The sequence below is a fragment of the Eutrigla gurnardus genome, assembly GCF_963514095.1.
Source record: "Eutrigla gurnardus genome assembly, chromosome: 19".
NCBI classification, from domain to species: Eukaryota; Metazoa; Chordata; class Actinopteri; order Perciformes; family Triglidae; genus Eutrigla; species Eutrigla gurnardus.
The window spans coordinates 7770188-8058545 of NC_139930.1; the positions used below are offsets into that span (position 1 = coordinate 7770188).

General features: G+C 42.3%; 3 protein-coding genes and 1 long non-coding RNA gene across 10 annotated transcripts in view; 3 read left to right on the plus strand and 1 right to left on the minus strand.

The window, feature by feature from the left end:
- The window catches only part of LOC311030049 (bromodomain-containing protein 3-like), a 9882-nt gene extending 1053 nt beyond the window's left edge, over nucleotides 1-8829 (plus strand). For 4 of the 5 annotated variants that reach the window (XM_084035571.1, XM_084035572.1, XM_084035569.1 and 1 more), the window contains exons 2-11: nucleotides 350-707; nucleotides 1900-2037; nucleotides 2117-2252; nucleotides 3706-3836; nucleotides 3945-4229; nucleotides 4313-4441; nucleotides 4542-4694; nucleotides 5376-5482; nucleotides 5558-5832; nucleotides 6681-8828. In XM_084035571.1, coding sequence (XP_083891697.1) covers nucleotides 513-707; nucleotides 1900-2037; nucleotides 2117-2252; nucleotides 3706-3836; nucleotides 3945-4229; nucleotides 4313-4441; nucleotides 4542-4694; nucleotides 5376-5482; nucleotides 5558-5832; nucleotides 6681-6781 — 1650 coding nt within the window. In that variant the 5' untranslated portion in view covers nucleotides 350-512 and the 3' untranslated portion in view covers nucleotides 6782-8828. Of the gene's footprint in view, nucleotides 1-349; nucleotides 708-1899; nucleotides 2038-2116; nucleotides 2253-3705; nucleotides 3837-3944; nucleotides 4230-4312; nucleotides 4442-4541; nucleotides 4695-5375; nucleotides 5483-5557; nucleotides 5833-6680 lie in introns of all 5 variants that reach the window. The other variant, XM_084035573.1, reaches the window with a different exon arrangement.
- An 8577-nt stretch (nucleotides 8830-17406) lies between these two features.
- On the plus strand, nucleotides 17407-208238 carry vav2 (vav 2 guanine nucleotide exchange factor). 3 transcript variants are annotated; one of them, XM_084035065.1, is made up of 29 exons: nucleotides 17407-17653; nucleotides 78966-79082; nucleotides 158493-158551; nucleotides 169215-169283; nucleotides 177106-177211; nucleotides 179907-180005; nucleotides 181240-181308; nucleotides 182282-182382; nucleotides 190072-190171; nucleotides 191963-192058; nucleotides 194475-194543; nucleotides 194725-194811; nucleotides 196731-196819; nucleotides 196905-197037; nucleotides 197408-197422; nucleotides 197690-197799; nucleotides 197994-198095; nucleotides 199286-199374; nucleotides 199865-199878; nucleotides 200036-200054; nucleotides 200687-200814; nucleotides 201610-201681; nucleotides 201868-201929; nucleotides 202219-202335; nucleotides 202960-203047; nucleotides 203156-203279; nucleotides 205056-205145; nucleotides 205533-205687; nucleotides 207669-208238. In XM_084035065.1, the coding sequence occupies exons 1-29, from the start codon at nucleotides 17450-17452 to the stop codon at nucleotides 207714-207716; spliced, it is 2631 nt and encodes an 876-aa protein (XP_083891191.1). In that variant the 5' UTR covers nucleotides 17407-17449; the 3' UTR covers nucleotides 207717-208238. The 3 variants fall into 3 exon arrangements, with proteins under 3 accessions (XP_083891191.1, XP_083891192.1, XP_083891193.1); XM_084035066.1 differs by lacking the exon at nucleotides 205056-205145; XM_084035067.1 differs by lacking the exons at nucleotides 197408-197422; nucleotides 205056-205145 and having other exon boundaries at nucleotides 196734-196819.
- A 387-nt stretch (nucleotides 208239-208625) lies between these two features.
- Nucleotides 208626-222626, minus strand: LOC311029763 (coxsackievirus and adenovirus receptor homolog). Its single transcript, XM_084035088.1, has 7 exons — nucleotides 222427-222626; nucleotides 220949-221124; nucleotides 219100-219304; nucleotides 217070-217222; nucleotides 215643-215765; nucleotides 212687-212828; nucleotides 208626-210194 (listed from the first exon to the last, which is right to left on the minus strand). Exons 1-7 carry the CDS (start codon nucleotides 222518-222520, stop codon nucleotides 210095-210097), a joined length of 993 nt encoding a protein of 330 aa, XP_083891214.1. The 5' UTR covers nucleotides 222521-222626; the 3' UTR covers nucleotides 208626-210094.
- A 12560-nt stretch (nucleotides 222627-235186) lies between these two features.
- LOC311029771 lies at nucleotides 235187-245673 on the plus strand. The gene is made up of 3 exons (XR_014598912.1): nucleotides 235187-235367; nucleotides 242812-242901; nucleotides 245584-245673. It is a non-coding gene; the product is annotated as an uncharacterized lncRNA (long non-coding RNA).
- The last annotated feature ends 42685 nt before the right edge of the window (nucleotides 245674-288358 follow it).

A 288358-nucleotide genomic window follows, 5' to 3' on the forward strand; every position in this document is an offset into this window, starting at 1 on the left:
GTCGCTATAACGTTATAATTCCCTGTCATTTCTGTTCCCCTGTTCATACAAGTCAAACCATGAGATGATGTTGACCCTTCTCTCTGTCATTAAAATAACAATAAATTAGGGGATCAGACGTAAATCATCACTGACATAGGCACTCCTTCCTTGTCCAATAAGTAAACAAAACATCTAAGTCAACATGTTTGTGTCTCCTCATAAACATATTTTCAACTTAAATCATGCTTTATGGTTCATACCAGTTTGAAGTCAGACTTGAAAGTTTACGTTTACTTGGAGGCTTGTAGTCTGTTTTTCTGTGAAGTCTGTTGTTTTGACCAAACTTGCAGAACTTTTTTGTCAACAGGTCACATCGTCTAGTATGAAAACTATGACTGAAGTGAGCTGGCGTCTCCTCACAGCCTTCGATGAGCTGACAGACGAAAGCTACAGAACTCGCCGTAGATAACGGACACCAGCAGAGGTCGTGTTCACCCGTTGGAGACCAGTCCCATCCAGCTGCCATCGTCATGTCATCAGACCCATCCCCAGATCCTCCACAGTTAGTGAATCCTCCGCCTCCTCAGGTGACCAACCCCAACAAGCCAGGCCGGAGGACCAACCAGCTGCAGTACATGCAGAATGTAGTGCTCAAATCCGTGATGCGGCACGCGTTCTCTTGGCCTTTTCACCATCCCGTTAATGCAGTCGCTCTTGGCCTACCAGTAAGTAGTTTGCAAATTGAAAGTACATTATTTGCAATTCATCACAATGCTTATAGTTATAAAGGTGTATATATAAACCCTCACTTCTTTGTTTACAAAAATAAAAAGGCTCTCACCCAGATTTGTTTTATGGTAAAATGTTCAGTTCCAGATTAATTTATTAATTGCTTTGATTTTGATGGTCAGTTTGAGATTTAGTTATTTAGTTAGCCCTATTTATTATGTTAAATTCCAGATTCATCAGATTTGTATAGGCTGTTAAAGTATTTACTACTTTGAGTGTGATCAATGATTTGTTCATGAATCCAGATGTATTTATTTTGGTATTATCAATACAATTACTGTAATGTTCAATATTTATGAAACCCATACACATAACAACACGTAACTTTCCATTTTTGAGAAATAACCTGGAATCTGTTCATTTTTATGCATGTCTTTCAATGCTAGTCAGTGCTTCATTCATGACTAAATGCTTCTAAGTAGGGGCTTTAATTATGGAATTTAACTAATTTAATTAACTATTTGTTAAAAAGTCCCTAGTGTAGTTTTTAATACTTCCCAATTAAAGCGGTGGATCATCCCATTTAATAATCCAGACACTGTTTAGAAGTGAGGCAAAATTTGGAACCCATCAATTGTATCCATTGTGATAACGTTGTACGTTGATTCATTTCTGAGATCTGGGAACGTGGTGACATCACTATTACAAAGCAAGATCCGGTCAGATGATCAGACTGGTTGTAAACGAGCAATATTTTAGCCAGAGTCTCTAAAATACTTCGTAAGAAGATAAAACTGAGCACACCTGAAATGTATGTAATTATCTCTCATTGCACAGAAGAACTGCATGTGTGGACTTCTGCACGCTATCAGACAGATTGGTAATAATTCAACAGTTTGCCTTTGTTTTACATTCAGTTCCAAATCAATTTGGCTGATCGGGAGATTTGTTTAAAACCTGTCTGAGTGCTTGGGTTTCTTGCTCTGTCTGATTTAATCTCAACAATGTCACCACATTCACATATCTCCACATATTAAGATGAATATAAATCCTGGAAGTGAGAAATATTGAAATGTAGGAATTACACCCTGATAAACGTTTGTTCTTCAGTTCCTTTTGAAGATGTGGGACAGAAACAAAACATAAGGACTACATTCATCTGACACATTGACTCTTTTTCTTGATCAGGATTATCACACGATAATATCATCTCCCATGGACTTGGGAACCATCAAGAAACGACTAGAGAACGCCTACTATTGGAGTGCAAGTGAATGTATGGAAGACTTTAACACCATGTTCACCAACTGCTACATATATAACAAGGTAAGGAGCTTCATGATTGGAAATGCACCACGCTGGTTAGCCTCACAGAAATGAAATCCTCATCGGTTTCACTCTCTAGCCTACAGATGACATAGTGCTGATGGCCCTCGGTGTGGAGAAACTTTTCTTGCAAAAAGTTGCCCTGATGCAACAGAAGGAAGTGGAGATTTTACCTCATGTTGCCAAAGGGAAGGGCAAAAAGACTAGCAATCCAGGTAATGAACTTGAGTGTATGAACAGGTAACTTTCTTTCATTGTTACTCTGATTTAGAGACGAAAGGATTTTTAATCTCACCATTCAGGTGACGTGAATTCATATGAGTAGTGTGAACCGGATGATCTGCAGTAGGTGTGCAAACGGTTGTTAAGGGACCATGGGATGAGTGGGATTTGTGACATGTACTTACCAGGAAAGTTAAAGTAATGAGACATTGGATAGAACTATTAAATAGACAACTGAAGTAGAAAGAGAGAGAGAGAACAGACGGATGAGGCATTTGGTTCTGCTAGAAAACGTTTTTTTTTCTTTTTTCTCATGCAGCACCTGCTTTCAGTTTTATTGGCGTCTTTTGGCTTGTCTTCTATTTAATAAAATCAAATGGTTGCACCCAGATCTCCATTAAAATAAATGCCTTTCCTTAATTTACCCCTCAGCATTTTCCAGGTGTGCAACACATTGTGACTGTCATTGGTATGCTTTATTGTGTGCGTAAAAGCTCCATATTTCAGGCTGCATGAATCAGTGCCGCCCTCAAGTCTCTTGACAGTTCAGTCAGCGCTGTCTGCAGCTGGGATTAACTGCGTCACTGACCCTCTGCCTCGCTGCTCTTTTTCTGTCGGTTTTGAAATGACAATGACGGCTCAGTGCTTCAGACTATATACTTTGTACCCTGTGGTTCCTTTGGGAAGGTTGAATTTTGCTGTCACTGAAATTGGGTTAACATTTAGCATGTTTTTTCTCATTCCACCTGAATTATTATATCATTTTGAAATGTATGTGGCTATTAAAAGTGCACTTTTTATTATCATTATTCAGCGTGGAAAAGCAATCTGCACGGAGCGACACAGAAAAGTGTGTCATCTATTTAGTTTAGATTAAACACAAACAGTGGTTTGTCACTTGGATCTTATTTTTAAATGGTAGTTTATGGATGAAAGTATTTTGAATACGCTGCTCTCACATCACATGGGAGCACATTACACAATGCCGCTTTCTTCCTCGTTGAATAATGGGTTAACGTGTTTGTTGACGTGCTTGCTAGCTAGTTTTGCCTGCAAAGGTTTAAGGTTTGTGATTCAACTCTGGGAGAAATGGTTTAAAATGTGTGTTGGGGTCAAAACAACATATGGTAGCACAAATCACAGGCTATGTACTGGTACTTACTGGTCCAATACTGGTAATGGAACATTTTTCTTTGCATTGTCTCTTCCAAGTAATGCTGCATCATTAAGGTGAAATATTTACCTCTTGTAGCAGTTTATCAGCAGGCAGAATTGTAGGATAACTTGTGTTATTGGTATTAAGGCAGCAGTGGTTAATATATAATTGATTGTTTTGAAATGAAAAAAAGGGATGTATCTGCTAGATCATCACTGAAACTGTCCTGGGGAAATGATTTCTCAGAAAAAAGAGTGGCAACCTTGTTTGTGTTGAATTCATGCATGCAGGTAGGCAGAATGAAGCCGTGACCTCATGTTCTTCAGCTGCGGCTTCGGCAGCCACATCGCAGCCGAGCCTCAACGACACGCCCTCCACTTCATCCTCAATGCCCCTCCACCCTTCAAAGACCGCCACAAAAGTGAGTCACCATTCACGTCTCTTCATATTGTCTTGGAATTCTACATCGTGAGGTGAATTTAACCTTTTTGTGCTGTTTTTTTGTTGTTGTTTTTTTGCGGCAACGAAGAAGAAAGGGTTGAAGCGGAAGTTAGACGGCACCACTGACGTCTCCTCAGCAGCCGTAAACGGTTTGACTGATTTATCAGGAAACAACACGAGAGGCCGAGAAATGGAGTTACCACAAGAAGAAACCAACCAGCTCAAATACTGCAACGATATCCTGAAGGAAATGCTGTCGAAGAAATATCAAGCCTGCGCCTGGCCTTTCTACAAGCCTGTAGACGCTGAAGCTCTGCAGCTACATGATTACCACGACATCATCAAATACCCCATGGACCTCAGCACTGTTAAAGTATAAGCAACACATGGCCTTCACGGTTCATTTCATACACATGAATGCTGTTGTCTTGATAACTTGGACTTCTTCATTCCCAGAAAAAGATGGATGGTGGAGAGTACCAGGATGCACAAGGCTTCGCTGCAGACGTTAGGCTCATTTTCTCCAATTGCTACAAATACAACCCCCCACATCATGATGTTGTCACTCAGGCCATAAAACTTCAGGTGCTTTTGGAATCATCAAATTTAATGTACTGGTTCTTTAGGGCTCAGTTTTCCATTTAACTCCAATCTCCCGTAGTAACTGTGCATGCTTTCGCTTAAGGGCTTGTTCGAGAAGAGGTTCGCAAAAGTCCCAGACGAGCCAGTGGCGTTTCTTTCACCAGCGAGTTCCACAAACAGCTCCTCCAAGTTAAACAAATCAGACTCAGCGGAGGAGCATGACAAACCCTTCCGACTTGTTGACGTTCAAGAACAGGTGAGTTTCTACACAGATGTCTAACTCAGAGTCTCGTTATTTAAACGACTCTTTGCTTTGCAGCACTCCTGGTTTCCTGATGGATTGTCTGACCTTATACAAATGCTGGCGAAGCATACACTACCTGTGAGCTTCTGCCTTTTCTTTATTTCCACATGAGATGAGAGAGTTAATGTGTCGTATCCAGCAGCTTCAGGGTTGCTCATTAATTTGCCAACATGTACGTGGAATCATATAGTATATAAACACAGTGGGATCACATGACCAACAAATTATGCACAACACATGAAGCAGAATTTTGAAAGCTGTTGTGTGAGACGAGGTTTCACCTGCTACCACAACAAAGTATTTATGTAGCCTTAGTTCCTGGCTCTAAAAAAAGCAACGGGAGAAATAGATGCCTAAAGTTTCCCAGAAGAGTCTGACTCTGATTGTTGGAGGCGGATGTTGTTGACTGATGAGATCACATGCTGAGCTGGACTCGGCCTAGCATACAGCAAATTGCTCAGTGAGACTTCCTTGCCTTTATTCTTAGACGTTGCTTCACATCTCCACATTGCTAGCACACAGAAACTACTCTCTTTATTTTGATGTATTTTTTATTTCTTAGTGTTGCTGTATGTGGCATCACAAAAGCCCATTTCTGTTGACATGACCCATCTTAAAACTGTTCATGAACAGCTCTCTGCATACTCTGAAGACCCTGTGACCAAACCAAAGAGGAAAAAAGAAAAGGACAAGAAAGATGATCAGAGGCAACGTAAAGGCAGTACAAATTCCAGATCCAGGTAGGATGTTTTATGTAGAATGTTGTGTTATGTTGCTTCCATATGGAGACGTTTAACCTTTGTCTTGAATTCCAGGCAGTCGTGGAAGGGAAGCGAAGTCTGGGATTCGGATGACGAAACTCTGCAGATGACGTACGACGAGAAGCACCAGCTGAGCCTGGACATCAACCGCTTACCTGGCATGAAGCTGGCCCGCGTGGTGCACATCATTCAGAGGCGAGAGGCCTCCATTCACGACAGCAACCCGGACGAGATCGAGATCGACTTTGAGATACTGAAGCCGTCTACTCTGCGGGAGCTGGAGCGATACGTGAAGTCTTGTCTGTATAAGAAGTTCAAGAAATTTCAAAGTAAGTAGGAAGCCTTCTGAATCCCTATTATTGTTACTATCATTATCTCCACCGGGGGACTACGGGAGTGTGCACATCTATGTCTGTCAGCGGCTCGTCTCTCATTCTCCTGCAGCACACTGCATCTATTTGGGTTGTTATGGCTGCATGCTCAGTGAGCTATTGTGGATGCGGTGACTCACATTTTATCAAAAACAGCTTTTATTGCCTGTTTTGCACCACCGCTCACTGCCGGCTGACTCCCAACACACTACTCTGAACTGGCCGCTGGCAGGTAGGAGCCACTAGTGATAACACAGCTGAGTGCATCACGGACCCCCGACAAAATACTTTTGTTTTTGACACAGGTTCATACAACGACTTTGAGCTGATTGCCTGCATGCCTCGCCCCGTGTTGTTGAGTTTGGGGGGGGGGGGGGGGGTGGATTGTTTTCATTCAGTCACACAATACAGCAGTGGTCGTTCCAGACTTAAATGGCAGAGATCTGCACTCTGAGTGCACTTTTCTAGTTTGATATCAAAGAAGCAATGTATGACATTCAGAGCATTAATATTGCAGCAAACATGTATCAGCTATGTACAGATATAGAGGAGTAATGTGTATCTGAGCAGAGAATGAAGCCAACTGTCCCGCCGTGTGTGTTGTTATCTGAGCTCCTCCTTAATTTCTTTGACATAGCCAGGCCAGCTGCAGCCGTGGGAGCATAGCAGCCACTCTTTCTGTTGCCCCTCAGGCCAACACTGAGTATTATGCACCAATAAGGTGTCAAGTACCCAGAACATTTAGATGTCATCATCATCTGTAGTATTTAATAGTGATGGTGCTTCTTTTACTTCCCTTCATCCAGAGAAAAGCAGTCAAGATGCCTCTCATCACATCAGCTGCAGTTCTTCAGAGTCTGCCACCAGCACCTCCAGTGACTCCAGCTCAGAAAACAGCGACTCGTAACGGCTGTACTGGTTTTATTTATTTCTTCTTTTGTGACCAAAAGAGACTTCTTGAAGACATTATCTTTGTATTGGTTTTATGCTCAAATCTTTGGAAAATGAAACCTCCCTGTATTCAGTGTGGCCTTTCTCACGCTTTCCTTATAAATCGCAATTTCCGCCACTGGTGCTTCTTATCAGACGTGATAAATTCACAACGTAGCTGGATGGCAAGCTGCTGGGGCAAGGGTACGTTTCATAAATGAGTTTCAGCCAATATCCTGTCTGTCATTCACTTTGCCCAAACTGATTACTTGCAGTAGCGGCCTTTTTCATATGCATCGTAGAAACGGAGTTATATTCTTAACATCCCATTTTTGCAGCTCTCAATAGCAGCTGTTACAGTTGTGAGAAGTGAATTTAATGATTTCACAATTTTACTGGAGCACATGATTATCAGCAAAGAGAAACTGTTGCATGGTGGCCGTTTTGGACACCACAGTAGTTATAGGAGCTGAAGATGGAAACATTGTACTGTTATCTGTTTCTTTACAGTTTTCAGCACTTAATGCATGTGACGATTCAAGTTCAACCTTTTATTTTTCCATTGAATATGTGTTTTATTTATTTCAAGACTTCTGTTTTGAATTTCAATGTCTTTGTGAATAATTTAATAACTTTTGCCTTTTCGGGTGCCATCTGTAATTCTTGTTTCAAGCAGAGCAGTTGATACATTGAAGTAAACTGCTGGATGACCTTTGTAAAGGGCCACACCAGTGTTTTGCATGCTGCAGTCCATTTACTATGGATTCCTTCTCCTGGATATTTTCAGTATGACGTAGTGCTTTGTGTTTTCCTTCCATCCAGGCTTCTTAACATTGTGGCATGAAACTCAACTTGCAGGGACTTGAGTTCAGTCATCCATCAAAGTGAACATCGTGCCCACACATATTTATGTCCCTTGCCACGTTGTTGCATGGTAATGCAGTGCAGACATTTCATTTTAAACATGCACAAAACTGTAACTTAGACAACAACAGAAGGAATTATTGCTATTTGACTTTCAAGTCCCTGCAGTTTGATTTTGGATTCAGTATGATGACAAAAATCAGAAGTTCAAAAATCAGAAAAGGCCCAAACAGCAGAGGATGTCATTTGTAGTAAATGAACGACAGCATGCCATTTTTAAGTTTCCAACTATTTCTAAAACTCTTTTGTTGCTATTAATCTAAAGTTACTTGTGACTGGATAATGTCATATCTGCTAACCGAGGGTAAATCTCTTCTGTTTGTTTTTTGTTAATAAAAGTAAAAGCACAAAGCTGACCTTGTGTTTATTTAGGTGTAAAGTGCCTTTAATATTGTGCCCTTTAGTAAACGGTGAGAGACTGGAGGAAAAAAAGAAGTCTCTTGCCTGAAAACAGTTGCCCCACTTTCAGCTGGCCTACATCTGCTCCACAGAAACGGGCACACACCCAAAGCTGACCAGTTCAAACAGCTGGTGCCTCCACCAGCTTTACGCTCCGTCAGACCTCAGCACTTAACTCCTTCCAAGGCGTCTGGAAGCGCTGGAGATGAAGTGTTCGAGAGGAATACTGCCTGAGAGGAGAGAAGAGTACAAAAGCTGCATCACTGTAGCTCAACAATGCAGTTCAGTAAATCCACCAGGAGGTGGCGATCATGCATCATCCTAACCCGTATTGCTTTTCATGGTTTCACTGTTGCTGCATTCGGGGTGTGCTATATTGCCTCTATTCTATGCGTTTGTTTGTGTTTTTATCATATTATTTGTCATAAGAGACAAGCAGTTTAAAGTGATTTTCATGAAGAGAAAACTGCTAATTGTTTTAAAGACGGCGCATTTGTTGAAGTGGAGAAAACGGTTTTTCATGTAATGGTACATTTTGAGGTTTGAGGCTATTTGCTTTCATATCATGTCTTCTTTCAGAATAGTGAAAGATAACATCCAAAATACACATTACAGTGTTTATTTGTGTCTGTATGCTGCTCCTAAAGACAGAATTGCCTTCATGTAATTAATCAAACTGAGGAAGTTTCATTGTGATGCTTATTAAATATTTTTAACCTATAATTCACCTGTAGTGTCTCGCAAAATGTTTTGCATTTAACAATCCATATCTTTAGAAGCTCAGACTCTGATCCAGAAATCTCCACTTCAGTCACACTTACGTACACCAAACATTCCAGTTGGATTCCAATCTATATTCTGAAGGTTTTCACTGAAGGGTTTGTTCATTTATAATTCATAACCTGATTTATAGTATTTTCTTTCTTTTTTTTTCTTTTTTTTTTACATTTTTTGTATGGCTGTTTTGTAAGCTGAATTTATCCAATGATCAGATTTCTTTTCTGGAAATGTCATGCAAATTAGCACATATTCAATAATTCAATCATTTTTTTTTCATGTCAAGATATGAAACTTAATTCTGTTACTATTACATTATACTGTGAAATAACTTCGACAAGCCCTGCAGATCACAACAAAATATGCAACTCAGCTTCTTTAATGTTAACTTCTACTTAAGATAAACCTTTATTAGTATTGCATATATTTACTTCAGGGGAAAACTAGTACCACATACTGACAGGGAAATGTTACTGGTCACGTTAAACATTCAGATTTGTGGACTATTCTGTGAAAGTTAGGAGAACAATTTCCCGCAAACGTTTGTGGAATGTTCTGTGACTGTATTTCTTTCCAAAAATCAACCGTCCCCTGACCTCAAGGGAATGGAAAAATTGTTTACTGGGAAGTTCATTGTGCTGATAATGGGTCTCTTTTGCTCTTCACTTGAAGTAAACATTTGAATTTACTGTGCAGTTTTAATAGTTACTATTAATAGTTAATCGTTTTACTTTAGAAACATTGTTGAGTACTTCTTCCACCACTGCTATTAGGCTAACCACATTCCCATATTCCACATATCGGGGTTACTTACAGCATCACACAACATCTGAATAGTGAAGCCCAAGCTGTAGTAACTTAAACTTGCATTCTCTCTACTGGCCATCAGGGGGCGGCTCCAGGTTGTAAAAATAAGTCAGATTGTATAGAATTCTATGAGAAAGTGACCCTATTTCTCACTTGATTTATTATCTTAGTAAACATTGTAAACACGAGTTTATGGTCTCAATCTCTAGTTAAAGTCTTCTTCAATTCAGCATGATGTTCATTTAGTGAATGATGGTCCGTTTAGAGTCAAATGGATGATAAAGCAGGGTTTGCTTTAGGACGGGACTACCATGTGTTTGACAGGTTGCTACTACAGCATCGCTAGCACAGCCTAGCTTCTGTTGCTAGCAGGTTACCAATGCAATTAGCTACTCAGATGACATGAATAAATGTCACGAAATAACAAAATAAATGAGGCAAATTTTGACGCTCCTGACTATTCACATCAATTGTGACACCATTTAGGGAATAACTTATTACGGTTCAACATGATGATGACCAGCTGCTCATTTTACTTAATAAAAAGGGAAAAAATTAAATACTTGGGTACATCATAGAACAGTTTTTCTTTTACATTAAATCGAAGGAAAGTTCAAGCTGTGTGCAATCTGTACACACCATTGTCATACATGCAGCTCATTTGCAATTCCTCTCCAAACGTTGTCTTTCCTAAAAAATACAAAAACAATTAAGCAATCCGCCATCTTGAATGTTTTGAAAGCGACGTCAACAACATACCCTTTGATTGTCGATTTTCCATGTCAAACGGAAAATTGGAAAAATCAACCGCGGCCCTGAAAAATAAAAGCTGCAATATCGCTCAGTGAAATTCCATCGCTGATGTGAAAGCTTGCATTAACCAGATAGAGGTTCACAAAAATAATATTTAAGAGCAGATTAATAGCAAGAAAGATACGCGCCTAGTGTGCAAAGGCCTTTAGCTGAAGGTTTACGTTGAATTATGATGCTAGCTTTGTTAACAGCTTCACACCAGAAGCCAGATGGATCCAGATCCAGTCAGGGTGCCACTCTGCTTCTTCTGGTCAACAGATCCACCCGTCGCTCCTCTGCAGTTCAAATATGGTCACTTCCTTCACTGGTTGCAGGAATTCCAAGATGGTGAGGAGAGCCCTGCAGCTCCATTGTGCTGTACAGACAGATTGAAGCACCCAATGGCGTCCCCAGCATTACACCCACCAGGTGTGAATTAGATTCACACCAGGTGGGTGTATTGAGGAAGGGTGAGTTCTCGAGGTAAACGAATACCACACTGACAGACAGACGGCTTTATAGTTTGATGCATTTTCTCAGCCACTAATCATACGAAAGGTTCTTTTTAGGAAATAATATCATGTATCAATTGTGGATCAGTGCTGGGGAGGAAAGAGGAAGCTCCAACTGCACACTTTTGGGGCCATTCATCATCGGCACTATTGTTCTGTCCTTGGACGGAGCGTGTCGCAGGGGGGCCGTGCTCTTTGTGATCCGGGTTCCCATCGTGCCACACAGATTGATCAATGCGGCAACTTCAGTGACAACCAGTCATGTCTGCCACTTGTGGCCATCGCTCACAACGCATGAAGCCAATGCTGGAAAAGACCACACACATGCAACTCTCCAGACACCAGACTGTGTTTGCTCTGATTAATGGGGCTGTGGTTTTCTTTTCAACACCTCGGATGTGAAACATACGTGGGGGGGTAAGGGTTCGTCAAAGTGAGCCATGGTATGTAGAATGACCTGCACATGTATGCACTTCTGTTCTGCCAATTATGCTAATGTGACATACATCAAGAATCTTAATTGCAAATTAGCCGATACTGTTCTCGCTAAAGTGAAAGCCTTTTTCTTTTTGTATATATGCTCAATTGGTGGCAAAATATAATGCATATTAATCTATTTCCAAACCATTACTTATCCAAGGGGATTGCTGAGTGTGTTATTTTGCAGCACTGCATTGCGTCTTATTCACATACAGTACATTTATATTCACTTGTGGAGGACCAGAAGCTTCTTCTAAGCAGTATTACTGGTCATAACCGTGTCTCTCTCACATTACTTATCCCGTGCTGCCGTGTGTTTTTCCTCGTTTGTTGCTTATGATTATGTTGCCATATCAGGGTGTTCCAGCAGCATATAGTTAAGATGTTCTGGCTATAGTGAGGCAGGATGAACATGTTCTTTCATTTAAAAAAAAATAAAAAAAAACATTTCAGATTGCAAACAGCTTCTCATATTGTCGTATGTGAACACTAACAAGTGAAACCACTCTGGTACAGATGGGGAATTCCAAAGGGTCAAGGGTTAAGATTCTTTCTCTTCTCAGATCTGCAGATAGGAACAAGCAACGCTCTTTCTCCAGACTCTCGGCTCACGCTGTCCTTTTTTTGTTGCATTTTTCTCCCCCCAACTTGCTCTGGAGCTGGTGTGAGCACGGCAACAGAAAAAGTCTTCTAAAAGATTTAAAAGGCACATTTTAGGCTGATGGGACTGTTCAAAAGGCCATTAAAGGTTAAGTGATCTCCTGGCTCCATCGGCCAAACTCAAAGAGCGAGAGAGTACATCATAGAATCAATTGTGCAAAAGACTTTTTTTAGCAGGCATTTCAGTCATCTCCCTGATTTTTTATATTTCCCCCAGTTCTGGTTTTAGGATGAGGAAAACCATAGAAGATGAATGCCCATGAACTGCATGTATATTCTCTGTAGATAAGCATTGTAGGGGTTTGGGGTGGGGGGGAGTCCTGAGACTGTAACTGACCCCTGGGTGAATTCATGTTGACTTTTGGTCTGCTGGTTGTTGTGATTCAACCCTGAGGCTCAGAAGCCAGAGGTGAATTTGAGAATACACAAGCAGCACTCTTGAGAGACTGACCGAACCCACATTCACTGGAAATGCTAGCAAAACAGCCTCGGGCTCTCTGGCTGTCCTTTCTACCGCAGTGAGTGGATGTAGGAAGCTGCAGGAGGTGGGAGGATTGGTCCAAATTGAAATGTTCAGACATCTTGAATGGTTCAACTGTGACTTGAATTTTGCTTACATGCTCTCTCCATGTCTTATGCATGGCTCAGTTTTTGTATGTGTGTCAAATCAATGACTCAGGCTTTTCTGCCTGTGTGTCTGAATTGAATGGATATCAGTTAGTTTTTGGCTTCATGTTGGACTACAGGTTTGGACATCATTATATCATCATTGGTTTGTGGACTACAGGTTTGAAGTCTTGAGTTCAGCATCTTCTTGATTTGTTGCATCCAGTGAAAGATAGTGACCATATTTGGACCGTGGAGGAGCGACAGGTGGATCTGATCAACACAAGCAGCAGAGTAGCACCCTTACTGCATCTGGCTCCATGTGGCTTCTGGTGTTAAGCTATTTACAATGTTAGCTTCCATAATTCAAGGTAAACTTTACAGCCAAGTATGAATCTTAGTGGCTAATTGCTTTGGTAGCGTTGTTAGCAACACCGTGGTAGCGACCCGTCAATCTGAAGATAGCCACACCTTAAATCATACCCTGCTTTATAGCCTATCTGACTCTAAATGGATCATAATGACCATCATGTTGTATTAAATAAGACTTGACATTAGCGATTGAGACCATAACATTACACACAGTTGTCATCATGGGAACAGTTGATGCCTCAGTGAAGCTGTGAACAGTCTGCATGTCTTTGTGAGGTGAAGCTGGCTGCCAAAGGAAGAAAGAAAGGTGTTCTGCAGGGTGAGGTTAGTGGCAGCAAGTGTACCAGAGAGTGGATACACCCTCATACTCTGGCAGAGGATGCAGCAGTATAAATCCAGCTTTTGCAACCTCTTTCAGATGTAAACGATGCTCATAACATCAGACGTTGCTGCTCTATTTTATGCCCGGAGATAAATTTGCCAAATGTGTTAAATCCCGGTGGAAATGTGAAGGTGAGAAGGGACGATTATGACCGATTTGAGAGGGTAATGAGACATGACAGGAGGGCTTAACAAGAAACAGGTGGCATATTGATTTTAATGATAATTAAGTGATTAATTGACCAATTGTGATTATTTTACTAACAAGGACTGACATTGGGAAATCTTAATGAAGAGGAGAGAAACTGAAAAAGGAACAAGGGAAGTGCAAAATTAAAAAAAGGAAATGCAACGTGTCTAAATGGAAGAAGACAATTAGAAGAAAAAAAGAAATCGCTAAAAGCTGTTTCAAGGGTGGCGGCGGATTGGATCAGGGTTCATGGACAACATGTGTAGAGGGCATTTCGGATCTAGGTGTGTAGATGATTGCATCCAGCGAGAACAAATAGATATTCATTTCCACTAAAGTGAGGCTTGAAAAAGGTGTTAGCTTCAAGCTGAAATGTTTGCTTAAACACACATTTCTCAGCCACTTGGGAGCAGTGGCAACAAGCAGTAAACACAACACTGACATAACCTTTTAAATTGGTATGACAAATTTGTCAATTTGTCAAACAAAGCAGGTTGAAGTAACATTAACATTCATTTGGAGCTGTGCTCCCAGCCACATGATGACTCTAAGTCCAATATTCACTTTCCTTTTAGATCAGGTTAGTGTTTTGCCCTCCGTCAACACATCTGGGAAATATCTGGCTCTTTAGCTGCTAAATGCTCCACAGTGTTCAGCCGCTCCACTCTAACTGTGTCTGTGTGCTGTTTGGTGCTGGGCAGCAAAGTGTACAGGGAGTTTTTCACAGCATTTTTCTTTTTAATGTAAATAACTGCCTCCTGTAAACGATGCTGATGAGAGCCATGAGAGTCAATCGAACCTTAACTTGCTGTCAGCGAATACCCCAAACTCTGTTACTGTTTATTTGAATCAGCATTTGTAAAACGAGCAAAATTGCCTCCATTAACAAACACGATGTGTTGGCTGACGTTTCAATGTATCATAGTAGGAAAAGCTCAGGTCTTAATAACATTAACAGTGGCTTAATTCTATTCGAGACTCCCAGTGAGTCATTACAGTGTGACAGTCATCCAGCTTGCAAAACTCAGAAACTGAAGTAACTTGGATTCATTTAATTATTTGTGCATTTCTTCAGTGAAAATGGCCTATTGGTGAAAATACAAACATGGTATGAAATATGCCACATCAAAAGTGTTGGCTAAGACTTCATGGCATCACCAAAAATTATAACAGTTATGATGGGACAAGTTGTGCCAAGCCAATTGTATTTTTATTATGGAGCACATTTCCAACAATGGTTAGTGGTTTGCATGTTTTTGCACATTTTTTTTTTATGATACACAGATTAATGTTTCACAATTTTGACTTTTAACTGAACGAAGACAGGAGTCTAATAAGTTGGTGAAAAATCAATCGGTGCGTTGCTTAAAAGAAATTTTCATTGCATTATTATGACGATCACAATACTCTCACCACGAGAATAATTTAATCTTATATTAGGTATTGCTTTCGTTAGCGTATTGTGATCATCTGTGGTAGCGACCCGTCAATCTGAAGATAGCCACACCCTAAATCATACCCTGCTTTATCGTCTATCTGACTCTAATTGGACCATAATGACCATCATGCTGTATTAAATAAGACTTGACATTAGCGATTGAGACCATAACATTACACACAGTTGTCATCATGGGAACAGTTGATGCCTCAGTGAAGCTGTGAACAGTCTGCATGTCTTTGTGAGGTGAAGCTGGCAGCCAAAGGAAGAAAGAAAGGTGCTCTGCAGGGTGAGGTTAGTGGCAGCAAGTGTACCAGAGAGTGGATGCACCCTCATACTCTGGCAGAGGAAGCAGCGGTATAAATCCACGTTTTGCAACCTCTTTCAGATGTAAACGATGCTCATAACATCAGACCTTGCTGCTCTATTTTATGCCCAGAGATAAATCTGCCAAATGTGTTAACAATTGTCTCATGTATTTTGTGATATATATGAAAATCAGAAATATATAATTGTAGTAACTGAGTGGTTCGTACACCTTAGTGTGAGTGTGCTGTGGTGATCGGGTTCATGATTGTATTAAAGGGACACTCAGCAGTTTAGTGATGTGCTTGATCTTGGTACCTGCAAGAGAAAGTATTTAAAATAAAGTAAAAATGTCAAAATTGAAACAGCAGACATATCCTGACTTTTAGTCCCGACGGGTCAAGTTCCAAAATCAGTGCATCCTACATTTCCCATAATGCAAATGGAGTGTCTTTTAGATATAGGCCTACACTCTTTTCCTGGAATGCCCAAGTGTTTCAGACTCTACACACATTTTTTTTCTTTTAAAACATTGCCTTACTGTTAAAAGATTGGTGGGTTAGTTGTTCGCTGTGACATATAAAATGATGGGACTGGCCCTTTAATAAAAAAAAAATATTGTTTTAATACAATCCGGTGAATTCTCATAATAATCCACTTTAAAGGAAGCAGATTCACTGAGTACTACTAGCTACTTTCTACCCAAGTACACCTGCCAGCAGCCAATCAAGCGTGTGATTTTAGATTGAACTGTCCCTTTAATCCTCTTATTGCAGCACGTGCAGTGCGCGCTTCCACCGTCAGAGGGCGCGTGCACAACTCCCAGCTAAAAAAAAAAAGATTCCCTGAAACTTACGTGCTTGGAGCGTGGAGCCACTTTAACGAAAGTGTGGGTACGCTACTCAACTTTTACCTTAGCGCGAGATAATCAGCACGTGCGAGCTCGTTCGAGGTCAGCACCGCGCGTGGAGCGCGGAGGCTTTCTCCCCGCATTTGTGCAGCGCAGCTCGGGACTTTGGGACCGCAAAACATCTCCGTCCGAAAGGGAAACGAGGAGAGGGAGACGCGAGAGAGCGAGAGAGGGGGGAGGACATGAACGGAAGGGAGGCAGAAATCACGGACGAGCCAAGCTGTACACACGCGCGACGCTATTTTGGGCGTGCAGAAAAGCGCCAAACAAATGAACGTTTAACCGGATAAATGTAAACATTGGTGTTTTCCTTGTTGGGACATATTTCCGCCGCCGGAGAGCGTTGTTCGGACGGTGTTGTGGAGAGGCTGCCCCGTGTGTCATATCGGCTCTCCGTATTGTTTTGCTGTGGAAATTACAGGAAGTTTTTTGTTTTGTTTTTGACATTTAACTTCCGAGGAAACGTTCAAAGCAAACGCGGTAGGTGACTCCGTGCTTCGGTTGGACAACTAAAAGGACTTGAAGCGCTAGTTTCCTCTCACACACACACACACACATACACACACACATCATATAGGAGGCTGTGCTGTTTGGTTCACTGAAATGTGAGACACTAGTGAAGTCGATACATGACAAACCGCGGCATCCAGCTGTTTTACCAGCCGCTACCGTAACCCTCCATTCACGCCTTTTTTTTGTTTTTGGGATTTGGATATGCGAAGCAAACTTTTTAAGAATGAAGAGAAGAAAATGCCCATAGCACGTCTCTGTTGTCTGGTCACATCGCCGCCGTCCGCTCAACTGGCTCCGTGTGATTCTTTTAGTCTTTCCCAAGCCTCCATTTCCATGTCGAGGAGACAGGAGAGCTGACATGCGACTGGGATGGGGATATAGTGCGCCCACACACGTTTGCGAAACCGCCTGATTAACGAGCTGATAGTGAATGATTCAGACATCCGGGCGCAGGTTAGGGAGCCGACCGTAGTGCCCGCTCGTGCGCCGTGAACCTCCGCGTCCAGCCCGCCGCGAACCCACCTCCCGAGGACTCTGGTTACTTTTTTTTTTTTGCGCGGAGGGTCTCCGGAGCCGCGATGGAGGAGTGGAGACAATGCGGGCGCTGGTTGATAGACTGCAAGGTCCTGCCCCCGAACCACCGGGTCGTGTGGCCCTCGGCGGCCGTCTTCGACTTGGCACAGGCGCTGCGAGACGGGGTGCTCCTGTGCCAGATGTTGCACAACCTCTCCCCGGGATCAGTGGACCTGAAGGAGATCAATTTCAGACCCCAGATGTCACAGGTGAGTTGCAAACTTCAAACCAGCAGGTGATGTGGATATGATTCACACCTCCAGGCTATGCTGTCTGTATCACACACACACACACACACACACACACACACACATACACACACGCTTACATACAGGTCAATGCATTGCTCTGCTTCTCATTCACACCTTGAGATTGCCAGGGCAGCCGCCCCCCACCACTCACATGATAGATGCATTGTTTGGAAAGCTGAACATCATCTCATTCCTGCGTTTCCCCCCAGTTGGTCCACAGATCTGAGCCTTCCTGTCACAACAAGTCCCCTATCAGTGTATGTGTGATAATACAGCAGAGGGTCGCAGTGCATGCAGGATGTGCTTTGACACATGGGGTTTGCACAGGTGAAGGATTCATGCACACAAGTTGGTTAGCTCCAGTCAATCGTCTGTAGATCTGTGTTTTGTTGGCTTGTTGTCTCGTCTTCTACAAATGTGTGACATTGTCAATCGTCTCTAAACAAGATATAGCTCATTGTCAGGTTATCAGGGAAACGAGATGCCGGTGAAATGAATTTGTAGTGACTCTGCAGTGACGGCTACTACATCATCACATTTGCTTTGCGATTAAAGGGTGATCATTAAATAGTGTCCAGTCAGACCAAAGATAATAATCTGCTTTGCTGACCTTTTGTGGAGGAGCAGGTGCCAGGCGGGTGTGGCAGCTCAGTGTAGAGTTGGACAAATAAAAAAAGAAGATTTGGTAAATAACACCTGTATTATTTTAGGGATGTAAGTCGAAAGTTGAGGATTATTTTTGCTTTTTAATTTTGACTTTGTGGAGAAATGAAAAGAGGAAGAACCGTCTTGGCATATTGTTGGACTCAAACGCAACAAATTGGTGGTGCGATTAGCGGTTTGGATCCGACGCGTCTCCGTCTCTATAACGCTCCCTCTCTCCACTTCAGCTCATTCATGCTTCTGTAGCCAATATGAGGAAGTGTCGGGTGCCACAGGAAGTAGACATGACCACAGCGGCGGAGTAAAAGTGTGCTGTGGCAAACGTTTCTCTTGACTTATTCACCCTGAAGTCTGCGCTGGAGTACCGCTGAGCCTTCATTACTGTATGGTGAGAAGTCTAGGGATTGGCAGTGTGAATAGATCAGTGTCGTCCGCCCGCAGAATGTTTTCAGTTATTCTTATTGTCACGCCCGCAGAGGCCCAAACGGCGATCACAGCCGAGCAATCGCCCACTGACAGCACATTTGTCAGATATTCTTGGCACACCTTCCCTGACCCATTTCACTCATAACAGTGTGTGTGTGTCTTTCAGCCTTTGTTGCTGTATATTGAAAGTAGTAAAACATCCCAGTCGATAGTCGATCAACAGTTAATTCATCCTGAACAAGCAGCAGAATACACATTATGTACAGGAAAAGGATGATGTTTGTGTGGAGAAATAAAGTGAAAACGGGTCAGATAAGACTTCAGATGTTCCCGGGATCGCAAGGTTTTAGCCTACATTTTCTAATCTCATCCGCAGAAATATGCATCTATAAAGGTTTTTCTCACAAAGTGTGCCGTGCATCATCCACCCCCGCTTCAGATCTTGAAGTACCAGTGCCACTTAATGGGGTCTTTAAAAGTGCTTTAGATTATTATCAGAAGCTAATTACAAGGCCACAGAGATTTCTTTCTAGTTTTCATTGTGTGTATGGAGTTTTACTTCTGTGTAAAATGGTGATGTACTTCCTGACTGATGATGTTTTGTAAAAGTTCCACCTCTAATTTGACTAATTCTGACCTTTTGACTCACAAGAGAGATAACCTTTTCAAAGGGACCAGGGATGTGCTCTGGAAATGTGTGATTGGGCATTATCATAAAAAATAATTGCCATATTAATCACTGGGAATGCACGTTAGTTTCAGCTCTAGCCCCTAGCCTTTCTCTCTTTGCCTAGTAACCACCGGCAGCCAGGAGCCTTCCGGCTCCGGTGGTGACTGACTTCCGTGATTACACGGCGAGAGAGGGCTGGATGGCACGCTTTGATCCGCTCACTAATCCCATGCTCCCGGTCCCACTGTGTGACTCTGCAGCGAGGGTGGAAGGGGGTGTCCTCGGTGACAAATTGGGTTAAACAAAATCCTGGCAGCAGAACGGCACTATATGATTTATGATAAGGAAAAGGTCAGGGCGCGTGTGCTTTAACACTCAGGGCACACCGAGTCAGTGGCTCAGCCAAATTAAAGACTAGGTGAAGCAGGGTGATTACATTATTTGCTAAGGACCAAATTTCTCTTCAGCCCCCGAATGAATCCACTTGCACGGTGATTAATAGCTTCAGAAATTGAGTTTTGTCTTGAATATACCTTGCTGTTAAACGGTTAGTCGTGGTTTCCTGTTTGACACATGGAGCTGTTCACGTGTAGCTTATAATGCTGTGTGACCTGCATCCCAACGGGGGGTTCTGGGTAATAGTCAGTCAAAGAGGATGTGCGTCTCCATTTTTTCTACTGACCCACTAATTCTATTCACTCGCTGCTGTTAACGTCCACTAATCCCAGTTTAAATGTTGGCATCGATCCCAGTTTGTCCTCCAGTCCATCACCATTGTGCTTCGGCGCATTCTGTGGAGCTCAAAGGCCAGTCGTCGTAGCAACACTGAGATCATACCGTATGGTTTTGATGGACGTGTCAATGAAACGGCACATGAATAAGTAACGGTGTTGTCACATGTGGAGTGACGCCACCAACCACAGCTTGTTTAACGGGTTGTATCACATTTTATGAATTGAGCTTTTAGTGGTTTGAGGGCAGATGTTTTGTCAAGTAGTTTGAGAGGCCGTCCAGAGGAAGCAAAACAAACTGTTTTTCTCCGTTTTGCCTTGGCGTCGTTTCAAGAAAATCTGCGTTGAGACGAATCCTCTGAAAACGACTCAGCGCGCTGTAGTACATATTCCAGGCCTATATGTGGCGCTGTTTCTGCTACAAAAACGCAGAAGAAGAGTCGGAGCTTGACCGGATGTTTGCCATTGCTATGGCAACATGTGAGAGTTACGGCTAATCTCCGCCCGACCACCCGATCAATAAACACCCATAAGATGACAATTTGGCCCGTATAAATAAAACCAACAATAAGCACCAACAGCCGTCACCCTAAGGACCTTGACAAGGTGCTGTCACACGTTGGGATGGATTAATTAGACAAATAAATGCCTACATTCATGGGACATTTTTTTCATACAGCGGCCCTGATACGCCGTCGTACAGACGAGCAGAATATCTGCTACGAGCACGGAGGCCACCGTTGTTGTTGTTACGAGACGTCGCGGGGAAGAAGTCATGGTCGAGGAGCGGGGCGATGACGTCGGCGTATTCGTTTTCGCCGTCTACACGAAAACGAACACAAAACGGAGGGGTGCCGTTTTTTTCTTTTCCACCCTGAGAGCTGGTTTCAAAAAAGTGCGTTTTCAGGCCGTGAAAACCCCGGATTCGTATGGACGGAAGGGCGAAACGCACAAGACTTCTGCGTTTACGCACTGAAAACGTTTTCGTGTGGACAGGCCCTTAGTGGTTTGAGGAGAGATGTTTTGTCAAGTAGTTTGATTCTGTCAAGTGTTTGTTTGATTTGTCCTACCTGTACTTGGCCAGCATAGTGGTTCAAGAAGTCCTGCTGGAAGAGGGCTTTCTGTGTTGACTGTACATGTTCTCCTCATGTCTTCAATGGTCCATTTAGTGCTTATCCAATAACCGAACATTAACCGACTCCAGTTTTGAGAATCGATCAAATGTATGAGTCATTTGTCAAGCAAAAACATCTGCTGCTTCCTGCGTCTCAATTGTGAGGATGTGCTGTTTTTGTATTCATTGTACATTGAGTGTCTTTGGGCTTTGTGCAGACAATGGGACCAAACAAGCAATTTGACATTTTCTAGATGCATTTTGGAAAATAATAATTTTTCCTGCACTCAAGCATATTCTACTGAATAAATAACACATGCAATTGTGCATTCAAGTGGATAAGAAGGGAAGCTTTCCAGTTCACAGTGAGGAAGTTGCAGGGTTTATTGTGATATCCATCACGTAAATTATAAAGCACCGAACTGTGAACACACATAAAACAGTCCACCAAACGTGTCTGACATCTGAAGTATCTGTTTCGGTAGCAGCACACAGTACCAGATAGTAACAGATGGTATGTTTGAGTGAGTCTCGGATCACATCCAAACCAAACAGGGCAAATTTGAAAATGCAGAGGAGAAGAGGAGATTCAGCCATTTTCATGTTTTCACATGTGTACTGTGAGTTTTGTTTCTGCCTTTTATTGTGGACAGGATGTTCAGCACCTCTTGCAAAGAAGCTGTCAAGACGACCTTCATTAAGGTGGTCAAATAAATCCCATGGCTGTGTTACCTCTTTACCTCAAGGTCTTTAAATGGATGCTTAATGAGCACTGGTGCTTGGGAGCTCAACGTGTACATATCCAGAATCCAGCGCCTCAGGCTGCGTCTGAAAGACAAGACTGAGCTGTGCTCTCTCAAACCCTTTGTGTGTTCTTCAGTTTTTTTTTTCTTCTTTTTTTTCATTCAGCCTTTCGCATATTTTTTTCCCCTGCTAGTGAGGTGGTTGTGAATGCCATTGGGATGACTCAGGTGTGTGTGTGTGTGTGTGTGTGTGTGTGTGTGTGTGTGTGTGTGTGTGTGTGTGTGTGTGTGTGTGTGTGTGTGTGTGTGTGTGTGTGTGTGTGTGTGTGTGTGTGTGTGTGTGTGTGTGTGTGTGTGTGTGTGTGTGTGTGTGTGTGTGTGTGTGTGTGTGTGTGTGTGTGTGATGCATAGTGTGAGTGATGTTACAGTACCTGTGCTCAGACCGGATCACTGTGAGCTGAGCCCACCGGTCTCCTGGAGCTTCTCAGAGCTCCACAGGTCTCCACATCTCACACAGTGCTTGCTGCTGCCACTCACAAAAATCAAGGTTCTTCTGCTTTGTCCAGTTCCCACCAGAAAAACCGCCTGCTGCTGGCAAGTAACAGGAGCTGAAATGAATGTATTATTATTATTATTTTAATGATTGCTCTTCATAATAAAATGGCTAAATGCAAACCTGGTGACTTTAGGCAAAATGTGCAGCTTTGATTTGAACAATACAGCACCTTGGTGATTCGGGATGGGACGATTAAAAAAGCAATGAATGAACAACGAGTTTTCATTATGAGGATAATCAAAACTATCATCTCTGACTTGAAAAAGTTGTCTTGTGTGCTATCATGGAACACAAGTGAAAAATAGAGCCTGGTTTAACAAAATACAGGCTACAAAAATACATTTTAGAATACAATTTAATTATGTATCCTTTCATTATACAGGGAGACTTAATAACCTTCGTGATTATCTTATTTACTTATTTATAAAGTGATACCAATGTTGTGTTTTAAATGAAGCAAAGTGCTGACGAAGCACAATTCATACTCATTTTAATCAATGTTATCTCATACATATTTTAAAATAATGTTTTAATTAGTTTATTCCTAAATGTTAAATGAGGCAGACTTATTTATATTGCAGTATGTATGACTGGAAGCGTCTCCCCAGACTCATTGAAATATTTCAGGGAACGTGTTGGATCTTAACTGGCTCTGCACATTGAAAGCTCTGTTTAAAAGAGCTCTGCAGTGTTTGAAATGAGATCAGAGTGTACGGACCACCAGTCGACATGTTACTACCAGCCCACCTACTTCTCTGAGATCTCTGTTTGTGTCCAGTGTGGGGAGGGGGCTGGCGACTACTGTAGACAACCACCCACTCATTCCTCCCTCAGGGGTAATCTAATCTATGCATTCGGTCTTCGGTTGACCCCGTGACCCCAGCGTGCCGGATGCAGGTAATACTGCTAATGGAGCTCGTTAGGGACACGTCCTGGGTTGCACAGCTGGGGCGCTGCTACTGGAAGCTAATGGGATTGACAAGGAGGGAATGGGGCCAGGCCAGGATTTCCTAACCCTTTGTGTGAGCTAATCCTGCTCCTAGGGTCACAGAAATCATTTTAACCGTAAACGTTTGATATTTGTGTAGCTTGTGTGTTGACATTTCAACAACTGGCTCAAACACAACGTGCCTTGACTTGAGGGTGACTGGAATGGCCTTTGTCTCAACATGCCAGTGTCAAGGCAGGTAATCTTTCACACTGACTATTTAACATATTTAACCAAACTAAAAAAAAGGGTTCCCTCTGTGTTTGTTTGCATGTTCTCCTCGTGTCAGCACGGGTTCTCTCCCACAGTCCAAAGACATGCAGGACTGTGGGGATAAGTGGCGATTGATGTAAGTTAATTGATGACTCTAAATTGCCCGTAGGTGTGTGAATGGTTGTCTGTCTCTACATGCGATGTCAGCTGGGATCGGCTCCAGCCCCCCACGACCCTTAATACAGGATAAAGGGTAGACGATGGATGGATAATATCATGGTCAAAACCACCACAAAATCAGTCCAAACAGTCAAATATTCTAAATGTTATCCTTTTAATTTGTTATACTCCCCTATCGTTATTTGCATAAGAAACACAATTCAAATGATTAAAAACTAAAATGTAGATTTCTCTTGATTAAAAAAGCCTTTGGCATGAGTAGTTTTAGTGATGCATTGTAAGCTGCTTACCGCTAGTGTTAAGCAGGTCATGATCCCTTCTGTTTTCTATTGTTGTGAAAATATCTTCTTCCAACAACTGTATTTATTCAAGTTCATAGAGGACCATACGTCGTTTCTCACTGAGGTAAGATTGCAGAGGCGAGTACAGAGCAGTATTCCCTGAGCTGGAAGGAATTCAGTGTCCTGTTCAAGGTCACTAGATGAAGGCGGATGCGGATGCCTTGTAACAGGAGGGAGCTTGAACTTTGTCAAGTTGAAGGACAGTCTTGGCTTAAATGTAAATATTTCCTCCCTTAGAAACAAAAGTAAAACAGACACAAAAAAAAACACGCTTCTGCCCAGCTGCTCCTGTTTAAGTCATGACATTCTCCTGTGAGCTGAATAGGAATTTATCCTCTTAAAATAAAGTTTAGTTGTAGGTATATGCCAATTTCCTTAACTGCATCCATGTTTCTCTCACATGCATTTTTTTCTTCCAACCTCCTGCCGACGGCCGCGAGGAGACATGCAGGGAAAGACGGGAGGAGAGAGAGACGGAGGGGTGGAGGGAACACCTTGTTTAGAGAAACGAGACATCCTTCCTTGCTAACGATCATCTGAAGCGTTTCTGATGACAAACTGATCCAGCTCTGTATTTGGATTTGTACGTCGGATTCAGATGAGTCTGATCACCTATCCTCGCTCATGCCTCCTCACTCCTCGCTCTTCCAAACAGAAGTAGGAGCACTGGGAACAGCCTTCACGATGGCGGACCAGAGCCATTTACGGGTCAAGCAAGGATCGAGGAGCGATCAAATAAGGGGAATTGGATTTATCCCACATGTCAGCTGTACAAACGGAATATCAAAAAATCTTTAACGTCTTAAAAGAAACGTCCTGAGATCTGTCCTGAACGGTGTTAGAACAGCTCAGAGGTGTTGAAAGGTTTGTTCATACCTCTGAGAAAAGATTGGGTGAAAGAATGTGATTTCTACTACAATTTCTCCTAAAACTCAAATTCGATATAGTCACGCCATGGCCCTGGAACGCAAACAGTGTTTCATGATCATTTAAAAAGCTCTCACCCTCTAAATCCACCGTTTATTCCATAAAATCAAAGTCTACTGTTGACATCCAGGTGTGAACATCTGTTTCTGTTTCACACATTTAAAAGGACGCACACAGACTCCATCATCACATTTGTGAAACTGAAACCATTTTTTCCCCCATTGTTCCTGTCTAATAAATGTGGGAACAATCCTCTTTGATCACTTTAGAAAAGGATCCTGTTAGCGGTGATCAACAAGAAGAAACGGGCGATAACGTCTGCACCAGAGACCAAAGTTCAATATGTAATTAAGCAAATTCAGCCTTCATACTTCCTGGTTCCTGGTTAATTTACTCTGGAGGGGAAAAGACAAGGAAATGTGACTTGAGCTAAAGCACTTTACACGTCATCGCTGTTTATCTTTTCTTTGCCTAAGCACTCTTTGCTTTTAATATGTAATCAAGTGTTGGTTCATGTGTCGACTCCTCCACCACTTAACTCGTGATATGGTTATTAGTCAATAGATACAGGGGTGAAGACATATTTGGCTGTGTAATGATGAATTATTTCCATTGCGATACAATGCAGTGCTATGCGTGCATTCCAAAGAGAGAAAATGCGTCGTTCACATGAAGAGGCTCGCCTCTAAATGCAGAGCAACGTCTGCTTTCAGCTCATCTACACATTCATTAGGGAGATAGCATCGCACAGTCTGCCAGTGTCCATAATGAAATAAATAAAGATGAGGGCTGTAAAGGCGTACGGCTCGGGAAGAATGCATAGCCCGGACATTAAAAGGAACGGTTAAGTAGTCATTGTATAATTCAGCAGTTGAATGAATGGCGTGGTGGTCGAGGTCGATATTCATTAAGTGTAAATGGCGGGTCACACCTACACCGCTGCAGTCATGTGGGCTGCTGCTTGAAGAGGCAGGAAGTAGACGAGCCCCCTTTGTTGCTCACTCTCTACATAAGCCGATGGTCGGTACATTTGCATGCTGTATGTAACACAAGCCACAGCACAGGACGTGGTCCTGGAGCTGATTTTAGACACAATGCAAACACTCAAATTCCTCTCTAAGTGTGTGCATTCTGATTAACCCACTATTTAAAGAAAGAATGTATGCAGATTTAAGGATTATGAATCACTATATTCATTAAATGATTCAATAATCATTGAATAATAATGATTAACTGCTAATTAATATAGTCCTTACAGCTTAACTGGTGACTTTTGGACTCTTGAATTCAGTTTTAAGGCTCTACCTTGCTGTGCATTTTAACTCTTGCCACCCAGAAATATAAGAGTGCACATAATCTGCATCCAAGTGCATGCAGTGAACACTCGGCTGCACAGGCCCCAATTTGAATGTGGGCCACGTGGACCGTGATGTGACAATTTGGGTGGAAAGGCTGCCAGAACAGAATATTGTATGGATGTGACCGTGGCGGCTCGATTTCACTCAGCTAATAAGCAGAGAAATGAAGCGCCGTGGGCGGATGGGAGTTTGGAGGAATTTGATCTCTGCTGATATCATTATCATATTCAATAAACTGTGAAATACGCTATATGTATTTGGGAAAGAACACATCACTCCTGTGTAACCTGCTAGTGATTGTATATTGTATTATTAAACATCTAAAAGACAGCAGTACCATCTCAAGTCTAACACGTTAATTACAGCAGATAAACAGTGTTTCTCCTCAGTGATGCACGTTTTTAAACCTTGTTGCAATACATCATATTGTATCTCACCATCTTTTTCATTCAGTGTCTTGAATGTGACTCAGCCGGTCTGTACAGAAAACCAGAGCCATGCAGTTTTTCATGTGTGTTCAAAAGAAAAGCACTCCCCCACCTAAAGCCTGTGGAACATTCATCCGCCTCTCTCCCTTCCCTGCATTCCTCGGGGAATGCTGTTAGTCAGAAATGCAAGCGCAGAGTTTATTCGGGGAACTCCGCGTTGACCTAATCTTTCACACTGAGAGGGAGAATTTAAGTGATGTCATGTAAAGGCAGCTTACAGCCAATCAAGTAGAGAGCATTTCACTGTCAAAGAGTGGAGAGCCTTTTCTTTTTCTTTTTTCTCGCTGCCATTTGGATTACCTTAAATCCTTTCATGTGTGAAAACATGCAGTGGGGTCTGTAGGCTCATTCTGTTAGTGTCCTCTCATCATTATCTCACCTAAGTAACCTCGGGGGACACATTCCACATTGAGGAAAGCGATCCACCGTGACAACATGCTGCCAGTTTTTTTTTACTCATTCCGCTAGAGATGGACAAAGAGATCACGCCGCCTTATGGACGCCGTCTGACTTCTAAAGGGGCATCTGCATAGTGGTTGTTGGGGGTGATTAGCACGGGCATGCGGTGGAATGGCGCCTGAATGTTTCTGGAGCCGGCTATGCTCTACTGGGCGCCATCGCTCCACAGAGAAATGATAAAGAGGGAGGCCACGGTCCCAACTCTGTGGTGGCGAGCCAGATGGCTGCATCTCTCCCTTACAATGCTCCCCAAACCAGACCACAGAAGAGCTTCTTCTTATTTTTTAATTGATTTTCTTATGTTTTTGATCAGTAGTCAGTAATGACACTTTGCCCGTTACATGGGGAGCTGTTGTTCGGAACAGTACTGTCGGCCGAGTCTAATTCAAGTTGTTGTGGTTGGTGAACTGATTGTAGCTATTTCCTGCCGTAGAGAACAGATTAGGATGTGGATTGTGCTCCAGGGAGAGGCACAGCAGCCCCCCCCCCCCCCCCCCCCCCCATGGACACCTCCACCCCCATTTGTACACACACACACACACACACACACACACTAACATATTAGAAGCGTCTTTCTGGGGGAAAGATAAACAGCTTTTCTCTATCGCTTTGCCGAAGGAAGCGTACGATATGAACCCTTGCGACGTGCTGCCTGGTGTCCCCAGCTAAGTATACGAGGAGTGTTTATATGTTGCACTCGCCATGGATTTTTCAGCCCTTTGCCACGGAATTGCCAGGAGAAGCAACGATATCCAATTACTGACGTGTATTGATCATATCACATAATTGGCTGAGGAATAGGGAGGGCACAGAGGTAGGGTTACAACGTTAGAGTCGGTCCTATAAAAGGCCAGCACTTATTGATCTCCTCCACGGCTCAGTCTCTTGTTAATCATGCAAACAAAGTGGAGCGGTGTGTTGAGGGTTGTAGAGGGTGGAAGAGATAATTTCCTCATGCTGCACCTCTAGGTCAGGACGCGCTGCTCCGCGATTTGTAATTTAAACTCTTCCCACTTGTGTTCTTGGTGCTTTGTTACACGACCAAAATACCTTATTTAAACAAACTGTGTTTTTCTGTGTTTGTCCTCAAATGCATTGCATTATTTCAGCTATATAAAATAATGACAATAAATGTTCAAATGATACAGGGCTTACTTTAGTCTGATCAGGGATTAAGAAACCTCAAAGTAATTATGGCTCAATGACAGAAGAATGAAAGAGAAGCTAATAAGTTAAATTGGTTCAGTCAATTTCTTTCAATTTTTATCTGACGGTTAACATGATGAATCATAATCAAAATCTTCAGTTTTCTGTTCAGCTAATCAACTAGTATTTCCAGCACTAATGAACTGCACAGTATGAACTTGGGCCTGTGGATTCTCTTGTTGGTTATATATCCACATGAAATTAATCAAAGGCTGATTATAGGCTTAGAGAAATAATCTCATCATAATGTAATGTGTTGCTGTTGGAAATATCTTCCCAGCAGCAGCTCTGGTGTCTTATCACAAGGACACTTTGGTGGGCAGACCTGGTCAGCAGGGAGTAAACCCAAGTTGTCCAGTTGAAGGTCAGCCTTTAAGCACAGGACCGTCCTGATGGAGAGAAAACACACCCACCTCGTCGGTCTCTAACAGACATTCATTTGCATTCTGCAGGTTTCAAACCACCTTTCCCCCCCATTAATATATCTGAACTAAGCTGGCATCTTACATACTAATGACAGTGTAATTGTCACTGGTAACAAAAGCAACAGAACCCGATTTTATGCTTTTATCTGCTTGGGAAGTTATCTTGGAGAATTTTTACAGCAATTTAAGGCTTCCTGTCTGGCAGACAGGAGAGACGAGACAGAAAGGCTTTGGGGAGGAAAAGTAAAAGAAAATGTCAACGGGAAACAGAAATCAGACAGCTCTGAGAATGTGCATATTATGTTACGGCTCCGAGCATGTTGCAGCGCTGATTCCTCATGACTGTATATGTATAGTGGTGTTTATATTTAGTCTACTGTCATACAGCGCAGTGTGAGGGCCTGTTATCTCTCATCAGAGTCAGTGTGTCACTCTTGCAACTTGTAGCTGTTTCTCAACGCCATTTGTACGACGTGAACTTTTGAAAAAATAAATGCAGTTTGGTGACTAATCAGTTGCTTTGACATATTCCAACAGATTTGATAAACACAGTTTCACTGCAGTTTCTTTCTCACATTTGGAGTTGTGGTGTGGTTTCATCGCAGCCTTTTTATTTAATGTCAATCTCATGTGTCCACGTATAAAACCGCAGTTGTTTCAGCGTTTGTCTGCACGTTTACAACTCCAGACCTAATGCGATTCAACTGGCGAGGAAAGGAAAGCGTTTCCTCACACAAAATTGACTCCATCTTGATGGTTTTCTGTAAAGGCGGCAAGTTGTCCTGTCCGTCCGTGATTGATGATATTTCTTAAAAAACAATTTCTCATAAGTGCCAGCCAGAGGAAGGCAGGTAAGCTTCCTTAATCTCATTTCCCATCTAAAAAGGTGAAGGAAAAACAGTAAAGCTGCCACCCGTTTGGTGTTAGCATAATGAAAGCAGCAGAGTGTGAACACACGAGAGCTAAACAATTTAGAATTAATATGACAGAAGCTCCTGGGGAAAACAAAGACGCGGAGGAAACGCACAGAAGGTGGAGACATAGAATCTGATCGAGAGGAAGCTTTTAGTCGCTTTCTCCTGTGAAATTGAGCATGTCGCTCACACTGAAGTGCACCACTCATCTGGTTCTCCACAAGGGACCGTCCATTATCAGCCAAAGATTTGCCTTAAATACACAAGACGGTCTGCTGTCTCTGGGTCAGCAACCCTGTCTAAACAAAAGGAGAACGTTTACACTTTCTATATGCTACCTCTCTTTCCTATTAGCAGACAAAAGCCTGATGTTCTGTTTAATAAAAGGACTTTCATCAGGTTGTTAAGTTAGTCAATTAATAGTAAATCTATTCATACACTTTCCTTCTTCAAATCACACCCAGAACTTTGATTATGGCCCAAATCTTTAATTTCCTTTCTCCATATCTATGATGTATATCCCGATGGAGCATCTTTTCTGGTTATTCAGTAAATAAATAGTCAACGTGAAATAACTGCATGGTAGAGCCTATTTGTGTGTTCTCCTGTTTGACTTTAATAATACTTGACAAACAAAATGAAGAAGGTAAAGTGCTTTCATTATTATTTTCTGATGAATATCATGAGTATTTTCTCATTTCATTAAGAACTTCAAGTGAAATTGGAGAGAAATGAATTCATACACGTCCAGCTACACTGCATGTTTGCTTGCATGTACACAAATACAGAGTCATCTGATTAATTTGGGGGTATTCCCATAAGCACAACTCTTGGCTGAATGAATGAATAAGGAAGGGAAATCTTCCGCAAATTAGGTTTGGATTCCAAGTGGACCTTCACACATTGTTTCCCAGCATTATCCTGCAGAGCCGTAAGCACTGTTGCATTCTGGGGTAATGGAGCTTAAAGGTTGGAGAAGCTCGGGGCTGGAAGGATGCCTGTTGGAGTCCAGTAAAGTGAGATGTAAAAACAAAAGTGTCATTTACAAATCCTTCAGAATAAATATGATGTGGCCCCATTGAAAAGACAATAGATACTCCTATTGAACTTTAATCAGGTTGTTAGTTATAGTTAATCATTAATACTTATTTTCCCTCTCACCCTTTGAAGTCTTCCTCAAATATTAGCCAAAGACCTTTTATCAGTTCTTTACAGTATATCATCGATCTTATTCTTGGCATTGGAATTCCAATTGAATTTGCTTTAGTTTTTTCCGAGAGTTACATGAGGAGGTTGATACGGCTCTTGATGAAACAAACACTTCACGCTCGCCTAGAAAAAAACATTGTTGTTTATTGTCTTGGAATCGTGGATGTGTAACGAGGAAACGCTGCACTTTGGTTAGCGTGCACGTTATGGCCCAAAAGGTGATTTCTCTTCCTTGTTGGCATCTGCAAAGCCTCACATCCTGGTCACCGTTCCCTTCCCATTGTCCTGTACTGTGGACCACGTAAAAATAGCTTTTCTAAAGAGAATGTTAACAACATGTAAGTTCATCATGGTTTCATCGCGGTTTAATAGTTCACAAGTTCACAATGCAGCGAGTAATAACTGATGTGCCTGTCAGCGGTTTTTACGCAGGTCTGTATCACAGTAATGAAGTTCAATAAGCAAGAGTTGAGTGTTTATTAGGTAGTAGCTTAAACTGTTGCACTCTAATACGACAGTCCTGCAGTAAATCCTACCTTTTATCAGTGTCATAATGTTGTAGAGAGGCGGCGGTTGTGTAACTGCATCAGGGTTGAATGAAAGTGAAGTTAATTCTCCTTGTTAAGTAACTGTGAAATGCAATTGGCAATGACGGGTTGATTCATCTTTGTGTCTGTTTTAGTTTCCCCTTCCTTTCCTCTGAGGATGCCCCCCCCCCCCCTGAGTGAGAAGGAGTTGTGTAATCCCCTCTCCTCCCCTCTCCATGCAAACAACAAGAACCATCTGGACGCAGAACAGAGAGTTCAGAACGCACCCATCCCCACCTTGGAGGAGTCCAACAATGCTTGGCTCGGACTGTGCACTCGGAGTCTGGACACCACACTGTTATCCTACCAAACCCCGAGCATGTGTTGCATTCTTATCGTGACTCTGCCGATTTTCTGAGAAGAATGGGTGGGTGTAGTCGGCTGTCCAGGGCTCCCTGCGTTGTGCGGAGTGTGTAATTTTCTCTCTCTGAGCCGGTGTTATTTGCCTCTCTCCACTTCAATCCCGATGACCCATAACTGTTATTCCAAAGGCTTTTTTAAGTTTGTATCTTCAGGTTGTTATTGGGTGTGTTTTCACTTTCGTCCTCCATCATTTAAAGAATACATTCCAGCATATATATATATATTTTTTTTCGCCTGTGGATCCTGAAATCACAGTCAAAATATTGCTTCTGCATTGCACATATTTCAAGAGTATTGAGCTGCACGTTTTGGAAAAGCAACCTCCCCATGCTTCTGTTTCTACATCATTGATTCCACATGAGGACACGATGCAGGTGCTGCAGCTACATTTAGAACCGTGGAGCAAAGCTGGGCAACTTCTGCTTTTATATTTGCCTCTTTATTCAACTGTGTCTGTTTCAGTTTCTGCTCGTTCACGCGTTTGTGTAGTAAATTGGCCCAGGCTTGCCCATCTGCCATGTCAAGTCACAGTGGTTGGATGCAGAGGATTTGTTTCCCCCAAACTCACGCAAATTATTTACCATTTCTACTATTTTGAGAAAATAGGTGGTAAAAGAGTGGTATTTATGGTAACGGGGGCCAAAGGTTTTACATTTTATTTGCCAGAAAAAAAGAGTATATCCTTATACTGTGACATACTAGGGTTGAATTATATCAACATAACAATTTGAGAGTTTTGAAATTGCAAGAGCTGCATTTTTAATAAAATACATCAATAATTGTGATACAGTTTTGTCACAAGAAGAAGCAAAGTTAAAGCTGCCAACTGTTGATTTAATTCGCCATGACGACAACTCTCAATGGCACATTCACTCAGCTGAGGATGCTATCTGGTTCCAGATCTTCAAATTTATAAACGTGTGTTTAAAGATTTTGGTGAGGTTTCTAACAACAAGCGACTGATATATTTTACTTTTATTGTACTCATAAAAGTGAGATACATCTGTGATGATGTTTGATGCAGAACACACCCTGTTTAATACCATATAGACTATTAATACAGCCCAGTAGTTTAATTTACAGAATAACTGTGATTTATTGGACTTTTTTTCTTCTCCAAATGGTTGAGCCCTCAGGCAGAAGCTGCAAATTGTGGAAACTGGGCTCTCAGTGTGTGTGTGTGTGTTTTTTTTTTTTTTTTTTACCAGGCATTCATGCGTTGAAGCATCATTTCAAGACAATGCTGTTGCTCTTTGTCTTCACATTTTTCACACAATGAAACTGGGTCTTTCCCTCCCTCGTGTTTTGCCACCATGTATCCATTAACTCATTGACAACAAGCTTCTCTCACAGGAGAAATTTCATTTTTAATTTATGAAACCCTCCGCTGTGTCCACCCTCCATGCTAAGGTCGTAGCCTTTGCTGCACAGTATATGGAGACGTGTGAGCGTTTCCACTTTGAGCTGAGGGGCTGAATGTATGTGGAGTTTGACCTGCTCGTCTTTGCCCCTGGCAGTGCTCTTTCATTTCTCTCGTCCTTACCTTGTTTTCCAATATGATTTGACCTTGACGGAGTATAGGGGGAGTAGAGGATTGCATTTTCCCTGACTGCCCCGTCCGATAGCCCACTGAGATGATGAACTGCAGGGCCTGATGACATTCATCTTTCCCACACTCCTCTTCTCTTAACAGCTATCACCTCCTCTCTCTTGGTCGTCTTTGTTCCTGTCAGGATGGGGACGATATGAAAACCTTGTCGTCGGAAAATAATGAAACTCGGAAGAGATGGGGAACTTATTGTTCAAATGCATTATACTCTAAATTATAGAAGACCCTGAATGATCGAGTACTGTGGTAGCAATATGTACCCCAAGTGTTTCGATACCACTTTATCTTTTAGAACAGCTACAAGTACTTACATTTGGGTACATGCTGTTAGCGAGTACTGATGTACTGATGAGAGTACTGAACCTCTGCGAACCAACAGATCATTGTTGCGAGCGTCAGAGAGAAAATGGAAGAAATCGGGACAGCACGAGGACCTTGCTCACTACCACCTCCTCCTCTCTGACTTCACCTCAACTGTTTCGGCAGCTAAATCTGCCTTCTACCTGGCAAAGATCAACTCTTCTGCCTCCAACCCCAGGAAACTCTTCTCCATGTTCTCTTCCCTCCTCACCCCTCCTACCCCTCCGCCCCCTTCCTTCCTTACTGCCGATGACTTTGCAACTTACTTTACCAAGAAAGTAAATGACATCAGCTCATCATTCACGCCTATTCCCTCCCAGAAGACATCTCCCCCAACTCTCAACTCGGATGGTCTTACCAGCTTTAGCCCCCTCACCTCTGAAGACGTTCACGCACTTGTTACATCTAACCGTGCCACCACCTGCTCCCTTGACCCGATTCCCTCCTCTCTTCTCCAGGACATCTCACACGACATCTTGCCATTCCTCACCACCCTGATCAACTCCTCCCTCACCTCAGGTGTCATTCCAGCGGATTTTAAGACCGCTATCGTGAAGCCTCTCCTGAAAAAACCCACCCTTGACGCTACTGACATCCAAAGCTACAGACCTGTATCTCTTCTTTCATTCCTCTCTAAAACCTTGGAACGTGCTGCCTACAACCAACTGTCATCCTATCTCTTGCGGAAGAACCTCCTAGACCCTAACCAATCAGGATTCAGGACTGCCCACTCCACTGAGACGGCCCTCCTCACTGTGACCGAGTCCCTGCGAGACGCCAAAACATCATCCAACTCCTCCGTTCTCATTCTCCTTGACCTATCTGCTGCATTCGACACAGTCAACCACCAAATTCTCCTCTCCACTCTGGCTGAACTTGGCATAACCGACTCTGCTCTCACCTGGTTTACATCATACCTGACAAACCGCACCTTTCAGGTCACATGGAATGGCTCTATGTCCAAACCCTGCTCTCTGGACACGGGTGTCCCTCAAGGCTCAGTATTAGGACCGCTTCTGTTCTCACTATACACCAGATCACTAGGTTCTGTTATCACATCGCATGGATTCTCCTACCATTGCTACGCTGATGACACCCAGCTGTTCCTCTCTTTTCCCCCGTCCTCTGACGCTCACATTGCAACTCGCATCTCGGACTGTCTGGCTGACATCTCTGTCTGGACAACTGCACATCACCTCAAGCTTAACCTGAATAAAACCGAACTCCTCTTCATCCCAGGGAAAGACTGCCCTCACATGGACCTGTCGGTCACTGTTGAGGGCATCACAGTATTTCCTTCCTCAACTGCGAGGAACCTGGGTGTAATCCTCGATGACCAACTATCCTGCACCCCCAACATCACTGCTGTGGCCCGATCCTGCAGATTTGCCCTCTACAATATCCGCAGGATTCGGACCTTCCTCACAAAGGATGCAACGCAGCTCTTGGTCCAAGCACTGGTCATCTCCCGCCTTGACTACTGCAACTCTCTCCTGGCCGGACTCCCGGCCTATGCGATTAAACCATTGCAGCGTATCCAGAACGCTGCAGCACGCCTTATCTTCAATCTACCCAAATTCTCCCACGTGACCCCCCTCCTCCGTGACCTCCACTGGCTCCCTGTTGCAGCACGCATCCAATTCAAGACGATGACACTGGCCTTCAGGGCCATCAATGGAACGGCACCTGCCTACCTTCAAACACTGGTCAAACCTCATGCCCCGAAGCGAGCACTCCGCTCCTCTACTTCAGCTGGCCGGCTGGTACCACCATCGCTGAAATCAAACAAATGTCGCTCAGCAAAGTCCAGACTCTTCTCTGTTCTGGTGCCTCAGTGGTGGAACGAACTCCCGACCAATGTCAGGACAGCAGAGTCATTTGCCATCTTCCGAAAAAGGCTCAAGACTCACCTGTTCAGACTTCACCTCGACTCTACATAGCATGACCCACTACCACCCTCCCTCGACCCCCCCCCCCCCCCCCCGCAAAAAAAAAAAAAAAAAAAAAAAAAAAAAAAAAAAAAAAACTCGGATCGTAGCACTGTTACTCTTGAAGTACTACTTTACTCAGATGAGGACCTAGCACTTGTTCTATTTTTAGCTCTTACTGCATCGGCAATGATACGTCGTGGTTTCTTTGTTTCCTTCTTTTGACAAATGTACTTATTGTAAGTCGCTTTGGACAAAAGCGTCTGCTAAATGACCTAAATGTAAATGTAAATGTAAATGATGTGATTACTGAACAATACCAATTAAAAATTCATCAATGGCTTTGAAAACATGGTTTATTTTCACCAGATGTTCCTCACTTACTGAAATACTACATGATGCTGTTGCTGACATTTTCACATACAGAGCATAATAATGAACCATGCTGTCAGAAATCTAACAACATAAAACAAAAAGCCGATAAAACTAGTTAAAGCTTGTCACATACCTGCTCTCTCTCTCTTTCTCTCTCTCTTTCTGTCTGTCTCTCTCTCGCCAATGTTACGCCAGGCGTGGGATACACTTGCAGAAACCCTGAGTACAACACACACACACACACACACGCACAGCTGATAACCTCGCAGCTAAACTAACCGATGCAGTGGAGAGGTACTAGGAAAGTGGCTGCATGTGTCCACGGCTATGCACGCAACATCATGGCTGCTAACTCTTTTGGACGGGTGAATTGGGGACAGTTGTGTGGTTTGTGCATTCACTGCAGTTGGAAGGGAATGATGGATTTAACCCTGACTGGGAGGCTTATTGGGCTCAACTGATGAGAGGTTAATATAAACGTTGCCATAGTGGTATCTGGTGTGGTTGTAAGAGAGTAGTTTTACGAGTGCTTTAGCACAGTGTTGGACCCGATGCCAGTATTGGTGCATTCTTGACCAACAACATATGCCGTTTTCTGCAGCAGAATGTGAGACTAGCTGTGGGCAGACACAGAGGAACACCACGCATCACCGTACGCGATCGCATGATTCTCCTGGCGGAGGCCCCGTCTTCTTCTTCTAACATATTCCCAGTAGAGCTTGATGACATATGATGATGTTCCCCATTAGAAGTGTGCTCCCAGTTAATCCACACAATGTATTGGTCTGGGGGCAGCGCACAGACATATTGCATCTCTCTGGTATTTAATTGTCTTTAAATGTCAGCACGAGTGATGATACTATTGGGGGATCATTACAGGCCTCGCTGGCTTAAATGAGCTCACTCCTAAACAGGCAGCTGAATGACACTGGTGATTGGCTGTGTGACTGGCAGAACTGATGTATTTTCCCCTGCTGGAATTTAATTTGTGCAATCATGGAGGAAACCTTTTTGAAATGGGCGGCGTCGTCGGTTTGATTGATAACTACAAATTTGCGTTGGGCTTTGGTCTATCAGTCATTCTTCTGTTATTCATTGGAAACAAAATTGCTGACTACTGGCCTATCAAATCTGTATCCTATTATTTTCTTTGACTGTGTTAAAGGAAGGCCAACACGCATGCAGTTCATAGTCTTTGTCCATAATGACGGGGTTTATTATTTGATTGCCACTTAATTATGGTGGTTAGAACCCCAGAGAGTCTCAATGCTCCAGTTAGGTCTGTTCAAACATGTCTGGACCACTTTGGTCATGTAAATGATGATATTATCAACATACTGGAAATCCTGTCGCGTGTATGTTTGCGTGGTTGAACAGCCTTGGGCTGTTGTTTCCTCTCTACCAATCTGTGTGACCTGTGGTGCTCTTGAGCCACATTATATTTACTTGTTGTTTTTTGTTTTGACAACAGCTTGCTGTTCACAGGTTGAGCACTGGCAGTTAAAGGACACCTCAAAGCTTTATGTTGGGAGACACTTTATTTTTTCCCCAGTCATGCCAGCAGCATGCTTATAGGGATGGCAATGTGGGTCTGTCTGTCCGTTGATGGTCCCAAACTGAATGTGTGTGTTTGTTTGAAACATTCTATGTCTTAGTATTCTCGGAGGTGGTTTGGTAGAAGGAAGAAATCCATGAAACCTGACAGCTGAATGTTAGAGTCCTCAACTTCTTGCACTCATGCTGACACTTCCCTCGTCCTTTCCTCCTCCAATAATTAGAAGAGGCCCGACTCCCATCGGCAGCCGGTGGAGGAAAGGCTACTGAAATATTTAGCTTGAGTACTTGTACATTACCTGTGGTTCGGAAGATCTGGGAGAATTTTAAATAAGTTACAAATGTTCCCAAATTTAAAGATGCCATCGATTCATTGCTCTTAGATGATAGATAAGTAAAAAAAAAAAATCTTGGAATCATTCTTTGATGCAAGTGGCCGTTTAGTCACCATCATAAAGCTTCAAAGCAGCCTCCGTGAATACATGGCAGCGATGGAAGCGGCAACACACATCTGCAACCACAACAGCATTGTCTATTTGTGACAGGTGTGCTTTTATCAAGGTTATGAAACAATACAAGTTCTCACATGCCCTACTTTGATTGAGATACAGAGGATGAAACAAGAAGTGTGGGAACGCAAACACTTTAAAGCCGCAGCAACCTTGAAGCGCTTATTCCTAATTAAAACTGAATCCGTGAGGTTCAGTGAACAGACAGGATCCAACGCAAAACTTTCACTTTCAGAAGCACAATCAAACCCGGAGAATAAAAATGAAACATTTCCATTTTCTCATCTACTTAATGACAGGTTCCCAACACCTCAGGCCAAAACCAGAATGCCATAATGAGAAAAAACAATGGGGTGGCTTGCAAGACAACAAAATGTGATGGGAAGACAGGATTCCCTGCCATTTCTTTTATATCGTCTTTAACGATGCACTTGATTAATAGGCCATTTTGTTTTAATGCGGTTTTAGCAGGTCCTTCCATTGCAGTGCCCGAGGGCAGCGCAGCTGAAAACTTTTAGCTCACATCTTCACGTTGGCGTGCCGTATTTCCGACAGCTGTGCTCCCAAACATTTGATAGAGCCAGAACACACGAGAAACTTGTCATCTGCATGACTTCACTCTTCACTACAGCATCTGTTTCTTGAATTATTTAACTGCCTGAGATCATTAGGTCTGTTGTGGCTTTGCATAGCAACAATCACAACTGTCGTTACAGCTGAATCCGACTCGGTTGTTATTGAGCGGTCTGAGGAAAGCATGCTTTTAAAATGGCCCAGATTGTGGTTTCATTAATTACACACAAACACAAGCCTTGCCTAGTTTACTGGCCTGTTGCGTTGTGAGCATGGAGCATACTAATATTATTATTACGCCTTTTATTGGTGATTATGTCATATCCACAAAATAAATCTCTAATTGGCTTGCATGTTTACCACTACCGCTTTGAACAGAAATCTAAGTAAAATTGGAAAAGTGCACTCGGTAGATTGCAGATCTCTGCCAGGTGTGTCTACAACCACGGCTGTGTGACCGAATACAAACCACATTTGGTTAACCCCACCGGCTACACACTCCCAAGCTTTAAGGTGTAGTAAAACACACTTTATTCAAATTCAAAAACAAGCAGCAATGAACGCTGCCTATTGGCTCCAATACATCGTAAGTGCGTTTAACACAGTTTTGCCAAAACAAAATGAAACTAGATGTGTAGCAAAGTCAGAGTGGTGACGATGTAGTGTAGCAGTGTGTGTATTGGTAGTATCTTTAGCTGTTAGCTGAGAGTCAAACACACCGAGCAACACAATAAAAGTGAGAAAACTGTTTTTGGGCACGCAGTAGCAGTTGGGGGATGTTATAAGTGGTCACCCGAAATATTGGTCAGTTTGCTGCAGCAGAACGCAAGATCAGCCATCAACATAGACATAGAGGTGCACACTCCTGACCGAACGCAGAGCTTCCTAAAAATGTCTGTTTCTAAGGACACCCAGAGGGATGTTGGGTGTTTGTCAGAGCAATATTTGTTGATTTTTCAAATTTGGGGAATGGGGGGTGGTCTCGGTCAACAACAAAAACCCAGTCAGTGTTTGACTCCAGCCCACCCAAGGCTTCAAACAAGCCACACGCTGCTCTGACCAAGTTGGACAGCAAAGTTGTTGATGTCAGAAAGGCTCAACTCAAAGGTGGGGGTGAGAAGGAGTCTGTAAGGCTAAAGTGGGAAAAACACGTGGAAAAAAAGAAAATAGAAGGCACAGTTTGTCCATCAGCTAAATTTAACAGCAAAGAAGAGTTGACAGTTCAGCTACCGCTTCACATAATGCACATAATGGTTATTGATCGATTCCTGTCTGGCAGTTTATGATTAACATTTAGCTCCTGATCTGAGTTGATATGATATCATATTCCATGTGATTGAGTTTGTTCTTTGATATACAAAATTGTTATTTTCTCCAGATGCCTGATTGTTGCTGGGATGCATAATGGAAACTATAACAGCTTCTTCTTTTCCCTTATTCTCAACAATCATTTACTTATAGTGCATCAGTGGTGTACAAATATCCATCATAACAAGTATAATTCTAAAAGTTGATTAAATGTAGTGTAGCAAATCAATCAATAGACAGGTTATGTTGTTTAGTTTAACTGAATGACTTGCTATAATGTCCATGCTTTCCTTTCCATAGAGTATTGACTTGGCACCTCTTGAAGTCAATCATCAACAGCTGACTTTATGCTGGCTGAATGAGCTCACAACACATATTTGGATGTCATTCCTCATGGTTTAAATATTTAATCTATTTATACAATGAATACAAAGACTGTGCGCCATATCAGCTGAGCAGGTAACCGGCACTGTAGCGGAAATGGTTGCGTGATCAACCGTTTGCAGAGCACCTGAAACTCCTTTACACACCTAGACACACCCATCACAACGGCACAGAGTGATGGTTTAAATAATTCCTCGACCCTCCTTGCTTACTTCTTCAAGTCGTGCGCCTCTATGCTTTGTTCAAGGCCAACTGCATTGTAGCTCTTAGCAAATGGAAGTCCACGGGGTGTTTGTCTAGTTAGCATTTCTATCTCGTTAGACCCGTCCGGAGCACTCGCCTGAAAAATCTCACTGTTCATTCACTGAATATTAAAGCCATCTGTTGGTGTTCGTTTCCTCCTCGGGACATCCCCTGGATTTTTAGGTGTTTTTTGCAATCAATTGCAGAGCACGTAAAGCAGCCCAACAGTCCAATTAGATTTGAGCCGCAAACTGACAAGACGAGGGCAGAGGTCCGTGCCCAGCTGATTTGTGCATGTATGCAAATTCATGTTCACTGTTCGATTCTTAACCCTTTGCCTCGCAATGCTTGTGCGATTTATCTAACTTTTCTAGTATTTCTTCAGTAAAACACATCCGTGTGCTGCAACTGGAGACGAGTTGTAAACACAAGATGGAATAGTTGCCGAGCTCCTTTAAAACCACACCTCGGACATTCTTTAACATTAGCCCGTCTTTAACGGTATGCCGCGTCATGTGTACCGACTACTCTTCTCTTAAAGTCATCATGCTTGACTGGTGTACAAAGTTTCACAACATTAGGACTGTAGCAGCCCACTGGAAATATCACTTCCTCTTATATGGCTAAAAAACATCGCCTTGCATTGAAGACATTCTCCCAATCTTCAACAGTAATCATTAGCAATGTCTCAAGACTTTTTTGACCAAATGTGAGGTGGATCAGGCCAAAACAATAGGAGTGCAGAAAAGTGTAAAAACATGATATTTCCTGTCACCAGTAGGTGGCGCTCTAACCGTGAGTCAATATTGTAGTGTAGACATGTTCAGGGTGGGAGTCTCATCAAACGTGAAGTTTGGACCAGAATGGACAATAGACACTGAAGTTGTAACAGTTTGCAGTTTAGCAGAGAAAGAGCGAATTTCATGGCGCTGGCCTGGCCACGCCCTTTGACCTTTTTTTTTTTTTAGCTTTTGATCGTATTTCATGGTTGAGGCCTTTAGAGCAGACTCAGTGAGTTTGGTAGGAATCAGATCAACGGTGTAGGAGGAGTTCATTAAAATACAACCCCTGCAATTGGCCAAAAAAGGCCCAAAATGGCTGATTCCCTGTCTCGCCCACAAGTGGTTGATTTGATTGAAATGTTCAGGGTATTTTTCAGGGAGATATGCTGGCCCAATGTTGCCGGTGGCTTGGGCTCCAAAAAAAAAAAACTAGGAAGAAAAAAAACCATTGATGTTCTAGAACACAATGATGTCATCATCATGAACAGGACATGAACTCCAGCCCTTATGTAGAAGCTGCTTTTGACATGATGGATGTTTGTCCCCTGGATGATGATTCAGATGATCCTGATGATTCAGATGATCCTGATGATTCAGATGATTTTCTCAGTGACTGATAAATCATTCCTGGTATCAAAGCATCAGGTCCTCTCCAGCAAGTCTGTAATGTACATCGTACTTCACATAATGGGAGAAGGAGGTTTTGGCAAAGTTGTAAAGTGTATCAACTTAAAAACAGCTGACACCACAGCCGTCAAGATCCTCACACACATGGAACATTAAATAGCAGAACTGGCAATGCTGGAACAAGTCAGGGTTCTTTACCCTGAGAAAAAAAACCTGGTGAGATTCATGGCCAATTTCATATACGAAGGCATGCCTTGCCTCACCTTCGAGATGCTGGACAGGAGCCTACAGGATTTTGTGAATGAGAGGGATGCTGAGTTGACACTTAATGAAATCCGTCCCATCACACATCAGCTTCTCGTAGCGTTTGACACTTTGAAGAGTATCGGCGTCATTCACTCAGACCTGAAACCTGACGTCATGCTGGTCAACCAACAGACTGAGCCTTTTAGAGTGAAATTAATTGACTTCGGCGCAGCCATTTCAACCTCCGAAGTAGAAGTTGGAAAGGTCATGCAACTGTTGGGATACAGAGCTCCAGAGGTGATGTTGGGCCTCCGCATATCTGAAGCCGTCGACATGTGGGGACTGGGATGTCTCTTGATATTCCTGTATTTGGACAACCACCTCACCAATGGAGAATCAACATACCACGAGATTAAACACATTTGCGATCTGCTCGGTCAGCCAGAGATTAAACTGCTGAATGCTTGGAAAAACACCTCTAAGTATTTCTGCAGGGAACAGAGCTCAACCAATCAGAGATGGAGACTAAAGACAGCAAAGGAATAGAGGCAACCGGTGAGGAACCCAAATCATCATAGTGGGTTTATGACGAGGATGGAAATTTGGCAGAAGCAGTAAAATCCATGTCAGAAGGAGATTACATTGTTGAGAACAAAGACATGATGGCATTTTTAAGTCTCCTAGAACAGCTGCTGGATACAGATGCTGAGACCAGAATCACGCAGGCAAGCCCTACAACATAGTTTTGTTACAATGGCTCACCTGGAAGAAGCCATGAACACCAGCCCTTATGTAGAAGCTGCTTTTGACTTCGTGGCTGTTTGTCCCCTGGATGATGATTCAGATGATCCTGATGATTCAGATGATTTTCTCTCTGACTCTGATGATAAATCATTCCTAGTACCGGTTTCCCCACCTTCCAAAGGTTATGTAAATTGCTCATTGCAATCAACTCCTCCACCTTATCTACTCCGGCTTCCCAACCACTCATCACAAGATCGTCAACCAGTCTAACCACGTTCGTAACGTTCCTGGTTGCTTTTCCTAAAAAAGTATTCAGGCTTGTCGTGTTTCTAACACTGTGCTGCTTTTCCAACCCTCTCTCTTCCTGCACTGCCTAGTTCATCGCTAAGCAAGCCCAGCGTGGCCACTGTTCCTGCTCCTCCGCGGGCTACTCCGCCACTGGATCCGGGAGATCTCTACGTGTGGCCTCCCGCAGAACCCAGTCCCTGCTTGCCACAGAGAATAAACTCTTTTCACTTCACTACCCTCGTCTGTTGTCATGCGTTTGGGTCCCCCAGCCCCGGGCTGTAGCAGTACGATCTGGCCATAGTATGGACGGCACAGACGTAGTCCCCAGTGCCCTGACGAACCAATGGGCACAGATGGCCTGAGAGGTTCGCCTTCTGGGTGCCCTAGCGGAAGAACACTCGCAGAACTTGGGAGAGGACTCTTCAGCTCTCAACCGCTTCACCGCCACCCTGGCTACCGTAGCTGGCTAGCTGGTATGAGTTATAAACAAGGGACAACACGGAACATGGAGGAGGTGGAGGTGGAGAGGCGGGCGCAGCACAGGTAGGCGGCTGCGACGCTGCCGTGTGACCGCAGGCACTCGATCGCTTGTGTCTCAACTTGCGCCACAAGAGGCGGCCGCAGCACGGGTAGCGTCCACGACACTGTCCTCTGACCGCCAGCCAACCATTCAGACAGACTTTTTTTTTGGTCCATGTCTAAAAATACATACATTGACATGTGATTTTGCCAGTGCCATACAGCCACAATGCTTGGGGATATGTGGTATTTTACATATTTGAAAAGAAATTATAGTACTGTCACTTTCATGGAATCGGCTTCTTTATTTTATAAAATATCTACAACAAATATTAACTGTAGAATCGAATTGTATCGTTACACTGTATGGAATCGATTCGAATCGAATCAGTCTGTAATAAAAGGATATCGTTTTTGAATCGAATCGTAACCTGTGTATCTAGATGCATATCGAACCGTTTATCACAAAGAGATGTGCAACCCTACTGGCCACCCCCCGCCTCTCCTGGGAGGAACGCGACCGGCTGTGGACGGGCGCCTGCCTGTATTGCGGGAAACAGGGCCATTCCTGCATACTGCCCCCGCCACTCAGGAAACGAGCTGACTCGCTCCTAATGGGGGCTTATGAGACGAGCTGCTCTCTGGCCCTACTGCTCTGCGGAAACCATCGGGAGTCTATTGCCTTCCACAAAATTAACTCACCACTGACCCCACTGGTGCTGGGGTGAAACAAACTTTTATTATTATGAAATATAAAGGATATAATGAGTAAATCTAACACGTTATATAAGTTCAGAAAGTCAACTAAAATATAAAATGTAAATTACAGCAATGTAAGACTAAAGACAAAAGTAAAAATATAGAGTGTACAAGAAGTACTAACCATCCGTCCTGCAGAAGGGCGGAGTTCAACAGTTTGATGGCCGCTGGTAGAAAAGATGAAGCTCAGCTGTACGATTTCTAACAAATGTTTAGGAGATGGAAAGAGAAATGAGGCCATTTGGCTTCTTAAATACAAGTAACAATATCTGAATTGCTGGCCTTGATGAGCGTTACAGCTGTGAATGTAGCAGTTAGCCGTCTGCCCACGTTGCCAGATTGTGATGGATGGTTTCCAGATCGAAAGCTAACGTGGTGATTGGTTGCCGCTGGTGGAAGGAGGGAGTGCGGGAGCAGGCTGATCACCGGGCAGTTACACAGAGAAATTGATCAGAAAGCTTAAGCGGGCGGATCTGGCTGTAGGTTTAATGAATAATTTAAATGTGGGTGATGACTCAGCACCAGTAGCCGAATTTGCCTCTCTGGAAATATATACAGTGAAATCCAATATAGTGTGTTTTGTTTAAGGGGCGATGGTTCAGAAAGGAAGGATGAGTAATGCTGATGTCTTTGGTATTAAAATAAATCAGTTCACTATCTCATGTGATACTTCTGCAGAATTTACTTCCAGCAGGAATAGAAGCATGGAAGTTCAATTGAAAATATTTCCTGCAACTTCCACAAACTGTACTTCTACTGATATCAGTTTTATCAACACAAACAACTGTTTGTGTGGGAAAAAGAAACTGCTTTATCGCTTCTCATTCTGACTAGCGGATGTTTTTCTTCAGCCTACAAAAGTGTTATTTATCTTCCCAGGGCCAGATGCCAGAGGAATGTCCAGCGTGTTGAAAATATACCTATTGGAAGTGCTGTATCACATTCAAAAATTAATCACCCAGTTACATAATGTCTGCCCACGGTCATCAGCACAGGCAACTTGCCCACTACTGTCAGAAATGTCCAGGGCAGAAAGGAAATGAATGAACCACTGAGAACATCACTCTGGCAGCTTGTTGGCCGACAACAATGCCATTTTATGATGGTGTCTGCCTGAACGTCGTCTGGGAAGGAAACGGACCGCGGCAGAACACACTGAAACCATTAGATGATCAACTTAAAGTAGATATACAACCATTTTGCTTACTGATTAATGCTTGAGTCCCAGAAAAAATCCCAGACATTTCACCTTCCCAAATGTGAGAATTTGCTGCTAATCTCTGATTATACAACTAGACTGTTGGAGAAAACATATCTCAAGATGTATGTTAGGTATTTTGGAAATTTTATGGAAGAAGCAATCATTCGATGATTCAAAAGCTATCATTAATTAGCTGATGAAATAATGTAATCATGAGTTGCAGCACTGAAACGCATCACTCTAAGGATGAGTCGTTACTGCTCCTTGGTCCCAGTCTAACCTCACTCTAGGTAATGAGTTCCTTCCAGACAAAGTAACCAGAGATCCCTCCATTTTTATTATGAAGCCTTTATTCTATTTTGAGCTGTCAGGTATGTTCCCACAGCTCTCTGGCAGAGTGGCTGTTTTGATTTAATGCAAGGAACTGTGCAGGCCGAGGCTCTAATGGACACGGGGAAAAAACAAGCTTGTCCGTCTAATGGCCAGGCTTCTAATGCAATGCTGAAATAATCAGGAAAGGGGAGGCAGGGTGGAGGTGGTTTCCGGTTTGTGGGGTTGCAGAGGTTGATGTGCCGGACCCGCGGGAGGGATGAGCCACCAAGGGGACAGTTGACCCCAGCTGGGAGGAAGTTGTGATCCTCCGGGACGAGCACTAACAGATTAGATTAGAAGTAATGTTGATGAATGTGGGCTTGACGTTTCCTTTGGTGGCGAGGGCGAGGAGTGGTCTTAGATGAACAGATTAAAGCAAGACACAAGATGATGACAAACAAGATTTTGGATCTTTTCATATTTGAAGATAAATATAACTTGCAATGCAAATGTTGCCAATTAATTGATGGTTGTTTGTTTTTTTAGAGAGAGAATCAGCATTATGAGCATTTGTGTTGTCAACTGCAAAATAACGGAAACAAGTAGACAATGATCTTATTAGTCAACCAACAGATGGAAAATGGATTAATCATTAGAGTCATTATTCAAAGAGAAATGCAAAACCGTGTGTTTGTTCCTGCTCGTCTAATGTATCTCTCTTTCACTCTTCCCTATTATATATGGGACTGTTGATCTGCCATTTAAAGACACCCCTATGGGCTCTAGGATACTGTTGTTAATGCAGAATGTAGCTAGTTGATAATCACGGCCTACGCGAGTCATACCGATGTAATTCCAGTGATCCACTTAACTCCGTTGTAAAATTGAATAAGCATATTTATTCTCCACAAGACCAAAAGTTTACATCCACGGTCAGAATCAATAAAACACGGCAAAACCACGGTCCGACACGGTAAGAAAAACGTGTCTCCACCGCTAGCTCTCTGAATTCTCACTTCATGATTTTTACAGCACAACAAGCGGCAAAATAAACAAGAAGCGCCCTCTACAGGGCATACAGCACAATTATCTAAACAGAATAAATCAGTCTATTATTACAGGCAAAACAATGTACTTTAACTTTATTAACTCAATGTAAATATGCCTGTTGACTTAAATACTCTTTAGTCAAAATAATAACCATATTCTTATAATAATAGAAGAGAAATAACGAGATATTGCTTGTCCCATACAACTGTGATTGATGTTTTTCATCATTTTCAGACTTTTTATACCAAACATTGATCAGCCCTACTTGTTATGATGATTCAACCTCTACCCCCATCTTAAGGAAACGTTAAAGGAAACTAATGATCGGTTTACCAGCCCTAATCCTTTTGACCTCATATTTCAGAAGTTTATAGAAGTTGTTTGGTGCAAACGCACTCAGGCCACGTTCCTTTACAACCATTTTATTAGCGGTGAGGACATATTGGCCCCATAACTTTTTAACAACAGCCCAATTTATGTTGTTCTTTGCTTTTAGATCTTATTTTCAGACATGATTAACCATGCTTGTCCCCTGTGTTATGCAAGTTTATTGGTCCGGCGTGAGTTTCAGCGCTGCGGGCGGGTCTTTGTAATGCTCCTGTTGCATGGGTGCAGAGGAAGTCGGGACAGAGTGCTGTTTATTTATAGGGCAGGGAGGTCTTTCCCTTCTCTGTGAAGCTCTCAGAGTCGACCAAACAGCCAGAGGAAGCCTCATAAATGATTTCATGTCTCAGGCCTGTGACTCATTTTACAGATTCAAATGTAACTAGTATACTAAAGTCATGCCTGTAAAGTTTGCACTGCTTCCTTGCGCTGGGGAAAACCCCCTCTGCTGCTGAGGTCATCGACGCTGGCTGGGTTTTCATTTTTGTTTTTTGATGCCACTGTAACGAGCTGCCGTGGAACTGCTTTTTAACGACGTTGAACTTTGCTCTGTGTTTGCCATTACACATAATTACAGCATTTAAGAATCGAAAGGCTCACGTGATTCTTATTAAAAAAACATCCGTCTGGCGCTCTCACCCGTGATGGAAAATCCTGAAAGAGCTACAAGGAGGGCGAAGTGGACTCCATTCTCAGTTTTCCCTCCTCTGTGATGAGATCAGGGAGTTCACGCTGGCAGTTCTGCGTGCTTAAATTGAGGTGACCACATAGGCGGTCACGCCTTGGGAAGACTGCTCCAGCTCCCGCAACTATCACCGTGACAACGGCACCGACTGCGTTTACAATTAGCATTCAGTCCATCCCTGATTAGCAGCATGGTGTATAGAGGGCTGCAGAGAAACACAGACGGACAAAAGATATTGCAGGTGATTCATTCCACTCCGGGCCATTTCAGATGATGTGCACTTGACTGCATACTAACGATAATGCAAGTGTGCATCATCGGAGCCGATAAACCAAATCAGGTGGATACTATTTGAACCAAGTTGGCCTGTATAAACCATTCGCTCTGCTTTGCTGCTCTGCTTTATTGTGCAAACAGACACACACACAGGCACGCACCTACCATAATTGTAGCACACACAGACACACACACAGAAATGTACACACACTGTGGTGCTCTGTTAGCACTGCTTGCCCAAGGGGCTATAACGGATGATATTTACATAGCGGTTTGGATAAGAGAGCGGTGCCATTAGCAAGATGGATTGTTGCAAAGTGAATGGGGATTTATCACAAAGCCAAAGCCCTGTGTGGAAAAAAAAATGAGGGATGTCACTTCTCCGAGCCCCGTGTTGCCATTCATTCTCTTTGACTGTCTGCTTTATTTTTTGCATATGCTTGTTCTTCCTGGGCGTGGTTGCTGCCGCTTTGTCACGCCTGGGCTCGCGGCCCTTCCTCCAATAGATGGAAAAGCTCTTCTATTATCACAGCTCTGCAGCGCACCTCAGAGACTTCATCATCCTCATATCTCCTGCCTCATAGAGGCCCCGTGATGTGCTGCTGCCAGACCTCTTTTGCATGTTTTTAGATTGTGTGTGTGTGTGTTAGTGTGTGTGTGTGTGTGTGTGTGTGTGTGTGTGTGTGTGTGTGTGTGTGTGTGTGTGTGCGTGTGCGTGTGAGGTTATCAGGCTAATGCTTATCTGGTCGTTTGCATTATCTGGGCACAGCGAGTGTATTGTGTTGGATTTACTGATTGCTGGTAGTGAGATGTTACTGTTGTTATTCCACATGGATGGGTACAGTGCAAAGGGATGGGGAGGAGGAGGAGGAGGAGGAGGAGGCACAGGGAAAAAGGCCAGACCATTGTCATGGATCAAAGATCAAAGATTGTCTATGCGATGATGGAGAAGAAAACCGGCGCATGGAAATTCAGGGCGCTGCTTTGCCTCGCTTGAGGCTCTGAGGCGATGTGTGCGTCTGTGTGGGATGAATGTGGCTTCTTCAAAGGCTCTTGGTTTAATTCTTGTCCAAATCCTACCTGCAGGCTGGTTAAAAATAGCTAATTCACACCTGTTAAATTTTGCTTTCACCGATTAATTATTTCCTTTTTATTCTGTAACTTGAACAACCTCATGGGGGAAAAAAAAAGAATAAAAGGTCTTGTGCTTTATCCCTATCCATTAAATGATGTTGACTCTTGGGCCTGAATTGGTTGCTGACGCTGATCCACCACCCTGTCAATATGTGCACTGATAACGGTGAAAGCAGCTCTAGGCTTAGATCTATTGCTATTGATCAGAGAGTTGAATAGAGACACAGCTGCTTCCCTCAGGAGGAACGATAACATGGAAGAGTTGAGAATCTCTGTTGTGCTCAACATCTTTGTCTCCACATTGTATAACACACACACAGTAACACCAGGCGAGGGTTTGCCTGAATTACTGGCGATGTTATGGAAGAATATCATACGTAATCGATGTTCTTCAAAAATGATTTTAAATTAATTATCGATCAAATATTTGCGTGATTTGATAGAAAATGTTTCAAAGGCAAATGCTAGTTAATCGGATTAGAGCTAATTAGAATGTAATTATTTGTTGAGTAATTGATTAGCCAAGGCCAAATGTATAATCAAATGTATACATTTTTAATTATTTTGATAATTGATTGTTCAAGCTGCTTAAATGTGAGGGTTTGTTTGCCAAACAGCCTAATATTTTACCGAATATTTGGGGGATTTTGGATTATTGGGCGGAAAAAAACCTAGCAAAGATTGTCTGTCACCTTCCACTTAAGGAGGTTGGGTCATTTTTTCACAATTTTCACATCTTGACAAAACAACAAAGCGATTAATTGAGGAAAATATCCTGCAGATGAATCCATAATGAAATCATCATGGTCATTGCAGCTCTACATTATATACTTATATATATGAACTGTTTTCTGGTTGAACAAAGCGTTTGCTTCTCTTTTCTGTGTGTTTTGGTACTTTGGACTGAGAGCAAAGCCATCTGATGACATACTATCTGAGCTGTGATGACACAGTTCTTGCCCTTTTTAAGAGCAAAATGTTTGATTTAAAAAGATTAGCATTTCCAACAAGACATTTTTTAATGTTTATAGCCCATGAGCAGAAAATGATGATACAACATATGACATCCTTTCTCCTTAGACCCTCATGGTTACAGCAGTGGGTCTCCTCTGATCCTTGGCCTCATATCCCCTCTTCAAGGAACACATCTGTCACTCATCCTTTCATTTACTCAAGGACCTCAAAGGAGCACTTGTCACATGGAGCTGTTTTCAGGTCATCAAAGCTCCCCCGTCTCTAGTCTCTACCTCCCCCTGTCTGCTGGTCCCATCTACCGTTCTGTGGTATCGTACTCGTGTTACCTGAGATACTGAATGACTCATCATATGATTTCCGTTTTCACCTCCTGAGTGTTTCTGTAGCCAAATGTGAAGTGGCTGCTTTGAGCAGGTGGGGGAACTATCCCTTTGACTTAACAGAATTGCCTCTTGGGAATTATTTGTGAAAGCTGTCCGGGGTGAATTGTAAACTCTCCTCGCCTCCAGAGCATCTTTAACCTAAAACTGGTTATATGAGAGGGGTGATGTTGGGAAAGGGAAGGAATGACAGTCAAGAAAATTTTATATGAAAATTAGCTTTTTTTTTATCCTTAAAGTGGGGATTTGGTTACTGCAGCAGAACAAGGATAGAATAAGATAAATAGTATAATAATACTATATAAATAAGTATTAATTAACAAGAAGAGATGTACAGTATATGAAACTAAAATTAGAAGATCAGAAACAATTGAACATATAGAAGAGCAATGAAATAGAAAATCCCAGGGCAAAAGAGACAGTGACATAGTAGCTGTGTACAATGTTCACCAAATTAAAATGTGATTAACTAATGATACTTGGAGGAGATGAAAGCATGAACATTTGCAATTTGTCTTTGATAAATGAATGAAAAGATGAAAATGTAATGTACATTTCTCACAGCTGACCGTGTTAATTACTGATTATGTCATCACTGAATCGATGAGCATTTCATACTTGGCACACAGCGGCATCATGTGGAATTTCCTCAGTAAAAACTGTGTTAATCTGCTCAACAGGCTCGATATGAAACAACAACCCAAGTGGACGATGGTTGGGCAATCAGATCTGTTGTTTCTCTTTGTATTCCCCGATTGTCTTTCCCTCCTGCCAATATTCCAACTATTAAAATATTATAAAGTTACATCAGTAACGACAATAACATGAATTTAACTGTCTGTTCTTGGAATTGTGATGAACCTTGTTTGGACGCCAACAAAAATTAAACAAAGTGCATTTTATTGAATCACATGAAGAACAAGCAGGCAGCTATTGGAAAGGACTAAAGAAAGAAGGACTGTTGGTTATTTAATTTTATTTTTCTGGTTCAGTGCATTGTTCTTCGCTGTGTTCATTGCTTGCCGCTCCCTTCTACAAGCCAGACAATCTAATTTGACCTGCTGATTCAGTTTGATAACCTTCTCATCTTACTACCTTTTATTAAAAAACAGACGAAGGCATTTGGTTGGAAAGCAGAAGCACTTAAAAGACTACCGCCAGAGTTGAAGTACTGACAAAAGAAATCAGGCGTTGGGGTGAATCCCTAAGGATCCCCAAGAAGTGACATGCACCTGCAGTTCACCACCATGTTTTCCATCCCCAGTGGCACACTTTTCCTTTTTGCCCCAGACATAGGACCACAGTAGTCCAGCCGGGTGCCAGAGAGAGACATGGAGACACACGGAAAGAGGGAAGTCACGGCAGTGCACACGGCAATTTAAATTTTAATTGCCTAGATTTATCTTCCCCATACAGTGTGACGGGCTGATAAGTAGGGCTGATAGCACAGAGAGCCTGTTTGTTAAAGCTTGGCAACATCCAGATAACTGGGCAGGAGCCACAAGAAAGAGCAGAATGGATTTACTGCAACATTTCTTAACCTCCGACAAACAGCCACATTCACAGTACAATGCACAGTTCAGCCGAGGCTTAAGTGCTGAGCACACCCCGAAAGCCCAGCAAATTGACCGATTTCAGTCCGTCTCCGACACTGCAGCACCCACACTCAGGAGCACAGTATGTGTCGACACACAGTGGATGCAGTAAACGGACCGGCCAATGTAATCTTTCCTTAGATTGCCCAGTTGGATTTTAAAAGTCACTATTGGTTTGTTGGTCGGTCCCAGAAAGTTTTCACAAACCTTATCTTACGAAGCAGGCTGCTATAGTATTGGTAAAACGCACTGTGTCCATGTGCAGTCCAGTTTCCATCATACACTTAAAACCTGACTTGACGTGACATGGATCAGACCACAATCTGAGTTATTTTTGATTTGCAATAGAAGTACGTTCCAGCAAAGAAAGCACAGCCGGTGGATATACCCCAGGAAAACATTCTATCACAAGTATCTGATATCATGACCCTGAGATACAGTGATGGGGAGGGTTGCACAGGTTAACATGTCACACACGTAATACTGAGGTCCCAAATGGTGCTGCAGGCCTGCAAACAAAACAAAACAAAAATAAATCGCTCTATGTACGCAGTGCATGTTACCTCATTGCAGTGTGCATGACTATATGGTAATTAAGTTATGTAGTATCAGTTTTAATGTCAATAGTTTAAATGTCAGAAGGTTGAGATTTTGGTGGTTAACCCAAAATATCATAAAAACTGTAGAATCAACTGTGATAGTCATGTTAGCCAGTATAAACTAAACTAACATTAGCTTGTAAAGGTTTGTTTAGTTTAAGCTGAGAGGTGTGGCTCAAATTTGTTAGCTTCCACTAATGTTAGCTGAAAAAGGTACATTACTAATGTCTATCTTCCGTATGGTGACGTATTGAAACAAGATAGGCAGTTGGGACATAACGTTGGAAGGAATTTGATTTGATCGTTGAAAAGATTCACTCACCACCTCTAGCTCTGTGCAGAGCACAAGTCGTATCCATTGATGGATGAAGTGATCATGGGTGTTGGAAGCAAGAAGAATGTGGGTGGGACAATTTAACAGAGTTAAATCCCTAACAGCGTATGTCATTTACTGTATTCTGATACATTTTAACATGTGGTCTGATGCTTGTATCTGGCTATAGCATGAGAATGGAAAAAGGGGGACATTTTGTAAAGTGGTTCCATTCTGTCAGATCACATATTTGAAAATATTAAAAAAAAGCTAAAAAAGTACAGAAATTGATTCCATGACTAATTCAGAGGATCTATTTATGCGTTTTCCTCAACATATGTTTTTTAATATGACAACATATGGTCAACAATATGACATCTGAATGCACTTTTCATTTCAGCTTAACACTAAGCTCTGGACACTGAAATATGGAGGGACTATAGTTGGCAATCATAGTAAAAGAGGTGAGGTATTGTGTTCCAATTCAGGTTGTTGTGAAGGCTTTTTGGGCACAGATAATTGGAGACAGTTGTTTGCAAACCAAGTCACAGAACAATGTTTACAATTAAATCTTTCTGATGAAACGCTTTCAAAATGAATTTGTAATTTTTTCCTTGTGAAATCATTAACATGGACGACTCAACCTCATCACTAACCTGTATCTGTCAGGTTAATGTCCAACCTTTATTTTGACCTACATCCACTGCGTCTTCTTGGATGAAGTCTGATTAAACATTAAAACCTTAAAAGTTTTCAAAGTTTTCCAAGTGCATATCTGCTCCACTAGCTTACTTACTAAAGCTAATAATTCAGTGATTCTTTCCCGGAGCCCTGAGAGCTGTTTAATATGCCTGATGCCGGTGCAGATCCAGTTCAGACTTAAGAGCATTTCTCCATGAGGTACTGTGAACAGGAGGTCCACTGCTTGTCACACAGAGCAAGCATCATCATTTAGACCCCCCCCCTCCCCTCCCCCCTGTTATTTCCCTGCCTCTTTCACACAGTCTCTTCCATTACATCCATCTTTATCACTCTCTAGCCCCCTTCTGTAACTGCATGCTTGACTTACTTTTCCACATCTTTCACCACGTTTGTGTATCTCTCTACGGCGGTCACATTCTATACGTCTGCATCAAAATAACGCTTGACCTCAATCTGGGCCCCCCCTCTTCTCTCCATCTGTTAATGCTTTAATCCCAACAGCCATTTATATTCATTTTCAGTCAACAAATGCAATGAAAGTGTAATTGAAAACATTTCTTAAGGGACACAGCGGCATAATGTGTAATTTCCTCAGTAAACACTGTGCCACCATGCTGTTTTGTAATATGCTCACACTCAATAGGCATTGTACCCTGGAGTTGCATCTCCAAATTGCCCAATATGAAGCGGCAACCCAAGTGGCCGACGGTGAGGAATACGAACAATCGGATCTTTTGTTTCTCCTCATATTACCCCTGATTTTTCTTTTGCCCTCCTGCCAATAGTCCAACAATGAAAACTATACAAATGTACTTAATTAACTACAATAATGTTCATTTAACTGTTATTGGAAGGGCAATGAACCTCATCTGGGTGCCCCAAAAAAATGAAATAAAGTCAATTTTTAGTGCGTCAGCTGCCAAGAGGGCTGGCAGATGGAAGTGGAGGAGTAAAGAAAGAGGCACTGTGGTTCATTTAGATGACAGCAGAATGAGCTCGCCTGGTGATTGAGGGTTCATGAGGTAGTTAATTTGCCCGTGAACGTCGGGACTCCTGTGAGTGATGGCGTTTGCATGATACCGCAACGCCGAGTGGAATAACGACTGCGGTTGCCGCGGAGAAAACTTGTTACCTGACTGTCACGAGATGAATAGACCTCATTTGTAATTAGCATCAGGGTTAGGAATTTACAAGTCTTCTTTAAATTAACGTTAGCTTGAAGTGCTCGTCGTTGCATGTTAATGAATGCGGCTCGCTCATTTCATGGTTGGACTATTACTTGCAGGGAAAAGTAAATGTTGACAGAATTGACTTTATGAGTTCAGCAGTAATCCGCAGGAAACATTATGGCCCAGTCATCAAAAGATGTTACGCTGGATGTATATTTTTATTATGGCGGATATCAGCAGCAGCAGCAGCAGAGTCCCAGGATCGCTGTATAAGTGTAATCATCAAAATTTGTTGCCTTGATCCAAACATCCTCCTCCTGTTCTCCCTCAGCACAAACACTATAACCACTTAAATCACTTTATGGGAGATTTTCTGTTTGTGCGTCCCGTGAAACGAGGACAAACCCATGGAGTCGAGGGCTCGCTGTCCCACTCCCTGCTGTGTGATGGATGGCTGGACAGTAGTATATGTCTAATTATCATTAGCCTCCTGGAGAGAAAGGCCCAGTTGTAATGGGGACTCTTATTACTGTAACGCCTTTATCAGCAAATAGCTGTGCTCCTGCTGTTCGGCTGAGCCGACAAGGAGATGACCGTCTGTCTTTCACAAGTTCAGATCCGAGCATTGCAGTGCTGCCATGGCAACACACTGGTGAACTTGCTGCTTTTGCTCAGAAACACTTTAACATTTTGAAACTATCATCATCCAACATAGAGCTTATGTTAAAAATCTAATCTTCACCCAGAAACCATGTAATGTGATGCCATTTCAACTCCACAACACATTAAGAAGCATAAAAATCAGATCACTCCTGGAACAGAACGCACTAAAGTGTGCACTAAAGCAAAGATACGCATGTCCAGTATTTAAATAGTCATATGCATGCACAGCTTCCCTGTTATATGCCGTATCACCATCAATTTGTTGAACCACTTAGCTGGATTTCAACCTAAATCCTAGCATTCTAATGCAGGGATTGACATTAATATTTCTAAGCTCTGGCCCTACGTGCCACCAAGCCTCTAAATTTGGTGGCCAAACTCCATTTTTTGCCTCTGCTCCCTCGCTGCCTCCCAGATCCACTCATGATCTACAGCGATATATTCAGCATCTGGTCTATTCTGGCAAGAAAGTACACTAATCTACCATATATTATATAAATGATGTATTTCATAGGGATATAAAGGATTTCATTTTGATGAATGATTTTATATATATGTGCATCCCACACCTTTGACCTTCCTCCTGTCACATCCTGCTGTTCTGGAGGTTTAATTCCTTCCATTCACCTCCCACATGATCAAATTTCAAAATCCATCCACTGTACCCTCATGTCACTGCTGTTTGTGGTTGTCTTATTTTAATATTTAGTATTTATTCCATGCTTTTGCCCACTGTATCTAAATACTTGCACGTTTCTTTGGAAATAGAGAGCCCTAAAGGTGTGTTCACACCAAACTCAAAGCAGATTGTATGTTGTTGAAGTCTCACCGGGTAATCAAACGGCCTCCTGTCTGAGAACATCATCCAGAGGAGCTCAGTGAATTTCTTTGAGCTGTATTCGGTGTGACAAGCATGCCAGATGTCTGCTGGTTTACTACAGCCGTATGAACCCAAAATTAACATTTTCTCTTGTTGTAGTTCGTACCATAGACAGTCTGGATTATACACCCAGTTTGCTCTGGTCTAATGGGAGGTTCTATCGTAGAGTTCTGGGAGACCACAGACTGCTACAATATATTTTTCCATTTCTGATTCTGTGACGACGGGAGGAAAATTCAACGCCGATAGGCTCTTGCGTCACACAATTTTTTCGCTCGACAGGGTCAGGGTTGCCTTCACTGGAATTCGTGCAGGGTGTTTTTAGCTTCATAATGTTAACATGCTTCAAAAGCATAACCATGATGGGTTGAAAGCAATCTAAACCTGACTGTCAAGGAAAGGGGAAAAAAAGGCCTTTTCTTTGCCACTATTGAACGCTTTGGAAAAGTCTAGGAAAGCCCGCTTGGGGGGATGCACATTTTTTCTGAATACCTTTCTTTGTACTGTGTGGAGCATGGTGTCTTTTTATGTAGACACATCTGGCCTGTGGCTGCTCTTTGTTGCTTGACAAAGAATATCAAAGGGAGGAGACACAAAAAAGATGTTCCTCAGGATTCAGCATCCACCTGCTGCTGTTTGGTTGTTTCTATATTATTCTTGATGCCTGGTCCTTTCCTTTTACTTGAGGAAATGTACAGAATTTTGTTGAGGGGTGGGAATATTTGGGTGTCTAATGATTCAATTTTGATTATTGGGGTCACAATTAAATTCAGAATACATTTTCGATTCAATGTGATTCTCAATTCATAATGAATACATTTTTTTTAAATGAGTTCATGCTTCTGGACCAACTCCAGTCCTCTATGAGCTTAGACGATGGTATGGTGTACTTCGGCTCCATTGACTGGATCATGAATCGAAAGTCTTCATTTTCGACTATGCTGTAGGGTCGAAAGTCCTTTGGGATCAAACGTGTTCAGCAGTGGCTGACTAGCCAGTAGCTTGCTGCAGCAATCTTCTAGTGAAGTTTGCACGGTAAGTTATTAATCGATTAAGAATCCTAAGATAAAAACAGTGATTTTTACATATTTTTTTGCACACACCTTCTCAAACTTTGCATGAATTCTCTCCCCGTGTAGATTTTAAAAATGACCTCATTACAAGCTGATGTGAATGGCGTAGTTTGCACTTCAGCTCTGAATGTTAGAGGTGATCTTTTTTACAGTATTCTACCTCAGGTTTCGCCCCATTAACTATCACAGTGAGAGCCATAAACCGAGCTCCGTGTTCAGCATGCCAGCTCAGCTCACCTGAGTATACACGCTCCTGCTATATCGACCGTTCTATTGAGTTATTAAAGAGCCGAGTCGCCGTGAGGCCTGCGTCTGCGCTGTGTGTGTTTAGAGGGGATAAAAGTTTGTGTAAGTGTAGTGTGTAGCGATATTGAGATATTATCTGGGGTTTATTTGCCTGTATTTTCTCTTCGTCAGCGTGATGACTTCTTCGATAAGGCTAAACGGACTGTTTGTCTCTTTAGCTATCTCGGCCCCATCAAACTGGACACACATACTGTACACGCGAGCACGGATGTGCACGCACATACGCACTCGGAACTAAAGAAACAAATCTCAGACGTGCACATGCAGTCAGGCTCACATTCAAAGCAGCGAATCCAGATAGTGTTGAAAGTTTGGGCAGACGGCCCAGAGAAATAATCATCTGTACAAGTGTAATTTTCGTTTGATTAAACCATGAGACTGTAACGCATGAAGCCAAAATCTGGTTGTTCTCATTGATGTCATTAAGAAATTTGAGTGCAATGTGTTCAAACATGTGGCGAGTCAAAGGAGCCGTTTATGCCTTAATAGAAAGAGAAACAAGGTAACATAAATTCCTCTGATGATGCAACCTACTACCTCCTGTCTCACGTGAATCACTCCACACCCACATGAAAACAAAAGTGATGTATAGCAAACGCAGACATGCCAGTGACTTTCGTCAGTCAGTGCAGCTGTGTTTTAACATGAGGGCCGAGCTGATAAGACGCTGTTGGAAAGAAGAGATATGTGTAACGTCAGATGAAATGAGAGCCTTTTTATCCTGAAGAGCCCCGGTTGAGAGGATGATTGCACTTGTGATTAGCCAAGAGGCCTCAACTGGATGACCTCGTGTTATCTTTGTCTTTGTCTGTGTGTGTGTGTGTGTGTGTGTGTGTGTGTGTGTGTGTGTGTGTGTGTGTGTGTGTGTGTGTGTGTGTGTGTGTGTGTGTGTCGGCATCAGTATGTTGGAATTTATGACATTTTATTGTCCAAATTAATCTGTAAAGTAGAAATGTGTTATTGCAGGTGTGAAGAGTTTAACCCTTAAATCACTGTTTGGAAGGTAAATGTAATTAATTTATTGTGTTTTTGCATTTGACATGAGCCAGAAGCTATCATTTAGCTGCCTGGAGCACGATCAGTCTCACCATTTCAACATCCTTTGTTTTGCCTTGCAATCACCTCGCTCAAGCTATCTTTAAATTCTGTATCTCTGTATTCTTTCATTTGTCGTTAAGTGTTTTGTACTTGGAGGTGCATGAAAGGAGAAATCAGCTCACCAGATGTCATTTTTGGATGATGATGTGTGCATTTATCCGTGTGTCTCTGAGTGGTCAAACGGACTAAGTGTGTGCGCAAACATGATTGACACAACGTGAGGTCATACTTGTTTTTCAACGTGTAACGATTTGGGATGGAAGTTACAGACTGAAGGGCTGTAACATGGAGACATGGATTTCAACATATATCCTCCAGGCCCAGCTGGGATGGGTGGACCTCAGATGATGTATGTGTGATTGGAGGCAAACAAACCTCCAACAGCGCCGGAGCCAAGTGCACATTTCAGATGCTTTTGGACAGCTGTCAGCCTGTCACCTATCTGCAGGAAAGAGTCGGACACAACCTAACTAGCTCTTTTCAGGACTCCCCTGGGTCTTAAAGATGGTCCCACAGAGATAGATAACATAACTTGTATGCTTCTTATTACCTAGTCTGACCAAGGGAGGAATATTATATATTTAATCATGCGTGTTGTAGACTGTGTCAGGTTCGTTTCGTCTCTGCGCCCCATGCCGCCATCAAAAACACAAAAAAAACAGTTGACTTGTCCGACATCCAGATCTTAGCGCCACAGTGTTTGAGCTGTTGTGTGTCTGCGCTCATCAAATATGTCATTAGTGTGCCAGCTGCCCTTCCAGCTCCATGTCCAAATAGTATTACACTCTCCACACACCCACTCCCTCACAACAGTATCCAAATGATTACCTCTCCCCACATCTGCTCGCAGCAGCCGGCCCCAGCCTTGGCCGGTCATGTGACACTTAATGTGTACACGGTGCAGATAGAAATGATCGTTCCATTGTGCATCCATCTTGTCGGAGCATGGATGCGAAGGTTGCTTCGAATCGGAGGTTTTTATTTTTGATGTTTTTGGTTTGAAGACGAGCGAGATTTCATGGGAAGCTGCTGTTTTCGTGACCGAGCAACCCGGAGGTGTAGGCTATTTATTGTGTGCTTGTGTGTGTATTTTGGGAGGGTGATGTTTTATTGATCCTCATAGAGGAATCCTGGGGCATCCCTGCTGCTCAAAACGGATCAGAAGTCAGGGTCATCACTCGCGAGGGTTTAAAAAGAAATAGAGATGGGCATAAATATTGAGTTTTGAGAAGAGCGCATAACATAACTGCTTCATTTCAAAACACCGCTGCCTCTTCAGTCATTTCAATGAGGCAGCGTTGTTGACACAGCGGACTCCTGACTCTCCAGTTAGTTGGTGACCCCGACCCTTCTACCCACATCTGCTTCATGCCCGAGTTGTAAAATATACACCAGTGTGCTGTACTTCGGCATCCGATTTGTGCCGAGTCATGGTTACATTTTACTTAAGTGCACTTACTTGATCATGATTCATTTTCTCACCGGTACCTGCAGTCACATGATCGCTTTCATTGCACTGCTGAAGTGAACCACTTCTTCCTCCGTAGCTCCCATCAAGGTCCCAGTGATTCTCAATTCATTTTAAATAATTATTACAAAAATATGTTTGAATTGGCACTGAGGGATCGCATGAGTGACAAACAAATGCATTTAACCCAAAAGGATGACTTCTGTGACCTGGTAGGACCTGTTTACTGTAAACTGGAGTGTCTTCTTGCCAAGAGGAACAAACTTTCGAAAGAAAAGTCTCCTCCTTTGCTTGTAAACAAGGGTCTGAACAAAACCTTGCTGCCGTCCTACCGACCACCGCCGGAGGTTGATGTGAGTGTACATGACAATATATTCCGCCGTCGCAGTTTACCAACATTGCTCCCTTTGCTCCCTCTTGGCTTCCTGCCTCGTCCAGCTGGTTTTGTCCTCTTTAATGAGGATGACTGGTGTCCTGGTGTGGGAGACGGATGACGTCACGCCACAGGCTTGTTTGATTAGTTGGATGAGGGTGCTGTTCACTTGGCTGCTTCGAGGTTAACGGACAGATTTCTGCCACCGGGTGCACTTTGCTCCATCCCTCTCCTCCCGTCTCTCCTCGCCCTTCCCTCCTTCTCACACATCATCTCTGAGCAGTGTCTGACAGTAAAAGATGACACGTCACTTTAGTGCTCTTCAAAAGTGAACACATGAGGAATTTCACACATGGGTGTGAATGCGAATGTGGAAATTTGGAAACCTTCGGAGAAGCCGGAGGTTTCTGCAACTCTGGGCTGGAAGGAGACAGAAAGGACGCTCGTCACGCTGCTAATCGCTTGATTAATGATCATCCTTGAGGACGTCGTGTTTGTGATATGATTTACCTGTCTTACTGTGCGTTCGCTAAACTGCATGTTAATTAATTACAGATTGAGATACAGACTGATTTGAGGGCTCCACCTTGCTCACGCAGCTGAAAGGAACAACTCTATCAGCGCTGCGTGGGCTTGTAATGTCTTTATGGCAGCGCTGTTTACAGCTGGCAATTTCTCTGGGTCTGTAGGGAATGTTTACATCGCACCATAGACTTGAAATGCATCCATCCCGAGACCCGTTTCTCCATCTCTACTTGCTTTTATTTGATTTAAGAACATATCTTTCATTTCTACCCAGACCTCTCACCCATTAAATCCCAGACAGGCTTAGAAGATGAGTGCCTACAAGGGAAGTGTGGATACACGGATCAATACAAGTTTGGGCAGAGTGATGCTTTCCACTGAGTTCCTTGCTTCACGCTGTATCTTCCTCTGATGCTGCTAACCTGAGCTACATACATCCACATCTACAAACAGAACCCCACCCCTAAAAACCATCTTTGGAAATGATAAGGCTGTAATCTGCTTTGAAACGCCTGCTATCCCTGTTTTCTTAGCCCGCCACGAGCTCTCCACTCTGTTATTCAGCAGCTTAGAAGAGGCCCCTCCCTCAAACGCACTCTCCTTTTTCTTTTTTTTTTCTGCCATCTGCTTTGAAATTAATGGGCATGTTGGAAAATAGGCTAAATCCAGAGTGACAGGTTTTTTTCCCTCTCTCTCTACTATTTTTAAAGAGGTGCTGCAGGCAGCGTCCAACTGCGTGGGAGACTGAGAAGAGAGAGCTGGCTTATCAAGCTGCTGCCTCTTAGATGTTCTCACCTCTGCCCTCCCAAAACCATAGCTCATAGCATCACTTTAGTTGTTGATGATCAGCTGCGTTGCTCTTTCACCGATCCTTCAAATTGTCGTCCATGTTGCTTGGATGCTCAGTCTCAAATGAAAGTAAACGTCTCCTTTCTTTTTCCCTTTTTTTTCCTTTCTCAGAAATTTGGAGCGTTTGGCAAATTAAGTCTGCGAGGTTGTGCTTGTTATCATGACAGAGAACACATGGTTTGATTTAGTTATTCATTTAGAAATGGCTTAGTCTTGGTAACTTGGTGAAAGCTTGGATTCAGCAGTACCTTGGATGCTTGTTTTTGGAGATTGAGGCTTACTGGCTCCTGAATTTAATTTGAATCTGGCTCTGATGATGATTTGAAAAAATCACACTTTGTTACGATTCATGAGAGAAATATCATGTTTTTTTGTCTTGTCTCACCTGAGCTAGCATTCAACCTTATTGTTAAATTATATTATAATTTGCTGTGTGACCATAAATCTTCCTCTTTAGACTCTTTACGTGTCTTGAATGGGAAAACCGAGGTTCCTGAATTATTATAAGACGTTGAATGTTTTAATACACTTGCATGTGAAGCACATTTGACGCATCCGTTAATTATCTATAAAATAGATCCAGAATATGCAAATACTCTCTCCATGCCCCGATACTGAGGGCTCTGATCTTTCCAAAGGTTTCCTCCTGTGGCCTGTGTGCCAGACTGTCTGAAGAGCTTTGGAGGGGCTGGCGTCGCCTCGCCTGCTGGATGAAAAAGCCACTAACATTTGTTTTTCTGTGGCAGAGCCACCAGCCTGTCCTCTCCTCCATTCCCCCCCTCCTGCCTCCATCTCCCACCCCCACCTCCCTCCTCCTCTCGAGGAGGATTACCGGCAGCAACTGGACGTTTGATCCTGCCCTGCTCTCCACCGCTACTATATCCATCTGACAAGGCTCTTTGTATCTCTTTCTCTTCCATACTTCCCCGTGTGTCTCACACTCACTCTTTTTCCGAAAGATACAAGTTAAGCCCTTTTTTTTTCTGCTGCCTGCTTTTTGATGTCTCAGATTAGCTCTCGTCTGTGTGGGTGCAGTCGGGACAGCCGGGTCACAGACAGGTGAGAAGTTAATTCCATTTCACCAGGAGTGTTGTATAGAGAAGATCATAGAGAGTGGTGTGGGTAATTTATGACCATTTCCTCAGATGAAGGAGAAGGAGCAATGTAAATGGAAAATTAACTGTCACGAAGATGAGAGGTTTTCACATCCAATACTCCTACATCTCGGTATAATGCTCATAAACGCACCAAAAGCCATGCGCGTAACCCTCCGCGCCGCCTCCGCTTAACCTTTTTCTCTTTCCCTTTCCACAATGCTTTTATCTCAACGGTGATTAATTGCAGGAGACAGAGCCAACAGGCTTCCCAATGTAATTTGCAGTGGAAGTGTAAACAGGAAGTGTGCTCCCGATGCATAATGTCGTTGACTGCGGCTACAGAGGGGTGGCGAGGACCAACGAACTTTGTGACAACGTGATGCAATGTGACAGAGGACAGTAGTCACTGACCTGAAGCTGTCATGCTAAAGTGTAAACATGGTTCTTTTATTTAGGACAGAGTGTTGACGTGAAAGCTGCCCAAAAATACGCCCCCTCAATATAGGCCCTAATTACTGGGTCGCTCTGGAAGGACCAGCTAACCGTGACTTATTTGTACTGACACAGGTTGCAGCACTTTCTGTTGCTCAGCACGGTTGTTCTGTCCAAATAACCAGCTCACAAATACCGTTAGAGATGCTAAATTCAATATTCACATCAAACATAAAGCAGCTCACTATTTGCTATAGATATAGTGGAGTAATGCAGGCCAGAGTGTCTCTCTCCCTCTCTGTGATGTCATCAGAGCTTCTCCCGTGCATGCTAGTGCACGTTGGCATGGTAGCGTCCCCCCCACTGGCTAGCTCATGGCCGCCGCTCTGCACTGTGGTCACAGCTCCTGACCAACGGCGTCGTCATGGAAGCGTAGATCCCTCCTCCAGTTGCCCCTCAGATAAACACCGCCAGCACATTTACCACTATTACCTGTGAGGCTTTTATTAGACTGATGTTCATTATATAGTTTATAATTTGATTTAATAAACTTCATCAAAGGAACTGTCGACATTAATAGAATCATCAAGGAATAATTGACCAAACATTTGTTATCTGCTTTTCAATAGTTTTTCGATTCTTTTCTATAGCTGTACTGAATAGTTCCAAGCCCAGAAGCTTAATTTATAACGTTGACGTTTGGATTCTAAATAAATTCTGCATGTCTGTTCATTCTCTTTAAACCTTGTGTTTCTGCACAGTTGCAGATAAAAATTGGGTTCCACTAATCAGTATTTCCCTGATGTTCATCCTGCAGGAGTCATTACTAATCTGCTCTCCGGTTTTCACCCACACACACGGAGGAGGAGGCAGAGAGCTGATGGGAAGTTAACGATGTTGGTTACAAACAGGCTTGTTAGGCGATAGGTTGTATTATACCATTTGCAGATACCGGTGGTGGCTGGATTAGGATTGTTTCCATCTTGTGTGATCCAAACATAAAAAGAAATAGTGTTGTAAAGTCCAAAAGTCAAATATGTATTGAAAAAATGATTGCCAGAATTCACATGCTTTTATCTAACGTAATATTCTGCTATTTGCTGGCATTTAACCTGTCAAATATAACACTTTCACTTTGGTGGATAAACGGTTTGTTCTTCTTCTCACCGCACCCAAAGGGAGACTCACACTGACGAGTTGTATTCACTAAAGAAAGTCGATGCAATAATAATGAATGACTATTCAAACTGAGGGTTGATTTGAGTTTTGTTTGGGGTGATGATGTCAAAAAAACATTCAAAGCTTCATTCAGAAAGCTTACATTGAAAAACAAAGGACTATTTTTCAAACTCAATGTGGACACATTTCAGCATCTAAAGAAATCTCAAGGTCTGCTCAATCATAATTTGTTTACAGTCTGATCCTTGGTCATCGTGTGAAGAATATCAGTCTTGCTTGGCTGCAACAGAACCATTAGCATGTCGGTTTGCAGATGCTGCAGCTGTCAACGATATTTAAGCGTTCTGTGCAAGTCGGGTGTTATGTGAGTGTGCTGAGTGTGCAAACATGATTGTTTTTCGGTTGACTATTCCCAGTGCGTCTTTCAGGCGGCTTCACTTGAAATCGAGCTGTACAGCACGTTTACAAGCATATTGCTGTGGTTTCATATTGCATTCACTCCGGCTGAGCGCCCGTTGAAAAGCTCTCCGCCGTCCACTGAGTGGATTTAAACGGCATCTTACAGTATCCACACCGTCCGATCACTTAATCTGTAAATTGGCTGATTGCTGTGTTGTGCATCGCAGCAAACCTTTGTGGCGATTGAGTGATTGTTAATCCAAGCTGTGGGTCTGATGATTAAAGCGAGTTCGGCCCCAGAGCCAGTTGGGTAATTAACAGGCTGTTCTCCATGTTAATAGCATTAGTCACCTTGGAGATAATCGCAGCCATCAAGTGCAGAGAGCCGCGGCCTCCTGTGTACCTGATGGCCTCCTTAAACAAGGGGCTGGCAAATATCCCACCGCCACTAACGATGCCTCTTGGCCTTTGACTTTTTTGTCCAATAATTACAGTTAACATTTTAGGGCCCGTCCAGACGAAGCAAAACAAACTTTTTTTCTCCGTTTTGCCTTGGCGTCGTTTCAAGAAAATCTGCGTCCAGACGAATCCACTGAAAACAACTCAGCGCGCTGTAGTACATATTCCAGGCCCTTATGCGGCGCTGTTTCTGCTACAAAAACGCAGAAGAAGAGACGAAGCTTGACCGGATGTTTGCCATTGCTATGGCAACGTGAGATTTACGGCTAATCTCCGCCCGACCGTCCGATCAATAAACACCCATAAGATGACAATTTGGCCCGTATAAATAAAACCAACAATAAGCATCAAAAGTCGTCACCCTAAGGACCTTGACGAGGCGTTGTCACACGTTGGTATGGATTAATTAGACAAATAAATGCCTACATTCATTGGAAGTTAGCTAGCGGTTGTTTGTTAGCATCGTAATACAGTAGCATATCTGCAACTTTTTTCCCGGAATATCGCCCCCCTCTCTCGGCTCCGTTTTTTTTCATACAGTGGCCCTGATACGCCGACGTACAGACGAGCAGAATATCTGCTACGAGCACGGAGGCCACCGTTATTGTTGTTGTTACGAGACGTCGCGGGGAAGAAGTCAGGCTCGAGGGTCGAGGAGCGGGGCGATGACGTCAGCGTATTCGTTTTCGCCGTCCACACGAAAACGAACATGAAACCACCCTGAGAGCTGGTGTCAAAAAAGTGCGTTTTCACGCCGCGGAAACGCCGGATCCGTATGGACGACAGGGCGAAACGCACAAGACTTCTGCGTTTACGCACCGAAAACATTTTCGTCTGGACGGCCCCTTAAAATATGCTTTCTTGTGCACTTTTGTGACTATATAAGGTACCAGTGGGGAAGATGTAATCACATCGCATAGGAGCATATAGGGCTGCAACTAAAAATATAATATATATTATAAATTAACCTGTTGATGATTTCTCTTCAGCTCTTTTGGCCTGTAAAATGTCAGGAATTGAGTGACATTTATAGGTTGTTTTGTCCAACCATCAGTCCAACCCCCCCAAAAAAGATATTAAATTCTTTATCATAGATGACTGCTCAGTATATTCACAAGGTTTTTAGTGGAGGCACATTGTAACATAAAATACAATAAGTGACACTGATGAAGCATCATTTTTGAGAAAGAAATCCATAATGGATGTTTTTAATTTTACACATCGATAAAGTTCAGATGAAGATACACTTGGAGCCACAGAAGTCCTTTTTTCTTTAAGATATGTAAGATGAATTTGAAGTGTTAAGTGAGTGCTAATGTTTTGGTAACCCTCCCATGTCCGACATGCAAATCTGTTCAGATTGATGTTCTGTTCAGTTCCAATTCCTTCTTCATTTCTTTGGCGGTGTTTGCATCAGCCCCAAGCTCACACTGCTCTGCCAAATATTATTAAAATCAGTGAGACTTAATGGACTGTGAATGTAAATCATGTTTGCTTAGATTCTAAGTAATGTTTTCCTTATTTATATGATACAAGCGTTTGTTTTGTTGTAGGGGAATAAAAAGTGAAGGACACCATATCTCAAGGGGGATTTAAATGAATGCAATGAGCCTTAAGTTGTGGAAGAAACCCGCTGGGGAAAATGATAGATGCAGTCTTCCTCTCCCCGGTCTGATGTCATAAATTACCTGACCATCGATCCATGGGTGTCTGGGTTCTCTGCGGACCTCCTCCTCACATTCATCAAGCCTAGATTCTGCAGCTAAGCCTGGGCGGAAATGCCTCAAACACACACTCCCCGTCTGAGTCTCAGCACCATGGCCTGTTGCTTGGATACAGCACCGATTCACAGTGACTTGGAGAGTGAAGAGAACCCGGAGGAGTGCATTATGAACCAATGTGTTTTATCAACTTGGTCTGTGAAGATGTTTGATTTGAGGGTGTCTGAACTAGGGTTGCAAAGGGTCAGGACATTTCTGGAAAAAATCCAGAAATGGGAAAGTGAAAGTTGGGGATTTTGGAAATTTTGTACATTTTCAATAGAAATAATTGTCCGTTTCCAAGCAGAGTTTGGGGTACACAAAAAACCAATAGGCATGTTTTGGTTAAAATGTATTCATTGAATTGAATCCATTGAATCCATGCACAGATCATTTGCTATCCTCCCATTAACGTAGGAGTTCAGTAAAAGTACAACACTCTGCATGCACAGTACGTTCTGTCACCACTTACTGTATGCAGCACACACTCCTGCCAACGCGATCGCACTGAGCCAACGGATTCCATGCTTTTTTGAAAGTTTTGACTTTATTATTACAGTTTATAATTTAAGACCTTCTGCTCGTCTTAGCTAGCTAGCTGCTGCCATCTGGGATGCAGCTTGATAGAGCATGATACATGTATTATTTATTTAAATCTATTATTTCCCTTCATTGTTCATAGTAAAACAGTGTTTTTAATAATTCACTTTAAAGGTGCTATGTGGAAGATGTGGCCAGAATGTAAGCTTAAAACAAACACTATCAACGGCATTTAAAGAGGTGGCGGTGTTGACGTTATGACAGAGACGTCTATGTGTTGTGTATGAGACAAAATCTTTTTTAGTATTTACTAAAATTAGCATGCTAACCAGCTAGCCCCGGCCTGTTCTGTCTTTTGATACTACTTGTTCCTTGAGAGGCGAATCCAATCTAAAAATAATAATAATAATAGTTATAGTAATATAATGATCAATTGATTAAAATGTATTTCCATTTGTATTTCCAATTTTGCTTGCATATTATATCATACAATATTTGTATTCCATCTGCATATGACATGGTAGCCTTCACAAATAGCTATATTTCCCTTGTGTTACTGTTAATTCCGCAATTTTGCAACCCTAGTGATCACATTTCAGAGTTACACAGACGTTAAGAGATATAGAAAGAATCACAAATTGACAATATTGTCTGTCTTATGGCTGATAATGCTTCGGACAACCCCAGCAACAATCTAGGATCGAAATATAGGACAGCCACCAGGCCATCCAGGTGGATAATGATGAGATATATATTTATATTGAATGCTGTTGTGAGAGGCGACTCCCTCTATGTGAGTGCGAGTGGAGATGGAGTCGGTCATGCAAAGGTGAAGCCTGTCTTGCACAAAACAAAAACACAGAGAACAAAAGTAGAAATTGTGTGTGTGTCTTTTACCACTTCAGAGGATAGAGAGGCTTTATGAATTATTACTCGTCCACAGAGAAAGGAGAAGGAAAAAACACATTAAAGGTCAGAGGAAATTGAAAACTCAGGTCAGTTAGAATTAAGAAAATAATAGTGAAAGCTTTTCCCCCCACTTTTCTCTCTCACCGCTGCTGTCTCCCCTCTCCTTCACCTCAGCATCTGAAGGTCACTTATGAACACCTTTCCCGAGACCACATTGGTCTGTCTGACTCATTCATTGATGAACTCTTAGTGCTTGGCAACCGGGTCCATGACATCACCATGGACCTTGTTTTGCTGCTTGCTCTGCGTTTCCCATTTCACACCCAGAGTCAAGAGACTGATTTTAATATATGAATGAACCATTTTCTTATGTTTATCCAGTATATTAACCAAATTATTTGGTGATATATTCATAATACCCTGTTATCCCTTTGTTTTCCCTTCATGTTATCCCTTCGTGACCCTCGCATGCAGGGCACGAAGTCGGAGTGAATCACTTAACTTGGGTTTCATTCTGAAATATTTGAAACTCTGGAGGAATCTGACTCACTAATTGTATTAACATTCTACAGCCATACTAGCAGCTCTGTGAGCCTCTAATGAAAGCTACATTCTGAAAAAGTCAGGGAATCACCAAAATCGTGAGGATTCATCCTCTGGGAACCATGAAGGTCCACAGCATGTTGTGCCAAACCACACTAGAGATGTCATTTCCCCAAAACGTTTCACTAAAAGACCAAAATGTCAACCTGCTGGTGGCGCAAGAGGAAAGGTTGGGCGATCACTAAAGCCGTTAGATTCATCCTCTAGGGACAATGAATGTACAGAATTCCATCCAATAGTTGTTGAGATGTAAACAGCTGAAAGACTGATATCCATATAGCCATGCATTTCTAAAACTCAATTCAAATAGGTGATGATAAACTGTAAATATATACTACCGAGCGCCGTGGCTGGCGTTTGAAAGCCCCCCACACAAGTTGAAAAAGTGGCCCCCTCTGCTCTCACCCTCCATTATCCACGGCAGCGGATTCTTTGTTCCTTAGCGGTGGTCGTTTCCGCTCCAGCAGAGAGAGGAAAGCGCAGTACCTTGAAGACATTCTGTTTCACTCTCTCCCGCACAAAAAAGCTTTTCCTTTACAGGAGGGGGGGATCTCCTTTTTAGTTGGCTTCAGGTTCACTGCTTCTCTGTTCTCACGAATGACCTGATGTGTGTCCGCGTGGCGAGCTCGTCACTGATGGCACGTTACCGGAGTTCAACCGACGCCTTCTCCTTCATGCCGTGTGCCTCGCATCGCAGGCACAATTAGCGAGTGTGTGCTCCTCGTGTTGTTTTATGAGGAGCCGGCGGGAAGGTGAAGGTGGACTTGATTTAATTATGTAGTTGCGCTCTACAATGGTGATGACTTTCTCCCTCCAGACTCTAAGCTCTGTGCAGAATGATCTTCTATTGTGATGGAGATTAACCTCACTAAAAACCGTACTTAGCCTCTTTAACTTCCATATTTGAACACGAGCCACGCAGACCGCAGCACTTCTGCCTCGTCTGCCGAGGGTTGTTCAAGATTTAAAACTGTGGTCAATCCGTGCCTACGTACAGGCTTATAGGGGTAATAGGATAAGATTAACACATTTGCATGCTTTTGCGCTGCATTATTCATGCGGCGTCCTCTCCTCTAATTTGCAGTAGTGAGGCCTTTCTCCTCGCCGTCTTGTAACGTGTGGGTGACCTGGAAGCAGGCGGAAGAGCCCCTGCGCTCATTAATCCCTTCTGGGTGTCACCCGGCACACGACACCTAAACATTTACTAACCTGCTGCGGAGGCGTGCATGAGCTCACTATTTATATTCCAAAATATAAATGTTCCCATTTTTCATTTTTAAGCTGTTGCACTCACAAACGCAACAACTTATTTAACATGTTTCCTTTTCCCAGCCGTTGTAAGGTTTCTGCTGTGGGAACTCAGCGGAGCCATTTGCTGGTTTAAAATATTCATCAAAGCAGATATTGATTTCAATTAAGGGAATTCAAAGATCACAGAGGAGGAAGCCTGCACTCTTGGAAACATATCTGGATTGACTTGTTTTGCTCGCATCTCGGCAGACTGACGGGAATGAGTGCGTCTTCCGTGTTATTGGTTAAAACCTGTCGGTGAAACCTGAGAGCTGAAATCAAAGCTCAGGATTATGAGTTTATTTGTGTTATTCACATTGTGTGGAATTAATACACTGACAAAGGCAGCCAGAAATATATTAGAATTGCTCTTTGCTAAGCTTTAAGTGTGTTATTAGAAGAAGAAAAAAAATCTGCCAACCCTTTATTACCCACCCATTAAAATAAATGAACTTCTGAAAATTAGACCCTTGAGTTGACTTGGACATTAAGTATTAAAGTATCATTGTGTTGGACTGTCAGTTTAGCTGGAGGGGAAGGAGGGAAAAGGGCATACGTTTGGCTTCACAAGTAGTTAGAAAGAAAAAGCTGTTCTTTAGCTGCTATTACACTTCAATGACTACACATTAGAAAGTATAATGAAACTGGTGTTTTATTATTCCATATTTATGGAAAGAGGATAATTAGAATTGTTGATGTTGTTAACTGTTCTGCTTCTTTAAAAACCGACACCACTTAAAATCATGTTTACTCTGATGTAAATTATAGATCATCTTGTATTATTTGCTTGTAAAATTCAGCCAACCGTTATTGCCTGAACATTTACTTCACGTGGATATACTACCAAGCATTGTGTCTGGATATATATAGAAATTAGTCAAGTTTATTTGATCGATACATATCACACATCAATTTAATATTTCAGCAGTGGATTTTCATGAATGCAGCTGTTAAATGAGTGGAAGCTTTGCAGAGTGAATGAGATATTACCCGGCTAGTCTTAGGGACGTTGGCTGCTCAGTTGTGAGCCCGGCTTTGGATGTGGTTTCTTTGGAAAGGTTGAGTGCTGATCACTGCATTAATCTCTCCTTACCAGAAAGCAATCAACACCCTGGCTGTGGGATCATTAACCAAACTTGGAGGTTTACAAGATTCATCATCACTGCTGTCTGGCATATGTGTGTGTGCACACATTTGTGTTTCCATGTGTGTGTATATTTGTGTGTGTGCGTGTGTGTGTGTGTGTGTGCGCACATTTGTCTGCGCACATTTATGTGTGTACAAATGTGTGCATGTGTGTGTGTGTGTGCATGTGTGTGCACACATTATAGTTTCTATGTGTGTGTGCATATTTGTGTGTGTGCGTGTGTGTGTGTGTGTGTGTGTGTGTGCGTGTGTACATTGTTGGAATCTGCTCAGCCAGACTTTTATTGTGGTCACGTGCGTTCGCTGTTGCTGCTTTCTCACCTGCTGAGTTTCCTTCATGTTGCCCTGAAGGTGTGGAAAGATTCACCACACTAGAAACAACATGAGTGTGTGTGTGTGTGTGTGTGTGTGTGTGTGTGTGTGTGTGTGTGTGTGTGTGTGTGTGTGTGTGTGTGTGTGTGTGTGTGTGTGTGTGTGTGTGTGCGCGCGTGTGTGTGTGTGCGTGTGTGTGTGTGTGTGTGTGTGTGTCTGAATGAGTATTTGACTGCCTCAGAGGTCCCAGACAGGCATCAGTCTCTTTCATTGACTCCAATTCTCTGACCTGCTGTCTGAGTATTTGATGATCTGTCTGACTCAACTCAGTGTGCCTGTTATAAATCCTCTCCTCCTCTCCTCTCCTCTCCTTCTATCCTATCTTCTCCTTTCCTCTCTCCTCTCCTATCCTATCTTCTCATTTCCTCTCTCCTCTCCTATCCTATCTTCTCCTCTCCTCTCCTCTCCTCCTATCCTATCTTCTTCTCTCCTCTCCTCCTATCCTATCTTCTTCTCTCCTCCTATCCTATCTTCTTCTCTCTTCTCCTACATTTACATTTACATTTAGGTCATTTAGCAGACGCTTTTGTCCAAAGCGACTTACAATAAGTACATTTGTCAAAAGAAGGAAACAAAGAAACCACGACGTATCATTGCCTCCTATCCTATCTTCTTCTCTCCTCTCCTCCTATCCTATCTTCTTCTCTCTTCTCCTCCTATCCTATCTTCTTCTCTCCTCTCCTCCTATCCTATCTTCTTCTCTCCTCTCCTCCTATCCTATCTTCTTCTCTCCTCTCCTCCTCTCCTATCTTCTTCTCTCCTCCCCTCCTATCCTATCTTCTTCTCTCCTCTCCTCCTATCCTATCTTCTTCTCTCCTCTCCTCCTATCCTATCTTCTCCTCTCCTCCTATCCTATCTTCTTCTCTCCTCCTATCCTATCTTCTTCTCTCTTCTCCTCCTATCCTATCTTCTTCTCTCCTCTCCTCCTATCCTATCTTCTTCTCTCTTCTCCTCCTATCCTATCTTCTTCTCTCCTCTCCTCCTATCCTATCTTCTTCTCTCCTCTCCTCCTCTCCTATCTTCTTCTCTCCTCCCCTCCTATCCTATCTTCTCCTGTGCTCCTATCCTATCTTCTCCTCTCCTCATAATAACAAAGCTAAGACCTTAATGTTTTCCCTCATTGATTGAATTCCCAAACCTTCTTATTTTGTAATAATTTATAGCATCCTGACACACACACAGTGTTTTATTTCAAAACATTTCATTTCCCTTTGCCCCAAATCACCCAGCTCAGTGATCTGAAAACGTAGTGTGTGTTTGAAGGATGAAAGGTGGGTCGAGGTTTTTTTAAATAAAGCAGATGTAGTTTCTCGAAAAGTCTCTTAGACAAGATCATTAGACTGTTTATTATTCATTCCCTCCACCTTCCTCTTGGGTTTATGAGCCTGAAATCATGCAGAAATGTGAACAGGAAGTTTCTAAACTAAGAAAAATGAAGATAAAGTCTCATGGAGAGGAAAGTCTGTTTTCTGTACACTTTGTATGTTGCATGACGTTCTCAACAATGAGCAGCAGACATAAATTGTTCATCTCATCTCGCAAATTATTTAACAAAGCACCTGTGAGGGGGACGCTATGTCTCTCCTGGGACCGGGGGAATGATCCTGAAATTGACAGAAACACCTCTGTTCTTTGGATGATTTAATAAATTTGATTAAATTACAACTAACGGCTTATTTCCCAAGATAATGAACGTGTTATCTCTGCCGTGGGAAATAAGATGTGCCTGAGCCAAGTACGTGCTGTTTATCAACTGTATGTGGAAGCCACGCCTCAGCACCCCTGGTCCTGTTTGGACTTGCAGGATTGTTCACTTTTGTTTGACCTGCTCTCTGCATTCCTCCGGCTGTCCCATGATTCAGCAGCGTAGCAGTGAGGATGTTGATGGAGCAGGAATCCATCAGGGATCACTGATACGGCATCCACCTGTTATTCACATCAACCAGAAACATTGTTCTTTTTGTGCAACACAAGAAAAAATATGCAGTTTTTCTATGATATAGTTTTTAGTGTTTCAGATCAGGTCTTAAAGGTGTCTCTAGTCTCCCAGCTTTACCTGCAGCTTCCTCCTCTTCTGCTATTTCACCCCCTTGGTTTGGTTCTGTCAGCCCCCGCTTCCTAGACACCAAAGAGCTTCACTTTTGGCAAAACAACCCACCTTTCCTCCTCCTCCTCCCCATCTTCTTCTTCTCCATATCCCCACATTTCTTAACGTTGCTGTTTTGTTTTTGTGTTTACGAGGAAGCTCTAATTTGTTCCTCCTCAGGTACGAGCATGTAGGAGTGTGTGCAGATAAGGACCATCCTCCCAGCGGAATAATGCATCATTCTGCGTGTGATGTGGCGTAGTGATATGGTTGAAGGGCTTGTCAGGGATGTGACGGGTCTTTGTTACCTGACTCCTTCCTTTTTGCTGCTCTTCTCCCTCCTGCTTCCTTCCTCCTTTGCACTCTCTCCTCTTCCCCGCCTCCCTGACAACAAGTCTGCCTCTCAAAGACTTGTTTGCTCTCGACTGAGAAGTCAAAACCGCTCCACTGAAGCACGCGAGCCACCTTGTAAAAAGAATGTGCCACCGTAGTACAGCCGAGACCACAGGCAGTCTCTCTCTCTGTGTTTTCCTCTTTAACTCAACCTCGGATGTCCTCTTTTCCGCATTCACTTTCTATCTATTCCTGACCTTCTCTTTTCATCTTTTCCCTCCCCTAAAAGGCATCTTTTATAATTTATCAAAAGCCAGATTCAGTCCACGTATTTACACAGTTGGATCTGATGAATACTGCACTTGCTGCAGGCAACAAACATCTTGAGAAGCACAATTTGTTTCAGCTAGTCAGCGTACCAAGTGACCCGCGAGTAGTGAGACTGACACTATGGAAGCTTCAAATAGCAGACGCTTGAACCAAGTGGTAAACCCCTACACACATGCTTTATTCCCTTTTCTGGTATTTGTTAAAAAGAAATGCAGGTGAAGAAAACAGTTGTTAAAAGAGTCTGAAGTGACAGGTGTGCACAAAATGAAGAGCCAATAATGTAAATTCCTAAAAAGGCAACGAGACACCTGCACAGTCTTCACTTCACCATCAAGCTTTATTGCAATGTCGTAGTTGTAAAACCATACGTGGGAGGTTATTTCCACTTTGTTGCTTTGAAACGGAGGAGTTAAATCGGTTAACAGAGTATTATGATCCAATCTGCAGTCCCGAAAATGAAACGTTTAATCCGTTGCAGTTACGGGGGAAAAAAACAACCCAGGTTGTTTTACTTGTTGGTTGAGTTAATTTATATGTATATATCTAGATTAATTTAGACTATTAAATGCGGGGCAATGGCGTCAGATGCTCACATGGTGACGTGAAAGGCAAGAATGCAGGAAATTCATCAACTAATGTTTTTCACTTAAAACTAAAATGAAAACCAGTTCATGACTTTCTGTTACTGGACTAAAAATGGAATCACATACTTGTCAAAGCAACTGCCAGAAGTACTGTAGTCTCCGTGTTTTTATATTATTGTGTTTGTAACAATGGAGGACTACCTGTTCCCATCCTCGGGGGTGTTGTTCACCACAGTGAGGTGATTCCATGTGAATTGTGTTTAGGCCAGCCTCCGCCTAAGTAGAAGACCGCAGCCTGTTTATTCCACTATTGCACTCACACTCTCTACTCCACAACAAATGGTGTCTTTTTTTTTTTTTTCATCAAGATCATAGCAATTCTCCCAACCTCTATCCCGGCTCTCTTATCAGCAAACATACATTAGAATGTCAGACACATCTCCTCCCACCTGATCCATATCTGCAGAGTCTCTCGCTCTTGTCCACAACCTACTCCAGAAAATGTTACCTTTTCAAAACTGGGTCGGGGAAAATTAGCTTTTTTTTTTTCCCGCTACACGTGAGGATCTGCAGGCACGATAACCTTCGCCGCCGAACTGCAAATGTCACTTCAGCTTCGCCAGCCAATCGCATTTTGTGTCGCCGGCCAGCGCGGCTCTCTTCTGGGGTTCACACCCATGACACTGGGACTGAGCAGATGTGCACACATGAATGAGAATGAGTCAGCGGGGCTCTCAGGTGTGGCCAGGAGAGGACGGCTGAAATGCCACTAAATACCAGGAATGGGATAAAAACCCTCTCGTTTTTATTTGATCTGAACGCTGGAGTGGTTACGATGAGCTGATTTTTTGCAGCGGTGTTTCCGTGAAAGCGTGAAAGCTAATTAGTACGGAGGGCTGATGCGGATGATGTCTCTCATGGTCAATTGTGTCGTAACAGGAAACAGCGTGGCTCATCAAGCTGCAGTTTAAATGAGAACACTTGGACGCCTGTGGGGAGGAGGGACGCTCTGCAGCATAGCGGAGTACCTGGGAACCCAGTTGTGCTGTTGTTTTGTTGCCGAAGGCGTGCCCGCATTACCAAAACACGAAGCGTGCCTCCAAGGCTGCTTGTGTTTTTTTACTCGTTTCATACAACGGCCATTAAAGGGATAATACTGTTATCTGCACTTTCATTAGAAGAGGCAATCAAGCATTTTGTTCCACGGAGCCGCTATCGCTCAAATCTCTTCTTTGTGTACTTTCTGCTTCATATCGCTCACACACAGATAAATGAAAGGGCGGCATCTGCATTAACATGCTAGGTGATGTGTTCTTCACACAGTTGTGCCCATGGTTAATAATTCATCACTGCCCCTGTGCGGTTACTGGTCTGGTCCCCGGCCCCTCCAGGTTTATCTGTGTGATGGCATATTTTAGAGACTCAGACCGTTGATATTCGTGACCAGAGATAATTTATTATGCAGTTTATTCTGAGGATTCTCAGCCGCTGGGCGCTCCCTGGGATTTGCACAACTTGTTTTGTTGAAAAACGTAGATATCAATCTGCAATAAGCTAATATCGCTCAATATAAGAGCTTGGTGATTGTATCTGTAGGATATAGTTCTGAGGATCGCTCTACTAGACTGAAACACTGGAGATGAGAGACATTTTTTTTTAACTCTTTACTGCAAATATAACATAATAAATGTTATTAACATGCTTGACTGCCTGTTTCACCTTGAATCTAAAAACCCTGACGTGATCAGCTCTTGTTCCCTCTCTGGAATATTTGACCAGGACTATAAAACCAGTTTTACTCTTTAGAGTGTCTTCACTCAGTGCTCGACCTTCACTGTTTCCCACAAAGACACTTCCATGAGACACATGGTGGTTGTTCGCCAGATTCCCGACCTGTGACCTTTCAGTGTGAGGTCGACGCCTCAATCCAACAGCAGGCCAGCTTTTACTGCGGGGCAGGACTTTGCCGGTGGGCTTGTCTGACGACACCTCGTCTGTGCTGTGATGTCAGGAGACAAGGCTCCTCTTGAGGCTCTCCTTATCTGGATCAGTGAGGCAGGATCAGCCTCAGGAGCAGAAATCGGCCTGCTCACCTTCTGGGCCGGAATAAAATGCACAACACACACATACACCAAGGAGAGGATGAGGAGGAGAGCGTGCCAATCATCAAGCAGGAAATTCAATATTTACACAAATGCTTTTGCATTGATGGGGGGTGTTAAACAGAGTGGGGGAACACATTTCTTCAGGGAAATATTATAACAACACTGGTGCGAATCCAATTTGCGAGCTGTTCACTGTCGCTGTAATGGTGTGTGGACATTCAGTCTGAGCGTTGCATTTATGTGTTTTTTTTCTCTCCTCTTTTGTAGTTCCTGTGTTTGAAGAACATCCGGACGTTTCTCAAGGTGTGCCACGACAAGTTTGGCCTGCGCAACAGTGAGCTGTTTGACCCCTTTGACCTCTTCGATGTCAGGGACTTCGGCAAGGTGAGTCAAACGTTGCACGCGTGATGGATGCTCCCCGAAAATGATCCGCACTTGATCCGACACCGTGATCTGCTCGAGTATTATGCTGCCCGTCGGCTACATTCTAACTACAGCGGGCTCGCAGACGTGACGCCGCTCGTGTCCCTGATCACTCACAGATTCCAGCAGGATGTCCTTCTGTTGTCACATGAATAGATACGATTTGGTGTATGGCATTTTTATGGTTCAATGGGCTGACAATACTGTGTGTGTGTGTGTGTGTGTGTGTGTGTGTGTGTGTGTGTGTGTGTGTGTGTGTGTGTGTTTGTGTATGTGTGGTGTAAGAGCTGAGACGTGTGAGTTCATCAGCAGAATACCACCATCGTGCCCCTGTGATCTGCTTGGGTTTAACGACAGTTCAAAGTCAAATCCGTCAGTTGCATTATCTTCAGTGTGGAGCGGAGAGATGTGTAACACTTCAGGGTCACCAAACTCATCTCATGTCACCGAGTGACTTGACTTAAACTCAGCTGTGCTCTCTAGCAGTCTGCTGCTAGAATGCATCACGGATGCGTGTGTTGGCTCAGCAGTAAAGCCGGGCTGACTCACTCGCACTTCATATTAGCTTTACAGAGAGATTTATGGGGTATTCGAGCTGATTTCTGTATTTTTATTGAATAGTAGTAGGCACAAAGCCTGTAGGTTTGTTTCTCCCCCTTCGTTCTGGGGGGAGATTGGGGACGGATGAGCGGGCACAAAGATCCCGAAGGAGCTGCTGCTCTTTTGCATTGGAAAGTGGTCAGGAATCACATCGGGGTGCCGTCCTTGTAGAGACGCTCCGGACATGTCCCCTACCAGTTGACTGTGACTGACGTAGGCCCAGACACCTCCCGGAGGGATTCCACAGCCCTCCTGGCCTGGGAAATGTTTCAGAGAAGCACATCTGCTCCGCCTGCTGCCTCAGTGACCCTGTTAGCGGCGGTATGGTTAGATGGGTGCATGACGTTTGAGGTTTACGTGTCAGATATGTAATTAAAGTTGAATTACTGGCATTTCTCCTTTAACACAAGACAACTGCAACACAGGAGGAACAAGGCCTGCGGGTTCAGAGGTATTTTCTTTTCATGTGACTGAACTTGAAAGGAAGGGATTGGCTGGTATTCCATGATCAGGTCAGGCTCTGAGTGAATTGTTTCTCTCTACCTTCTAATCCCTTTGACTGTGATGTGTGTTCGTATGTGGCTGCAGGCGGGGGAGTAGTATTATGTCATTATATAGATGATAGCTGATGCCACTGTGTCGGGACCGGTGCACTGGGAATGTTAATACTGTAGCTTTTCAGCTGATGGTGAGATCTGAATAAACTCTATAGCCGATCGATTACGACGAGGATGTATTTGCAGAAGGTCATCGGCTCATTTATCTAACTTATCTAATTCAGCGTATCCACTGTCGCCGCTTCGGGCCGAGAAGACGGGGCGAGGAAAGACGAGAAAAGAAAAAGATGAGAGAGAAGAAAAAGGAGACAAGGACTCATTTGGCAGGTCGTAGATAAACCGCAAGACGGTGTCTGAGAGTCAATGAGCTCGCGGTGAACGGTATTAAAATCCAACAGCAGTCAGAATCAATCACACAGGTCCTCCATATGTCAATTTGGAAATTGCCTTCGTACGGTCACAGCGGTGGTGGGCTTGTCTCGCCATTGATTTTCCATTAAGGCCAAACATCACATTATAATATATTGAATTGAGCAGATCACTATGTATGTGGCATACATTTAAATAGTGAGAATACCTCATAAACGCAGGCTGGTTTATTCTGCATGTTAGAGTCTCTTTAGTTGATTCCTCCTTTCTTTTGAAAGCCCACACAAATGTTTCTTTGCGTGCACATCCACATGCAAACAAAAGGAATTCTAACTTCCATCATATGCATCATAGTACGGCGTCCTTCATCTATTATAATATAAAAAAACATGGAAATTTGGTTAAAAGTGAACCAGGTTTTACACTTGTGCATGTTTGATGAAAGAATGCGGCATTTCAGACTGAGATCAATCAACATATCAAACTGTATTGTATAGATCAATATATTTTTTCTTAGAACAATTTATTGATAGAACTCTTCATTACAATATATTTTTTAATTCTGGTTGCATCTTCTGTTGAATGACATTAGAAGTTGTGCATCAAGCTTCCCGAGTCTTCAGCTTGACTATTGGTCATGCACCAGTCACATTGGAGGCATCTTGTATGATCCATGAATATTTTAAAATCAAATAATACAGCAATTATATATAATACATACATATTATAGCCAGACCTGTTTCTTGACATGTTTACCTCTTGTGAAGAAGAAGAAGAAGAAGAAGGGCGAGAATAAAGGGGGGATCGAAGGAGAAGTGAAAGGAAAGGTGGAGCTCTCTGCGTGTCGGGTTGTCACTCCTTTTGAAAACAAATGAGCTGTTTTCAAAGATGGAGAGCAAACTGTCGAGTTTTAATCTCCCGTGCACGAGTGAAATTAAAACGGAGGGCTTTGGGGAGAGGAGGTACGATGGAGGGTTTCGATAGCAGCTGCCTCCATAAACATTAATCAGCCCCCTATCCACCTTTCGTACCTCCACTGTGGCTGTCGGGGGCCCCAGAGGTCATCTCCCCTGGCCTCTGGCCGCTAACTCCCCTTCTAATGATGCCTTCTCCCGGGTCACATGCAAATAGACTACAGGGGCCAACTGGGCCTAATGCTAGGAACAAAAAAGTAATTGCCCCTTGAAAACCTTCCGCTACCCTTTCCAGTGGGGGTAGTATTGTAAGATGGATCACGAATCAGGCTACGTGCCCTCTACTGACTTTTATTTTCATTATCCAACTCATTTCAACCGGGGTTACCTCCCGCCACATCCAACAGGAGCTCCCATGTTGCCTTCTCTCCACGCAAGGGGAAAACGTAGCTGCATGGTTGCATGCACACATAACCAGCTCTCCACACCCTCGCCCATCCCCCATCATTAGAAATTCATTATGACATCATTAAACCAATGAAATACAGCTTATTACAGTCGACCCCAGAGAAGGCTTTTTATTTAAACACCTCCCTCCATACGAACCCAGCCGCCTCGTTTCCTTTTCTCCCGACTTATTTTAATTAGCCACCGAAGGAACATTGCTGTCATTTAAATGAACATGGCAATCAGTTTATTTGGCTGTTGCCATGATTAGCATAATTAGCCTGCACCTGTTAACCATCTATCAACAGTTTGGTGATTTTCCATCTGTGACGGGAGAGCAGTGGAGGAAGGAAGCGTTCTGACAGATTTGCCGTCTTCATTAAAAGGGAGCGGCGTTGTTTATTCGAGAGGCAGACCGCGTTGCTGGCATCCGTTTCCATCGTATCCCAACAGCCTCGGAGTCACAACTGGCTGACTGGCTGATGTCACGGCCGTCCACGCAGCGCTCGTTGTCTTGATAGCACGGCGAGGTGAACAGATTTTATTGGTGCACGGCATTTGAATAAAAATAAGTCCGTCTATGAAACGGGCGTTTCCTGGCAGATGGTTCAGGTGACAGAAGGCTGGAGTCTTTTCCAGCGTACTCACAGTGATGATGTGTATGTATTTGTGAATCCATCCACCTTATTATCCTTATAACAGACTTCTTGACAGGGTGTTTATTGCTTTACTGTAAGCGAGCCTGTTTCTTTAAATGAAATTAGATGTTTTCTGACTAGATAAGTTGGTCTGAATCCCAAATTCTAATGGGTTTAATTAGCATCGAATACACACAACACACCTAGAACCAGATGGAGAGTTGTAATCTGAAGGCAACACTCCAATCCCTTGATTTAATTTGTACCAACTGCTCCCTTTTGCAGCCGCTTCTCCTTCCTCCTCGCTTCCCCCCCCATCCATCTCTTCCCCTTTCCTCACTGTCCCGCTCATTCATCTCACAGCCAGTCTCCCTGTGAGTATGTTGTGATAAGACTCAGCCAGCGGCGGGCGAGCCACCATTGTGTCAGCACGTCGTGATTGCTATTGGTCGGCAGTGTTTGATTACCCTCTCCGACGCTCTGAATCCCGCGCACACTGAACTCTGCTCCTTTCATTTCCTTCCTGCATTCTGCGGGCTAAAAATAGCTAGTTGCTTAGCATCCACGCCCAGCGCTCCTAACATCTGGAACGTGCCTCAGCCACTGTTGGCCTGCCAGCCTGAATGCTATTTACTGAAAGTTGGATTTAACCTCAGTCAGATGCCCTTAGCCTGGCTCTGTGCTCACATTTCGGCATGCAGCAGTACACGCGTGGCACGAGATCCTAAATCATGTTATTTCTCAGTTTCATGTTCTAAGACTGGTTTTTAAGCATTCAGTACTGTGGCATTCATACTTCCAAAAAGTAGGCTATTGATAGTGTAAACACAAAATATTATTTTTGTTCTTTTCACTCTCTTTTTAGCATGTTTTATGTTTTTGGGCTACAATTCCCATCTTGATTTGTGGGACAAAAACAGGAAGTATGTTGTTGCCTTGCAGTCAGCGGGGGAGCTGCGGGCTTCACCGCAGGCCTGTTTTGTTGCTTAAAGTTGTTTAATATTTTGGTGATTCTGCGCCACGGAAAGTTACGCTACATTAACTCCGAGCAGTGTGTTTTTACTTGGAACACGGTATGCAGACAGGAGTCAACTGGATTGCCTTGCATGCTGCAGAAAATGTCAAATTCAGTGAATTGAGACTATCTAGGGCTGCACGGTGGTGTAGTGGGTAGCACTGTCGCCTCACAGCGAGACGTCCCGGGTTTGATTCCTGGGTCGGCCCCGGGTTCCTTCTGTGTAGAGTTTGCATGTTCTCCCCCTGTTAGTGTGGGTTCTCTCCGGGTTCTAGCTTCCTCCCACAGTCCAAAGACATGCAGGATGGGGATAGGTTCATTGATGACTCTAAATTGCCCGTAGGTGTGAATGTGAGTGTGAATGGTTGTCTGTCTCTATATGTCGGCCCTGTGATAGACTGGCGACCTGTCCAGGGTGAACCCTGCCTTCGCCCAATGATAGCTGGGATCGGCTCCAGCCCCCCCCGCGACCCTGAATACAGGATAAGCGGTAGACAATGGATGGATGGATGGATGGATGGATGGAGACTATCTGAAGTTCTAAAAGCATTCATGGTCATTCATGGAGGACCGTGTGTTTCTGTTTGACAAGACAAAACAATGAACAATGTCCATTCACAGTGGAGGATCACATACATTATATTTTGGTATTGGTACTGTTTTTTTGGGGGGGGAATGAAAAACATATTTGTGGAAAAAGGTTGTGCTTCATGGCTGTCAGACTCAGGCTAAGACTGTAGTAAGTGATGCAGGGAGGTTCAAGGGTCAAGCAGCCAGTGTCACTCTCTCAGGTTAGCTTTCCCCTTTCCATTATTGCCCGTGACCTCAGCAGCATCCTTTACTGTCGAGGGACAAGCTGATTTTTTTAAAGCCACGACTCTCTGCGGTGTTTCCTCGTCCTTATGGGGGGCGTGAGTGGTTTGAAGAGGCTCACAGCAGAATGTAATGCTTGAGCTCTTAAACTCGTATTGCAATGTCAAATTGTTCAGTAGCTCCTCATGTCACCTGGGAGAGAGACGGCCTTTGCAGACTTTAAAAGCAGTCGTTAGACTTTTATGGAGTATAACATCAACTTTCATGGCAGTGGAGTGTAGGGGTCGGGATCACACACCTCCATTAACCAATTCCCTAGGGAAAAACCCTCAACCGCTACCTTTTAAGCAGGGGGCATTGTACTCTACACTACATTTGTCATGCAGCTACATCATTGTACGTTCTAGTTTCTAGTAATTATGATGCATTATAGTTTAACGACCCAACAGTATCGCCCACACTTAGAATATTAGTATTGTGTTATTGCGACTTGCCTAAGGGATCTGAATACTTCCTCCACCGCTGCACACCGTGACTCTTAATCCAACTTTACACACAGTGCTCCCCAAAGAGACAATTTATCTCCGTAACCTTCTCTGGAAGCACATCCTCCTGCCTCAGCAGACAGGTTTGTGGCTTCCTCTGTCCCCGTGCCCTCTTATTTCACACCCTGTCTATCAAGACCCCCAACTGCAAGTTTTTACATAAAGCTTCCAAGACATGATCAATAATTCATCCCAAATGCCACAGTCCTGATGATGATATGAATAATAAATGGTAACTTCCTCCCCCCCTTCCTGTGTTTGGACCCCCTTCCATCCCTCCACTCCCACGACCTCGTTATTCCCGCAGCTCGTTACCGTGTTACCCGCGGAAACAGGTGGTCGTTCGGGATTCAGCCTCGGCTCGGGGATGCTGACTGTCGGAAGGCGAGCGTCCGAGTTGACGCTTCCAGTGACAGCGGAGACGAGATGTGATGGATTGTTGGTGGCATCCATTCTCATTCAGCCCAAACGCTCTGGCCCGCGTGACGGAGGAGCAGAAACTTGAGGTCCAGATGACCCAAAATGTGTCACTTGAAGGAAATCTCCGTGCCATCTGGATTCCCTCCAGCTGTTCCTCTATTGTCTGGCTTTTTTTTTTCCGTCACATGAATGTCACATTCTATGCAGGCATATTACAGTCAACGGTGAGGAAAGCAGACCTTTTCTTGTAATTATTGATTCTGTAACTCATCAAACCGGCAATTTTGATTGCTAGATCTCCATCCTATAATCATGAGATACAGTATGTACCTCCTCAGTGATGTGCATATCTCAAATGGTGATGAGTGTTCAGCATGGTTGCATTTTTTCAGAATTGTATGGTATATGTCTCATAATTATGATAAAGACTTCTGGTTTTATGAGATGCTGAGTCATAATGACCTCATACAGAAATCAATATTCAAGAAAACAAATAAAAACAAAATCTAAAATCAGATTCTCCTCAGATAAGTCTCTGTATGATTCTAGTGCTGGGCGGTATGACCAAAAATGTATATCACGGTATTTTTCAAAATGATATCGGTTTCACGGTATTTGACGGTATTTTTTTTTTCAAGCACGACTGGGTGTTAACCTAATTTTCTAATAATTTAGAGAATAATTACTGCAGTAAATTGGCTTGGACTGACATATTTTAATGTCATAAGGAGTGAATATTGTAGAAAAACATTAATGTCCACACTAGCATTAATGATGTGAAGGAATCAGAATGCATGACTGTTGCAGTCAAAATACAGAACCCTTTATTGTTTTGCAACTTGAAAAAACATCTTTTGTAAACCAACTGGCTACACAATGTAAACAATACGTCTCCTGTAACTGCAATATGAAGACTTCTTTATCCACCGGACATCAATTAAGGCAACATCCATAAATAATATTGAAACAAATAAATAGTTCCACAGTTTGCTTTTCTTGTCGTAGGCAGTCCCCCTAGCAAACGCGTCTTTGAGTGACATTTGACTCGTCTCTTCTCCCGCAGTGCGAACAGCGGCTACAACTTTAGCCCGACGGCATTTGCAGAATATTGTTGTTTGTTCGACGTCGATTTTTTAAAGCCGAAGAATTTCCAAACAACAGACACGGCTCCTCTTTTCGGCACAAGTTCTTCTGTTTCATTGCTTGCTCGTTCGGAACTTTCGGCGAAAGTTTCGGCGAAAAAAAGAAATGGATAAACACGGCGAAAGTTTCGGCAAAAAGAAACTTTCGCCATGTTTATCTATTTTTTCACCGCATCTTACGCTCAACACAGGCTGTGCTCTCGCATGCTGCTTGTTTGGTGCAGCTGCTAAACAGCCCCCTCTCAAACAATGTCCGGCGGCGCGACGTTCCGCCGCTCTGCGTTCCCGACGTTCATACGCTACACACTCACCGGTATTGGGGTATATGAAAAATGCATATCATAAACAAAAAAAACACCGGTATTCGGTATGAACCGGTATACCGCCCAGCACTATATGATTCTTACCTGTGGTAAAACCAGTCTACTGTAGAAACAGAAAAATGAGTTCCTTACAAAATCATTGGAGCCTCACAATAAGCTCTGTCTCTATGCCCCCCCCCACACACACACCTTGTTTTTGGCAGCGTTTCCTCTCACACAGCATAGTGACGTTGTCATTTGAATCCACCAGCAGAGAGAAGAAAAGCGAGAAGTGATGAGCTGCATAAAACCCATTTATTGAACTTTTAACGCCGTGCGCAGTCAGAATCCTTTTGTGAAAATAATTGGCCTCTTTTGTTTGGGAGCCAGTGAATGTGATTGTGTGCTGCTAGACAAACCGACAGACGGAGACAATGTGATTTTTGCCCAAGACCCTGAGTTTCTCAGCTCACTGGTTTGCTGTGGCAAGTACCCCAAAAGGCTGCCGCGGTGCGATCACAGGCCTCTCTGGCCTTTTTGGATAGTAAATCAGTGGTCACTGGAGGGCGTGCCTCTGTTGTAGGGGCGGTGTCTCTGTAGCGCTGCAGGATTAAAGTGGAAGGATAAAGAGGAAGAGCCCCCACAGAGCAGGAGTCTCTGAATTCCTTGCAGCTGGTGTGAGCTCTCATTATTTCTCCTCCCCCGGTTCCTCCCTCCGAGGCTCCAGAGGCACGGCTGTGATGGACAGGTACATTCCCTGAGGAATCACTGGCATGAAAAAAAGAAGAAAATCACCAAAAAGGAGAGTTCATCCTCAATCATTCCCCCCCCTCCATTGCACAGGGATTAGACTCCTCCGATGAAGCTGAAAGGCAAACCCACTTGGCTCATAAATCATACTTAATGTTCGCACATATGTACGTGCATTTCAGCGTACACTCCGAATTATGTAATGATGCCCCATTTGCCCTGGAATTGGAGGTAATTTCCCCGACCATCATGGTGTTGTGCTGTAAACAGTAGCCCAGCAGCTCAGCACGGGGCGGATGATATTATTTTAGGAGACATTTGGAACACAGATCACAGAATGTCGAGGTAGCTTTGCCGGATCATCGGAGTAAGCTGCTTTTCAAAAACCATGATTAAATCATGAGAGTCAGCAAATAGCAGCGTGTCACGTTAAAAGAATCCTCTGTGTTTTGTTGACGGGGACCTTCACTGGCAGAATACTGCGGGAAAAGCAGCCGCTCTCTGAATTAAAACTGAATACTGTATTTTCTTTTCTTTGTCTTTTTTCATAGACTGTCAACAGTGGTATTAAGTGGAACGAGCAGACAGATTTGTAGTATTAAACGCTCTGTCAGCCAGTCGCAGCTCGTCAGTGTTAATGGACCACGTGTGTCATTTGGGCTTTCTGCTTGGATCCTAAAAGATCTCAGAGTAACGATTGAATATTTTAGGAGATAAGACGGAGCATCATGTAAACATTGCATCATAATATATGCAAATTGTGACTATGCAATGTGGCCTCACAGGAAAACGGCAACATTTAGTCTCGTTAGATCATGCAAGGCATGATGCTTGTTATGTTGTTAACTGTTTAAAATGGGAAAAAAAAACATTTTGTAAAAGTAATTTTTATTTGACCATTTCAACATTTGTGTTTGATAGCAGTATCACTTCCTGTCACAACAAAACAATACAGTAAATTGATTCCTGGTACACATTTGCTGAATTTAAACATTTCGGGATGCAACTGAGATACTATTCTAATGCTCCTGGGATGCTGTACCGAGGCTGACCTCTGACCTCTGGGGACAGAAGTGTAAACATGCTCCTCAGTGATCAGTAGAGAATCATAAACAACCCTCAAACTCTCCTACAGGATTCAAAGAGCAAAGCTCAGAACTAGATGGAGTTATTTTGATAAAAGAAAGAACCCAGATGAACTCTTCTCTACATCCGTCCAGCAGGTTCAGTCGGACACACGAATGCAGGATTATCACGCGCTCCAACAATGACCGTGTCAGATATGCATAAACGTGGACGTGGAAATAACCCTTTTACCCTGTTGTAAAATTGACAGCACTCTCTATGGCAGCCATTAAATTGGCTATTGCTTTTTATACGGTCCAGTTCCTCAACAGGAGCACATGGAAGTGATGACACACACGGACAGCGGCGGAGGCAGGACACGCAAACACACACCTCTCACACTGAAGCTCAGGGCCATAAAGTCACCGCTGGAGCCGGCGCTCTCTGATTCCTCTATCAAAGGGCTGTAAAATGGAAATGAGACTGAATGGATGACATGGTCGCTCATTACCCGCGGCGTGCTTTATAGAAAGTTGTAGTAACACATCCGACTGGACTTGATGGCGACCGATACTGGCGAGGTGCTCCGGCCCACTTACCTTTTTTACGGTTCCTGTTAATCCACTGGTGTTCCGGTGGTCCAGATATCCCCCGCTGCTTCAATCTCTCACCCTTTCCTCCCGTCTTACTTTGTCTGCGTGTCTCTTCTTCCCACCAGATTTCATGTGCTCACTTTGCTTTCTCACTCCTCGTCCCTTTTGCACACGATTATCGTGAGCTGTGGCTCGTGTCCAGCATGGCACATGGTAATTTGATACGGCCGATTAAAAGCCAGCAGCCGGGCTCCTTATTGTGCGGGGTTGGGAAGCTTGCCAGGTGTTACAAACGCCCCCTGCAGCGGCCACTAAACCGATGTTCTCCTCCATGCTTCTATTCATTTATTTCCCCACAGGTGCCTCCTAGCAGGTAGCAATGATGCACAGCCCTTCTGTGGCCAGCGGGGTGGACTGTGATGTGTAGGCTAAGCAAAAACTTCACCTACTTAAGGGAATACTACACATATCTCGAGGATGTGGAACATTAAATTCAATAATGGTATGAATTCTACATTCATGTGCTTGGTGTTCAGAGACACGGTTGTCCCAAATGTGATATGCAACAGATCATAAGCAAAAAGAAGACAGACTTAAGTAAAAATGGAGGCGCTGCTGTGGTCAGAAGACAAACAATCAAATAAGAGGAAATGTATAAAAATATGTTTTTTTTCTTCAGATTTTAATAGAAGAGGCTGGATTTTAAAAATATTCTAAAACAACTTAAAGCTGCTCATGGAGTTTTCTTGTAAATAAATCATTCCTTGTACGTATTTAGTCTTAGTCGTCCACAGGTGTTTGTGTTTCCCTGAGATCAAACTAACATGTTGAGTGCTTTTCCTTTTCCTTGTATAATAAACCAAAGGCAGGATGTGAATCACGGCCACCTGCTTACTCGTGCACATGCTTATCAGTGATGTAAACCAAAGCTGAGATCCACTGAGAGAAAATGTTGCTCTACAGCGCTCCTAGTGGTCAAAACCTCCTCAGGGCACCTTTATGTCAAAAATACAAGCCAATAATGGATGTATTCCTCAAGTTTACTGCTGTTTTTTTTAAAGTTCTGCCACATCCCACTAAACATAACCTAATATTGGCCCACTATCACCAGCAGCCTGTGCATGTATTGATCAGGCTCTATTAATAGATTGGTCTAACTTAATTTACCCATATTAATGTTCTAATCCATCAATTTTCAATCTCTTGCTGCCGGAGTTTACAACCGTTTACAGTCCTCACATTCAGAATATGCCTTTTATTAACAGAATGGTGCAAATTCCTAGCACAATATATAAAATACTAGTGTACCTGTATCTGACTGGCTGCGGACATTTGAAGACTTGTTGGAGGAAGGAATGGGTGTGTTCACGAGGCAAAGACAGACCACTTTTTCTCCCACCTCTGACTTGGTGAGAAACATCACTTTAGGTGTGCTTGTCTTTGTGTGTGTGTGTGTGTGTGTGTGTGTGTGTGTGCGTGTGCGTGTGCGTGTGTGTGTGTGACAGAGAGAGAGTGAGAGAGTGCCTAGCCCCCATGCTGTGCCCCGTCTGCCTCGTCTGCAATTACCAGTGGAGAGTGCACATAGCTACCTGCTCATCACCGCGGAGCCGGAGCCCAGCCCTGGACAAAGCACACACACAGCAGCTCCTGCCAGAGACTGCATTATGGAGATTAGGGTGAAAGATTGACAAAGAGGCAGAGGGAGGTGGAGGGAGACGTGCTCGATGAGAGCAGCAAAGCTTCGGGAAGGGAAATTAGTTTGCTTCTGGATGGTCCCCCAAGGCTCAAGGAGAAGGGGAGAGAAAGACACAGGGATTAGGAGAGAGAGTGAGAGAGGGACAGAAAGAGACTAATCTCGCCTAGTCAGATATCCATCTTGTCGGGCTCGCAGAGGTTTGGGGCAGGACTGAAACGGATGGACAACTCAACAACAATTTTGGCATCAATTAATGTTAAAGACATTTATCAAGAAAAACTAAAGCCACGTTTGGTTTCAGCTTCTCAGAATCAAGGATTTGCTGCTTTTCTCTCTTGTCTGTCATTGTAAAGTGGATTGATTTTGAACTTGAAAACAAAATTTGGCTTTGAGAACATGTGATAGGAGTATTTATGATTTATTTAAAAAATTTAAACAAATGATTGTATTTCTGACCTTTTTTTCAAAATGAACTGTGCTGGATTTACTCCAAACCTCTGCAAGCGTGATGAGAAAAGAGATCTGATTGAGACGCAGACGGAGTGAAAGACACCCACAGAGCTGCGAGGGAGTGGGAGTGACGCAGGCTGACAACGAGACGAAAACACTGCCAGAAAGAGGTCAAGTGTTTGTCAGGAGGAAGAATGTTGGAGAAGAACAAAGTTCAAGGTGGAAAGAAAGTGATGCAGACGGGAATAAACAAGCTGATTGCAGACGAAGGATTCGTGACAACACGACGGAGGACATAATGGAGACAAAAAGACGGGGAGAATGAAGAGTGACGCTGTGTCAGTGGTATTTTAGGGGGAGTGCGTTTCCTCGGCTGGTCACCGTAGTGCCCTGTGTGATGAAGGAGAGAGGTTTGAGTGCAGAGGATTGCAGGGAGGATAGCAAGCTTGTGGCCAGACCGGGCCTGTCAGCCTAAATGGCAACAATCAATAATCCCCTCAGTCAGTTTCAACCTTAGAAGGCTGGAGCCTGAGCTGCAACGATGCACACAGTGCTGAGATGTCTGCTTTATGTACCGCATACATATTTCTTTATGTTTTATCATGCCAGTGGTTCCCAACCTGGGAGCCGGGATCCCCCGAGGGCCCACAAGATGAATAGGGAAGAAAAGGAAATCGTCTGCTTTCTGACTTGTTTATAATCTTTCTTTCCTGTGAATCCAGAATCCTTTGACTAAGTCAGGCCTCAAATACGTGAGCGCAAACAATATAGTTTGTATATAAATATTTGTCAGCTTAACTATTCGTTGGTGGTCGACATGCAACTTTTAATGGAGGTTCTGCGAGTAGACATTAGGGCTGCAGTTACCCAATTACTTTTACTGTCTAGTAGTTTCTTTAATTAAGTGCATGGTCTATAAACCCCCAGAACATAAGATACATGCCCGTAACGGTTCCTCAGTCCAAGGTTGGAGTTTTAGTTAATTAATTTAATCAAACCAACAGTTCAAAGTGAAGCAGCAGATGATGCTCATGTTTGACGAGCTGGAACCAGAGAATATCTATAATAAATACAATATCAACATACTTACCAAATCATGAATGTTGACTTTCTAATAAATCAAATGATTTACTCCTTGTTTTAACACTTGGAGATGTTGCTTTGCCTGAAAGGATCACTAACAATAAAGGTTTGGACTCCCTGTTGTAAGCAAAGATGGCTACCTCTGCATCATCAGGTGCAACCCTGACTAGATCAGACCTTCACTGGTGTACAATGAATTCTTGGAAAGAGAAACTTCCGTTGTAAAGTTCAGCACAGTGGGCTTCGCACTATGCAGCATATGGTGCAAATCTGTGCCCAGCATTAAAGGCCAATGTAAAATCACCATCCACCCACACCTGCAACACTGCTGCAGTATGGGCTGGAGTGTTTTAAAAAGTCCAGCGCTCTCTTTAACACACACACACACACACACACACACACACACACACACACACACACACACACACACACACACACACACAGTGGAGACTTTGTTAGCCTGCTGGCACAGGCAGGCTTCCCCAGGACAGCATGTTTCCACCCTGACTAGAACAGTGTGGCCGTTGTGCGGCTGCAGCATTGTGCGGACACATAACGTGCAGCCAGCAGTCACACTGGATCGTATTCATTACAGTGAGATGGCTGCAAACTACCACTTAGCATAGTTCACTATCAAGAGAAGAATCATGTTCTAAAATAGGATCTCCACCAAGCGAGTTAAGTCCCAGTTTCACTCAGATAATGGTAAATTATCAAAGAAATAAAGCCAACATTGGTACTGTATTGCAGAACAGCCTTTTTACTGATGGCTTTTTTTTTTGTATTGATTGGCAGAATATAATTTTGAATCATTATAAATTGTTTGTTGTGAATTTGAAGAAACTAGATGGTGATTGTCATGTTGAGATTTTTCCCATTTTCTTTTTGCAAAATATTGAATTTAAGTGTAATTGATGTTAATATATAATGATTTTAAAGTGTTTTGAATGCAGGTCTGAAGTGGAAAATAAAACCCAGGAACCCCATCCAAAACCTGAATATTTACTGTGACATGGAAACAAAGAGAAGGTTGCTCCACAGAATCTCCCAGCAGCATTGTGTGCACATTATAAGGCAACTAACGGAACTACCGAGTTTCCCTGAAGCCAAGTCTCTGCTGCACACGCATTTCTTTTCTGAAAGAGAGAGCGAGCTGCTGCGCTGCACGTTCTGCTGGCAGTTTAATTCATCACCTCTTCCTTCTGGCTTTTCCAATATCACTGGGTCCTTGTTGTTTCCAGAAGGCTTTCTGAACTCATTCTGTGCCACACTGAGGGATGTCTGCAACTGAAGCGTCAACGCATCACCCTTTATCTTACTTCTTCTTCGTTTTCGGCTGCTGTGGCTTGAGCTCCCGGAAAATCATTCTAGTGCAGAAAGTCCTATGGACCATGGAGTGTTGTTTCCGACGTGTCCCTGTGTGAATGCTCGGGGTATTGATCTCGCTCCCCGGGTGTCCACACTGCACAGGCAGAGTTGAGGCCGACGGGGTCGATGCCACGGCTCATAAACAACAGGGCTCACAGAAACACATAAACGCCACGCTACAGACATGCCGCATATGCATTTAGTTGCATCATATAGAAACATGCGGGTGTGAATTAACACGTTCACTTTCTGACCTTTATTGCTCTTGACTTGACTTCATTCCTCTTGAGTGACTCAGTTGAAGAGGACATGATGTCTTTGGCCTGGAGTGTGTGTGTGTGTGTGTGTGTGTGTGTGTGTGTGTGTGTGTGTGTGTGTGTGTGTGTGTGTGTGTGTGTGTGTGTGTGTGTGTGTGTGTGTGTGTGTGTGTGTGTGTGTGTGTGTGTGTGTGTGTGTGTGTGTGTGTGTGTGTGTGTGTGTGTTAATGGCGAGGAAAGGACTCTTTGTCCAGTGTGAGTCAGCCAGTACTGCTGTATAGTGAGCTTATAGATGCAGTAACAAGGAGCTGAATGATTTGCTATTCGTCACCATGCGGCAGTTTGTAAGAGGAAGCTGAAACAAAAGAAAGTATGACTTTATTTGATTTGATTTTATCTTAAAGAATATAATGTAACAAAATCTCCCTTTTTTTAAATCAATGATTCCATGTTGAGTCTTCCTAATGTTGGGTGATTGTTGCCTCCCTGACTTTTCCTTTATCACCATCACACGTGTTTTGGTTACCAATGCTAGCATGCATGTTTGTGGCATTGAACCGAAATTCATATTATCATCAAATCACATGCAACATGTCACGTCCATGTGTTTTAGGGGTTAGCGTGAGGTTGAGTTCAGCTCCAGGCCCCAGACTGGACCCAGACTCCTGACAGTTAAACAGTGAAAGCAGAGAAAAAGGGTGAATTAGGTGATGTGTTGTCTCGGTGTTCATCCCTTGAAACACGTCGACTTGTAACAAAGCGTCGCTCTCCTCAACATAAACATTTTCATTTGCCCCGAACAACAGCTATGATACCTTTGTATTACTCAGCACTTTGATGTAAAATGCAGTGATATTTCACCTCGTGTGCTGAGGCAATGCAGGGGGAAGTAATGAGATTTATGTAGCCCGGGGAAATGAAGAGCTTTCAGGTTTTTCCCGACGTCTTGTCTTTGAGTGCTTCCACCCCTCCTTCTATCTTCCTGTATATCCCACCTCTGCTCTGCTATATAATGTGCAGCTTTTCTAGAAAAAAACTGGAGTAAAGATGTATTTATGGTTGCTGAGACTCTTTATCCTTGAAAGACAGTTTGTTATATTTCCTTTTTACAACCCAAATCAGCTCAATATGGAAATGTTCTCCTGTTGGGCTCGATATAGTGAGAGTATTGGCCAGTATGATGGAGATGAATGATTCATCGGTGATGTCTGTACAGTCCAGCTGCTTCTGTATTTACTGTAGCCGCTGCATCATTAGATGCTGCAATGTCATTATGCAGGTGGATGGATAGGGGGACCGACCCGGGTCAGCTAAGCCAGGATAATCCGCCTGCATGGTGGGGCGGGAGAGGAAGGGGGGCCTGTGTGCAGAGGTCACGACCCCCTGCCGCTCCATGTGGGGTGTTGTGTGTCAGAGGAAGCTCAGACGGGTGTCTCGGCGTGCGACCTCGACACACTCGCCGACTCACCTGCATACAAATGTGTTGCTTTGGTCGTAACATTCAGGCTGCTTTGTGAGACCCGTGCATAATGAAATGTTATGTGCTGCCGTTCTGACACATCGACCTTTCTGACTTTTGCTCCCACCAACATGTGTAGCAGGATTGGATTATATCCATACTTCTCATAGCACTGGAAAACACATTGAAGCATGTTAACAACTTTCCTCTCTGGTCATCTCTGGCCGGACTGTTGATCGGATCTATGTTCAAACCTAGTTTCTCCAAGGAAAACGTAAACATGTAAGGCTTGGATTGCTGATTCATTGGTTGGTCACTGTTTTCTGTATTTCCAGAGGGGGTTTCTTTAAGTGCATGTTGCTGTCAGAAAGCTGCTGGTTTGAACTTGCTGTGACTTACATCCCAACATCCATACAGAGCTCTCGATTGGATAGTGGATTTTTTTTTTTTGTGGCTGATACTTTTACAAACCTATTATAATACATTATATGATTGATTTAAAACAATTTTTTTTCAAATATTTATTTATGGGATCCTTTTAAAAAAATATTACTTTAATTAAAGGCCTTTACACAACTTGTTTTTTTGCACATCTATATTGTGTGTGACGGACATATTCATAACATATATGTACAACAAAAGAGACTCGGAGACGGCAAACTGTATCGCTCCTTTCAACCTTGACAAAGGCAGAGCAGACCATAATTACGAGAATTGCAAATTGTTTTTGCAGGATAATCATGACATGACATTTTCAAAGAATCCCATACCTGGTCACAAATTTGCATGGTTGCTTCAATCAAATATGCATCCTAAAAACCACCAAAACATGATTAATATTACCTTGTAACTGCTACCTGTTGGACGATCAATGTGATCGCAATACTGTCTCTAAATGATCCCAAACATGTCTGGCATTTCTGTTCTGCAGTGTCTCATTACTCATTGGCTTTCATACAGCATTTGCCAATAATATATCAGCTAATATGGGTAGATTTTATTGGCCGAGCTGTTTTATGTTCTCCAAATAACCCTGAAGAAGTGCCAATCCCAGAAAGGGACTCTTGCTTTTCCTCCCACGTTGCGTATACTGAGGCGTATACTGCACTTTGATCGTAGTTTCTAGAAATCACTTTTGAAAAAGCTTGCAGAGATGAAAAGTCATTTGCTGTGGATATGAGAAACGAGAATGAGATGTACTTCGCGTGCCTGTGTTTTAGGTGGATGTGGTGTGAGGAATGAGTCAGTCAACACGGTGCCCATTTTTCACTTTGTGGGGAGTTTTTAAAATGAAAGAACTCAATTACTGCATCCTGCAGCAGGTGGAGGGAGGTGGAACACTATTTCTCATGTGTGGGCTACGGGGATGGATATTAAAATTGGACCGGCTTCATTTTTGGGTTTGAATATATTCCACTTGGCTTCAAGTCACATTATAAATCCATGCGACGTCATAAAGTATTTTCTTTTAATGGCAGCTGCATGCCATATACTCATACTGCAACTTCAGATTGGAAATAGCATTTGACATTTTGCCTCCCGTTCCTTCCAAAAATGTATTAAACACCCAAAGTGAGGCGCATATTAAACAGAGAAATAGCTTAACCTTAAAAAACCCCCATCACTCAGCTTGAGTGTTTTCTAATTATGACAGTGTTTCAGCAGTGGGGAATGGATTAGTTACATCGGCATGCTGATATGTTGTAGAGTCATGATGTTAATAATGTCAGTTGCTATCAGCTGTTGCGGGCTGATCGCTCGGAGCAGCTCTGTCTCGTTTAGGATGTCGGGTGAAGCAGAGGACAGCGACACAGTGACAGTGACGAGAGACAAAGAGACAGCGCATGTCTCCAAACTCCACAAATTTACATTACAGCTTCCTCCTCTTCCTCTCCTCTTTTTCACCTCTCCATCTCCCTTTTACCCGGGGCTCCTGACCTTAATAGCAGCCTCTTTCCTGTATGACTGGGAGATATATAATCCAATAAGCACAGCACCCTCCCCGCCCGTGGCTGGGACACACACACACACACACACACACACACACACACACACACACACTCACTAAAAACACACTGGCACCACGTGCTCACGCAAACAGGAGTGTGTGCAATCGCTCATCAAGCTGACGTGTGAGTGCTTTTTTAGCACTGTGCATGTCATCTGATGTCAAAGAGCCGCACGGGAGGACAGGCTTGTGATGGGAGGGTCCGTGTTTTGGGGCAACTTATTTTCAGTTCAGTCTGCTTTTTATCTCTGAGCTGAACAGGATGTTGTCTTTGCCTCATTTGCTCGTACTTCCTGCCTGGGAAGGAGAACAAGCTATTTATACGACCTCTGGCATCTGATGTTTATTTCATTTGCCCCCTCTCGGTCAAAGACATGTTTAACCTCCCAGAACCCTCGACCATCCCTCCGTTTTAAGGCCAACTGTTTCTCACAGCTTGTCGGACCCTTTTGGCGTCATCGTGGGCATCATCATCCCCCAGATACATGATGCGTCTCTGTATCTTTCTTCTTGTCTTTTCATCATGTGTGGTCAAAGTTTGCATTTCATCTAGCTTCCGTACGCTGACGTATTTGAAATGTGGAACAGGATAAGCAGGCGTGACATAGGAATTTTGTTTGGGTTGTGATTAACTCACCACTTTCTCCGTGCAGATCTGAAGTGGCATATTGATTGATGGATGGATGCCATGATAGGATTGGTTGAAATCAGTTCTCACATGTTTCATATTTTGTTTTACAGGAATATTATTTTAAGATTGTGATATCAAAATACAAAGAAAAAAAAAATGTGATTTTTAATTAAAAAAAAGTATCGGCTCTGCTTTAAATTTCAGGAAATGTAGAATATGAGAATGTTTTTTAAACACATTATACATATATAATAACTGCTTAATACAAGACTGTGTTTAGACAGGCCTGAAATCATGGCTGGATGAATCACTGGAGACATCCTAAACAACCCCTTTCCTAACATTATATACACTTACTACAGCTAACAGTCTGCTAGCTAGCATACTGGCCATCTAGCATACCAGGACAACACGTTTAGTTTTCAACAATTTTGAAACCTAATTTTATATACATGCTGATTTAAAAAAAAAAAAGTTTTTTAAAGTGAATCATTCAAATTTGGCTGGGTGGTTTATAACACATTTTTCTGTCTTGTGACAAACCCAGAACACATTTATTTTTACTTTACCTTGACTTTCCACAAATGTCATCAACCCTCAGCTTAATGTCATGGAGCCAGAGAGGAGCAGGGAGATGAGACGATGCCAAAAGATGAGCAGAAGAGACGAAGAGAACCCGCATCCTCTGTGCATCTGAGCCAAGCACATGTATGTGTGTCAGAGAGCATCAAACCTCACTCCCATAGATGAGGTCTCTGCTGACTCCTTCTTGACACAAATGGATTCAAAATCAACACAAACAGCTTTGGATTGTTTTCTCAGGATGCTGCTTGTGGAGGCGGCGTACACTGTAGCTTTTTTTTGTCTTCTTCTTTCTACAAACAATGTTCTATTGTAGATAGAAGACAAACAGTCTGTCACAAAAACAACCTCGTCTGATAGTTTTTTTTTTCCCCCACAAAGCTGAAAAGCAACATTGGGGTGGTTTTCTCAGCAAATTGCAACCAAATTATTGAGTCCATTTCAACAGTGTTATCTCAGGGTTCTCATTGAAAGCATGTGAGGCTAATATTGTGTTCTGCAATGCTGACATAGCAGCATCAGTGCAGCTTTGAATCTGCTGTGCTCTGAAACACCACGGACAATAAAAGAAAAGACTCTCCCACAGTGGGACACTGGTTTATAAGCTACAAAGGAGCTGCAAAGTGTGTGTGAAACGAGGCGAAAACCCAAAGATATCTCAATGCTGCAGTAGTCGTCCGACACATTATTCTAACCTGCCCCGCCTAATTTTAACTAATCTGGCCTGAAATGACCAGGTACACTTGGGAATTGATTTGAGGAGCCTGCGAGCCGTCCCTTAAATTGCAATGCTAATGGCGGCGCTGAGCGGGGCTCTTATCCCTGATAAAGGCAGATTTAATGGAGATATTTCACATGGAATCATTTATCAGGCGCTGACAGGCAGGCAGCAAGACTACCACCCCCCACCCCACAAAAACACTACACACACACAAGCACCCTGATAGGCATGGGCCATCCTCTACGGCAGAGCTTGATCCATGACCATCCAACTTAATCTGCCGGCAGCAGATTCATTTATTAACTCAGCTCAACTTTGTTGTGAAATTAGACAAAAAATGAAAACGGGAGAAAGAAAGCCAAAGCATATTTATATCAGGGTGAATCAGAGCTCATTTTTGGTGCCACCGGTCCGTGACTGCAGACGGACGGGGAGGAAAACGGGCAGAACGAGACGATGCATCTGAAGCAAGTCATAGATCACTGATAGAATCTGACAGGACAATACAAATATGACTGTAGCCGAGCACAGAGAGGCATTGTTATGCAGAGAGCATGCATGTGCACTCACAGCCCTGGCGGTTATAGTCTTCCCAGCTAAGCAGTGACATTTGTAATTTCTTGTTTTTAAATATACGTATTGACTTTTACAAGATGGATGTCGTTGCTTTTTAGAGAACACAAAGGTGTAATGTGACCGAGCATAAACAGAAGCAGCGGGGGCATATTGTGAGCCCAGCTCTAGATTGCAGGAGGACAGGACTCTGTCATCTCAGCCACTCCTCTTCATATATAAACACTCACTCACTCTGCACATTCTTCCTGTCACCAGCATTAATTATAGCTCCTGATTTTTTTGACATAAATACACTTAGTTTCAGTCAAATTATAGTCATTCATTTTGTTGTTAGTTTAAGTCCAACAAAACAAACCATATTTTATTCAACTTTTTGTTGGTGAAATATCAGTCTAATTTTCATCTTTCCATTTAAATCAAAACGGTCTCCAGTGTTCGTTGTGTACAGTTACCATGGTTACAGAAGTTGATCTCTCCGCTCCCCGTTGCTACTCTATCAGAGCTGCCATGGAGCCCACACTGTCACTAACTCCCCTTCCTGAATACATATGATCATATTTTGGAGGAAATATTCAAAACCAGAATAAAAACTGAAAGATTGCATGACAAGGCAATAAAGTAGAGTGGGATAGGTTGGAGCTGGCTGACGCTACACTATGATTGGCTAGTCTGCATTTGTGTGGAAAAGACACTGTTAACTTGTTCCCATACAGAGTTCATAAATGCAGGTCCATTCATGTCTCTGTATGTGATATGACTGAGTCTCCTTCATAAATCCTGTCATCATTTCTAAACTCTCAGTGTTGGTCAGCCTCTGTGTACCTGCTCACTTAGCATCACCGGGACGACAGCTGAGACTTATCGTTGTCTGGATTTTAAATTTCCCAATGCTCAGTATCGATTGCTTTAACTATGGCACATCTATTGCCAGCAATGAAAGAGGCTCCAAACGTCTCCAATAAAACACATATAGTTTTTGTTACGTGCACTTAAGCTTAGATTGTAAATCTCAGACATAAAAACAATCAATGTGCCAAAACTAGATCATTCCACCACTCACTGGGACTGAACCTAGACTTACTAGGAAACAATAGAAAGTCATTTTTTACCTTTAATAGGCATTTAGCATCCCAGCAATCCTTTTTACTATTTGCAACATTTAATTGAATATTTCTCCAAAAATGATTCGTAAGATCCTGAGGCAATAGTGTATTATGAAATCCAAATATGAAATGTGAGATCTGATTACAATAATGGATTTAAGAAGAATACGACGGGAACACAACTGTAGGGGGGGGGGGGGGGGGGTTGGATTAGAGCCAGCCTTGATGCTAGACTTAGAAATGGACAGCAGAGTCACGCCTGAGGATGTCTTTGTTGTTTTCATTATGACCTCACCTGACCAGCGCTGCCATGTTCTTCTTTGTTCATCTCATCTGTCTGTTAATACTGCTCCCAGGGGACATGACTACTCTCTCTCTCTCTCTCTCTCTCTCTCTCTCTCTCTCTCTCTCTCTCTGCCTCCATCTCCCTCCTTTGTTCACCTTCCCCCACTCCATCTATTCCTGGAACTGGTGATTTAATGAAGAGCTCGGGCACCACGAGTGACCTTTCCCATCAGTGGCGTCCTCCGTTTGGTTTGTTGTTGTTGCGTGTTCATCTCTGGTCAGATTTCATCCAGAAAGCTCCAAAACATTTCTTTCTCTTGCACTTATTCTTGCTGTAGTCGAGCGTCGGGTTTGTCTGTGAAACACGAGGCTCATTAGGGGAAAATCCATGAGCTCGACCTCAAATTGTTTGCCTCTACTTTCTCACCAGAAAGCACTTCCAGGAGAGCTAATTTACTTTACTACACAAATAGTCCTTTCATCAGTTAAGATGTTCAACATCAGGATTTAATGCTCAGCAAAGTTAACGTGTAACCTCCGTGCGTTCTTTGATGATAGCGGGCGGTAGCTTTATGTGTAATCTAATGGTGGTGGGGTTTGGCTTTCCTGCTGTCAAGGTAAATGCTCTGTAATTGACCTTCTAATTCTGTGGGATAATGAGAAGAGAGGCGAAGGGCAAAGGCCACGCTGCTGTATTTACCTGCAGCACCAGACAATTAGTCCACATAACGCTAATCACAGGCTGGCAGGGGGACCTTTTTAATGGGCGCCAAAGTGGATTTGTTCTCACTTTCTACAGGCACAGCGTTAGTTATGTCGTAGGGATAATTGTTAGTTGATTACACGTTTTGGAAAGCCGCTCCTGAGTTCTGAGAGTTTTTGTAATTAATCATCCCATTGATATATTTTTAAATGATGCAATTTTTCGGTTTGATCTTGCCATAGCACTACAGTCATTGTCTGTGTAAACATTATGGACTGAACTACATACTATAAGGTATGTCATTAAACGGAAGTGATACAAACTGAAAATGTAGCAAATAAAATAAAATAAAAAATAAGAAAAAACATAGCCACTATGTTTATCAATTTTCAGTGTAAAGGTGTGTTCATTCAAACAAACAATGGTTGCTAAATTATAATTATAGTATGAAGACAGCAGCCATTGGTTCCATTTCAACGACGTCTGCAGCCTTTCTAGTATCTCTGTGTAATTGTACTGTGAGGCTGCTGCTAAATACTAACATCAGCATGCTAGCATGCTCACAGTGACCATGCTAACATGCTGATGTTTAGCAGCTCTTATGCTAACATTTACTGCTAATGCTAACATTAACACTCAATGTAAGATGCAGCTGAGGCAGGGTGGGAATATATTTAGTTTTGCAGTCCTACAATTAAGGATTGGACTCTGACCATAATCTGATGATGATGGATGAGGGGATCACTTACGGTATTTCAGTTCATCCTCCGTGGACCATGAATGACTGTGCGGTCCAATAGTGACAACTACTGCTAAACCCAAAACCACGAATGCCAACTACATGGTGATGCTTCAGGATAGGCAGGGGACCACCAATGTCATTTAAATATATCATCCGGGGACCATGAATGTTTGAACAAAATGCCAAGACAATCATTCCAATTGTTTTCTCGCTAGTGTGACTAAAAATGAAACTTTTGAGGATGCAAAAGAAAATGAATATTTTTTCCATAACCCCTTGACTTTGATTGCCCAACATGCCAGAAATAGATGCCTTTCACACATTTCTGTCAGTGTTTCTTGTGCAGGACGTAAAGGATACACCTTCAGGGATCCTCGGTGCCACCCAACCTCAGCGGGTGCAAGTCTCTGAGGTGCTTCAGCACGAGGAGAGACGGGTGGGATTAGGGTACAACCCTCCTGGGTTGACAGCGAATTGTCAGCTCACACCAGCCCCCTTAAATTGCCAGTTACAGATCCTAATTTAGCTGTCTCAAACATGTCCAACCATTCATCAGCTGGGATCCCTCTCAGGTCCTCTGCTCTGAGGAAGGTTAGAGCCGGGTGGCAGGGTTGGGAGGAGGTCTGACTGTAGCCAAAAGCTGAAGGAAGCTCTCCCTGAGAGGTGGAAACAGTGATGGGACTGTCGGGCTCATTTTCACAGCAAAGGGAAGTGACAGGCGTCTCAGTGGTTTTGTGCCCTCTGGACAACATGCTCCGTGGTTGTGAGCCCGTACAGGGGGTCTCGTTTTTTACATGGAGTCACGCACACATGTGCATACAGTGATGCACAGATGCATGCACTTGGAAATTCAAGTCAACGGCATGCACACGCCTGCATGCACATGTTCAGTCGGGTTCAGTCACACGAAAACGCATGTAAGCGATCATGCTGTCTGCTCCCCTCATTATGTGCGAGTGTCTTACCCTCTCATCACATATGTGCAGCTGTGCATTTGTCTCGTGATTCCAGACGGATAATCACAGACCAGGATGCTGTTGCTTTGGCACAAACCCCACAAATGGGCAACTGAGTAAAATTGTCACGTTTGGTTTGAGACGCCTTTTTATTTATTCATTTCATTGCCATGTTTGACTTGATGTTTTTTTTTAAGCATTTTCAGCTTTAATGTTCATTTTCAAAACAACTTTCAAACAGTTTTTTTCTTTCTTTTTCATTTCAATTTGGACATCACAACTTCCACATATTACAACTGATATTAAATTAATTCTATACACATTAGTTCTAATTATATGTGTTTCCAGCAATTCTCTAGATCATCACATTTTTAATTTCCTCAGCATTCTACTTACAAATAAGAAGTATTTTGTGACTGGAAGCATTTCCCCACCTCAGGATGTGTCTTTGCGTGACCCCGTTTTTGGCCGAGACAGCTTCGGTTTTCACCGCCCAGCTCTGAACACTCTTTGTCTTCCATAGACCCATCAGCTCTTCTGGGCTTCAGAGCCATGTTTATTAAGTCCATCACTTAAATACTGATTAGATTGGACACCCTGGGATCTTGGAGATTATGAGGACATGGAGCCAGGTCTCCTATTTGTGTGCGTGTGCATGAATGAATTTGTGTTGGCTCTTTATTTGTGTGAGATTGTGATTTGTGATGCCCCTCCCGGCTAAGGATGAAAAGAAATATCTCCCTGTGAAGTAATAACCTCAGGCTTAAGCACAACACAGTGGCAGCATTAGTTTTGGTTTATTTTATTTATATATGTTATTTGTCCCTGAGAAAAGCAGCCATTGTCTGTGCAGGAGCATAAAGTGGAAATCAATGAGGGGCTGTAATTCGCAGCCCCGAGTAAAGACCCTCTTCGATCAATCTTCTTTGCCGCGGCCATCGAGGCATTATTAGAAGACGTTCACACTGGGTAGATGTTTTAGCTGTTTCTTTTTTTTTGCATTAATATCACAGCTCGAGATTTCCGAACACACGTCTTAAAATGTGTTAAAATCTATTCATAATGCGCTTCTTATATCAGCTGTGAGATATAATGAGAATAGAGCGAACTTTCTAGGAACTGCAGCGTTTATGCTATAGATGAGAAAAGGTGAAGGAACACGTTTATGTATTTTCCTTTTTACATATTCATTTACATATATTTAAAGTATTTATTTAAACTTCATTATTTAACACTGATGTATTGAGCATTGAGCATTGAGCACCGGTGTTAAACTCCTCCCACGTACAGTGCATCATAATATTTTATATCAAGATAGCTTCCCCCTCCTGATTCCTGTACCTCCATGGCCGTATTAGATCTTTCCCAGATATTCATGTTTCATTAAACGCGGTGCTCATGCCTGAGGAAAACTGAGGTAGCGCCTCAGGTACACAGCGGGATGCGACCCCACTTGGGATATGTCCTTGTCAGAGCTCGACCCCGCTTGGTCTGCTATCTCCAGGGAAACCAGCCTGCACGGCACAGGCTGTAGGAACTCCGTCGCCGTGATGGTCAACTCTCATCCCGTCTTCTCCCAGAGGCCTTAATGTGCCATCATCATGTCACATGCGGTGACGGCTGTTGGTTGACAGCTGGTTTCTAATGGCCGCCGCTCGCACGGGAGCCGAAGCTGCGCTTTCTCCTCAGAATGTCTTCTTTCTAATGAAGCCGACAGTGCCATGATTGCAGACTGGGTGACTCACAACGGGCCCCGGGCCTCATCAGTTCTTAACCTACTTGCTGCATGTCTAAATGAGCCTCCTTTGTCACACATGGGGAATACATAAACCTGACGGTTATCTGCTGTGGCGCCGGCAGCCTCTAATATGCCCCGTCGAAGGCGCGTGTCCCCGCTGCGAACTATGAGAGCCAGTTATTTAGAGTGATTTCATTTTTCAGAAGTTGTCACATCTTGAGTATGAAATACGCTAATGAAAGCTCTGCTTGAGTGTCAAAAAAACTGCCCTGTGGCTTGAAAGGTGGCACTGAAAAGTTTGTGTTGGCTCATCAGGGAGGATGGCAATGCTAGTAGCTGTTAGCCGCGGCTAACAGTGGCTGTATTTTGATATATTTGCCTAGAAATTAGGGCTGAACGATATGGACAAAATTTCATTTCTCGATATTCATGCCAAATATCTCGATATCGATACGATATGACTACGGGTTTGGTGAAAACCAAATATTTTTCAGAAAAATAAAAACATCATAATACAAAAGAATGTGGAAAGTGCATCGGGTTGAAAAGTTGAAGTCGAATCTACTTTATGCTAATCAGAGGCGCCGGGCTCGACTCGCCGCCTCGGGAACGGTCGTGAAAATCTTCTAAACTGAATGTTGTCGATCTAAAATAAAGACAGATTCAGCAACTGCATAGCTTATTTCTCGCTTAAAATGTTTATTATTTTCGTAAAATAAGAGATAGTTTCCAAACGAGCCGCCATGTTGGTCTGCGTGAACTCTGGAGCAGACAGGACAGCTGTGAAAGCGATCGTCCAATCAGGTGCAGCCATGAACTGTACGCGTGATTGTTTGAAGGAGAGCGCCTCAATCATCCTCTAGTGGCAGCCCACCAAGCGTGCAATACTGGGAAGCGGCGCGTCCACTCGCGTTTAAAATCGCCCCTGTGGACACGTACCTTCACTCCCGCGGCGGGAGTCCCGCCCTCGTATGTTCGTCATTGGTTGGCTTCAGCTGTCGATCCACAGCAAGCATGAAGTAAGGTTTGTGGTTGGCTGGCCATAGCGGTGCATTCAAATGCAATAGTAAAAATGAAGTTTATTGTGACTGCCAGAGCTGTACATGCAGGGCGAGCGCAGGGGAAATCTATATCGTTTATATCGTTGCTTTTTCGATATTAATATCTTGAATGTTCATATCTAGATATCGATATGATAACGATATATCGTTCAGCCCTACTAGAAATGTGAGGTTTTTTTTAAATATGAAGTGTAGAGGAGGCCGAAACCATGTTTGCATAGCTCTAAACTGTTGGGGGCTGCACCTATATCAAAACATGAGTTTACTAACTATCACTTGTGCAGCATCATCCAAGTCTTTATCCAGTCTTGTGCTCACTAGCCCAAGACTAATGAGTATCGGTGCATCTGATGTTGGTGCATCCCTAGTCCGGCTCGTTGAGGATTTACTCATTTTTTGGATTCTCCGTTCACCTTGGAGGCTTGTGAACATTTTCTTCACTAATTTAAGGTAACACGCTGTGAGTAATGGATATAAAAGGTCATTTCTGTGGGTGAAGTATTTCTTTTCAAGTGAATTCTGTTGGATGTTGGAGACATGAAAGAAGCACCTAAAAGCATTCCTGGAGAACTCCTTGGCAATGTGCTCAAAAGTGCTTGGATACAGTGTAGTAGCTGAACGCTAAGCTCCCCTGCAGTGTGCTAAAACATGCCTGCAGCATTTCTGTCAACAACGTCTGTGAAACTGCTAGGATTCATCCACCGCTGCCTCCTGCTCGTCCGCCGCCTTGTTGCTCTCGTGTTGACTCAGGATTTGCACACAAATGGCCGTCTAAATGATCTGTAATAGCGGAATAATCTCTGTGACCTATTAGAGTAATACAGCAATAAGACAAACGCACACAGCTACACACACACACAGTACGCTTTAATTGATTCGCCGGGGTTGTTGGCTTAGTTGCACGCTCGTTTAAAAGGCGAGGGTGTCTCGCGTGCATGCGACGATGCTAATGGACCGTCGAGTTCGTGTGTGTCAGCGAATGTTCCGATAATTGTGTAATGACATTGTGTTTTTGTGTATGTGATACAGGGGGAAAAACCCAGCTAAATACTTAACTCGGAGCCATAAAAGTGTCACACAGAAGCACTAATGGCCTTAGCAAATAGCATGTTTTGGAAGATTATGTTGATTTGTATTCAATCCAGAGGCTTAAAGCTCTTTATAACGTGAGGCCGTTGCTTTGAAGATTAGCAGAGCGGCACAACTGTAAGTCACAACTAATGATGAAAGAGTTTTTGAATGGACAAACGGCCGTGTTGCAGCTGTTCTCCTGCATCCGTAAAGCTGATGGGATCAACATTTACGTATTTTTACAGCACGATGGGGACACATCTTTCCTTTAGAGGTCTTAAAGCAACACAATAGAAATAATTTTACATTTTAAAGTATTGTGTTTGATGGGGAAAGAAGCAGTTTGATTGGGTGTTTAGAGGATGGAATAAGAATGCTGGGACTGTGTTTTTAGGGGGTGAGACGGTGGAGGGCTGGCTTGTCGACCATTAACCGTACAGCCAACCAACCATTAGAGAGCAGATTATGTCGAGAGGCGTTCAGCTGGACCCGCTCAGCTCCAGCATGGCTTCAGACTCGGACAATCAGGAAGATGTAATCAGCCACTGTGCTAACTCCACACTTCTTTTCTTATTTCCCCTGTGCTCTTTACCTTTCTCAGGTTTCACCCAACACACGCCACCACAAGGAGACCCAGGTCTCTTTTTTCCCCCTGACAAGTCCTTTAGGAGTCAGCGACAGGGCACTGTGTGTCCGGTTACACACACACACACACACACACACACACACACAGCCAGTCAGAACATGTACAGTTTGATCTGTGACGTAAACCTGATCCTGATTGAGAACAGAGTCTTTTCAGTGCTGTAAACTGAGTCCATGCAGCGAGCAGGAAACCCTGAGTGAGGCCAATTTGTTCCGAGCTCATTGTTATGATAGGCTGGGGACTGGTTTTTCCTTTTTTTCATAACCTGAGATATGATACCGTGGCAGAAATAGTAGCCATAATCCCTCCTCAGGCCTGACGCATGGCCTTGTCTGGGAGAAAAATGCTACCCAACATGCCACACACCTGCACGGCTCCCCCGGAAACTAATAGCCTGTCGATACATTTTTCAGCTTTTGAGTCACGAGCAGAGTTTAATGTAAATCTATTTCTGAACGCATCGTTAAACTCCGTCCGGGAAATGCATTTATGCAAAAATAATGGCTACACCTTTAGGACGCTGTCAGTTGAGGCTCATTAATTAAGACACTAGTCATATGCAAAGTCAAACGATCATGTTCCTCAGTTGTTAATCACCATGGTGACGGGAAAACCAGTGCAAGCCGAGAACTATCTTAAATAATGACTCCATTAATTACCGGGCGTTGTTATTGCGCGACGGCGCTCTCTCCGCACCGCGTTAATTGAATGTAGCAAATAATGGATTCGCAGCCGAGTCGGGAATGCGACCGCCACTATCCGAGCCGCCCGTCTCGGTCCTCGCCGTGTTCACCTAAATCAAGTCAAACCGAGTGTCAGACGGCGTTTCGGCGGGAGATGAGACGGGGAGGAAGAGAGAGCGGGAAGGGGAGTAAAGTCAAACTAATGATGGAGCGTAAAACAGGCCATCTATGTTTGATGAATGTTAGCTGAGAGACCGGAAAGTGAGATGAAACAAAGATGAAAAGGAGAGAGTGCGGTTACACTGAGAGAATGAGTTGATTAAGCAGCTCAGATAACAACATAGACATCCGGGAGCGGAGCATTCAGACAATGAAGACACTCGAGCCATGCTTTCTTTGGGATCCCCCCCAAACATTTGATGTGTGCCACATTTCATTAAACATGTAAACATCTGTTTTGCATTCAACTTTTAATGTTTTTTCCACTATTTCCAATGGTGAAAATGGATACAGATCAATTGGTTATGAATATAATGCGTCAGGAAGGCAAGGCAAGGAATTTTATTTGTATAGCAACTTTCAACAAGGCAATTCAAAGGGTTTAATATAAAACATTAAAAGAAACATTGGAAAGAAACACAGAAAATAAATAAATTAATAAAAACCAGAGTATCAAAGGGATATAAATTACAGTGCAGTATAAGCAGTTCATAAATTGTATTGTTTACTGAAAGGCAGCGGCAAAAGCTTTCTGGAAGTTTGTTCCAGATATGTGGTGCATAAAAACTCCATGCTGGTTCTGACTCTGGGGACACAGAGCAGACCTGACCCAGACCATCTGAGAGGTCTAGATGGTTCGTAGCTAATCAGAAATGTATTTTGGCCCTAAACCATTCAGTGCTTTGTAAACCAGCAGTAGTATTTGAAAGTAAATGCTTTGCCAGTCTAAGTAGTCACGACTCTGCTCCACCACGCGGCTGAACAAGTTGGCACTCCAACATTACACCCATGTGTGATTGTTGGCCCTCTTCCAAAACCACGGGCATTAATCTGCAGCTGTAACAGCCTCCACCCTTCTGGGCAGGTGTTCCTCTATATGACGGAAACCGCCTGGAAGGATTTGCTCCCATTCAGCTGCTGGAGCGTTGGCGGGGTCAGCCGCTGATCCCGGGTGATACCGGCTCACACAACAGCGTTGTTCAACCGGAGGGCTTGTCAGATGGCAAACACCACTTTTCCGTGACCGACAATTCCCATTTCACACAGCGGTTGCCCAAGTGGGTGGAGGTTTGAAATTAGGCGAGGTTTTAAGTTCTCTCTCAGGCTCTATTTTTAAACATTCTTCCCACAATCACTCAAAGTGTGCACTCTTATCCCAATTTGAACACTCATTTTGTTACTCCCCGCTTTATAGTTGGGTTTCTACGCTAATGTAGCACAGATTTTAACGAAATTTTCAGAAAATTATCATGGAAAATGTGAATTAATGTGCCTTTCCATTCACTACCATTATGCAAATAATAATTCCCCTGTTGGGTGCCATTAAACCGCTGAGGATGAAGAAGGTGCAGCAAGATAAAAGTGATTAAAACCAGTCAGACTTCAGAATGTGCAAAACCATATAGAAACCATGCGGTCGGCAGCTTCGATGCTAGATTTGATTTTGAGTTTAATTCTGAAGCTGCTCTCAGCGGCAGCACATTTGCCCTGGTGTGAAGGTGTGGTCGACGTCGTCTTCTCAGTCATTAGTGCTCCAGTGCAGGTGCTAATGGAGTGGCTAGCCTGCTGCTTCTCTAAAAGCTTCTTCACTTTTTAATGTTTAACTTTTTTTTTACATTTTTTAATTTCACCATCTGTTCTGTTCAGCCCTCCTTCTCTCCCCTTTTCCATTTATCCTGAGCAGCTTATCATTTGCTCCCAGTCAGCATGTTAACGCTCAGCCTCCTCCATCTCCGTGTTTTTCCCGCCGTCCGCCAGCTCGCGGCCGGATTGATCACCGAGGGTGTGTACGATGCAGTGCAAGCTGTCTGCTGTCTCCGCTCGCTCGCACACGGATGAATGTTAATCAACGCGCCGCGCGGTGGAGGAAACGCATCAACACCTATGGTGTCATCCTCGTTCAGGGCGTGTGGCATCTTTGTTCGATCCGCACCTGAACATGCAGGTTCAGCCGCCGCCGACTGCGTGTAGCACCACGCCTACTCGTCGTTGAGCGGTTGGTGGCTTTTGAATGAGTTCCCTGCTTTTCATCACACACCTGAGGTTAATACCATTTCATCTCCATTCAGGAAGTGCAGGAAGTGTCAACAATTTAATCAGAAATACATTATTGTTGCTCAAGCAGAGCCCGTGTGAAACCCCTCCAGCTCCCAGGATTTCATTTTGCAGCCTCTTTGAATAGAAGAAGCACCACCATTATATCTATAATACTCTCTCCATTCTAAAAGAACAATATGCATAATTTTCCAGGGGGAAAAGAAGTCTCACATTCTGGCCAATACAGTGATATGGATGGTGAAATGAGAGTTTTTAGTATTGTCCTCGCAGAAGCAGGAACGCATTATTGTTGCTCAAGTAGGGTCTGCTTGAAACGGCTTCCTTTTGATGGATTCATCCACACTCCAGCTTACAAGATTTCAATTCTGCAGTCCATTTCAATACAAGAAGCAACAGCATCTCTCTTTTTTTTTTAATAAAGTTTAATACCAGTATTCTGGAAATATGGTGATGTATAAAATCAGCGTTTACTGTAGGTCCTTCCTTGCAGCAGCTTTAACAGTATGCAGGTTGGTTTTATATGGTATTAAAACACGTGGCAACCAATGGAGCTTAGATGCTATTATCAATCTAAAATTTTACCGTATGCCTTAAGGGCAGAAATTACAATTTGTAGTTTGTTGCCTGAAACACACAAAAGCCTCATACGGGCCTTTATATCTGAGGGGGACGCTTTAATAATCTCTCAACCACTGAGCTCCTCTTTTCTGTTTCCCATGTCTCATTCTACCTCCCTTTCACTTTCCGTGTCTGCCTCATTTATGCATTTCCACCCAGCCTCTTTTCTTCTTCGGGGGTTTTGATCCATTATAGATCAGTGATGAAGTGGTGATTTCCCCAGTCCCAATACAAGTCCGCACCTCACCTGCCTTTCCCCGTCTAAGTATCAGTCTGAAGAAGATCAATCTCCATAAGTCAGCCAAACAGGCCTCCAGGGCACCTTTCCCGCCGAGCGGCTCCACCAAAGACACTTGAAGCTCGGAGACGATTCGGTCGGCATCTCTCATCCGTCTGAATCCGCCGGCCTCTCGCAAGAGAACACAACATTTTCACCCGCCGTGAATTTACTGAAGAGGCACGTTTTTGATTTGATCTCTCATCGAAAGGGGAAGGTGACCACATGAATGTCATCACACGGTGGGAACAGAAAAGGCCCTGACTCCTGCAGTATGGCCTGGCTCATTAATGGATGCTAATATCATGGAGAAGTAGAGGCCACAAAGTGAAACGGCAGAGGGGTGAGAGGAAGCCGTGTTTGATGCAGACACCTTTTCAGCTTCATTACCCGCCGCTATTACAGGCCGTGCCCGTGTGGATCAGTGCTCATGTCTCTGGGCCATCATTAATATCACAGTGCAGGTTTTACAAAGGTATTAAGAGATTACTGTGGCAGAATGGATCACATTTTGCAAGTCCTTTCGGATTTTTTTTTCTCTTCCCCCTCCCGCTTTAATTTTTGCTTTCACTCATCCTTTAAAGCTCCTTCTTCAATCATTGTCATTAAAGGATACATTTCCGGTTGACAAATATCTTATGAGCACTGGAGAACATTTAAGAAATTATAGTCCCCAGATGTCTTTCTTTCTCTCTTTAATAGATAGATAGATAGATAGATAGATAGATAGATGAATACATACTTTATTGAGTTTGAGGGAAATTTCAATTGATCCTGAAGGAAATTTCATAATGTGAGGCTGTCTTTAATGTGAGGGTTAGCTGATTTCTCATTATATATTAATATAATTACATTATGGACTGTTGTTTGGGCAAATTAAGCAAGTTTAAGATCTTGTGGAGCTGCAGGTGATGACTCTCTGTGTCTTAACAGTGGCCCCTTTCACATACAAGTCATGTGATCCATTATTATTATGAACAATAGTGATTATAGCTGCTTGAAAAATGTTTTTATGTCTAAATAAGTGGGTATGATATGTTGGATTTGTTTTAAAGCTGCTGATCAAATCTAGTGTGTATAACTAGTGTGCTGTTGTGCCGATCAAAGACATCCAGATGTTTAGGTGTTAACCAAGAATTCAAAAGAAAATAGAGCATCCAAGTTCTTGACCCCAACCTGATGAGGGAGAGAGTGATGAGCGTTATTGCTGAAGGATACTGTTTTAATGGGGGATGTTAGTGGATCACAGGTGTAAAACGGGCCGCTTATGATGCAGACAGACACTGATGTGCACTGCTGGATTCACATTACATATAATGTGAGGGACTGTAAGACCTAATGGGGCGCTCCAGAGTCAGATGTAATGCAGCATAGAGGACGGGACGTGACATCAAACAGCAGGGAGGCTAATGCAGCATCGCATCAGAGGGACAGGATGAGTCATGAGACCGTTGGGGGTCGGCAGACTGGAAGGGGCGCCGTCGCAATGCTCACAACTTTACTGAACCATGAGACAACTTTCCTCAAGCATTAGATGTATATTTGTCTTCATGACACCAATTTGTACCGTAAAAAGGACAAAGTTTTAGTTATTTTCAGTACTTATTTCAGTGAAATTGAGCACACTTTAATTTCAAAACTTTTTTAGGCTTATATGTAGATGAGGAAGAGGAAATTGTACAAAAAGGCGACAGAATCTAGGAACAATAGTGCAAAGCAGTTTTTCACACACTGGATAGCATTTTCTGGGGGTAAGAAAACACTTCCCTTGCACTGTTGTATCCTGAGGGTTGGACCGTGCATCTGGGGCCATCATGGCCCTGCTGTCGACGACTCGACGTGATGAAACTTGGTGCTGGATGGAGATGTGCAACATGCTTTGGGAAATCCGGTCTTTGGGAAACAGCTGCTGCAATTAGAGACTAAGAGAACAAATATGTACGGTAGTTAACGGTGAGAGTTAAAAAAAGAAAGGAAAATCAATGAAGTCGTAAAACAGTTTAAGTATCAGACTGAAGAAAGACTTCACACCCTCGCCTTTGACTCCCGTGTTTATTGTTCCAAAATAAGGTCCCATGAGGTGGAGAGGGACTTTGCCTCTCCTTTTCCTTTTTCTTCTCTTATTCTCCCCTCCTCTTTTCCAGCAACACAATGCCACTCTCTGTTGACGTTTAAAGCATCACCTTTCCTCTGTGTCTGAGCCGGGGATCGGCTGCCAAGCAGCAGCGACCGACCTCGCAATGCCTGTGTGTTTTTTAATGACCTCCTTTCACAGCAGCTAATTGAGCCCTGCAGTGTGCGGGCAAATCTGCGGACCAAAATAGCATCAAGATCGAGGCAGACGGGAAAAAGAACAGGAAAAATCTCGCTCATGCGTTCGCACATCGATGGTCCTGGGCAGACATTTCCTTTTGTTTCCTGCATGGTTTGGTGGATGAATTATTTATACTTCTCAGATTTTTATTCTATAGGTCGACACACATTGTGTATACTGTACTGTATAGGCCATCTATATCTGGAGAGAGTTTTCCCAAGTAAACACCTGACATCCACCTCTGCCAGGAGAGAACAGAGCTGTGACCTGTCAAGGTGTCACACAGCGTCCCATTTGGACTCTTGTCAGGTTGAAAGTCCCAGTGTCCCCTGTCCTGCATCCCCTGGGCTTCCCAGGAATTCACCGGACACGCTGAAGCTTCCTGGGAACTGTCAGAGTCCAGAAACCATCTCCGACCTTTGGGCTAAAATACACCGTGTCCTCACAATCGTAATTATTCGAAGGCTACGTCAATAATGTGCTATTTTCTTGCTTTTATTAGTCCCGTGCTGCTTCATTTCAAAATACAAAAACAGCTCTCAGCTTCGCTGTTTGCACAAATCGTTGACAATATTTGGGAGAAAATGAGTCCCGTGTGGGACTATTTCACGTTTAATGATGTGAATGTGAGATGAGGCTTCTGGTGCATTTCATTTTGCCAGCCTGAAAACAAATCGCCCAGAAAAATCATTTGGAGAAAATTGTCTATCAGAGAGCAAATGTGGTGGGTCAGATTCCTGTAGAATGTGTCGTGTGCAGTGAAGGGTTTGTGTGTGTACACGATGCACGGACAACAAGCATGCATCCGTATCTAAGCATTATGCACGTTGGAGGCCGTCGACACCTCAACTGTCAAAGTAAACACAAACAAACCCACGGAGCGTCTCGTTGTCAGGAGGGGGGGGGGCTGAAACAGCTGACGCAAGTCTCTGAAATAGAAACACGGTGTCCATCACATCAACATCCGCGTCACTCTCTGATGCTCGCGGCTGATTGAGATGATTCATTAATGATGACGCCCCTGCATGTTGTAACTGCTGAGAGTGGCAGGCCGTCTGCCCAGTAGTCTGCGTCATTCATCGATCCTCTGCTCCTGTAGGTTAACTGAACTGGGATCAGCACTATGCTTATTTTCAGAATCCAACATTCGATACAAGTAGGAGGAAAAAAAACCTTTAAAGTTAGAGAATTCAGCGAGGGAGTTCTTTCGAGGGCCAGCCAGAAGAGTACAGCAGCTCAGTGTTCAACAGAATCTCCTACGGGACCTGCTATATTTGAAGCCTCGGGGATGGAGTATACAGAATAAATAGGTGGGTTTTTTAACAGTTTTCTTTGCTTAATGGACATAAATAGAATATGTAATATTGCGAAAAGTGACAGAGAGGACGAGGAAGTGGCTGAGACAAAAAAGAGAGTGTCTTCAGAGAGCAGAAGTAGATAAAGTGCTTTTTAGAATGACTAATTTCCCTCATGAAATCCATCCTGTAAGACCTCCAGGAATAGAGACTTTATTGCACGGTGGGTTATATCATTACACTCACTATAGATAGCCCTGGAATCCCTCATAGACCCGGCTAGCCTACTTTTCATGAGATTGGAGATTTGAGCGGATTCTGCCTGTCCCCCGATGGTTCGACCTCTGACCTTATTTATAGCAGCGCAGGACATGTCTAACTTTCTCCTTGGATTACTGCTCTATAGTCTCTGCCAGTTTGAATGTGACCTTGAAGCGTGGCGCCGGTTTCTTTTAGCCCTGAGGTGAGGTAAACCCGCATTATATATTAGTCCAGGGATACTAAAAGGGAAGAATGAAAGCTTGTGGATTCTTCTGCTGCTTCCTGAACACGTTCCAGACTCGGTCCATGCCCTGTCCTTGAATGTAGTGTGGCGTTTGTGTGTTTAAGTAGTTGTGTTTTTGTCTGCACTGGCAAGGAATCCCAGTGTTCCCCCGTCGTTCTGTCTGTAACACCAGACATTCCTCCTCTTCCCCAACGATCAATTCCTCCACGCAGCCGCTCTCCCCGCCTCCCCTCTCTCCCCCGACATCGTCCCACCAGGCCGTCTGTCAGAACGAGAGGAGGGAGGGAGCAGCCAAACAAAGAGACATACATGTAAACAAAGGGAGCGAGGATGAAAAGTGGAAGTCAGAAGAATGGCTTCACACAAGTCATCGCAATTACATGCAAATGTGAAAAAAAGTCGTTGATGAGTCATTAATCGATGTGACGAGGAGGCAGATTAATGGGAAAGATTGAACGATAAACGTGGCGTTGATTTAATGAACGCCGAGACCGAAACGCAACACATCGTCTGTCATTCATCACTTCAACTCCGTTCTAATTAGCCTTCAAGTTCAAGTAACAAAAAGTGATTGTCAAAGTTGAGGTGACAAATGAGACTTTTACTACTCGTTCATGCTGATAACCTCATCTTGTTCAAGATATGTAGAGTTGTAATAATCCAAATGGAGGAGTCCAAACAGTCACAGGAAGATTAAGGCCTCAAGGATTTGAGTTTAAATTAAAGGAGTGTCTGGTTTTAGGGATTAAGACAGTTGCCGAGACAAAACAATCACGTTGAAAACTGTGGAGTCTGTGAAACTGTGAGGCTATTTTTTGTTGCAGCACTAAAGTAATTACGTGTATTCATAGCGTTTAGTTTGTGTGATTACTGTCTATCATGAGAAGAGCAAGCAACAGGAGGAACCAGCTGTTTTTCCTCGGCGCTCATTCTAATCGCCTCTAGTCCAAATGCTGCTGGTACAACACAACTTACAGAACACACACACACACCTTGGCCCTGCCACACACACTCGCTCTCCCCATCCGTCCTACCACACCTTAATGAGGAAGCTCATTATGGACAAACAAGCCGCTGCTGCTGTGAATAAGCAACGAGGACAGCCCTGCTGCTCAGCCGAGCGTCGATCCGCCGGCTGAATATTTTATCGATTCTGCAAGTCCAGCTGTTGATCTGTCTTGTGTGCTCGTGTCATTAATATAGTGTGTGCAGAACAAAGCCCTCCGTCCTGAGTTCATCAGGTCGCCGGCATTGTTAAGTGGCTGCTTCACCGTGCCGCCAGGCCACATGTTTGCACTAACAGTTTATGATCTCTGCATATATGTCCTCGTTGGCGTACGTGTGTTGCTGTTCTCTCTGCTCCTGCACTGCAGATTAGTGTACGAGAGATTAGAAAAGAGATCTGATTAGCAATAATATATGTACACAGATACTCCATCAACTGTGGGTTATTGCCAGGTAAACCGCCACCACTTTACTTGGCAATAAACGTCTCTGAAAGCCTGTGAACAAATATTAGTTTCAACTGCGTCTTCAAGTGAAAGAGATAACACAGGTGTTTTCAGTTCAGGGTTGCAGGTGACCTAAGGTCCAACAAGCTTCAGTCCTGAGATGAGGTCTAATGACAGCTTCTCTAACGGGAGAGCCGGCTCTTTTCCCTTCTTTCACATTGCAGTGAATTGTATATTTCTTCTGACTGTTGCTTGGATACATGCGGCTCTTTCTCTGGATTCACTGATGTGTTTTTAGCAGCCTGTCGGCGTGAGTACAGTGGAGAAGCATGTGGAGCACTTGTTTCCAGAGGGTTCGCTGATGCTTTAGAGGTCAGCGCCCACATGTTCTTTTCAATCTCCCGACCCTCTTTTAGTCATATGGCAGTCGGCCCGTCCCTCGGCCCTCATTGTTCACAGCTGAGTACAGAACTTCACATTTTATGTACAGGATGACACATGACTGTTGTGCTAACGGCTTCTGTGGAGCTGGACTTCATATAAATGCAGAAGATGCCACACAGAGCACTTGCTACACACACACACCAACACACAAAATAGCTGTTTTTACACACAAATCTGTAAGTTTCTCTTCTTATTTTATCTCCCATCTCTGCTCTCCACTCAATAGACCGACCAAACACCTCCTGAAGAAACATTTCAACTTTCATTGACATCATCATAGATTTCATGCTGTGTTTCTTTCAAAGTGAATGCTAAATTGTATATATTGTATTTGGGAGTGTTTTTATTAACAGTTCCCTCGAGTCAAACAGCTTTTTCAAAACACACGGTTCTTTAAAAAAAAAAAACATACAAGAACCTCAGGGGGCAAAAAGCAATCTGAGAAGGAGACGGGGCTACCCCCCAATTTCAGAAATATAAGGTTCCTTTTTTATACACTTGAAGTCCTGAGTCTTTTTAGAATGCAACAGCGTTTCCCTTTTCTCCTTTGGGGAGCATGAACGTAAACATGTGAATGAGCAATGACATGGAAGTAATTACATTAAGCGTATGTGCATAATTCTGCAGTTATGCTTGTGAGCAGAATACATGAGCTTCTCAGGCAGAGGTGTGCCGAGGCAGAGGTCTAGCCAGCTAATGAAGTTTCCCCCTCTAATATAATTAATTACAGCACTTATCTGACCAGACAAAAACCCAGCTCGATGGATTATATTAGGATGCACCATCTTGGTCCTGGATGGCCGACTGGGAAATGGATCCTGATTATCTCGCCGTTAGAACAACAGAGACACACACCGGCCCACCGCCTCGTATCAGATCAATTAGTGGCAAAGCTCTCTCCCCCACAATAACTCATATCAGGATGGCAGCGCCATCCAGACTGCAGCAAAATATCATTTTTCTCTCATAAAGTGTTTGTTTTTATTTTAATTTTTTTTTGGATCAAATGAAATGCTTTTCCTTTATGTCAAGAACTGTAAACCCTATTCTGTTGGCGTCTTTCATTTAATACAAAATTAATAGAAAGACATCAGTAGACATGAACAAACGTGGATTGGCTCTAAAAGGTGTAAATTGAAACAAAGACCATCCGTGGGAGATAGAAGTGTTTTTAACTCCAAATTCTCACCTTCTGAATGTGCAGAGATGAGTCGATGAGGTCTGATAGCGGTGTTTAATTAATAAGCTGTATGCCTCACTGTGTGGAAGTGGCTGGGATCAGTCTTTCATGTGTGAGGAAACATCAGGCTTAACATAACACTGTTTTCCTAAGAAATACATTAATATCCATATAAATGGACTGAATTGTGTTAATTAAAATAATAGATTCTGATTCTAGACTTGCCTATAGTCACATATACCCCATCCTGCTGTTGGAGGTTTTTATATCTTTTTAGATCCATCAGAGCAAATTCTGGTCTGATAAGTGTTCAGGTGTTACATTAGTCCAAATAAACATGGACCACATGCACCTCAGTCACCCTCTACCTTCTGATTACTATTTAAATGTTGGCCATGTTGATGTTTTTGCAACCAGTGAACAGTGGATAACGTATTTGAACTGTAAATGAGCAACCGGTTGATCTGACGATCACAAGCAGCAAAGCAACACCCCAAGCAGCAACCTTCTCTGGCTTCATCTGGCTTCTGGTGTGAAGCTGTGAAAAAGCAAAGTGTTAAAATGATCTTGGTGGCTAATTGCATTGGGAGCGACGGTAGCAAGGCAACCTGTCAATCACAAGGTAACCACACCATAAAGCATACCCTGCTTTATGGTTTATTTCACTCTAAATGGACCGTAATTTACTAAATCAACATCATGCTGTGTAAAAAAAAAAAGACTTGAAACTAGTGATTGAGACTATAAACTCATGTTTACAATGTTGAAGTGAGAAGTAGGGTCACTTCCATGCAATCAGACTTGAATGCAAGTTTAAGGCGCTTTATCTTTGGCTTTACTTTTCAGATCTGGAGGTTACTGGATGGTTTTTCAGTTATTTTCCTACACTGTTTTTGTCCTTGAATCTGTTTACTTGTGAAGTTAAGCCACACAGCTTTGGTATCAATGCATATTTTTTATTCCCAATTCAAAAAAAGTCTGTTGGTGCCTGGAGTGAATTTGAGACCTTTCATGTCTTCTTGCATCTTTCCATTGAATTTGTTTACAGTCATCCCACCTGTGAAACCCACTTCTTCTCTAAAGCAGCTGTGGTCTGTCAGTATTTTAGTCACATCCTGCTGCTCACACGTCCCCTGACAGTTCCAGTAGTTGGGGGAAACCATGTTGCATAGTCTCTGTTACACCCAGCTCTGACATGACAGCTTATTGAGGTGCAACATTTGGAGGTTTAATACTTCTAACACTATATGGGCTTAACAACCAACAGCAGCTTCTCATTTTACCAACCATAGCTTTTCGGAAAATGCAATACCATCCTTTTTCTGCCACGGGGGAGGGAAAGAGGCACCGGCATCTTTATCTCCCAGTGGCTGACACTCTCCATATTCCGTCACTAAATTACTTCCTCTGCCTCTGTGATGAAGAAGTAAAAGAAAACGATAAGTCTGGAGGCGTGAATCTGCAATTTATATACTGTATAAATGGCAGTTTCTTATGGGATCCTTTCAACCCGAGCTTGGTGACAGACTGGAGAAATGACTCTTTAGGGCCCTGTGAGGGCCGATATGAGGCGAGGGATCTGCACAGGAGACGGATGAAAGAGAGTGCTACTGTTTTCATCTTCTGTTACCGACGACGTACAGCTCGCTCCAACCTCAGTGTCTCGGTTCAATAGGTATTGTATAGACACGAGGGGGTTTAACGATCAGTAAACAAAATATTCCCAACAGCTCATCATTCACCCGCAGCTACTGTTGGACTGGTACATGGAAATGCGTCTATTTATGAAGCATCAAGATGGAAAGTAAACATCGACTGTGCAATGGATTTCATTGAAGCTCTCTCTCTTGGTACAACTATATATATATATATATATATATATATATATATATATATATATATATATATACACACACACACACATCCTGACAGCAATCAATAAAAAACAAATCCAGTATATTTTGCTATTGCAGTACTGTAATAAGCCCGTCCAGTCACTTCATTTGGCTGTAGTCAAATGATGAACGCTGTGATTTGAGCTTGATGAAGCAGCACACCACTGTTTGCTATGCAAAGATGTAGTGCAGTAATGCCGTCCTGAGCAGAGAGAGTCTCACTCCCTCAGTGTGTGTTGTAATCCAAGCTTCTCTGTGCTTTGTTTATGTAGCCTCTCCGGGTTTCCATTGACACGTTTGGCCTTGCCGAGTCAAACCATGCAGACGTGAAATGTGTTTATCACTGAACTGAACTCTTCAATGAGAACAAGGCTACTGCTGCTGGGAGGAAGAGTACAAACAGCAAAAACAACTGGAGGCCTGTTACTGCCGAGCAGAGGCAATCTCTCCATCATGAATGCACTCTGAATTTGGCGCATATCAACTTTAACTTGTATTTTTCAAGTGGTTGCGACATTAAACTTTTTCCTGATTTTAAAAGTTTGAGAATGATTTCAGAACTTATATCATAATTTTGTCTTTCATTGCTACTGCTACATCTGTAATTCATCATCAAGTAAGGGATTTGAGGTATGAACAGATGTTCTGTCAGTTTATAGTGTATAAAAGTGTATAAAATATGCATAAAAAATGTAATTGAACAATTTTAAAGTAGTTCTTTTAAGTTCAGTTTTAATTTTTTTTCCCTTTTGCTATTCCAGTTGACAGCAGCTTTTACTCTTTGACTGAATTTGCATATTCTATGTTGTTTGGTTCATTCAGTCATCATCACACAGAGAGACAATTTCTCTCCGACTAATACACAACAATCACAACGTCATCTATTATATTCTACTCATTTCCAGACCGCTGCTCAGTGATTTTGGATTCATGGCTTGTTGCATTTTAGTTTTTTTGCAGCTTAAGTCAGCCGTCCGTATGCAATGAAACAGTGTTTTCTCTCTGCACGCCCAGAAGCTCAGCCGAGAGGCATCGGTGTGTGACTAAGCACACCGTGCTCCCGTTTGTTTGCATATCAGGTCTTTTACTCCTTTTTGGTTCATGGGGAATGAGTTGTGCTAATCAGCTTGACGTCACAACAACACAAACCATTGGTTAACCTCCGGTTGAAAAGATCCTTCCGGAAGCATCACATTGGGTTTAGTAATTGATGTGACTGTATTCACATACAAACAGCCCAGTTGGGTAAATATGAGCAGGAGGTTTCAGAGTGAAACATTCTGGAAATGAATTCTGCTGTTGCAAAGCGTTGTGTTTTAGACGAGGCAGAGAATCAAAGCTTTCGTCCAGTATTATTATTTTACATCCTACATAGGCATCTTGATGCACTTTGAGGCTTTTCTGCCGATACGTCCTTTAGGTTTCTCCTATGATTCATCAAGCATGTTTAGTTTGTTTGTGGCCTGCAGAGCTCAGATGCCATTGCCATAAAACATTCTGATCTGTCTTTGTCATCAACAAACACCCAAATCCAGTAAAAATGTTTGGTTTTATGTTTATTTGTTATATGTGGTTCACTTGACTTACAGCCATGTGCGTTAGTAGCGGTATGTTTCCTTTATTTATTTATTATTTATAAAGTTGTTTTACAGCAGAAACTGTAGGTTTGGACTGAAACGACTTGCCTCTGCAACTGTCCTGTATATCTAGAAGACTGCAGGGTCAGGGACAGATGCTTCTGTGTCACAGGGAGCCTCTCACATTAATTTGCACACATTTATAGCTTTGTGAGTGCCAGGCTGTGTGGATGAAATCATTAGAGTGGTTGGCATGCAACCAGAAAGATGGAAAGTGAATCTCTTGGTCCATTTGATAAGAGAAGATTTAAAATGTCCACTGCTGATGCTGGCAGAGGACTTAAACAAACCCAGGAGTCGGCATGGAGCGATAACTCTCGCCCAAATCATTCTGATTCATGATAATATCCTGATATTCATCAAACTATGCTTAAAACATTTAACCAATCTTATATCATTTTACATTTTCTTCAGAAATTATTCATTCATTATTCATTCCTAAATGATTATAAATCCCTGCGTAAATTAATGATGAATATATTTTAAATTTAAAGTATTTTTCTTTCCTTCATCGTTTAAATCCGGCTCTATTTTTTATTCAGTAGACAGCTTTTTCAAGTCACTTGTGAGGATACTTACTACGATCCCAATAATGGAAATTCACCACGATCTACTTATTGTGAGTGTTTTTTTTTTAATGCGATCCACAATAACATCCTGAATCGTCCCATCCCACCCCGGAGCGACTCCATCGGTGGTGGAGGCTACCGTGTAAAGCCTGTGTTGTGATGTAAAACCATTTTCACACTCAAACCTCACATTTACTTACACTGAGAAACTCCGCTTGACCTCCAGAGACGGGGGTAACGAGGAACAGCTGCCTGCTTGCGTTCCTTCACTTCTGCTGCCGTCTGTCTGGGCTGGTTACTGCTGGTCACCACCTTCCTCACGGAGGTGTGAGCTGCAGCATGCTGCGTGTCGGGGCCCCCACCCACTCACATGAATACCAACCGATGTGGCCTGACAGGGTCCACCTCAGCCTCAAGGGCACCGTAAGAGTAAAATCACCAGGAAGACGGCGCTTGAACACACTACCAGGTTCACCAGGTTCACGTCCTGCCTCTTGTGTCTTCTGCCTGTGAACGTGTGATTCGGAGCGACAAGGCTGGATCTGGAGTAAACGACGTAAAGAGGTCACACTCCATCCCTCCTACGTTGCTACTTTGTAGTTCATGCTTGTAAAATCTAATCCTGCTATATTATCTGTAAATGTTTCTCCAATTTAACTTTCTTCTCCATTCAATGATAACTAATGATGATTTGTTTCTACAGTTCGAGTATTTAAGGCTAGAATATATCGGATGTTTTACAGGTTGTAAGCAAACATTTGAACTATACTACTTATGCTAATTAGTGCTAACATATAGATAAAATACTCGCCCTAATGTGAGCACAGACTCTGTTACGGTCTGTTATTCCATATTATTTGTCTGACTTTTGCATGAAAAATTCTTCAAAATGCACCAACATCACAAACCGATCCAGCAACTAGCCTGTGCCAGCACCCACCTGTAGCTCAAAGCAGCCACACCCTTAATTATGCACAACGCTGGTGAGTTATATAGACATTCACCCTGCACCGTGATCATACTCAGCCAGACATAACGTGTCCTCATGAAGGTCACTGCTTGGTGATACAACCTCCATCTCTTTTGCTGAGCTCCACCACAATAACCCCCCCTCACAACCCAACCAGTGTCACTTCACTCCCGCTTTCTAATGCTTGACCTACTTATGTGTTTATCTATGGGGACAAGGCATCATGGGAACATGCTGCTTCTCTCTTTGCTTCATTTGAGCAGGTTAAACCCAGCGACGGCTCTTATGTAAACCCCCCCCTCACCTCACATATGGCTCAGTGCTTATACGCCAGAACGCGACTCGGCAACACTGGAGGGAATAACCAATGTCGCCATACTTCCCTGACGCTGGCTATACCAACAAAAGTAATCTCTCTTCATTTTCCTTCAATTAAACTCAATTACCTCCCGCCGAGATCCACTTCAGGTTCGTTTAGTGCGTGTGTACATTTCTATGCAGCTCCTCAGCATGCGAGAGTCAATCTGAGATGATGTCTGATAATGCTCTGATTAATATTGCATGGCTCATCTCACTTGAATATTAATGTATTCCTGCTCGCTTGTATGGTATCTCTGTGGTCCATCGCTCAGGCGGTTCTGCTTGTTATGCCGGCCCCGTGTGTGTGTGTGTGTGTGTGTGTGTGTGTGTGTGTGTGTGTGTGTGTGTGTGTGTGTGTGTGTGTGTGTGTGTGTGTGTGTGTGTGTGTGTGTGTGTGTGTGTGTGTGTGTGTGTGTGTGTGTGTGTGTGTGTGGGGCCACACAGCAGATAAGAACCCATTCTCGGCCCTGTGTGAGTGGCAGTGAGGAGACAGCAGAGGGATAAAAGAAAACAACGGGCCGGCCCAGTTTTTCTTATCAACACCGTAGAAGAGGCAGCTGGATGAAATAGAAGCAATGGACGTGTTACCATTCACACATTTTTATGCGCATTTAGAAGTATCCCATTCAAAAAGCTGAATGAAAAAACAACACTAAAATGTGGCTATACTTCCTAAAACTTCCTGAGGTTTTTATGCTCACTTTAGGTAGTTTTTGCCTTTCAGAGCATGGATTATTCAAACCCCTTTGTCAAACAAATTCTGACGTAGCAAATATTAAACGTGCATTGATCAGCTGTTTCTGCTGTCGTTGTCTTAGATATTCAATCTTGGTTGCGTGTCGGTTACATAATATACTTTATTTGCTAATTTTAGTGCCGAGTTGCACCACAGTCCGGAGGCCCCGTTTACACATGGAACTATTTATTTGATTACCATTAATTATGTAACACCAAGCTGATAATTAGAATCTGTGAAAATGCAATTGAATCACTTTACCAGGTCACTGGCGGTGCTCCGCGCTGCATGGCGATGTGGTTTGGTGGGTGTAGTAATTTGGAAAAATTGGCTGCAGACGTACAACATCTTATTTATAATCACACCTCCACTGGTTTTTAATAGACAAAGTTGTTATTCTCTTGAGGAGGGAAACAAGAAGCCATTGTTCAGTTGGAAACAGTTGCGTCTTAATTATGTTAGCTCTACTGGAAGTGATGGGCGCTCGGCTCTGCTGTGTCTTTGCCTAATGCAGAGCCAGCAGTCTGCATGAGAGCCCATCAGTCCCCAGGGAGTTGTTCCGTCTTGACACCCCCCGTGGATCAGCCGGGGCCGAGTGGAGGCAGAACAGAAGCGCTGAGATGGACAGAAACACACACGGAGACGGACACAGGCCAGACACCCCTTACGGCTGTTTGGGTTCCCTGCCAATCACACGGACGTCACAGACCACTGACCCACACTATGGATCACATTGGATTGGATCGCTAAATTTGAAAAGTTGTGTGTGTTATTTTCTATCCTGCATATGTATTTTGCGGTGGTTCCCTCCGTCCTGGCTCCTTTTCACGCATGAGTGGCAGATCTAACAAGCTCCCCGTGGTTGCAGAGGGGCGGAGGAATGATTGGTGGAGTGAAGGTCTGGAGGGAGGCTTTTAATTAGGCTTGTCTTGAGACAATCTGCAGGATCTGGATTTGGACCGTCCATCAGAAATACCTGGATCTATCTTTCATAGCATCATCTTGCATCTATTCTAACAACATCTCTCAGGTGAACAAACCTAAAGAGTGTTGGCTGGTTAAAAAGAAAACCTGAATGTATGTATTTGTATCATGTGGAAACTGTCAAAACTCACAATTCTTTTCTATCATAGAAAACGAAATCCAATGTTTTTACAATGAATTGAATATCTCCTGTTCCTCGATCTGAAATGGAGTTTTTTATTCTGAATAATGTGTCTTGTTTGAACTGCAGCTGCTCCCGATCTTCTCCGGCGAGACACTCTCCTCTCTAACTGTGTGGAGCACCGCTGTAGGTAGTGGTTCGCCCCGGATATATCGCCTCTAGAATCATTTCCTTTCCCACCATATAAACTACAAAGCTGATGCTGCATTGTTGAGGTCATTGGACTTTTTTCCCGTCTGCCATCCTCTCTTCTCATCCTCTTAGCTGGGAGATGTCATGATGACTATCTTTGGCTCGGTCGGATTGAGTTTCCGTCAGGCAGCAATATGGTTAGCGCTGCAGCTCGCAGCTCAAAATGTGAATATTTTTAGTTGATCTTCGTGTGACACACATTCTGTGGATAACAGGAAGTGACACACAGTGCATAGGGACAGTGATAGTATAGTAATTGACAGGCCACATCTTACTGTACATCATTCCACAAAAATGCATTTAGCATTTTATAGCTGCCGGGCGATATAGGATGTTAGGAATAACGTTAAGTGACAACCTGTGAAAGCTGGTGAGGTATATCCAGCTTTTATTTTGCAACCCACGAGCACAGATTTCTTTTTCTACGTGTCACGAGTCACAGATTTCATTTATCCTGAAAGGTTTCCATTTCTGTATGCAAATTTAAAAAAAGAATTCAGTGAGAATCAGATGAGATCTTTCTTTCCACTGCAGCTTTGCACATGTTATCTCCTCACTAGAATTAATTCTGTCACCGAGCCTCTTCTCTCCCCGGTGTCCTCGCTCCTTTTCTCAGCAAACTGTTTGATCAGTGTGATTCGTCAAACAGAATACCGCTCGCTCTGTTTTCTGGGCAAACTTTCCGCTCCACAGGTGGCGCATCTCAGTGTACTTTTCATTTATATTTAAAGGCAAGCCCATCAGTCATTGGACTCATGAGCCCTCGTGCTCTTGCACAGCCGGTCTGTCATTGCACTCTGAGGGTTCCCCTGATGGCGAGGGTAAACTGCTTGAAGTCGAGGTCGTCTTCTCGTCGAGCGCGGCTCTCTGGCTGCTTAAGCTGCCGTCACTGCTCCGAGCGCATGATGTCTCATGAGTTAAGACTTCTGGGTCCGCGCTGCAGCCGGTCTCCTCGCTGAACGAATGCCTAATGGATGTAGGAATCCCACAGTGAGGCTGCTAGAGAGATAACCTTCCGACATGCCATAATATAGCAGGCAGATGTGACTGAGACCCACCTAATGAATAGAATTGAACTTTATTGCCCACGAAAGTGGAAATTGTGGAAACTCTTGTGTCTCTTGCTGTTTCCTCTCAGAAAGCAGCATTAGTTTGATGTTATACCGACACAAATCGCTTAATGGAGGAGGTCTACGTGCGTGGACTTGAACACCGGAAACTGCAGCTTCATCCCGTTTCTTGTCGCTTCTTTTAACCTTGAACAAGATCTTTTTTTAGATACAATTTCATACACATATCAATGCTCCCAGGACGATTAATCCTGACAACTTTGGTGATCCCGCGTCTTTCCCTCCAGCACCACCAAGTCAAAGTTTTCACGTCTCCAGTCAAGTAGCTCAAGTTCTGCTGGATGGATCGGCACAAATATTTGTAAAGCCATGCACGGTTCCCAGACATTGTATCCTGTTGACTTTCCCTCTAACACCACCACCAGTTTGACATCTGCGGTTTCGAGTGAAATTGTCAAACTGTCATTTGGATCTGGCACAGACTCATCCCCCTCAGGATGAGCTGTAATGTCTTTCATTTTCATCTGGCACCGTCATTTTGGTACAAATTTGTTTGTTCCAAATACCATTGACATTCACCAGCTAATTAGAAGAAGTTATCATGCTACTATGCTTAACTACGACGGGGAAGATGACAAACATTAAACCTCATATATACACAGATTAGAATTGTCACTAAGCTCTTGGTTACTAAGAATTTTATGATGTGCAAGGACATTTTTTGAAATGTATTACGAATAAAAATGTCAAGGTGAACAGGCTAATATAGAGAGAAAATGCTTTCTGACCTGTACATAATGTACAAGTCAGTGCTCAAGTCATGTTATTGTTACTTTATAATTAAAAAAATCTGAGTGAAGGTAAACTTTTTTTTTTTTTTAATTTACTGAAAGAGGCCCTATTGTGCTTCTCTTCTGGTTCATATTTCAGGTTCCTACTAGAGCATGTTTCATGCTTCAATGCTCACAAAACTCTTTATCTTCCCATCAGGCTGTGCTGCAGCAGCTCTTTTAACTCTCTCTGAAACACTCCTGCCCCTCCCTCCCAAAAGCCCAATCCACTGGCCACTCTGTTGTGAGAGGTCAACCGCTTAGTGTGCTTGGCAGAAATGTTAGCCCCTTACCTTAGCCTCTTTTCAACATGGCGACTCCTCGCTCAGCTCCTCTCTTCCTAGCTTGTTTGGGGGCCAAACTAGCAGCTGGGCAGATGTGTTGCTTGGTGACATCATCACTTTACAGAAGAAAAGGCACAATTTCAATTAAGGCGTTTGAAGCAGAAGGAGTTTCTGCATAGGAGAGCAACTCCCTTTGCATGCACAAAAATCGAATCTAAACACTAAAGAAAAGGGACAAAACAAAATCCTAATGGGTCTTCTTTAAATAATGATTCACTTCATTAGATGGAATTTATTACATCATGTTTTCTTTCTTTTTTACCACTGTGTTTTCTCAGATTCAACGTTGAATTCTTGAAGTAAAAAAAATATTTTGGTTTATAAGTAGGCAGCCCAAAATGTGACGTTTCCCTTGTCACTTGAAAGGCAAAGTGGGTCTGGATGCTGGGCCAAGAATGTGCCTCTTCTGAGGCAGACGGGGGCGTTTAATCATCTGCCATGATCTTAAACTGGAGTCAATGGAAGGGGTCGTGGAGGATTTAGGCCCAAACGTATTCTACAAAACAGCGACTCTTGGAGTACCTGTAACAGACTCTCACAACTGGTCTCAGATCAATGTAGAAAACAGAAGTCACTAAATGACTATAAATCACTGAATGAAACACTGCAAACAAACGTCTCGTGTCCCATAAAGCTGCCTTTGATAAGCCCTCGTCTGTGACACTGACGCACAGTAAAAGATCTTTTTCATACAGTGTGCAGCCCCAGTGGAAATGCTGGTACAGAGGCCTCCAGTACACGGCTTCCATAGAAAGTCAATACTTCAGCCACAGATGCACAAGGCTGTCTGTGTCTGCCTCTTTCTCTCTGCCAGCCCAGCATCCCCACAGGGAAGTCGGTGGCCACAGAGATCTCATACACACACACACACACACACACACACACACACACACACACACACACAATAGTTTTATACACTGCTCCTTCACATAATACACTGTAGTGCATAGTTCACGGAAGCTCCTAAGCTCACTAGCTGACATGCTGACAATGGACATCATCGGAAGGCAAGACCCATCCTGGCTGTGAAATACACTGTGTGTGTGTATAAATGTGAGTGTGTGTGGGTGTGTGATTGCCAGGAGGAGGCAGAGGCGTGTGAGGTTGGAACGGAGACAGTTTCCTCCTCCTCCACAGCCTGCTGCTGCACGCTCGCCCGCCCGCCGCACGCCCGTCTCAAAACCAGCCTTTTCCTCAGGAAGAGGCCGGGCTTTATGAGAACACTGCTGAGTGCTCGGACCTGCCAATTAGACCGAGGCTCTCCAAACTCTCCCCTCCACAGCACTGCCGTTATTACACCCTTTAGGATTCACAGCAAGTCCTCGCCCATTCACAGCCACATGCTCCGGCTCCGACAGCGTTGGTTGAAAAACTGGTAATAAGCAGTTGTGAGAGCTGAATGTCTGCATCGTGCTTGAGACAGAGAGTGCATTTATGTGTTAACATAACGTGAATATATGAATAAGACACTACAGGAATGATACTGTAGTACATTCTTTTATGCTGGCAGAATATATCGCAGTAAAGCCCACTGGCTTTATCTTCTGTGGTGATAAAACAGCAATATTTCCCCATTAATGGAGCAAAAAAATAGAAAGATTTGGTGTTGAACAACAAATACACGCCTTGTAAATTATCTTTGAGCCGTTTTTAAAACCCATCAAGATGTCGTTTGTCCGTCGACAGCCAACTCAAATGTTCCTCATCCTCGCTGCCAATTTTCCCACAAATGAATGAAAATATAACTGAATGAACGAGCCAGTTGATCAACACCCGCTCATACAACGACTTGGCTCGGAATTCTGCTTTCCGTCCGTGCAGATAGTGATTTCACACTAAATTATGTAAGGCATCTAGCATGCTAAAGCTATCACCGAGCACTCATTCACTCCTCACAATGAGCTCTAATGAGTTTCCAATGTGGTTTCCCCGAATATGTCCAAGAGTTTTTTAGCATCATTTAATTGGAATCATTTACAAATCTCAAGAGGCTGTTGGCCAGTTTTAAAAAGCAGCATTTCATAACAGTGCTGAAGCTTTTAATTGTTGTTTTTTTTCTTCTAAAAAATGAAAGTTATTCAGATGAGCTTTTAATAGGAACACTTGGGTGTATTATCTGAACAAAACCTCTGTGCGCCTCGCTCTCATAATAAAGTGGCTTATGGCTTGGAGAAATTGAACAGTAGGGAAAATGGCCTCATGAATGAATTAGTCGTCTGCAACAGATTACTGCTGCCATAAAATAGCATGTTTCTCATTTCAACCTTAGCGCCACCTTCAGAGCCAGGGGGCCATATCCCAGACTGGATTTAATCTGCTGTGTTACATTTAATCCTTCACTGGTGGCTTGAAGAAAATAGCAAAGTTGGGAGTGTGACATTGCGAACTTGGGTGACATTAGCGTAGCATGAATATTTTTCCTCATTGTTTGGCTTAAATCTCAAATGTAAGTGTTTGAAAACCGGTGTTTTGAAGCTTTGAAAAGGAGGATTGTGAGATCATAACCTCCAAAGAGTGCTGCAAAGGTCAAGAGAGGTTGATTTTATGCCTTTCATGTTTGAAGAACGTGAAAATTAGCGGGATTTCTTGTCTCCTGGTAGCTATGGTAACACAAGCATGAAAGGAAGAAGTTACTTGCGAAACATGCGAGCAACACAAGTGCACTCATAGTGCTTCTTCTAGCTGAATAACGAGCCTGTCCCCTTCCTGTGTTGTCGTGTGTGAGGTATGGTATTGCAGATAGTCTAATTACAGTGTGGCTGAGGTCTGTTTTTGTTTGCTGCTTCTATTGCAGTCTGAATAAAGCCATCCATCATTCCCCTTTTTACAAGTTGTTTCCAAAGACCTCGCCACTATAAAGCGTCACCGGCTCTCAACCGTCTCCCATTAAAGCCCGAACTCTAAACCATGAGATGGGTCTGCCTGGAGCAGTTGGCGGTGCACTGTATGTTCCTCTAAGGAACATAAATGTCACCAGGCAAGAAAATCAGCAATCATCCCTCCCTCTCTCCTCGCTCCTTCTCTGCGATACGTTGTGAGGTCCAGGAAGCGATGAATAAACGATAGGGGAAGAGAGTATCCCATGCAGACCAGAGCTTAAATGTGTAGGGGCTGTAGATGTGCTTCACCTCTCTGGCTGCTGTCAAGTCATCAGAGCCTTGTGCACATTTGATAAATCCCATTTCCGGGACTGGGTGTGCTGGGTGGACCTGATCAGGATCAGACCATCTTTCATTATCACTGGGATATAAAACAAACAACTGCTTTTCTGGTGGAGAACATGGAGAGAATATATGAGAGAGAGAGGGAGGTAGAGAGAGAGAGAGAGAGAGAGAGGATGGAGAATAGGATGAGAAAAAAAAGGTAATTGAAGCAGCTTGTAGCCCAGCGATCTGGAAACTCTGTATTATTGCTTTTATGTTTCCTTCCATACGCCCGGACCCCTCCCATCCTCATCCTACACCCCCCTCCCCCTCCTCTCAGGTACATTTACGCAAATGTAACCATTTCATGAAATTAAATGAGAAGGGAAAAAAACATGTATTGTCATCAGGTCCTTGAATGTAGCAGCTATTTTAGCGTCCATCACGAGTCAAGGCAGGGATCCTCTGTGAAGCGATCGAAACAAAACATCTCCTGTTGGTGTAAATGTTTCCCTTTTGAGTCAAGGCAACATAGCCGCGTAGGTAGCCGTGTTTAACCTTCTATTCCATTCTTTCTATGTTTCTGTGACAATCTATGGGTGCTCCTGTGGGACAATAACAGGAGGAGACACATTATCGTAAAAGCTCTCCCTGCCTTTATTCCACTAAGGCTTGCGTTTGCTTAATGTGTTGGAATAGTGGGAGGAGGGCTTTTAGGGTTAAAGAAGAGTGAAGACTTTAAGGCATTAAGGCGTCTGCAGGTTATATGTAATATAATGTTATAAGTGGCCACAAAATTATTAAAATACTAAATCTAGGCCTACTTAAAGAAGTGATGTACTGTAAAAGTTCAGTAAAAGCTTATCGTGTTCATTTTCCCTCCCAATTTCAATTCAGATTTACACTTAAAGTACTGTGTGATTTAAGTCAATTTCATATTCCAATGAAAACCATATTTCCTGCTGCAAAAAACCCCAAACCACTGTAGTTCATAGCAGGAAACCAGGTCTGGACTTCAAACCAATACAACACATGAGAGATCTCCCCTGCTTCCATCGCTACATTGGCCTCCTGTATCTTTTAGAACTGATCTTAAAGTCCTTTTTCTCCTCTACTAAGCCTTACATAATCTCACACCTTCATCAGTGGTAACCTTTGATTTTATGTCCCAATAAGAACGCTCAGGTCCTCCAATGCCGTTCTTTAGAAGTTCCCAAGAGAAAAGCCCAAGAGGTTGCTTCCTGTTTTTATGGCCCTAAACTCTCTTCCCATAGGGTTTTACAACATTTAAGACCCATCGTTTAATTTGGGTTGATTTTAATACTTTATAATATAGTGTTGTGATATTGTTGTTTTGTATTATTGTTTCGTTATGCTGTTTTGTTAAGCATTCTGAAACGTGCTGTACAAATAAAGATATCATTATGAGAGATGTGCTGACTCCCACCTCCACCCTTGTCACATACAATGTGTAATGCATCTTCCTTTTATGCCTCTTGCATTATTCACGTCACAGTCACGACCTTGCTGCTCCTCACAGCGGGCAGGACGGCTCAGGGGAAATGTGTTTGACTCTATTGACGTTAAAGCAATGACCTGAGGCATTCGCCCGATTGCTTCTAACTTGGGAGCTTTACGTAGCTTTTTGGCCTCTTTTCGATAATTATTTAGGTTTTACGGCACACAAATGTATAGTTCAGTCTCGTTGCCCTGATGAATCCTGTTTACAGCTGCAGCATTCAGCTGCTTCAGCAACAAAGCTATGATAAAACCCAAGTCCCCTCATGGTAATTGTCACATAAAACTATTTTTACTCTGGTTTAGGCTCACAAAATGCTATTAACAGATCTCGCTTTGGGCCTACACTCACATTTTTGGAGGACTACATCAAGTTAGCCTTAACGTTCCAATCTAGACTCTACTGAGAACTTCCAATACCTTGTTGACCTCTCCATGGTCTGCTGTGGTTTCCTCCATCCCCTCTTGTTCCACTCTTGTTTTAGCAGTGGTTTTGGAGTATGCTCGGTGTGTCTGGGCTCGGCTTTGAGCTCGACTAACGGCGGTTGCGGTTGCCAGATCTGTCGACTGGTGTCATGTCAGCGGCCTCATGGCCAGATTACATCATCCTGAGTGCTTTACGAGGCGACCCTTCCCTGCAGCAATGATATGCATATTGGATTATGAAGGCACACGTGGGTTACACGCCGCCTATATTCTGTGCAAACATGCATATAGTTGTGTGCATGACAACGTAAGCCATCAGCGAGAACCTGCTCTGATGCATGAGTAGATCAGAGGTGTGTTTGTGCTTCTTGTGGTTTTCTCCAGGGACTGAATGAAAAGACTTAATAGCCGGCGATCCAAGAAGCCTCCGACCCCTCGCAGATAGCCAGACGTCTTGTCAGATCCTCTCCCCGGGATTCGGGGTTATTGAAAGTGTCCCTGTCATTTTCAGTTTGTTCTCGGCAGTGTGTGTGTGAGAGTGTGCCTCTGTCCAAGCCGGACTTTTCCGCGGGTATTTGTGTGCTCATTGTCTTGACAACTTTCGTGCCCGTGTATGAACTGTGTACGCGCAGCTGTCCCGTCCACTCTCCCATGTTGTGGTTTGGTTCGCCGTCGGAGGCAGGTCAGCGGCGTCCTCGGAGGGATAAGCTGTCACATCAATGACAAGACCAGCTGTGAAACTGATTTGCCAGAGTGACCCACTCGATGACATTCCTGACACCGGTGACGCCATTAAGGTGGCAGGTTTGAAGAGCGGGATATTGCCTCGATATTGTTCCATGTTCACGTGTGCGTTTCAGGTATTTTGAGGGAGATTCTGATGGACATGCCCTGATAGCAGTGAGCAGGTGTGTTCAGTGAAGTGGACATCAACACTGTAAGTGTATTCTTTTGTACCACTTGGTTTTTGAAGGTTAAATGACCAGTAAAGTGTTGGTTATTTTTACCATCCTGAGACACAAGCTTGAGCAATCGATAAACCAAACAAAATGATGTCTTATTTCATGAGTTGCCTTTCTAAGCAACGAGAGGACTGGGATCTTTTGTTGTGGTGGCCCTGCTGTCTTAAATTATTAAGATGTGTACACCTTTTTGTTCCTATTAAATGATACAGGAAAATGGCATGGTTAAAATGGCCTTATAAATGAATAGGGATTCGTAGCCTTGCTTGTGCCCTCTTAATAGCGCTGGCTTTATGTCTAAAATTAGACAGGTGAGTTGTGTGCGCCGCTTTCCCGAGCACTTTGCGACAACTGACAATTTAATGGATTTCCCTGGTTTCAAAGCCCCGTTTAAAATCCCTCCAGCGTCATTGTTTGAGAAAAAGTTAAAGCCGGCGACGGGGCTGTGAACCTGCCTTTCTGTTCACATCTCTGTCAAGATACAAAACTTCATGAGAAAAGAGCCATTTCTTCTTTTTGGGTTGCGACCGGGTTGAAGGGATAAGTGAGTATTATTCTACCACCGAGGGAGAGTTTCCTGCTTTTTTTTCAATCCGAAAGTAGGGAGAGAGGATGAGACCAAGCCTGACGGCGGGTCCCATGAAGAGGATCTCGCTCCCATGGGGTCCCACGAGGGAGAAAACCCCGAGTTCAACTGTCATCAGCCTGACATTTCATAGTCGTTTTGAGAAAAGGAAGTTTACTCTCTTGTACACAAAGTGCTAAATTATTGAAAGAGAGCTGCTTTTGGGCCGTGACCACCAGCTTGATAACCACTAGTTTACTGGCCGACGTATCTCTTTTTGGCTTCATTATTATTTCATCATAATGCGTCATTAAAGGCATCCAAAGGGATTTCCATTGTAAAAAAAAAACACATCGTTTCGCCTTGTTTGACATGCTTCGACATTTCCTGGTATGTGCTTGTGTGCTAAAGAGCGCCCCCACTAATGGTGAAAACACCAAAAGGGTTTGAGGAAGAAGTATGAGGTACATTTGTGATTCCGTTGTGAACGGGCACGCCCTGAACCAGCGCTGATCTAGCACCCAAATCATTCCTCTACACAGCAGAAGACATCTTCCCTCTTCTGGCTGACTTTTTGAACCACTCTTTTATCATCATCTCTGATCCACCAAGGACTCCTCTGTCTTTTTTTTTTTTCTTCTTTTTTTTTGGAAACTAAGAAGAAAATCCTGATTGTGGATCCCCTTTTCTGTATTCTCTCCCCTCCCCCAGTCCTTTCCGTGCTGTCCCTGGTGAGACATGCTGAATGGAGACCCATAATGAGCCTCTGTCTGCTCCAGCCGACACAGTGAGCTGTCTCCGACTGTGATGTGTCACTCGCCTGCTCTCCCTCTCCCCTCTCCAGACGTCTGTGTGCAGAATAAAGGGATTCCTCCTTAGAAATGCTTCCAACTGCCACAAGGGGATGGAAGAGATTCAGACCTCCTTTTAGTGAGGTCGTGTGGCCCCGACTTGTGTTACACACCCCATCGTGCATCCACATAACAGAGATGTTTTTATCTTTGGCCTCTTTTCTCTTTCTTTGTTTAGAAAACAGAGATAATAGTGGAGGGGGGGAAAAAGCTTTTTTAACAGTTCCCTTCAAAGCAATCCCGGCAAACGATGTTGGGTCTCCGTCACTTTCGGAAGCAATGCCATGCATGGCCGCAAAGCGCTTAATTCAGGCTAAGCCCGGTCCCTTTGGTGCAACGCGGAGTTTGTTTTTCATTAGGGTAAGTGAGGCAGTTGGCGAGACATGTGTGTGGAAGCAGCAGCAGCAGCCGGGACGACAGCCTGACATCTCCTGCCCCTGGTAGTAGGACGTCTGCCTCCACATCTGAAGGAGAGAACCCATGAACATGGCTGTTTTTATTTGTTTAATTCTCTGTGAAGTTGTGCAAAGGCTCGGTACGGAGAAATGTTTTAAGGGTTTGTGATATTGTAAAGGCTCCAGAGGCAGGCTTGTGTCTGGAAGGGCAGCGGTCTAAATCCCTCTGTGAGGCGAAGGAGTGAGCTGAAAACATTCTATTAACGGAGACCCAAGACCATTTCCCCCAGAGAGTTTGAGAAGTTTGGCGAGGTGTGAAAGCTGTTGTTGAACTTGGGTGTAGTCCCGAGAGCTGGTGTCTGATCCACCACTAAACGCTGGTCAGAGGGGCTCCGGTGCAGTCCCGTGAAGTCTACACCAAGAATGAAAGCCTGTATGCTCCTAGTGGAGCAGCTGGTGGTACCTGACACTTAAATGTCCGCCCTTATTTTAAACATGCCGTTTGTTGCGTTACATACTCTTTTCAATAGAAAGAAAAGAATAACACTTGTTATGTCTTTGTGTCTTGAGATCACCTTGTCTCGTTAATGCTTGCACTCTGAGTGTAGTGTTGTCATGGAAACGTGTCACACCGTTGGTCCACGGAATTGTTATGAGGAAAAATGCACAGGACGTAATGAATCTGCCTTATTCAAGAAGCTAACCTTGAGATATGCATGAATGCAGACCAAGTGTGGAAACACCCTGAGGTGCCATCTTAAGTACAAATAAAGGATGTACAAAGCAGTTCATAGGTTTAAATACCTGCTTAGACACAGTTAGAAATGTGTTTTTATTAGTGAGCTCCGGCTGCTCAGAAGAGTTGTTGGGATTGTGCTCCTCCTGTAAGGCCTCTAACCATTTCAGATGTGTGATAAGTTATCATCGATCATCCATCAACCAGGAAGAGTGTAGTTATTGTCCACTGAAGCACTATGCTTGCTGGATGATGTATTATTAAGTATTTATTGATCATACACAGAATGAATGGCATCCTAGGACCCCGACCAGCACAGCATGTATGAGGAATGGCTTTTTAATGTGAACAGCATGTCCTAGTGCCTTGGGCCTTTTCTATCTGCTCAACATGTTCATGTATTACACAACACAGGAGCAAAGTCCGAGGCCTATTAAGTCCATAACAACCGGGGGGATTGTAGTCTACCAACAGTGGACACATTGTTTCAGGGCAAATTCAAACTAATCCCAAAAGGCCCATGGACTACCCTGTATTAAAATAAAGACAGGCGCGGTAGAGAATCAGATTTTCCTTTCTCATCCAACATTTCCTTTCTTTTCAATGTGTCTTGGGCGGAGTCCTTGATTGGTTGCCACATAGTGATCATCCTCAGGAGATTCGAATCTTTCTGACATGTCCAGTAAAATTTCTCCATAATTTTGGTTGGAAGGCAAATGTTGTCTTTAGCAAACATAACACACTCCGTTCCTTTCTTTTCTTTTTTTTTTTGTGTGTGTTAGCATGCCCCGCCCATCTGAGTCAGGCTGCGGTGAGAAGCTCAGACAGGAGACACACACACATGCTCGTATGGAAATGTGCAAGCAGACGCAGCGTCACACACATGCTTGAGTACACTCGGAGAAGTGAAAACACCAAAAAAAGCAAAATCTCCCACATCCTGTTTGGAGAGCTCCCTCTAAAACCATCGCGAGTGTTTGCGTTGTGACCACAGAAGCTGTAAGAAGCCTCAGAATCTCGCACTTTTCTAACCACACTCTGCTTGGCCTGGCAGCCTCCGTCTAAAAACATTCCCTCGATAGGACATCACCGCTGCACACAAAACAGGGCTCAAATACTCTGTGGCAGATACATGCCCTCTTTTTATCAGCAGTGGATGTTGGATTTTTTGCTACTCTACTTATCCTTTTTGACAATTGAGTATGTGGCTGAGAATAATTGTAGCAGTTAACATTAAAGACATTTAGAATGTCTGTCTGTTTTGAAATGAACAATAATTGATTCCCTTTTACAACTTGTGTACTATTAAAAAGTAATTCAACACGCCTTTACATGCCACATGATGTGATCCTGGCAAACACCAGCCCGCTAGCTGCTAACTGAGCTGCTAATCAAATACAGCTGCTGTCAAATTGAAACCTCCAAACGATTTTAAATAATTGCGATGGAATTTGAATGGATTGTTATTTTTAGAAGTCCCTCCAGTATTCGCATGCACCCCCTATCTCTGTTTGTGCAGGATTTGGACTCTAACAGAGTGAAGTTTTTCATGCGTCTGTTTGTCGAGATCTAAGCTCAAATGTGGCAACAACAAAATGCCGCGGTGACGCTGGCGGAGGCATTAGCCGGCCTCATGAGAGAGAATTATTCACCAGCGTGGAGCCGTGCGATGGTGGCCACCTAACTTTCAAGCCTCGGCCCAATCCCTCCCCGCACCCCGCCCCTCATCACCATGCATTATTCTTTTTTTTCGGTGTCTGTTCACATCGGCTGACGAGCGCCGTTCGGGTTGGCGTAGCCCGCAGCGCAAAACCACATCACACGTTCGGCGCACACATTTCTCCCTCACTCTCACGCTCGCTCGCTGTCGCACGAGCTGTTAACAGTGTTTTCAGAGTCAGGGAATGTGAAAATATTCAGCGAGAAGCAGGGGGGAGGGGGCGACTAAGAGGGAGGGGGGGGGCTTGGAAGTGCCTCTGCGATGCCACACATTGACTGGCAGCGTTGGCTGATGCTGAAAGGTTAACGGGCAGCAACCTCCGCCGCCTCCGATGTGACATGACACTCTCCCCTCTCGTCCCTCGTTTTGAAGTGTCGTTCTTTCACGCTTGGTGAACTCGGGGGGCCATCGGAGGGATCTTTCACTTTCTGTTGTGTCGGACATCATAGAGAGTGGCAGCACAAAGAGAACCCAATTTATTATTTCTGGATTTTTGCCCCCTTTTGATCTGTCACGTACAGACATGTTCACGCATGAAGGGGCGAGCATGCGCACACGTGCAGCACACGTTTCATGGCGGGTTCTCACACACACACACACACACACACACACACACACACACACACACACACACACACACACACACACACACACAGCATAATGCATCTGGTCATCCCCCTCCGCCTGCAGCAGAAATGCATTGTCTACCTTCAGAGAGGACATTAATAAGGAATGAGTCCTTTTGAAGTTTTGCTGTGGGCTGTCAGATCTGAACTGACATAATCATCTCCAAGAATAACACCTCCTCCCACCTTTTAACATGTTACTCCCACACATTCAGACCCCCCTCTGTGCACATGGAGGACTGGTAGGAGACTCTGTACCCAAAGGTATCCTCTTAACATGTCATCCAAATGGCCTTCATCCAGTTCCTGGAAACACACTGTACCCCCACACTTCTGTAGTCCTTTGTAGCCCCCCCCCCCAACTGCATGCTCTCTGGGTGAAATAAAAGGTAGCGGCACTTGCTTTTTTCCCTGCACCCACAGCTCCCTTCACTTGGAATATTTGATGCATTCATACAGTTTTAGCTGAACAGGGAGAAAAATACGTCATTTTTTCTGTTATGGCTTGTTCATTTTTACGTATTATTCCATGTTTAATTGGATGTAAACAAACTGTCCTGTCTTTTTGATCAAATTATTAAATAGTGTTGTTATTTTTCAATCAGGATGTTGCTTCTATTTTTACACCTGTGCATTTAAAGGAAGGTGACGATATTGCATAATTGTCCGAAATCCCGCGTGTCCTACTTACTACAGACAAACAGACGTGATTGTGTTGTTTTTTTTTCCTCCTCGGCTGCTTGAATCTGCTATAATGAAGTAGACATGGTGATTTCCCCTCTCTAAGTTGTTATCGATGTACAGCACATGTGTGAAGTTCAGTCTGTCAGCTCTGGTAATGTGGAGCAATGCTGTGACCTCGACGTCACCCTGAACAACAGGGGTGATTCCAGGGTCAGTAGAGACACCCCCGACCCCCCCTTTAAATCTTTGAATGAGTCTGGAGTAACACTTCAGAGAGAGAGAGAGACACACACATACACACACACACACACACACACACACACACATACACACGTCACATCACACGTTTGATCCTCAGATCCTGTGAATCCCCCCCGGAGTGAAACAGTAGTTACTGCCTCTCAGTGCTCTTTTATTCATCTCGGTGCCTCCACTGTTTGATTAGGGGGAGAGGGTTTCCTGTCAGGTCACAGGGGCAGCTGCCAAACTGCAAATCTAGAACTGAGGACTGAGAGGAATGTATACACTTGGTAGACAGAATCTGTATTTCTTCATCCATTTTTAAAAAATGGCGCTCGTAGCTCCAATACTGTTGTTTGATGGTTTGTTTTTTTATTATGTTTGAGGGACTTTGGTCATCTCATTCCCATTTCTCCTTTTCCAGAGAGCACTATCATTTTGGGTTTGTGGGAAACCCTAAGTGTAACCTTGAGCCTGATTATGTACTCAGATGTTCATAAACACACACAGAAACATAAAAAAATTGTTTCGAAAAGAAATATTTCACAACGATTATATCTATTACAGTCATAAATATACTTTTTTATGCAACAACTTTCCCGTAAAATCAGAACATGCAGCCACATTGTCAGAAACCAGTGGAATCAGAGAACTGCCTCTAAGACATGCATACTCTCCCGTAGTATGTCACACCGCTCCAGCAATCTGATAGATGGAATCAGACTTGGCAGCTCTTCCCCTTCCTCTCATACCCCCGGCTCAATTCACACTTTCTAACTCCCTCGACTCTCTGCAAGACACGTGTTGGACTGAAGGAAGAGAATCACTCCCGCTCTTTTTCTTACTCACTGGACTGATCGTGAGGATGTGGCTACCTGTGTCACGTACATCGTCATCCTGTAAACTATCAGTACGTCTCTGCACTCACGCCACAAAGACAAAGTATACTGACTTTACTTCATTTCCAAACTCCCTCTGGTTCTAATGCACATCCCACATCAAGTCAGATGCATTCGTACATCCATACGTCTGCATGTTTGTAACACACGTGCACTCAGGCACACCATGTGCACATGACCATCTGTAGGCACAGATGGAAACACTTGTTCTCACACGTACTGTATGTTCCTTACAGCCCAACACACGCAGCAGAAAAGCCGACTTTTGGAGTTGAATTATTCCCTTTAGCATTTACTGAACTCTGCTTGTTAACCCTCTGATGCACAATGAGTCAAACGTTACCAAAGTGAATGGTTTACCTTCATATCTTTACCTGTTTTGCACTTTATTACTCAATATTTCAGTCTTCAACTAAGTTGTGTTAACATTGCATAGATAACATTTTTGTATCACGACCCAAAAACTGTGAAACATGGGTCAAAACGACCTGTATGTATTCTCAATGGATCAGACGCTTTGTTTGCATTAAGGAATGTATTTTATTAGGGACTGCTAAAAGGTCACTGCCATTAGCCTGCTGCTAGCTAATAGCTAGCTGTGGACATATTGTTTTAGCTGTTAAGTTGGTTGGTTTTCGGTTGTTTGCTTGGTTTATTTGGTTATTTTAAATGGTTGGTTGGTTGGTTTATTTGGTTGTTTTAATTGGTTGGTTGGTTGGTTGGTTGGTTTATTTGGTTGTTTTATTTGGTTGGTTGGTTGGTTGGTTTGTTGGTTTATTTGGTTGTTTTATTTGGTTGGTTGGTTGGTTGGTTTGTTGGTTTGTTGTTTCTGTAATTGTTTGGTTTATTTAGTTGAATGGTTGGCTGGTTGTGTTTTTTGTCAGCTGTTTTATTAAGTATTTTTCAATACACTGTTCAAAAAGTGACGTTTTTTTTTGTTTTTTTAGCCTTTTTTTTGGTTTGCAGTATTTTTCAGGATCTGTTCAAGCTACTTGGGCTATTTCAACATGAATGGAAATCTGTCCCAGTTACCCTATTTATATAAGTCCCTTCTTTTCTCTCTCTGAGGAGGAAACAGCACTGCTCCGACTTCCTGTGCACAGAGACTCTGAGCCCTAGTTGATTGTCCTGACTGTGATTGGCACATCTTTCATACTTGTGGACAGCACACGTCCATCCTGATACATTCGGCATGTACAGGACTTTTTCACAATGCGTTGACAAGTGCAGAATTCGAGTACCTCTGACGTGCAAGACAGGCAAGCAATGAAGGTGCCTACGTGGTTAGTATCTATGGTCTATGATTACTTTTGTCTCTTTATATGGAGCCATAAGCAGCCATGAGGCAGACATTGTATTGTCCTGATCCTCTGATCTCATACATAATGTAAAGGTGAGGTGACAAAGATTGTCTGTGTGGATATCCAGGATGTCTGAAAGCCTAAGCAGCATTAAAGCAGTTTTTATATTCAATCGTGTCGTTTTGATGACAGTTAATGTGGTTTCCCTGCAAACAGCAGGTCTTAATCATGACTTGCCGGCAGCATCAATACAAAGGCATCTTTATACTATTAAACTTCCATGGAACTCCAATTTATTGTGATCAAAACAATTTAGACACAATTTAAAAGTTATCTTTCCCTGTTTGTTTCATTGGTGAAATTGGTCTTAATGTCATTTCTGGGATCTTTGCTCTTTTATTCTGCAGTTAGAGCCCATCAATGTCTGAAAGAATGCATGTCAGACTTTTAACTCTACGTTCCTCCTCTCTTGTCTATGTCTCTTTGGTTTGGTTGGATGTGACGTTTTTATTGAACAACTTCAAATCAAACCACACTCTTTTAAGTTCTCGCACAGTCCTTTATCACTGTCCCTTCATTTCCAGATCGTATTCCATGGGTCAGCTCTTTGCGGGACTGTAATTGGCTTGGGACAGAATTTTGTGATTGTTATTCAGTTCAATGTTGCGATTTTTTTTTTTTGTAACTGTGTCTTCAAGTCATTAAAGTCTGGAATATTACAGGTATGTTCACTATTGAGAGTAGTATGGTAAAATTGATGATGATTAAGTTCCAATGAAAGAGTCATACGATTCATGGACATGGGCGCCCAGTTTTGATTGAAAAGACGTTTTTTGTTTGATTTTTGTTTTTTAAGAATACAAATTTGATATTTTTATATTTTAGTTGGAACTTAACTTTTACTTTTACTGAAATGTTCAAACTGAATATCTGAATCTGTTTTGTTAAAAAAGCAAATAAGTACTTTATACCCCACAACAACAACAACCTCCACTGTCCCATGTTTGCTTTGATAGTATTGTGACACTTAGGTGCAGCAGTGAGAGAAATCTGTCTCTGTAGTTTAGTTTGCTCTGGGTTGCCTTGTGCTCCTCTTCATCTGTCACCAGCATTAGGTGTCCCACAAACAAGAGTCCTGATAGTAGCAGAGTGAAAGTGGACAGGGCCTCTAATGGAAGTCCTTTGTTCAGCTGTCACTTTCACTGCTCCCATGGAAACATCCTGCTGGCCAATCAGACGATCCCTCTGGGTAGTAGCCACTGGGTTTCCATCACTGCTCCACTAAAGGCATCGATCATACTGAACTATCTTAAGTTTCTTTTTTCTCCTCACCATCCTACTCTTTTTTCTCTCTCCCAGCACTGGTTTAACCATGTTTGACAAATGTCATTTTTATATGGTGTAATGATTCAAAGGAAAAATGAGTTTCATGTCAGAGCATGTGAAAATGGTATTTACAGCAATGCCTTTATGTATACATAACGGAAAGGAAAGCTGCATTGTTGCGGCGTGAAGATATCCTCTGGTTATGAATGGAATGAAAGCTTTCTCGCTTTAAAATTCCTTCATGTTCTGGATGCTGGGGTTCCCAGCTTATCCTCTCCCTGAAGTGGCTATGAATACCTCCCACTTGACTTTCTATGAGGTGGATATAAAGGTAGCCACAGCATGCATCTCTCCCACTGGGTAAACATTGTGTTATGTGATAACGGTTTTGGAGAGAAGAGAATATTGGCAGAGTTGAGGGGGGGGAGGATCATCTGTATCTCTGTACTTAGCTGCAGCCAGTCGGAATATAAAGCACCAGTGGGTCGCTGTACAGTTCATCCCCCAGAAATACTACTTCTGTAAAGACTGGGGAGCAGGACTTCCAGTCAGAGGGGGAACGTCTTAGACCCGTGTATGAAAGAAGACTCCAATAAGCTGTACACTCTGGAGGGGCTTTAAAGGCAAGCATTTGGAGTGTGACTGTGCAGTCATGTGCATATGAAAATATTATAGTCAGGATTCGCAGGGCTATCAGGGTAATATTTTGTTGGCCGATTAGTAAGATTTCAGTGATGGTAATAAAAATCTAGTGTGGAATTGACTCTTCGCAAAGACCTTCCACCTGCTTTTACTCAGTCAAGCTGTTAGAGGAGTCCACACTGTCACTGACTGAATAACTCCCTGAATAAATATGATGTAATTTCTGGGAAAAAGAAAAAGGTAATTTCAGAGAGAAGCAGACAGAAGAGTCTCTCAGGGTCTCTCAGAAGGGGTGAGAAGTACCCCCCCCCCCCCCCCTTTCAAAAACTTCCTTATCTCCGCCAGCAGAGTGATGTGGGCAGACCTCCCTCCCTCAGGCCAGCTGGATTACGCTTGTTGGTCTAATCCCTTTCATTCTCTCTGTCAAACAGACATGTGCTGGACCATCATGTGTCAAGCCCCCCCCCTCACACACACACACACACACACACACACACACGCACACACACACACACACACACACACAGCCGCGCACACACACACACACACACACACACACACACACACACACACACACACACACACACACACACACACACAGGCTCAGGTGCCTGTGTTTGATAAGGACTATGGAAGTATTAGCCTCGTCAGCCCAGTCCCACCACATCATGAGAAATCCCGTTTCATCCCATGATCCTCGATTTGTCCTTATCACCACAACCTGCGCCAAAGCCGTAAACCCTTGTGTCACCACACGCCCCCCTGTAACAGCTTTGTGTGAGGGATCATCTCTGATGTACACACTAGGGCGGATCAATCTGAAACCATTAAAAATAATAATAATTTGGCCAAGTTAAAAAAAAATAAAAAATAATTGTATTTTTGTGCCTTGCAGCCATCATGGACTATGAGTCTGTTTGGTTAAACCTCTGCTTCCTGTACGGTCACTTGCTTGTTTGTTGTGCTGCTGCTGATGTTATTTAGTGGTTATTACACACATCTGGCTTGTTTTAGTGTAACTTAACAAAGCAGGGGGAGGGAGGTGATTTTCTGCATGTACCGACCTAGTGACGTGAAGGTCCTGAAAGATAACTTTTTACATTTTATTTTTTGTTCTTTCTGTCTTTCATGAACATAAATAAAAAAACAAATATTGTATAGTATGTAAATATAGAAATAAATATGATTTTTTATTATTTTTTACTTTTAGTGGCCCTAATATGCCAACTTGAAACAATGAAGTATTGTGGTTTCATTAATTTAACATGAGCCCTCATATCTTTATAGGGAGCAGGTTCTATTCATGGAGTCCTACAATGGTCGAGCCAGTGTTTGGTCTGGACAACCAAACACTGGCTCAAGAGAGATACATTCACATTTGTACTGTACCTGAAGGCCGGGCTTGGAAAACGGGAGTTGAGCTGAGGGCTCTTTACCTTTTAAGAGGAAATAATGATAGAATCACTCTATGAGTGAGATTAATTGTGTTATATTTACTCCCTTAGAAGAGATTGTCCTGAGAGTGCAGCAGAAAAGAGAAAGATATTGGAGCATTTGGTATTCCTCCCAACTATCACTTCTGCTTTTGGCATTATGGAGTGTCAAACGTTTTTTTAATGAGTTACTTTATCATTATAACATTGCCTTTTTATTGAACTTTTTTTAAACGTGCATATTTGTGGTGTACTGGGAATTGAGCTAAAGCATAACACATTTTATCTTGACATATTTTATTCGTGGCAACAGTGATTTTCTTGCTGCGTTAGACCACCACAGCTGAAAGATGAGGAGCACAGGCTGTGTAATAACTAATGGATTGTCTGACGGCAGCAGCTGTTTGCTGTTGAGATGAGAGCCAGCCGGTGTTGTTCTGTATGGCAGCATGACCGGAACTGCTTTGCAAACAGCTAGCAGACCAAACAAATCATAAGTCTGGCAAGCCTGACACACGCTGAAACACCCAGAGCTTCACACAGACATGATGCAAGGTATGCACTCGCATTTGTACAAATATGCAGGCAGGCAGGGCGGGCATCCACACCACAGATGTGTCTTCCCCATGCATATATACATTAGTAGAAACTAGAAGATACAGTGAGATGTTTCATTATTCAAGAACTCAAGGATCATTATTGTCATTATGCAACACAGGGTTGTTAAACAAAATGCAGTTGTCGCTTCACAAGAAAAACATGTATTCCTGAATTTACATCAGCAGGATGTAAACGGCAGCAGCAAAACAAATCTCTTGGCAGATAACACGGCCGGCTCCTTAACATTAATAATTCAACATGAGGGAAACCGTGTCCATGAACTCTGACTATATTTGAACAGCAATCATCATTGATGTGAAGACAGAGTCCACTTCCTCCAATCCCTCCAGAGTCCAGAGCGCTGTCCTGCGGTCTGTCTGTCAAGTGCAGCTTGATCCAGATGCCTCGATTGACTGTAACGATGTGGCCACAACTGTCTCTGATCTCCTGTTTCGGTGTTAGCCTGAAGTCTAATTTGAGCCATCTTATTTTCCTACAACAGGCTATCAGCCAGGTGTAGGCTGGGCGGTGGAATAGTTCTAGCCTGGTTAGCTTAGCTTCCATCCCTCACTCCGCCCTTCCTCCCGGGGCGATCAACTCCATTTTCAGGGGGTTCAGCAGGTCTATAATGGAGGTCAGGAAATGCCGTGGACCTTCTCTAGGTCCTCTACTGTCTTATGCCAAACCTGCTCCAGTAATAGTGACAAAAAGACAACAAATGAAATCAAAAGTTCTTCTTCCGTCCCCCTCGGGTGAAAGAACTACAGCTGTTTGGCTTCATCTGCATGATTTGTTCTTGGTGGAGGAGGATATTTGCTCTTTGCCCCCTTGTGAGGAGCAACAGATAGCTGACTCAGCAGTGAATGACAATCCTGATCCGAGCATTAGACCAGAAGATGAATCAAATGCAAAGTTTTATATGCATTTCAATGATGGATCCATTAAAAATGCAACCTCGTGCTCCAGCTCTGCGCAACAAAGAGCCAAAAAGATGAACTTGAACTGAACTTGAATATATTGTGCTTACTCTCTATGTTCCACAGAATAACTGTATTTTGCAAATAAGTAAGCTGCTGTTTGTTGGAGAAGCAGAAGTGGGCAGACTTTGTATTCCCTACAGTATAACAGACATGCTGTTTCCCATGTACAGGGTCTTCCTTTAGCTTGCTAGCATGCTAACATTGGCAAAGTGGGGATTAGTTTAGCAAGTATTTGGTCAATTTGTAAGTTGATGGTGATGCTAAATGGAAATTAATCGACAAATGGCAGTCCATCCTATAGTTGCTGAGACATTTCTCACAAAAAAATGTAAATTGTTGCTCTAGAGAAAGAGTCAGGGGATTACCTGAGAGTAAATGGTGTCATCTGGCAATGCCCCGACAAAATGCGGAGACATCCTGTGGTTCAGACCTAATTGACACATTTTGGTTCATTACACAAAATTGCCTCCTAGCGTCTTTCTTACAGTGGTTTGTATTTCAGGACTCAATTGAACCACCCTTGACATTAAAATGTTAAGTTTAACCTCAAATGTTGCGATAGATTGCCCCGTGCGTGCCTTTGCACATTAAAAGGTCCATGACGGTCCAGTAGGTTAAACGGCTCATAACAGCTGATGAAAGACTTACAAAATATGGCACGACACTCTGGAAATGTTCATCCCGGCAGGAGTTCCAGGCCTTCTGGCATGAAAATGTCAAACACACGTTTGGCAAGAGGCAAAAAAAAAACTGGGCCAACCAAAACAGGCATGCAGATACACCCACGCATGTTCACACGTTCACATTTTCTCATTTCCTTCTCTATTTTTGTTTTAATGGGGCATTTTTGGCATTGAGGGGTGTGATTTTTCACAGTGTTGTGTTGAGGTTATGGGTAATAGTGCAAGGAATTGACCCGCTGTTTAGTCTGAGAAGCAGCGCTGAACAGATTGTGGGTCTGATCTCGGCTCATTTATAACTGCGGGGTAACCTGCAGCCAAAGGCCAAAGATGCACCCGAACTGATAACCCACCATGTGTAATGGTTTTATAATGACCATGTGCTCTTCAGATGTATTTCAGTCATTTTGTGTTGTTTTTTGTTTTTGTGCTTCAATTACACTTGCATTTTCCTCGTGTTCAGCCTCTGTGTGTTTGTGAAAGGTATTCTCTTAGTTTGGCTCAAGAATTCATCTTAATGGTGGTGGGTTGTTCTACGTCGCTCCTTCACACCGTTTGCTGTTTTGCCAGCTTCCACCATGATCTCTAAAAAGCTGTTTTTATTCGAACGCACGAATGCAGTCGTCGTCCATGATTTGCTGAGTGTAAAGCTGTCCTGGCCATCGCGCTCGTCATGACGCCCCCTCTAGGCATGTCAGGCGTTGGATGCCTGCAGGATGAGATTATGGTGCAGACTCAAATGTGAGATGGGTTTATTTACTCACCTCGCTGATTGAAGCCCGTGGGCTCCGAGTGGCTTCCATCAGCCACACATTTATCACATCACAGCATCGGCCAAACCTTTTATTATCATTTAATTACACTCGCACCTTCTTCTCTCGCCAATTCTTCAAGAAATTATTTTTGACATCTGTTGTTAGAGGGTTCACATTTATACACGTCAACTCGGTCTTAAATCTTGACATAGACATTCAACCTCAAATGCAATGAAGGTAATGAATAGATTTTTTTGCTCTATTAAATGTGAAACATTTTTGGAAAAAAAGCACTTAGCGAAAGAAGTTGAACTCGTCAAATTGTTGAGATAAAATGGCAAATATTTGACATTTTTGCTTCGTAAAATTCTTTAAAGTATAAACCAAATTGCGATAGAGATTTTTTTTTTGTGCCCACTCAGTGGAGGGAGCTCCGTCTGACTCCCGATGCTGAGTCACCAAATGCCTTGGAGTTGCTCTCACTGCCCCCTCTCCCACATTCTCGCTCAGCCTTGAGCCCAAACACTGCGGTGATCCTCTCCACACACTCCTACTCATTCATTATGAATACACTGGCTTTAAAACAAATAAGCTGTAGGCAAAACAATCACAAGCGATCAGTCGCTGTTGAATGAGGCGGCATTTATTGTGCCATTGTTGTTTGATCTGGGCTAATTTATAAGGATTATTAATGCTGCTTGGCTCAGACCGTAGATTTCCTCAGTGGTAATCCAGAGATATTCCAGCAGCCTTTCTGACAACCTCTTAACCAAACATTTAGCTTGGTTAACAGTCACAAGAACTGCAGCGGATGAAGAGAGTAAATCCATGGCACCTCCTGCCGTTCTACATTTTACAGTGCACTCGCACAGTATTTATATGTTTTTAGTTGTTTTGACTCCATATCCATGTTGGAGGAATTTTAGGGGTCTAGAGTAAAAGTGACAACAGACTAGGGCTGAACGATTTATCGTTTTCTGACCGAAATTGCGATTTCAGACAACGCGATCATGTGATCGCCAAAGCTGCGGTTTTTGCAGCGCTCCTGACTCACCCAGGATCTGTTGTCAACTATTTTACACATGCCGTCTCCCGACCATCCTGCCAAGCTCACCAATCAGACTACTCGTGAACAGGTCACGCTAACCAATCAGTATTAACCTGCTCCGTATTTGTAATTAGTCAGAAATTACTTCAACTGGGCCAGAAGCGGAGTTAGGGGATTTAATCGCCAAGAAAAACAGCACGTCCGTCATTTGGGAGTATTTCGTGTTTGAGGCTGCAGACGTGCACCAGAAACGGGTACTGTGCAAAACCTGTCGCGCTAAAGTTGCAACATCCAGCGGAAACACAACCAATATATACCGGTGATATAATCTCCCGCGAGAGGGTGCATTTCACGGCAGGGGCGCTGATTACGGCACAACACCGGCACTTGGAAAAATCACCACAGACATTTGCATGACGCGTGCATGACGAAAAAGTCTGGTGAAAAGTCCGGTGAAAAGTCCGGTGACTATGATGATCAGGCCCACTGTAGCAAACAGACTACAATTACAGCATCTTTTGCCAGTGTAACTCCGTACGATAAGAGCAGCGGAAGACACCGGAAAGACGGATTTAAAAACCTCCTCCGCACGCTGGACAGAAGCGATTCCCTCCCGCACCGACTTCTAACAGGTTGCCGTCCCACAGCTATACGCGGAGTGTAAAGAAAAAGTGGTAAGCCATAAATGAATGACCCACCTATTTTAATGTCTGACATATTTTTTAGAAGGGTCATTTTATTTCAGTAACAGTTTTTGTATTTGATTTACAATTCAATTATTACAGTTAAGGATTTTTGCACATTTTAAGACAGTCAAAGATGGCTCTTTTAGTTCATTTGTAATAACTGCCATTGGTCAAGGACTTTAAAGAATGAACATGCATGTTTCTTGTTAATAAATTCATTTGGAAGCAATTTTTAACTTTAGTCCTTGCATTAGAGTAATGGCATTCAATGTTTTAATGTTACTGCACATTGTGAATATTGCACTGAAGCTTGATTTGAAGGAAATCGTGAATCAAATCGAAATCGCAATATCTGTCAGAAAAATCGCAATTAGATCTTTTCCCAAAATCGTTCAGCCCTACAACAGACTGTTGTTTTCTCCTCCTCCTTCCTGACTGGTTCTTCTCTAGGTTTGTGTTCTGCTAGTTTTCGTATCACTACTTGTACCTTGAGGTGGTACCTGCAGCCCAATCAGGTTCACAGGTAGTCCAGCTCCTCCAGGATCCACATCCATATGTGAGGTCACAAGAAGGTGTGCTATGGCTCCCAGCACAGTCTCAAGAACCTGGAGGAGGAGACCGGCCAGTAGAGTTGGGCTGATTTCCGGTTTCACCGATCCGGTTCGGTGCATGGAGCTAAACTGGTTTGATTCATGCAAACCGGTTGAACCAGCATTTATGACACGTTCTGGAAAATTAAAAACATCTGCAACTAAATCCTACTTGTATTTCCTTAATAATAAGCAGCAATAATGACAAGTGATTAACATAATATTTTATTTATTTATAAACAGACTAACGGAGCCAGTGCGAGTATCCGCTGCCGATTGTCGAGGTGGGAGGGGGGAGATGCCCACGCAGTACCTTGTGTTTGTTTACTTTGACATTGTGAAGACGTGTTAGCACTAGCATTTAACAAGCTGAGAGCATTGATTCGGAGAAGATAAAAAGCCGGTTGTTGCTTGAACGAGGCCGCCTTTGTATCATCAACACATATATGATGCACAGCAACTTCGCTTGTGGTTGAAGAGTTGTGTAAATATGCAAGACGAGCAAGCGTTAACCTTTCATAGTTGTTTTGAAACCTCAAGATAATTGGCTTTCCGACGCTCTTTAATATATCACACAGCCGGTGGCGCTGTTGGTTCCGGGATGTTTTGTAAAAAGACACCGTTGCGATATTACGATGAAAAGTAAAGTTCGATCACAGTATATTTTTGACTCTCCTTTCCGTGATTCCAGCGCAATCTTCTGTGTAAAAAGGCCTAATGTTTCACTCAGCAGAGGCTGCTGTGGAAAGTGCGACGCCTAGTGGTCAAGGTTGGTATACTGGTTCGGTCCGGTGTTTGGCTTAGTATCAGACCGGTTTGAAAATGTTTGAACTGGCCCAGCCTACCGGCCAGTACCCATGGTGAGCTGGACTGTAGGAGGGCATCAACCCAGCAGTGGGACCAGTATCTGCAGGAACAGGAGGTGCTCCACAAAATGACCTCCAGCAGGGTACTGCTGTTCCTGTTTCTGACCAAACTTTTTTGAGCGGTGTAGTTTTATCATTTACAGTCAATGACTGAGGTTATACTTGGCATCTTCTTCGATGATACTCTGTCTGAACTTTGTTGCATACGGTTTCAATTACTGCTTCTTTTTTTTGCCATTTCTCCTCTTCATCCATTTATCTTGACTTTTAGCCACCTGGATGAGTTCTCTTCAGCCCCATCTCTACTAGGACCTGTCTTAATACTGCATGCTCTACGCGCTGGTTCACCATTGATTTGTGTGTGTGTGTTTTCACATGTGAATAGGTTCCAGCAGGGCACATGCTGATATGCTCACATGTACAAACATCCTGTGACTCGCCGGCGTAGTCACACATAAGCGAGCAGACCCATGTTTGTCGATTTAGCGTGAAATGGGAGAGGTCATGAACATGTCTGCAGCACATCGGCAGATGTTGACCAGGCGACACGATCTATGGAGTACAATTTGCACATATTAGCCACTGTTAGCCTCGTTTCTTTCAAGGAGCGCGGGTTCAGATCAAATCAATGTCCCAAGGTCCTAAAGCTAAACGAGCTCTTAAATTGATCTGTCGGCACATATTCACATCAATGATTCATATTGATGAAAGTAGGAAATGTATGGGAATTTGCCCAACTTTTTTTCTTTTTAAACCTCTAGCACCATCTGCATTATGTCAAGCTAATCCACGATTCCAATCAGTGACATAAGCAGTGACTCTGTACATTTTGTGTGTGGGCTGAATGCCCTCTGTAGGCTTACAGATATTCCTGTTTGGCACTGGGGGTAAACGGGGTCTTTGGGTCAGCAGTGGCACTCTCTGCGGCCCTCAGGCCAACCCGGAGGCTTTTCTTGTCTGCACACAGGCAGCGCAATCCCCTGTAATCAAGCAGCTGGAAGGGCTGCTTTGGGGGGATTTGGTGCAATGTGGCAGGTGCCAATCTCACTGCAATCAGGATTTACACAGGCCCTGCTCCCTTCTGCAATTTTAACATGAGCTTATGCTCAGAGACTGTGTCATAGACGAGGTACAGGAACCCTTTAGAGATGCAATCAAACGCACGCAATGACACTTGGGTTTTAACCTCCCCCTTTGATCCAGGAGGGTAGAAGTCTGTATCATGTTTTTTGGTTATTTAATTTGCTTGATTGATATTATGTTTTGAATTTACCACCATTGTAAGCATTCCAATATTCATAATTAGCTTAATTATTAGGTTTATGACTGGATAGGTGTTATCATTTCTGTGATAGAATGTATGTCTTTAATGTCAATGAGGCTTTTATCCATTATTGTTGTATTCCAATGTTTTCATTCATGGCTTGATTTGTTTTTTAAATGTATTAAATACGTTATTTCAGCTTTGTCTGTTTTAACGTTTGTCTTAAAGTCATTTCTTTATTTGGAGCACTTCACACACAGCAGCTTTGCATGAACAAATCTACATGGCCACCCTGCATGAATACAGGTTGAATCATTTGAATAAATAAAAACACACCCTCGGGGTGTAAACAGAGTTGTGTGCGTGTACATCCATAAAGGGAGCGTCTTTGCTTTATTGCATGTGTAATATTTCTGACATTTATGCGTGTGAAATGTGTGCGTAATGCAGAAGCTGTGAAAGGGAGAGGGAAACGAGAGGCTGAGCCCAAAGAAGAATAAAAAAAAGACAGAGAATAAGAGGAGGTTTTGTAAAAGACAGAAACTCCCGGAGGCAGTAGGACAGTGGGACGCACACACGCACACACACACACACACACACACACACACACACACACACACACACACACACACACACACACACACACGGACAGGCTCAGCCGTCGCTCCTCTGTCCGTCTATTATTGATGTCGGGCACGCAGGGTTCCCACTCAGCCATCTGTTCTCAGTTCTCCCACTCTGTGTCCCTTTTTGCTTCATGCCTGCCACTTTGGCACGCTGGCATAAGCAGAGCAATGCTGTCCTATCAAAGTGTGAATACTTCATAAATATCTCACACTATCAGGGAGTTAGCTGTAAGAGGAAGAGCCCAGAGAGAGAGAAATGAGGGGGGAAAAGACAAACCAGAAATGTGGTAAATTTTTCATTAATTCAGCCTCTTTGTTGGATGACTTCCAAGACATGCATTGATTTGCGGTGCGAGATATGATCTTGCCATAACTGCAGCAGATGTGAGCAGACTTGGCAGCGGGGTGTGGTTTGTGATGGACTGTCAATAGTCCGCTTGTGCATGTTTTCAGATCTTAATCAGATCACTGCCCTGCCCTCCTACTGTTAACGGCATATGGCTGCAAATTTCATTGGATTTGAGTTGAGTTGATGACCATACATATTCAGTTGAGCCCGGTTGCCGGGGGTAACGCGCTCCTCTGGGTCTTCCCATTGGCTGCGAGGTGGTCACATGAGGCCTCGCTTGGCCCCAGCTGGGGCCACATGTGGCGAGTCTGGAACTGTGTAAGGGTGGCGTGTGTTTGCAAACACTTGGCTTCACCTCGCAGTTAATCCGCAGATGCAATCTTCGTCCTCACTCCCCTGCCACCGCTGCCTTGTCCTCCACACACACACATGCACATTCATGCACGTTCATGCACGTGCACATGCAAACTTGTAAATGCAGTCAATGGAATCGTAAATGTTCCGTGCCAGTCTCGTGCAGAAACTGCAAGCATCGGTGAATCTGTCTGACTGAACATGTGTCTTCAATTACATCCTCCTGACTGACACAAAGGGTCCGATGTGGGAGGGCAGGGGCTGTGGGGTGGTGATTAAGGTAAGATATTGGTTCAGGGCTTTAGAAATCCAACTATCGCCCCATCACGTGACTGGTCTTTTCGATATTCCTAGAGGGGTGGAAGAAGCTTTAGTCTCTGGCTCGCCCCACAGAGTTAAGACCCCCTGGGGAGTAAGAGATGAGAGGGAAATTAATAATGTGTAGAGACTCAAAGGCTTTGCCTGAACCAAAAGGATCAGATGTGGGTGAAGAGAGTGTTTTAGAGGCAGAAAGGGGAACAGCAACACGGGCCGGGAGAGGAAAGCACAACGGGCCACCTTTGAGACAGACGAGTGTCATTATGAAACAGATTAAATAAGTTCAACATCTTTTGAGTATCAATTATCTTCAGGGTTTGAAAGCCCAACTTCCCGCTGGTCTTTCCTGGAGTATTCCTTGAGGTGGTTCAATGAAATCGATCATTATCCCGTATTCACAACTCTTTGTTGTGAAACTGTAGCTCTCCATAAATAGATGAATAATGGAATTGTCGTCCTAGGCACTGTTCACAATGTGAGAACAAATTTGTACTTCCTCAGCTGCACTGAAAACAGATTGCAAATTAGCATTTTTTTTCCTCCAAGCCAGAGGGAGTCACGAACAGCACTCTCAGTATTTTCTTGTTTTTTTTTGTTTTTTTGGCGTGTGAGTCTTAACGGGAACGAAAGCTGAGAACAAACGGTTTAATGTAAAGGCAACTGCAGATTTGATATGAACAGACTCTAGCGTGCGATGTGTGAACGTCACGTTAGCATGCTCAGTGTTGGCACACTTCTGGCTTGTCTCCCCCGGGCCATGCACGCTTCGGCCCCGCTGTGACCCTCGCTGGCTCGAGGCCAGCAGCTCCGCTATCCTTTGAACCTGGGCAAACCTGGCTGGAACCATCTGTCTTTAGCAAGATCTGATCCCTCTACCTTGAATTAAATATTAAATACCGGACTGATCCATCCATCCAGCTGTTTTATTCACACTTTTAATGCTTAATCTTTTAAATTAGACCGTCTGCTTCTCCTCCACAAAGACAATGTAGGCTAATAAGACCAAAAAAGATGGAGCTAATCATTCTGGGGCAGCGTGCCATGTGTGATCCCTCCCTGCTGCACGGCCAGGTGGGCCGCATGCCACCCAGCAGCACAATTAAATTATCCACGCTGATTTATTAAACACCCTGACCGTTGGCCAAACAGACATTGAGCTAAATTAGCGATCCATTCTTCTCCACCCTCCTCTCCCTCTTTGTCTGTCTTTACTCTTCATCTGAAAGACGTGGTTAAAATATATGTTAAGGAGGAGTGTAATGGTAGACCGGCACCATATTGGAACCATTAAGCATGAACATGACTGCCTATTACACGGGTCTTTAGCGCCGCGGAGAAATAACCTCTTATCATCCTGTGGAGCAATAGCCCCGTCGAGGATTCCCTCCATTGAGTGGAGATGTAAATGAATGTGATGTATAGGTACTCCATACACAGTGCCCTGTGTGATCCCCCCCCTACCCCCAAACTCCCCACAACTGATTATGTTAAACATGCTTGAACAGAGAGAAAAGGTTTTGGTCAAAAGTGCTTCAACGTAAGTATCCCGCGGTCCTAAAGTGGTGGTCTGCTCTTCACAACAGCCATTAGCTCATCTCGAATGTTAAACGCCGTAAGTGCTGAGATGCTGCTGCATTGTGTGTTTAGACAAGAGGCTGTGTGATGAGCGGCTGTGGATGACACACCTGCCGAGGAAGAGGGGCTGAGATAACAATTTTCTCCTCCCCGTCGAGGAGACATCTGGCGTTGCCACGGTGTTGCGAGGCGAAATACACCCAGGAGTGGGTAATGAGGCGTAGGAGACAGGGTTTGTGTTTTGTTGTGTGTGTGTGTGTGTGTGTGTGTGTGTGTGTGTGTGTGTGCGATGGTGGTTCCCTCATCTCTCTGAAACTAGCCTCTGTAGACCCTGCAAGCACGCCATCTGTAGTCCACAGCCATAAGCCCGCTTGCGTGTGTCACATAAGCGCCGTTAAATCAGCTTAAATACAAACACATTGGACCTTAAGGAAACACCATGAAGAAGAAAGGGAAAGCACGGAGGTTAACACGCCGTAGAAAACAAGATGGAGGGAAACGATAAGGGGAATTTGTCACCGCGTGCGTCTAATATAACCAAAGTTGTGCCCACCCGTCCGTGACTGTGCACCACATGTCTCTGAATGTCACCGTTAACATGGTGGCGGCGAAATGTTTACACACCGCCACCCGAGAGGGTTCTAACAAACCTGCAATGTTCAATAATGACCCTGGAAGAACAGGAACACGTGTTCTTCTCATTCATAGCTCATGTGGAATATAGATTGTGTTAGTTGCTTTTAAATTATTGTCTGTTATTGACTTTTTTGTTGTTGTTGCTTTTATTATTAGTGTTGCCTTTGGCTGATATCACTGAAAGGCTGTTTTTGTATTTAGTGTTTATCTCTTACTTACTGCTTTTGTTGATTTATTTCTTCTACCCTTCACTTGCTTTCATGGCTGATTGTCCCTTTGGCTACTTATCTCTCTATCACATTTGTCACAGACTATTTTGTCCGTTGTGTTGATTTGTTTGTTAAGCGTATCAATGAGACAAGAGAAGCATCACAAATGAAGCAAAATTGATCTTGTGAATAAAATGATGAATAATGAAGAATCATTATGTTCATCTGTTTCTCTCTCTGTTTATTCCAGGTTATCTCCGCTCTGTCGAGGATCTCCCACCACAGCATCGCACAAATCAAAGGCATCAGGTACGTGTCTCGTTTATCATTTCAACAGCCCAAACACTGGGGAGCATCTGTGTGATAGAAACCATTTGGATAAATGTATTTTCACATTACCTCGTAGGCCTATATTAAGATGGAGGCCGCTACATCTGCTGCTCATTTACAAGTCAATTTACATTTTTAGGCAATTAGCTGCAGCTTTTAGCCACTGTTATCGTACAGGAAGACAAATAATACACAGCAGTTCCATCTGTCACTCAAAGCAAGTATTGCAGTTCATTATTGCGCTCCGAGCTGAGTTAGAACGCTGCGTTGTATGCAGTAATTTCTCACGGATAATGGCGAAGCCGAGAGAATCCTTCAGACTGCTTTATCAGGCCGGGAAACCGGGCTTCTGATTTCTCTTCATTTGCTTCAATCTGCTCGGAGCTCGGCGGCTCACCGGCGCCACATAAAAAGCCATTTTATCCGTCTCGGTAATGAGTAGATGGAGCGCACCCATTAGGAGCCGTGCCAGGAAGTGAAGGGGGGAGAGATGGTGAGTGACAGAGAGAGAGAGACAGAGCACATTAATAAAGACAACACAACCCGCTGACTGCTGGCTAATTCATGTCCTGTCCACACTGTTCTGCTGCGAGGTGTCGACATCGAGGCTTGTTCGACCTCATGTAAATCACTCTTACGGATCCCGAGTTACTTTATTCCTCCTAATCACAATATTTACTAAATCTAAAAACTGTTATTAAATTTCACATTCTCAAACTGTGGGTCAGAGTTGAAAACACAAATGGTTATGAATGTAGCTTTATGGCAAAATAAATGTTGTGTTTTCACAAACCTGGATTCCAAATAGGCAGCAAGGTGAAAGTAATTAAGAATCGGACTACTGAAGTGTCCTTGAGCAAAGCAATTTCATTACCCTGACCTCTTCCCCTGCTTTGGAGGTGAACGCGAAACAGCTGATTTATAGGGATCGATAAAGTATGACTTTATTAAGTGAGGTCACATTTGGCTGTTGGCCTGAACACAAAAACGTTTATGAAGGTAATTAGATGGAATACTGAACTACATTCCCTCGAGGGGACGTTTCAATGCAGGGACTGCAAAGCCAAAATCATCTTGCTATCCATTATTACCTTGGTAGTTAGTCATTGTTAATCAATTATACCCTAATAACACACAAATAAATAAAAATGTTCTTAAATTAAAAAAAATATTTAAAAATGTTAAACTTTTCCTGACTGAGAGTTTAATAGAAACTTTGCTTTTGTCACCTTTCACTGTGATGGATGTGTTTGTCCCAATAGACTCCGGTCCACGTTTGCGGTAGGTGTGTGTGTGTGTGTGGTGTCAAATTTGATATCAAACTAAATTCACAAAATGTGAATACTCAACCCACGGAGACCTTGATGAATTCAAGTCCATTATCCGTTCCCAGCTGCGGTCCTTCGCTCCAACTTAAGAGCCTGTCTGGATCTCTTAGCTCGCTGCGTTCTGCTCTCTCCTCCAAGGAAATCTCTGCTTCAGCTTGCCTTTATTTCGTGCGGAGCAGTTCAGGTACGATTGCCTTGTTTGAGCTTGTACTTCTCATGGTTTTATCTGTTGGGAGTCGACTGCGAGTTATAGCTGAAAACAGTAAGCTGCTGCGTTGGTGTTGATTCTCAGTGGTATCAGCAGTAGTGCATATGTAGCGTTGATGTCTAACACAGTTCTTAATGGAGCTTTAAGCAATAGTCTGTTTCTTATTGCCTTCTCTACATGATCTGTATAACTGATTATAATTATATCCGAGCCCATGTACTGTATGATTGAACCGGATACCAAGCAGAGCACTTACATGATGTTCACTGATGGCCTTTCTAAAGGGTCTCCTTCTTGGTAATCCTGCTCAAGGCAAGGTCAGCTGAGTCAAAAGTTCCCGAGGACCTGACAGACCTCTTCTGTCTCGCTTCAAAGCCCCTGTCAGCTATCGACAGGCCTGCCATCACACACCATAGCGTACATGAAAGTAGTGTACCGTAAAGACAGGCCCTCCAGGCCTGCTGCTCTACAACCACGGAGTCATGTCATTTCACAATACAACTACAAACTGCTTATCCGTTTCCTTTCACCTCCACGTCTCACAGGATGTTTTCTTTGTGCCTGCACGCCTTCAGAGGGATGCTCCTGAGATTTCAGATTACACTTGTGAGAAACAAACACAAAGGTGGTTGAAAATGAAGCAGCAGAGGCCGGATGAATAAACTGAAGTTAATATCTTACTTGCCCCTTTAAAGGGTATAGAGAAAACATATTGTATCAAGGAAACTGTTTGAGAAAGCCATTAGAAATAATATTTTTCTGTCTGTAGCACCTCAGGGTGCAGGTCTAGATGACCAGGCAATAACCCCTCAGTCTCAGATCATGTGTGTCCGTATATCAGGCCATCCATTTTGTGTTAAAATGGCCAGAGAGATAACATTGCCACAGGCATGTCCATTGACGTTCTGTTGAAGCCCATTGATTCGTCTGTGATGGGTGTTCACTGTAATCGGCCATCGACAGTTTCACGTCTCTGTCACTGTGTCAGCATTCCAGCCCGGTCGGGAAGTTCATGCTTTATGCTGTACGGCGCTCGGCACGTCTAGAGATACACTGGACACACAATCAAATATGCATTTGCTCAGTTCATTTTCTTCCCAGCTATCTCTAGGTTCTTTGTTACTGTCCATCTTACGCTCCGAGTCGATGGCAAAAATGAAGATAAGCTTCCTCTTGTTCCTCTGCGTCATAGATTGTTTTTGCCCTCGGATTCACCTCTCAGGCGACAGATACGATGCTTCACACACGGCATTCAAAAAGAACGTACTTTCTGCGTGATAACGGGGGGGGAATGGTTTCAAAGTGCGAGAATCAATGAAATAAGTTTTACTGACTAAAGTAGACCGTTCATTTGTACAACTTATCTTTTCTTTGAAACCAAACCTAAAACCTTGATACCATCTATATCTGTGAACAATTCACTGCAAAACCTGTCAATCAAATCAAAAAGCGTAAATCCTCTTTGTGTGGAGGCCTCGTGTCCCGATCTCTTTGTGTGTCCGGAGTTGACCTTGTGTTTCTCACAGCTTATCTTCAGTATAAGCCTGCGTCATCCTCTGCCTGTTGTTCAGCTCCCTCCTTCCTCCCGCTTATCTTTACTGTCCTCGGCTAACCCCTCGGTTAACCTTTAACCCACTCGCGCTTCACTGTTCTACTTCATCACTGAGCCGGGCTGTCAGAGTGGGAGAGACCTCAGCTCATAATTGTTCTTACAGAACAATAAAAATTATTTATCAAAACTAGATTTCTGACATCAGATGTAGGACTATTTCTGCCTGTAAGGTAAATTATTTAATATGCATGTGTGACTATACTCAATAAAAACCACAACTATGGGTGGAACTGAGAAACACCAGACCTTTACAATAAATAACAATACATATTGTCCCAATAGAAGCAAACTGGTGGTCACTGCAAATTAGAGGTTATTCTTGTATACTGCTGAAAAGTCAAAAGCACCTGTTACAAACAATCACAACAATGCACACTCATATAGAGCAGATTGGAAAGAGGTGTATTTCCTCTCCCAGCCGGCTGCCAGCAGGTTCCCGAGCGGTTCACAGCCAACTTCAATCCTCCAGGATTCTCCGCCTTCCTGTTTCCTGAGTGGGCGTGTCTAGATTCCTCCGTCAACACGGCCATTCATCCAATCACAGGGTGTTTCTTTGTTAAGGCCCTGCTTCGCTGGAACATATAAACAGATGTTGTCTCAGATATACAGGAAGAAAGATGTTGCTGATATATTCACCAAAACCATCTTAGATTATAGATGTGAAAGTATTGATCCGCTGTTTTTCTAGCTGCTCGTTGAGCAGCATCTCATTCATTCTTTGCAGGCAGATCCATAAAAAAAACAACATGTCAAAATGAAATGAAAAGGATGGAAAACCCCAAGATTATGTTTTCCAATTGCTTATTTCGTCTGATCAAAAGACCAAAAGATGATGTGATATAAAAGAGGGGAAAGCGACAAATCCGAGAACGTTCAACATTTCTATTTTAAACGTGAGTCAAGCGATAGATAATTCATATCTATATAATATAATAGTTAATTTACTAATTGAATAATCGCTTCAGCTTTTCCTGAAGTTCTTCTGGGCTTGATGAGAAGCCATTTGTGACTTGAAAGATGCTTCTGTGAAATAAAGATAAATAAGAAATGGGCCTTTTATAGTATTACTGCTGAAAGATGGAGTTCAAGGGACGATGGATGTGTTTCTACGTTTCAGACGAGGAGGTTGCAGTGCTCTCTCTCTCCCTCCCTGGCTCTCCTCATGGCGTGGGCTCGGCTCTGCCGCCTCACGCCACTGAATCACACACATTAGTGTGCAGTAATCACAATGCACATCCACGCCTCCTGTTTCACTCTTGTCTGAATGCGTTGCGTGTGTTAATGTCGTAAATGCTGCGAAAGAAACAGGCAAAGGAAGAGGCTCCTACTCGTATGTCATTTAGCACACTTCCTCCAGCGCGGCAGGCTTTGTGGACAGGTGCCGTACAATAAGTGGAAAAGTGCACACCGGCCAGCGATTTATCGACCCCTGCAGAAACAAAGCCGCGTCCTGGGACATGAAACTGCTTCCACCTCAATTTCAGCTGCATTCACAACTAAGGGCTACACTGTTGTTCTGCTGTCGGACAAAAGCTGATCAATGGGACGGGATCACGCCGGCTTTGTCCAGCACATGCTCCCTTCACGGCAGCAGTGGCTTTAATCAGCCGAGAAAAGGCCGGACAAGAGAGGTTGTTTGTTGGTTCGGAGAATGAAATGTGGGCTCTCATTAGAACAGGTGTTGTTATTCTTTACCTTTATTCAACCAGAAAAGCCTCAGTGAGATTATTAATGCTTTTTTTTTTATTTATACCTTGGTTGAAACATGTTGCAATATTTATTTCTTATTATTAATTAATGCTATTTATTAAAAAATTTGCACAAACAAACAAATTCACATAGGGCATGCTTTATTTAAAGAGTATGCTTGAAAGAACTAAAGGAATTTGGAAGAAATTATTATATTAAAAAACAAATCTTAAAAGAAACATTTACTTTAAATCCAAATAAATATTTGTTAATTTTTTTATAGAAAAATTATCTATAAAGTTTGAATATATTCTGCTTTTCTGAAGCTAAATTTCACATTAAGTTTTCTGCTCACGGTTACTGAACTAAAAGACTCTACATAAGCCTCGCAGTTAGTTTGAATGAGTGAATAAGAAGTGTAATAATTGAAAAGTCTCTCTATTGGTTTTCATTGATTTAGTACCAAATAATTAGGAAATGATGGACTGAAGCAAACGAACGGAAACCAACTACACCAGCGAAACACCGAAAGTACAATATAGCCCATTAAAAATGAGCAGAGCTAATCGGATAAACCAGATAAAGGGAACAAAAACACAGATGGCAGAGCTTTTAAACTTGCTTACATTATAACATGAATCCTTCAGTAATAGGAAACTATTTCCAACCAAATACTTAAACCTAACAAAACCCCGGAGCCCAACTAAACCAACAAAGAGAGCGATATTCTCCTAATTTTACCGAAAAGAGTCCGTTGTACTTAGACAACACAGGTGAAATACTAAAAACAAGCACTTCAATAAGCCAAATCAGGAGGGCTTATGGAAAATCTGTTGGGGATAATCAGAGGTATAAAAAGATAAACAAAGGCACTTTGTGTTTTCTGAATAGACAAGTGATTACGTAGAAGAACCACACACCCAGATTAGGCCTGAACATGGAGACAATAGAGTATCATTGAATAGCCAAGAGACGCCTCATCATCGGAGTCCTGATGAAATTATAAACACAGTCCAATTACACCGCCTTGCATCATTTAGACGAAATGAAAACGGCAGCATCGGGCCGTGATACGGCTCCACAGAACAACACCGGGGTGATACATACGCAGCGCAAAGCCATGCAAACTACTATGTAATTAAATTTAGCCCTGCGGGACTCCATTAATAACTTATAATATAATGCACATTTCATTGGAGGGGGCCATCAGATGTGGGTGCGTTATTACGCTCTGGAGGAAGCACCTCCTGCGCTGTTTCTGCTCATAACACTGAGTGAGAAAGCAACATGAATCAGATGAGGCAGCTTCTGCATTATGATGCCTTAATAATAGTACTTGTAATTAGCTCTTGCAAATACAGAGGTTTTAATGAAGTCAAGCAAACACTGAAAAGTTAGCAAAGTTAATGAACCGGGGAGGACTGTGGGGTTTGCATCATCCGTGTGTGTGTGTGTGTGTGTGTGTGTGTGTGTGTGTGTGTGTGTGTGTGTGTGTGTGTGTGTGTGTGTGTGTGTGTGTGTGTGTGTGTGTGTGTGTGTGTGTGTGTGTGTGTGTGTGTGTGCGTGTGTGCCTGAGGATGACCAGCTGACCTTTGACTATCTTGCTGAGCATTCATTAACTTGATGGCTGAGTGGTCTTTCCACTGCGACCGCTGCTTTAATTACACAAAGGCTGCTTGCTGGAGTCACACAGATACCAACTCGCTCTCACCCCGGCGTCAAACACAGCAACTTTGTCATCACGCCGCCGCTTCAAACTACACTCTACGTATCCCTCCAGCGTCATCGTGGGACTTGTCAGCGACGGCGTGTCAGTATGCACTTGTTACATGCATATTCTCTAGGGATGGGAGGATATAGGAGCGCAATAAAAGACACCAGTGGTGAATTAATGATGATCTGAGATATCGTCAAAAGTGACTTTAGAAAAAGCTGTCTGGCTTGCTGTCATGGTCGAGTCTGATTTTTTTTTTAAAGGCATTATTTATCCCTTATTTATGCAGGGAGATCTGATGATGGATGTTATTTAAGATTATTAGAATGTTAAACATTGAAAAAAAAAGATGTGACTCTTATCTGTGACACAATAATAATATTGTTTGTAAATGTAAAGTTGTTCCAGTATGTTTAAGTGCCGAAATGTTCATATTGTCCCATGTCTGCTATTTTCTTTTAAAAATAAACTAAACATTTAGCAGATGCTTTTGTCGAAAGCGACTTACAATAAGTACATTTGTCGAAAGAAAGAAACCACAACATATCATTGCCGATAAAGTAAGAGCGAAAAAATAGAAACAAGTGTTAAGTGCAAAGTAGTAAATCTGTTCAGCAAGGATACCTTAAGTACAACAGTGCTATGATCAAAGTGCTATAGGTGAGAACATAGTCTTCACAGGAAGTCAGGTTTAGCCAATGATTTGGTAAGGTTTAGAAACAGAGTGTGATAGACATTAACTTGACTAAAGACGTATGTGACAAATGTCAACGTTTACATTTACAAACGGCAGTCTCCCGGACAAAAGTCCTGTGTTTATTGGCCGTTGGCTCTTTTATGAGAAATTCTATCACAATAAAGTGTCACCTGATCATATTTTAGATTAAACACAGTCGAAGGGTTTCACATATGAGTGCTTACAGAGAGTTGAGTGCCTTTTTATGAGAGCTTTGAACGTCTACACTGACATTGAAGCGTCTATATCATCTCCCAGCTCACTTCACAGTCGTCAACACCTTTTCATTCTTTTTCTCTGTGTTCTCTCTTTCCTGCCACAGCATGTTGCTTGATCTATCCCATATGTCGACAATCATACATTTGTTTCAGGGAAGTGCATTTAATCAATCAGCAGAAATCATCTTCACATATCATTGAGATGTATTCATGAAGGACTTAACTTAACTCAACTAGTTAACTTTATACTGTAAATTAAGTTTTATGATGCTTTCTCAGAGGCACCAACTTGCCACTTCCATCATGCCAAACATAACATCCTAATTGGGAAAAAAGAGTAATAATTAACACACAGACAAAACTCTTCCTCTTGCATGAGAAAACAGTACAATTCAAAAGATTAAATAACAAGAAGATTATTAAAAAATTGAGACTATGTGCTGCTGCTGTATTTTGGGGTACGACACAGTTCAGTAGGCCCCGGCCTCCTGGTGTCACGCAAGGTAAACCTGCTTGCAAACCTTTTGATGTCTAATCATGTTAAAGTTGACAGTCTTCACCATTTTAAATACAATATGTTTTCAGCTTCATATTTCACCTCATGTTATTGAAAGGTGCATGTTTGGACGTAGGAATTGGTCAAGAAATAGATGATGCATATGAGGCTGGGAAGTAAAGGGACTTGTTGTTGAACAGAACAGAACTCCTTGAGGGTTGTATTGTGTTGTAGGTGTGTACTGGGTCAGAACCCAAAGGTGGTTCGCAGGACTTTTTATTAATGTTGCCAAATATATTTTCAGAATTTCTTCCAGGGAGCCAGAATGTCCGTAATATTTTAATTTCCCGCGTATCCAACTTCTAACATTGAATCCAATATGAAAGGCTAGCGTACATTCTGGTCAACTGATGACAGGGAGAACCTGTCAACCCTGCCAAAATGCATTTATTTGGTCATTTATCAAATATTTAGGTCTGGTTGACCTGTTCAAGATGATAAAACATGATACAGAAATGGCAGAAAAGATGGTCAGTAATGTTAATTTACACATAATTCCACTCTTCTCCCAATTCACAGATAGGACCTGTTGTTAAAGTCTTGGGAATACTGGTGTAGCTGGTTTAGTTACTATGGTAGGGCGGTGTATTAGGGCCACTGAAAAAAAAACGGAGCCGAATTATTTTTACAGTGGGCCTGATACGCTGTCGTACTGTGGTGACATTTCTGGTAATCAATGATAAATGTTTTCCTTCCTTGTTTGTCTTGTTGTTTTTGATATAACCTATTGTCGTTTTTGTTTCATTTTATACTAGTAAGGTTATTGGGTCAAACAATTATATATTATATTTTATAAACATCTATTAAATACACTTTTACTAGACGTTTCTTGAATTGTGTTGACCTTCTACTTAAGTATGCACGTCATTGTATTAATCATTATACCCTTGAAGACTTTGTGACTCAACTCATTTTGGTGTTGAGAATGAAATGAAAGTGTATCATATTTCAACTGATTGCTATTCAAACAAGTCGGTGCAGGCTGCACCTTGGTCTCCCCGTGAGCCTGAAACCCTCCCTCCCTGTTCTCCATCGCTTTTCTGGAAAGATGCCGTGTGCATGTGTGTGTCCATGGTCTTTGACCGTAAGAAAACAAATCATGTGTTCGGTAGTTGCATTATTCAGACGGGAGTCAAGGTCAACCTTACAGGGCTGTTTACCGTAGCAGAAAGCCCGGCTGTGTGCAGGATTTATTGCTCGAGGAGAGGATGGTAACAACGGCAGAACGCTGTGATCGTGGTGGAAACAAACAAACAGGCAACAACAATCAAACTCCTTAAAGAGAAAAAAAGTCACGATACGTTGAGGCGTTTGGGTCCTCTGAGAGCTGCTAATGACCAATAAATCCACAGTTTCATTCCCCAAATGTTTGTTTTCTTCCCAGTAAAACTTTTTACCATCCTTACAGCTTGGAGGTTAGAAGGACTGCCTGCATTATTAAACTTGATTCCTCGGTATGGAACGCCTTCGTAGCCACATTACAGCATGCGTCCCAAGTTAAATTCCAGCCTTGGGACCTCTGCTGCGTGTCGTAACCCTCCCTCATTCCAGCCCCTATATCCTCACTGTAAAATAAAGGCCAAGAAATGATTAGGTGTGAAACAGCATAACCCAGAGAATCTCTCATAAACATCGAGGGATTAGTTCGATAATTCCGTTTCAGTAACTTTATCATGGTTGGTGATTAGCGCTGATCGTGACCTCACTGATTTTAATGAGCTTCAGCTGTGCATGACATTAAGCTATTAGGCTGTAATTTGTAGCAAAGCGTAAAAAAAAAAAAAAGAAGAAGAAAGAAGATGAGGAGATGAGGAGAACGCAGCATAAAAGCGGTTGGCCAATCTAATCTAATCATGCACTTCACAATGATGTTTGGAGAAAACAAATATATTTAAAAAGATAAGAAATAAATCCGACCTGCTTAATGAGCTCATTGATTAGTCATCTGTTTTTATGCTCTACCACTTCCCAAGAGTATGATTGTATTTGTTGACGCTACGTGGGCGGGAATGAGAAATTCAAGAAGAGGGCCGGGAGGAATCGTTGCGATTATTGTACGACATGGCGGACATGAATGCTTAAATTTATGCTAATGTAGCTTGTAGCGCATCGCATGGGCCTAATGTTTTATAACAAAAATAAAGTAGAAAGGCTTACTTTTACTGTGTAAAAAAAGAGGACTGCCCTTAACTCTGTCATTTTCAATATAATAAATGTATCTGTATTGTCCGTGAGGGTCCTTGAACGATGCTCAAACCCCCTGAGAGCATTTATAAAGGTTGTGTTCCTTCCTGAATACCTGACAAAGTTGGCTCTGTGAAGATTCCAGGTTTTATTTTTCATCTGTCAGCAGCAGTGTGTTGATGTGTTTTGATAATGTTGCTTTGTGACTGATGGGGTCCTCTGTTGAATTCATCCTGCTGTTGTGCTGCTGACGTGATGGAGTGACAACCTGGCAGAGAGAACACCGCATTTTTTTGACTGGTTATTTTTCTACCTGGTACTCGGCGGTGTGTGCTAATATGTTCTACTCTCTCATCCTGTGTGTGTGTGTGTGTGTGTGTGTGTGTGTGTGTACCAGGCCCTTTCCGTCAGAGGACACGGCTCTGAATGAGGATGATGTGTACCGGAGCCTCGAAGAACTGGCAGAGTAAGTATGCATTCCACAAGAAAATACATACTGTAGACACTTGTTTTTATTATATTAATCTTAAAGATATACCTTGTAGCAACCAGGTTTTTGTTGCCAAATAGGAGCCGTGTGAATATATTTTTGTCCTTGCAATGTCAATACAATTACAAACACACACACACACACACACACACACACACACACACACAGATCATTGTGTGTTTTTAGCTATTGTTACGCAACATTCTGATTTTTAAAACCTTGGATCACTTTAAACATATTTTCATCTGGATTTGATGTTCTAGCAGATTAAAAACATGTTATTTTCTTCTTCAGGCAAAAGTCAATGCTGATAGCATTTTAACTCAGAAAATGCTTATTAGACTGGGTGAAAATGCAAAAAAAAAAATGGTGTCATTATACTGCAAATTATATTATATTACCCAAAACATATTAACATGTATATAATATATATCTATATAAATAAATATATATATATATATATACATGAATACATATACAATTATCCATCTGTCATCTTGCAATGTTTCAGTTTGATTGCCACTTCTTCCAATTTGCTGTAACTGCCTAATTACATAAGCGTGGCGCCCTGTGTCACTCTGCCCGTTGCCATGGTGACAGCATCTCTGGTGTCGCTGCCTCTCCGCCTGCCTCATGGCTGGTTGCCCGGCTTGGTGTATGTCGAGTGGGTGGGTGATATTTGCTGGGTCGGGTTGAAAGAGATTCTCAGGGTCTCGGTTCCAGCGGTGACAGCAGCCGCTCATCTCAGATTAATGGAGAATAATTAGTTAACGGCTCTGAGATGGGCGTCATTCATCACAGAAAGATGGGAGGAAGGAAAGTGGGAACTGGAAAGGAGAGCATGTGGGCCATAGATATATGCCCCCTGAATACACGATTCTGGTGTGCGGTGGAGGATGAGGAATGTGCTCTTGCTAGAGGAGAAGAGTGCCAGCCAAGCAGGCTAATGCTGGATTAGAGTGCATTTTAGCCAAACATTTAGCCCTGCAAGCTTGGAAGATGGTTATTTACCTTGAAAACTGAATTGAATCCGGCACAAAAAAAGTGACGAGATTGGAGGAAATACTAAATCTTTATTTACATAAAAGGACAGAACATTGGCTCAGCACCTAACTTTCTGTGGGCGAGTTGCATAACATAACTTCTTTTATAAAAAGGGACTAAGTCGGGGTTAAAGAAGTGTCCCTAAATGCACCAGGAAATATTGAAGAGGCTTAAAAATGTTTTACTTATTTTATTATAAATCCATTATAAATTGAATACCTGCAGAATAATGGTTACTTTGTAACTTTTTAAAAGGTGGCAATGGTGCATGGTATCCATAGCAACAAGTGTCACAGAGTACAGCAGAAAAGAAAGTTAGCATAGCAGTAAGTTTTGAATTAGTTATATATATTGTATTATTTCCATTTCTATTTACCTCAAACCTGCAAAATCTCTTTCCATTAATGTTTCATAGACTGTATGTAAGAAATGGATGTAGTCACACTGACATCACCTGTTGGTTTATGGTTCACGGTTTTTGAAACCTCGGTTTTAGCTGTCAGCATCTTGTTGCCATGACAAGAGGGTGGAGCTAAGTGCAACGGATTGCTGAATAAGACACTTTTAGGCAACCAAAATATAGCAATAATCTTTCATGAACTGAGATCAGAATCTGAATAGGTGCCTTTCAGAGCCCACAACGACACCGTACAGTGAATAAAATACAACCAATAATACAAAAAAAACTATAAAAATACAAAACAAATAATGAGTTAGAATAGACAGTTAATAAGTAAGCAATTTGGACAGTTAAGATAGGACAGTTAAAATAAGACTCATTATCGTAGGGAAAAGGCAGTTTTAAACAGGTGGGTTTTGAGTGTGGATTTGCAATTGTATGGCACTTCAGCACTTTGCAGATCCGTAGGTTGCTGCCGGGTTTTGACTCCTGTAACTATGGCAGCAATGGCAGCAGCTTCAGTGAGCTTCAGTTCTTTTTCTCCTTAAATGGTCTGTATTCTTGTAACTTGCTCTTTGTGTAACCTGTAGGCACAGAGGGCTGGGTCTGATTGAATTAATCATGCCGCGCTGCAGCACGGCTGCTCTTGACCTTTTACAAAGAACATGTATGCATTTGGTTTCATCGACGGATACATAATTGATTCATCAGGAGGTCCTGCAGCTAATACAGTTGGACACACTTAGCACATAGGCCACACTAGCAATAACCTTGCTCTCAAAGACTTAGTAATTAGCCTGAAATATCAATGCATGCATAATTTACACTGGGTGCATGACAGAACTGCTAGAGTGAGAGAGAGGACAATGATGGTCTCACTGTAATAAAAATTGTAATACGTTATGGATGTAGTACAATTTCAGAAAATAATACAACCGTCCAATGGTAACATAAAAATAACAGCATGTAAGGGATAAAACAGCAATGTAGCAAACAATAAAAATCAATGAAAATGGCTCCATTAAGTTTGGTGATAAGACGACAAAGGATACTAAGTGCAATGGAAGGCAATCTATAAAAATGGATTTCGAGGTGAGATTTAAAAACTGAGATCATGCCAGCGGACCAAACGTTAAATGGAAGACGGTTCCTGCAGCCAGGGCAGCGAAAGATCGATCAACCTTTCATTTGTATCTGGAGCAGCCAAAAGACTTGAAGTGGCGGACCCTCCGGTCTCTGAGGAGAGCTGGAAGTCCACTACTCACTACTGTAATGTTGACACATTGTATTTAACATACAGCTCATTTATTAGACATTTAAGGCTTCTGTATGTGGATGTTCTGCGGCCAGCAGTTGGGCCTGAGATATAGGTGAGAATGTCTGTGGTTGACCGTGTATCACTTTCAAGGTGATGCCGGATGATTTCCATATTTACAACATCATGTCGGAAGAACTCATGTCCGGTGAGGTGGATTGAGGCTTAAGGCTGTCAGTGTGAGCTCACTTGGAAATGACGGGTGGAAATGAATGGCACTGGGCTACTTTGGGTGGAGGTCTATGTGCGTTTGAGAAGCAGCTCCTGCTGCACCGCATCTGTTTGCAGACGTGTCTGAGTCAGGTGGAGGCCAGTCTCTACCTAATTGAGGTCTCCTGGGTTAATGTGGTAAACTTGATCCGCACTTCCTCCCTGTGGCTTTGTGATGTCGTCTTTATGTCGTTTAACTCAGCTCTCCCCGTCTGGAATGACTCCATCCGAGAGTTGACAAAGCATGAAATGGGGCTGGATTGGGAACAATCACCGAGGGACTCTTTGCTCTGAAGGCCGCACAGAGATTTTCATTCTGAAGCCAGCAGTGTTACAGGCTCTTAGTGTCACTCTTTTGCAGTTTATTTTGCTCCATTAATCCCTTGGGCAGATTAGCATGGGAATCAATAGCATGGAAATGGATGGCCGGTATCATTTACTGCAAGTTATTAAGGCACATACTTTTTAAATGCAACTTTATATTACCACATGTACAGTGCCATATTAGGGCCATTGGAGGTAAAAAAAAGTATATATATATATATATGTATATTAATACAGAGCCTGAGATGGGGTAATATTCTGAGAAAAACTCTATGTCAAATTTGTGAAATTATGAAGTCATAAAATTATGGGGAAAATAATGGAGTGCAAAGCCCTGGTCATAACAGCCATCCGAATTAATTTGCCTGTTAAAGTGGTGCATTAGGGTAAGGATGGCCTCTGAGCGAGACTAAGGTCCTGAAAGATACATATCCATGTTTTCTTTCATTGTCTCTCTTTCTGCTTCCATGACCATGGATAATTACTCATATTATAGCATTTGCATGAAAGTAGAGATGAACAAGGTCTTTAATCTTGGAAATTATATTTTTTCCTTGGAGTAATATCCCCTCTCTCCCACATATTTCACCTACAATGACCCTAAAACAGCATCGTACTTGGGATAAACTACAAAACCAAAGCAAAGGTAATGTAACCAAATTAGTCTGGCCTTGTGAGATATAGTGATCCTGCAACCAGTTATTTTCTCTTCAGTCTGTATAGATGCAGTGTGGCAGCAGCACGGTGCTGTTATAAGCGATGCTGGAGCACCACACACAGTATATTACAGCTCTCAAACCCTTCCTGTATTATGAAACAACATTTTGTTGTAATAGAATATTTTATGATTGTAGAAACCTTGGCGACCTCCTCTCGGTAGCTCTGATACGGTGAGTCATCCCTCTGTGTCATTGAGGCCCGGGAGCAGAGGCTGGCAGGCCTATTGCGTGCACACACTGGACAAACTCTGGCCTGTCACTGTGCAATCAAACAGAAAATCAGACCTAATTCATGAGTCCTCAGGACTTTCCTCCCACTTCCTATCTCACTGATGCATTGTGATGCATACACATGCACACGCAACGTGCATTTGAATGATTTATTAATGGCCACTAAAGCCCACGAGACTAAGGGATGTAAATTGTATAGTTACGATGCGACAGCATCACACTTGCAAGAATTATGGCTTTCTAAGAATTCATACACACACACACACACACACACACACACACACACACACACACACACACACACACACACACACACACATTCCCTGAAACATTAACCATAACCATCAATAACACAAGCCTAAACCCCAACCACATTGTCTATCATTAATCTTAACCTAATGGAAACCAAGAGCTAAAAATAAAAAGGGACAGACTTTTATTCCCAAGTAATTGTCAATTTCCTGTGAATTCGCATGTGCATGTGAGGGGAATCGCTGGTCTTTATAAAATATTTTCCACAACAAAGTTCCTAGTGCATTGCATGGATAAATCAGGCTAAAAAACAAAGAAAATAAGACAAAATAGGTTTGTATAAACACATAAGTTTAATAAAGTTTTTACTCTCAGATTGACCAAACCCCTTATAGCATTAAGACTAACTCCTCACCATCAAACAGCCCATTAAAGAAGTTAGAAGGAAGTCAACATGTCCTCAAAGAATGACCACACTATTCAAAATGTCATCACTGCCAAGGTTCAAAGTTTAAAATGGTCCTCCCAAAGACAGAAGGACAAGACACAAACCTCAAGCCGATGACACTTTTGTAAAACGAGCAAGTTGTCTTTCATTTACAGCTTCTGTGAAACCCAGTACAATATGTAGATTAGGTTACACAATACAATATACTATACAAGTTCATTAAAGCCATCACCAGTTAGAAATCTGAAGGAGTCTTGAAAGCGATGGTCAGAAACCATCAGGCATACACATTATTAGAATACCGATTCTTATACAATAAAAAAGCAAGTGAGGAAAAGGGCAGAAATTACATCCAAATTGTGATTAAATCAAACATTGTACAATGCATGTTGCAGGACTCAAATTGTGGCCCTCAGTGCAAAAAAAATTATCAAAATAAAGGCTATCATCAAACCTGAAGAGGCTTCAGCCACGTCAGTGTAATATAGCAGTCAGTCAGTAATCATTATTGAAAAGCATTACAATATACAGCAATAATATTGTATTGACTAAATGGACCAAAGGAGTATTAAAATGACAGAGAAACCAACCAGGAAGGAGGAAAAGGATTAAATGTTATCACTCTTCAATAGAATTGAAGTGCAGGATCAATACATGTAGAATGTATTACATGATTTAATTCTCTATTAAATGTTAAATTATAATATTGTTCTATTCTGATCATATTTACTACTTTGTATAAAAAGACTGCCCTCCCGACTCCTCCTCTCCCTGGAGATGCTGCTCCTCTAAGATCTCTCCGTGGGTCATCTTCCTATCACCACACCACGCCTCTGTCGTATAATACTCTGTCACCGAGGGATTAGAGCAGAATCTAAAGTACAACGTCGTCTTTCCGGAAACGTCCCTGCCGCGCAGCACATCAGTCACTGTGGAGGGTGTTGTTGTCTCGGAGTTCAGAGAGGAGACACTGATGGGACGGCGTGGGCCCCCCACACTGCCTTCTCTGCATTCAACATGAAGCACTTTAACTTAATGAAGAAAGAAGAAGCAAGGCGCAGAGTGAACCGAGCCACCTCAATTAAAACTTCAAACAACCGCCACACTCGTGTGACGCCAAAGCTGAATATTTGATTTGAGGGCAGTTCTATCTATCGGATTTTATCTCCCGTTCACGCAGACAGTGAAAGCAGGAATATTTTAGCAATGATAGCACATGCAGAAGGTTATTTGTAGCCCTGTCACATTGGGTAAAATCCAATAACCTTTTTCTTTTTTTAAACCTGTGCCCACAAGTCCTGTTTTAGAATATTCATGAAATAATAAAGTTTTCAAAATCCCTTAGAAATATCCTATTTCGGGAATGTTAATGTGAAGTGTCTGGGGCTAACACAGCAAGGTTATGGCCCCCATTAGGAAAGTAGGGCTGAAGGATTTGCTTAAAAAATACTTGAGCGGTAGATACATGGGCTGGCGATCACATAAAGACACATTTGGGTGAGGCACTATTCATCTAAGAACAGAAATCCCCTCTTCACAAAACATCCTTCCCTGAGCTGGTTGGCATTAAATATCACACTTACTCTGACATCCAAGTTAATTCATTTATTTCCCCAAATTTCAAAAAGGTGAGGGTGAAAGGGACAGATGGGAACACTAATAAATGAGCTATTGTAGTTTGACCAGGCGGCAAACTCCAGTTCTGAAGGGTGAAGGCAATGCAGAAGTACCTTCAATGTGCCTTCTCCCTGCTAGCCATTGGCAACAATCATCTTTAATACAGCATGATGTTCATTTAGTACATTTAGAGTAAAATAGATCATAAAGCAGGGTTTGCTTTAGGGCGGGGCTACCCTATGATTGACAGGTTGCTTCAATGACGCCACTACTGTCGCTTCCAGGTTCCAAGGTTGCTGCTCGGGGTGTTCCTTGTGTTCATCAGATCCACCCGTCGCTCCTCCACAGTCCAAATATGGTCACTTCCTTCACTGGTTGCAAAAAAATCCAAGATCTTGCCTGCCAAAATCGAAGACGCAGCAGTCAAAATGCCTAACTACACCCAAACAGAAAGTGCTCATAGATAATTTGGCAAATTTGCCATAAAAGTAAACAAAAAGAAGTATTAAAAAAATAATCAGTGCAACTCTCCCTCTGAATCAATGGCAACATTATACGTGGCAACATTATACGGCTGCACCTCAAGGTCAATGAAATTTGGTTTCGACAAGAAAGTAATTGCCAAGCTAGGATCCCGGTCCTCCATTATTTAGCAGGCAACTCCTACTACTACCTTTACTTATTCACCGTGCTTTTTCATTTATTTCCTTTCTGCCGAGCTAAAGCTCCCTGGTTATTAACTACATCGACGTGGGCCCATTGCCAAAGTGTATTCATGCTGAGGCTTCTCCACTGCCTCAATAAGTTTCCCAAACAATAATTGCTTTTACATGACAGAGGGAGATGCAATGTGGACTCCCTCATCATGAGGGACTTTCCCAGACGGCGCTCCTCTCCACGGTAACAGTCTGTGCTCTGCTGGCTGCTCGCCTAATTAAAGGTCAGTTTGCTAGCTGGGTGCCAAAGCAGCATAAACACATTAAAGGCAAACGCCAGTCAATAACGCAACTCAGTGAAGGTGTTGGAACGTCGGGTGCTGTGTCCCCTTGCCTGGAACACCGATATAACGTTTCAGGTACAGGGCTCGGGAGGGATAATGAACCCGTAATGGTGTGACTGCTCAGTGTCTCTCAGCTGTCTGAGCCGCTTAAAGTGAACAACGGAGCCTTTTTTTTTTTTGGTTTGTATCCTTCGAGTTAAGTTGTTCACCCAACTTGTGTGCATGTGTTTTCCCCCAGTGAGCATGACCTGGGTGAGGATGACATCTACGACTGTGTGCCGTGTGAGGACGATGGGGATGACATCTATGAGGACATTATTAAGGTGGAAGTACGACAACCCATGGTGAGAACATTACGTCACAATTCCTGCTTTTTTTATGGGTTTTTTTTTTAAACAAGGACTGTTTTGGGTGAGGCCTCATTGTAAACATATTATACTTGCTGAAGGTCTATGACTGAAGGGTCACCTTAGACTTTATCTCTATTGTCTAATGGACACCAGATAGACAGGTGTGTATTACAAGGATGCAATCAACAGTATTGCTAAGAAGAGGAAACGCACACTACGGGGAGGAAGTCATACCTTTAGTATTTGCATGATGTCATATCTCTAAACGCTCTCAGACCTCTTACACAGCTGGTGATTAATTCTGACTTGCACTGCTTTGCCTTTCCCATGCTGCAGATCAGATACATGCAGGTGAGTGCCGCTGTGCTTGTGACTCACACCCACCCTGTCAGCTAACTCCCTCCGCATCGCCATTTAAACTCATAGCATCCCAAGAGAATACCCTGCCAGTGAGATTATTGACCCGTGCCTCAGGGTAAAGGAGCCCCCATCTGGTTTCAAGTCTGACTCAGGGCCTGTTGGAGACAGTTATGACTTCAGCTCGGTGACTGCGCCGTTAACTGACATCAGCGGGGGGGCACCAGCTGCTACACTGAACCTCAAGCATGAGACAGATAAACATTATCTTATTGGCTTGGAGCCCTGCTTCTGATTGGTTGATTACATGCTGGATTGAGTCCTGGACTCGACTTGCATTTCTACATTGTTAGCCCCAGTTTAAGTGTTATCTGCACTGGTCATCAACCACCAAATCTGGCCCAGATGGTTGACTAAGTTTTTCCACCTGCTCATTCACTCCCACAACATAAAACATTTCTAGAGGAATGAAGCTTATATTTTTTAACCATGGTGATGTGGGTGAGTCACTTACAATATGTATTACAGCATATTTTCCTTTAAATTATTCTCAGCTCGTCAAATTCCACAGCTTGCTCAATGGCCCTATACACCCAGTGTTGCTACGCTCAGTGGCAGTTCTAGGAATGTATTACTGGGTGGCAAAGGGATGTCAAGAGGTGGCCCCGGGGATGTTAATGAATTCACGTGGAAATATATATATTAATATTTTACTAATTGGCTAAAATATAAATTTACAACAGGCGACATGCATACACCTAACTTTTAATAGCCAGTCTCATTTTGTAGTCTAACATTAGAAATCACAAATAAATAAGATGTATTTCTTACAAAAGTCAAGTCTATCTATTAGTAAAATGCTTTAAGCAAAGCATGAAACAAAAAGTCATTATAAAAAATAAGGTTCTATCTTCCTCTACATTCACTCAACATGACTAACCTTAATCACAATGTGCCACAGGCTGCAATACAATAACACAATTAGCCCAGATGTTTTTGGATGCAGAATAAATAACAGATTCTGACCATATCTGAGGCCGTTAAATCCATGGACTTTGTTCTACAGAACAAACTGCAAGGGAAGGTAATCCCCTGTCATGGTGCACAAACCGTTTACAGGCTTGCACATCATGTCTCCGGAGATATTTCCTATGTAGATTAGATCAGTCTGTATCTATTCCCCACTTTCCTCCACCGCCCCCTCACCATATGCCCGCTTGCATGGCCATGACTTAGAAACCCTCTGTTCTCAGCGTGCATATGTCTTGTTCAGCCAGCCAGCCCACACACAAAAGCTCACAACCCTCCTCTCTCCAGAATCAGTGTTATCACCACCTCACTTCACTCCATTCCAGCAAACTACACTCATATACTTTGTAGAGCACTGTAGAACTGGAAGCACTGGAGCTCATTATATGTGAAAAGTACTTGTTTCCTGACCTTGTTTGAACACATACTTTACCTTTTTAGATTTAAGTATGCATTTTCCTCTTGTTCCAACAGCTATTACTTTCCATTCATTTTTATAGACGGTATAAAAATCAATCAGCAAATCTAAAGCTAATCAAAGGTATGGCCAGGACTCCCTGCAAAGCAGTATTGATAGTGAATTGATTATCCTGGTGAAATAAAGGAGAACAGACACTTGAAACCAGCTTGAGTCGTGTAATCCATCATGGTCAACATCAGGTCCACATTCATTTTTGTCAATGTTGCATTATGGTCTCATGGTAAATTGATTAGGAAAAGTTGGCACTGCATTATCCCATACATGTAATGCAAAATGATGGATTACACAACTCGCGCAATTTTCGAAAGTGTGCTAATAGATTCCGTCGTGTTTGGAAATGAATAGAAACCTGTGGCAGCCTGGTATGCTCGGCAAGGAAAGGCAAGGCAAGGCAAGGAGGGTTTATCTTTAGAGCACACTTCAGCTACAAGGAGATATAAAGCACTTCACATGAAACATCGAAATCTAAAGGACAACGTGAAAAAGAAACACTATAAAAGGCCAATTAAATACAACAAAAGGGCATTCAAGGCCAAGAGAATAGAAAATAAAAACACATGAAAATAGAATATAATAATAATGAATTATATAATGGAAGGCAGCAACAAACAGAAAATTCTTGTTTTGTCCTTTTTAAAGAGAGACTTTTTGATGGATAATCAATGAGGAACTGTCATTAGCTCGAACTCCAGCTTTGTATAAATGTCATGCAATTCCTAGAAATCATCACAAATAAGCAAAAACTACAATCCTACTGTAAACATCAATGATCCAGAATCCTGTCTAATCGCCCCGACTCATTATATTTCCTTTTGACCATAGAAAATGGGTATGACGGAAGATGACAAGCGAAATTGCTGCTTAGTGGAGATCCAGGAGACGGAAGCGAAGTACTACAAGACTTTAGAGGACATTGAGAAGGTGAGAATACATCATACACATACATTTGAGTGCGTTGATACAATGAGCATATTTATCCTTTCACATGCAATGTTGTGTTTCCTTCTTTGTCGGCGTCTCGGGCCTGAAGGCCTCGTCACAGCATGGAAATGTCAGCTGCTGGCAGATTAATTGGGGAGCACAAATGTCACAGGAGTTGATCAATAGGTTTATTATTGGCTCTGCTCTCACAGGATACGCTGATCCCTCGGGCTTTAAGTATAGACACGCACATCAGAGCCGCCAGGATTATACTCTATGTGAAAACAGCATCCAACACAGTGTACAGCATCCAAAAATAAAAACCAATTACTGACGCAGAGCAAATAGAACATTTCCTGAAATTTTAATAAAATTTGAAATTTACATTATATTCCCAAAGTTTTCCTTCTGTGTTATTGTTAATGTAAGTAAGAGATCAAAGCTGCAGTGTTACTTTGGGATACCAATGTTGAGAAAAGCGGACCGTCTCAGCGTGCAGTCCCGTAAAACAGCGGACTCCGTGTGCATAAAGGGGCTCCGACTCACACACACACCGCCTCGCTCAGTGTGATAATGAGCCATTGTTGAGATCGCTGCTGCTAACACATCACTTTCCGCCTTGACAGATTTCACCCGCGATTTGATGGAGCGCCACAAATCACCCGCTCCACTAATTTCATTAAAGCAAATGTGCATCCTGTGTTCGCCGCGTCGGCCCAACGCGAGACTTAAGGGGAATAAATAACCCTCTCATGATCAGAGGACTCGTTAGGCTTAATTGAGTTGGGGTTAATAAAGCCTCATTTCTCCGTTGCTTCTTAGTTGATCTATTTGTTATTGTTATTATGATGGAATGTGACAAGCATAAAAACAACGTTGGAGGAAAAAACGGGCAGCGTTCTCTCCTGGAAGCGTAAGTGCAACCTGGAGAAGAGCTGTATGCGATGTGTTGACGGCAGATGCAGTGTTACATCCTGTAATTAAATTCCTTCACACACCCTTTGAACAACAACATGAGGGCTCCACCTTTTGCAGTTTGCCGTGTTAATGCTGTTCTTTGTTGCTACAGCTTACTTTAAGTTGTCCCTCCGATACATCCTTCCAGATCTGCTTGGCCAGAGCTTTATTCCACTTTTTTCAGCACATTTTTTGACACGAAAGTGTGAGAACTCAGTGCAGGATTTGTTTCTCACGAGGGACTCGAGTTACATTTAGTTCTCTTGTTCCTCTTCAGAATTACATGATCCCGTTGAAGCAAGTCTTGAGTCCGCAGGACATGGAGGCAATCTTTGTCAATCTGGAGGTGAGTGATCGCTCAAGTGAAGAAAATGACGTCTTTGCAGCACGCCTGAATGTCTCGCACACCAAGTGAATAATTAAATATGTGTATGGGTGGCTGGATGAATGACAGTCTCTACAGGATGTATATTAAGATTCACACCATGATATACACTGAGATTTCATTGTCATGTTTTCAACACAGTGGGTGCATATACAAAGAATGAAAAGTGTCTAGGCAAATGTCTAACTATATATCATGAAATAGATTAAAAAGGATTTCAATGTAATAAAGTTTGAAAATGGAGAAGGGGTAGTATTAAATAAGTTATTCTTCTTACTATTCTTTTTGGGACATGTTAAAATTAAAATAAAAAAAAAAAAATGTTACTCTGATTTTGTTATTATTCTTATTTGTTGTTTGTTTGTTTTTGTTTTTTTGTTTGTTGTTGTTTTTCCTTTTCTTTACATTATTTCTATTTATGTTGTTATTTCTTTCACATGTTCGAAATAAAAATAAATAAATAAATATACTGTATATATATATTCAATTTATTTTCAGTCATTTTAATACTTAGCTCATGGGCTTGAATTGTTGCTGTGCAACTCGGTCGGTTATGAATTGAGGAGAAACAAAAATAACATCCTTTTCTTAACCGTGAACATGTAAAAGAACAAGGTCACACTTCATTTGGATAGCTTGCATACAGATTATTAGTTGAGATTCAACAATAAATCAGTTTCATTCATCAGTGGTTGGAAAGCTAAAGTGGATGAATGCACCACATGGACAAGGCAATAATATACTAGTGTAGCTTTGTTTAATTGTGTAAATGATATTGAGTTTAAAGCAATAAGAGGGTTGACTTCCATTTGTTGAATGGGAGGATTGATTTGTATTGTAGATCCCGCAGTGTGTGTTGTTCTTTCTTCTCTGTATATAGGATGCATTATAGTAGAAAGGGTAGATTGTAATATGTATTGTGATGTTCACTCAGGATGTAATCAGAGTCCACTTCGCTCTCCTGCGAGCCATCGACCTGAACATGGTCACCGGAGGAAACGAGCTGGGGAAGATCTTCCTCGACTTCAAGGAAAGGTTGGTAAACGGGAATGACTGTGTGTGTGTGTGTGTGTGTGTGTGGGGGGGGGGGGGGGGGTTGGGGGTTTACATCGAGTGTTAAAACATAAAACAGAATTTATATTGGAGACGAAGCTGCAATTGTTCTGTCTTTCAAAATCACTAGGCTGCATCATGTGGAGGATCTACAAATCGGTCAGAGGATTTCTGGGATTAGTAGTCAAAGAACAAGTTGGAAAAAGCTGAGAGAGTAAATCCCCTCAAGACTGCATTTGTTTGTCACAGTTATAATCCTGTACGGTGGAGCCTCCTTACTCCACCATGTCTGACCACAACTTGAATCATTTTAAAACATTTCCACGTGCAGTCCAAATAATTTTAACCTGTTAAATGCACCTCATAATAATAGGTTTAGTTTTTATGTGCAGCCTCCTGCCTGATTTGTTTAAAGATCAAAATCATCATAAATAAACTTTGTGTTATGCTGATTTTATGCTAAAACCAGACTATAACACACTATAACCAACATTTTTGTTTTCTCTATTAAAAAACTTTGAGAACAAATATTGCATATACAGTATGTGTGTATGTATGTATATACACAAATGCATGTATTCCATGTAAATATAATCCCGTTTTCCTTTTAATTTATTTTTTAAGCGCTACTTTTTATGTAATTTGTTATTGCCCATTTTATTCTTCATATTTTTTTCTATTTAATTTGTGTTCAGATTTAAATTTGAATCCGTATTTAGCCATGTGCTGTGTGTTTAGTGTGGCGGGGGCTACAACCACTATATATGACATATCTTCCTGCACAAACACAAAGAAAGTTTGTTACTTTATTTTAGAGGGAATGACTTTATAAGGACATTTATGTGATTCAACAACGCTATGAAGAGGGTTTATCTCCATCTTGCCCGGCTGTTGAACAGAGTGCGTCTAATTTGCATCCCTGAGGGGAGCGGTGATCCGCCGCCCTGCTGCGCCGAGTGTGGCTGCTTTCATAGGGAATGGTAAAGATGGTGATGATAGGTTCTGGCCCCGGTCATGATTCCATTCACAGCCATGGGTATGCCGCTCTCCTCCAACGATACAGCCATTACAGCACGAGTGAGTCACACACTGCACTGTGTGTGTGTGTGTGTGTGTGTGTGTGTGTGTGTCCCTGCTCTTGCATGCATAAGCATGTATTATATTCCTCTGCTCAGTTATCCTGATAACAGACATACTTTTTCCCTCTTCCTCATCCTTCCAACCTGAACCAGGCGCTCACAGTATTTCTTTAGGCGCAGACAGTTTGCATAGGTAATGGGCTCGTCGCAGGCTTCTTCCTCGAGCCTCGAGGGCCGTGTAACACAAAGTCGGTGTGACACCAGAGACTATTCCTACTAATAGACGGAGGCAGGCACATACTCTCGCCCACTATCTTACACACGCATGCATGCACTCCTACTGTATCTTCTTCCTTGTTTAGCTCATCTGAGCTCATCTGAACTCTCTGATCTGATTGAGCAGTGGTTGGAAATCTTCATTTGCACGCAATCCCAGCTAAAGTCCAGCTAGCCAAAGCTCCTTGTAAAGGACTGGGAGGTCATGAAAGCTCAGAGGGGAGAGAGAGAGAGAAAGGAAAGAAACAACAGGCAAAGAAGGAAGAGAGTCTACGATCAATAGACAGAAATCCATAGTAGCCTAATAATTCACTGCAACTTGAAGTAATGCTCAACTTTAGTTTTTCATTCGTAGTTTTTGTTTCTTGAGAATTAATTGGAAATGGAATGGGAATGGATGAAATGCTGACAAAAATATATTAAAACATGCATCACCTGCAAAGGTCACCTGAATCCTACACCCATATGTTATTGTTATACATCAAAACTATTGATATTAACCTTCTGCTATAACACTCTCCATTCATCTACGAAGACTTTCCACAAGATTTTGCTTTGTTTGTGAGGTAAAGGGTGACACAGGAGTGGAATTTCATCCCTGTCCCACCCCCTTCCCACAAGAGAAACTCCCGTTTCTTCCCAATCTCAGAGGAATGACTCACATCACATCCTGTTCCGGCATTTGATCATGTTAGAACTGCATTTTATATTAAAAAACGGACCTATTGTTATAATGATTCCCTTCCCACACCATTCACATGATGAATAGTGAAATCGACTCCCATCCTGTGGAAATCCCACAAGAATCCTGTGACCCACATGATTGCCAACAAGATGTTAGTCTCTAGAGGTCGGTTACTAATAAAGAGATAAGACTTAGGTAGCAGTCAGCATTACAGTTGTTCAGGTCTGGGTTTGTGTAGGCCCGTCAAGTTGTTCCACACCAAACTGGGAAGACGTGACACTACCATGTTGTAACAAGACAATGATGGAAACACACTAAGCTGAAATATCATTTTATACTGTAATTTTAGGATTATTTCAATTTGAACAAACTTGCCCAAACTGTGATAGAGTCCCAGACTAAAGGTACATCAGGTATCGTCTACCTCGCTGTTTTGTGATGGATTTTAACCTTCTATCTCTGACATAAATATCTCACATTTATCTTCTATTCATAAACAAATTTGCTGATGACACAACGCTCATTGTTATTATTTATCTTTAGCGCCATTCTCAGAAATGTGAAGCGGGGTTATTTTAAGAAAAACGGTTCATTAGATTTGCAGATTCTGTGCGTCACAGACATTGACACTGCATGTGATTGACATGTACACCTGCTTCATTATGAGCCGCTGCCGTGTCTTGTCTCTGTGTGGCGATAAGCCGCGGTGACCGGGGGATTTGGACTCGCACAGCGCCGCCCTCCTCAGGCATATTGGGCGATTTTCCTGCCTGGGCTTGGCATTATTAATTTGGTTATCTATGCTTGTAAGTCTCTGCGACCTTTACAACAATGTGTTTGTATCTTTTTTTTTCCTCACGTCGGTGCGAAAGATGAAAAGCTTTTCTCTTTTTTTTCTATTTGCCATCGAACTGAATGCCACGCTGAAAATGTCACCGGTTTATCTCGACCACTTCTCAATTCTCAAACAGCCAGAACTGCGGCTGAATGGAAAAGTGCGCTCAGAGGAAGACGCATGAACTAAATGGGCATCTAAGTACCCTCTTGTTGATATCCTCATTTGCGACATCCCCCCCAACTCATTTCCAGAGTAATCTTAGCTTCCTGACATCCCCGCAGACCCTAATCATGGCTGCACTACGAGCCTCTTTATTGGAGGTCTTTGCATGTTCTCCTCCATTGGCTGTGTGCTGGATATGTTGAGTGGAGGTGAGGGGGTCCCAATGCCATGTGTCGGAGAATATTAGCCGGCTCCACAGCCTGTCACTTCTGGTTTGCTTGGAGATTGGCTCGGCTCGCAGGGCTCCACGAGGGTGGGGGGGGGGGGGGGGTGAGGAGCACAGTTACTCAAAATTGCATTTTTCGGTGAAATAACATGCCCGACAGCATTCTCATTATTCAAGAGGGCAGCACAGCAGGACAGTTTCACGGCACTGAAAAGAATTCAAACAAGCAAGTTTTTACTGCGACAGTAAGCTCCAATAAAGAGAAACTTTGTCAAACGACTGCTGTTTAGAGGTTGCTGTGCAGGTTCACCTTTACCTTTTACCTGCGCCTGTTTGCAAACTTCTTTTAGAATGGCATTAACTGAAAACTTGCCAACTGGCTCTACTCGGATTGTTTGAAAGTTTGCATTTCAAGCTTCACAGGTTTTCTGTGAAGCTTGTCCAGTGAAGCTATGGATCAGGTTTTATTTCGGACTGGGCCTCCTCTCCGGGGACAGTTATGTTTGTGTGTGGTCCATCAGTATGTACGTCCATACCTCCCATTCTCTTGAACGCATCTCAGGAACGCCTGGAGGGAATTTCTTCAAATGCAAGTGTTGAAAAGTTATTCTGACTTCACAAAACATGTTTTTGGTCATAATATAATTATGACGAGTCCACACAAATGTGAACGGGATAAAGTGAAACGATGACATTTAGACAGATATGGATGTAAACTGCAACTTGGCTGGTTGGCAGAGGCACACAACAATGTAGTTAAAGCTAGTAAATGATTTTAATATGTAATGTTGGTTAATAAAAGCTCAAATGCATGAGAAGGTATGTGATGAATACAGTACTCACATCACACCAGGCAACATTTGCATCATTAATGCTTAACTGCTGCAAATGTCGGTCCTTTGGGATCTCACTGTGATTGTTTAGACAGTTTGAATATTCTGCATGAGATGAGATTTAGTTGTTTTGGGAAAGGCTGATATAGAGCTTCATTAGCTTGCATTATGCAAATTAATATTTAATTAAAATACTGAATGCTGATTTTGTACAGTGTTGCAGATTGCAAAGATTCAAGCGGAGATACAAGGAGAAAACAGGAAATGATGAGTCGTTACCTCCCACAGTGATGTGTTGAGACATGGTGTCAAGTAAGGAGTGTGCTTATCACTGTGTCACGGATTAATTATGGATGACTGGGCCAAGAGTGGATGCATGCTGTAGTGTGGCTTGTGTGTCATCAGCCCTTTTGTTCGACTGCCTGCCTCAGTGAAGAAAACAAAACCTCTGACGAGCTTCTCAAGTCTCACACGAAAGCCTGTTATTATATGTGTGAATTTAGAACTTGTGTCCAAACATGACATCGGAAAAAACGTTGTTGTTGGTATGCGAGTTGTGTGTGATTCAGTGACCTTGGCTGTGATATTTGGCACCAGAAATCAATGCCTTTCTTGTTTCTTTTTTATCTATTTATGATTTTCACAAAATGGGCTGACAGGCGGCAACAGCAGCATTCATTAAGAGTTGAATGTGAGTCTAATAGGTTTGGTTTTCACCGTCATCGAACAACATCTGGCCCTTAAGCTGCTAGAGAGACTGTTCCTCGTTCTTCACCAGCTCGTTGCATATTTAGGACTAGCATACTGTGGGTTTATCTGAGCTTTCGTTAGGCTTGTGGTCTACGAAGAAGCCAAAGGCCCTTTAATTTTACAGCATTATGGTGCTGGCTATCTGGTTGGACATGCCATTGGTTTACTGCAAGTAGAAACTAAAAACCGAGTGAGAACGAGCCTCCAGGCACACAGTGACTCACGTGAAAACACACACACACACACACACACACACACACACACACACACACACACACACGCACACACACAAACACACACACGCACTAAAGGATGGCCTTCTTTTAAACTTGTACACAATCACTCTTTTAATCATTTTAACATCACTTTGGCCCCTTTGAGTAAATCTCCACTATTAATTGTATTAAGGATACAATTAAATGAATATTCAGAACATTAGATCAGACGTCACACACTTTGTACAACTAGCTGCTTCACCTTCAGCTCTTTTATCTTTAATATTTCTCTTCATAATTTTCGATAAAAGCTTCAATTTCTTTAATCGTTTCTACTCATGACTGCCAGTAATACCCAATATCACTCAAACTCTGCACTGCTATAATGATTCCCACAATCACAGCAGAAGCTTTGCAATCCCGTCCTGATAATGTACCATATGACGGGTGTCTGTGACACATGCCCTTGGATCCTCGCTACTCTGCACAGTCCGCCTGCTGTCTTATAATTGATCAAGGCCCCCATTAATCTCAATCACTTTGTCGTCCTGACGGGCCAGCGGCAGCGGAGGGGAGCTGTCTGTCCAAGTGTGGATCAAGTCTTAATCAGGGGCTTGGTAGCCCGGAGCCAGTTTAACCAGGGTAGGAGCCTCACTGCAGGGGGCCTGTCATCAGGGGTCCGCCTGGGCTCCGGGGAGCCTCACTGGTTTGAGCAGAGGATGATCAACCGATGAACGGGTCTGACAGAAATACTGCTTTCAAGAGGAAGATGATGGTTCAGTGTTGCGATTTCCACCTCTGGCAAAACTCTGATTGATGCACGGAACAATGATGCTGCAATCATTTTTAAATCCATTAAGTAATAAGTCTCATTACACGTGACGTTTTATATATTGTTCTGACCAGTGACAACTCTGCCCATTGCAGGATAATGGTAAAGGATAAACGTGTGACAGTAACGGGTAGAAACTTTGTCAAGAAAATCAGTTAGACAACAAGGCCCGGTTAAACTAGCATTACATCATAATGACTGTAGTTTAAACATTTATTTGTAATTGTTTTTTTTAACTGGAGAGATTGTTTGTAGGGATACAGCTGAAAATTATTTTCATCATCAATTAATCTCACGATTATTTTCTTAATTCTTAACAAATAACTTCAGAATTCTGGATTTGACCAAGCAACAGTCCAAGACAAAGATGAAAAGATGGAATCAGCAAATAGCAATTTGGCATGCTGGCTGGTAGCACCTCTTCCTGTTAGGAGCCTTGAGCCTTGTGGGCCCTTTTACACCAGTGTGTCCCCGCCGGTGCATTAAAACGGTGTATGTGTTCTCCTACAGGAAACACACTTCTGGTTGTGTGAGGCCATGAAGTGAAAATCAATTTAAACAGTGAGTGGAATGCGTGTGGAACTTCAAGTTAAGTGCATTACGTGTAGGTGGAAAGAGCAGGAGTCTATGTTATGTGGTAGTTTTATTTCCTCTGCTCCGTCTGTTTGCGGTGCTGCTCTTGTCTGCGTCACAGATCTTTGAGAGGCTTGATTAGACTTCAGGGTGCCAGCTCTCTGCACCGCCTCGCCACGCTCAGGAATCAGATTAGGAGACTGGAGTGCCAACGCTACCAGGGGGGGGGGTTAGCACCATAGCACCGTACCAGCCGTGCCAATGACCTACTTTGACTCAGTGTGTGAGGGAGAGGAATGTGTGCCACGTGCAGCGGCATCCTCCAGGCAGGATGACTTTGAACTCCCTCCCAGCTGAACCCACAGATCTGTGTCAGCGGCCCATTGTAATATCTAATGAACGCAGCTCTCATATCCTCATACCCACCGATAAGAGGGACTCTGCAAAGTAGCTGATTTAAAGCCGCAGCTTTCATTAGTGCTCTGTGATCACAGCTTATTGGCAAGAGGATGCCTCCCCTCCAAATAATGCCCCAGGATCAGAAACCGAGGCATTACTTATTCATGGTATTCACATATATTTCTAGTCATATTTATTCATTTATCTGCCCCCTTTTAGTGCCAAATGGCTCTCAGGCTGACCTCTCAAATTGTGTTATTAATCTTGATTTCAATCATTGCTGAAAGGCACTAACCAGTTCAAAGCTAATTGTGAAGTGAATCAGCAATCTCCTTGTGTTTTAACAAAGATATATTTCCAGCCTCATTAGTTCTTATTATGCCTCCTTTGTACATTGTTAACCGTACAGCTTTAGATGGTTCTCTGAGCCCACATGAACAGGCAGGAAATACCTCAAAAACTCAGCATGGGATTTCTCTTAACAGACATTAATGTTTCATCGATAAGAACAGCGAACAATCGTAAGATGTGTTCAGCTGCAGGAAGCTTTCTGTAAGTGGAAGTAGTTCATAGCTTAAAAATGAGACTTGTTTATTGACAGAGCAGACTGGGACTGGGAAAGGTAAAAGTGTCTGTAGAGAAACAGAGAACTATGATGTATCGGTGCAGGTGAGGTTTGTGGATTTCGCCCACCACATGAAACTGTGAGTATTCGTAGTGTTTGATGAATGTCCCATGAAGGACGACGAGCTGTGGCGGCTTGTTCAGATTAACAGCTGTTGTTGAACGTTGTCCTTCACCAGGTTGCTGATCTACGGTCAGTACTGCAGCCACATGGAGAACGCCCAGAAGACGCTGGATGAGCTAATAGCAACACGAGAGGACGTCAAGATTAAAGTGGAGGTAATGATCTCCATCATTCACCTCAACAGATGACAAACCACTGATTTAGTGCTTTTTGTGAAAGGAAAACATCACAGTGCTGGTAGTGAACACAAGCCTCTTTCTCAGACCGAATACAAATGAGTGAGTGGGTGGGGTTCAGCACATCTGGATGAAACCCTGAAAGGATTATTTGTAGTTTATTGAGGAGGTGGAGTCAGAGGATTCCATCCATCCATCCATTGTCTACCGCTTATCCTGTATTCAGGGTCACGGGGGGGCTGGAGCCGATCCCAGCTATCATTGGGTGAAGGCAGGGTACACTCTGGACAGGACGCCAGTCTATCACAGGGCCAAGGAGTCAGAGGATTGATTGATAAAAAGAAACTGGACAAAGTCATTTGAAGCCTGACACAAAGAAATGTTCCCCTAACTTTAATAAGTAATCTGCTTATTATTCCTTTCACTCATTTGAGTGATTGATCAGGAAAAGAAATAACAGATTAATCGATAGTTAAAATGTCCATTACTTACAGCCCTAGTAGTCACTGTGGAGATGAACTCTTAAATGTAAAAAAGGAAATAAACTATCAAGTCAATTTATTGTTTCAGCCCAATATCCCAAATTAAACATTTGTTTCAAGGGGCTTTACTTACATAATAAAATAAATTCAAATGTTCTTCTGAACCTTGACTTTCCTACAGCTTTTTTGTCACAGACACCTCTTCTATAACAACGTGACCATGTTTCACCAGCAATTATGCAAATGTCTCAATGAGATACTACAGAAGTTGACATCTGCTACAAAATCATGACACGGAAGTTAAATTTAGTGTTGAATAAATGATGACAATGAATAACTAATGCTTTAAACACATTCATAAATGTGGTCTCCATTTGTCATGGTCATGCACAAACTGAGATGTAATTAGAAAAGCAAACCATGTAATTTGCAAATATGGCCTCGGAGATGTTTAATTCATAATATTTTGTTATAGTGAACTCAACATGACCCCATGTACTGTTTATAATGTGTTTTAGTGGTTTTGTAGTAACTGTCTAAAAGAATTCTAGTTAAATGTACTCGTGTCCTACAGAGAAAAAGTTGGACACATTTATGATTTAAAACTGGGTGATTTTCATATTCAGTACATTTCTGCTGCAAGACTTCCCTCTTTGTGTTCTGCTGATATTCTCTGATCTGCTCCAGGATTCTGTAGCAGAATCTCAAGTGATTATAGAAGAAGGTTGAGGCAGTGAAACAGTGAGATTAGGACACATCGGCCAAAGAAATGACTCTTGAAAAGAAAATGAGGTTATTACAGTCGTTAGTTCAGAGATACTCTCTGAAAATAGAGGAGCTTTGCAAAAGTGTGAAAGAGCTTCTCTGTATGTTTATACACAATAATAGTGTTTGTAAAGATGCATAAGCTGTCCCTTTACAGAAACTGAATAAAGAAACGCCTACACAAACCACTGTGAAGGAACCATATACGCTGATGCTGACAAAAGGCCGCTTCTTTTGGAGCCAGAGTTTATAGAAATGTGTTCATTAATAAGAGGCATTTCCCAGTCAGCATGCTGGGTAACCGCGTCACAAATGTGCTGGCACGACCGGCGTTTTTGTTTCCCCCGACAGGATAAACTGGCCTCGTTGTTTGCTAATGGAATGTGTGGAAGCGATCGCAGCAATGCAACAAGACCCAATGAATTATTAAAGAAAGAATGCTTGTTAGTGGGAAATGTTGAATGCGGCATTATGCAACGTGTAATGTAATCACTGCGCTGCTCCGTGTGTCGTTGTCCCACAGGAATGTACGATGAAAGTGCAGGAAGGGAAGTTCAAGCTGCAGGATCTCCTGGTGGTTCCCATGCAGAGGGTGCTGAAGTATCACCTCCTGCTGAAGGTAGGAGGAAGCTCACGGCCGGGATCGCACGTGCCTTAAAACAGAAACGGAATAATGAAACGCCTCCACTCATCAACTGTGAGGGGACCTTGTACGCCACAAGCAGATGGAAATTCAAACTGCTATTTCACACCTTACCGTGCAGCTTTTAAATATCAAACATTCACCTTCCTTAAGGCTCAAAAAGTGGCTCTGTGTTGTAGTCAGCTTGGATTCACAGCAGCTACAGTGGGCCAACAATAGCATCGCTTTTCACTAAAGAGTCTTATTGTTTTTTATCATGTTTAAGGTTGAAAAAACAACACAGTTTTATTTCTTATGAATTATTTAATTAGCATATCATTTTTGAGTAACTTAGGTGTTAAATGGCCGCCTGTGTGTCCACTATCATTGCATCAGGTGTTGAAACTCTGCTAATCACTTTGTTGATTGATGGAAACTTAATTGACAGCAATATTTAGTAATTTATCAAATAAAATAGCTAAACCTTTGAGTTTGTCTGCTTTACAAATTGTTTTGCATATTCAATTATGAAGAGAATGCATTATTTTTCCCTTTTTTACAATTGTTTCGTAAAATAATAAGCAACTGGTAGCTATAATCATTAACTGCAGCCCTGCAGTGATCCCCGAATATGCAAATAAGTTGAAGCACGGTGTCTGACCGTCGCGTCGTAGCAACATCTCTCCCTGGAGCTCTCCTTCTGGCCTGCAAAACAGGTCGGCCACTGTAATATTCCCCATGATTAATTGACTTTGCATCTCAATTATGGATGGGCAGATGAGTTCATGATGAAGTGCATAATGGACTGGGGTGGAGGCGAGTGTTTCCAGGTGATTGTGGGACTACGCAGAGAGCGCCGCGTCTCGTCTATCGGTTTGAATCGAACCCCTGCAGGAGTCTCAGCGAGGCACTGAGGTCAAATCAACCGCACCCTAATCCAATTAAACACACCCCATTTCACTGCCTCCAACAGCTTTGCAGTAAAACGCTGCTGCATGTGGAGGCCTTGGGCCATGGCAGAGTGACAAGTCCTGGCTTTGTGTGTGTCCAGTCATGCACCTTTTCACTTGATATTGTGTAGAAGTCCTCACAGCCGCGTCTCCCTATTTTTTCCTGGTGTGAATACACGGCTCTCTTCATCTTTTATGTACCGCGGCTGCACTCCAACTAAAGTGGATTCAGCACAGTCATCTAAGAAGTAATTCTCCTCCGGCAGGGATTTACATATTTGATGAATTTGCAGTGATTTTATGAACCCATCATGTGCTCATACCTCTCATCTAAAGCTGAGTTTATGGGCTGTACAGCAGCATGTTGTCACTGGCTGCTTTTTACTTGTGCAGAAGTATCAGACCACGTTATTAAAAATATCTGTTGAGTCAGCGCGTCACTTATTAATTAACAATATTAAGGTCAAACAGAGTCCAACACCACTACTTTCATTTTGGTTGGGCCGATGCATCTGCTGGTGGGAAGCCAGTGAGGGCTTATATCCTTGTTGCTACACTAATGGCTCGTACTGGTTGCTCAGGGTGGCTGCACAGTCGGGGATTAAACTGGGCGGATAGAATCCAAAGTATAGGAACAGGAACAACAGTACAAAAGAATAGAGCTTTTCTTTTTATCAACATTTAACATTTTAATGACCTGTCAAGTCAAAATCTGCCATTTCAAATAGTTAAAAATGGGGAAATATGAAAGAAGGGAATATAACTGAAAAGAAAAAGAGCTAGTCAGAGTTGCAGAGGCTACATTCTGTTGATGAAGAAATTATTCAAGTTGAAAATCTTTACTGATGTACGTTGTAGAATTTTTTGAGAATAAAATGACATAACGCCAAAATATTCAACACATTGAATATTTTGCAAGATGTCTTGCTTTTCCCTGCATTACACCTTTGTTCTGTTTATCAGTGCTGTGAAACTGGAAAATAAAAGTACGGTAGTCAAATTCTAATGTTTTAGGACACTGTTGGTGATTCTGCCACCTGGTTAGACAGCTGGCTCCATTACATTTATATTTGTGAAACTATAAAAAGATTAATGAGCCGGTGGAGACAATCACAGATGAAAACGATGTAACATATTAGATATTGACTGGCTGTGTGAGGACAACATGATGTGTGTGGATCGTGTTCCCTTGTTACCATAAAGAACCGACCTGGAGGCGAGTCAGCGATCCCTCCCGCGTCCTTGTGTCTTTTATTGTCATGAATGTGGTTGTTGATGCTGCTCAGATGCAACTTATGCTCACATCAGGGTCACATCCATAATCAGTGTAAAGAGCAGGTATACATCTCTTACAACAACCCCCTCTAATTACTATATGATTCAATGTTTCCATCATACTTTTCATTTAAGTGCATTTCAGAAGAAAATGTTCTCATAATAATAATGATAATCTCCCTCCACAGGAACTTTTGAGTCACTCGGTGGACCGACCAGAGAAAGACCAACTCAAGGCGTCTCTGGAGGCGATGCAGGTCTGTTTGTTCATGAACTTTAAGAAATATTACATAATAACTCAGCAGTGCTCCAAGCTAAAGCCATATAAATTGTTTCATACAGCGACTGTGACTCAGGACTGTAAATCCACAGTGATATGACAGATGTCAGAAAGATTTTCAGTTGCAGGCTGATAGAATGGTTGCCTTGCTCTCTCAGGACCTGGCCATGTACATCAATGAAGTCAAGAGGGACAACGAGACGCTGAAGAAAATCAGCGAATTCCAAAGTTCAATAGAAAATCTTGTAAGTACTGAGAAATCCTTTGTCACTTTTCCACGCACAGGAGATTTTCTTCTAGGATTGTTTAACCTAATCATGTTTAAAAAAAAAACATATTTTTTTAGTTAGCTTCTTGCCATTGATGATAGGATTCTACATGAGGATGCTGAGCATTGTATTTGTTGTATGTGTGCTCCTTTCACTGTTTGTAGTGGGAGGGGTTGGTGAAAGGTAATGTCAGGTATTTCCATGTACCAATACTAACAACGTATGTCAGTTACTCATGTTGCCAGGGAGACCAACTGTAAATCAAATCACCACACAGTCCTGAAGAGTGTTTAACTATTATAAGTTTATTAATGAGGATGTGTTTTGTAACATCTTCTAACTGTATCTTCTTTGCTTTATTCGAAACACATTTTTGCATTATTGGAAAAACACTTTTTTACACCAGTATATGAGAAGATGAATTCTGTTCTCTCGCTGGACGATAAATATCAAGCTACAGCCAGCAGCTGGTTAAAGCAAAGACTGGAATCAGCTGGCTGGCTCTGTCCACACGGCAACTATTTGGCTATTTACACCCAGCCAAGTTGAATATTGTACTTCATTTACAATTTTCAATACATATCTAGAAAGCCAACAGCCTTTCTGGCAGAAAGCCCTTTCCCCAAAATGTCATCTATGCTTTAAAAGCAAAAAAAAAAAAGACCAACAAATCCTCCTCATCGTGCCTTTTAGTCTTCTAGTAAAATATCTGGAATCTGAAACCACATCCTCAGGTGCTTCTACCTTTCGTTTTTTGGATTAGAAGTCATCGAATTGCCAGCAGTGACATTTGTCTCACTACCATTATCACATCAACCCTCAGTGAATACGGTGAAATAATACATTTTTGTTAACCGTCTGTCATTCATAATCCAATGTTCCGCCTGCTATTATCATTTATGATCCTAGATTTCACTTCTTTGCCGAAGTCATTTTTACGTATCAGAATGAATACACCGGCACTAATGTTATCACCAGGCTGGAATTCAAAGTTTGTCAGTGTGATTCGTCACAGAGCATCACAGAGCAGGAAACCATTCTTGAAAATGTAAGGAAGATCATCATCATCATCATCATCATCATCATCATCATCTTGCTTCCAGCTGTCATGATCCTCCGCTCTTGTAATATCCTCAATAAATCACCTTGCAGAACATGAACAAGAGAAGTTATGTACATTACAGTCTGATGTTAATGTCCCATAATATTTCTAACGGCCCTTTCTCATTTAATCTCTCACTATTTTCTCCTTTCGGTTCTGCTCTTCTTCTGTTTTCTACTCAGGTGCAAATTGTCCCTGGTTTCATTTTGGCCTTTTGCGTGTGTACATTTTAAATCTAATTTAGGCGAACAGAAAGGTCACTGAACAGGGACAGAATAGTTTCAAAGCTCCATCATTAATTATATATCTATTTGGATGCTCTCTGAAATTCAAGTGAAGCTGAATTATTTATGTTTTCTCTTTAAAGTTTCGCTGAGCAGCATTTCCATAGTGACTATCGTTCTGTATGGTCACGTATTTTCAAGTGAAATTGGAAAAGCAACCGTGGCATGATGATGGGATGCATATGATGGAATATGACTTCTCTAGCTCTGTGTGGCTCAAAGTTGCACATTGATTGATGGGTGACTTTCATGATGCTATTTCTTGAAATTGTTTGGTACGCGCTGATGTAAGTACGTGTCATATTTTGTTTTCCAGGAAGAAAGAAATGTGAATGTTGATGCAAAAATAGGAAGAAATTGATTTTTTTCAGCATATATTGTTAAATAGTTGCACAGTGTGACCGGAGATGTCATCTAAAAGGGTATTTTCATTCCAGCAGAACTTTAGAGAAGTAGAAGTTGCAGCATGTAGCAGTGGATTGACATTCTTTGTGTCTTTGTGACCGAAGCAGCAGGTGAAACTGGAGGAGTACGGGAGGCCGAAGGTGGACGGAGACCTGAAAGTGTGCTCCATCGTCAACCGGACCAAACAGGACCGGTGAGTTCAAACTCTAAAGAGAGGATTTGAGAAATAAAGTTACCCAATGCCACAGCGGAATTAACCATGGCTTCAATGTCTTCAGGTATATCTTCCTGTTTGATAAAGTGGTCATTGTCTGCAAGAGGAAAGGCTATAGCTATGAGCTCAAAGAGATTATTGAGCTTCAGGCTTATAAAATGTCGGACGACCCCATGAATAACAGAGACGTGAAGAAGGTAAGAATGGTCCTTTTACTTTGAAAAGACAGGGTTTGTAAAGGCAGCCTTGGTAGTGCAGGTGATGAAACGTGTCGCGTAATCATTGCAAATGTTGCCCTTGAGCTGAAGGACCTTGTTGATGGTAATTTCAGATATAGAACTTATGAGTAATGCATTGACGTGTCAGATTTGCATTGTGCTCACCCATGCCTGGAAAACCATGTAAATGCAATGAAGGTCGTTTAGAATTCATGAAAACGTACCGCAGTGCATCGCACCACAATTCTAACATGCCTTTTGTATTTGCCTTGAATCTGCATGTGTCCGTCCATGTTTGCATGTGTAACTGGGTCTTTCTCTGGTGTCTTTCTTTTTGCATGCTTACCAGTCGAGTGGAAAAATGGTAAGCTCAAGCAACTCCTTTATAACTCATCTTCTCATAGTGGCAGACATGTTTTTTGGGGGGGGCCATGCCGTGAATGCACGTGCACCCGCCGACTCCAGCTTTTGGTCGGATGCATCGCTAAAAGCATGTGGAGCATCTTTGAGTTCATGTTGACAGTTTGTTGAGTCCATATTTATTTGAAAACACAGGAATTACAAGCTACTGTCGTTGCCATCCACATATCTCGCTGCCATCTGTTGCTCATTGACGTGTTTGTGTCTCCAGTGGTCGTACGGTTTCTACCTGATCCACCTGCAAGGGAAGCAGGGCTTCCAGTTCTTCTGTAAAACCGAGGACACAAAGAGGAAGTGGATGGAGCAGTTTGAAATGGCCATGTGAGTGTGATGACATTGTAGGGCTGGAAACGCAATTGAGAACCCATCTATAGATGAAATAACCAGATGGGGATGAATGTCTATGGCTTACGCATTGAATTAAAATGCAGAAAAAAATCGAACTACCTCATTACAAAATCAAACAAACAAATCAGTTCCTCTCATTTATATTTCATTCATATTTTTACTTCCAGGTCCAACATCAAACCCGAGAGAGCCACAGCCAATCAGCATAACTTCCAAATGCACACATTCGATAAGAACACCAACTGTCGAGCCTGCAAGATGCTCTTGAGGTAACAGCCCAGTGTGATTATGTGCATATTCACACATTCATAATCTACAATCAATGCATGTTGATCCAAGAACCATGTCCAACGATATTCAGCACATTTATTTTTCACTCTTCCTTGTACAGCCTGGGAAGCTGCTTTTGTACAAAAATATATTTTATGAACTCGGACACAAGTTATATAACGTTTATAAAAAGATACTGTATAGCCATGATTTATGCAGTGTTGGAAGGAGCAGTTTACTTAATTATAATGTTGCCGCACCACAATGTAAAAATACAGCTAAAAGTGCTGCATTGAATGTTTTACTCTCCAAGGTTAACAGTTACTAAGCTGCCACATAAAAACACTCAAGTAAAAAAAACTAAAGTGGAGAATGGAAGTACCTGAAAATGTGTAGTATTTATGCACTTAGTAATATGTGAACTTTGTTATTTTCCACCACTGCTGTGATAAAACAGTGATATAGTGCTGTTCATAAGTATAAGTCGTGGCAGGTTAGTTGTAAAGATTCAGCCACATTTGATGAGCTACAGACATTCATCACACAGTGAATGTGTTTGGCTCCTGTAGACATATTTTAGTGTTAAAGGAGTCTTCGGAAAATATTCTGCTAAGTGAGATCGAGGCTGACTGATGATATTTTGAAACATCCCCCTTCCCAGCACCACCCAGCGCCTCCCTCAGCGCACCTCCTCCCATGTTAGAGCGCTGCTCCACTGCAGCGGCAACAACCAGTGTCACTGAATCACCACTTTCACCTCTATTCCAGTCGGCCGGCTCAACCCAACTCTGCGTATTGACCCAGGCATTTCATGGCTTTGCTGACCTAAATTCACAGAGCCAGTGGAAGCCGGGGCCGGCGTTCTCACTCTCTGCTAGATGCTAATTACTGCTGCAGCCCCGGCGGATTTCCTCGTGATTTATGGCACTTACTATTCAGCGTGGCAGTGTGCGAGGCGTGCAACGTTACAGTATCTGTAGCAAATACAGTACTGCCCTTAAATGGAGCGAGTCGATTTGGTGATTTTAAAGGAGCGCAGAGTGGAAATGATGGAGCGTGTGCAACCGCAATCACAGGCTGAGAGTAACAAGCCACAGCTCCTCTTGTGTGTTGTACATACGAGAAGTTAATTTGTGTTCCTGATTGCAGTTCTGATGTGTGTGTGTGTGTGTGTGTGTCCATCCTCTAGGGGCATCTTCTATCAGGGCTACTACTGCTCTCACTGTGGAACAGGGGCGCACAAAGAGTGTCTGGAAGTCATCACCCACTGTAAAAACCGTAGGTGTTTCCTCCCATCTTCATGTAGAAACCCTGATACAGCTTCACATTGATGCTATGACCCTGTTGTGACTGTAAACCTGCTGTGACTGAACATTGCCCTGCGGTTGTAAACTTTGGGGATGAATCTGTGACCAATCATGATTTAAGTCTCTTATATTTGATTCATTTTTTGGGGCCCGGTGAGATAACATGATGCAGCTTTTCACATCAAAAACCTGAACAAAAATGAGCAAAACTGAATATCATTTTTGTTTAGCTTTCCTTTCTCCTTCCATCATCTTTCAGTTCATCTCAGATATATGTTGAAACTCAACTTTTAGCCAGCTCTGTAGATCTGAGTGAGGTTGAAATGGATGTAATAATTCAGAGTTCAGGTCCTACACACAAGAATTTGTGAAAACAAAGAATATTAAAAATAGCCACATGAAGCATATGTTATGAGAATTGTTGTGTCCTGACTTTCAATATTTCTTTTGTCTTGTTTCAGATCCTCTTGACTTGGTGAGTAGATCCTCCATTACTCAACATGCTGTATAATCAGTATTATCTTCCTCTCGTTGCCATGTTACCTCCTGCTTGTATTCTTAAATGAAAGACTTTAGATTATGTTTTTGTTTGTAATATTATTGTTGATCATGTATTTGTTTGTCTTTAATAGGAACCTGGAGTGTCATCAGGTAAGATCACTTCCAGTCACCTAAAGGTGATAGAGAACACTTTGATAGGAGGCTGGATATTCTGTCAGCTGTCATGTTATGAGTTTAGAAACACAGCTGTTAATGAAAAGCACAGCTCTCTCCTGCCATCTAGTGGATAAATCCTCCACACACAAACCACAACATTATAAACCACATAGAGTGGCAATCCTTTAATCAATACAGTTATGTGTTTAAATCATGACTTAAAATTCTAGCATTGAAGCCCTTTGAGATAAGAGCTACAGTATCTTGACACCATTTGAAATTCAAGTTGCTCTTAGAAAGATTTACTTTGGATTTTCCGGCATTTTTTCCCGATAAGATACTTGAAAGTGGACAGAGAAAAAGATACCATGCAACCAAGATCCTGGACCAGATTGAATCCATGATGTTGTGGTTTTATTGTGTATCTTAGACCGCTGCATCACTCATTGTGCAAGATATTTTATGCAAAATCAGTCCTGCCTAGCAGCCTACATCAGTATGTGGAACCTTAAAACCACAGTGAGCAGCACTCTGCACAGAGGAAGCTATATTTAATATAAGATCCTTCACTCTTCAACCTGTTACTCCTGTTTACATCTAGTAATACTCACTTCATTATGTTTCAGGTCCCAAGATGGTGGCGGTGAGGAACTACCACGGCACACCGCCACCTATAGGGAAGACACCGCTCATATTTCAAACGGGAGAATTCATCGAGCTGCTGAAGGGAGATCCCGACACCACATGGTGGGAGGTACAGCACTCAATCTCTTCTATCTCACCACATGGAGAGTGTGAATATTTCCACAGTTGGCTCCGCACTCCCGCACATCTGCAACATGTGCCATTGGATTTGAAGTGCATCAATAACTATAAGGTTAAATTGCTGACTTTCAGCTTTAAAGACGTTAGAGGTGACCACATCCATGCTGGGTGAACAGAGAAAAGGAGCTTCGATTCCTGCACTCCGCCTTTCGTATCTTGTTTGTTTAATCCATACAAACCTTTTCTTTCTTGCCGTCTTTCTTGAGTCTTGCAATCACAGTGAGGTTGCCAGGCAACCGGCATTGACTTCAGGAAGTGAGTGGCGAGGCATTGAGATAGACGGGACATAACCCCTTTGTAAAACCACAATTTGTTTGTTTTTTTTCACTTCCATGTTTTTACAAATTAAACAAAAGACTTTTTGCAAAGCTGACTTTACCTTTTGTATTTATAAGATTTAGATTTTAGAGGGTGGGTCTGTGTCTCAACAGGCATTACTCCTGATCTTTCAAATTATACCATCAATCAATTGTAATCATGTATTAAACACATCAGGTAACTTGTAGATACTAGAAGTTGACATTCAATAAAAAAAAAATCTCCTTATGAGGAGTTGTTGAATGTTGGTGCAACACACAGTATGAATGTTTCCTGTGATGAAGTCAGTTAAAGGACTTCTCTAATTCCTGTTTGAAAATCTTCTAATGCATCGTTTTGCTTCATGTAAAGCACTTTGAGTTGTATTTGAAGTGCCTTACAAATAAACATGTCGGTTGTCTTGCAGGGGAAGCTGATCCAAACAGCAAAGAGCGGCTTCTTCCCCAGTTCCAGCGTTAAACCTTGTTTGGACCCAAAGGTACGTCATCCACATGTACAGTAGAGAATCATTACAGTATGATTCACTTCTGAGGGCTTTCCCTTTTCTCTTTAGTGTCCACTTTAAATGCCTCTGTAGGACATACATAGAAGTGATGTACGTCTGCTCCATGCTTTTGTTCTGTTTATAAGTTATTTAATGTGCAGTGTCTGTTATTTGTTCCAGCCCTTCCAGTCGTTATCCAGCCGGCAGTCCTCAAGGGAATCAGACTACTATGGATACCCTTGGTAAGGCCCTTAACGTGTGAAGATCAGGGGGTTCATCCTCATGTACAATAAATCCTGAGCTCACTCTCCCCTCTAGTTATTTCAGATACACTCATGTTAATACTGGCATCCTCTTAACTTCATGCGCTATTTAAGTTCAAAGCAAATTGACCCAAAACGTGACCACAATTAAAAGCTTGATTACCACACGGCTGTTTGATGTCAACGGCTTGTAAAGGCTTCGCCGTGTCATTTGATTACATAACTTTGTATTCGGCAGCGACGACCTTTATCCTCTGTGCCTCTCTAGGTTCGCTGGGAACATGGAGCGCCAGCAGGCCGATAACCTTTTAAAATCCCACAGCAGTGGGACCTACCTTATCAGAGAGAGGACAGCTGAGGCGGAGAGGTTCGCCATCAGCATCAAGTGAGTGTTCCACATCGTACAGGAGAGGGAACATCGCAGGGGAAGGGGGTTTAATCCACATCTTGTGGGAAATACAAATTCTCAAGGGATGCCCTATCAGCTGTTTCCCAAGCATCTTTTCCCTCCAGCTAATTACCACTTGGTAATTGCTTTTTTTTTCTTCTAAATCCTGTTTTTTGTGTGTATTTCCTCTGAGAAAATGCATCGTGAAGAAAAATGTATGAGCTCTTTCTGGAGCTGTCATACTGTTCGGTGATGGGAGACGTGCTTTTGCACATTTGTCCTCAGGTTTTTTAGACCGATCCAAAGAGGCTGTAGGGACCAGCCTTTAGACAAATAATTGAAGAAGTCTCACAGTCGGGTTGAGTTGTGAAAATGACTTTATTTCGGCTGTTAGTCCTGGAGGTATACAGCAAAACATGTTGACAGCAGCTGAACACATTACACCAAAGGCACATGAGAGAAAAAGCACAACAATAAGAGATTTACTAAGTGTGTTTCGATAAAGTATTAAAGGGATAGTTCTGATAAATACAATCCCTCTAAATTTTAAGAGAATCAAATCAATTTCTCTCGTAAACCATTTCTTCGTGGTGATTTATTTTTGGCTATTTGTTTCCACAGATTCAACGATGAAGTCAAACACATCAAAGTCATTGAGAAAGACAGTTGGATTCACATCACTGAAGCCAAGAAGTTTGAGAGTCTTTTGGTAAGTCATATCTTTGACAACCAAGCCAAAACACCCCCTTGATGTCGGTGTGAAAAAAAGGAAAATCCAATCCAATTTGTAATCCTTCTGTGCTGTGTGTATTAACAGGAGCTGGTGGAATACTATCAGGCCCATTCGCTGAAAGAAAGCTTCAAGTTGTTAGATACCACATTGCGATACCCCTACAAATCAAGAGAACGCTCACTAACACGGGCCAGTACACGCTCGCCAGGTAAGCCCTCCTTACAGTCCTCTTCTCCAGCAGTTAGCCTGAGCCACAGACACAAAGACTATTTAGTCTGGTGTCAAATTTCAGCCTGACCAGAGTAAATACTCGCCCTGATACGACATTAGTGCTGATAAACGACACGCGATAAGCTCTTTGGCAGAGAACTGTTAACAGTAGACAAACATCAATCCGGTGGTAATAATTCTCCACACGTACTTGTCACAGACGCAATTTTGTTTTGTGCATAAAAAACTAAAGTAATTAGTAATTAGTAATTCTATTTTCACTCTGTGTTTCTGTGTTGAGGTCTATCAATGTGGAGCATCTTGCACCTTGTAAAACGCTGCTAAGCCAAATTTAATATATTTTTTAAATCCAGCTTTGTTTCCATGTTTCCTAGTCTTTCTCTTCTCTGTCTTTGCTGGCACGTTGCATCACCACCTGTTGAGCGGTGGACTAGTGTGGCGGTCCAGGCCATTGGCAGGATGGGCCTGAGCTTTGAGGCCCCCAAAGAATTAGATCCCAGATAGAAGCAGACCAAGTGGATGTTGTTTGCAGGGTGGTTGAGCTCAGCCCTCAATATGAGGGATGAGGAGCTCAGACGTCTGGAACGAACTCTGAAATCCCCCCTTTGGCGTTGAAAGTCAGTTTTATGGTTAAAGCATGTGATTCACTGTGGTAGTATTCAAAGCACGTCTAGCTGGGAGGAGAAACTGCTCTGGGAACACCTGGGATTACCTCAGGAAGAGCTGGAGGACATGACGAGGGAGAAAGATGTAAGGGCTTCTTTGGTTAGCCCACCACCACGCTGAGCCGGACCCCAACAAGTGGGAAATGGATGTTTGGTCCCAGCGACTCATAGCACATCGTTTGTCAACTTCTATCATCTTCTATGAATGTTTATCAAATAACTTACTCAAATAACTGTATCTGAAGAGAAGTTATCCCTCGCTATCTAAGCTGTAGATGTCAGGGAGGGAAGAATAGATGAGACAGACTACCTCCCACTCTTCATCTCTCTCCTCCCTCCCAAACCAGTGACTCCCCCGACTCCTACAGAGAGGGAGGAGGAAGCCCACAGGGGAAGCAGTCTGAAGTAGATAAAGAGAGGAAGACAAAAAGGATGCTAACTCAGAGGCCTGTGGACCGGCTTCTGTCCTACCTTTGTTTGATCTGCAGGAGGAACTGGCCACTTCAGCAGGATTGCTCTTCTCTGTCTTTAAGTTGAGAGCAGTGGTGGGATGAGGATGCTTTTTGATGGCGTTGGGAAAAGCAACAGCCAATCTCCTTCCCTTCTAAAAGCGCAGCACTCTGCACCATTACGTCCTGACATTTTGGTCTGGACATAATGTACAGCAGCACAAATCTGCTGCAAAGAGACTTTAAGATGAATCCTTGGTCGTCATGGTGACTGTTGGTAATGTTGCTCAGGTTCACACAACGGTCACTATTATTAATATTGTTTACAATAAATGAAAAAAGGAAATGAAAATGGGTTCTATTTAGTGGGTTTTTACTTTATTTTCTTTAAGTGATTATTAGGATTTGCATTTGGCCACACTGGGAACAAAACTATGTAAGCCTTTATATAAAATGACAAAACAAATTGTCTTTTTTAGGTCACACCACTAAAGCTTTCAAATCATGACGAGATAAAAATAACAGAACCCTATCTATAAGAGACAGACGACTTCGGCGTGCTCCTTTTAACTCTGCTTCTCGGGCTCCAGCTCTGCTTTTCCAGCTTTATTTCCACGTCTCTCTCTCTTCTCCTCTCAGCAGCCACCTGCGCCTCCTACAACTTCTCCTTCCTCAGTCCGCAGGGCCTCAACTTCTCCTCTTCTCAGAGCCCGGCTCCCTTTTGGTCAGGTACTCCTTATTTCCCTTTCTTTTCTGGCTTTAAATGTCCTGCTGCACCTCATCGACTATCATTTCATAATAAGCTTTGTGCTCTCGACCTCATTACTTCGTCTCTGCGACGCTCTTTTCATTAACGAGAACATCTCATTGCTACCCGGGATGATACTCCCTCATTAAATCACCAAACCAAAACCAATTTCCTCTCCCATGATGAAACAACTTGTCCTTTCCCATCCGGCTCATCTGTCATCGTGTGACTACACTGAGTTATGCTGAACTGACCGTCTTCCTAATGATCATTCTTCACAACTAATCATTACATCAGTGTCTAGTATGACCTCTGACCTCTTCTGACAAAGTGGATGGACTGAGCTCCCGTTGTTTCCCCTCTCACAGTGTTCACTCCCCGGGTGGTCAGCTCAGCAGTGGCCAGGTATAACTTTGCGGCGCGAGACATGAGGGAGCTGTCACTGCGAGAAGGAGACATCGTGAAAATCTACAGCAAGATCGGTGGAGACCAGGGCTGGTGGAAAGGAGAGGCCAACGGACGAGTGAGTAGACCATGAACGTCTGTTTTGGGTGCTGTTTTCTTTGTAGATTAGTACGAGACCCCGCTGCTAGACTCTGCATGATGGGAAACAAGGCATTGTTTTTATGCACTCAGCCTAAATGTACAGCGTTGATGTGGCTCGTGTGGGAACCAGAGTGAAGTTAACAATTAAACTATTGATAATAAAAGCACTAAAGCAGGTGGTTAAAAGCCTCGCTGCTGGGAAATGTGCCAGTTTAACAGGCGGGCAGTAAAGATGGATCTGATCTTTGAGCTTTTAATTCCAGGGATGTTCACCATTAGGTTGATGTGTTGCTGTGGATCCAGGGTGACTGTTAACTGTTGTACGGCTCCACAGCTAATCTGGGTTGCACTTGAGACGCTTTAGTCGTCTAAGTTTGGTTTTAATGCAGCATGTCGTCATCTTGATGTTACTCCATCAAGACCCTCAATGAAAATAGATTTTTTAAAATCGTTTCATCTTTGTCAGTGGGAGGCCGTTTCTCCTGCGACTTCCCAGACATCCTTGATGAGAACTGCTGTGATGGACACAAGCCCTCCATAGCAGGCTCTCCCTCCTCTCCATTGGGAGGACTGGAGGCTGAATTTGTGGTTTCTCCATACCTGGCACAGCTTGGAGCCCCACAGCAATGCCTTTCTTCTTTTCCACATCCTTGGCCTGCCTCTAAGGCACTCTTTCAGGACCTGCATGGTCAGACCTCCTCCACTGTAGCATGGCTTCCCAGAGCTCTGGCCTTTCATGCTTTTTCTGACCCCGTAAAACAAGTATCTCTGTTGTCTTGAAGCCCTCCGACAGAGTCCACGGGGACACAGAACCAGAGTTTCCCACACTCCCTCCACTGGAGCACAGCCTGGCAGCAATCCTGCTCCTGAAGGCCACTTTCTTTCACAAGCATAAACACACTGCTATCTCCTCGGCAACAGGTTTATGCTTCTCAGTGTGTGAGAAGCGGTGTGGATTATGGTACAGAATTGATGTGCCCACTCTTCTGCAGCATCGGAGCTGGTTGAAGAGCATCTAACATGTTCTTTTGTCCACACAAGGCTGACATGATGTTAGTTTTGGCTCACTGCCTCATTATGCCTGAGAATTAGCGTTTTGTGAACTGGTGTATGTTACCAGCATGGGGCATTGATCACATCAACTTGAGCCTTAACCCAATGTTGACAGCTCTTTACAGAGCAAAAATATATAGAACATAGTTGCATATTGTTGCTAGATTTTATGTTTGAAAGCTTAATCATAGGCAACTGGACTTGCTTTAGGTTTTTGAGCCGCTGACGATAAAGCTTTCAAACATTACCATGACCGGATGACTAAGAATGGTTTTAGACAGAGCCCTTTAAGCTGCATGCCCCTCCGGCTCCACCTACGCTAGCCGAAGAAACGTTGGTATCAATTAAGAGGAAAACTGTGGTCGCACAGCTTTTAGTACGTCACATGTGCAGACGGAAGAGACGCCAGTGCATGAACGCAGATGAACCCAACAGTGAGCTCTCTTAGAGGGTAATAAACAGCAAACTCCTCTACTCATTTTTCCAATATTAAGAGGTCACTTATCTGAAAAAAAATATACAGCAGCATTTCTTCCTTTTTACAGATTTGATTTGTGTCATGTCGAAACTTCTGCAATACTTAAGCCAGGAGTGCACTATTTTTATAACCGCATGAATCAAAGTGCAAGACGGATGCAAGATGCTTTATAAATACCAACAAGTAGCAGAAGTTGTTGCCTAGCAGCAGCTGGAGTATTATTTGCAGACTCCTAGTGCTTTTTGGATAATTTATCTGAAAATAATGCACATCCTCCAGCCGATCAGAGCAAAGAAGGCCACATATTATCTTTTCATACATTCATGCTGCATCGGATTCACTTTAGGTACAAAGTGTATATCGTCCTGCATGTGCAGCTAAATTTGAATGAACTCATTTACACCCTATAAACTTGTTTATGTTTCAGATCGGATGGTTTCCCTCAACGTACGTGGATGAAGAAGGAGTTCAGTAAGGCCTGGTTTGCTGACCTGGCTCCCTTTTAAATCAGGAACCATCTTCTATCTACTGTTCTCAGAGAAAACCATTCACTCCCATTCTCCAGGAAAATAACACAACACAAGGAAATTGAGAACTTTTGTGTCGTTTTTGCTGGATACTCATTTTTCAGCAAGTGTTTCTACAATGTTTCTCTATCTTCAATTATGCATCAGCTTTGCTTATGTTTGTAAATTTCTTTATTTGATTTTTTTTTTTTTTTTTTGGTCGTTGTTTCATTTCTGTACAGGAAAGAGAAAAAACTGTGTTGTTGTTCGTCAGCCTCTGTGTGCTCTGCAGATGCTTTATTGAACTGAGGACACAGTAGAATCTGACCGTGGATAGCTTTACTTTGAAAAAGGCTCCCCTTTGTTGCAGGTCTATGCGAGGTGAAATAATTGTACAGTATAGATAATTTATTGAATAGAGATTATTATCATTACTAATGATTATTGTGGGGGAGTTGATATTAGCAGCAGCAAGGACTCAGATGAGGAAAGAAAGGAAAAAAAAAAAAAAAGAGATGCTCTGTTTTCATGTTGAGAGATTTTGCCTTAGTTGTCATGGTGATGCCTTGTTGGCTGACACCAGTGGGGGGTGGGCTTTGTTGACTGGTTTTCCTTCTCCATGTATGCATGTGCCCATGTACAGCCTACACAAACACACAGACCAATGTACAGTACGGTGCCTTTGAAGAATGGTCGTTGCTTACTGAACCTCAACATCAGCCAGTACAAACACCGCCATCCCCACGGAGACCGTTCGTCCACGTCCAGAGGACTTTGCTGAAGGAGCAGAGGCACTTATGCTAAATAGTGGGGACGGCTCGCCTTCTGAGCCCTGGACAACAACATGGTGAAGCATTAAACTTATCCGGACTCACAGAGACAGTCGGAGGGTTTTAATAGCCAACAACATTCACATACACTGTTCACATCGGCGTCACAATTCAATGAGTGCTGATTGCACTAATCAGCTGGATGCGAAAGGGAAACATCAAGACATTCCACTGGACAACCACGTCATATGACTTTATGGTTTTTATTTTGTTTTTATCACAGAATCAAGATTATTTTTTAAGTTTTGAGAACTGGAACATTTATTGTTTGAAGCCAAATTCAGCCATGTTTTAATGTCTGCATGGAGTTCGTTTGATTGTTATGATTTTTGTACTTTGCCTTGTTTTTACAGATGATCAGGTGACTGGATTTCTTTCCCCATTCAATGTTAATCATTTTTCATGTGTGAAATTTGGTACTGTGCAGGCTGGTGAAAATGTAAACGCTGTTAGAAGATTTTTAATCTGAAAGAAAACTGATGTGCTAATTAACATGAATCCACTGAAAGAGCTCTTAATAATGTTGTGATTTTCAAGGAGTGCAGTGCTCAGTGTTTCCGTTGACTTCTACTAAATTCCTGATGCCATTAATGCAGATATGCAGCCACATTTTCTATTGAGAGCATAAATGTACCAGATTACTTTCTACTGTTAGTTACACAGATATTGAGATTATCATTGACCCTGTCAGCTTTAAAATGTTTCTATACATTTTGTTCACATTTAATTTGGTGTACAGAATATTGAATTTATATGGCCTTACCTTTAACCTTCATATCTTCCACCTACACAGTTGTATATAGTATTGATGTATCGCTTGCAGCTACCACTGGATTGTCTTTTCTTAAGTTTGAAAATGTCACGGTACACAAAGAAGACAAGAAATGCTTGAAAATTACAGAAATTACAGAAAGTAGCTGCTTTTATAAAAAGTAGATGGTCTTCTTAATAAAATAATTGAAATTGAACTAACTATAGCCCACGCAGAAGTAAAGTGCAAACACTGAGCACTTCAGCTCTGGCCGGTTCACAAACACTTAGGAGAAGAAGATGCCGATATGTTTAGTTTCTAAACTTTTGACTGACTATGATGTGTGTTATTGCAAAGGCTGACTGCCCCAGAAAACACAAAGTCCTACCACTGTGTGAGGGACACACACAGGAGGCCTCCATGTTGTCTAGAAAGAATGGGAGGGGATCTAGTCGCTGTTTATGTAGTGGACAAAATCCCATTGCATGTGGCTATTGATATTTCAACTCCTGTCAATATGTCCTCGAAAAAAAAAGTACTTAATCGTGTACATTTTTTTTGAATGGTTGAGTATTTCCAAATGAGGTCTATCATGAAATAAATATTTCTCTTTGGTTTAACTTTTAGACTGAGTAATTTTGTTGTATCATGAAATTTCAATGTCCAACAAAATCTGTAGTTAACAATGAAAATGAAAACTTCTTTAAGTCTGTCATAACTATTTCTATATTTACAAATGTATAAGATGCTTTCCGGACAATGATCGTCAACTGCCCACCTGACAGTATGCAGCCTCTGGGTGCTGACTGGCACATCGACTTGGACGGCGACTGACTGGGTGGCTCTCCGGTGGTGGAGCATCTTCCCTGTTTCCCATATCAGAGCAGAACACAAGAACAGAAGAAACACAGTTAGAGTGTTTTAAAAACCAAAGAAATTATTTCGATTCAAAGAATAAGTGCTTGACTTATTTCATGGTAAAATGGCTTAGAGGGAACTGGAGAAGCAGAGTTTCATAGTATAACTAACACATCTCCTTTTATGGAGCGTTTGTTGTAGGGGGGCATAGACCATTATTTAGACAACATTTATACATATAATAATTAATAGGGCAGAGAATTACAATACTTTTTATAGTCGAATAGTTTAGCTGATGAAATGTGACAGAGTGAGATTTCCAAGCTGGAGTCCAAGAAGACTCGTGAATTGACTAATTGTTTTATGACAATTTAAAAATTATAAAAAATTCGTAAAAAATGCTCGTATCGCCAGCTGGAGGTCCTTTGCTGCATGTCAAATCCCACTCTCTCTCCCATGTTTCCTCTCTGTCCACTGTTGTATAAAAAGGTGTCTATGAAAGGAAAAAAAAGACACCTTTTTATATAGCCTTACCTCCAGCTGGGATTCGAAACCGGGGTCTGCTGCATAAATGTGGATATGGGTTTATAGCATGCACTCTAACCACTCGACCACCTGCGCACCATCAACGTGTTTTCGATGGCTGTTTTGGACTCACTACACTCAGACCTGGCTTGACAAGCGATACAAGCCATTTGTATGACTTTTTAATATTTTTCCCTTCTTTTCCCTTACCACAACAATATTCTGAGAAAATGGGAATTTTTATATTTACGAATGGTGATCCATCGTGATTAATGCAAATACCCTGTTATTAATCTGATAAAAAATTGTAACCTTTCGACAGACTTTTTATATATAATATCCAAATGCCTGATACAAAATCTGAGATGTTTTTCTCACTGCTTTTTTTTAAATGCAGAGCAGACAGTATGTTATACACATTTCATACTCTGCATGACATGAAGTTTTTTTCCCCCACTCTAGCTGAAATGTTTATGTTTACCTAAAAAAAGATGTGAGAGGAACAATTGTTGTCATGGATGAAATGATTACTTCTTTGCCATCCCTCTTCTATAATCCTTTCACTACGATGCCACGTTTAGTGACGAGAGATGAACTCCTGTATGTCACAGATACGTAGAAGGATTGATGTTTGGAGTGCCTCTCTGTCTCTTGTACACAACGCTGTCCTCCCACACTGACAATGCTCCCATTTCAACACCTACGTTGAAATCATGTAGACTGTTTTCAACTTCATATGAACCATAACTGCAATTTTTGGAGTGAGACACTGTTTATATGCAAAAGGAGAAATCCTGTCAGTGATGGGTGGGTGGTCAGCTGCAGGACAGAGCAGCTTTGCTTTCTTCATACTGCACACTGGTTGAAGTCATCAGTGGACAAGAGTGAGCCTGAACCAAGAACTCTGTTTGAAAGACAGTGTCCCATGCTGCCCTTTTAACTTACACAGTTTGCATTGTTCCAGAGATATGCCTAAAATAATATAAACTAAAAAAGTACAAGTAAAAATGTCTGAATCGAATAATATAATTACATATATAATATAAATATAAATGCACATATGTATAAAAAAAATAAATGTTATCATGAAATACACATCTATTCGCTATACAGAGGAAAGTATTTTTAAAATCATAAGGAATTTTGGAATGTTTTCAAGATTTAATAAACTGCACATCAATGCTGCAAATCAAAAAGAAGAACACCCAAGAGTGTTCATTGACACAATGAGAGCCTCTCATGTTTCCAACTCTAAAGAAAGATGGAGAAGAACAACAAGAAGAAAGACTTGGTAACTTTTAACGACGCCTACTCTTTCGAATAAAGCACACGGCAGTACTTATTTATAATGTCAGCAGTTATATTTGCATCAATATACCTGAAGAAACAGTTTGTTCCTGAACATTTCTTGTACAAACCTTGGCTTTTGAAAGGATTTCATTGAATTGTTCTGCACAATGTGAGATGAACACGGAAAAATGTATGCTAACATTTTATATTATCTCAGAGATAAAACATATATTTCTCCGCCTGCAGTTTTGTTGTGTTCATGTGTTTTTGTCCAGGTTTTGATTCAAGTCTCGGATATTGAATATTGCTTTTATTCTTATCTGGATAGCTGTGATGTGCGTTGCTTTATAACTTGTAATACACAAATTGCCTTTCTGCCTTTTAAAGTTTGTTTGTCATTTTTCATTTGTTTGTTGTGTGAAGCCAAAACACCTTATTATTACAAATGTATGCAAATGTGCAAGTGCAAACAATAATGTGTTATCCTTATGTAACATACACTAAGTCGACAAAACTACTCTACATTAATGGAGCCAGGTGTTTCTTACTGATATCTGGTGATAAAACAAAAACTAGCAGAGACTTGTGTGTGGACTTTTTTCCCTCCTTGCAGCAGTTCATTATCTAACCGTCAAGCTGCCAACACCTTTTAGTGGGCCTGCTGTCTGACAGTGCTAAACAGTACCTGATGTCATTGGAGAACTCCTTTTCAGAGCGATATCTGTTGCTCAACTTCCAGTACAGGAGCGTGATGAAGACCAGCAGGATGAAGATGAGGAGCAGCGAACCCACAAAGGTGCCGACTATCACCGCTGCTCTGTTTGGGGCTGTGAAATCAGCATCAATAACAAGGAATTATTCTTTCAGAAGCTCTGTGGCAGGCAAAGTGTGAAGAATCTATTACAGTATTGTTCTTACCATCTAGTGAAGTGGTTAACACTATAACTGATATGGAAATTTTGTACTTCTGGATGAGAGATATCTGAACTGAAGACTTACACATGAGAAGGTTTGGTGTGAATGTAAATGTGTCCTGTGACCTGTGGCCTGTGGTCATTTGTGTGTTTTGCAACCCATGTGTGCTTTGCGACATAGGGGTGGTTTATGACCCAGGTGGGGTTTGCGACCCATGCAAGGTTTAGTTCAACATTTGAGTTAACGACTTCCATCCCTGTGAACTGAGTGAAAACACACCCACAGAAGATGGATAAATACCATGTTTGTCTCACAACACGTTGAGTCTTTACCTTGTAACAGACCAGCATGTTGCTCTGTGAATTCTCCTCTTGATCAAGATTAAATCCCTGTTTGGACCTTGAGCTGACTCCGATCTCCTTACTCCAGTTCTAAACCATCGGGTAATTATTTTAACAATAACAGTGTATTAGGGGGCCATAGCAGGGAACATTTTATATTATTGAGTCAGGGGAGCAGGTAATATTTAATACTCTGAGATTAAAGTGGTAAATGTATTCTCTAAAATGATAAACTAGTACATTTGCAAGGAATAGTTTGTAAAAAAGGTAGGATTTTTTTGGTCAAAGAACCACATTGCTTCACCTCAGCACACGACAGATGTAACCATTAAACATGTATAAATTACATTAAGATGTATTTCTGTTCATAGAAAAAATAATATTCATATTCATAGAGAAAATAACATGTGCTTTGCTCAGAGGTTGTCCATCAGAGAGGGCAACAGAAACTGCCATCGTCAGAATTCATCAGATAAATTCATCTGATTGGCAGAATAAAATGTACAACAACATGAAGATAAAGTGCAATGCACACCGACCGTCAGTAATATGTTCATAAAATAACAAATAATATGAGAAAAAACTTGCATATGTAACTTTCAGGACATTTGTCTCACTCCGAGGCCAATTGAAATTCAGTTTTGGCCCACAGTTTTGGACTTGACGGCTCACATTACAGCAGTGCTCAACAGTGGTAACTGTGTTGGGACCCAAACTTGTAAAGTGAATTGAGTTCCTTGACAAAAAAAAAATATATATATTTCCACAATATTTTTCCTGTAAATGTATGACTCTATGACACTAGTTCTACATGTTGGGAACTACGCTTATTTCTTGGCCAGAGGATAAGAAGAGTCAGCTAGTGTGTTTAGTACAAAGACTGAAACAGGCATTTCTCATTTGTTTAACCTGTACAAGGTTGTAGATTTACAGGGGGGTTGTGTGCTGAACTATTTTTTTGGCCAGGCACAGAAACTTGCCGAAGCCTCTTCTGGTTGCAACCAGAGAGTGATTACAAGACTTTGGAAACATAACCGGACTATTTCTTGGCTGGGCTCAGTATTGACCTTCTCATTTAACTCTTGGCAAGACAGCCAATACGCATATTTCCCAAAATGTCACTGTTGCTTTAAGGCTTTTTGTGCATCCTTGCGTCTTCATCTAATCCAATTACTTTTCTAGGGGTTTCTTTAGCCTAAGATATATTACTTGTCTGAACCTACAAAAACTATGAAGATACACTGTTTTCAGCATGCTAAACAAAGAGTGATGTGCTCGTATCAGATTATTTTACTAAAACATTTTTGAATGGTTTGAGGAGGAAAGCTTATCTGATATACATCACAAAAAGAAAAGTACAAATGTCCAAAAAGTAAAGTGAATTTTGTGCAGCCATCATGATCTAATCGTACAGCAGCCTGTAAATCATCTTGCATCTCTTTTGGTTTGGGGTCCAGGGCCTCAGGGTTGGAACCTCTGCTCTGGCACCGCACCCTGCACTTGAAATGAAAATGAAGGATTCCCTGCCTGAAGCCAAAATCCTGAGCACTTAGACTGGAAGTTATGCACTCAGCAAGCTGTAATATCAGGGGTCTGCTCCACAGATCATGAGGCACACAAAGATAAATTAATTTTATGGATTCACAGCATGCAGAGGGATTGTTTGAGTCTAAACCCAGAGATGATTTGTTTCATAAAGATATAGTATACTGAATCACAGACTGGATTCTTTCCACTGTGAGACAGCGCTGGTATTTCTCTGGTTTCTCTCCTGTTCGGAGCTGCTCAGGCGTATTACTGCACAGGGACTGCACTCATAAGGGAATTTATGGATGTCCTTTTACCTTTTTACACTGTGCCAACCAAGCAGAGCTGATCAGGTGCTTTTACTGAGTCCACTTGTTTTTCTTCTTTCATTTCTTTTTATTTCTCAAGCTAATAGTATGACTTTCTACATCAGGCAGGGGAGTCATTTCCGCATTACTCATGTTCGACTATGTGAGACAGCAGCAAGAAGTCAGTGATGAGGAGTGGATTGCAAAGAAAAGAAGAAACATTTTTGTATCCAGTGAATCGCTGAATAAAGCAATTTCCTGCCACTGACTGTGACCTTATTCTGTCATCATTAGACAACATAATAAGGAGAACATACTGATGTTACTGAGCGCCGTGGTTTAAAGCTAGTGTGTGAGAAGCGGAGCAATCGGGGGAGATTGTGGCACGACAACAGAGAAAGAGAGGACTTAAGAGGATGAAATCAAGGTCTTGCAGGATTGCATGTGTGCGTCATGCGTGATGTATGTGAACAGGAACACTGTGTGTGTGTGTGTGTGTGTGTGTGTGTGCGTGTGTGTGTGTGTGTGTGTGGGGGGGGGGGTCCCTTACGCTTGTTCACTTTCAGGTTGATCTTGCAGCGTTCTACTCCAACGGCATTGTTCACTTCACAAATGTAGATTCCTGCCAAGCTCTGCGAGTGGTTGTTGATTTTCAGCTCCCCAGTCAAGCTGTCTGAGAGAACACACACACACACACACACACACACACACACACACACACACACACACACACACACACACACACACACACACACACACACACATGTACTATGTTGTACATACAAGGGGATTAAATTCAGATACAGCTAGAGATGATGGGAGGTTTCTCAGAGCGATACACACTTGAAGCTCATTATCTATGGTATCTTACAAATTCTCACTTAAAATATATCAGGATCAGGAGAAGAACACATTTTCTATGTCGACATATTCCCAAACTTTCTTATGTCTCCAGCTGCAAGAGGACACTTAGAATGCAGTTTACAGTTAAACTCGTTAACGACATTTCAGGAAATGTTTCATTTTATAAAGAAAGAAAAGAAAATGGGGAGAAAATGCAAATGCTCTGCTGATTATGAGTCCCTCTAAGTAAGTAAAACGTCTAAACTGTTCTGCAGAGCGTTGTGCAGCAAATCATTATTCCTACTAGATTTACTTATCTTGAAACATAATTAATAAGCACCCACTTTATGAATGGTGCAGAACCAGGGCCCAAAAAGCTGTCAGGGGCCCAAACATCATCTTAGTACAACTTGTCACGATAGCAAGCGAGTCTGTTACATTGCACTTCTGTTACATCGTATAAGTAAAGCACATAGGCTATCAGCTGTGCGCTCAAGATCAGCCACTTATCTTCCTACCTTTGATCTTTTTAAAAAAGAAGACACATATTGTATTGTGATATTACTGGAAATACCAAGAAGGGAACTTTCAGCTCCCCAGCAATCTCCCTCCAGCTGTGCAGCGCTGCATCTCTGGCAGCTGGGACATTCCAATAGAAAAGGACACAGTTCTTGAGCATGAATTTGCTGAACACGAGGCGGGTAGGATGGACTTCTAATGGGTGTTTATCTCAGTCATTATGGAGAGGGATCAGGGATTTAAATCTATAACAATGTAATTGTGACCTCTCATCTGCACCTACTGATAACATTTGGCCACCGAATCCAGGAAAGGCTGTTAAAATAGCGTTGATAAATTTGGCACATTTTGGCTGCTGTCTGTGATGCTGTCTGCTCTGCAATTTTCTGGAGTGGTTGTGTGTGCGCTCATGTTTGAGGCAAGGGCCAAAGAAAAAAAAATTACATTCAACCGTACATTCAAAAAGAAAAGGGTTTTCACTGAGTTTTGCACACTCAGCAGCATTCAATACAAAACCTTTCTCAAGGCTCCAACGCCCACACACACTCACACACACACACACACACACACTTTGATCTGTAGTAGCAACACGGCGTCAGCAGAGGTCACACTTACTCTGTGTGGCTGCGGCAGGGATGGGCCCAGCACTTTCTCTCCTCCACATGTATTTTAAGGGAGTGGAGCCTTGTGCACACTGGCAGTGCAGGGATACAGCCTCGCCGACCAGCTCCCCTCCCTCCAACCAGCACTTAGGCACAGACGGCCTCACTGAAATCACAACAACAAATGCAAATCTCCATTCCTTTTCATTCCTGCTACTTCTGTTCCCTTTCTTCTTGGGAAAACTGCACAGCTTTCTAGCTATGAAATTGGTTGGACCATTTTGATTCTGGCTTTCAAAAACAGATTTCCACTATATAAATGTGTGATGCCAACGCTGTCATGCATTGTATTACTTAAAATGCCTATAAAATGTTGCAAAAATACATGCACATGGTCTCATTACACGTTATACATTTCAATATGGAATGTAAGCTTGAGGAGTTAAAGATAACGAGGCAGAAACTGTGCGAGTATTGTCCTGCTTTGGAAGGTGAAAGAGGAGACACATTGGTCGAGATTACGGTGAGATTGATTACAGTAAGGTTGGAGAAAAGACCTGAAGGTCGTTCAAACCACAACATTTCACACACTTAAGTGTGTCCTTCCCATAATAAAAGAAGGAATACAATCCATCCATCTATTCAGGACCACTTATCCTGCCAGGATCACACAAAGAATCTACTAAATGACTTGTTGGCTCTCAGGTCTGTGTTGCCGATTGCATGAAAACAGCTTCAGGCTGTCCATCCACATGTAAGGCTTTGCTGCAGATATTCATTCAACAACCTGCTTGTTTTCATCCAGGATGATCGGCGTCACACAAAGTCATCTTAAGTTGCACCAGTTGAGGATGTTATTTGGGGATTATTGCCGTTTAAATGTGTCCACATGATTTCCTCTTTCAAAATAACAAAGCTTTCAGAGAATACAGCAACAGCTTTAATGGGAAATATAAAATGACTGTGAATGATCGACATTCAGCCTTTACTTGCAAAAGATGTCTCCTGAAACAGTTTTCTCCTTTTTTTTTATTTTGCCAGTTATTTGCTCAATTATAAAATGTGTTTGTCAGAGGTTATTTAATATTGTTTCAAGCCATAAAATCATAAATAATTCTGCAAATGCGGTGAGCTCCTCCCCAACCCAGTTACAACTCACACTCTTCAAACGGGATGAGTTGGACTAGAATCAATTAACTTACTTTACCCCTCTGACACGTTTTACGATGGAATACACTGACAAATGGCTCTAAGTGAAGTGTCGCCTTTTTTCCAAGTCTCTCATCGACTGCTCAATCTCGATCTAATCTATCAGTTCAGGGGAAACAAAGACCCTTCGTGAGCAATCTTCTCTCAGTTAATTCATTTAATCACAATGGTCAAAATTGTGACCACAGCTATCAAGCATATGGACCAAGGTCCATGTGCTGATGAGGACTGTGACATAAACCATTGCTAGTGGACCTTGAGTTTAGATTGATTGACTATGAAAACGTGGATGTTGGGGAAATTGTATCCATGTTCTCACATAGAAGGGCCATTTCATTATCCGTCACTAGGGACATGAAAATTGTGAAATTTGACCTGAATTGATGGAGAAACAAATCACCAAATAAAGGATTGTTTATTGTAGAGAACAAAACCTGACTGGCTAAAGCCTTTTATAACAGCAGACACTGAGGGATCCATTATCTTAGTTCTCACTGACATCCATGTGACCTTGAACAAACCTGACCTCCGCATACCACTAATGGATACACATCATTGTGGTAATGTAGTAGTAGTCTTAAAAGATGAAAGCGTGCCTGATAGCTGGTACCTTGAAATTAGCTTTGTGGCAAATTGCAAGTGTAATTCATACTGGCATGTGACAAGGAAATGTAACCCTCACTGATATAGGCTACACAAAACGTTAACATGAAATGTGTGCAGCTGCTTTCTCCTTAAAACCAAACAGTACTGGAGTTGTCAAAGGTGATGGACAAAAATAATGTAGCAAGGTGACATGTGCCAACCCCAGGATGCAACCCAAGGCCCGCTTACCCATCACCACCAGCGACAACTTGCGCATGTCCACCCCAGGTGATTTCTTCACTTTGCACTGGTAGGTAGCACCGTGGGCAGGCGACAGCAGAGCGATTGAGATTGAAGCGTCACCCATCGAAGGGTCGGCAGAAGTGAAGCTGAGCCCTTTTGCGAGAGCGGGTTTACTATGGATGTACGTTGTGCCACTGGTGAAGGATATGAGCTGATGGAAAACAAAATAGAAAGAAAGTGTCAACAGATTGAATTAATGTCAAAGTGTAAATGCATTCAACTATATTTCCCCAAATACAAACCTCCTGAGTAGATTAACACTGAGAATTACCAGCTTTCTTCGAACTCTAGCAGTTTTTAGCCTGTTGTAAATCCTTATTTTGCTTTACGTTTACTGGTTCTGCACTGCCAAAAACCTCATTTCCAGTAACAGCAGGCAGCTGGTTTCAGCAAGCCTTCAGAAAGCCACTATACACTACCTGCATGGCACAAAAGGTATGCAGACAGATTTAGCAACGGTCTGGGGAAGAAGGAAAATCTCACAGTTAAAGGAGAAGATAATACTCAAATCAGAGAAATAAAGAATAGTGTATGCTTTAATGGTCAGTAGGGCAGAAACACAGCCCTGAATTAACACTAATTCTGCTCTGAGTCCAATTGGGATGATAACGTCGTCTGTGAAATTTGTAAATAGGCAATTGTTTGCTAAGACATTAGCATACAAAGTTATAGGGTGATATTATGTCAGAGCTTTGTGCTCGCAAGCTTGTTTTTGAGTTCCTCTGCCCCCTAGTGGCCATCGCTCAATAGATTAAGACAGCTGCCAGTTTGTAGATAAATATTCAGATTCACTTAGGATAAATAGCTAGTTACCATACTGCTTAAGTGTTTGACTGCACAGAGCATTCGATTTGCAGAACCAATCATCTGCAATGGTCACTTTTGCTCCTGGACCTGCAATCCCTGTATTGACTGCGATAACATGTCTGCTGCCTAAGGGCAGAGGTGAGGGGAAAAAACCTCCTCTCAAGTCTCCAACGCTAATGACTTGTTTAATTTAAAAGGCAAATTGGATAAAAAACAAATTCCAGTGAAAATAAATCAGTGGTAGGACTTCGTCCACACTGCAGCATCCTAAACTGAATGCTGATTTAAACTTGTTGAGGCACAAACACATTACATGAGGAAGAAAATAATTAAATGTGTTAAAGATTATGTTCATAGTCATTATGCCATGAGGCGTGATGTGTGTGGTTTTTAACCCTTGCGTTGACCTCACAAGATCACTGTGCTGGAAATCAAATATGGTGGAGAACTCTTTCAATAAACAGGTCCACCATTTTCATTTCATGGAAATAACTTTGTAATTTGGTACTAATTTTAGGGAAGGATACGGTGGCCCTGAAGGGCAAACAACAACCCCAAAAAGAAAATCACAACCACAAAAAGAGACAAAGGGTTGCGTTTTGCTTTTTGGGGTTGTGTTTTTGTTAATGTGGTTGTGTTTTTGTTAATGTGATTGTGTTTTTCTTTTTGGAGTTTGCCCTTCAGGGCCACCGTAGTAGGGTTGCGATAGCATTCACTTGGTACACTGGTAAGTGAACCAAGTGAATGCCTACATGAGTGAATGAATGGACAGGCTTCTGATAACTCTGACCTTTCTATTTCCCTACAATTTCTAAAAAAATGTTCTTGGAAATTGTTGGAAAATTATGGACCCAGAGAATACTCCAGTGCACCAATTCTTCTTCCAACCTTGCAAACACACACACACAGACACACACACACACACACACACACACACACACACACACACACAAGGTATAACTTGCAGCATTCTGATTCGGGGTCTTACCATCTGATCTTTCTGTGTGGTGTCTGGACTGACCACGGACCATTCGATGTCAAGTTCTCCAGTGTCAAAAGGGCTTAGTGTGTAACTGCAGCCCAAAGTCACGCTCTCTCCCTCGGCCTTTAGGATGGTCTGCGGGCCCGAGGACGTCACCTGCATCCCATGCACACATTTCAATCCTGAAGAAATTCAGACAAGTCTTCATGTTAATCGAAGGAGCACATTAGCTTTTTAGGTTAATCCCTTATAGTAATCCTCAAGGGTGAATATAATGTTTTCATCCAGCCTTCCCACAGTCAATGGGCCACAGGTTGCCATGCACACAGCTTTATGGATACGCTTAATATTAATATTCAGATTCATTACTCAGAGAAGGTCTTGCTAAGAAAGCAACACAAACATGCAGCCAAGTGCTACAGAATATAAAAACAGGACAAATTGCATCTTGTAGTTAGAATAGAGACAGCTTAATAAGCAGTGCACTAGAAATATAAATCACTGGTCAAGTATGAACAGAACAGTCCTTCCACAAGGTTCTTCAACATGTTAGCGCTCAACAAGAGTAATTCCAAACGTCTTGAAGAGGCTCCAATTGCCTGGTTCAATGTAGACCATGAGGGGGCGTTTTAAAAGCTTTGAGGTCATGTTCCATTAAGGTTCATTTTTGTTGACTTCATTCTTTAATAATGAATATGAGTGCATGCATCATAAGAAAGCTTTAACTCGACTCACAAGGGCTTTTCAAGCGAACATGTAATCACTTTTTATGTGTTCGGGAATTCTTAGTCAGTTTCATTCCCACTGTTAACAGTGTAATAACGTGAGGGTTTGTTTATGTTGTGTGTTGCTTTACTTGTCAAAAATGTCACTGAATGAAGAAGAAAAAAATGAGGAAAATAAATATATGGTATATGTACCTATCACAGGACTGTAAAAGCCCATCGGACTACATGCCTACCTGCCTGCACTCTCTCCCTGCCTGCACTCTTCCCCTGCACCCATTGAATTTGCTCACTAGGTTTAGCAACATCTGAAGGCAGTGCTTCTTTCATTGGAACATTTTGCGACACTGGGCTGGGTTTTGTTTAGAATAATTTTCAAAATCCAGCGTGGAGTTTCTTAAGATACAAATGAATAATACATATTGCGCATAAAGAAAACTTTCTAATTACTTGGTATTTTTTTCAAACTAGTTGTATATTTGAGATCAGCAGCACAAACACATTACATCAGGAAGAACCCCACCCTGAAGGGAAAAAACAAACATGTGAGCTTAAATCCCTTGAACATTAGAGAGTCGTCTGGAGGCATAATCTCACAGCCTGATTGGACAGTCCGTGAGCACCATGGTAACACATGGGGAAGCTTACGACACTGAGGCCTACAGCTCAGCAGTGTTCAAAAGAGATGAGGCATGAAGGTTAGTGAGCATATAGAGAAAAAAGCTTCATTCAAATGTGCATGTGTGTCTGCATTCTTACCTGTGCTCAAGAGACTCGCTGTGCATAACAAGAAGACAGACAACCTGGGCAGGAAGAAAGCTGCCCTCAAACAACTGAAACGTTTTCTAAACATAGCGCTCCTGTTTGGAGATAAAAATCACGATGAGCAAAAACGTCAAAATGACTGATTTCCTCAACTGGTAAGAACAGTGCACTGTGTTTGAACAGCTACCACCTGATACAACATCCGAAAGTCTGGCAATGGAATACAAAGGCTCAAGCAGCAGCATTTACTAAACAGGGAGCTCCTCTTGAAATCCCTCCCCCCACGAAGCATTCTGATTGGATGCTGCTCTACCTGTTTTACCTGTTTAGGGGAGGTTTCCTTGGTGTCGGCATTCATCTGCTATTATTGCCTTTAACACCCTCTAATTTGACCAAATGCTAAGGATTTGTAATTACCACAAATACTTGAAACTGAATGAAACTATATGATGTAAAATACGATTTTAATACATTTGAGATAAGAAATTAAAAAATCATGTTAATGTCCTTGAGGAAGTGAGTGCTCTGACTGCTGAATAGCAACAGTCCATTGGTATACAAGTGAAACTAAAAGAGCTTCTAGTTTCTGAAGATGGAAACTCAGGGTGCTAATTTGATGAGGACTCAACTGTACTGAAAGCATCTGCATCTCAGACTACAACACAATGCGGCTTTGACCATCGGTATTAGTATTTGGATAAAAACAAACTAAGATTAATACAAAAGAGAAAAAAAATAAGAACTAAAAACTAAACTATAGCATCAAGAAAAAACCTGCCTCCACCTGCACAAGGAGAAACACAGCTTCTGTACCCTCATTTGTTGCACGCACACACACACACACACACACACACGCGCACACACACACACACACACCACTTTAGCACTTCTCATTTGTCAGATGTGTGTGATTTCAAATAAAAAGGGAGACAAAGAGATTGCATTAGCTCTTATTTTTGTGCCATATCTATAGGAAAACAGCCTTTATAAATGAGAAACAGTTGGCTGTCCTTCAGTAGACACATACAGAGAATGGATTTGTGATAAACCATAAAAAGCTTTATCTCAAATTGTATAAAAAGTCAAACACTTCCTTTAAGTGTTCATGTGAATTTCCTCTTGCAGTCACTGCATTTATTTCACAAGCTTTGGGCAAATTTTTGGAAAAACATTTTTATTTATAGCCACCCGCTGATAAAGTATAGTTGTAAGAGACAGAGACAGATCCATCTAAAAAGCAACGGACTGAAACGTAACATTTGTCTAAAAATGGGATGGCCTTTGCTGGAAGAAACTGTATGCAAGTGCTTTAAAAAAAATAGAGCTGGTACAAATTATTTTAATATGGGAAAAAAAAGAAGCATTTAAACAAATTGTGCAGGATGTCCATTTGTATTGTACGCCATCTGCCAAGCACCAAACAGAAGACAAAGTTAGATTCAACTTTACTGGCAATGAATGCAGCAGGTACTAGTACAGTGAAACACGGGTAATGCAGCTATGTGCAGCTATATTATGGAGTATGCCCTGTGCAATACAAGTACCGCTGGGATGTACATGATGGTGGGGAGCCGGTGATTATTCTGGGCAAAACTCAACACTTGCTGCCTTTTTGCTTTTGAGCTTTTCAGTCGAAGACAGACCGACACCTTCTCTACACTGTGATGCAGTTGCTGAGGATACTGTCACTAGTGCATTAGGAAAAGCTCCATAGATCCTCAGAAACAGTTGAAGAACTCCACAAGAGGAACTCCACACTAACTTATTACATTGTTTCGTCCAGGGACCTGTCACTAGTTGTTCTTTATTCAGAGCTTGACAAGATATTAAGGGTTGAAACAGTAACTTTAAGTGTGATAAAAAGAAAAGAAAAATGTATGTCTATGGCTATACACTGACACAGGCCCATAGACAAACACCCACAGCCTCTGCTAAGCCAGATACAATACAGGTACCCACACAAGGATGCTCATAAAGGGCTCAATCTGCTTGTACTGACTGTGAAAGTTACACCAGACTCCCTGTCCACCATCAAGTTTGACAGCAGCTTGTAAAAGGCTGATTAACTCTCACATCCAGCTCAACATCTCTCTCCGTGCTACTGAGCGATGGTCAGTCTCCCTATCTAGTTTGGCGGCCAGTTTGTAGGTGTTGTTTCAAGCTAGCTGTTGCCCTTTGTCTGTCTGCAGGATGTACACATTGTTTGCTTTACGTCTTTCCCAACTTAGAATCAAATAAAACATTTTTTATGATGACCTGACCTATTGGACAACTCTGTCGGTCTTCTTGGTCCTTTAGCTTTTCCCATTGAACCGTTTGTTAAGAATCTGTGCCTGATCTTTGACTCCTTCAAATTTTATAAACAAATAGTTCAGTTTTCAAAATCAGCTTTTTCCAGCTAAGACTTTTAGCCACGGTAAAGGCTCCTCACCCCCGCAAAGACCTCAAGAGAGTTATTCACTATTTTATTACCTCTCGGCTGGACTACTCTTTGTACGTGGGTGTAGAACAGTCGTCTCTTCACCGATTGCAATTAGTACAAAATGCAGCTGCCCATATTCTTACTGGTGTTGGGGTTGTAGCAGGAGCAGATTTGGTTATCAACAGTTAATTATTAATATCAATATGATTATCAGTATTAATAATTATATTTAATATATTATCATGATATAATCATGAATAAACGGGGCACCACCCTGGGATCAGGGAAAAGATAACCTAAAACTGTATTCAGTCTCAATATAAAGGTTTTGTACTCACATGCCAATCATCGTGATCATTGACATGGAAGCATAAAACAATCTAACACTTAAGAAGGGCGTGAAATTCGAGCACTAGCCTTCAAAACCTGCTGTTATCCAGTGACATATACACAACAAGCACAAGAGACCGCTAGTTATAATATAATAAGATTTATTAAAATCAGTAATAATGATCACAATCAATAACACTGCAATTAACAAAGCCTTATTACCTAACTACCTAACATACAAAACTAAGCTAACAGAAGGAGAGACACACGTGGAGTGTGTGTGTGTGTGTGTGTGTGTGTGTGTGTGCGTGTGTGTAGAGAGAGAGAGGGAGAGAGAGATATGGTCGGGCGCGACCACCAGATGGAGCTATTCCTCACAGCGTTCAGGGGCGGAGCCACTGACGTCAGACAGGATCGCGAGAGGGAGAGAGCGAGAGAGAGAGAGAGAGAGAGATGGAGCTACGTCCTCAACGCCCGGAGCTGGAAACAGCTGGCGGAGGATGTGTGTGTGCGGTGTGTGTGCGTGGGTTAGCGGGACCCAAACAAAGAGAGAGAGAATGCGCAAGTGATATTCTGAGGCTCAGAAGGCGTGCCGCTATCACACGGGCGTGAGTGAATGAACTGGCGTTTATTCCGCGAGACCGGTCTTTTAACTGATAGTAGAGGCTTTCTGAGCTCGCGAATATGGCGGAGGTTAGTCGCAAACACTGTTACAGAAATCAACCCAGCTGCGTGGGTGCACGATCAGCATTCAAATACAGCAGCACATGAACAAACGGACTCGGCGGTCCGCGATCAGAACTTAAAACACGTTAGCAAGAATTACAAGCATGTCCTACACTATCACTTATGTCTCTGCCCAGACTGATAGCCTCTTACTGGTATCGTTGCGTAAGCTGCGAGTCCGTCCTGGCGATGACGGCGTTCCGTAACGGCGGTAGTTCGTGGGCCCCGGCGTCAGCGGGGGACGTGATGAGTCGGCTTCGTCCAGACGAGAGCGGAGCGGGTTTCCTCTCGTTGATCAAACTCAAATAAAGGAAACAGTTGGTGTTTCCTCCTTCCACGAGCGGCGATATAATCGCGGCTTGGCGATTTAGTCAGCTTACTTCAGACAGCGTCTGGTAGCTGGAAGGCAGGAACGGCTTGGTTCCTCTTGTTGCAGCGGTGCGCTGCAGGAGGGGTCGCCTCCCGTTGCAACGTGGTGTTGCGCCGGTTGTAGGAAGAGACGCCAGAGTAAGAGCAAGAGTAAGAGTAAGAGAGCGTTCTCTAGGCGGCTTCGGTTTATAAAGCTCACGGCTGCTGCCGGGGACCCCCTGGGGTGCCTGCAGTTGTCAGCCAATAGGGCACCAGTTGTGTGACGTCACATTTCTCACCTGGGTGAGATGTGAAACTAAAATGGCGGTGTAGTTTTTAATCCCCTTTGTCCTGTGTAGGCTTTGTAGGCCGCATGGTGTAGTCTTAACGGTTAGGTCCCAACAGTCCCCCTTTTGGTCTGAAGGTTGAGGTGTGGGACGCAACCTTCGGAGCAACATAAGGGCCGAACCGTCCATGTATTCCTTGAAACACGTGGGAGTCCAAACAGTCTGTATATTCCATGGAAAAAAGGTTAAACAGTCATTCAGGTTAAAGTCCATAACTTGATGGAGGCATTGTCTGGGCAGAGATTGAGGCAAGAGAGATTTCTAACCATCTAACCTATATCAAACATCTGCTAAGACACAATTTTCACAAACATCAACATTGTCATTACACTCAGGTAGTTTCAAACAGGACACACCCCAATTATGAAAACGGAACAAAGGAGGAAAAGGAAAGCGAGGAAAAGGAGAAGGGGTTAGTGGTTGTTTGGTTTACTCCTGGAGGAGATTTAAGCTAACCATATTTACTATGTTGTGGCTCAGGGCTGTAACGCTCCATGTAGCCAGAAACAGAGGAAATGTCAGAGGCGCTGTCATTATCTGAGTTGTCATGTTTGTACACTGCTGGTTTACGTGACTGGGACAGAATTTCGGAGTAGGGCTTCCTACTACTTCTGTGTGAATGCCCATCTCGACGCAGTTGGTGGGCATGTCGGTGATGCTCAGTATCCCCACGCCGTCTCTTACCAGGCTTCTGGGGGGAGTTTAGTGATGGTTGGGTCGAGTCACGCCATAGCGCTATCGTTTTTATCAGCTTCTCGATTGGGTCGCACGGATCCCTATCTTCGTCAGTTTGGGAGTTTGTCTGATTCCAGGGGCGTGCTGGCCGCTCACCCCCTTTCGCGCTGTTATGAGGGCTATGCTTTAAGGTGGCAGACGTTTCGGACGCAGATGTGTCGAAGTTAGCGGGCTGGCTTTTAAGTTTGCGCGCTAAGTGGGTTTCCCAAGCCATCTGTGCGTAATTACGAATCTCTTGCATGGAGAGTCGATGTGTCCTGAAGTGTATGGTGACATCGTAGCGCACACTTTCGTGTAGGTTTGGAAGGCAGGCTCTTCCTCCACTCCTGGGGAGTTACGGCCCTGAGCATAGGCGGCCCTGAAGCGCCAATAGTACTCCGTGGGTGATTCCTGCTCCTCGTGTACAACGGCGAGGGCACCGATCGTAGCGGCGGCGGGATCCCAGTCCCGGCTATACTCCTTCCGGAGTGCTACACAAAGTCTGGGGTATCGGTCCTGGGTTCTGGGTGCAAGTGTTCCTATGAAACTGCGGACATGTCTGGTTGTGGTCTTCCAGACTAGTCTGAGCTTCTCCCGTGAGGAGGCATGGGGGAGGTCAATCAGGAGTCTGTCTAACTCTCTCAAATATTTGTCAATATTATGGTTCGAGTTGTCGGGATCAAAATGTTGAATATCTTTAGCCATGCTCTCAAGCTCTTCAAAGCGGAAGCGCTGTGGCGTCCTTCCTGGTGAAGGCGAGACTAAGCTAGGTTGAGGAGGCGCGTCGCAAATTACAGGTTTGTTCCAAAGATAGGAAGATTTTGGAGGAGAACTTGTGTAAGTTCCGCTGCTGGTTTCTTCGCTGTCTGTGTCGGAGCAATGGGAAGCTGCGTAGCCGTTACCGCTGTCTCTCAGTGGAGTTTGTCTTAAGGACTTTGTGTCCGCTGGTAACTGTTCCCATCTTCTGCATGGCAGGGGAGTCGTATTTTCACTACAAAAAGAGTGGGAGTCGGAGAAGCCTGAATCACACTGACTGGGTGAGTCTGCTGAGGGAGGACATTCTGGTTTAGACTTCGACTACCTGTTCTTGTAGGACAAAAACTGGGACTCTGTGGTGTGCAGGACATCTAAATAACGCATGGCTCTCATGTCTGCTGCTTGGGCGTCGTGGAGGCGACAAGCACTTTGCTCCTCTAGTGCTACCACTTTTTTCTCTAGGGCAGATTTACTCTGAACCAAGAGACAGGTTTGTTTGTAGAAAGTCAATAGCAAGCATTTTAACAATGGACCCTTGGATGATGTTACTTCATCAGATCTGCTGTTCAGTAACGAGTCGATCTCCTCTTGGCACTCACTGAGATTTAGTTTCTGCAAAAACTCAGAGTAGCCTGTCTGAAGGCTCTGTGCCACAGATGAGATGAACTGTTTGCAGGGGGTCTCCATTGTGTCTGGAGAGAAAGGAGGGGGTTATGCAAATCACCTGATAAGGTGACTGGCGGTTCTCTTTTAGAGAGGTCAGCTTCACCATTTATGTTGGGGTTGTAGCAGGAGCAGATTTGGTTATCAACAGTTAATTATTAATATCAATATGATTATCAGTATTAATAATTATATTTAATATATTATCATGATATAATCATGAATAAACGGGGCACCACCCTGGGATCAGGGAAAAGATAACCTAAAACTGTACCTGTAACCTGCTGTTATCCAGTGACATATACACAACAAGCACAAGAGACCGCTAGTTATAATATAATAAGATTTATTAAAATCAGTAATAATGATCACAATCAATAACACTGCAATTAACAAAGCCTTATTACCTAACTACCTAACACACAAAACTAAGCTAAACGGAAGGAGAGACACACGTGGAGTGTGTGTGTGTGTGTGTGTGTGTGTGTGTGTGTGTGTGTGCGCGTGTGTGTGCGTGTGCGTGTGTGTAGAGAGAGAGAGGGAGAGAGAGATATGGTCGGGCGCGACCACCAGATGGAGCTATTCCTCACAGCGTTCAGGGGCGGAGCCACTGACGTCAGACAGGATCGCGAGAGGGAGAGAGCGAGAGAGAGAGAGAGAGAGAGAGATGGAGCTACGTCCTCAACGCCCGGAGCTGGAAACAGCTGGCGGAGGATGTGTGTGTGCGGTGTGTGTGCGTGGGTTAGCGGGACCCAAACAAAGAGAGAGAGAATGCGCGAGTGATATTCTGAGGCTCAGAAGGCGTGCCGCTATCACACAGGCGCGAGTGAATGAACTGGCGTTTATTCCGCGAGACCAGTCTTTTAACTGATAGTAGAGGCTTTCTGAGCTCGCGAATATGGCGGAGGTTAGTCGCAAACACTGTTACAGAAATCAACCCAGCTGCGTGGGTGCACGATCAGCATTCAAATACAGCAGCATATGAACAAACGGACTCGGCGGTCCGCGATCAGAACTTAAAACACGTTAGCAAGAATTACAAGCATGTCCTACACTATCACTTATGTCTCTGCCCAGACTGATAGCCTCTTACTGGTATCATTGCGTAAGCTGCGAGTCCGTCCTGGCGATGACGGCGTTCCGTAACGGCGGTAGTTCGTGGGCCCCGGCGTCAGCGGGGGACGTGATGAGTCGGCTTCGTCCAGACGAGAGCGGAGCGGGTTTCCTCTCGTTGATCAAACTCAAATAAAGGAAACAGTTGGTGTTTCCTCCTTCCACGAGCGGCGATATAATCGCGGCTTGGCGATTTAGTCAGCTTACTTCAGACAGCGTCTGGTAGCTGGAAGGCAGGAACGGCTTGGTTCCTCTTGTTGCAGCGGTGCGCTGCAGGAGGGGTCGCCTCCCGTTGCAACGTGGTGTTGCGCCGGTTGTAGGAAGAGACGCCAGAGTAAGAGCAAGAGTAAGAGTAAGAGAGCGTTCTCCAGGTGGCTTCGGTTTATAAAGCTCACGGCTGCTGCCGGGGACCCCCTGGGGTGCCTGCAGTTGTCAGCCAATAGGGCACCAGTTGTGTGACGTCACATTTCTCACCTGGGTGAGATGTGAAACTAAAATGGCGGTGTAGTTTTTAATCCCCTTTGTCCCTTTGTCCTGTGTAGGCTTTGTAGGCCGCATGGTGTAGTCCTAACAGTTAGGTCCCAACACTCGGAAAAGAATAACATATCACCAGTTTTGGCCTCCCACTATACTTGCTCATATTCTGTTGCTTGATTTTAATGGACTGGCACCACCTTATCTAGCAGATCTATTGCATCTCTGGTTAGATCCAGTTCCCCCTCAACAGTTAGATCACCAAGGTCGACAATTAGATGCTCTTGGACGTCCTCAGAACCAGACACAAAAAGAGTGGCGACCGAGCTTTTTGCACCTATTCTTTGGAACAACCTACGAAAATGCCAGAACATAGACACATTTAAATCCCTGCCGAAGACCCACTTCTTCTCACGAGCATCTGATTGATTCCAGCCTGACTTTTACTTCTGTTGGGCTGTATGGTTTTAATCCTGGTATGTGTTCTCCCTGTTCGTATTGTCGTTTGCTTTGTATTTATCTGCATCTTATGCATGTTCAACACCTTGGTCAACTGTGGTTATGCAAATAAAGTTTCTCTCTGACTTTTTACCGCCTAAAAACAGTCTTGGCCATTACCATCTTTTGAATAAAAAGTAAACCGTCCACACGGATCTCACGTTTTCGGTCCCTGATTGGCAGTTTTTTGAAGCCAGGTCCCAGTGTACATGCTTGTGGTCATGCTGCAGCAGATATTCTGCTCCTGTGTGATGGCGTATTAGGGTCACTCTACGAAAAAAAAAAAACGGAGCCGAGAGAAGGGGAAAAAAAGTCGCAGATTAGCTACTTTATTACGATGCTAACAAACAACCAGCATTTATGCTAGCTAACTTCCCATGATTGTCACATTTATTTTTCTAATGACTACATCACAACGTGTGACAACGAATCGTTAAGGTAATTAGGGTGATGGCTGTTGATGGTTACTGTTATTTATATGGGCTAAATTGTCATCTTATGGGCGTTTATTGATCGGGGTGGTTGGGGCTATGATGTAGCTGTAGCTTTCACTGGCAAACATCCAGTCAAGCAACGTGTTTACTTCTTCTACGACTGCTATCATAAAGTAGCAAATTTGCTACTATTAAAACTAGCAAATCTGCGACTTTATAAAGTAGCAAAATTGCTACTTTATAAATGTGCAACATTTCTCTGAATATTGCGCACCTCTCTCGGCTCCGTTTAAACAAATGTAACTACAGTGGCCCTTATATGCCGTCGTATGTCTACCACTACGCTGAGCTAAAAAGGATAATGAGCAGCTTGTACATACATACATACATACATACGGCGCGCAAGCTTTCTGTGCATGCTGCGTCTCTTCTCCTCTGTTTTTGGTGTATTTTTGTAGCAGAACAGCACCACATAAGGGCCTGGAACATGCACTATTCATATTGTTTGAAACTGGCTTTTTCTAATTGATGTCTTGTTATCTTGGTTTCTATTCTACTTTTCATGTTTATTGGAATGTTACATACTGCTGCTTCAAAAAACAGAATGTGAATAGACTGGTTTTGCTGAAGATCTGTATCTAATAAGCTACCTGACTGACTGAATTCCTACCAATGTTAGATTTTGTTTTAATGTTATGTAGCAAGAGTGCACTCAAAATTCTTGTTGAATGTTCACACTTTGCAGAATTGCACTTGCACATTTGATTCAAATCTGTTCAAAAAGGTACTTTGGCCTAAATGGTCTATTATTCTTTCAGTTGTGTTACCTTTTAGGGCTATACTTTTTTAAATAGGGAAATTAGTTTGGTTGTACTGTTCAGTAACTTGCAAAATAGTCTTAAAAACCAACATGAAAAGGAATCGTGATAAGATCGTGGATCGTGATCCTGCCTGAAAAAAATGGTCATATTATATTTTTATCATATCGCCCACCCCTACACAAACATGCCAAGTTCGGCTTCTCTGGGCTTGAAAACAGCTTTAGTGGAGATAAATAAACAAAGAGACAAGAAAACCAGGCAATCCAAGTGAAAACAGCAGGGCGTTTCGTAATCATTTGAGCTCGACTATGACTGCACAAAATTGGGACGTTATTATTGTTGGCGCTGGACTATCTGGACTGAGTGCAGCTCGTTTGCTCAGAAAAAGGACTGCCTGGTTGAGAATACTTATACTGGAAGGAAACGGTTTGTAAAAGCTTAAAACTATTGGTAATCTGAAATGTTACTCATTTCATACTGGATTCTTGTAGCTGTGAAATTGGGGTACGGAGGTATGCCTCTAACTAAATCAAGTCTGGTGTGCCATGTGGATTGGGTGGTAGCTGGAACAGTGTCCACTGAAATACCAGCCAATGGTATTGATGGCTGGGAGGAAAGCAGTGAAGGTTGATTAAAAAAATGATTTGATTATATAATGATCACACAATATGATTATAATTAAAATTATGCTCATGATAGCATTTTCTTGTTTATGATACCATAAACCATTCAGCAGTAATTGAAATTCAGCAGAGTTGCACACGATACAAAGATAAAATCAGTGATTTTGGAGGGATTTGCTACCATGTAATTGAAAGTTGCAGATGTTTCAACTTTTTCAATATGGAGTCATAGAAAAAAGTAAAGAATAAAGCCATTAAGGTAGAAAATGTAGACATGAAGCTTCATCCACAAGATAATTGTAACAAATGCCATGTGCGGTGGTGCAGTGGTTGGAATTATCACCTGTTCTGGGTTTGAACATGCTGACTGGACGCAAGTCAGAAATGGCTGCAGCCAGGATAAATGGGTAAAGGATCACTTACTGTCATATCTTTGAGACACAGTCTGCGAGTGTTAAAGGCACAATGAGAAGGATCTTTTGGTTATGGTTTTAAACATTTACAGTTGACCTCTCCTCCCCGATTTTAAAAGAGTGACCCCAGCCCCAGATTCACTCTCATATTATTAGTTTCGCCTTGTGATATTTGGGGTTTTCAGGCGCTTTTATACATGGGTTGAAACATTCACGAACTGAAAAAAAAATATGGTGCCCATATAACAGAACATATTAATATTACGTATATAAAACGGAAAACATTGTCAATGAGTCAGTGAGTGAGTGTTCAATAAGATATGACTAATACAGACCTCATAATTTATTATGAAAAGAATACAATGTGCATTGCTAAATGTAGGTTCGATCAAGATCCAAAGGCTATCTAAAGGTCTATCTTTTCATAACTTTACAATTGTTAAAGCTTGCTTCTTTTTCAAGATTCATGTCTCTATCAATTCTAGTAATGTGTCTATTTACAATATCACATGGACTATTGTCTCCTTGGCATTTCTCTTTCAGCACCCAAACACACATCTTGGAACTGGAGCTTACAGTCCTTGCCACAATTATATATATATATATATACACACACACACACACACACACACACACACACACACACACACACACACACACACACACATATATATAAACATATTCCAGTTGGAAATCTTTATTCATTACAAAGTGCAATGCGTTGACAATAAAACAACATAAGGATGAGAAATGAAATCAAAATCCTCGTCTTATGGAGGTCTCGATTCAGAATCATACTGAAAATAAAAGTGGAAAATCAGATCGCAGCCTGATCCAACTTTTGTGGAGATTTTTCAAGACATGTCAAAATGATCCTCAGTAGTGCGTGTGGCCTCCACGTGCCTGTATGCACTCCCTACAACGCCTGGGCATGCTCCTGATGAGACGACGGATGGTCTCCTGAGGGATCTCCTCCCAGACCTGGACCAGAGAAGCAGTCAACTCCTGGACAGTCTGTGGTGTGACATGGCGTTGATGGATGGAACGAGACATGATGTCCCAGATGTGCTCAATAGGATCCAGGTCTGGGAAATGGGCAGGCCAGTCCATAACATCAGTGCCTTCATCATGCAGGAACTGCTGACACACTGTCATATTTATATAATAAACATTGTCCAATATCCTTAACAAACCCCAAATGGATGTGGCAATGGTATGTGGTATATTTATAATGCAGTGTGCTTTTGCATTGATTGGATAATCACACAGCGAAGTACCACAACAGATAAGTGCTTAGAGTAGCAGCAGGAAGTGGAAAATGTGCAGGGAAAGCTCTGTCAGACTCATGTTTGGCAGCCTTCAACTTTTCCTTTGTTTTGATCCGTATGATCAAGTGGTAAAGCATCATACGGGTGTGTTGTGGTGACAGTACTTTGCACTTAGATTGACATACTGTGCGCCATAGCATGCGTCCAGGATCCTTAGAGGACTCCCAACGCTGCTGAACTGGACAATATCACCCTGCGATGAGAGCATTTCCTTGAGGCTGTGATGTTGAATAAACATGGAGATGGATAATGATTGAGGTCCAGGAATCTCTTTCCCTTTGCTCTCTGCCAAGCTTACAAGCTCATAATGCAGGTAATACTCAAGTATTGCACTCATTGTCACAGATCAAGTAATTAGCATTCCATTCACAGTTCATTTAATATTTGTTTTGGTGAAATTTCATCATGAATCAAAGTGGTTTGCCATTCCCGGAGCCAGGGTTGTGCAATTTATTGTCAGTGTATAAAATGTCTATAGTATAGATTGTTACTTATGCCTAGATTTATTGGCTGCAGTCTAAAAAGGCAGCTTGAATTGATGACATAATAGAAATAAGCATTCCTTGCAGGTGTCTCTTTGGTATGGGTTATTGACTGGTCAATGGTAAAATGGTAAGCCTTCATGGTAGGATAGATGTTGCAGTTTTCAGACAATGCAGTGTATAGTGGTTAGGTATGTAACAGTTTACACTGTCATTGTATAGGATGCATATCAGTACCGCATGTGTGACAGTTACAGTATGCATCCATTCATGTCTTTCTGCCAGAACTAAGAGAGGAGATGGGTTTGTGTAAGAAGTCAGTCTTTGGCCAGGAGCCATCCCAGATGTCCTTGCTATTCTTCCTCAGGTATGCAGCAGCAGCTGGAGGAGTGCTGCCCCTGCTGGTGAAAACTCCAGGTTCTGCTCAAGAGCACAAGATAAAGGTACCATGCTGATTTCTTTCACTTGAAAGCATATTGTCGACGTGAGATTAGCAACGAGTCCCTGAATGCAGCACATCTCGTTCACGCCCTGTTCTAACAAACACATAAATTCTCTTTATCCTAGATGTGCCATCAATTGGCCCACTTTAAACACACAGGGTTGTTGTCTTGAATTAGGTTTTCCTTTTTTCTATGAGCGCCCTCAACAAGTTCTATTAGCTATTGCATACTAAACCTTCTCTCGCCTCAGAGTGGTTGGCTGAATCTATCTATCTATCTATCTATCTATCTATCTATCTATCTATCTATCTATCTATCTATCTATCTATCTATCTATCTATCTATCTATCTATCTATCTATCTATCTATCCATCTAACCGTCCGTCCATCCGTCCAACTATCTTTCCATCTAAAACAGGATAACGTGTAATCTTATCAATTGTAGATCATAAGAGTCAAGGCTAACAGAGGTACAACTCACCTCTGCAGTATAATATGTTCTTCCTTAAACACATTTTGAATTTACTTTCCACTGATAACAGGTCTGTGGTTTATGCAGAATAAGCAATGTTTTGAGAAAGATGTTGATGAGTTTTTAAAAAAGCTGTATGAGCATCACAAACAAAATGTATTATAGCATTGGGATGTCGGACGAAGGTACATAAAAATGGCACGTATAAGTGAATTACACGCATGGCTAGCTTGGCACCACAAGTTTTTTTTTTTAAGGTTTTATGATTTGGGTAAAGAAACACTTTAACTTCAAGCACTCTGCCCACCCAGGGTATCAACGGATATGAAGTGTAGTGTTGGGGTTGTAGCAGGAGCAGATTTGGTTATCAACAGTTAACTATCAATATCAATATGATTATCGGTATTAATAATTATATTTAATATATTATCATGATATAATCATGAATAAACGGGGCACCACCCTGGGATCAGGGAAAAGATAACCTAAAACTGTATTCAGTCTCAATATGAAGGTTTTATACTCACATGCCAATCATCGTGATCATTGGCATAGGAGTACAAAACCAATCGAACAATTAAAAAGGCGTGAAATTCAAGCACTAGCCTTCACAACCTGCTGTTATCCAGTGACATATACACAACAAGCACAAGAGACCGCTAGTTATAATATAATAAGATTTATTAAAATCAGTAATAATGATCACAATCAATAACACTGCAATTAACAAAGCCTTACTACCTAACTACCTAACACACAAAGCTAAGCTTAAACAAAGGGAGATACACACGTGGAGTGTGTGTGTGCGTATGTGTGTGTGTGCGTGCGTGTGCGTGTGTGTGTGTGTGTGTGCGTGCGTGCGTGTGCGTCGAGAGAGAGAGAGAGAGAGAGAGAGAGAGAGAGAGAGATGGCTATGGGCGGCCACCGGATGGAGCTATTCCTCGCAGCGTTCAGGGGCGGAGCCACTGAGGTTCGATGGGGTAGCGAGAGAGAGAGAGAGGGGAGCTATTCCTCGCAGCGGTCAGGGGCGGAGCCACTGAGGTCTGACGGAGTAGCGAGAGAGAGAGAGAGAGATAGCCGTATGTAGCCACCAGATGTAGCTATGTCCCTAGCGCCCGCCGGGAACAGCTGGCTTAGGACACGTGTGTGCGGCGTGTAGCCTATGTGTGTGTGTGTTAGCGGGTCACAAACAAAGAGAGAGAAAATGCGCGAGCGATATTCGGAGGGACAGAAAGCGTGCCGTTACCACACGGGCTCGCGTGAATGAACTGGCGTTTATTCCGTGAGACCGGTCTTTTAACTGATAGTAGAGGCTTTCTGAGCTCGCGAATATGGCGGAGGTTAGTCGGAAACACTGTTACAGAAATCAACCCAGCGGCGATCACGATCAGCATTCAAATACAGCAGCACATGAACCAACGGACTCGGCGGTCCGCGATCAGAACTTAAAACACATTAACAAGAATTACAAGCATATCCTACACTATCACTTGTGTCTCTGCCCAGACTGATAGCCTCTTACTGGTATCGTTGCGTAAGACGATGACGGCGTTCCGTAACGGCGGTGGTTCGTGAGTCCCCGGCGTCAGCGGGGGACGTGATGAGTCGGCTTCGTCCAGACGAGAGCGGAGCGGGTTTCCTCTCGTTGATCAAACTCAAATAAAGAAAACAGTCCGTGTTTCTTTCTTCCACGGACGGCGATATAATCGCGGCTTGGCGATTTAGTCAGCTTACTTCAGACAGCGTCTGGTAGCTGGACGGCAGGAACCGGCTTGGTTCCTCTTGTTGCAGCGGTGCGCTGCGGGAGGGGGTCGCCTCCCGTTGCAACGTGGTGTTGCGCCGGTTGTAGGAAGAGGCCAGAGTAGGAGTCGGAGTAAGAGTGAATAAGAGAGCGTTCTCCGGGCGGCTTCGGTTTATAAAGCTCAGGCCGCTCCAGGGGACCCCCCGGGGTTCCCTGAAGATGTCAGCCAATAGGATCTGGTTGTGAGGTGTCGCATCTCTCACCTGGGTGAAATGTGAAACTAAAATGGCGGTGTAGTTTTTATTCCCCTTTGTCCCTTTGTCCTGGCCACATGTGTAGGCTTCTGTAGGCCGCATTGTGTAGTCCTTCTAGTGAGGTCCCAACAGTCCCCCTTTTGGTCTGAAGGTTGAGGTGTGGGACGCAACCTTCGGAGCAACATAAGGGCCGAACCGTCCATGTATTCCTTGAAACATGTGGGAGTCCAAACAGTCTGTATATTCCATGGAAAAGAGGTTAAACAGTCATTCAGGTTAAAGTCCATAACTTGATGGAGGCATTGTCTGGGCAGAGATTGAGGCAAGGTCTGGGCAGAGATTTCTAACCATCTAACCTATATCAAACATCTGCTAAGACACAATTTTCACAAACATCAACATTGTCATTACACTCAGGTAGTTTCAAACAGGACACACCCCAACTATGAAAACGGAACGAAGGAGGAAAAGGAAAGCGAGAAAAAGGAGAAGGGGTTAGTGGTCGTTTGGTTTACTCCTGGAGAAGATTTAAGTTAGCCATATTTACTATGTTGTGGCTCAGGGCTGTAACGCTCCATGTAGCCAGAAACAGAGGAAATGTCAGAGGCGCTGTCATTATCTGAGTTGTCATGTTTGTACACTGCTGGTTCACGTGACTGGGACAGAATTTCGGAGTAGGGCTTCCTACTACTTCTGTGTGAATGCCCATCTCGACGCAGTTGGTGGGCATGTCGGTGATGCTCAGTATCCCCACGCCGTCTCTTACCAGGCTTCTGGGGGGAGTTTAGTGATGGTTGGGTCGAGTCACGCCATAGCGCTATCGTTTTTATCAGCTTCTCGATCGGGTCGCACGGATCCCTATCTTCGTCAGTTTGGGAGTTTGTCTGATTCCAGGGGCGTGCTGGCCGCTCACCCCCTTTCGCGCTGTTATGAGGGCTCTGCTTTAAGGCGGCGGATGTTTGGGAGTTAGTCTCGTTCCTTGGTTTTGTCTGATTCCTGGGGCGTGCTGGCCGCTCACCCCCTTTCGCGCTGTTACGAGGGCTATGCTTTAAGGCGGCAGACGTTTCGGACGCAGATGTGTCGAAGTTAGCGGGCTGGCTTTTAAGTTTGCGCACTAAGTGGGTTTCCCAAGCCATCTGTGCGTAATTACGAATCTCTTGCATGGAGAGTCGATGTGTCCTGAAGTGTATGGTGGCATCGTAGCGCACACTTTCGTGTAGGTTATGCAGGAAGAGGGCCTTGAAGGCAGGCTCTTCCTCCACTCCTGGGGAGTTACAGCCCTGAGCATAGGCGGCCCTGAAGCGCCAATAGTACTCCGTGGGTGATTCCTGCCCCTCATGTACGACGGCGAGGGCACTGATCGTAGCGGCGGCGGGATCCCAGTCCCGGCTATATTCCTTCCGGAGTGCTGCACAAAGTCTGGAGTATCGGTCCTGGGTTCTGGGTGCAAGTGTTCCTATGAAACTGCGGACATGTCTGGTTGTGGTCTTCCCGACTAGTCTGAGCTTCTCCCGTGAGGAGGCATGGGGGAGGTCAATCAGGAGTCTGTCTAACTCTCTCAAATATTCGTCAATATTATGGTTCGAGTTGTCGGGATCAAAATGTTGAATATCTTTAGCCATGCTCTCAAGCTCTTCAAAGCGGAAGCGCTGTGGCGTCCTTTCTGGTGAAGGCGAGACTAAGCTAGGTTGAGGAGGCGCGTCGCAAATTACAGGTTTGTTCCAAAGATAGGAAGATTTTGGAGGAGAACTTGTGTAAGTTCCACTGCTGGTTTCTTCGCTGTCTGTGTCGGAGCAATGGGAAGCTGCGTAGCCGTTACCGCTATCTCTCAGTGGAGTTTGTCTTAAGGACTTTGTGTCCGCTGGTAACTGTTCCCATCTTCTGCATGGCGGAGGAGTCGTATTTTCACTACAAAAAGAGTGGGAGTCGGAGAAGCCGGAATCACACTGACTGGCCGAGTCGGCTGAGGGAGGACATTCTGGTTTAGACTTCGACCACCTGTTTTTGTAGGACAAAAACTGGGACTCTGTGGTGTGCAGGACATCTAAATAACACATGGCTCTCATTTCTGCTGCTTGAGCGTCGTGGAGGTGACAAGCACTTTGCTCCTCTAGTGCTACCACTTTTTTCTCTAGGGCAGATTTACTCTGAACCAAGAGACAGGTTTGTTTGTAGAAAGTCAGTAGCAAGCATTTTAATAATGGACCCTTGGATGATGTTACTTCATCAGATCTGCTGTTCAGTAACACGTTGATCTCCTCTTGGCACTCACTGAGATTTAGTTTCTGCAAAAACTCAGAGTAGCCTGTCTGAAGGCTCTGTGCCACAGATGAGATGAACTGTTCACAAAAGTTCTCCATTGTGTCTGGAGAGAAAGGAGGGGGGTTATGCAAATCACCTGATAAGGTGACTGGCGGTTCTCTTTTAGAGAGGTCAGCTTCACGCTCTAATGATTCTATACAGCAACTCAGACTTACTGTAGGCTGCTTACTTAATTCTTTGCCAAAGGCACGCTAACTGAAATGCGCGGCAGGAACAGTTAGGGAATTATTTTGAAATTTTAACTCGAGCTAGAACCCGTGGTGGAAATAGCAAGGTACAATTTCAACGTTCACAGAGTCGGTGCACTCTGTGGCTCTATTCTCTGCTCTACTTCTAGTAAAGGGAGAATACGGTGGCTTTACTTGTTCGGTGCTAATCGCAAGAAAAAAGAATGTATTTGTTGTTATACTGATGTGGGTGCACAGGTGAGCTGCGTCGACCTGTGACTTACAATGGAAATGTTAGTACTCTTCTACAGCCTGTGGACTGTCAATGAGGTGTCTCTAGCACCTCTGGTGAGTAATAACAGTGTTATAACGCGTCTTAGTATCCCTAACCCTGCGTAGTTTGTTAGTATTGTTGTTTAAACAATAAATGGCTAATCACAACATGCATATGCAACCCTCGACTGTATTTGCTTGGCAAATAGTAACAGGGAGCAAACAAATCGATCCTTGAACATCGATTTCTAAACAATGATATCAATAACAACAATTCCCATTATTGTTATTATTACTCTAATTCTCAGGTTTATTGTGCATAAATCTCTGGATAAAGCTGGTTTAAGAAGGCCTCACACGGGGCGTCATTTATGTTGGGGTTGTAGCAGGAGCAGATTTGGTTATCAACAGTTAACTATCAATATCAATAAGATTATCGGTATTAATAATTATATTTAATATATTATCATGATATAATCATGAATAAACGGGGCACCACCCTGGGATCAGGGAAAAGATAACCTAAAACTGTATTCAGTCTCAATATGAAGGTTTTATACTCACATGCCAATCATCGTGATCATTGGCATAGGAGTACAAAACCAATCGAACAATTAAAAAGGCGTGAAATTCAAGCACTAGCCTTCACAACCTGCTGTTATCCAGTGACATATACACAACAAGCACAAGAGACCGCTAGTTATAATATAATAAGATTTATTAAAATCAGTAATAATGATCACAATCAATAACACTGCAATTAACAAAGCCTTACTACCTAACTACCTAACACACAAAGCTAAGCTTAAACAAAGGGAGATACACACGTGGAGTGTGTGTGTGCGTATGTGTGTGTGTGCGTGCGTGTGCGTGTGTGTGTGTGTGTGTGTGTGCGTGCGTGCGTGTGCGTCGAGAGAGAGAGAGAGAGAGAGAGAGAGAGAGAGAGAGAGAGAGAGAGAGAGAGAGAGAGAGAGATGGCTATGGGCGGCCACCGGATGGAGCTATTCCTCGCAGCGTTCAGGGGCGGAGCCACTGAGGTTCGATGGGGTAGCGAGAGAGAGAGAGAGGTGGAGCTATTCCTCGCAGCGGTCAGGGGCGGAGCCACTGAGGTCTGACGGAGTAGCGAGAGAGAGAGAGAGAGATAGCCGTATGTAGCCACCAGATGTAGCTATGTCCCTAGCGCCCGCCGGGAACAGCTGGCTTAGGACACGTGTGTGCGGCGTGTAGCCTATGTGTGTGTGTGTTAGCGGGTCACAAACAAAGAGAGAGAAAATGCGCGAGCGATATTCGGAGGGACAGAAAGCGTGCCGTTACCACACGGGCTCGCGTGAATGAACTGGCGTTTATTCCGTGAGACCGGTCTTTTAACTGATAGTAGAGGCTTTCTGAGCTCGCGAATATGGCGGAGGTTAGTCGGAAACACTGTTACAGAAATCAACCCAGCGGCGATCACGATCAGCATTCAAATACAGCAGCACATGAACCAACGGACTCGGCGGTCCGCGATCAGAACTTAAAACACATTAACAAGAATTACAAGCATATCCTACACTATCACTTGTGTCTCTGCCCAGACTGATAGCCTCTTACTGGTATCGTTGCGTAAGACGATGACGGCGTTCCGTAACGGCGGTGGTTCGTGAGTCCCCGGCGTCAGCGGGGGACGTGATGAGTCGGCTTCGTCCAGACGAGAGCGGAGCGGGTTTCCTCTCGTTGATCAAACTCAAATAAAGAAAACAGTCCGTGTTTCTTTCTTCCACGGACGGCGATATAATCGCGGCTTGGCGATTTAGTCAGCTTACTTCAGACAGCGTCTGGTAGCTGGACGGCAGGAACCGGCTTGGTTCCTCTTGTTGCAGCGGTGCGCTGCGGGAGGGGGTCGCCTCCCGTTGCAACGTGGTGTTGCGCCGGTTGTAGGAAGAGGCCAGAGTAGGAGTCGGAGTAAGAGTGAATAAGAGAGCGTTCTCCGGGCGGCTTCGGTTTATAAAGCTCAGGCCGCTCCAGGGGACCCCCCGGGGTTCCCTGAAGATGTCAGCCAATAGGATCTGGTTGTGAGGTGTCGCATCTCTCACCTGGGTGAGATGTGAAACTAAAATGGCGGTGTAGTTTTTATTCCCCTTTGTCCCTTTGTCCTGGCCACATGTGTAGGCTTCTGTAGGCCGCATTGTGTAGTCCTTCTAGTGAGGTCCCAACAGTAGTATCTGTCTCTCCACAGGGAGGCACCCAACAGCTTTCACCGTGTCTGGCAGAACGTGTTGGGTGAAGGAATGTCCGGCTGGGTTCTGCTGTGACGACCATATGGCAGGTAGAGTACAGTAACAGCTCACTCAGGGTTTGATGAGGCGTGACGCAGAGATAACAGCTTCCTCAGTGGGGAAACAGGCCGTCTCCTGCAAAGGCTCACTCTGTTCTGCCTGACTGTCTCCTTTACCCACAGCTGAGAGACCAAGAAGGATCCATACACCCTTACCTCTAGAGCTTTTTCTAGGGTCTAGAGATGTTTTTTAAATTTAATTTTTTACTTTTTTCAGTTCATGAATTGGTTGCTAGACAAAAGAATATTGAAGATTGATTACTGGATTATAAAATATCAAATGTGATTGTTGGATTAGTACGATAGCGTATTAGGGTCACTGAAGAAAAAAAAGTTGCAAATTTGCGACTTTATTAGGATCCTAACAACCGGCATCTATGCTTCCCATGAATGTTGCATTTATTTTTCTAATTAATACATCACAACGTGTGACAACGCCTTGTTAAGGTCCTTAGGGTGTTGATGGTTATTGTTGGGCCAAACTGTCATCTAATGTGTTTTATTGATCGGGTGGTTGAGCTAAGATTCTAGCGGTAGCAAATTTGCGACTTTATAGTCGCAAATTTCTCTCTGCTCTTTCTCTGCGTTTTTTTTCTTCTACAGTGACCCTAATATGCCGTCGTAGATTAAAGACAGAAAATAATAAATAAATAGAAGATAGAAAATACAATTTTCTGATTTTTTTTTTTAACAATACTTTTTTTTAACAATACTACTTATATAAATCAGTGTGTCGATTATTTCATTCAAGCAAAATGCGTATTTGGTGCTTTAACTGGTTAATGCAAGTTGAAGGAATATGTTTCCTAAACTGTAGCCTATTACTATAAGAGTTGAAACAAAATGAAAAATGTATTGTTTCATACAATTTTTGAGCAAAATGTTTTACTTACAGGTTATAGCTTTTCACATGTGAATTTATGCTGGTTTTCTTAGAGAGTGAAGTTAATATCTTTGAATTTAAACTTTTAGGTAAAGTGATTTCAAGAGGGCAACTTATGTTCTAAAAACCATGACAACCATTAAACAATTACTCAAGAAAAAAATGGCAGATTAATCCATCCATCCATCCATTTTCTACCGCTTATCCTGTATTCAGGGTCACGGGGGGGCTGGAGCCGATCCCAGCTGTCATTGGGCGAAGGCAGGGTACACCCTGGACAGGACGCCAGTCTATCACAGGGCCTGGCAGATTAATCAACAATGATAATTGTAAGTTGCCCTTTATTGTGTGACCTAAATAATAATACTATTACCTGTATAAAAAAATTGAATTAACCAATATTGAAAATAAACGCCAAATGCAGTCCTACTCAAAAGTACACGAATAATACGATTAAGAATGAGAAAAGAAAAAAGGAAGAGAATCATGTTCAGGGTCACAGGAGGCTATAGTTGGTCCCAGCATGCATTGGGTGACAGGCAGGGAGCACCCCTGACATTTGACTACTCTATCACAGGGCTAACTCAAATTGACAAACACACTCACATTCACAGCTACAGGCAATTTAGAGTATCCAGCTTGCCTAAGCTGAACCGGTGCACCAAGAGGAAACCCACAGAGGCCCGGAGAGCAGATGCAGACTTCACACAGTCAGCCCGGTGAGCTTCACAATAAGGACCTTCTTGCTGCAAGGCAATAGAGCCATGCGCATACAAATCAAAAAGGATAAACATTTTTTCCTCTTGTGACTTTGAAGAAAGCTTGTCGAAATTCAGGAAGCTGGGATTCCTTTTAATTTAAAAAAAGCCAACAGTCTCCATTCTAAAGAGCAGAAGGACAATGCTGGACACGAACTCCTAATCCTTTACTCGTTTAATGGTTTGTGAATAAAACAGATATATATTTCAATAATCCTAAAGGTTACTCGGGAGCCAGTAAAGAGCTAAAAATGCAGTAAATGGACTTCCTAATTTTCAGCATCCAAAAATATCTAGCTTTTTTAACAGTCTCAGAGGATATGAGCGTTCTATGTTGCAGAATGACATTGTGTGGTGGGTGAGTTTTAATTATCACCGGAGGCTTACAGTAAGTTACGTGAATTTAAGACCAAGGGAGCACATAAGAGCTGTGTGGTGATTTAAAAACACTTTTAAATAGTCCAATAGCTTCCCACTACAATGTCATATAGCCACATTTTAATGGTCATTTTACCAAACCATTTGTAAAGTTTAGGACAATAGCTCATTCTATTAATATGAATCTTCCTTAAAATACAAAATGTTAGAACTACACCTCATTTATAAATGTAAATTTAGAAGCCATATTTCCTTCAATGTTCAATACATTAATAATGAACACAGTCTGGATATTTACTGCAGGGCATTTAATGATGCTGTCGAGAATCAATTCATTCAAAGCTCAAGCTTTATGCAATAAGGTATATATGACATACACATGTATGAAAAGCCACCATTAATGATATGCAGAAATGCAGAATCTGGCTCAGAAGAGGATCATTTAGCGACTATAATTTCAAATGTGCACAGTTAGATATAACCCCTTAAAATAAGGGGTCAGCTACCAGAAAGAAGTTTCTACATCTTATTTGAAATAAATTGTGTCCAGTCTGCAAATAGCTCCATTTCACCACAGATGATGATGTAATGCACTAACAAATCTGTGCAGCTTGCTTATTAAATACGTCTGTATTTCTGTTTGTGTTCAAACAGGATGTTGAGTGGGCCAGGGTGACGGCCAGCACCAACACCTTCTTGTGCAGAGCTGTGATTGTCACCTGCCCCCCTCATTTGGCAGGTCAGCGTGCGTCTCCCACCTCTGTCGACGCGCCAAATGAAATTCTCACTGATGCAGAAGGCAAATATCCTCCTCTCCCACTACGTCAGTCAAATGTGGCAAACTGTGCATCCGTGCAGATAAATCTTTGATTTTCTTAAATCTTTTTGGCTCTGGGGTGTGGCAGTCACTTCGGTTCAAGTACATTCTGTCTGTGGTTGGGCTATGGGCTGAGGAATTGCCTGGATTGGATTTTGAACCGAAGCCAGAGTTAAGGCCAAAACTTCAACTGGGGGCTAATGTGACATTCGTTATGGTCGGCAGTGGGAAGTTGAAAGTGACAAACACGTCATTACCGACCTCTCTGCAATCGAGCCTCCAAGAGGGGAGAAAAATGGACCCCTGCGGTAAAGTGTTACTGTTCACAAGCACCAGAAAGTTTTAATTGGGCCAACTAATGTAGCTTTTAAAAACATGCCATGTTAAAAAATAATAATCATAAATCTAACTCGGAAGTCTTTTTATTTTAATTAACAGCATACATTACGGCAAATATGTGTATACTACTATGACTATTGGCAAATATTGGCTATTGGCAAATGTCAAATACACATGGCTGGCCAGCCATGTGTATTTGACATCATACCATGGCTCAGGAGCAGAGGCGGTAGTAGGACTCAGTGGTTCAATCGCCAGCTGCTTCAGCCCACGAATTGTCTCTGGCCAACCAACTGAAACAGTAATTGAAGAAGGCTGGTCCATCGGTGTGAGTGTGATTTGGTGAATGCTGCTATATATGAAAGACACTATAGAAATGCAAGTCATTTACCATGTAGTGGGAGCGAGTTTGAGAAAAAATATCCAACCGAGTATCATCCACTTCTGTATTTCCTGGTCAGCATTCTAACCAGTTGGCAACCTCCGGTTCTGAAAAGTGAAGCCACTTGTATGATGTCAGTAAACATTGTAAATATGAGTTTATGGTCTCAATCGCTAGTATCATGTTTTCTTCAATACAGCATGTTGTTTAGTTAGTAAATTATGGTCCATTCAGAATAAAATCAAAGATAAATCAGGTTATGATTTAGGGGTAACTACCCCGTGATTCACAGGTCGCTATCACGCTTCCAATGCAATTAGCTACCACAATTACTTCATCACTTTGCTGTAAAGTTAACCTCAAATAATGGAAGCTAAGCTTTGTTAACAGCTTCTGCACCAGAAGCCTGATGGAGACAAGAAGCAAGAAGTCCAACTATGGTCACTTCTGTTCACTGGTTGGATGACTACGTCCACTTCTACTATACAGTCACTTACTATGAAATTGTAAAATAGCAGTGACGTATAGTCGATTTAATGTTTGCAGTGTGGCTGCTGATTGTAGTACACAAACCAAGACTGGAGCCATGCTGGTTGATGCCGAGGCTGAAGCCGCGGTTGCTTTTCCCCAGGTTTGGAAGGGGCCGAAGCGGAGTCTGAAGCTGGGACTTACACTGGGTCTGTGCCTGTTTGTACTAAGCTGGCAACAGATCTGTCACTCAAAGCCTCATAGCCATGGACCATGGCCAGGATCCTTAATGAGACAGGTTTGGGAGCAGTGTTGAATTATGCAGCACGGATTGCTCTGGCTCGGATGCCACAGTGCCATGCTTCGGCCTTAAATCAGTGTGGGGAGATTGACTGGATCGTTCAAAAGCCAAAGTCAAGCCAGAGATGGAGATGTCAACTCTCCCAAAGAGAGTCAAGGATAAATTAAAGAAAGGATGGCTGCTTGAAGTCATCTTTGTGAGATATTTCGTTTTAATTTTTCAGAAGTGGGTAAAACGGAGGAGCACTCCATTTAATGGGGGAGCAAAGGAGAGAGCTTAAATGTTGGTAGTGACTCTCGCTGATTCCTCCCATGAATAGTAGAAATGTGAAACTTTGTTCACAGGACCCATAATCTTTTGTATTTGGTTTTTCCTTTACACATGTTTGTTTCTGACAGTCCTAAATCATTCTGAAGTGACTTGCTTTTGAAATCAATGAATGAGTAGATGGATGACTGAACAAAGAAATGAATACTCTCTGGGACCCAAGAGGTGCTTGGCATCAAAAAGATACCCACCACTGCATTCACACACACACACACACACACACACATACACACATGCAAATGCTGGATATGAGCTGAGCGTTCCCCCAATATATCACATTTGTCCTGTTCTTGGCTCCTGGATTTATCTCCCCATTCATCCATCCATCTTTTATAATGAGTTCCGTCAGATTTTTTTTACCTCCTTTTTTTGTTACCACTTCTCTCACTCACCTCAATGATTTATGAACTGTTTGGCTTCACTGCATATGCGATTGCTATGCATGAAAAAGGACAGAAAATAATTTTGGCCATGTGTTGTGTTGAATTTTGAAGATGTGGTTGAAGTATGTGCATATATTAGTGGGTAAATAGGTTCCCAAGTATATTAAGTCTGAGACTGCATGGTGAAAAAAACCCTAATTAAGCTTTCACAGTGTGCAGTTGGAATATAATGCAATTAGGCGTACAGTCTAACATTCAGCGGTAGTTACGGAGACAGCTCTGCGCTTCCTGAATTAACATTTAGTTTCAATGTGTTATTCCGTCTCACTTAATCAAGTAGTGTGTCTACTGTGTGGCTGCATGTGCACACGTGTGGGCGCGTGAAAGCAGATTCATTGTGAGGCTAAAGTTCCTGACTTGCAAAGTCAGGTGAAGTTTCACCTGACTTCAGGTGAAACTTCTGCGAGTGAACTTGACAGACCGCCAAGCATCACTAAATCTAAGGTTGCCATTTATCTTCTTGTGGAGGAGTTGGAGGTGGAGCTGCTTTAATGTCAGCGGGCTTGGGCAGCGGTGATCTGCCACTCTCTGTTTAGTCCAGAGGCTTGTTTACACTCGTAGCAGACAGGTAAGCGTCACATTAGCGTTTGTTGCCAAGTGACACTGTCAGCCAGGATTCGAGGCCAGTATGTGCTGCGCGCTGAATGAAACTAATGGAGCCTCATTTAGGGATTAAATATGGAGTGGGAGCTGAAGTGATTGTGAAGATAACTAACTCAATGTGATTTGTCTATATTTTTATCTTGCCGAATTTAAACTGTGGAAATTAATTAAGTTATCTATGTGTACTTTGAATCTGATGAGCAGTATAGCAAGTGTTGATGAGCAGGAGGATAACGTACACGAGGCTTTGCAATGCTTTGTTCAGAGATGGGAACTTTTAAATAGCGTGAAAAACTTTTTCAGTACTTGTGCACACACATTTGCCGTAGTGCCTACCAACCCACAAACTGGGAAATAAGACAATCCAGTAACATCATGTGATTCAACAAGCTATAGAGATTTGACTCCGCTTCCTATGTCACGTGCAGGCTCATTGGGATTTACAGAACATTGGGCCAATTTTTAGACCAAATACCGATATTTATATTTAAAAAATGTGGATTGAGTTATCGTCCGTTATAATATTAATAATAATAATAATAATAATGGATTGGATTTGTATGGCGCTTTTCTAGACACTCAAAGCACTCTGACAGGGTTCCAGGTTCCATTCATTCACACACAGTCATACCGGTGGTGGTAAACTAGGATAGTAGCCACAGCTGCCCTGGGTCAGACTGACGGAAGCGTGGCTGCCATTCTGCGCCTATACGGCCCCTCCGACCACCACCTCAAACATACAGCAGTCATACACATTCACACGAGGCAAGCTGGGTGAAGTGTCTTGCCCAAGGACACAACGACCATGACACAGTGACAAGGGCGGGGATCGAACCGCCGACACTCCGATCATTGGCCAGCCCACTCTACCACCTGAGCCACAGTCGCCCCATTATGTAAAAGAATAATTAAAAAAAAGAATATATCCACAGAGCTTTTAGAAAAGGTGCAGAATCAAAGTATCACTTTTTGTGAAAAAAATGTTTTGATTGTGAATTAATCATTTCAAAAAATGACCATTTTGTTTACCTCTGTGTAGATGTGTGACGTGTGGCTGTGGCTTCTAGCAAGGCGTGTGAGCCAATAGAATAACCACAATGGTATCACGTGGTATCTCTGCCTTGTTAGGGGTCAAGAGTATTTGGGGTTGCCAGTTAGTGTGGAAAATCTAACGGAAAAAATGGCTGAGTTTGATGTTGACATGAATTTTGAAACACCACCGCACAAAGTAACCCAGATGTATAGCTACATGTTGCAAAATGAATTCATACCATGAAAGCATCACTTGCATGACTGAGTCTGTCTGAGTGTCACTCCACTCGACCATGAAAACGCAGGTTGTGCAACAAACTGGCAACCAAATCTAGTTATCAATGTTATCAGCACCTTTAAGATTTATTGTCAATGTGGTCATCAAAGAACGGCGACCAAGATACGGACTCTATTAAAATAAAACTTGATGGTACTCTTTGGTGGACAGACTAGGTTTCTTAATTACTTTGAATTTGATTTATTTTTATAATCATTTTAAGATAAAATTGTATTATTTAAAATTTCTGGACTTGAATTTGACAAACTGATACTGATCTGATCAGTCGTGTGCCATTTCTGTGCAACAGTTCGACTTATTATGAACTACCGCTATCAGGTCCATTAACCATCACTAAAAACTTGTTTCTAAAGTAACAATTGAAAAAACTAATTAAGCCCCTCATAAATATATAACAGTTTACACTCTGCCTGAGGGAACGTGTGTGGTGTTGTATGATGGGGTTCTGACAGCGGTGACTCTCTGGCTGCATAATACTGTACTGAAAATGTTTCATGAAAAATAAATAGGCATCTTCTGTTTGTGGTCCACCAGCTTCGCCTAATTGGCCATTTATTCATAGGAGATTAAAAGCCATCCAATATTAAACAATAGTTTAATGAATTCCAAAACTGATGGCAATTTCAGTCAAAAGGGTCGTTCTCCTTGAGTCTATTTTTGGCCAAACCAACAGCAGAAATTATTAAGTAATGTCGGACCTGCAGTGTGTGTGTGGAGAGATGGGGGAGGGTGTCTGCTGCTCCAACGAGCCTTCAATTTTAATAAGTGTCAAGGGGCTACGCACATAATTCAATAAAAGATCTGTGATGTAACGTGCCCATAGATACAGGAATCCATCTTTAACATTTGGATTAAGTGGTTGGTGAATAGTGCTGCATATTTCTTATAGCAACAGATTTATGACAGTGAAAGCCATTTCTTTTTTCTTCCTCTTCTTTGGCATCCATCTGTCGTTATTGCCTCATCCTTTTGAATTGACCTTCTATATGGGCACCTGCCCAGAGTTATGAATATGAGAGCTTCCCGCGCGTCTTTGTTTTGATCAAAAATGTTGAAACACTTAAGTCGACTGTGAAGGCGGTTTCTCTTTTCACCTGACCAATATCTCAGCCACAAACTTTTTATGTAATTACTTCTTCTCCACCACATGCTGTTACATCATATACGGTGCACTCTTCCGTTGGCTTTTTAAGAATTAAAGAGGCGATCCGATACCACAGCATACGCAGGCACAGCCATCAACCAAACATTTTCTTTGCACCACTCTTTGTAAACTGCCATTTGGAAGTTGCATCTCTAAATCGTCATCCTTTTGATGTCATGTCTTGATTTGAGTGGCTTTTCGTGTTTTACTTTCGTCCTTCAGACAGTCAAAGACACTGAAAGTGCCTGGGCGCTACGGTAAAAGTTCAGAGTGAGAAAGTAATGGAAATTTTGAAGCCCCTTGCTGAAGGCGACTGCAGATGCACGACACAGGTCGGTGACACAGGGAATTGAGAAGGCAAGGTCAATGTTGTCCACTGGTGCATTCACAAGATACGGAGTGAGGGAGGTTTCGAATGCCACAGTATTCTAAAAGGAGAAAGTGAGATTAAGACAGACAGATAGACGATGAAACGAGTGAAAGGAAACCACCAGGGGGAAAGCAGCTTCTTTAGAAGTCAGAATGTTAAGGGCCAGGAACCAGCAGTTGTGCAGATTGCTCTGGAGCCACAAGACATCCTTGCAATTGCAGCTCAAAGATGATGAAATGTTGCAAAAATCAGTCTGATAAACTGTCGAATGAGAGTGCTTCAGTTCAGAAAATGACACAGATGAGGATTGTGTCAGCATCTTTTAAGGGGAAGCTGCTTCACTTCTCCATGTCTGCTCCAAAAATCAACCCAGTCCTTTCTTTGACTTGTTTCATTCACTTTAGTCAAATTATGAATGAAAGATTATTTGACTCAAATTATTGAGGATACTGATAATTATGTTCATATAATTCTTAATAACATTGCTTGTGAAAATATATATTTCACAAAATGTGAAAATGTGTGTAGCTCTGAATATTAAAATGGGTCAGGTCCATATAAATTACATGTTTTGTGTGTTTGTTTGATAATTATTGAAAAAAATGATGATATGATGTTTATATACTCTCAAACATTGCTTGGCTAACCACTGGTTTTACTTCTATTTTGATCAATACTGAGATCAGTCATTTACCGATTCGAGGGACAAAATATTTTATGGCACAGCTAAATAAAAAGAGTGCTGCTTGGAATGTATAGATCTCTGTATCACTGGTCCTTATTCCAAGTGTTTCTCCTTGAAGCAAAATAAAAAAAAAAGTGTACTGAAGTTTTTCACAGGCTACAGCTGCAGGGTGCACACGTGAAAGTATAGCAGCTCTGTAAAAGTGAAGCCAAAGCATCTTGATGGTCTCCTGGTGGCTGGCTGTTAGTTTAGAAAGTGCTTGATTTGGAATGCAGTGGCGTACAACGTCAATATCAACGTTGATCATGTTCCTTTTAATTGTGGAAATCACAATTAACATTATTTTAAATGGTAGCCAAAAATTGCAATCTGTTGGTGGCACTCGATTAAAAGTCAGGGGACTGCCAAAGTCAGCAGGAATCCATATTTCAGTCTGGACCAAAGTAGACCTTCAGAGTCACTAACATGGATATAACCTCTAATAAGCTTGATTTGAGGGAACTTTGTTATGTTCCCTAGATACCGGTTCACCACACAAAACTATAGTCGGCATCTTTACTTCTGACTACTCCTACAAATAGAGAGAAGCATTACATTCATTTGGAGTGTTTAATCTGGTTGGATTTAATGAAGATATGCTTACAAAGTGAACTTCAGACAGTATCACTTCAAAATGTAACTCGATGTGAGAAAACAATTTGTGGTAGCATGCAGAGTGCATCAATATCTTCAATAATGTGACAGGAATTCTTGGCTACCTTGAAGTGCCTCAAAGAAGGTAAATCACAATGAGAAAATAAACAAAACACACAGTCAATGCCAATATAACACGAAAACCTTTGGTACATTAATATCATGTGAAATTGTATGGGTAAAAGTGACTGAATGTAGTGTTAGCTAGAAAAGCGCTATAGAAATGCAGGACCATTTTCCATAATTATTCCGAAAATGTGGATGAAATCTGTAAACATCGGACGAACACCTTTGGCATCAAACATTTTATCGGGAAAAGCTCTCGACTTCACATTTATTCCTGCGTTATTTCCTCTGAAGTGCTTCGCAATCTGGGTATGCCGAAAGGGCACAGCACCATCTAGTGGCTTTAGTGTGAAAATAATAATTTCCAATAGGCTACACCATCCAGCAGCCAAGTGTGCCTCCTTTTTCTAGGATAATGGGTGCAGTTTGAAGGTAAGCCAGCAACACAAAAACACTAAAGTGTGAAGTGGAGGATATTTTGTAATTTTTTTCCCAAGTGCCTCTTTCAGTTCTATTGACAGAGAAGAAATCCTCCATATTTATCCTGTGGCACCTCCAAAAGTAAAACCTTTTAGCAAGTCTGGCATTTGCCAGAAATAATTCCTAACAATAATCTTCGTTTGTCACTGATGTCTGTTTACAAATGGTACTCGGCAGCTAGCCACCTTTTGGGCACACTATCAGATTAGTGTGCTCAGTTGTATTTATTTAGTTATATAAACTGCCATCACATTGAACCTGTTTATCCGCGTCATCTTGATTTAGCTGTGATGCGGAGTTGTGATGAGGTGCCACCAAAGTGTCACAGCAGATTAGAGCATGTTAGAGAAGATGACAGTATTGTCGCCGTGGAGCACCTTCATATATGGAAGAATAAACTGCCAGAATATGTCTCATTTACCGTCAACACCAACAAATAATGAGGTCGAAGGAATTTCCTGATATCACCTTAGATGGCTTTGGTGTCAAAACAAGCAGCTTTATCGCTATGACACCGCCTGACAGGTCTTATGTCATGTGTGCAGTGCTGTCATTTGAACGTCTAAGTGACCATGTCAAATTAGTTTGGAGCCACTTATCATGTCACTGTTTCTCAATTTTACAGCTCCGGGCTCATCAATTTTGTTTAGCAGTAAGGGCATTATTTTGAGGTTGCTGACAGGCTCTTGACAGTTTCTAAATGATGTTTCACATCTTCCGCCGGTTCATTCGTTAAAAGCCTGGCTTTTGGCCAGATGTCGCTTCACTTGCCAGAGCGAGCACAGAAACAGTCTGGCTCCTCTGCATGCATGACATACAGTACCTCTAACTGTACTGATGAAGTTACTTGACTGCTCTCACATCAGTGAGATGGAGCTTTTACAGATGTAAGTGCTGCGATTAGTACTCTGCAGCACAGCAACAGCCAGAGGAGCATGAGGTCATGGGGATTTCCTTGCGAGGCTGTTAACGCTACTTAATGATTCAAGATAAAAACCATCCTGATCAATAGAGGGATCAGCTTAGTGTGCCATCGTCCTTCGCTGATTTCCCTCTATTAATTTGTCTCTAAAACAATGTATAGATTTTTCCTACCTGTTATATATACTCAAGTACACCACATGAGACAGGGAGGGTATATTAAAGGGAACCAAATCAGCATATTGTTTTTGGGATTCATGATGTACTACTATGAGGAGATTCCTTACCCAAAAGATGCCTGTGGGCCACATGATTAAATACATTATTACCAGACAGTGAGTCACAAAAGATAAATCATGACTGAACAGACATTCACAGAAATAGTGTTATCAAGATATAAATTTAGAAACAGTCACTCTCCGTCTTCTAAACATTTTTTATCCATGTAGATGTTGTAGATGTCACATTCACATATAATAAATGTTGGCTATGGTGGATTATTGAATTGGCCATACTTACAAAGAAGTGCGACCTCAAAACAATCAATGAAAACATTTATCCTACATGTTAGATTCGACTACATGTCAAATTTTATATTTTATCGTTGCAAGACAGGGGCCCACTTCACAAAAGGAACTTGCAATCATCGTTTACACGCAGACGGTTGTGGACGATTGATTGTCCCTCGCAAAATCTGGATCAATGTATGAGCTCTCATATGCTCACGCACCAGTTGCAACTACGCAATTTTTAAATCTGTTGAAATCAAAGAGATTAAGAAATTCTCATGTTGAAATATTTGGTTATGGGCCCCTGAATTGAAATAATTTCCACATAAAACTACAACTTGATTGTCTTATGTGGGAATTGTTTGAATCCAGGGGCCCGTTGTTGTTCTGGATGTAAAATACAAGAATGCTTCCCAGCAGCTGCATCAGCAGAAGTGAGGGAAATGGTTTTCAAATATGTATAGTTAGTGAAATAGAAAGCCTGTAGCAGACAGCAGTCAACTCAATGGCACACATTCTTTATAGATCTCTTTGTACAAAAGAGCTGTAGCACATGAAATTTGATTTGTTTAATATTTTCCATTTTGTACTTTACAACCACACAATTAATTATCAAAATGCTTGTGCCTCTTGTGAGTAGATTAAATGTGTCTACTGTAATGAACATAAAGTCATTAGTACTCAGATCTGTGTCTTGGTTTCTTGCCAAGATGCATTTGGATTCTGATAAATACACATTAAAATATCTGATACTCTCCTTCTCAGTATGCGGTCTAATACATGATTGGTGATCTTACTTTTTACAACAGTGAATTACAGTAATGAAGATTTTCTACAAATTGTGAAGCAGGAAGCGTGAATCACGTAACTCCGTACTTTCACAATAAAATAGCACAGTGCAAAAAACTTGCCAGTACAAAATCTCTCCACGTGAACATGTGAAAACATTCTAAACGCCCAGGTCTCTGCACAGAGCAAACGCATAGATAGCAAGTGTATCACGTCATTTTTACTTTCTTGTCCAGACCAAATCAATACAGAACAGTGACACTGAGGAGAAGCAGTTAACCCAACTAACCGAGGAGATCTCCAAAAAGGAGACGTGATCCTCCCATATAGATGAGACTCCGTGCAGACAGTGAAATCACAAGGTATCTCCAGGAGGAAGCCATCGATCATGAACAAGATCCACTTGCATGGTGACTCGATAACCAGGCAATGTTTTTACTTCTATCTAAATTAGCCTGAAAGTACATGAGTAAATATTGCATTCAAGTGTGACATGTAAAAAGCAAGTGGCCGTTTTGCTAGTGATCGCAACAAATCTGCATGACTGCACATCATAACGAACTGCCATGCAGAAACAGTCTTTTTTGAATCATGTATTTTTAACTCCTTTAACAATTTGAACATATTAAAGGTTGAGTAGGTGATTCTATTCAGAAACACTTTTTATATGTTATATTACTGGAAATCCTTGTAACATACTATAGTAATGAATACATTAAATGATCTGACATCAACACTAGGGCTGCAGCTATCAAATCTTTTTGTAATCGAGTAATCTACAGATTATTCCATCGATTAATCGAGTAATCGGATAAAAATTAACATTATATATAGTTCGCATATACACTGTTAATTCCTTTACACATTTGGTCAATGACTAAACAGGAATAAAGATAAGAAAAAAAGAAAGAAAACAAAGCTAAAGATTCCTTTATTTATTTTCTTTATTTAAATAAAAGGGGGGAGGGGGATGGTGAGACAGGACTGGTATCTTAAGCCGCGAGGGGAGACAGGTGTTACGGGCACAGCAGCTTTCTGTACGAAAAACGATCAGCAGTTGTCTTTAGTTTTGACGCTCAAGTCAAGAAGAAGAGACCGGGGTCAGAGCCAATCAGAGACAAAGGCCTGCCCCTACCCGGCCTCTGATTGGCTCAGACCGTGGTGATTCATCTCTGTATGCTGTGGCATCCTCAAAAACGAGAGTTTTTGCCTCGAGCATTTTTTAGAACCGAGTTACTCGAATAACTCGAGTAATCGTTTCAGCCCTAATCAACACATTTAAAAAAAAAAATTATCAGTGGCCATGGCAGGACTGTAAAAGCCCGGTCCAATCAAAAACATTGGGCCGGTGAAAATAATTGGACAGCCAGCCTATCTGTCGACGCTTAGTTCCTGATTGTGCACACTCTGCCGATCTCGTTTGGCGTTCTGGGGGAGCGACTTCGAACAGAGGTCCGAACGAGGGGGACGGGCCTTTTTTGGTTCGGGGATGCGTTCAAAGTCAAAGTCTCTGTGGTTTTTCCACATTTCTTACTCTGCCTTTAAGGAACAAGTAATATTAAATCAATGAAGTAGAAGGGCACTCAGAGAGCAGATTTTAGGTTGCAATGTTAGAAAAAGGTAAACTAAATTTGTTGATCTGCCCCCTGATTCAGATCCACTCTTTAATGGGCTCTTCCTTGGCCAATGCTGCACCCTTCCACAAAGTTTTACGGACTATGTGCCAGGAGTTTTTGTATAATCCTGGGTACAGTCAAACAAACTGCGACTAATGTTGTCATGATTAGTTTAGATAGCAAAATTGTGACTTTGATACAATAGCTTTCCCTAAGAGCTACTGATACAATAGAACAAGTAATGGAATAAAACGTAAGTGTTGCAGACACATCACTGCTTCATTGTCACATGGCAGCTTATCACAATACTTTTGTAGTATACTTTAGAACACAAGATAATTCTGATTGGACAACAATATGTTATCCTCTCTGCGCTTCCTTAGCTACTGCAAAGCCTCAAATACTCCTTACATAGATCAGCTTTTAAGACTGCAAGTTAAGTCATTCCAAGCTCATGTGACAGAACAGATCACTGCAAGATGGCAGGTATTATACGTGTTTTAAACTCCAAACAGTCCCAATTGCTGCTGCTCTGGATTCCAAGTTTACAAAACTTAAAATTCTTGCCTGCTGACGAAGCCTTCATGGTCGAAAGCACAGTGCAAAAAGCAAGCGACAGAGCCAAACATAAGAGACAATGGAGCTTCCAGCACAGCACAAGACAAGGGTGCAACATCCATTCTTGACAACATACTGGCACCATCATCAGAGTTCAGTGCCAGTGATGAAGAGGACGAGGAGCAGCAGTAAAAATAAATTGAGGTCTTGATGTATTTCAGAGAACTCGTCCTGTTCAAGGAAAATGCCCTTGCTGTGTATTTCCAGCAGACATCCAGCCCATCAGAGATTTGCTTTTTGCAGCAGGAAACATTACCTGGAAGTGCAGGGCTCTCTATTCTTACATGCATACACATTGATATGCAGAAGAAAAAAAAAAAGCAAAATGTAAAAGCATTCAGAAGAAAAACGTGTGATGAACTTGTTTGTGCGGACTCTTGTTCCAAACTTCCTACCCATTTGTTTGCATGCTTTAAGGTTGTATTTATACCATTTCTAACGTAGGTCAAAATTGTTTACAATTTCACTTTTGCATTTCAAGAAGTGTTTCCTTTATGATCTTGAATGTAGCATAATGTGGCAATTCAATAACTGTAAATGGGATTAGTTTTGACAGATAATACTGTTGTAGGCTTTGTGATTTAAGTAACCAAAATGTAGTTGTTTTCCTTAAAGGGATACATTTTCAAATTCAGAGCATTGATATGGCAGCAAACAACAGTTTGCAATCTAAAGATAAAGTGAATTTATGTTTATCTTGGCAGAAAATAAAGTTACACGCCCTCTATGTGTTGTAACGCGAGCCAGTGTGTGTGGCTAGCTCCCGAGCCACTCTGTAATGGGCTCATATGGTGGTAATTGCTTTTAATGCCGACCAAGGTTGCTGTGGAAGCAAAGCACCCACCCTCGCCTCCATTTTAACAAAACAACATCCAGTGGTCATCCAGTGCTATAAGATCTTAGCTTGATAAAGTCTACATTTTGCAGAAACAATGTCTGCTAACCTGAGGGAACAGATATTTACATCCCTTTTCAAAAGTACTCTTTCATGTCAATATTTTTGGTAGTCGGTGCCACTGAATTGGGTTAATATAGATTTTGGACACATCTGTAAAAGACATCATGCCATAAAGTAAAAAATACGGTAAGACATAGGACCACAGGAAAGAACTTGGACACTTTGATAGCAGCAGACAGCTCCCTAGTTGAAGATGTAATAAAATAGAACACTGAGCAGTTGTTGTCACTTGTGCAAGCTCAAGGACTTTACATTTTCAGCAGAAATGGTTGGGTTTGCATTTCTGCCTTGGATTATCTTCCCTATAGTGGAGGACAATCCTAGAAGCACAAGCTTGTCCCTCTCACGATCCAAGTCCTTAGAGAAAACGACAGGCTGGGTATCATATCCGTCTCTACACTTACCTCTGGCAATGCTCCCAAATGTGGGGTAATTTGTCAGGGCAACGCCAACAGCATCTGAATCTCCACATTATATGGAGCTTATGTGGAGTCTGGATGTAAAAGACTACACCCGCAGATTCTATAGCCTGAGCGTGCCCATTTGTGCATAACATGTTGGCAAACCCCTCCAATCCCAACAGCATATTATGTGGCGACAGGTCAGGCTGAACATTGCAGCATGTGTCCTGTCTTGAGGTAAAAGGCAAGATCCAACAATATCAGCATTAGGACCTGGGAGGTAACAGAGGCAGTTGAGCCCAGAACAGTGATGATGTATTTGCAGAACTACAACCTCGTTCAGCATGCTGTGCATCTGTACTGCCAGGAATTGCCTCTTCTCCGATATACTTCACTTTGTTGATTACTTAAATTGGCCTCCCTGACAGTGCTGTTAGGACAGATGTCCTGTGCACAAAATGGATATGTCTGGCCCTGAAGAAATGATTTGCAAGAAACATATGATTTGGAGTGCTTTTGCTACTTCAATTTATTTTTTCAGTAACATTATAGTGCAAGAATGTTCTTTTTAAGGCAATACTTTGTACATTTATTTGTTCTTTCTTTAAACTAATAATTAGGCAAGATGAATGAAAACAGCTGGAATACTGAATATATTTCTTTGAGGATTATTCATCAAATCAAGTCGGTATTTATGCAAGATAAACATTTTCTTACAGCTAGGTGTCCAGTGTCACAATAATCTCGATCAAAGTGGTATAGACAAAGTGAATCCGTATGAAATGATACATGGTATATCAACGCGTCGTTCACATGCATATTCATGCAGCTGTAGGTATCAATTGCTTTTATAATTCTCCCATATTCATATGTAACATCTCAGCCACAAAATGACTATATGCATTATTAAAGATGTCAAAGTGAAGTGTCATCTGATGCTCACTCAAAACAGTCGGTTCTGTCCAAAAGCCTTGGTTGCAGGCTCATCAAACTCACTTACTACTACACGAGGGAGCAAAGTTGCCAGCCAGCTAGACATAGTGCATGCAAGGGACAAATCATTATTTTATGAGACATTTGTATTACATTTATAGGTCTCATGCCATCTTAAATGTACCATAGAATGGTCTTGACATTCAATGTTGAAGTTATAAAATGTGTCCATGTCAACTGTGCTGTAAAATATTTAAAAAAATATGTCACGGGATGTACTATGATTGAAGGTAAGGACCCAAATGCAGTTAAAAAAAGCTTGATTTAAATGATAAGCTAAAAAAAATGTCCAAAAACTCAGGGAGACCACTTAGGCAAAACACTATACAAAAGGCTAACAAAAACTTCCAAAAATTCAGGAAGACCACAGGGGCCAAAAAAACTATCAAAAAACAAAGAACAACATAATTCAAACCATGAACAGAACTTCAGACAGGATTCCAGACAGGATTCCAGACAAAAGACCAGGACACAGGACAGATCAGGTGGACACACATCCGGGATAACAGAGGACGACCAAGCAAAGACAGAACAGAAACACGCAGACTAAATACACAGGGCTGATTAGGTTCAACGACAGACAGGTGTGGAAACACAAGGGCAGGCTATGGTGATTGGGGAGAACAAGAGACAAGGCTGACGAGACAATGAGACACAGCTGGGAGACAGAAAAAAGGAGGGAAATCAAGACAGGAAGTAAAGCATGTGACAATAAAAGACAGAAGGACTACAAAAGAAAACTGGAACCCAACACTACAAAGACCCACAGTCATGACATAGACAAGACAAGAAAAACACATGACAACACAAGACAGAAAGACACAAAATAACCCCAGAAACCAAAACAGCCATGACAATATACACCGTTTGTACTTATACAATATATTTATATATAACTTTGTGTAATTTTGCCACTTTTAATTCAGATCTACAAGGTTATACTTTGTTCATAGTGTGTGGTAAGGTAGTTTAGTACCACATAGTTATTCTACACAGTATATTTTGTGAATGGCATGTATTCCTCAACAGACTTGTCTGGGTTAATATTTTATTCTGATTGGCTGCAAATTGTCCATTAATTTCCAAGAGAAAAGGACACCTAATAAGTAGTTCCCATGCAAGCGGTGTCAAATTCAGTGAGCAGCACAGGCCGGCGACTACTTTAATAACACAAAAAGTTCCCATATCAGGAGTCCCAAAGGTAGGCAGGAACAGCAGGGAAATAACCAGTGAATAAAAGATGAACTGACACAAAGGAACTGAGGAGCTATAAATTGTGACCATACTTACAGGTGACAGGAGTCGGTCCGGTGAAACTGAGCATGGTAGAGCAGATGATCAAAAAGGCGGGGAAACTCACAAAAACGGGAGATAAAACCAAAACTGACTCAGGTGTGAACTTGAAACATCCCATTCACTACTCAACTTCCTACTTCAGGGTGTGGTAACAGAACATTTGGTAGAGGAAATATTGATATTGATTTGGGGAAATGATATGGCTCAAAAGCTAGCTAATCTTGTTAAACATACTGTCAAATTAGATTTCCTGTTTAGCCATACTCGGGTTATTGATATCGAATATGACTAGCATAATGTTATTTTTCTGGATCATACCTGAGCCAAAGGGTTTTTTGAACTGACTAGAAATATATATATATGGTTGCCAAGTCGTAACTAAGGTTCTTCCTATATATGGTGAACATTTCCATTTTATGAGAATCTTATTGGATGGTAACGATTGGCCCAGGTATTCGTAAACACAAAAGGTGTTACCAGGAAAAAAGTTATGACCTTAGATTTATAAGTTGGATAATACCCTATGAAAGTGTCCATAACTAAGAACTAATTGCCTCCCATTGTCCATTCATTAAAGATAACGGACACCTGGTCAGGCATTTCCCTTACATAATACATGGCTCAGATGTCTTTTCTTCAGATGGGAGCCCAACGTTCACTACACTCTTTGATTATTCTCTGTTCCCACTGCAAAGCAATAATAGGAGCACATCAGCTGCACAGCATTCAGGTTGCAGATTATTCATTCTCACTATTCAAGTGCATGCATGGTGTGGTCTCCAGGCAAGAAGTGAGGGTGATTGATCTCATTTTTGCAAAACTAAGCTAGGTACAAAGACTTAATTCCATAAGTGACTTGCATGCTTGACAGCATAAAATGTTAAGTTTGAAATACTTTTTTCTTCAAATTATTTTAGATGACAAGTATTGCAGTGAATGGCAAAACAGAGCAGCTGCAATATGTAGCTCTGTGTTGTAGCATTTGACACCCGTAGCACACAACTAAACATGAGATACAGTAGAAGTAAAAGTCAAGGTACAGAAGCTGGGTTACCAATCTTTCATAAAATGTGGTTTTGTGCACAAGGAGAAGGAGCCAATGAGAAAATATTTGGCTAGGTCAAGGATGCATAAGATAGTTTGTTACACAGAACCATCTGAGAAGCTGTCATTGGAATCTGTAAGGAAAAGGGGCAGGTACTTTCAAAACTTGAAGAATCTCCTTCTCTAGAGGCTTTTTTGGTAGGAGAAGGGCTTCTCTGTGGAATTAGAGGCAGGATCCTCCAGCAGGTGTTGATTCTGTTTGATGCAACTAGCCCCAGTGGTAGGGCTGGGGGATATGTCCAATATATTCAATGTATCTGTATTGTATGTTGAGATGTATTGAATTACTATTATGACTACTGCTACAAATTGACACCTTTTTGTTAAGCCGTCAGCACAAGACTTGCTTTGGCATTTCTCTCCTCTTCTGTTTCTAATAATTTTCTTTAGATTTAATATTGCAAAAAATATCAATGTGTAAAATCAATGCTATATCGCCCTGCCCTAACCAGTGGTAATGTTGCTTTGGCAGTCCTCATTGCTGGCCAGCAGGCATCTTAATGGAGCTCCTAGGATGTAATGGATACTAATGTGGGGACAGATGTAATGATGAGTATTTATTTATAATTGAAATGTGTCATGTTCTATGCTTGTACACAGCTTTGCCTCAGGCCATCAGTTAGAATTTTCATTGTGATTCATTATCTAATGTAAATGCATAGGAATGGCTAATGAAGTAAATTATGCATATTTGTTCCTTCATCAGGGTTAGCCAGAAGCTACTTTCTGCACATGATAATTATTTAACCCTGTAAAACCCAGAGATGGTAAAAAATTAGAAAACATTTTTTGACCTTCCAGATGTTGTTGTAGGAGGCCTCTGCTGCAGGAATATTTTTTTAAGAATAGAATTTCTGTATTGGTGCTTACATTGTCTGAGTGCGTATTTAGCCCTATACTAGTATATTGTGAATAATAATAACACAAGTCATCTTTTTATCATTTATTTAAAACAAACTGGGTAAAATCCATCCATCCATTGTCTACTGCTTATCCTGTATTCAGGGTCGTGGGGGGGAATCTGATTCCAGCTGTCATTGGGCAAAGGCAGGGTACACCCTGGACAGGTTGCCAGTCTATCGCAGGGCCGACATGTAGAGATAGACAACCATTCACACTCAATTTAGAGTCATCAATCAAACTATATCCTATACATCCTGCATGTCTTTGGACTGTAGGAGGAAGCCGGAAAATCCGGAGAGAACCCACGCTTACACGGGGAGAACATGCAAAGTCCACACAGAAGGAACCCAGGCCCGACCCGGGATTCGAACCCAGGACGCTCTCACTGTGAGGCGACAGTGCTACCCACTACACCACCGTGCAGCCCACTGGGTAAAATATACATTACAAATCTACCTTCTACTTACAAAAATAGTCTAACAAATCCACACCTCCCATGAACTTGTTGTAGGTAGCAACAATGTAAGGCTTCTCAACTTCAATGTTGGTTTTGATGGCTTTTTCCCAGCGTTGAATCTTCTGAAAAGGGTATAGGGACACAAAATGACACAAGGGTGACCGCCCTGTTGTCATACCTGTTGTCATACCTGTTGTGTAACAAACCATTGCGATAGCATGACACCCCCCCCCCCCCCCCTCAAAAAAAGTATGCACTTCTATGTTCTTACCTATACCACTTTGATCATAGCACTGTTGTACTTGAGGTATCCTTGCTGAAAAGCTACTACTTTACTCAGATGAGGACCTAACACTTGTTTCTATTTTTTCGCTCTTACTTTATCAGCAATGATATGTTGAGGTTTCTTTCTTTCGACAAATGTACTTATTGTACTGTCTGTCTGTCTGTACTATCTGTCTGGCCTATAATGCCCTCTATTATCATTCTTAAAGGTATGCATGCATCCACAGAACCCAGTCTGAATCAATGTTTGTATTGTATTTCTCATGGTATTTTTTTCCCATGTATGAATGAGTGAGAAGTACAATGTCCCCATGTAATGTAGGTGCACAGGCCGTTTGACTACCACCCTCAGTGTGGTCAAATTGCAACAAGCTCAAAATCTAATGTGATGAATGTTTTCCACAACAATAAACATCTACATGTTCTAAGCATTATTTACTTGAATCTTGACAAATCCAGTCCAGTGAAACAAGGAGATAAGCTGGGAGGAAAGTTCACAGGTAGTGTGAATTCATGGTCAGATGACTGGACGTATAAACACAACTTTTATCAAACAGCATTGCGACGATAAGGAATGGGACCCATTGACTATGTAAATGTGGTCTTTAGAATAGATCTCATATAAGGGTGATTAAAAGTGATAAACAAATCTTTACTGGCATAAACATGATACAATGCACTTAATATCATCTAAACCTTTCACTTTTTAAAAATAACAAACCATTGCAACCACATCATCTTAAATTATCTTGAACAGGGAGACCAGCCATTATGAAGAGACATGCATTTGATAAAACTCAACGTTGTTAATGCATTCGTTAGACTACTAGTGTTCATTTTGGCAGCTATTTCAGTCTTAGTTTAGTCATGTAACAAATATGTAGTTTTTAAATCATATTTAGTCACCTTCATCCTTTTTTTGTTTAGTCAAGTTTTAATCAACTACAGGTCTGAGCATTTTAGTCTTATTTTAGGGTCATTCCGTGCCAACTCAGCCACCCATGTACATGACACCTCTCAGATTTTGCTGAAAAGCAGTGAAAATATGCCTTATGTTACCAAACAAAGGAATCTGAAGTTTCAGGTCAATATCTCAAATGGTTTGCCCGTGGCGTCCATTTGAATTTCAAGTGCCACACCCCTTTTTGACACATTGGAATTTCTCATTTCATTTGTTGGCATTTTTGGAGGCCTATAACTTCTGTTCTAATAGTGATAGAAGGCTGAAAATTAGTTCATTGTAATGTGTACTACACAATTCTTCAGGCATAATCAACATTCCTTACTGTTTGGGTGAGAGGTGGGTCACCAAAGTCCAATTTATTTTCGACGGCCAAAATTATATTTCACTTTTTGGGTGCTCCTAGCACCACGATGAATGATCATATTTATTCTAAACAGGATTATTTGTTATATTTGGGACCTTTGCTCTTGCCAAAATTAATTTGAAGGGTATGGTACCACTGGTGGGGGTTTTATGGGGGTCCAAAAACCCTCCCGGGCAGAGGTGACTCTTTTGGAACCCCATATTTGGACCCCCAAATGACCACGTGGGCACTTGATGATCCTAATGGGATTTATACCAGATAAAGATACATATTTGTTCTTTCTTTTAATGAAATAAAACCTTTGACTATGAAGCTCCTTAATATGAATTTTATTCGTCAAAATGCACCATTTTGGACTTTTTTTTCCAGAAGTCTGGAATGTAGATCAGGGAGAATTTAGTGATGATAAAGCATGAAAATAGTGGAAATAACTTATTATTATGCTCAGTGATGGCAAACAATTAAATATTTAGACTGCTGGCCATTCATTTCCTGAAAATCACAAATTAACCCCTTATCCTTATTCTTATCTTATTATTTTCAGCCTTCTATCACTATTAGAACAGAATCTATGGGCCTCCAAAAATGCCAACAAATGAAATGCGAAATTCCAATGTGTCAAAAAGGGGTGTGGCACTTGAAATTCAAATGGACGCCACGGGCAAACCGATTGAGATATTGACCTGAAACGTCAGATTCCCTCGTTTGGTAACATAAGGCATATTTTCACCGCTTTTCAGCAAAATCTGAGTACATGATACCCCGATTTTGGCTGTTTTCACATGGAATGACCCTTTAGTCTTATCTAACTATATTTTGTTGAGTCTCGATTTAGTGTGATGATGGCTATGAAGGACCAATAAACTTAGCTGAAACATCAGTGTTTTTTTTAATTCCCACACATAGTCATCTTATCATATAACACCTCTTTACATTCACTACTAGACACAGAGAAACACAGGTGTGCAAGCTCACAGGTTTACTATGCTTTTAAAAGTTAAAAGAGCCAATTTGCCACATGTTGCTAGTTCAGCTAGTGCTAACTTATCAGCGCAAGTTAGGTAACGTTAATAGCTATGTTAACGTGAGCCACTCAATTAATGGCTCATTTTCATCTCTTTCCCCAGACAGCATCCTTCAGCCAAATTTTATTCTCTGTTCCTTTGTCACAATGGTGAAAACAAGGGAGCTGTCTGAGAACATCAGAAGTGTTATTATTAGTAAACACAAGACTTCTAAAGGCCATCTCCAAGGACCTTGGTATCCCTGTTTCAACAGTGCGCAATGTTATTAAGAAGTTTGCTAAGCATGGAACTGTCAAGGACCTGTCTGGATGTGGGGAAAGAGGAAAATTGATGAGAGAAGTTTTCGAAGGTTGGTGTGAACTGCAGAAAAACCACCATGTAAAACATCCAAAGATCTGAAAGCTGACCTGGAAGAATCTGGGGTAATGGTTTCAACACGTACCATACGCCGCACTCTAAACTAAGCAGGGCTTCATGGGATCCCCCATGAAGATCCCATTGCTGAAGAAAAGGCATAAAAAGGAACAACTGATCTTTGCCAAAGAGTACCTGGACAAAAAACAATCCTTCTAGGAAAATGTCTTCTGGACAGACGAAACAAAAATAGAGCTTTTTGGCAATGCACACCAACAATTTGTTTCCAGATGGCGAAATGAAGCTCATAAGGGAAAATAACACCTTACCAACAGTTAAGCATGGTGGAGGATCCATGATGTTGTGGGGCTGCTTTGCTGCATCCAGTACTGGAGGCCTTGACCGTATCACAGGAATCATGAAATCATGATACCAAGAGATTTGAGAGCTAAATGTGCTACCCAGTGTAAGAACACTAGATTTGTGTCGAAGATCATGGGTTCTCCAGCAAGATAAAGACCCAAAGCCCACATCCAAAAGCATGCAGGAATGGTTGAAAAGGAAAAATGGACTGTTTTAAACTGGCCAGCAATGAGTCCTGATCTCAATAACCAGTACTGCATGAGGAGCAAAGACAGAGGTGAAAGGTATCAGTAGGAATTTTCTGCCCAAAAGACAGTGATGAAATGTATTCACTCCAGTGGTTTGATATGTGCGTAACTTCATTACGCTTTGCTCAGTGTCTTTGATGGAAAGGTGTCTCTCTTCGGCTGATGGCACGTGTGACTCTACTGCCCCCACACCATAAGATTACATTCCAGCTAATGTGTAATGGGTATTATGCTAGAAAGAGATTACGTCCTTGTACAGAGTATGTCAAAAGCAGTATTCCAAAAATACCAGGATGTTCTATAACATCCGGTTGTATTTTGCCACATACAAACCAGTTTGCTTTTCTGGTTATTCTGATCCACAATCCTTTGCACAGCAGATATGAGCAAGAGGGTCAAAGTTCAAGGTATCCTGTTATGTGGAAGAAGTATGCCCTAACAGGGCTCCAGAGTGCGACCATTTTGGTCGCATATGCGACCAAAATTTTTATGAGTGCGACTGAAAAAAATTGTAGGTCGCACTGGTGCACCTAACGCTGCTCGGGCGAAAAAAAAAATCATAAGCGCAGCATCTCTTTATGTTCTCCTGACGGTATCGTGGTCTAAACCAATAAGAGACAGAGCTCTGGCGGGTCCTTGCCTCTGATTGGCTGTGGTCCTTTTCACTGCTGTAAATTGTGTCAGTTCGAAAATGCGAGCGAGCGGAGCAGGTAGTCTGAGCGCTTCGATTTTCTCCAAAAATGAAGAGAGGCAGAAAGCCTAGCCCCGAGACTAATTAAAAAGCCCAAAAATATGCCTTCAGACAGGACTGGTTGAAGCAATTTCCCTGGCTGATGTACGATGAAGAAAGGGACTCAATGCACTGCATTTATTGTCGGGAGTGCGGTCAGCATTTGGCCGGTAATAAATAGTGCGTTTGTGGAGGAGTCAACAACATTTCGCATCGAGACGTTGAAAAAGCGCAATATGTCCAAAAAGCATACTACATGCCGTGAAAAGTGTGTTAATAAAGTGGCCCCTCATCCAGCTGCATTTCAGCGTCAGGCTGTATCAATCAGGTCCGCTGAGGAATCTGAAATGATTATAAAATTCAGCGTCACATACAATATTGCAACGGAGGAGTTGCCGTTCACTAAATTTAAGTCCGAAATTATTCTGATGAAAAAAATGCCGACACACTAAAGAACAAGACAGCTGCGGAGGTTGGAAACGCCACGTACACGTCATTCATGATTGACGGCGACACAGACGTCTCTACGAAGGAGTGCGTTATTGTCTACTGCCGCATTTTGCGTAAAGGGAGGCCGGTCAACATGTTAATTGGACATGTCGGGTGGAGCATGGACACGCACAGTGTTTGAAGGCCCACATTACAGCATGAGAGATCATGAATAGGAAATTGTATAGTAGCCTATTCCTAATATTATTATTAAAAATGAATAGCCTAAGTAAAAATATAATTAGGCTAGGCTAAGATCACATAAACAGTTTTCCATTTGCAATCTATAGGCTAGTGACCTGTATGATCTTTTTATTCTTGAGGAATTTATGCTGCCACAAAGCAAGCATTTGCTGCGCTTGGGCATCAGTGTGCAGATTGGCTGGAGAAAACGGTTCCTCTGGGTGCTGATGGTGCTGCAGTTAACCTAGGCCATAAGGGGGGCATCATTATGTAAAAGGAGAGCGATAAAAAGGTGACTTTTTGGCGTTAAAGGCGACGCGATGAAAAATGTGGGTGCACCTAAATTTTGTGCTGGTGCACCTAAAAAAAAAAGTTAGGCGCACCAGTGCAACCAATGCAAAAAGTTAGTCTGGAGCCCTGCCTAATGGAAAGCCTACTGCTTGCAACAGTATGTACTTTGTAAGTGCAGCTGCAGTCTACTAAAAGTAATGGAATGAAGCTATAGTCTTTAAGATATCTGGAGGTGCGGTGATGACTCAGATGTTTCTCTTGAGCATCAGAATGAGTCAGAGATGCCAATTTATCCTTTGACGATATCTTCTGCTGTAGCCAACTGATCCGACTCATAGGATCTATGTCGGGGAATGGATCCATTAAACTAGTGTGTTGGATTTAAAGGGGTGAAGGTTTTTACTAATCCGATGCGAGGGTCCAGGGGCAGACAATGTCATATTGTACAGATTGAAAAGCTTTCTGAGGCAAATTAATGATTTCTGATATTGAGCTACGGTATAACTATAAAATTGAAACTGAAATTTGAATAGTTGACCAATACAGGGCTGAAAGCAGAGTCATTACTGTGATTTAAGCTCTTTACTTAAAGAGTTGAAGCATCACAAGTGCTACAAAGGGTACGGCAGTGGTGCATATTCCTATAGTTTCTGAAATAAAGCAAAAAGAAAAGTACATATAAGTTGTTGCCGACAGCCAGAATTAAGCATTACAGGACTGTAAATGAGACCTGAATTATCTCTAGATAAACAGCAACAGCTGCGGTGACCACTTTTGTTCTAACATCTAACACACTGGAAACTAACTGTGTGTACACAGAAACACAGAGATACCTTGCTAAGCAAGTTTTTACCAGTATCAACTACAGAATGCAATGTCATACAAAGTCAGTGACTTCTGCACAGATTGCTGGTTGAAAGATAACAGCATGAGTGGAATGCAAAAGCAGCAAAAACAAACAACGTAGTAAAGCATAAAAGTATAAAAAATAAAGGTCTCTGGATATGACGAATTCACAATACGTATGATGAAACTGTGTTAATATTTTACAAAAATGTAATAAAAAAAACTAAATTCTAAATACCAAATAGTATGCAAGAACAGAAAATCATACAGACTGAAGGGAACAGTGGTGTGCTCCTGACAACTTTCAATAACTATTTCAAACTTTTGAGTTTTCCAACTCAATGCAAGTCTTTTTTGCAGTACTATTTGCATGAGGCACTGAGGATAAACAAGTGATTCCATATGCACTCCACTTATCTTAATAATTCAATATAATCAACAGTATCAAACGATGAATTATTTCTCGCAGGTTTAAAAACAGGCCTGGATTTCGGATTGATATGGTCACATTTAACATACTTGGTTTAACATACTCCTTCTATTAAGTGAAAACACACTTTTGCACACATCTGTGTTGACATTTTCAGTTAGTCCCAGTGCTTTCCCTTTACCTGAAAAAAACAAAATAAAATAAAATTCAGCTTCATCTCTAGTGTTGTTTTGGCATTTCAGTCATTAGCCTGACTTGCTCCAGAGCTCAAGCACATCTCCCTGCTGTCTCATGTAGCACAAAATGCTAAATAATTAACCTCCACTTGCTACTTCACTGTTAAAGAGGAAAATCATGTTGGTGTATGTGAGGACACCGTTGTTCCAATTAAACATTGTTTGTGCCATTTAAGATTTAGCTGATTATCTTTTGTGAAGAATGTCTTTTTTTGTGTGTATTTTTTTGGTTTGCATAGGGGAAGTCACATATTAAAGGACATTGTCCTATGTAGTCTTATAGGATTTTTTTGGATACTATTAGCAGTCCAGCAGCAAATTAACAGCAAAGTTCCATTTCTTTTTTTAAATTCCTCATCGAAGGCAATTTGGCACCATACACCAATTCACTCTTTGTTATTCTGTAAGGAGTGTATTAAGAGACTGAGTTCCAGCTCCAAATTATTACAGAAGGGTGAGCTGAGAGTAAAGGTAAAGTGGCACGCAGATGAGGAATCTTGGACAGTTTTGCAACATCTGTCAGCGTGTTTTATGGTGATCTGTCCTTTTGGTCCTCAGGCCTGAGCCGCTCTGTGCATAACTCACCATGTTAACTAATAAGACCAGGAGCATGTGCTGACCACGCTTCAGTTAGTCAAATTGACTGCCACTTCTTTTGTCCAGCTTCGACTGGTTTCTTGAATATGCACTCATATTTTTGCAGCCTGCTGATATCCTTCTGAGTGATGAGTGAGGGTAATGTAAGTACCATGTTGGCACAGGCATTTCCTTCTGTTTGCAGGGTGGGGAGAGAATAAAAGCTGTGCTTTCCAGTCTGGTCAAAAACCTAGGACCTCAGGCTGAATCTTACATCGACTATGAAGAAAGTAGTAGCTCAGTGGGAGATGTCTAATGGAATTAACAATCTTAATTTGGTTTGAGGCAGATTGTTTTTGTGCCAAAATTCAAGTCTCATTTTTTACTCTGGATCCCAGTGAGCTTGCATATATGTCAGTAAAACTGAACCCAGTTGATTCATTTCAACAGGGTGCCAGACATGGGTCTTGCAAGACCACATTTTTATTACCTGTAATTTGTATTCCAGCAATGCAGTTGTAAATCCACGCTCATGAGATGTGGACCACAGATGTTTATACCTCGATCCATACGGAGAGAGAACAACAACAGAAACATATGGACAAACACCACAGATATGATTATAACTAAAGTGCTCCTGAATTAACAATGAAGCTGCCATCCAAACTCGTCTTCGGCAGCATGGGATCATGAAGCATTCTGCAGAGTATTTAAACGGCTCAAGGACAGAAGGCTTATTTTCTAGGATGGCGTATGAGACCATCCACAGAGATAGACTGGAAAAGGGTTTCTTACCCTCCAAAAATGGGAGGCTCATTTCAGCAGTTTTCCTGTAAAAACATATTTCATCCCTGGAGAGCATGACGACTCATTATGGACATTAGCTACTAGTAGGTCTGCACAATATGAGGAAAATGTGATAATGTTGTGGTAAATAAACAGATATTAAAGCTGTGCTTGTATATACATTGTATATTTAAATCGACATTGCTTTGGTGTTGAGGCGCTACAGTGTGAATTCATGGACAGACTAAAACAAACATCATTACTACAACCTTACAACATACTGAACAATTCCACAAAAGGAGCTACACTACTCTTAGAACACCGATCTTCATTTTCAACCCAGCTTAATATTTTTCTCCAAGAAACTATGAATGGTCTCTCACATTTTAACTCGTCATTTCATCTATGCATTAAACAAGCAGCGTGAGGATGTGACTGACAACATGAAATAACCTTTGAAGTGCAAGTCAAGACAAAAATGTGTTTATCATGCCAGCTGACATTGGAATGAAGATTGCCCTACTAGCACAACTACAACTGGAATAAAACATATGATGAATATCCATCCATTGTCAACTGCTTATCCTGTTAATGGTCGCGGCGGGGATGGAGCAGATCCCAGCTGACCTGAACCCAAACTTGAACCCAGGTCCCTCTTTCTGTGAGGCGACAGTGCTAACCACTACACCACCGTGCAGCCCCCAAGTATATCCTACATCCCCAATGTTGCACCACAAATACAGATGCTGCTTAGCTCTATCGCAGCTTACACTGGTAGACTGTGAAACAGCAAATTGTCATGCAGACATATGGTTTTTGTCCCCAGACACCTCACTGTTTTAAGGCAAGAATAAAAAGGAAAATTGCCCTGAGGAAACTCTAGGCAGGGTTGTTATTGGAGACATCAGGATTTCACTTTGTAGGGACTCAATGGGAACATCATTTTATAGAAAGCAATAACAACTCAGAGCTTAGTGAAGAGAGAAAAAACAGATGATAAATTGATGGCAAAGTGTTTAGGGACATATTTGGTCTGATTTTATGGTCGACAAATGGGTATCAGAGTCTCTTGTTATTTTATTATAATTATTTTTGGGTTTCAATCCACCCATCTGAAGCTCCATTTTATCAGAAAAGTATTTGTTGGTGAGTCGACATTTGCTTATTTAATATTTATTAAGTACATTTTTAGAATACATTGCTGTGATAAACATAATGATTTACGAATCTTAAATGACAATAGAATCTTTGTTGTTGTGTTTTCATGAGCTGTGCTGTGTGCTCAAATATAAATAGACTACATTAGATTTGGAGAGTGTCATTTTATTGTAACAAAGCCCAACTTCTGTACTGTGGCATGAAATGCAACAAAGTCACTTTGCTGCTTTACAGGACTGGGCTAAGGAGGACTACAGTGGAGGCTGCCCTGTTAATGTCATGGCACCTGGTCTGCTAACATATTACCACCCTAGAAGGAGGAAGCCCTGTGGCAGGTAATCAACCCACTGATGACAAATCCACCACAGCATCACAGCTTTCCTTTTCCCTCGACTCAAAAGAGTCACCTTTCTTCAGGCTCTCACCACAACTACTGTGGGACGTAGTTGAGTAAACCGATGTGACTGTTTCTATACCTTTTCATTTTTTTAAGAGCCACTAGATGACATTCATCATTCTGTATTTATACCAAAGAAACCATGTCTACATTTTACCCTGTAGACCAGGTATTACTTAGGACCACCCAGTGCCTACAGATCATTGACATGAGTCTTGAGAGTTATTATGCCTTTGCTGATACACATGAGTCCAGTTCTAAAGAAATGGCAAGCGGTCGCCGGCCTTGGTGTCCTCATAGGAAAACTTCCTATAATCCATTTCTAATGGCCTGTTCAGAGACGCACACAGCTGAACGAATGAGAGCGAGAGGTGGGGAGGAGGATCCAGGTAATGTATTTCCATAATGACATCAAGTCTGTGGGGAGCAGAGGAAGCTCATTACATAACGTGACTCAAACAGCGGCACGGGGCAGAAGCCCTTATCCACATTCCTATCCCATACAGAAAATGGATCCTCAAGGACATGTTGTGACTTTGACACAAATACATTACGTGTAATGAAGATAAGCCCATGCTTGGTTGACAGAAATTCTGCTGGTGCTTCGAACATATTGTATTTAACAGCATGGCAGTCGTTTTTAGAATAAAAGTAATTATTCGAGGTGGATATCATGCCTGATTGCTCGGTATGTGAGATTTTTATGGAGAGGTCCAGCCTATCAATTCTAGGTGTGGTTAGAGAGAGACAAGAATGAGTAAGAAGAACAAACCAAGAACCCAGTGGGTTCATGCTTTACTGGGTTAACAGCTCAATGCTAAATGCATGGAAATATAAACTCTGCACTGACTGAGACTTCATTTGTAGGATCGTTCAAAACAAAAACCTAAAATGGTTGTCTGTGCCGCTGGACTATTTCCACCAACAGAAAAGGATTAGTTCATTCAACCTATGAGTACACAGAGTGCAACCAAAGGATTTAAAACTTTTGTTTACAATGAGGTTTTGATATTTTACCATTTCCGAAATCAGAGCAAGAACTAAAAGTGATGTGCCACAAGCCTAGTTATAAAAGCAACCTGAGAATTACAAGTAGAGATCTCCATAAGAGGTATACAGGCTGAGCAATTTGTCTTTGTGTGTCCACACAGGGACGTTTGGACCTATTCAGTTATTTCAGGATTAGTCCTTTATTGTTCAGGCTTAATATCTGTGAAACTAATCATCGTCAAGAGAGACCATGTTTTGGAGAATGTTTAACCTACCACTAGAGATAGAGGCAGAAGTGATAGAAGTCTTCTTTCTGCAAAAATGGGGGCTCAAAACTCTTCAAATTTGCTATTTCATTTCGACAAGCCAAATTTTGGGAGAAGTTTAAATACCTACCATACTAGGTTATAATTGAGCTACTCCCCTGAAATTCCATGTCTGGAAACTAGCTGGCTTTTCAGAGTATGATGCCAAAAACCGTCTAAACTACCCTTCATTCAATGATTTTTTAACTGTTGACAGTAGAGACCTAATATTTTGGATTATTCATATTAACAAGTGAATGTTTTTACTGTAATTTTTACAGGACATTCTGAGATGGTCAGGTGGGAGGCATTTGATGAAATGACACGGAATGACCCTAAGGAGTGATAGTGACAAACACCTTTCCTTGGTATACGTTCACAGCACATACTTCAGCTTTGTACTAAAATCATGAGCCCCTATAGGCAACGCATCATCAATATGAAAGGCTTGTTCAAAGTGGCTGTCTACACATGGTCAGGGATCTGAGCTGCACTCAGCAAAGACTAACACTCATATGTCTATAACATTAGTAAATTAAAAAATATATATTTAAATGTATGCTGCCATCAATCAATACAAAATTTGGAAGAAGATTATAACCGAGACTATATAAAGAAACATATTATGTCAGTTACTTTATCATATTGCTGACTACTATTGCAATAAGGTTGGTTGGTGCTGTGATGCACAGGTTCTTGATGGAGGCTCCTAGTGCTGTTTCAAAACAGCTATGTTTATTAAGGCCTTTGTTTTGTTTTTATCATACTGTTGAAAAGATGAGACGCACTCAAGGTCTCTGAAAACCTAGATGCAGATGAGTCTTTTTCAGAGGAGGAGCAGGTCTGTGGCCAGTTTTCATCACACATGATCTGTTGGATGGTGTTTGTTTAATTCTGTACTTTGGGGCAAATGGGGCTTCTAGACCTTATTGAACTTAAAGCCATTTAGTCATTGACCTCTCAAAGCTAAAACACTGATCTCACCGAGCTGACCAAGAAATGTACACTTGCAATAACTGATTTTTTTGTGGATTTCCAATTACACCAATTTCTGAACATTACAGATTTCCACTCAGAACATTTGTTAAATGTGTATTTATATATAAATATAATCAAAGCACAGTGGGGATTTCTGTTGGCAAAGACAGGCTGCACCACAAATTAATTAATCATCATGAGGACAGATATAGACACCTTTATTTTTGGGGGCATTGAATGTAAAAATAGCAGGGAAAGGATAAAATGATGCCTCGCGTTTCAAGAATGAGACCAGTATTGTACAGTATATAACACCAGTTTATTTTACACAATACTTTAGTCACTGCGATCAAATTCTTGAGAAAGGTGGATGACAGAATAGAAAGAAAGCGTTAATCTTCCCAGAGTCTGTATTTGTGCTTAAGGTGACAATGTATACGCAAATCCATTTTATTCATCTGCTGTTATAGTATCTGACTCAGCCCCGTTGGGAAATGTGATTAAATTGAACATAGCAGAGCAATTTGTATACAGCCGAGGTCAAAATGATATCCTTCTAGCTCTGAGGGACTCTTTTATCTTTATTCCCAGTTTTACAGATTCCATTAATCCTATAATTGTGCATTTCAGGCAATCCTACCATAGAGCCATATTTTATATTAGTTAAAATCTATATTATTTCAGTTATATTATAAATTAATTCCCATTTCATCTTAGCGATGTTATATTTTATTCTAATTTATTTAAATGTTTATTCATTCTGAGATAATTAATGGGATGAAGATCAGCTGCTGGAGAAGAGAGTGGGTGGGACACTGAGCCAGGATAAAGAGGAACTGAGTCAGTGATAGGATGTGGAACAGGGGGATCGACACTGTTTTCGACCTCACCTCACCTTCCCGTGCATCATGTTCTTTTGTGTAAAGTAAAATAAACGAACAAACGTAAACGGAGAAAGAGACTTGGTGTTTAATTGATGGAGAAGTGTGAGTCAAGATAGCGGTCCCCTGTAAAGTGAAAGGTGGTAAACAAATGTTTAGAACTGGCCACAACACTACATGTTGGAGACTTTTAATGGGAGACCATCATATCCCCATGCTTTGCCTTTCTCAACATTTTGCAAAAACAAAGCATTATGACGGAGTACTGAAGTCGTGGGTCCTATCAGTTCCACTTAGCCTAACTCGTCTTATAATCATCCATTTGAAACCAGTCATTAATCAACTTCAATTAAGACCACAAAACGGCCATTTTAATCTGACAAGCTCTCAGTCTTCGCAGTATAATGCTGCTGCTCGTTATACTGTTTACTGCCACCTGCTATGCATGCCGCTGTAATGGTTATGTTGATTGATTTCTCCCTACAACACTCCTTCCTGTTTTATGACCACACTTGGTTGAATACATTGCTCTTTCTTTTTATTATAATCAGTGTATATTATATCTCAGTGATCAGTGGATTTGTCGCACTACGTCACCGCTGGAGAAATCCATCACAGAGCACCCTCAAACATCCATGTGTTGCACTCAAAGGCCCTGTACTTGAGGTGACGTCATGCAACTTCAACAAACTCATTTTTTAGTTTAATTTCGAGGAGGCCAATCAGGCCCCAGTGCCACTCAGTGGACAGGCAGGTGGTGTGCATTACCAACTCCAAGCTTGTTGACATGTTGCCAAAAGGCCTTTCAGTCTGAGGTTGACTTCTTGGATATTCTGCTGATGAAGTCTCAAGTGGCTTCTTTTAGTGCGCTCGACTGAACCCCCAAAATGCGTCTCTTTCTCATTGCAGCTTTGGCACACACTGAACCTCCGTCCACTCCTGACTACTCATCCAATATTTGTTAACACTGTTGCTGAATAGTATTTTTCTTTTTTTTGTTGCTCCAGTCTGGTGAACAAGCTTAAACCAGTTTGATTTTATGCTAACTTGCTGAAGTGACATTGCTCATTGTGACACAAGCTGGCAAAGTTTTAACAGCCTCCATCAGGAACCTGTGCTGATAGCATCACAGCGCCAACCAACTTGTATTGCATTAGAAGTCAGCAATTCAACAAAGTAACTGACGTACTATGTTTGTTAAACTGATTGAGCAACTGCGTGTCTCACAGGGCATGCTCAATTTTCTGTCAGCAACACGAAGAGCATCAAATTTCAGTAGAGACGGCAGTGGAAAAAGTTGCACAGTGCATGTCGTGTTTGTTTACTAGAAGGTTCATGTGTTTTGGGCTGATAAGATGAAACATGGCAGTGTTTGTCCTAAAGAAAACTAGAGCTGTGCCAATATGGCAATATTTGGGATTTGAAGCTTTTTTGATGAAAAAAAGTTTAAAAAAAACAAAGTAAAAAAAACAAAAAAACAAAGCTGAGGCAACATGTAACATGGTGTCGCTTCGCTCTCGACTTCTGTTTCTTATTAAGCATTTATTGTTGGTATCCAGCTCACTGTCATTCATGGTCTCATTATGTTCCAATCAGGAGCAGCTTCTGTGTCAAGAGCAAAAACCTGTGCCACAAATTTGGTATACAAGTCTGGTCCGGTGTTTGGCAAACTGGTTTACACCAGCCCAACCCGACTGAATATTAACGCCACTGGGTGGAATCCATCATCATAGTCTGCTTTAAAACATCAGACAACAGTTCTGGTGCTATGAAATCCATTTTCATTTTTTGCCATATTCAGTTTCAATTTTTCTGTATGCTGGCGTTTCCATTCAAGCACATTTTCTTGTGTGTGTGTGTTTCTGTGTGTGTGTGTCCTGGCCTCGATGAAACACAGATAAGAAGATAGAAGCAGCGTACCCTTTAATGACACTAATACATCGTTTTTTTCTAGGGCCGGGACTTTAATTACACAAAAATTGACGCATTTTAATCACACTTATTTTTGCACTGCGGAACGTTTCTCACTGGATGAGTTTCAGGCGGACCGATTATACTCAAGCACCAAATAGCGTTCATGACTTCAACAAACCACAGTGAACATTAATTAAGAAGCTGATGAGACCGGATGGAAGCGTCGATAAGAGCATGGTTGTGTGCAAGCTACGCAACAAGGAATTCGCATATCACCGCAGCACATCAAGCCTCAAGTATCACCTCAATGCAAAACATATAGCAGCTAGCGTGGACGCTAGCGTGGTAGCTAGGTAGCTAGTCAGAGGGTTAACCCTCGCCAACAGAGAGATGTTTTCTAATAGCCTAGTCAGGGTTTCCAATGTTCTGAATGTACTTGAAAGTATTGTGTTTTACTTACAAAAACAAAGTGTTATAGTTTACAGAAGGTCTACCTAGCTATAGGCTACCTGAATTTCTGAAATGTACTAATTAGATGAATTTTTTTAATTGAGTCCCGGCCCTATTTTTTTCTATTCATTCGTCTGATACGCTGTGCTTTTTGTCTAGAAAAATTGGATCCAAATTTTGGCAGATTGTACAATCCATTATTCGCCATTATTTCTGGATATGATTAAAAGATTGCCTTCCCTTCAAATTGACCAATATTTTGTGAACTTAAAAGTAAGCCAAGCAGTTTAAAGGAGGCAGCTACAGTAGTAGAGAGACACACGGTTAGGAAAGAGAAAATTGATTATATCTGTGGTGTTATTTTCATGGTGCGTTTGACTGGCGTCATTCTCTATTATGGGGTGGGAAGAGAAACATCAATGTTCATACTTGCCATTATAGCTAAAACACCAACTGTGAATATCTCAACAAACATTTCAATAAAAATATATACAATCTAACCTGTCTTTTTTATTATCTGAAATAAAACTACTCAGCTGGCAAACAAAGAGAAAAAATAAATATGCATTATTTTCATGATTTTTATCAATCTGAGGATGTCAAGAACAGAGACAGAGTGTGCATGTAACTATAGTAACTCACTCCATGTGTGTACGCTTAAGAGGAGAGGTTGAGACGCTGACTGAGATTACTCTGAGAGGGCATGCATGGGAATAAATTACAATACAACAGATGAGTGTATATTTGTCTGTTTCACCCTGATGGTCTAAATAAGTTGCTGCTGCACAGTGCTGGTCCGCCTCATCTCTCTGTGTCGTACTGTTCAACCTATGATCAGTCTCGTTTCACACCGCAACGTTGTCAGTTAAGCATTGGTTTGTCACTGCATGAGAAATATTATAAATATTTATTTGTGAACAGAACTGATCTGCAGCCCATTTTTGGCCATGTGGGTCGCCAGTTGAATAGACCTGGCAGCCAACAAACCTTCAATGATTTCATCCTGCATAATTAGCCATATGTCTTTGTTTATCTAAAACCACAGAGACACCTACACAAAGGTATATATTCTGATGGTCTAGTGGGCAAAGGAGCAGCTGAAAAACACATCAACACATGCACAATGTCTATATTCTGTATGACAAAAGTCCTGTTACTTTGTCATGATAAAGTAGAGAAAACATTCAGTAATAAGCTAAAAAAGTAGGACAACAGAGAGCTGAACTATCTGGTTTCAGAATCAATCAAAATCAACCTTTTGAGTTGAATGAAACAACAAAAATAGACGTTTTGAGACGATGTAAAGATTTGAGCATCACTGTTGCTCTGTAATGAAGCGCGTTGTGTCACAATATGATAGGTAGCGGTAAAGAAAAACAGAGAGATTTGTTTAATTTAGTCTGGAGTTCATTCCGATGAAACGAGGAACAATAAAAATGTAAAAAACAAAAATAATAAACAGGCTATATTATCTATTCAATTTGTAAATGTGTATGTTTATTTAGTGCTACATTTGTGTTGCTTCTCATTTTATAATTAATGAGTTTTCAATGAAGCTTCTTCCTGACAATCACACAAAAGGCACAGCTGTGTGTTATACTGCGCTGCTGTGCTACTGAATATGTGTCAATGCATACGTCAAATCAATTTGAATCAGTCATCTGTGCACAACAAAGAGAACATCATGAATCCTGGATAACCTATAGGCCAGAGGTTCCCAAACTGTGAGGCGCGCCTCCCCTGGGGGGCGCCAAATAATTTGAGGGGAGGCGCGGAAGTTTGATTAAAAAAAGAAGGAAAAACGTTTATTTCATTTTCATTTATTTCACCAAAGACTTTGGTTTCCCGGACGCTGCCCGGCGGGTCATGGGAATAACGCCGCCAGATCGCTAGTGGGCATTGTTTATGGTCGAAACTACGACGGTATCTGATCGTTTTCGAACCTCCGACTTTCGTTCTTGATTAATGAAAACATTCTTGGCAAATGCTTTCGCTTTCGTCCGTCTTGCGCCGGTCCAAGAATTTCACCTCTAGCGGCACATAGTGCTGTGCGATATGGACAAAATGTTATATCCCGATATAGCTAATTTTATATCCCGATAACGATATATATCCCGATATAGTATTTTTTCTTAGAATTATATATATATATATATATATATATATATATATATATATATATATATATATATATATAAATAAATCACATCTCAGCACTACTACGACCAGTGCCGTAAACAGGTGACGTTTGCGGGTGACGTAAAAATGCTACCACAACGCAGTAGCGTTGCTGCAGATACATTCGCCTTCAGAACTTGTTTTGAACTCAAAATTTGGATATCCAACGGTCATTCCGACATTGAGTTGTGCTTTACACGGCGTATTAAATCACAACCGTAGTGTACGTTAACGACGCCCAATTTCCACTGCATGCGTCTCCGCTGCGGTGCGTCTCCGATCCGGCTTCGGTCCGCCATCCGCCAATCCCCACAGGATGCGTTTGAGTCCGCCACGACACAGTCCGTCGTTCGCGATAAATACGTAATCGCGCGCTGCAGTTAAAGATATGTGTAAACACAGCAACCAAGCGATACAAAGGTCAGTGTTCCCAAGGAAGGAGCATGGGAGCAGCAAACCAGCCACATCTGCTCAGAACATCATTTATCAAGAAAAAACACTGCGCCAAATAATACCACAAGAAATATTAACAGGAGTAGCCACTGGATTGTTCACAAGATTTGTCCAACTCAAAATGCAAATAAATAATTTAATATAAAGCAACAAAATCCAACAATATAAACCAGGGGAAAAAGGCAAATAAAACAATAAGGGGAAACAGAAAACCAATGTTGACTTGTGTGAGGCGATAAGTCGAATCAGAGGTGAGAGGGGACACCTTGTACCACACACATATTTCCTCCCTCAGACATGTGCGACAACAAGCTCCTATCAGAACCAAGCAACAAATTAATGGATAAATCTGGCATGGAAGAGACCAAATAATCAATATATAGTGTTGATGTATTGCTATATACCACTAAACCAATCACAGATCTATAAACAATACTACGAGAATACAGCAATGTATAACGTCATGAACTTAAGTAAGAATCAATTGTCAATAAAATATGCTGATATACACTTTTCATCATCAACGGCAAATTGAAATGGCAACCAGAAGTCTCAAGATATTTAGGGATTTTCATCACAAATGGCTTGAACAAACAAGCTTATCCAGGGCTCCAGAGTGCGACCATTTTGGTCGCATATGCGACCAAAATTTTTATGAGTGCGACTGAAAAAAATTGTAGGTCGCACTGGTGCACCTAACGCTGCTCGGGTGAAAAAAAAAATCATAAGCGCAGCATCTCTTTGTGTTCTCCTGATGGCATCGTGGTCTAAACCAATAAGAGACAGAGCTCGGGCGGGTCCTTGCCTCTGATTGGCTGTGGTCCTTTTCACTGCTGTAAATTGTGTCAGTTCGAAAAATGCGAGCGAGCTGAGCAGGTACTCTTGCGCGCTTCGATTTTCTTTGAAAATGAAGAGAGGCAGAAAGCCTCGCCCGAGACTAAGGCCCCGTACACACGGGGACGAACTTTTTTTCTGGGTTTACCTTGGCGTCGTTTCAAGAAAATCTGCGTCCACATGAATCCACTGAAAACGACTCAGCGCGCTGTAGTACATATTCCAGGCCCTTATGCGGCGCTGTTTCTGCTACAAAAATGCAGAAGAAGAGACGGAGCGTGACCGGATGTTTGCCGTTGCTATGGCAACACGTGAGAGTTACGGCTAATCTCCGCCCGACCACCCGATCAATAAACACCCATAAGATGACAATTTGGCCCGTATAAATAAAACCAACAATAAGTATCAACAGCCGTCACCCTAAGTACCTTGACGAGGCGTTGTCACACATTGGGATGAATTAATTAGACAAATAAATGCCTACATTCATGGAAAGTTAGCTAGCGGTTGTTTGTTAGCATCATAATAAAGTAGCTTTTTCCCCGGAATATCGCCGCCCTCTCTCGGCTCCGTTTTTTTTTTTTCATACAGCGGCCCTGATACACCGACGTACAGACGAGCAGAATATCTGCTACGAGCACGGAGGCTGCCGTTATTGTTGTTGTTGTTCGCATCGAGACGTTGAAAAAGCGCAATATGTCCAAAAAGCATACTACATGCCGTGATAAGTGTGTTAATAAAGTGGCCCCTCATCCAGCTGCATTTCAGCGGCAGGCTGTATCAATCACGTCCGCTGAGGAATCTGAAATTATTATAAAATTCAACGTCGCATACAATATTGCAAAGGAGGAGTTGCCGTTCACCAAATTTAAGTCAGAAATGATTCTGATGAAAAAAAATGCCGACACTAAAGAACAAGACAGCTGAGGTTGGAAACGCCACGTACACGTCATTCATGACTGACGACGACGTCTGTGTCGCTGACGGCGACACAGACGTCTCTACGAAGGAGTGCGTTATTGTCTACTGTCGCGTTTTGCATAAAGGGAGGCCGGTCAACATGTTAATTGGACATGTCCGGTGGAGCATGGACACGCACAGTGTTTGAAGGCCCACATTACAGCATGAGAGATCATGAATAGGAAATTGTATAGTAGCCTATTCCTAATATTATTATTAAAAATTAATAGCCTAAGTAAAAATATAAGTAGGCTAGGCTAAGATCACATAAACAGTTTTCCATTTGCAATCTATAGGCTAGTGACCTGTATGATCTTTTTATTGTGCCACAAAGCAAGCATTTACTGCGCTTGGGCATCAGTGTGCAGATTGGCTGGAGAAAACGGTTCCTCTGGGTGCTGATGGTGCTGCAGTTAACCTAGGCCATAAGGGGGTGTCATTATGTAAAAGGAGAGCGATAAAAAGGTGACTTTTTGGCGTTAAAGGCGACGCGATGAAAAATGTGGGTGCACCTAAATTTTGTGCTGGTGCACCTAAAAAAAAAATTTAGGCGCACTAGTGCAACCAATGCAAAAAGTTAGTCTGGAGCCCTGTTATCAAGAATAACAAAGTTTATCGAGCATACCATCTAAGACTGCTGGAAAAGGTTAAAATGATCTACAGAAATGGACAGCTTTGCCCATATATCATTGAAGGGTAAACATCATTAAACTAAAATGAATTGCCAAAATGCATCTTTTTGTTCCAGTCAATCCCGAATGATCTCAAAGTTCCTATGGGCTGGAAAAAACATCAGAGTAATGGTTTTTACTCTGCAAGCCCAACTCTCTAAATGAGGGATTCATTTACCCAACTTCAAATTAGATTATTTGGCATCGCAACTGTGGGCTGAATGGTCCTGGTTCCAAAGAGATACCACGAGTGCAACCTGGGTAACTATAAAACAGATGGTTAACCTATCTCTAGGAGTTCAATTCCATTTATAGGCGCATTAAAGAAGTTGCACAAGCGTGTGTCTGATACATTTGAATTAGATTTTGGGACTATGTAATGTTCTTTTTAAACACCCAGTGGGACCATACGGTTGTTCTATAAAAAGGAGTGTGGAGCCATCCCAGACAATATTATAGACCATTTACTGTTGTTGGAAAGAAAATGGAGTTGAAGAACTGGGGGATCTCTGCAATAATGATATAGTTGCTGACTTCTCTTATATAAAGCACTTACAGCAGCTTCCAGGTACATACTTTAAAATGTCTGCAGATAAGGAGTTGGGTTTAAACAAACACTATCCAGAACGTTCCCAGTTTCTCTGAAACTCCAACTGTAATATAAAAATTAAAATGATATAATCCGATAGCAGAAAAATTACATTGCTCTGCACGGCACAAATATAAATGGGGGAATGAAATTGGATATGAATATATGCTGCAAGAATGAGAAAATCTATGAAGAGAGTCATAAAGGAATCTAGTTTAAATCAATGATAGACTCATGCAACATATTTCACCCAATGTATTATAGCCTACATCAGTTCATCAACAGTGCATCTCCTAAATGTCCGTCGATGCAACTCAGACATGGGAATCTCATGCACATATTTTGGGAGGGACACCCTTAAATTATTTTGGAAGAATATTTTAACGTGTCACAAACACTACAGAAAGTAATTAGCGACCCCTCGATGCTTAGGATGAGTTAAACACAGAGGTCTCATTTCATGTATTTACCTGTATGTATGTCATCATGATCCTAATAAGGCTTACTTTTGCTATATCGATAGTGGGATAGTGGGACTGGGTGAAATATAAGACAAACTTGTAAACAATATGCAAAAAATAGAAGAGCAATGGATGAAAAATATATGTTTAGGTGTGAACTGAAACTGCTGGAAAGGCAAGTTGAGAGGAGGCTGAATATGTATGTGCTGTGGTGAAGGTATGTGGCAATGGGATGAGTAAAAATGTTTAATGTATTTTATGATTTAAAAAAAAAAAAAATCTGTTATTCGATCTGTTATCCTCATAGAGGACATCATACAGCCTAAGGGAAGTGTAGATATTGAATCCAAAGGAAGCGTGTTTGCTGCTTAGGCCTCCAACTCTGCTGTCCAGATAACATAAACTAATCATCAAGGATACCAGCAAGATTAACAGTAGTGAGGCAGCGCCCCTCTCCCTTCCACTGATTGATGTACATGCACAGGGCAGGCAGCCGTCCTTGCAGCAAGTACAGCATAATGGGCTGGTGAGTACATGAGCAGTAATCCGCTACACATGTACACAATCCTTCGAGTGGGAAAATTTGTGGAACGTCTTGTGTCTTGGTACGTAGATGCAAAAAGAAGAGAAACCAGATACTTAAGACAAATTAGCTTCCTTCAGTTAGGAAGATTTAAACTGTATTCTTATATTGTTTATGTTACCTATGCTCCTATGTTTATATTTAGTTTAACAATAAACTAACAAAAGTTTTCTTCTTCCAGAAACTTCTTCATGACCCTGAGGTCACAAAGTGGTTGGACTCTCCAAACACCGCAGAAACACCACAACTGAGGGTCAATCTTCACACTCAAACCATTTCTAAAGTTAGAGACCCCAAGTTTTATGACCCAACATTTCCCTTTTACGACCGTCTACATTGCTGAGGAGCAGATAAGACACAAAATAGAATGTACTTTAATTGATGGATTGTGTAATGATGAGCTAACGTGTTTAATGATGTGAAGAGTGCTTTGACATGGTTCTCTATTGACCTCTCTTCCATAGACTATAAAACCCACATCTGTAATTAAAGTTGTTTTTTTCATTTCCGTCAGTTTTAATTTATATGAATTAAAAATGCATGCTAATAAATGTTCCTGACAGGTATTGTTACATCCCCAGAGAACTTAAACAGAAATGTAAATACGTTGGAGCACTAACCTGCACCAACGCCTGATCTTAGGTAATCTTTGTATTTTTGAGATAGATATTTAATCTACTCAAGTGTTACATGTTGCAAATTGACTGTTAACTCTGACAAATGTTTTTTGTTTTTTATTTGTTCCAGTTTCATAATCATACAAAATTAATCTTGTTTACTGACTCACTAAATATAGTGTGGTTTTATACAAGAATTTTTCAAGCTTGAGCATTACCAGATCTCTAAATTTGTACATAATTATGTTTATGATAATCAAGTCTGTTTACAATTATTTTTAGTTGCCTGTCATTCAAATCAGATTGTCATCACCTAGACCTCCTGTCTGTTCCAGGGGAGTGATGCCCTCCCCCATCCCTTCTCGTCTCTCACCCAGCAAATGTTGCAATTAATCATATCTAATAATATATATAGTACATTTCATTTATGAAGTGGAATCAAGGTGACACCTTCCCAGGCCTGAGCATGGGGGAATTACACATTTTTAATGTCTTCTAAACTAAAATGCAATACACCGGTAGCAAAACTCGTTTAAGGAATAATGCCTAGGTTGAGTGCCATTGGTGAGTGTGAGATCCAGAGTTAAATAGGACACAAAGAGACAGAGAGAGAGAGAGAAAGAGAGAGAGAGAGAGAGAGAGAGAGAGAGAGGTTAGCGGCAACGTTATAGCTGTAAACGTAGCAGTGCTTGTTTAGGGTTTACACCTCCAGACCAATGCCAAGGTCAAGCATTTTGCTTCTTTTTTTGTTTGCACACATAGGGTCTGTACTCAAAAAACGAGGCATTTTAAAGTTTGTAAGTACATCAGGAGTTTATTTAAAAGAACACTTGCCTGATAGCTTCTACTGCTAAAGCTACGCGTATACCCAGCTGTTTCCGTGAACGTATCTATATATGCCGACTGCCATTAAACACCAACGAAGAAGAAGCTGTGTAAACACGGACGTGCCGTCTACGCAAACAGCGTAGCTTTAGCAGTAGAAGCTATCAGGCAAGTGTTCTTTTAAATAAACTCCTGATGTACTTACAAACTTTAAAATGCATCGTTTTGTGAGTACAGACCCTATGTGTACTACTGCAGAAGTTTAGTAACATTCCATGCATTATTAGTGGGGAAATTTACGAGATATACTGTAAGTACCATTGCGCTATTACAAGCCGTTCGGCTGATCGCCCTATCTTGACCACTGCTGACCATCGCTAAAAATGCTTCCGAGGGGGTGTTTGGCTGGATGTCTTGGTGGAAATTACCTAGGGTCCATTTCACGCAGAACCATCACTTTAACTACCGGGTCCAACAGCTTTTCTGGTGGAAACCCTGTACTCTCAAATGTTGGCTTCTCAAACAGCTCCACATGCATAAATTGATAATGAGTGTTGATGGCTAAAGTAAGCAATTTAATGTACTAAAAAGGGATGTTACTACACCAGAGAGGATACAATGAATGCAACATAAGGCTCAATAATTTTCTTGATTTATAGGATCCATTGGGCAGGAACAGAGACAGGTGCACTGTGGTGTGGCTACAGGAGGGGTGCAGTACAAGCTGGCTGACCGCTACCCCATGACCCTGACCCAGGAGGAGCAGGAATAGGTTCAGCACAGTCAAACTCTGGAGGGTGCCACCGAGCAAACACCACCATCCAAACTCACAGACCTGTCCATGAGCAAGGCCGCGGTCATAGCAACGCTGGCGATAAGTGCAGTTATCTTGCTGGCTCTGAATCAAAATGCATTGCTAAAGGTCAAAACTAAGCTGAAAGGTCAAAACTTACAATGTATATTAAATATATATATATATCTCATGTCCAATGCTTTAATGTA

What these genes read in the sequence shown, in the direction of transcription:
- vav2 (XM_084035065.1), top strand. Translation starts at nt 17,450, where the DNA reads ATGGAGGAGTGGAGACAATGCGGGCGCTGGTTGATAGACTGCAAGGTC. An exon ending in GCACAAATCAAAGGCATCAG is followed by an intron (nt 158,552 to 169,214) that starts GTACGTGTCTCG and finishes TGTGTGTACCAG; the next exon opens with GCCCTTTCCGTCAGAGGACA. An exon ending in AACCGGACCAAACAGGACCG is followed by an intron (nt 196,820 to 196,904) that starts GTGAGTTCAAAC and finishes CAATGTCTTCAG; the next exon opens with GTATATCTTCCTGTTTGATA.
- LOC311029763 (XM_084035088.1), bottom strand. Translation starts at nt 222,520, where the DNA reads ATGTTTAGAAAACGTTTCAGTTGTTTGAGGGCAGCTTTCTTCCTGCCC. An exon ending in CAACCTGAAAGTGAACAAGC is followed by an intron (nt 212,829 to 215,642) that starts GTAAGGGACCCC and finishes CTGATTTCACAG; the next exon opens with CCCCAAACAGAGCAGCGGTG. An exon ending in GAGTTCTCCAATGACATCAG is followed by an intron (nt 210,195 to 212,686) that starts GTACTGTTTAGC and finishes TATGGGAAACAG; the next exon opens with GGAAGATGCTCCACCACCGG.